The 288,358-nt window shown below is 39.3% G+C and overlaps 5 protein-coding genes across 6 annotated transcripts; 3 read left to right on the forward strand and 2 right to left on the reverse strand.

The window, feature by feature from the left end:
* Positions 1-13,108: 13,108 nt before the first annotated feature.
* CPNE3 (copine 3) lies at positions 13,109-56,583 on the reverse strand. The gene is made up of 16 exons (XM_080938744.1): positions 56,498-56,583; positions 42,301-42,440; positions 41,473-41,652; positions 40,523-40,597; positions 38,918-38,989; positions 35,866-35,949; positions 34,308-34,397; positions 29,739-29,837; positions 28,444-28,530; positions 24,408-24,467; positions 23,801-23,934; positions 21,390-21,444; positions 20,980-21,031; positions 19,373-19,506; positions 18,182-18,418; positions 13,109-16,988 (listed from the first exon to the last, which is right to left on the reverse strand). Exons 2-16 carry the CDS (start codon positions 42,430-42,432, stop codon positions 16,878-16,880), a joined length of 1,602 nt encoding a protein of 533 aa, XP_080794870.1. The 5' UTR covers positions 42,433-42,440; positions 56,498-56,583; the 3' UTR covers positions 13,109-16,877.
* Positions 56,584-60,626: 4,043 nt separating this feature from the next.
* Positions 60,627-87,024, forward strand: RMDN1 (regulator of microtubule dynamics 1). Its single transcript, XM_080938615.1, has 10 exons — positions 60,627-60,902; positions 66,585-66,702; positions 71,722-71,809; positions 73,298-73,457; positions 78,735-78,824; positions 79,566-79,621; positions 80,087-80,174; positions 81,354-81,384; positions 84,116-84,249; positions 84,776-87,024. Exons 1-10 carry the CDS (start codon positions 60,774-60,776, stop codon positions 84,812-84,814), a joined length of 933 nt encoding a protein of 310 aa, XP_080794741.1. The 5' UTR covers positions 60,627-60,773; the 3' UTR covers positions 84,815-87,024.
* A 154-nt stretch (positions 87,025-87,178) lies between these two features.
* On the reverse strand, positions 87,179-171,691 carry WWP1 (WW domain containing E3 ubiquitin protein ligase 1). 2 transcript variants are annotated; one of them, XM_080938614.1, is made up of 26 exons: positions 171,542-171,691; positions 171,184-171,255; positions 154,455-154,550; positions 141,436-141,526; positions 136,104-136,242; positions 135,376-135,500; positions 131,819-131,956; positions 131,663-131,729; positions 128,377-128,561; positions 120,592-120,889; positions 115,008-115,103; positions 113,441-113,615; positions 112,201-112,255; positions 112,036-112,120; positions 111,794-111,922; positions 110,359-110,434; positions 110,189-110,260; positions 108,540-108,628; positions 104,409-104,568; positions 102,100-102,233; positions 101,843-101,983; positions 99,662-99,782; positions 97,739-97,843; positions 94,661-94,757; positions 93,852-93,924; positions 87,179-90,314 (listed from the first exon to the last, which is right to left on the reverse strand). In XM_080938614.1, the coding sequence occupies exons 4-26, from the start codon at positions 141,503-141,505 to the stop codon at positions 90,215-90,217; spliced, it is 2,730 nt and encodes a 909-aa protein (XP_080794740.1). In that variant the 5' UTR covers positions 141,506-141,526; positions 154,455-154,550; positions 171,184-171,255; positions 171,542-171,691; the 3' UTR covers positions 87,179-90,214. The 2 variants fall into 2 exon arrangements, with proteins under 2 accessions (XP_080794740.1, XP_080794739.1); XM_080938613.1 differs by having other exon boundaries at positions 120,592-120,916.
* A 38,739-nt stretch (positions 171,692-210,430) lies between these two features.
* On the forward strand, positions 210,431-210,961 carry LOC308437501 (large ribosomal subunit protein eL20-like; the record flags this gene model as incomplete). The annotated part of the gene is made up of 1 exon (XM_080938577.1): positions 210,431-210,961. The coding sequence occupies one exon, from the start codon at positions 210,431-210,433 to the stop codon at positions 210,959-210,961; it is 531 nt and encodes a 176-aa protein (XP_080794703.1).
* A 29,419-nt stretch (positions 210,962-240,380) lies between these two features.
* SLC7A13 (solute carrier family 7 member 13) lies at positions 240,381-256,830 on the forward strand (the record flags this gene model as incomplete). Its single annotated transcript, XM_080938560.1, has 4 exons — positions 240,381-241,071; positions 245,822-245,953; positions 253,668-254,029; positions 256,576-256,830. 4 exons carry the CDS (start codon positions 240,381-240,383, stop codon positions 256,828-256,830), a joined length of 1,440 nt encoding a protein of 479 aa, XP_080794686.1.
* Between the last annotated feature and the right edge of the window lie 31,528 nt (positions 256,831-288,358).

Genomic DNA, 288,358 nt, shown 5'->3' on the forward strand with positions numbered 1-288,358 from the left:
AGTACTCTATTACTGTCCAGACGTCCTAAGTACCAAATATTACAGTATCACTGAGAGAGGAAATACATAGTATTAGATGATCTTCACACAGGTTACTAGCTACAGTTAAATTGTATATGAGCTCAGTGTGGAAATGCATAATTCATTGGGTTAATTTGCTACATTAAACAATGTATTTCTAAAGAGAAACATACAATTAATAAAGTTATATATTGATCAGCTGATAAAAACAAAAAAGGTCTGCTGTAGGAATCATAGGAAGTTGGTCTGGCATTTTCCCTAGAAGCCATGGTTGTATTTGCTAGTAACTTGATAAAATGAACACCAATAGTAAAAGTGTGGTCACAAGAATTAACAAGAACTATGGCATTTTGGTTACTTTCAAATTGATGTGACAAAATATGTAACAAGAAGCAACTTCAAGCAGAAAGAGGAAACACTGGCTTACAGGTCAAGGGGTTACAGTCCCAGACAGTAGGGAAGCCGTAGTGGCCAGAGAAGGGGACCCAAGGGACCCGATGATCACAGCATATCCATAATCAGGAAGCAGAGAGTAAACCTCAAGGCCCCCATCTAGAGATTTTTTTCCCCAAACAAGGCTCAACTCTACTTCTTAAAAGTTTCTACAACAATCCCAAAATAGAACTTTTTATAATAAATGGTAGCAAATACATATACATAGAAAGGTAAGCATATAAGTCATGTCAATGACATGCCAGGAAACAACGCATCCAAAATTTAAGCAAACATTTAGAGACAAAAATCACCCTACAGATTTCATCAGTGTACCTATGGCATAAATAGACCCAATCAATGAATTTAGATTAGATCCCATGGAGCTGTGATGTGAACTGCTAATTGAAATTCAGAATTATACCTAGTCACCTGGTAATCTCCAGGAACACAAAGACAGAGAAAGCACCCTGCTTCTCCTCCTGCTGCTGCTTCTCCTCCTGCTGCTGCTTCTCCTCCTGCTGCTGCTTCTCCTCCTGCTGCTGCTTCTCCTCCTGCTGCTGCTTCTCCTCCTGCTGCTGCTTCTCCTCCTGCTGCTGCTTCTGCTTTTCTTTGGTGATCACAGTAAGTCTGTGTGGACAAGGATTGAGAAATAGAACAGGTATTCAGGCTCCTGACGTGAGTTGTCATGCTGTCTCCAACACTGTTAGAAACGGGTAGCCATGAGCCTCTCAGAAAGAAAATGAGGAAAAAACAAATATTACAAAAATCATCCAGTTTTAAGATTTTGAAACTCAGATCTTTAGGTCTTCTACACAGAATGCCATGGTGAATATTAAGGGTACAATGTAAACCAAGTGCTTCATTTATGGCAACCTAAAAATAATGATTTGTTCAGAAAGCACTTGTGCTAAATATGTGCTTTCTCTATAGATAATACTAATAAACAGAACTAGTTAAAAAACAACGGCATGGAGCTGGAGAGATGGCTCAGTAGTAAATGTACGTACTGCCCAGCCTGCCAGCCTGAGTTCAATTTAATATCCACATCGTGGAAGAGCAAATCTACACCCACAAATTCTCTTCTGCCTTCCACACGGATTCTGTGGCTTATGAACCACCCCCCCACACACACATACACTAAATGTAAATTACAAAGCAATGCTCAAGTGCTTATAAAACTAAGATTAAGCAAGAAAAGAAATACAAGTTTCTTCCTGAGGCTCTACCATGATTAGGAAGGATACTAGACTTTTTACTGCATAACATATATATATATATATGTTTATAAAATATATATATATACTTATATATATATATGTTTATAAAATATATATATATATTTATATATATATAAACATTTAAAATATCAGCTTCATAAAATAAGCATAAAACATAAGCATTTAAACACAGGAAACTTGGTAAAGAATGTCAGTTAACAGCAAGGCAGACACAATTCCTGTACTCATTCATTCATTCATTCATTCATTCATTCATTCACTGAGATGGTGTGTTTAGTGATGGCCCCAGTATCTCAATTATGATTTCAACACTAATTCTTTATCATGTCTTCTTTTAGAAATAAAGGTAACAGTTACAAAGGAAGAAAAAGAAGAGGAAAAGAATATGAAGATAAAGGAACAGAGCCAAGAGGAAAACAAACAAACAAAACAAAGAAGCACTGGACAGGCTCAAAGACACAATAAGTCCTATTACAGTGGAAGACATGCCCCAGTCAATTAAAAGGCAGTTTTTCCCAAGGATCCTGCCTATCAATCATTCATCAGCAACATGGCTCCTGCCCCTGAGAGTGGGGGAGAAATTCCAACTAGCAAAGTCAAGGAAAAGGCTAAGCAATAAGTGTTTGATTATCTTTAAATGTAATCTAGCTCATTCCAAAGAGCTTCCCAAAAACTGTAGCTTAAATTAATGAGGGAAACCTGGGAAACTTCAGGACAATCACTAGCTTCATATCCAGAACTTTGTATTCATCAATAAGATTATTAAAAACCATCCACTTATCTGGTATCAGCAGATTTGAGCAGTTGCTATTTCTTTTCAATGTCTGTAGCTGTAGTAGATAATTTATTCTCTTCTTTCCTGATGATGTTTCCTTGTTCCACTTTGGTAAACTTAATTTTAATGCAACAGTGATTTACTGTCCTTTCTGCTCATACTCTTGTGGTATATAATTTCTTGTAAAGCACTTTGGTCAAATATCCAAAATAGACTCATCTATCTAAGGTAGACTCATCTTAATTCTTATGAATAGTGAAAGGGTGTGAATTTCTTTAATAAAATAGGTCATAAATCGAGTGCTCTCTATTTAAATAAGGGTGTTGAGTCACTAAATCCAGCAGCCCAGCCGACTTTGACACAGGCTGATGTCATGGGACCTTCTGAATGAGAACTCAAGGCCAATGTCAGAAAGATTATCAAGCATATAGACCTAACACCAAAGGAGAAGCAAATTCCCTCACTAACCGCTGTGCCCCAGCATCTTAGAGCCTCATCACTGTGACGTGCAGCATCTTACAAGAACCTTTGGGACCTCGCTCCACTGGTGGGTAATATCCTTTTCGATCAGCCCATTGCAAGAAAGAAAACTTGATCCAACACATATTACAATTTAACAAAAGAGTGGGGCATTCACCTATTGATCAGAAATAAGACCCCATACAGATTGCACACGAGTTAAAATATAAGTCCTCCTTAACTATTATAAAAAGTCTGACTCACCGCCTCACAGAGCCATAATCCTTTCGCAATTTAAGAAATTGTCACTTGGGCTTGATATTCCCTTCACAGATTATTTTTATTTGCCTATGTCACTAGCATTGCAAATGCTATTCCACATGGCAAAACCAGTTGGCGACATCACATTGTGGCAAAAATCAGATTCCAGCAACATGCTGAAGAAAGGGGACCATTTTCCAAATAAAATCGAACTTTTCCCCTTATACTAACCTAAAGGATATCAGACTAACTCTGCTGGCCCAACAGATGCAGAACAGAGTCAGACTGACTCCATTTTAATACAGGCTAATGTGACATTTTACAGATGCTTCCTTAAACATTTGCTACCTTCAAAAGGCACCAGATTAGGCTTTCTATTGTTTTAAGCTTTAGGATAAAAATGGTAAGATACTGCAGTTTACAAAACCTACAAGTTAGGCAAGTGCACTTCAGTCCTGAGGCTTCACTTAGCACTGAGACAGTTATCAAAGTTGCATGCTGGGAAAAGGCCAAAAGTGATAGGCTGGCATTGGAAAGTAATCATACATACAAAATTTCCTTCTAATGAATGTCATTAGAATGTAATGTTGAATTGTATGTAAAATGGCTTTTTCCAAGCCCCAGAAGAAACCTATTGTAATAGCACATTGAGAAGAGGGTGTTAACAAAATACATTTACTCGAAGCTGTACAGCGTGGTTGAATTTATTATGCTTTGTGAAAATCAGAAACCACCCATCTCAAAAATGTCAACCCAGGATTGCTCCTGTCAAAAGGAAATGCAGGGACAAAGACTCAAGCAGAGACTGAAGGAAGGCCACATAGAGATTGCCCTACCTAGGGATCCATTCCATCTGCAAACACCAAAATCCAGACACTATTGCAGATGCCAGGAAGTGCTTGCTGACAGGAGCCTGATACAGGTGTCTCCTGAGAGGCTGTGCAAGAATTTGAATGATACAGATATGGATGCAGACAGCCAACCATTGGACTAAGCTCGGGGACCCCAGTGGAGCAGTTAGGGGAAGGACTGAAGAAGCTGAGGGGGTTTGCAACCCCACAGAAAAAACAACAATATCAACCAACCAGACCCCTCAAAGTTCCCAGGGACTAAACCACCAACCAAAGAGTATACATGAAGAGACCAATGGCTCCAGCCAGCCCCGTATGTGACAGAGGATGAATTTGTCTAGCATCAGTGGGAGAGGAACCCCTCGGTCCTGTGGGGCCTTGATGACCCAGGGTAAGGGAATGCTAGACCACGAAGAGTGGATGGGCAGGTAGGGGAGCACCCTCAAAGAAGGAGGTTAGTTGGGGGGTATGGGGTTTAACTGGAAAGGGGGATAACATTTGAAATGTAAATAAATAAAATAACCAATAAAAAAAACGTTGAATAAAAAGAAAAAAAAGGCATTGTTTGATAGAGTTACCATATAAGTTTTAGATAAGGTTGGTGGATATTTTTCAGAATTGAAAGGAATATAAACAAATTTTAAATGACAGGTAATATCATGAACAAAAGAAAGAAGCTGTGCCTACAAAAACTAAATGGCTGATTAGCATTTCAATAATTGTGGAGTGGTTGGAATGGGGCATATCCAGATCCTAATTACAAACTTTCTGAGCTACCTTACTCTTCTTAATACACATTCATTATCCACCTCTGGGTCTGACCTAATATCCTTTTAAGTATTATGTTAAATCCCTTTGGAATGTATGAACAGGTTCATTTGCTTTCACAAGCCCCAAAGCCAAGAATTTGAAAGGAACTTGAACAGAGATTTCTCCACTTCTGCTTAAACCAATGTACCTTATATACTTAGTAATAATATATGTGAAAAGCATGTTGATTTACAAGTTTCTTTCTTCTGTCACTATAAAAAACGTCATACACTTCTGCCACCTTGGAAAATATAATTTGAGGTGACCTATATCTATGGCCTGGGACCTCATATTTCCCTCCAGAATAAACCCATCTGTTACCCTTTTAACACAAGACTTGTGTTTTTTGCATTGACAATATGAAGGAGTTAGTGTATATAAAAGGGATATCAGGAAGAGTCTGCTAACAAGAAAAGAAATAATGAATTTGCATACATTTTGACTTTTTCAAATGAAAATGTAAATACCCTACTGCAGCTTATGCTTTTCAGCTGTGCACACCTTTAATCCCAGCACTCAGCAGGCAGAGGCTGGTGGATCTCTTTGAGTCTAAGACTAGCCTGGTGTACATAGCAACTTACAGGACAGCCACAGCTGTTACACATAGAAACCCTGTATTCTGTGATATTCTCTACGCCTTAGAAAGGATGATATAGACATCCATTTAGGGAATAAGCATTGATCAGTCATTGGTTCTCTGAGTTTTGATCAAAGCTGAGTATAATAATCAGGAAGGGGTTGGTTAGCCCCATATCAGGCCTGCCACATTTGCACCAGTGTGCACGCATCTCCTAGCCAGTTATTAGTATAGCACGCATAGTTCACAGTGAATAACACTGGTAATGGGGGTTCTAATCCAGTAGCCTGATTAGCAACTTCAGATACTATGAGAGTTAGCCGTCAAGAACTTCTCTTGCAGTTCCAACCTGGTTTCTCTATGTCCTAAGATCAGAGCATATAGTGTTCTGTTGGGAAAACAGCCACATTGGCAATTACTTGGATAGTTTTTGGAGCCTCAAGGGTTACCTGATCAAAACTCAGAGGAAAGTAGCTCACCCTGGCACTGAAACGTTCATCTGATAAGAGGAAGAACCCTGGATGGCATCAAAGGCCCAACTCATACCCCTGAGCCATTCAAAGCTTCAACTCACACAAAGATCGAACATTCTGCCTTGGGATTCAGCCACCACAATCTGTGCAAGGAATTTAGACTTTAGGGAGCCATGGAGCTCAGCTAGATAATGAGATGGAATGACAAACCATTTAGTTCAACTACAAAAAATATGAGTTCAGAAACTGACTCTGGAGCCACCCGATTTAATACCTCGAAAGCCACACCATAAATCCCATGCTCAACTTGGTCAAGAGGCAAAAATCGAGACATCCAAACTCCCCAAAGATTTTTCTTTGTTTCTTTTTGTTTTCTTTACCACTAGCCCACATGCCTATATTTTCTGAACACCTATAGTCTGTTCATTAATCATTTGTCTAATTAACAAGTCGTTTGAGAACTCACTGGATAGCTGAAGATATATGAATATATAGATATATGATAAACCTTCCCCACCTGTACTCAGATTTGATCTCAGTATAATGCAGAATGGGCTAGTTAGCTGAAATTTATCAAAAGATTTTTCAGTGAAAAAAGAGAGCAATGATGCCCTTAGCAGATTTTAAACATGAAAAGACTACAAAGGCAAAATAATGCTTTTTATATTTTTTAAGGTTTCGACTTATTTTATGTATTATATGTATGCATGTATTTGTATGTATGTATTATGTATGTATACGATGTGCATACAGATGCCTATGGAGGCCAGAAGAAAGTGTCAAATGCCTTGGAACTGGAGTAGCAGGCGAGAATGATCTAGGTGATAGCACCAAAACCTCTGAAAGCACAGCAAGTGTTCTTAGTTGCTGAGCCATAACTCCAGCCCATATACCTTTTCTTTTCTTTCTTTCTTTCTTTCTTTCTTTCTTTCTTTCTTTCTTTCTTTCTTTCTTTCTTTCTTTTTCTTTCTTTCTTTCTTTCTTTCTTTCTTTTTTTACTTTGGATACAAATGTCTATTTCAACAAACAATTTTCCTTAATTTACAGAGGTTATTTCCATGTTCTTTGATCAAACTTATAATAAATAGATATCGCCTATATTATGTTCATTGGCACCTCTTAATGACCTAGCATAACTTACAAACTACTTTTTAGCCTTTGCCAATACCCAGCTCAAGGCTAGGAATGTGACTCAGTAGTTGTGTGTTTGCCTAGCCTGAGTAAGACACTAGGCTCGATCCCCAGAACATCACAAAAATCCCCACTCTACCTTATGTTTTCATGTCTTTAGTCACTTTGGATGATTCACCCATCCCTTCTTAGGCTTAAGGGAACTGGCTAGGGTGGTCTGAACTAGGACCACTTCAGATGAGAGGGCTTCTTTTCTAATCTAGGCAGTTTCTCATTTATTCTCCAATTGATTGGCCTTGGCTTGGCAGGTATACAGGGAACCAAAGACACAAAGAAAGGAGACATGAGAACAGCTTAAAGTCTACACTCAGGGTTGGTATATCAATCTCTCTACCACATTCTAGGGGAATAAGTCACCAGGGTAGATCAAAAAATGATCCCAGATTCAAGAAGAGCCCCATTGCAAAAGAATTAGACCTAGAAGCCTGAGAGAATCATTTTGCCTCTGGCACAGTGGTCATAAAATATAGAATCCCTACTTGATAAATATTTTGGGGTTCAGACATGCCTGTGCCATCTCTTATAGTCAGGCCTACTCTTATAGGCTTATTTATGAGGTTAAACTTTAATTTCTGTTCTGTACTTCCATTTGCTAAATCTTGCAATCATATATATGTATATGTGTATGTATGTATGTATGTATGTATGTATCATGTTGAAAAAAAAGAAAACTCTTTGTGCATCTAAGAGCAAAGGAACTTTGTCCTAGAAATTACATTCTAGCAAACTTCACATAAGTTAGATTAAAGGGGCCCAAAAGCTCTGAACTCTAACGGGAGAAGTAATATAGTTCCTGCTCTGTAGTCTAGAGTCCACTTCTGGCTTAATACTCACATTAAATAATTCTCAACTAATATGCAACAGATTGATTCACCTTGGATATATGTTAGATAAAACATTGTTACACAGGACTTTTCACTTTCTATAATTTGAATCTGTTTTATATCTGCAATAATTCTGTTGGATTCCTAGGAGAATTCTTTGTAAATCTTTAGCAGCTATTAATCATTACTCCACTTTGTAATTTATTATATCTAATCAAATCAAAGACACTTGAGATTCATGTTTTAAGCACCTTATCCATTACACAGTAGTGAAATTTGATGTTTTCCCTATGCAATTTTATGACTGGCTATATTTTTCATACTATAACTTTTGTGACTAGAACGGATGGTATAAGGTCAAATAAATGAGCATCATTAAGCAATACAACCTGACATTTCTAGACAAAACCTCCCAGGGGTGAGAAAAAGGGAAAATGCCTGAGAGTTCACAGCCCCTCTCTGTCCCTTCCCACACCCTGTCCTGTCTGCTCATATTTACACGACCAGGCTACAAATGTGTGAGAACTCTCCTTGTTAGAAACTGTAGGAATTTGGAACTAAGTACATGGTGCCCCATGGGTTTTTAACCAAACTAGTGATGCACTTTCTCACATCCAGTCTTAAATCCACTCCTGTGGCTTCTTCTAGAATCAGACACTTGAAAGGAAATTCAGATTCCTATGTGTATTCTCATTTAACAAAATATGGAATGAGATCCTAAACTCCTGTATTCTAGGTTGTAAAAGAGGGTGGTAGGCTCCAAGGACAACAACTCCCACTTGTTTTCAAACCTAAAGACCAGGGACTGGCAAAAGTAGCTCATTCTAAAATAATTTTTCTAGTAAAGCTTTATATACATATATATATGTTAAGAAATATATTTATATTATTGGAATGTATACACACACATATTGAGTTTTAATAATGACCAAGCTTGCTGTGCTATGGCTTTTTTTTCAGTTTGTCCCACAGAAAAGAATTAACCACAGATTTCACCAAAATATAGGTCTATATGAAAGACTTAATATACCTTTCAAATGTCACATTTGTAAGAGTAGAGAAATTTAGTTCTCAAGGACTGTTGCAGCACACACAAATCTTGTTATCCTGATAATAATGCCCTATCCATCTGCTTTTCTTCGGCACCAATGACTCTCTGAATGCCTCTCTTGTTTTTCCTCCACTATGAAACTGTGTACAATTATCCACCCCCAGATGAAATGCCGAACACCATACAGCTCTCTACTGCACCTTCACGCTGTCTTCAGCGTTCCCGCACTACAGCTTGTTTGGGGATTCTAGAAGGAAGGGTTTATGATAATATAACCCACCCAGGCAAAGGAAGAGTTCTTTTGTATCAGGAGAAGTCATCCTCTTCTACGAAGGGCACAGCTTCAGGAAAAAAAAAAAAAAAACAAAAAAACAAAAAAAAAAAAAAAAAGCAAAAAAAAAAACAAAAAACTTTTGACCATACAATGTTAGGGAAGAATTCTGTCAATATGTTAACAGAGGACAGTTTCTTTTCACCCTTACCTTAATTTGTGAGAACAAGGTCTCGGTGCAGGCACACTGAAGGCAATGGGAAAGTGTGGGGAGCTACATGGGTGCTTTGGCACTTCCTCTAGGGGTGGAAGGTTGTATAGAGTGATACAGAAAAAACAAGATAGGATTTCAGAGAGTTATCTGTGTCAAAGGCACAGCAGCCAAATGTGGGGGTCTCTGTAAACACCAGGAAGAGTAAATAATCTGTATAAGGCAAGAGAAATTTGTTTCAACATGACTCAGCTGGTCTTGGTTCAAACTTCTAGAGGCTGACACAGGGCAGTTTATTTTAAGCCTATTTAAGCATTACACAATTCTGAGAAAATTTTCTTTATAATAATGAACTCAGCCCTGCATATACAACAAGGCTTATGACATGGTTATGGCACGGAAACTCTTTGCAAAGTTCACATAACCTCTTCCATATGAGGATGTGTTCCATTGACTGAGAAACGATGCTCAAGATAAAGCACAGGGAGAATGATGGAAATAAACTTGAGTCACATAAGGCCCGGCCTCATACATAGCATAGAAGTCACCTAGTCCACTAACTATTTCTGCTCCATATGTAAAGTACATATGGCACTTTCCATAAAGATGAGTTCTACTGACTGGGAAACAATGCTCAAGATAAAGGTCTAGGGAGGAAGAGTCTAAGGTAAATATAAAAATGTGGGGGATTCAGGTATGACCTGGTTTCTACAGATAGCACCAGTCAACCACATTATTAACTACATCCATTCCTAGCCGTCTGTGTGGAACACGGTATACATCTCTTCCTTTGAGGAGACAAGCCTGTGTGTTTCCCTAACACTTAGAACATGGACCTGATGCTCTACAGGCAAATAGATTGAGCATAGTTAGGATAAGAAGATGATCTCATGTGACTACAGACATCTTGAGGAAGGGGCAACAGCAAACTAGGCACAGTCAAGTGGCAGCAAGGGAGTTCATATGGTTGAAATAGCCAAGGGAATGGCTATTTGTACCTGAATTTAGAAAAGTAAGGAGCAGGAAGGCATTTTGTCTAGGATCTACCACACAGTTGCCTGGCAACAGCCTGGTGTACCTGACTCACTCTAAGAGGGGCTGCTGGCCCCCTCTGCTCTCTCTTGCCTTTTGCTCCTGCCCTGTCCTCTTGATCCTGCTCTCCCTCCCTCCATTCCCCGCCCCACTCCCTCCCCATGTGCTCAGGGCTGGTGTCTTCTCTACTCTCTCTCTCTGCCTTTCTCTGCCTCTACTACCCTCTCAACTCCCCTCCCCATTCCCCGAATAAGCTCTATTCTATACTATACCATCATGTGGCTGGTCACTCACAGGGTAGGGATGCCTTCTCACAAGCCTGCAGAGGCACCCCTTCCCCCACACCTCATTGCACACCCTCCATAACATAATCCTTCTCCTTTATTTTTTATAACACAGCGGTCATACCGAGAGAAACAGTGAGAATAAAATCCGTGAAGGCGTTAGTACACCAAGGGCCCCGATGGATGAAGAGTCATTAAGAGTTGTGGCAGCAGAAAGAATTCAAGGGGAAAGTAGGTTGGTGATGGAAAATTGGATACTTAACCTAAAAATACAATTTTTCCCCCTTGATACGGTGTTTGGGAATGGAGTTTGGAGAGATGGTTCCATGGTTCACGGTGTGTACAGCTCTTGCAGGGGACCTGAGTATAGTTCCTGTGCCCATACCCAGTTCCTAACAGTAGAGCTCCAGCTCCAGGCTCCTCACATCCCCTCGTAGCCTCCGCAGGCACTTTCGTCCACACACACGTACCCACAAGCAGACACACATATACGCATAACTTTAAAATAAAATGTAAAAAAAAATAGAGAGGGGCTACTAAATATTTTAGGCTGAACTATAGGGTAAGAGTGTACGAAAAGAGATGTACTGTAACTTGTGATTGACATTCAAAGTTGGAGACCTTAAAGCAGAGGGAAAACCACCTCAGAGAAGAGACAGCTAGAGGTCACACTACCAGTGTCAGAAACTCAAAGAGGTGGGAAATCCGCACTTGACAGGACTGCAGAAGAAGTAACAATGTTCTCCATGAAAGACAGGCTTTAGTTAGGACCAAAAATGGGGAGCTCAGAAAAAAAAATACATACATACATACATACATACATACATACATACATACATACATACATACATACAGACATATGCATGTGGAGTTTACTAAGAAAGGACCTGGTTCCCGAGAGAGTGGGGGTTCGGGGCACTGCAGAGAAGTGGGCTGTTGGAGTCAGAATACAAAGTGGAAAGAGCTGTCATTTGGGGCTGGAGGGAATGAAGACGTTAATCATCTGAGATCTGTGTGAAGGAATGTGTCGACAGTCTGGAAGGTGAGTCTTCCAGGGGCCATTTGTGAGTTCCCACACACACCTGATGGTGTGGAGAAACAGCCCTCCCCTACTCAGACAACCTTACTTATTCCTGTTTTCACCTGCCTCCGTTTTCTTTTTAGATCCTAAGTTTGTGGATAATCAATGTTTACTTTAATTCTTTTGTTGATTGCCAGTATTGAGCTGCTCAGCAACTATCTATACCAGGGGAACTTTCTAAGGATGGCGGTGGCAGCCTCTCCTCCATTAAGAAATTGAGGAGATGGGTCCAGCTAATGATTTGATATAGCTTATAGCAAGACAAAGAATCTGAAAACAAACTCGGAACCAAGTGTGTGATCGAACAGCTGAGTCACACCAGGTCACACTGCTAAACCCTTGGCTTGTGTGTCACCGTGGCCTGGATTGAGCTTGGCATAGGGTTTTCTAAAGCCCTTGAGCCTTGGGCCTGTGTCAATGACTAAAATGTAAGGTCCTCTTAAGTTTTTCAAACTTACACATCTGCCACTCTGAAGCCTATTCAACACTACCTGGTCACCCTTCCCCAAAGACCGAACCCTCTGTTGTCTAGGGGCCCTTAGGATGAAACCCCACCAATTGCTCCCCTTCTCTCCACTCCTTACCTTTTCTCACACCGTATATTCAACAAAAGCATTTTTTCTTTTTTCACTCTTAAAACATTCTTACACTTACTGCTTTACCTTTATCAGCTACCATTCGGTTCTTAGCGCTCTTGAGTGGGTAATGTTTCTATCACAGGTGTAGGTCAGCTGCTGTCAAAGTGGGCTCCTGATGCAAAGGATGACTTCAGTCCAGTTTTGTCTCTAATGCATCTCTGCCCTTTCCACCATGTTGTGAAGCAGCAGAGGCCTCTCAGGATGCCTGCCTTGGGCTCTTGAAGTTGCCAGCCCAGGTATTTAAATTACTCAACTGTGGTGGTTTTAAATGTCACCCCAAACGAGGCTAATTTTCTATTTCTAACTTTTCTATTCTTTTTCTTTTGTGTGTGTATGTGAGCAAGTGTGTGTATGATGCACAGGGTAGAGAAAACCACATGTCCTTCAGCTCTTGCCAGCAAGCCCCAGCAAGCCCACATCTGTCCCCTCCAGTGCTGAGGTTAAGCCTGTGTGGCCATACTTGACTTTTGAGTACAGGGGTCCGAACTCGGGCCCCCAAGCTTATATAAAAAGCAGTCTTACCCACAGAGTCACTTCCCCAGCTCCATTTTCTACCATTTTGGTATGATATGGAGACACAGAAATGAAAACAAAAGGTAGCCATATTACATCAAGAGTAGCTTTATTGAAAGGGAGCTTACATGGATAATGGATTTAATATAAACTTGTGTATTTAGTAACTTATGCACACACTGCTGTCCGCCACAACACAACTGCTCACAATTTCTACCCAGCTGCTAACTTACCTTCCATCACCTTTTTGAAAAAGAGCTCAGAGAGCATTCTTGAAGATCATTTTCTAGGAAATGTATGAAATGAAAAAGGCAAGGCACGTAAAATGCAGCACAAGACCAGTGAGGCCCGGGGTCTACTTTGGAAAAGCTGACAGAGCACTGTCTAGAGTGAACACTTATAAACCCCGCAGATGATTTAAAATGTTAATGGTCTTAAATCAATCTTAAACTGAAGACGAGGAAACTAGGCCAGTACAAATACTCTCTCTGAATATACCTATGTAAGAAAATGTGTCTATGCACAGAATGGCTGTGCACATATGAGGTTATAGAGAAATGAAGGTCACTTTGGTAATTTTATTTTAGATGTTCTTTAAGAATGAATGGCATTTGTTCAAACAGTGGCATGGCACAAAAAATAAATATTTGATTACAAACCTCTGTAAAGTAATATGGAATGAAGGTGAACGCTAAAACTAAGACTTTTGTAAAATAAATTAGAAATTGGAAATGCTTTTATTTCACACTGCAGAAAGCCATGGGCTACTTTAATTTGCCAGAATCACAGCTCTTATGATTAACAAATCTATAAAACTTGATGAAGACGATTCATTTAAAGAAAAACTATTTTAAAAGGAAAAAGTGATGGTAAACCAGAATCAAGCTGTTAAAAGACCAAATGGCAGAAATAAGATGGCTACCGGATGAAGAAGGGCCTGCAGTTCTGAGTACCCTCTAGGGCTGAGCAAGTCTAGTGAGCCCTGTTCCAGAGCCAACCACTTACCATACAGAGACTCTGTAAGCCAGTTCTGAGCTGGTTTCCTCTGTATGCAAAAGAAGCCCTGAAAGACACTGTACATTTTCCCAAGCATGGAAAACTGATACAGAGACTGTGGAATAACAATGGTTACAAAAAGAGAGAAATAAGAAAGGAAAAAAGATCACCACTATTGACAACTGAGTTACTACTACTGAGTCATGCTAAATAGAGCCCATGTTCTTGAGCTGTGGGCCATGGCCCCACAGGCAGTCATGTAACTGACTGGAAAAAACAGACATCAGTAAGGCTGTCTGGTGAACAACCGAGTGTGAAATGGCTCTGAGGTGTTTCTGGCAGGCATGCTGTGTCACTAACTTCACTGTAGCCTTGGCTGTCAATAGGCAGCAGGTGCATTTTGCAATGCACAGCTTTCACGTCCCGAAACAACAATAAACACGCCTCAATACCCCAGCTCAGACTCAAAGTTACTTTGTGCTTTTATGTATACAGTGATTTTATTGTACAGACTCAGCTTTAGCATAAACACTTAGTTACAGAAAAAGACTTCAATATTTTCCTGTCACTCTGAATCAAGTCAACATCAAATCAATATATCTCTAGATTATATTATGGTAGAAAGTTAGGTTTTAAAAATTGTCAACATAAGCTTCATTAAAAAAAATTTTAGATGTGTTTTGGCTTAGAATGAGAACAGAATTTCCAACTTCTGAAATACCTCTAAACACTAATGGCATTTTGTACTATGTATTTATGTGAAAAGGGGTTTTTAAAGTATTGGCAATAATAAAAATCAAAATATCAACCAACTCTGCAGTACATTAAAGATTCTCTGTGTACTGCAATACCAAACAGTCAGCTGAGATGTAGCTCTTATGTAAAAAACAAAGAAGCATATCCACCTCAGTAGTAGGCAAAATGCTTCCACCTTTAATAAAGAAAAAACTGTTAAATAAATGGTGCTATTTACACATGCCTGCACACACACACAAGCAGGTCCTCATGGAGGGCAGAGAAAATTATCAGATTCCCTGAAGTTACAGCCAAGTAGAGCTGATTGATACATGTGCTAGAAACCAAGAGGTTCTCTGCAAGAGCAATATGTACTATTAACCTGGAGCCATCTCTCCAAGGCCCCTAAAATAAATTTCATTTGGTTTACTTGCAATATTTGATTTGTATAACTATCTTAAATATAAGCTTGTATACTTATAAAACTGAGATTACATTTAAAAAAATTGCTTGGGTTAAAGGAGTCAAAATGAAAATAAATGTTAAGAAACCCTGCTTTATATAGGTGCATTGCTACAGCTTAACAGTACATATCCAGATGCCAATTACCCATGTGGGAAGGAGGCAACTGCTCACTGGGCTCGGCAAACAAGACAAGTGGATCTTCTCTGAGCCAGACCTCAGCTGTAAGCTGTTACTGAGAAGCCTGCAGAAAACAAAGACTCAGTAACACTGACGAGAATGCTGACTGGACATCTACTTAAGGCTATGTGGTGAATACACAATTCTGTTAAATTGTTAGCGATAATTGGCCACTGCATAGACAGGCAACGTATTTGACATCCAGATGATCGGGCAAATGTTACAGAATCTAGTCCAAAACTGCTCACTAAACAGTATGTTCTACAGGGTAAAGTTAAAATAATTCAATTCTTCAAAACAAGAATACTAAGTCCACTCTATGTAAATGTAGCAGCTAGAACAGAGTTTGTATATGTTGTTTGTTATTTTTTTTAATTTTCTATCAGGTTTGATGCTTAACAGACTACATTCTGGACTTAGGAAATAGTACATTATTGAAATAAAAAATAGAATTTTGATTAATAAACAACTAGAATTATAAGTTTAAAGAAATAATAATGCTATTTTTAAAAGGCAAAAATATCCAAATAAATCTATACAAATCAAGACACAGAACCTTAGCAAGAAAAAAAATACAAATGACCTTTTGCAATTATGCCATTAGTTAGAAGAAATGTATTTCTCAATAGCTTATTTTTCTTTGTCATACTGAAACACATTCTCATTGGGTAGCTGGCTGGCCTGGAATTGGTGGGTTGGCTTATGCTGGCCTTCATGCCTCTGTCTCCCAAGTGCTCGGATGACGTGCACGTCTGACCTGCCCGTATGTTTGAATTTTCATCTTTAATGTTTGGTCCTCAAAGCCTTAGTGAACTCAGTCACATGTGCCAATCTAATCATGTGGCCTCTGGGATAACCTATCATTTGTATGTCCAGTTTGAGTGTCTCGTTTACTCAGTAAAGCAAAGGCACACTGTGTGCAGGAGTTCACAGTGAAGAGATTTCAAACGACAAATAAAAGTGTCTTGTCTAAAAGGAGCTCGCCACTGGTTGATTGTACAGTTTCAAAATGGAGTAAGCCCACTGGTTTTCAAAACCCACCACGTGACAACAGTTTTGTCTACTGTAGCACCGCAGCATAGAAAGGGACAGAGCAGTCACAGTACAAACTCAGTATCTCTCAGTCACAGCACAGCAACCTGGATGCCACTTCAGCCTAGACGTCCTCATTCACACCACTGGCAACACTTAAAAATGCCATCTTCATTATAGAAAGTAGACAACAAACCAACCTGTCCCACATGAAATTCAATTCTGAACAGCACTCTTGTAATTTCTTCTATAAATCACTAACAATCACAGAATTCATTGGGCAGAAATGGACTTGCAAAGTGTCCTCTTCAAAAATATAAAACGTATGCTTTAAACAGATAGAATATATACCAAAAAAGCTGGGTTTCCATCAGACACCCGGGGGTAAAAGGCGCAGATGGTGGGTACATCATTCTGTGTAAGAGATGGCATTGCTCCACGCAGCTTTTGAAATGCTGTGGATGTCCTGGCTCTTTCTACTTCACAGCGGGGTTTTTGGGAGGAAGGAGTCTGTATGTGTTGAAGTAGTCCACCACCTGCTGGGGAATCTCTGCCAAGACACACTGAGCAAGTGTTTCCTTTGGAGCCTGGAGGAAAAGCAACATCATAGTTACTATTACAGACTGGACATCTGCTGGCTTGTTTGTTGTTTGTTTCAGCTGACCTTGAACTCACGATCAAGTATGACCCTGAACTATTCCATCCTCCTACTTCTACATACGAAGTGCTGGGATTGCAGACACACACAACTATATTTGACTGACTACTGGGTGTTTGATAAAAGACTATAACTAATCCAGCAGTCATTAAAAGATTATTCTATCTGTGCTTAATGACTTTATATTAGACATTCAAAAAGTTTACTAGTTATTCTCATAACTACTCAACTTAATCCCCATTTTAATGACCTATAAACTCTAGTAATACAAAATAGTTTTAGAGGAAGTTCTGGTTATCAGTCACCATTCTCAAAGTAGCATGCAAAACTCTGCATGGCACACAGTGTAAGATGACAGCAGTGACCTGGGTTTAAAGAGAATTGATTCCGTATGCTTCTTTTCACAAGCAATGATAACATAAAACTATCAGCCTGTGTAAGCACTAGAAACTGCTTTTACAGTCTGTCATAAGTATCTCATCATATGGATGTACCATGGTTTCCTTAGTCATTTACCTGGGTAATAGATATACCATCTCTTATTTATTATACATAGAGCTGCTAAAACATTTACAAATAGGATTTTATACTTGGTCTTCTATATGTGGATATAAAACTGTGTTTCATATAGCATTTTACATTAAATTCTTCTACATTATGTTCCTCTCAAAATAGTCATCCTGGTTTATTTACACTAGGAATTCCGGAGACAGCATCTAAACAACACATAAACTCTTCCTCATGTTGTCATAGGTCATGGTGTTTTATCACAGCAAGAATAAAACAAAAGATAGCCCTAAGACAATACCCACATTCATCCTCTGTGCTTGACTGTGGATGTACTGTGACCAGATACTGTAAACTATGCCATGCCTTTCCCAGTGCAATGGACAACTAGCCAAGGTGAACTTTTCCTTCCTCAAGTTGCCTTTGCCAGATTATTTTTTATAACCATGAGAAAAGAAATTAATACAAAAGTAACAAAAATCTTACATATTCGTAAGAATATCCCTTTAATAGTTTGTCACATAATTATAGCAAAAGCATAAAAGATGCCAAACCAAATTAGAACTCTCAATCAAAAGCAATCTGTGTTTCAGTCAGAAAAAAAATGGTACTCACATTCTGGAACTGTCTGAAAGGCACAAACTGAACAATATCTCTTATGGCCATCTCGCCCGATGGGGCACGGAGACTTCCACCATCACCATCTAAAAACTCCATGGCACTAAAGTCAGCTCCCCCAACTCCCACAATGATGATAGACATGGGTAGTTTGGCCGCGTTGACAATTGCCTGTCTGGTTTCATCGAGGTCTGTGATCACACCATCCGTGATGATCAAGAGCACAAAGTATTGCTATCAAAAAAGAAAACACATCTGCTGAGCAGGTCAAGGTCACACTGTAGGAGGGATGATCTAGGTTAATGAGTCATCTGTCTCACCCATTTTCCTTAAAAGCCTGTTAGAAAATCATCTGCATAAAATAATTCCCGGAGGCAAGGATCCACTCTTAAAAACTGAAGATTCATTAGAAGTGTAGCACACCACACAGTACATTATATACACAGAAGACATCTAAATATTAAAGACAAACCTTTCAAGGAGACATTCATTAAATGGAACTACTAAACATGTCTAAGAGCAAACAGCTACTCAAGTCTCAACTGATCCAAAACTTTTGACAATTATTCACCCAGCTAAAACACATGCTTTATAATACCGTCTTCTTAATCTTCCAGAGTAGTAAAATGCCACATAAAATTGTGATCTCATTCTTTAGGGGCCAGTAAAACCTAGGACAGTTGTACAATTTTTGACAGTAACTTACAGGTTTGAGAGTATTTTCTGTGTACTTTACACAAACTATCTTGTTTAACTTTTTCAGCACCTGCAAGGAGGGAGGGGGTCCCCACAATGCCTGTCTCTACTTCTGGGTCTATTACAGCTTGAGAAATTTGATAACCAACATCTGACTAGTAGTATAGTAAGTGTTACAATACCAGCAACTGGTAAAAGTATTCAAAGGCCTTCATGTGAAGGATGTTTCTAAAAAATAATAGACTTTTTTATTTTTTATTTTTTGAAATTTGTGGTAGAATCTAAGCAAATTACTTCCAAGTCAAAGAAATTATTAGTAAAAAGCAAGCGTTATTTTGTTTTGGTGATCATTAATAGCAACAGACACTGCTCCCAATCCAATGCTGAGTATATTATCACGTCTTACTCTTGACAAACTCAATAAACAACAGTATGGAAACCAGGAACAGATACCACCCATATCCTTCCTGTCCCTGAGCCTGGGGCACTTACAGAAGCTGTCTGCTGTTGTGTGGCTGCAGCTGCAAACCTGGCCACGTGGTTTATGATTGGAGAGAAATTAGTTGGTCCATAGAGCCTTATCTGAGGAAGGCAGGTCCGATAAGCCTCTATAATGCCTTGGATCCCTAGATCAAGAGAAGCAGTATTAAAAATCCTCAAATGTAAGTTGTTAACCCATAGTCCTGGGAAACGGTTATGTGCATGTCAGGTTTGGTAAATAATGACTATTATCGCAGCTCTAGGAGGCTGAGCCGGAAGGACCGGATCACCTTGACTGTACAGAAACAACAACAAAATCAAAACCCAAACAAAGCGAAACAATACTTTGACTAGGGAAAGTTTTAGTCGAGAGTTTCTCATGCCCATGCTTCATTATTAAGAGCTACAAACACAGCCTCTCTGAGCAGAAAGCATTCATTCCCATCTCAGAGAGGACTGCTATATTTACATTTAATTTTGATGTATTTTTTGATGGGAAAAGGGTGCAGCAGCTTACAAGAGATACACAGAAAAAGAATCACTGCGGAGGGAACACCCATCCGCACATGTGGCCAAAGTTCTATAAAAATATGTGCTTATAAAGCTGATTAGTTTTAATTAATTAGCTGATATAAATTACCTAGTAGTTAGCAGAATTAATTCTAAATATTCACACACAGGTAGTTCCCTGAATTTTGCCACAGAACTGTAAACGGTTTATGAGGTACTGGCCGTGGGCCTGCCAGGCTAAGAAACTTGGGCAGCTGTGTGTAGTGAGTTCTACAGTCCCGGCACTCAGGAGCCTGAGCTAGGAAGATGCCAAGTCTATAGACTGAGCTTCATGACAACAGCCTATTATAAAGAGGGGGAGGGGACAGAGTTGTGATCTAACTACAAGTCAAATGAGTAAGGAACAAATGTGCCACTGGAAGGTATGGACCTGTAGACACGGCTGTGAAAACAGCATGGCCTGGTCAGCTGACGGTACCCTGGTGAAAAGCACTCTCTACAAACATGTGCTGATTCTGCACTCAGTGAGTTTGGGATGCAGGCAAATGCCAGAAATCTTAACCCTTGCCTGAACTGCATTCTGAACTCACAGGTTTTTCTATAGTGCCTTCTAAAAAGTTTATTTTCTTATTTTAGCACATCTTAAGTCTTACTTATGTTTGTGTGGTGTGTATATGTGGTACATGCGAGTGAGTCAGAGAGAATTCTGTGCAAGCAACAAGACTGAAAAGGCTGACACCTTTCTCATCTGAGTTACTGATCCTCTGAAAGCTCTCTCCAGAGTCTTTAAATCATTTTATGGAGAGTTTATTTACAGCCAAGTTACATGTGAAAATCCCTTTATTTAATGCTGATCTTTAGTGAGCCACTCCTAAGATGGTGAATGGTTTGGCTCAACTGAGATTCATAGGTAGAAGGGTTACTTTTCATCTCACGTTCATCACCCCAGTGATTATCTACACGGCTGCACATAACAAACTGGGGTGACTTCTGCACTGTTTACAACACAAGCTCGGCATGTCACAAACTGATGTTTAGAAATGAACTATAGTTCTAAACTGCAAGAAAGAGACAGGAATGAGGCTCTCCTCATGCTTGGCTTTACTTACCGTTACAATAGGGGTTTGAGGGGTTAAAGTTCATTGGAAATTCATGAGACACCTGTCAAAAGGAGAAAAGGCTAATGAGGTCTGTTTGCTAGTCCAGAATAAAGCTTCCAAAAGGGCTGAGTACACACGGGAGGACCCATGGCTCCAGCAGCATGTGCAGCAGAGGATGGTCTTATCCAGCATCGCTGGGAGGGGCCCTCTGTCCTTGTTCAGTGCTCCAGTGTAGGGGAATGCCAGGGTGGTGAGGTGGGATGTGGTGAGTGGGTGGGGGGCACTCTCACTGAGGCAAGGGGAGGGGGACTGGGATAGGGGGATTCCGGAGGGGAAACCAGGAAAGAGGATTTGAAGTGTAAATAAAGAAAATATTCAATAAAAACATAAATCTTTAAAAAAAATTTTTTTCCTCTTACCTGCCACTGAGGAGGCACCTGAGCTCCAAAGCCAAAGGCAGGAAACATTTTATCACTAAAAAAGAAAAAACAAAGAAACAAATAAACAAGACAAGCAGCGTTTGCTAAAGAAGGCACTTTATATTTATTCACAATAAAAGTAATATGAGCTTATATTTAAAAAAATTCAAAGTCATAGGAAATTATACACAAAAAATTAATAGCACTACTTATACTAAATGCCGATGCTAACACTGGAAAGCTCATTTTAAATGTTTTTATTTTTTGCATTAAAAGAGGAAATATGGATACAGATATTTTGGGGGGGTGTGGAAGTGGTATACACGTATGATATGTGCCTGAGTGTGAGCCTGTGAAAGGCAGAGGAAGATATACAGTGTCTTCCTCTATTGGTCTCCAGTTTAACGCCTTCCGAGCTGGGCTCTCCCTGAACTACACGGCTGCGGTCCGGGTTCTGCCTGTCTCTGCTCCCTCAGTGTGGTCACAGCACGAGGAGCCACAGCCAGCTTTCTAGATGAGTGCTAGGGATTTCACCTCAGGCTCTCAGACTTTCACAATGCTCTCAATCTCCCCACAGCCTTTGTATACATTTTATAAAAATAGTTTTTTGTGGTGGGAGATGGCTCAGTGACTGAGAGAATTTGTTCTTGCAGAGGACCTGGGTTTAGTTCTCAGCATCTACCCATCTGGTGGCTAGAACCACCTACAAGTCAAGTTCTGGGAAATCTGATACATCCTTTGATGTCCATAAGCTCTTGCACACATGTGGTGCACATACATACACTAATGCAACATATCCACATTAAATAAATAAATGAAATAAAATTCATGTCTCATAACCTATTTTCTATTTAAACCTTGTGCATTACTTCTTGAACAAATATGAACCAGCACTATACCCTGAAATCAAAGGAAAACCCAGTTTGTCTTTTCTCTTTTAAAGATAGAAAGTACCAGAAACCTGGGAGGTGAGAGACTCTCAGGACTCAAAGGGAGGGACTATGATGAAATGCCCAGCAGTGTGGAGAGGGAACTTGCAGAGCCCACCTCAAGCAGAAAGGCATCAAGTGTAGGAATGAGGTGCCATCGCACAGTCAAAACTCTGACCCAGAATTGTTCCTATCTAAAAGAGCTTCAGGGACAAGAATAAGAGATGAGATTGAGGGAAAGGCGGCCCAAATTGGGACCCATCTTAAGGGGAAGCTCTAGGGCCTGACACTGTTACTGTGCTTACAGTACAGCCTAGCATGACTGTACTCTGAGAGGCTCAACAAGCAACTGACTGAGACACCCACCTACCTCAAAAATATTAATCCACAATTCCTCCTGTCAATAAGAATGCAGGAACAAAAAGTGGAGCAGAGACTGCCCCACCTAGGGATCCAGCCCATATGCAGACAACAATCCCAGACACTGTTGCCGATGCCAAGAAGTGCTACGGAAAGGAGCCAGGTAAAGCTGTCTCCTGAGTGGCTCTGCCAGAGCCAGACCAATATAGATGCTGATGCACAGAGCCAAACATTGGACTGAGCACAGGGACCCCAATAGAGAAGCTAGGGCAAAGACCTGTAGGAGCTGAAGGGTCTTGCAACCCCACAGGAAGAACAACCATATCAACTAACCAGACTCCCCAAAGCTCCCAGGGACTAAACCACCAACCAAAGAGTACATGAGGTGGGGGGTGGACCCATGGCTCCAGATAGATATGTAGCAGAAGATGGCATTATCTGACTTCACTGGGAGGGGAGCCCCTTGGTCCTGTGGAGGCTTGATGACCCAGGATAGGGGATGCTGGAGTGCTGAGGCAGGCGTGAGTGAGTGGGTGGAGAAGAATCCTCACAGAGGCAGGGGGAGGGGGCAGAGGATAGGGGCTTGTTAAGGCAAAACTGGGAAGGTGGATAATATTTGAAATTTAAATAAATAAAATATCCAATAAAAAATTACTTCCAGCAGAAGGTGGTGATGCACTTCCTTAATTCCAGCATTTGAGAAAGAAAAGTAGACAGACTTCTGAGATGTCAAGGTCAAGCTGGTGTACATACTAAGTTCTAAGGCAGGGAGGGATACAGTAAGACCCTTTCTCATAAAGGATAAATGTATTTTCATTATCAAAAGGTGTTCTTTGCTGTACCTAATTATCATGTGTTATATATAGCTTCTCCATGTATGGTTGAAAGAATTTAACAAGACTCATTTGCTTGGTGTGATTCCTTGGAGTTTTAATCATTAGGGTAAGTTAGATATGTGACTGAAACCTAGATGTCATAATACTGTAAACAGTAATAATTGTTTCCTAGCATATATACTGTTCCATCCTTGCACCTCTATTCGAACACTAGCTGGTGAGACAGAAGTGTCCTTTCTCAGGCATCCCCAAATGTGTACATCAGTATTTCCAAAGTCATACTCACGCATCATAATCTTGAATTACCAATCCCACAGACCAGATGGCAGTAAGGTACTCATTAACACCATTAGGGCTGATGTAATGCAGGGAGTCGGGAGAACTGGGGTTACCGTTGGAGCCGGTGAAGTCTACTCCCACCTACCAAGAAACAACAGCAGTTCTTACCAAAGAGAGGGCAGGGCTACCCATCTGAGCTTGAGGTCCAAGAAAACTTGAGGAAACAAGACCCCAAATCATCCCAGAATCTCTATTGCCACCTGACACATGCTCACAGCATTTCCACAAACAACTGAGCTGGATTCATCATGAGAAAAATCTGTTCTTCTCTTTCTAGACTGAAGAATCATGAATCATGTATCAATGTATGAACCATATTTAGGAGCCGTTCTTATGTTTGTTTCTGTTCCTTAAATTACTGTAGGAAACCCACTGGTTTATACGTATCTGAGGAGATCACTCAACAACGCACCAACTAAGTCAGACTTCCATGAGAAGTCACAGGAAGCAGACTGTAAATTTCATGACGACAGCCTGGCAGTAAAGGAATGCTGCAAAACAGAGTGGGGAGGCACCATCTAACAGCCTATATTAGAAAACTTAGTGTTACTTACAGTAAAATTCAGTTGGCACCCGCCCATGATGTAGTCAAGAAATGTGCATTCTACAATAATCTAAAAACAAAAACACACTGTTAAAAACCAAACTTTCCAACTACACATGAAAAATAAATGGCCCCTTGGCACATTTAAGCATACAAAACTCCTCCTCTAGATGTCAGGACTAAAAGATCTTGCTACAGCTTAAGTACAGCAGTATTAATGCTGACATATCACGGTAAGGGCTCATAAGGGGAGGTCCACACACAGAGCAGGGGAGGGGCACGAAAGCAAAAGGAGATGAGTTGGGAGAAGGAAGGGCAAGAGTGGGAAGACAAGAAAGGGTAACAGGAAGTTGAGCCTGTACAAAATGCATTATATTCATTATGAGAATGACATAATAAAATTCATAGTGAAAGAATATATTGAAATAAAAACATCAAAAAATGCAGGTGACTAAAAGCAAAAGGATTAGAATATGAATGGCAAAAGAGGATATGTAGTCGCTGTAGGTTTTATGTAATCAGTTTAATATACTGATAGTTTCAACAAGCATTTAGTAATCAAGATTTAAAAGAATTAAAAGTTAGGCCGGCCACTGTGTTGCCTTTCCTTTAGTCTCTACTCCATTTTTGTTCCTGCATTTCCTTTAGACAGGAACAATTTTGAGTCAATTTTTTTTTGGATTGATGGATGGCTCTTTCTATTTACTAGATGTGGTCTCTATGGGTTCCAATTCCCCACTATTGGGCATTTCAGTTAAAGTTATCCCCATTGGGTCCTGGGAGCCTCCACATCCACGGTGGAGCAGAGACTGAAGGAGAGGCCATCCAAAGACCAGCCCAACTTGGGATCCATCCCATGCACAGGCACCGAACCCTGACACTATTACTGGTGCCATGTTGTAGTGGCAGATAGGAACCTAACATGACTGTCCTCTAAGAGGCTCTACTAGCAGCTGACTGAGACAAATGTAGATATAGCCAACCATGGATTGAGGTCGGGATCCCTAAGGAAGAGTTTTGTGAAGAACTGAAGCCATTCTGACTGGTATGAGGTGGAATCTCAGAGTTGTTTTCATTTGCATTTCCCTGATGACTAGGGATGTTGAGCATTTCTTTAGGTGCTTCTCAGCCATTCAATATTCCTTAGTTGAGAATTCTTTGTTTAGCTGTGTACCCTATTTTTAATAGGATTATTTGATTCTCTAGAGTCTTAACTTCTTGAATTCTTTGTATACATTGTTAGTTTTGGAGAAGATGCTGTGCTGAGAAGGTATATTCTTTTGCTTTAGGATGAAATATTCTATAGATGTCTGTTAAATCCATTTGATTAATAACTTCTGTTAGATTCACTGTTTCTCTGTTCTGTTTCTGCTTCCATGATCTGTCCATTGATAAGGGTGGGGTGTTGAAGCCTCCCACTATTATTGTGTGTGGTGCAATGTATGTTTTGAGCTTTAGTAGTTTCTTTTATGAATGTAGGTGCCCTTGTATTTGGAACATAGATGTTCAGGTTTGAGAGTTTGTCTTGATAGATTTTTTTTCCTTTGATGAGTAAAAAGTGTCCTTCCTTATCTGTTTTGATGACTATTGGTTGAAAATCTACTTTATTCGATATTACAATGGCTACTCCAGCTTGTTACTTGGGACCATTTGCTTGGAAAGTTTTTTCCCAACCTTTTACTCTGAGTTAGTGCCTGTCTTTGTTGCTGAATTGAGTTTCCTGTATGCAGAAAAATGCTGGGTCCTATTTACGTATCCAGTCTGATAGTCTATGTCTTTTTGTTGGAAAACTGAGTTCATTGATATTAAGAGATATTAAGGAATACTGATTGTTGTTTCCTGTCATTTTTGTTGTTAGAGGTAGAATTGTGTTTGTGTGCTTTTCTTCCTTTGGTCTTCTATTTGAGGATTATTTGTAGCTTTTCTTAGGTTGTAGCTTCCCTCCTTGTGTTGGAGTTTTCCATCTATTATCCTTTCAGAGATGGACTTGTGAACTGATATTATGTAAAATTTCTCTTGTCCTGGAATATCTTAGTTTCTCCATCTATAGTAACTGAAAGTTTTGCTGGATATAGTGACCTGGGCTGGTACTTGTTTTTAGGGTCTGTATGACGTCTGTCCAGGATCTTCTAGCTTTCATAGTTTTTTTTGAGACATCTAGTGTAATTTTTATTAGTTTGCCTTTATATGTTACTTGTCCTTTTCCCCTTACTGCTTTTAGTATACTTTCCTTGTTCTGAACATGTGGTGTTTTGACTATTATGTGTCGGGAGAAATTTTTTTTTCTGGTCCAATATATTTGAACTTCTGAAGGCTTCTTGTGTGTTCATGTTTATGTCTTTCTTTAGGTTGGGGGATTTTTCTTCTATGCTTTTGTTGAAGATATTTACTGGGTCTTTCATTTGGGAGTCTTCGCTCTCTTCTACACCTATTATCCTTAGGTTTGGTCTTCTCATTGTGTCCTGGATTTCCTGGATGTTTTGGGTTAGGAGCTTTTTAATTTTTACATTTTCGCTGTCTGTTCTATCAACGCTTTCTATGGCATCTTCTGCCCCTGAAATTCTCTTTCATCTCTTGCATTCTGTTGGTGATGCTTGCATCTATGACTCCTGACTTCTTTCCTAGATTTTCTATCTGCAGGGTTGGCTCTCTTTGTTTTTCCTTTATTGTTTCCATTTCTGTTCATAGATCCTGTATGGTTTTGTTCAATTCCTTTATTTGTTTGCTTATGTTTTCCTGTGTTTCTCTAACAGCTTGTACTTGTGTGTGCATGTGTCTCTGTGTGTGTATGTGTGTGTCTGTGTGTGTGTGTCTGTCTGTGTGTGTGTGTGTGTGTCTGTGTTTCTTTAAAGGAGTTATTCATTTGCTTCTTGAGACCCTATCATCTGCATGAGGCAAGATTTTAAGTCCCAATCTTGTTTTTCTGGTGTGTTGGGATATACACTGCTTGCTATGGTGGGAAAGTTGGGTTCTAATGTTGTCAAATTGTCTTGTTTCTGTTGTTTAGATTCTTGTGCTTGCCTCTTGCCATCTTCGCATCTTTGATGTTAGTTGATCTTGTTGTCTCTGAATGGAGCTTGTCTTTCCGGTGCATCTGTGGCCTCCAGAGGAAGATCAGTGCTGAGCACTCAGCTCTCTATGGGCAGGCTGGGTGTTCTGATGGCAATTGGCCAGCTATAGCTCAGGGTGCAGATGGAGGCCTGTGGGCTCAGTAGGAGAGCTCTTGCATCTCCTCTGGTGCTCAGCTCTCTGCAGACAGCCTGTGAGTCCTGATGGCTAATAATGTAGGAACTTAATGTCCCAGAGAAGAGAGATGCTAGCAGGGTGAGGTTGGACTGGGTGGATGGGTGGGGGAGCACCCTCTTAGAAGCAAAGGGGTTGGGAGATGTGCTGAAGAACTCATGGAAGGGCAGAAGAGGGGGCAATATTTGGAGTGTAAATAAATTAAAAATAGAAGAATTAAAACCAAAAACCAAACATGTTTTCAGTGGGAGGAGCCTGGATTTTCCCCATCATTCCTAACAGCTTATGAAGAAATAATAGCTAGTATAAATGCACCTGGTCAGATCATTTCCAATCTCTATTTCTAAGACAATAGACAACTTTATTATTCTTTATCCTTTGCTAAAATGTTGGCAGTGGGCACCTGCTACTCTTATAGAGGATGTGGGTTGGCTCCCAGCACACACAGGAATGCTAACAACCAGTCCAGATCCAGGACACCTCCCAGCACGCACAGAAATGCTAACAACCAGTCCAGATCCAGGACACCTATCACCCTCTTCTGGCCTCTACAGACACTGCACACACACCTACACACAGGCAAACATTCATTCATAGATTTGAAAATATTTTTAAAAATTGTTAAACCTATGAAGCAGAGTTATTTAAGGAATTATTTACTACTTCACTCCCTATTCTTTCCTCCAAGATAGAAGCTCATGTCATTTCCAGCCGCTTAGAGCAATACTTATTTGATATAAAACTACACAGATACAAGAACTCACAAAGTGAGTTCACATTACAAATGGCCAAGGCCAACTGACCTCACAATGTTTCACACTGACAACACCTGAATTCTTGTAGTTTTTTTTCTTCTGTCTCTTTTTTTCATTTATGCATTCATATTCAACCTGTTGGAGGACAAAATGATTTAAATGAACAACCTTTTCCTTTAAAATCAAATCCTAAAAAAAAAAAAAACTAAGTTAATCTTGTTAACAACAACAACAACAAAACACTCTATACAAACATAACAAAACAAAAAAACCAAACAGAACAAAACAGAAATACATGAAGCCCAATCCTAGGGCCACAAAAGTCAAACTTCTAATATAAATGCAAACTTGACAAGAATGGCAGTTTCATGTACACGAATCTTGAACCTAAAATAATTTTTTACCAAAAATACTCTCCACACAGCATGTGGTTGGCTTTGTTTTCATGTGGAAATGTAGTAGGTCCCCAACCTTAACACAACTGACTCCATGATGGAAGTACTGTTTAGGCTATAAAGCTCATCATGCAGACAGCACCACTGGCCAAAATGAAAACAAAGACCTAATTAGTCAATGGCCATAGCTCTGAGACAGTCTCTAAATATACTAACCTTGCTTTTTGGCTTCTGTAGTTTCATTTCTGGCTAACAGTTCTTATGAACTGAAGTATGTCAACCCAGGACACGTATTTTGGGGATCAGTTTATTCTGAGAAAGGCTCAGAGCTACAGTGGGATCCTGAACACCCAGTGTAGTCACCAGCTACTTAATAAGACCTTCTATTGTCTTCAACACATGTGTAATCAGTCTTGTCTGGTGAATACTCCACAACAGAAAACCTTCCAGGTTTCAGAATATTCCATGGTTCTACTTAAATTGTGCATTCATGATTCTTGGGCTTACCCCTAAATTTTAGCACTTTATACCTGCAGATAGAGTCAAGTCCTTCTATGAAAATACAGGAAGGGTACACCTGTCACATCTACTACTGGAGCTGATCGTGCTCTGTTTTCCCTATGTGGGCAAAGCATTGCTCCACTCAGTACTGGAGTATGATGCTTTCTCTTCCAGGATACAGGGAGAAAAGCTACTTCCATTCCTAAAGATAGTCTTTGCTTTCTCCTGTAGTTTGAAATTCTCACCAGGTACTGACTACTATTACATGGTGTCTACTTAGTAACACACATATCCCATGCATGAAATTGTACATAAAATTTGTAGATTATAGGGTTTTAAGCAATAAACAATAAAAATCACGATAAACCAATTGCTGTGCCAAAGACAACCATATAATAATAAATAACCATATTAAATATATTTTATAGCTGCAAAGATATAACTTACAGGTGAATTTCTGGAAGCTTCTTTGAGTTTTGTCATGGTTGTTTGAAAGGTTCCAATAAGATCATGTGACCCATCATTATCATAATCATAGCACTCCACCTGAAGTTAAATATATAGAAAAACAATATTGTTTTATTAAAAAGTATTGGCTGCAAAAGCATGCCTTTTTAATTAGAGTAAGAAAAATCTATAATATCAGTATCTAATTGGAGGCTAGGAAAGTGATACTGACACATGTTCAAATCCTAGCTATCCCCAGAACAGGCGCTACCCTATGGAAGATGAAACCCACAAATATGGCCTCTACTTCACACAGGAAGCAATTTGTAGCTCCTCTGTGCTCTCTGTAGATGCAGATAGAAGTCTACATGCAATGATTTCTAGTCTTTCATTTGCTTTACTTATCACTGTATAAGAGCTAGAAGCCAGCATCCTAGCAGCTAATAACGATATAAGTAAGTCCTAGATGATTTAGAGTCTCATCAGATGCAACACAAGGAGGCTGGGTTTATAGTTACAACTTAGACATGATAGTCGTATGTGCTCTGAAAACTGGAAGTCTTACAACATGAAGGAAAACTCTATAGAGTAAAACCAGTTTCCGTGAAGTTTCCATGATAGGTTGCTCTTAGTAGGGTTTTATTTGGGTTTTTTTGTTTGTTTGTGTGTGTGTTTGTTTTATGTATGTTAGATGAAAGAAAAGTATTTACCAGAATGCTTGTTCTAATGGAAATATAAGGTGCTGTGAACTATTATTAATCTAATGTATTCAAAGGAAGTAGAAAAAATTGATGACAGGGATGTGAACTTTTAAGACACGGTTTTGTCATCCTGCGTAATTTCAACATATCATTTTACTTACATGGATGTTTTATGTGTACATAGTTCATATACATTTTTAAATAGACCCAAGAGGTACATAGAATAGAAAAAAAATACTATTATTCCCATTTTGTGAAAATGAGACAAGGAAAATAAGAACAAGGCCAACAGATGCTGCGTCTCATGAGATGAGCAATGAGGGCACAGTGAAACCTCAGACACTTCTGGAGCCCGCTGCAAGCCAGAAGCTTCTTTGTTTTCTGCTTTGTTTTTGGTTTGGGGCTATTTTGTTGTTTTGTTTTGCTTTGTTGGTGGTTTTGTTTCTTTGTATAGTCATGGCTGTTCTGGAATTCACTCTGTAGATCAGCATGGCCTCAAACTCCTTCCTCTACCTCCCAAGTGCTGGACAAAGCAGAGGCTTCTAATATTAACAAGAAGCAATTTGCATTTGCCTCTGTGAGAGCCCCACCAGGCTTCCAGCCTTCATGAAGATGGAGTGACTGCCAAGATACAATACTAAGGAATCTTACATGTTTGTTTGGCAGAATGTTTGCTTTCTTTTCAGTTCTGATTGTTTTTCCTAACTGGATGTCTTAGTTAGGATTCCCATTGTTGTGATTAAATACCGGGGCTAAAAAAAAAATAAATCAGTGTGGGGAGGAAAAGGTTCATCTCACTTCCACCTGCACATCCCTGCTCATTATCAAAGGAGGTCAGGGCAGGAATGGAACAAGGCAGGAACCTGAAGGCAGGAGCTGATGCAGAAGCCATGGAGAAGTGCCCCTTACCAGCTTGCTCCGTGTGCCTTGCTTAACCTGCTTTCTTATGGCACCCAGGACACCCTCCACAAGAACCTGTGCTCTACCACATCATTTGTCAATTAAGAAAATGTACCTACAGACTAATCTCAGGGGGCATTTTCTCAAGTTAGATTCTTCCAAAATGACTCTAGTCTGTGTCAGGTTGATGGAAAAGTAGTCAGTACACTAAAAGTCTCATCCACTTGTGTTTTCCTTATCCTTCAGGAACACTTAAAGTCACTCAATCAGTCAAAACAGGGACATTCAAGTACAGCAATGTGCCTTGTTTAAAGAAGGGCCTTAGAGATATTTTTGTCCATGACCAAGCCTGACATTTTGACTCCTGCCCAATATATTCAATACCCAATCTTATGGGTATTAATCTTGGCCTTAATCTTATTAATGTGTCAAGGGAAAAAATAAGGAATTGGTTATTTTCTTAAAGGAAGCAAAGGTTCAAGAAGGCAGAAAACAACCCATCTTAATGATAAAACAAGATCACTTTTAGCGACAATCCTAAATGATGGCAAATGAAGCTCTGCCTCTTAGAGTCCATGGAGAACATCAATTTACATATATGTCAGCCAAATGAAACGTTAGCATCAAGAGGATTAAGTTAGACCTTCAGAAGGACCAAAATGTTTTAAAATAAGTTTAGATCAATTAAAGGGTAAAGACATAGAAACTACACCTTTATAGCCTGAGTTCTGATTACTCAGTACAGGAAAGAAAGGGAAATGCTCTCTCTTGTCCTCTCAAAGGCAGACACAACAACAGCTTTAATGCTGGAATATGTTCGCAACAAGGCTGAGGTAGGAGGATTCATACCATTTTCCTTTCTTTTCAAGAATTTAAACACCAGTACTATTCACTATTTATGCAACAGTATCTGAAGAACTTGTGAAATTTAAATGTGTGTGTGTGTGTGTGTGTGTGTGTGTGTATAAAGCACATGGATACATGTAAAGGAATGTGCACACCACACAATGCATTCCCACTTTAGGCAAGCTGGCTGCATGCATGACCTTTCTCTTCTTCTCTTCATCTGTTAAAACAACACATGCTAGATTGACAACACAATGAAGAGCCACAGAAGGTTCCAACTTTATTCTCTGCTCTGCAGTTCTTTACCACGCCTTTATGTGCTTTCCGCATAGGACGTGACCTGCAGCTCTGTGGCTGACATTGCAAAGAAGTACAGATGAGAGAACTAAAGTGAGCGATGGCATGGAAAACCAAGTGTGCAGGGCAAAACCAGACTGAGAGGCTTAATAATAAAGACAGTCATCCAAAACTCAGTTTACTTACTAGGACAAAATGGCCCTGCAAGCATGCCACTGTGAGTAAAAAATGTTTTAGAAACATGGTTTTATTGTTTATTTGTCAGAAACAATCAAATAGTCAAGGTATAGACTTTTACATTCTCTAGATTTGCCTTAAAATAAGGATTTGTAGCTACTTCTATAACATCCCTATATAATTCATAGTATATCTATATATTTATACTATACCTACATTTTCACTGCCTTTTGACACACCATACAAATCACACTAAACATTTTAAGTTCTCTTGAAGCAGGGAAAACTTCTTCCAAAACTCAGAAATGAAGTGGTTTTGCATCTCTGCTGCTGCTTCCCCAGTTTACAAAGCTTTCACCTTCCATATTCTACTTCACCCTCTTGTATGGTAGAAATCACTATCTACTTTATTAGCAAAGAGATTAGTGACCTCCTCAGCATCCTTTATCTGGTTAAAGAGCTAGATCAAAATACCAACTATGATCTGACTCTAAACCATATGATGTTTTATATCATCTTTCCTGTTTTTTTTTTTTAATTATAACAAGAAACATCAAAGCCCCTTCATTTTTTTTTTTTGAGTTGCAAATGTAAGAAAGCCTTGTATAAGGAGTTGTATTAAGACATATTTTAGGGCTGAGGAGACAGATCAGTCAGGAGGACCTGAGTTTGGTTCTCAGACAGAACTCACCATAAAAGGTGAGTGTATTTTAGTGTGATACACAAAACACACATACACAAAGTTTTTGAGTGTTCACTGGCTGGCTGGCTAGGGTTTTGTTTTATTCGGTATATACCTACAGATAAAAAACATTTACACTAACTGTAGAGACTCATCTGCTTTCCCTTGTCTTACAATGGCTCCACTGTTCTGCACAACGAAAACCAGAAAGATTCTGAGATATCAGAATAACTGACATCTGCTTTCCAAAGGAGACCTTCTAGGCAAAAAAACATAGTTAATGTGTTTATTTGCCTAGCAAAAGAAGTGTATTAAAATGCAGACATATTTAAATTGGATGGTTTATTTTTTAAGAACAGGTTAAAATGAAATTATTCTGTACCCTTAAGCATTGTCAACATATTAGACAGTATAGTCAAATATGAATGCCTATAATAATATCATTTACTCAAAAATGCAATCTTACATATTAACTTTAAAAGACAGGTAAACATGTATGAATCTGTAGGAGTTACAGTGTCTCAGTTGTTTCTAGTGTGACTTGAGATTTTGACTTTACAATGTTGTAAGTTTAGTAGACACAGAATGGATTTTAAATTTTAATCTTACCTTGTGATAGAAAGGTGTGACATTCTCTTTTAGTGCTGTGCACTGGCAGCAAGTCAAATCACCCACAAGACCACCATGGTAAATACTAACACCTGTGTATTAGGTTACTATATAATCTAGGTATGTTAAATGCATGTTACCATCCTTTCTTCCCTCCCGTACTCCCTTTTCCTCCCCTTCTTTCCTTTCTTCCTGTGTCTCTCCCCAAAGTGAACAAAGGGCTTCGAGATCACTCAGCACTGCTCTAACCAAGCTACACATCTAGCCTAACTTATGAGGATTTCTATTTATGATGGGCTTATCAGGACATAATCCTATAGCAAACTACAGAGTACATGAGTAATAAGTTCCAGTTACCTTAATGGTTTTGTCCATATCTCCATAGCACAGAGAGTTGAGAGAGATTTTAAAAGGCTTCCACATGGGATTCAAGTTGTTTTTTACAACCTGTAAAGAACAAAGGATCCCTCAGGACATGCAGTGTCTTGTTCTGCCTCTCCAAGGTTCAACAGTAAGCTCTCAGCTTCCAGCTCCAGTGGCCATACCTCCAATCTTCCACCATGATCTCTTATCCCTCTGAAGCTGTAAACCCAAATAAACCCTTCCTTCAACTTATTATAGAACTAAAAAAGTAATTAATCTGGTGGTGATTGGAGAAAAACAAAAATCACTATTTTATAGCCCCCAATCGAATTGATTCAAGCTAGGATCATCAGTGGTTGATGAAATCGCTGGGCAAAACCCAAGAGAAAAGTCATTCATTTACTCTCAACGTACTCCACCATAAATAGCTTATAAATTAAAATAGAAAATATAGGACTTTATGATTCACAAGTCTTAGAGTCACCAGCTTAAACCAGTTGCCTGGCATCATTGGTACTATGCAATCTGAGAACCATGATTAAGGAATATACAGTGTTCTTGACATAAGGTTTGATGTGGAGTGAACAAAAGAATCCATTCTAGTCTCAATAATCTGAACTGTCCCATAGGATGAAAACATGGGCAAGTAAAGAGATGTGTATAACTACCTGGGAGCTTAGCAGGAAAAAGTAAAACATGAGGCTTCACAGAAACCGAGACAAAATGCAATCTATATAAAACGTGTCTGACACAGGAAATCTGAGCATGGGTGATGGACGCACAGAATGTCATTAGTAAATCAATGGTGACTTCCTTAGGTAATGTCCCAGGGATCGAGCACGCCCTCACTCTTTTGAGACAGGGTGTTGCAATGCAGGCCTGGCTGGCCCAGAATTTACGATGCAGACAATGCTGGCTCACAGAGATCTGTGGTCTCCAGATTGCTGAGATTAAAGGTATGTACTCCAATTCTGCCTGCCTTTACTCTTAAAAACTGCCTGATATATTTGAAGGGAACTAGATGCTTGTAGTTTTCCAGGTTTTAGGATGGTTTTCCAAAAGAAAAGTAAATTGGCCTCACTAGTGTGTGGGGTGTGTGTGTGGTGTGTGTGTATGTGTGTGTGTGTGTGTGTGTGTGTGTGTGTGTGTGTGTGTGTATGTGTGTGTGTGTGTGTGTGTGAGAGAGACAGAGAGAGAAAGAGAGAGAGAGACAGAGAGACACACAGAGAAATATATATATAGAGAGAGAGAGTGCAAGAAAGAGCATTTAATATATTTATACAATTTAAAAATGTAAATAATTAAGCATGGCAATGTCTCTTTTTAAAGAGAAAAAAGTGAATGAGCACTGTTTAATGAACTGCATATAAATCTGAATTAAAATAAATATTTTCTGTGAGTTCAAGAGCAACCTGGTTTACATAGTAAGTTTCAGTACAGCTAGGGCTCTATACAAAGACTGTGTCTTAAACATTTTTATATGTATGTGTGTATTAAGTTATTATAATAATGCCAAAAAACTACCATTCTACTTTCAGATTTAAAACCTTACCTCTGTTCGGTGGACCATTAGCCAGTGGCCATCAGACGTCTGCTTGTGAAACTCCAAGTACGGATCTGACTTCCCAAACAGATCCTACATTTAAACAACATCTTTCGTTATGTTAAACCCTGTGTAAACACAACTTATACAGATTATACGTGTACATAGTTTTACACAATCACACAGGTCCAACTCCATAGTAATGATACACTGGCTGCAAATCCCATTATCTCAGTGACTTGAGAATGTGTGAAGTCTACTAGGGAGAACTGCTAAAAGTGTTGATAAGAGTGTTCTGGCTCGATGTCAGCATTTTAACTTTCCCTTCAGCTGTATTAAGTACATACATGATATCCCCAGCATTACTCATACCAACTCTATGGAAGACAGGACAGTTAACCCGGAGAAAAATGACTGAAGTCTTTAATAACGTCTAAAGTCTTACCTTGTTCATTGATAGACTTGGGCTTTAACTTGTACCTCAGAGAAAAGCAAAGCGAAACAAAACAACCTTTCCTTTCTGGCATGGTGGTTCATATACACCTATAATCTCAGAACTTGGGAGGCAGACAGGAGGACTGTCATGAGTTTGACATTAAAAACATAAGAAAACTATTTTTTAAAGAGCAGGGGAGCTGGCGACGTCTATAACTCAGCAGCTACAAGTGCCTGATGCTTGTCATGAACTAGTTCAGCTCCCAGCATACATGTAAATTAGGCATCTTACAGATATCTGAAACTCTAGCTCTGAGGGATCCAATGCCTTCCTCTTGCTTCTGTACACACAATCCCAAGTGTCCAGACACATAAGTTCACACACACACACACACACACACACACACACACACACACACACAATAAACTTAAACTTTAAAAGAAAAGTTTTCTCTGTGTCTGTATACTAAAAAGAACCAAAAACAAATCCTAAGTGAGAGCAGCAGCCAACGGTGAGCACCTCTACCCCAGTGCACCCCCAAACACACAGCCTCTAAAGTGACACCAGCTCCTTTTACAGTCCGTCTAGAATAGAAATTAGAAAAAAATTAACATGGAGCATCATGTCATGTGACAGAGAAAGAACAAAGGCACTAACTAGATATACTTGTCACTTGTTTGTTTCAAAACTGAGGCTGAGGTTGGGATAATTTGAATATCAGCCAAAATTCACCCACTGTAGCTAAAAGTTGTTAATGTTAACATATAAGTTTATAGCTATTTAAAGACTAACATAAGACAACAAAAAATACTTAGTAGTCACATCTAGAAGATGTTAGGGAATCAACTTATTCAGAAAAAAATGTATACAAAGAATATCAAATGCTTAGTTCTCGCCGTAGAAAAGATACTTCGAAATTGATAAGTATTGGTGCTGGGTAGATGTTTCCGCAATTGTTGCTCTTTCAGAGGACCCAAGTTCAATTTCCAAGATCCACGCAGTGACTCCTGATCATCCATAACTCCAGTTCCTGGAGATCTGAACCCCTCCACCAAAGGCTTCATGCACACACATACACATAGGCAAAGTATTCACATGCATAATGTTCACAAGTGTAAAATAAAGTTTAAAAATCTAGTAACACACCTCTCTCAGATTAAAACACAGCCAGGCATGGTAGCACACGCACACCTTTAATCCCAACACTTGGGAAGCAGAGATAAGAGTTTGAAGCCAGTGATTTCCAGTACAAGCAGGGCTGTTACATAGAGAAACCCTGCCACAAAACACCAAAAATCAACCAACCAACCAATCAACCAACCAACCAACCAACCAACCAACCAATAGGAGATTTAGTTTGGGGAAACATCTGTCTGTGTAAGCATTTTTTTTTTAACTAAGAATATCATTGTTTCACAGACCTGCAAGAACATAACATAGGCAGATAGCTACCATCAATAGGCATTAAAATTACTAAAACGTGTAACACAGTATTAAGCCCCTGATGGAGTTAAATACCACAACTGATGAAACTGTTTTGACAACACTGTAAAATACCATCAGATCAGCTTAGTGAAGTCAGGAAACAGAGTAAAGCAAGAGAAATGATGCCACAGGGGTTTATTAGCTACATGCTAAATGAACAAACTTCTACAGGACAGAGGAATCTGTTTCCTAAATGTACAGATAGACAAATGAATAGACGTGATACAGGAAAGGAAGAAAAGAGGGAGTGGGGGACAGATGGCAAGAAAGACATAACAAGAAAGAACTTATAGATCAAAAAACTATCTTATGAGGCATTTTAAATAATTACCCTTTAAAGGGTCTTTAGAAACATCCCAAAATATTTGTATGCAAAATGACATGGTATCTGGGAAGAGGGAAAATGATATAGAGAAACAAAATTTACCATGAATCACAATCGTTAAAGATGAGTGACAGAACATGGTAATTCTTGGATGATTTTTGTTTGTTGGGTTTTTGTTGTTGTTGTTGTTTTGAGACAGTGTATCACTGTTGTTATATATTATTGGCTGGCCTGGAACACACTCTGTAGACCAGGCTGGCCTCAACTCAGAGATCTCCTTGCCTTTGTCTCCCACGTGCTTGGATCTAAGATGTACATCACTATACATGGCAATATAGTATTTTAAAAAAATGCTATTGTAGTAATGTATGTATGTTAATTTTTAAAGACTCTGGGAACTAGTCTTAAGACACTTTCAAATTAAGTTTTAAGGTAAACAAAAATGGTGAAGAACACTGCATACTGGTGTGTATTCAAGTATCGAAATGCAAAAGCATTAGCTGATTTATAATTAATAAACCACAGGCTTTTTCTTACTAAAGGTTACTAAAATACTTTCTTAAACGTTACTGTAATGTTAATACTGTAATGTTAATTCTTTTAATCCTTAATTGCATCTTCATGAAAAGGCTGAAGGGAAATGGGTACCGGTTAAACATGGCCAGTGGAGTAAGAGAGGAGAAAGAGAAGGGGGAGAGAGGAAGAAGGCTCTGCTCAGATGAACAGTTCACGCTAACTGCATTAATGTCTCAAAGAGGGACCAGTGCTGGGAAAAGGTGATCCTCTTCCTTGCACAATACACAAAATGTACCTACCTTATTATCCAGTTTTCTGGCTTCCATTTCAAACAACACCACTCTGTTATCCTTTATTTCCTCTGCTGAAATCTACAAGTACATAGAGCAGGTGAAAGAAAATGAATAAGTATGAACTAAGCACTTTCTTTTTATTGTATTGTATTTGCAGTTGAGGATGGACTTCAGAATGTGGCACAAGCTAGGCAAGCTCCATACCATTGACAAGCTGTTTTTGAGTGTGGTTCCTTAGAAAGCCCTGTTTCCAGTGCGTGTATGGCAGAAGTGAGGTTTGCAGTGCTTATTACAGAAGGTGTTTGCAAACATATCTCCACTGTGGATATGGTCAAGAATGTGTAAGGATAAAACTAATGGCCAGGAAAAAACTAGTTCTCTAGGCTACATATTCCTACTCCATAGAACAATCAAAGTTGCGCAAGACTGAAGGACTGATATCCCTTACACAAAACCAGTTAAAAATCTGCACACATTGAGAAGGGAGAATAAGTAAGTCCCGTCTATAGACCTCTAAGTAAAATATGAGCCCAGGACTTTTCACCCAGTGTAACTGCAAGAGCCACTCTACCCTAAGTCAGCTCAACTCTCTGCATTTAGCCTCCACTATAGCAAAGTCTAGAAAGGGGGTGGGGATGTCATGGAGTAAGGGAATTAATTGCTCCTCTCCAAAGAAATCCTTAGAAAGAGGCAAAAGGCTTATATGCTCTGAAATGAAGTCACAGTATCTTAGCTAGTAATAGAGGTCTCTGTAGTGCAGGCCAGCACTGTCAGTGGCCTCAATCTTCTTGTCCTCCTGGAAATCTAAGAGACAAGCAGCTACTGAGGAAATGTACTTGATAATTGTTACAACCAGACTTCCAGATCACAGAAAACTAGCTCGCATACTATCACTGATGATGGAAACACTACAAGAAGAGGTGTCCAAAGGCCAGTTATCATGCTAACAGTAAGTTTCAAGTATGGTAAAGCATGTATAGTCTTTGCTCATAGCTGAACAATGAGCCGTGGAAACACTGTGTGGGATGAGGTGCAGCAGATGTGAGGACAGGAGGCTGGATAAAGAGTTTCTATGACGTTTTGGTTGGTTCTGGGTTGTTTGTTTGTTTTTCCCCTTTCCCCCTCCTTTTTTAATTCTGAGACACATCATTATTTAGCTCTAGATAATCAAGAACTCAGAGTGGACCAGGCTGGCTTGAACTTTGGGTGACTCTTGCCTCAGGCTCCTCAGTGCTAGAATAGCATGCTACGAGTTTGTAGGTTGAATGACCCTGTTATAATAACCACTTAGGTATCGTTGTAGTAAGAAAGCCACATATACTATGCAGAGCCAAACTAATTCAGTACTGAACCTTTCCTCTCTTATTTAAGAACTGACACATTCATGGAAGACGTACACCTGACCTTGATGGACAACTTCAAACAACTGAAGGAAGGGATTCCTACAGTCCACTGTAGTCTTTGGTAGCGTGGCAGTTTCCATCAGTGATGACAGGCCGGAGTGAATGGAACGCAGTGTTCCAGATCAACTAACTCATCAGACAGGGCCGTGGACTGTTTGCTTATTAGACTTAAGAGACTATTTCTTGAAGCAAAAGATGTTATCTTTACCGTAATACTCCCTTTCCCTGCAGGTTTGCCATTTTTGAGCACCAGTGGTCGAGTTAGCTTCTTACTGGAAACGATCTGTTAAAAGCAGAAAGTAACATTTTATCACTTGAGCTGCTGAACTGCATACTTAAAAAAAAAAAAGAAGGAGTTAAATATAAAGTTTGCGTAAAGCCATTAGAAGGACATTAAAACTGCTCCCCTTAAAGACATTTAAAGTGCATCTCCACATTTGCAGTCCGTCTGACAAGGCTCCCACGGCCTTCACTCTGGCAGGTGTTATCCATCTGTGCATTAGCGCGTCCATTCATTACTTGCAATGTTAGCTCCTTCTTCAGAATGGGGAAAAGTCCAGAATTTCAACTCTTCCACACACGCTGAGCTGAAACCCGCCTGCCATGCTTCCTTCCATGACAGACCTACAACCTCACGCTGTGAGCCAAAATAAACCTTTCTTTAAGCTGCTCTTGTCAGCACTGAGTCACAGCAATGAGGAAGGACCAGTGGCACAAAAAAAAAAAAAACTATTTCATGAACAATATTCAAAGATCTTTCACCTCCACTCCAAAAAGGAGCTTCAGGGTAAATGATCCACCCTAGCTCAAACCAAGAGCTACAAAATAGACCCTGCCCAAAGAAAAATGAGCCTCCTCTTCCTGAAGTCCTCTGTCAGGTATTTCCTGACTGCCATGAGACACTAGCTTAATCAGCACAATGGTGACTAAGAGGGCTGCTGCTGGGATAATCCTGGCTGGCCCTGTGGTCCTTAAGTCTTTGGAACTGCTTTGTGGGGAGGACTGTAAAAAGAGTTTGGAATGTCTTGCTAGAAAACCCCTAGAATGCTAAAAGCAATACTCAGTGGGCCATCTGGTGGCAATTCAGAATGCCAGGACGCTGTGCTATGGGAACAGCAGGACAAATGAAAGCAAAGGTAACAAGAACTGGACACGCACTTGCCCAAGAGTAACTTCACATTCTCCCAAGAAGTCATCATCACTCAGCTCGATAGTTTTGTTGTCGATGTCATAGATTCCAAACTTCAACTTCTGAACCACTTCAAAGTAGTAGTCAATAACAAATGTCTTAGAAAATTTGGGATCCAAAGAATTCTTAATCCTTTCTGTCCGTTCAACCTATACTCATCCCCCAAAAGAAAACAAAGACATTTTTCAGATCCTAGAAGTACTTACGTTTTTAACCTCTCTACATACAAAATATAATTACACATAAGCGTGAGGACTAAATGTCTTTAAATGTCTGTGTATGTGGGATGCACAGGTACTATATGACATGCACGTGGAGGTCAGAGGACAACTGAAAAGCCAGTTCTCTCCTACCACTGGGTTTTGGAGCTCAAACTGAAGTTGCTTGGTTTAGCCATCTAGCCTCTGAGCCAGCTCCCTGGACTATTTAGTCACCATCAATCTTTTGAGGGATTGTGTTATCAAAGACAACGTGGTCAAAAACAAACTGCACCAACAGATGAGATGGTTCAGTGCTGCTGTCAATGTGTATGGTGCTCCCCCTGCACGCAATTCAGGGTATTACGAGGGTGCTGTGCCTGCAGGTCAGAAGGGAGTGTTGGATCCTCTGGAACTGGAGTCAGAGGTGGCCGATCCACCATGTGGTGCTGGGAATAGATCCTAGGTTGCCTGGAAGATTAGCCAGGGCTCTTAAGCTATCTTACAGTCCTGCGGTATTATTTTTAACGTTTTAAAGTAAACTCCAACATTGTCAAAAAGAAATAAGGACCGGTTTTCACCTAAATTATTCAGGATTACCTCATACCACTGTTGACCACTCGTGTTCAAAAACAACACACATAAAGGGTCCGACTTCGATGTTACATCTGTATCCAAAAGGTTGTTACAGGAAATATTTAGTTCCACCTTCGTGACACACTGGGCAGCCATGTCTTGAGCTATGGGAGAACCAATGAGAAACAGAATCTTTAAGAAACATTCTAAAACTCTTACTGGAGATAGCTGAATTCCTATGGCAAACTGTCAGCAGGAATTTACTGAACAGCTCTGCTAGAATGGGACTGCTACTTGAGCCTCTTGGGACTAAAGGTCCTTATAGTTTAGTTCAGTAATATTTTTTTCTTCTGTGGAGTAAAGTTTATTCACCATCCAGCAGTAAAACATACTTTCAAGATAGCAATTAAGGCATTAATCCTCTGCATATATAATATTCTGCAAAATATACTGGTTAATTGTCATGGTCTGTGTAGAGCTGACTTAGCAAGCCCTCAAAGTCAAGCATACTTATCAAGTATCCTGAGATATTCTTGGGACAGGCCGACCACTCACCCCAGTGACAAAGAAATGAGAAAAGTAAATGTCCAATGGTATTAAAAGCATTCTAACCTTACAAACAGCAAACCTTTACCAACAGAGTTACTTTTGAGAACGAGAAGCCAAAATGGCCATGTGTGAAGATGTTCTTCCTGGATTTTCCAGGAGTTCCTGGGAACTCTAGCATGACAGGTTCTTAGGGCTTCCCTCTTCAGTCCTGCTAGATGCTGTAAATGTCCAGTTTGATGCTTTGCTATTTATCTGTTCTTTTCTATTTATGTTGTTTAAGGTTCAACTTAGGTATCATCTCTAGATGATTCCAATGAGAATGCTGCATAAGTAGCATTCAGCTGTAGCTGATTAGCCATGGCTTGCCAAGAAATACCAGTTAGCCTAACTTCTACAGACCCTACTTCTTTAACCACCAAATAATACATTTAGAGGAATGAGGGTGAGGCAGAGGGTACGTTCTAGGAGAGCCAGGGCTATGTGTAAAGAAACCCTGTCTTGGAAAAAAAATTGCAAAAAAAGGGGGGGGACGGGAGTAGGAAACCCTGAAGTTCTGAGAGTGAGACGCTTTCTTCCTTGGAGCTGCAAGTGCCATGATGTCACCAAGAAGAGGAACAGAGTACTACACTCCCCAAATGTATGTCAACAGAGCCACCTGTCTAGCATAAAGTAGGGGTTCACGGTGGTAGTACAGGTTCTGGGCAAGAAAGCATTTCCTCCCTAACATCTTTTCTATTTGGAATGCTCAGTTCTCTCTATCTGGGATGCTGAGCTTCTGGGCATACAGGAATAAGTCCACTCAGCATCATGTTTAATATGTAAAATGGCACTAGCTTTTATGTGCTGTATAAAATGTTTCTTCAGGCACAAGTGAAAAGGATAAGATTCTTTGACAATTTCAAAATAACTCATTAGTTACTTTGTGTATGAATGCTGATGTGGCTGTATGGATGTGAGTGGCAGAGAAGAGGAGTTTGGAGGTCAAACATCAATGTCAAATGTCTCCCTCAACTACTGATTCTCACTTTGAAACGCTGAACCCCGCTGAGTTCATCAGTTTGGCTAGGCTGTTCTTTGCAATAAGTTCTTTCCATTCATAACAGCTAGTGTCATAGACACTTTCTTACATGGGTGATGGTGATGATCCAAACAAACCCACGTTCCCATGCGTGAGAAGCGAGCACTGTACTGTTCAGATTGAGAGCCATCCTTCAGCCACACTGTCTACTTTCTAAAAACACCTTAAAGTCAACAGGAGAATGTAGGATTCCTAAATTTTTGGACACCCAGAATAATACGGTTGGTCTTAGTATAGATAAAAATGATTCTTAAGAAAACCATGCAGCTCACTTTCACCAAGAACTTCCTAAGGAATGGCAGCCTCCCACAATCTCCAATTTGCTTCCTATCTTCTCTTTTATTAAATTAAAATTAAAACTCTGCATCCTTTACAAAATTGCATTTAGCTTTGATACTCTGTGCTTTGTTTGGTTTCTGTCCTTTTAACATGTGTCTGAATAGTTGAGTACTATAGTAAGTATGGACGGTGTGCTCAAAGGATATGAAGGGCAGAGAGAAGCTACAGACACTGATGGAGGACAGCTAACAGTGTGGAGCTGACTTACATTGCCTGGGTTTCAAAGGATCTCATTTGAACAAATGTGGCAGACAACATAAGCTCAGGACAAGTGGGACAAAAGAGGACAGAATGTACGCCAGAATACATGATATAATATCAAACCAAGTGGAGAAAAATGAACCTGACAGGAGACTGGACAGAACAGAGCACTGAGTACATGGATCAAAAGTTTGTGCATACAATGTCATTTTGTTAACATGGTTCCCTGCCACCTTTACCTTAATTTGTGAATTAAGATAAGGGACGGGGTTGCTTGAAAATAAAACACAAGAGGAAAGAAAGAATAAAGATGGGGAGTGGGAAGCAGCAAAACACGAACCCAGTAAAATTGAGGCTGTCTATAACTTAGAAGCTTGATGTGCTGGCAAAGGTGCCTGGTCCTAAATCCGCTAACCAGTACATCTTCTCCTCCTCCGACTGGGAAGCCAAGTATAAACTAAGGGTGTTACCTTTCATACACATCTGCTGTGTCTCCTTCAGACAGCTAGTTGGTTTACAGTGCTGTGCAAACCTACAGCCCTCACCTGTACTCTGATATGTAGTTATGTCCCTCCTTTTCATCTATCACATTCAGGCCTGCAGCATCCCCTTGTCCATGACCATATAGCAATGCTTTGGAGTCTCATCCTGATGCTCACTATGTGAGACTAAGGCTACATCCTGATCAGTTCCCTCTTCCATATGTAAATTACTGTCTTAGGATTGGATGAGTCAATATATTTGAAATGTAGACAGGTGTTTACTATTATTTCAGCACCAGTTAGCTCCATGCAGTGATCAATCCTTTCTGATCCTGCATTTCCTATATTTTATTATTACATTCCATGATGATTTTCCTGATTATGCCAATATACATTAAACTGCCCCCCATTCCTGCTGCTTTCATAGCAAAACATTGGTACAGTACTAAAAAAACAGTATCAAGTTGGGTATGGTGTCACACGCCTATCTATATCCATAGTATTCAAGATGCTAAAAAAGGCAGATCCAAAGTACAAGGCCAGGCTTTTTGGAAAACAAATCAAATATGAAGGAATGCACACCTATGTTAAACTTAGGACCTAGATCCAGGTATGTAACCATATGTAAACCACACTTCAACTTCCTAAGCTGAGATTCCCACACAGAAGTAAACTAAATCTGGAGTGTGCCAAGCATACTGATTTCATCTCAAACACAGAATCTATGAAAAACAGAATTGTTATCAGAAGAGATTGGGTATAATCAGGGTGGTATGGCCCACAGACTATGACAATGGAAACTCTCAGGAAGCTATGAAGGTGACTGACTCTACCTAAGACTCTTAGTGATAAAGGATACAGAGCCCCAAAGGGCCATCTTTTGCAACCAGAAAAGACTTCCAATGGAAGGACTGAGACACCAACCTAGCCACAAAACCTTAGACCCACAATTTTTCCTGTCAACAAGATGTACAGGGGTAAAGATGGAGCAGAAATTGAAAGAATGGCCACCCAGTGACTGGCCCATCTTTAGACCCATCCCGTGAGAGAGTGCCTATACTGACACTAGTAATTATATTCCACTATACTTCCAGAAAGGCATGTAGCACAGCAACTGACTGGAATGGATGCAGAGACCCATAGCCAAGCTAGTCAGAGCTTAGGGAATTCTATGGAGGAGGACAAAGGACTGAGGGAGCCAGAGAGGTCAAGGTCATCACAGGAAAAGATACACAGTCAACGAACCTGGGCACATAGTGGTCCACAAGAGACTGAACCACCAAAGAGAATACATGGGTCTGACTTAGGCCCTTGGCAACATGTAACAGCTGTGGAGCATGGGCTTCATGTGAGACTCCTAACAGCAGGAGCAGAGGCAGTCTCTGACTCTGTTGCCTGCCTTTGGATCCCTGTCTCCTAACTGGACTGCCTTGTCCAGCCACAACAGAAGATGCCCTAGTCCTACTGCAACTCATATGCCAAGGTGGGTTGACATCCCTGGGAGGCCTCCCCTTTTCTGAGCCTTTTCTGAGAAGAAAGGTAATCGCAGGTGAGGAGGAAACACCTAGGAGGAGAGAGAGGGAGCAGAAGCTACTACTGGGATATAAAGAAAATACATTAATTTAAAAAATGTATAACCATTCCTCTGCATTTACCAAAAAATTAAAACGTTTGACTCCAAAAAAGTTTTGTCACATTTTTTTAGAGTCTTGTTACATGCTCACACACAGAATGAACATGACTGTTAAGGACATGCTTACAGACCAGCATGAGTCTTGTTACATGCTCACACACAGAATGAACATGACTGTTAAGGCCATCCTTACAGACCAGCATGAGTCTTGTTACATGCTCACAGAATGAACATGACTGTTAAGGACATGCTTACAGACCAGCATGAGTCTTGTTACATGCTCACACACAGAATGAACATCACTGTTAAGGACATCCTTACAGACCAGCATGAGTCTTGTTACATGCTCACACACAGAATGAACATGACTATTAAGGACATCCTTACAGACCAGCATGTACAAAGCACAGCACCAACCGAAAACGTTTGTTTCTAAAGACGGGGTGAACTCAACCAAGAATCCAGTTACTTATGTGCAAAGTCATTCTCACAACAGAGGCTCATTGGAGCATTATTTTTCTCTCTTGAATATGCTTCACAAACATGGAAGCATGGCAGATTGTTTAACAACATGCTGACAATTCCACTACTGCACTGTGGCCAGGACGCAAATTCCTCTAAAGCAGCACCTACCATTCTCTAAAACAAGTCAGACCCCCGCCTCACAATGCTACCCCACTATACTTATGGCCAATGCAAAAAAGTAAATAAACATTGGGCCTAGAACTTTCCTAACATGAACATTCACATAAATACTTTTATCCCAGTAACTATCGCATACATGACATGTGAAGAAAACAGAATAATTCATGAACACACTATGATGGGAGAACATAAAAAATGTTCTCTATCCTTTGAGGACAGAAAATAGGTCAGTTTTCTATAATAAATGATCAGAAGAACATGTATGCAACTAAAGAAGATTCTGCATGTTTTCTACAGGATCATAGAGATAATACCAAAGTCAACTCTTAGTTTGAGGCATTTGGCTACCACAATCTGTAAGCATACTGAACATCAACCATTCTCCCCAAATCTTATGTTTTGGTCCAACATAACACAAACTATGCAAATCAAGTGAAAATTAAAACACAAAAGGGAGCTGGAGATGAAGTATTTGGTCACTCCCGTGCCCTGATGAAATCCTGTTCATCCCTGTCTTGAAATAAATAATTTAAAAAGAGGAAAGCTTTATTTTGATAATGGAATTTTTTTCCATTTGCCAGTCAGTCACAATGCATTTGTAGGTAAGAGAGGTTGCTAAGGAGGTGCGTGGGTAGGAGTGGGAGGGAGTAAGTGTGCTACTAGACCAAAATAAACAGAGATAATGGTTTTGGTCCCTGGTGCCTTAGGCCTGTTCCTTTGGTCTTAGAGACACACAGCAGTGGCAGCGTAGGTGGCATAGTTGGCTGGATACCTCATGTCAGACAGGAAGCAGAGAGAAGAATGCCTGTCTACCACTGATGTCCCCTGTTGGAAATCTTCTTTAGTGTGTCATTTGCCTTCAGACTTCACGTTGTCATGTAGGGAAATGGAGCTCCTGGCAAATACTTGATAAATGGACACCCTCTCTCAACAAACAGGGACTTTAGAGGGATCCACCATCTATTCTTAATCTCTTTTGCAAGACACACTGCTTGGGCTGAGAAAATAAGCAGCATCTGCTCTGAGCTGTTACTCGTATGCATTAGGTTTGGTGGAAGTGCCCATGTGGACAGGGGGAGTAGATAACTAAACAAGTGTTCCATTAAGCTTTCTGAATTGTCTTCAGTGCTATGGAAAATCACTCCCTCCTCTCATCATACCTGAAGTCCTGGGGCACTGCCATCTACACTCAATGGATCTTCCCACCTATTAATCCTTTCTGGAAATGCCCTCAATCACACCTAGAAGTATGTTAAACTAATACCTTAGACATTCTCAGCTAAGAGTATGAAGGCATCCTGAGCTCAAAATCCCTACCAGTCAACCATCAAACAAAACAAAACAAAATTTAGAAATGTAGCTGAGGACTGGGGATGCAGCACAGTTGGTAAAACTCATTTTACTTTTACCATACTTGATTTACTTCCCAGCACCATATAAAGCTATGCACGGTGACCTACACCTGTAATCTCGCACTTAAAGTAGAAGCGGGAGGATGAGAAATCCAAAGATGCCCTTGGTCATATAGAGAGGTCAGCCTTGGCTATGTAATAAACACACATACACAATACTTTTTACCCTATGGTTATTAAACCAAAGTTTATTTTTGGTTCCATTTCCTCATGACAAAATGCTGCCAGGGCACTAAAATACCTCTAATTGTTTGCTTGGTATAATAATTTGATTCTATAATTGTTAGCATATCAAATAAAATATTTATCATGACACAAGAGAATAATGAAATAGATCTTTGGAATTATTATGGGCTAACTAGGCTGCCTCATCTAACCTCATTATGAGAAATGTACCTAGTCTTACTGCAACTTGGTCTACCAAGACTGGTTGATATTCACCAGAGACCTCCCCTTTCCTGAGAAGAAAAGAGGGGTGGGTGGAAAGGTAGATGAGGTGAAAAGGAAGGACTTGGAGGAGGGGAGGGGAAGCTGCAATATGGATGGAAAGTAAATAAATAATAAAAATTAAACTTATAATTAATATTCGTTAAATTAAATATAATAAATAAACTAAATTAATAAATATTTCGGTTGTAATTGTTAATATCTTTCTTAAACCATAACCAGAAAAACATCCAAAAGTGGGACAGCTTATGTTTATACAGATGTTTCTGTGTAAGACAGTCCATGTAAGTTGCTTTATGCTAAGAAAGGCTTTTCTCCTTTCTATTTTGTATTGATATACTAGTGCTCTGTCTACATGTGTAAGTGGAGTATTCGTGCATGCACTGACTGCGGGGGGTAGGGGGGCAGAAAAGTGCGTGAGACCCCTGGAACTGCAATTAGAACCAAATCTGTGTCCTCTATGCAGTGCTTTTAAGTGTAGAGCCATCTCTCCACACCCCCTTTCTCTTTTCTAGGGCATGTTCACATTTACATGGCTACCATGCACATAGAGCAGGACAATCTTAGAGCAGCAACACTGATTCTCAGGAACTGTCACTCAGCTTTCTGTCCCTGTGGGGGAAAAAATACTTAAGAAAACTCAACTTTACAAGGAAGGGTATATGTCTTAGTCAGGGTTTCTATTCCTGCACATACATCATGACCAAGAAGCCAGTTGGGGAGGAAAGGGTTTACTCAGCTCACACTTCCATATTGCTGTTCATCACCAAAGGAAGTCAGGACTGGAACCCAAGCAGGTCAGGAAGCAGGAACTGATGCTGAGGCCATGGAGGGATGTCACTTACTGACTTGCTTCCCTTGGCTTACTCAGCCTGCTTTCTTATAGAACCCAGGTCCACCAGCCCAGGGATGGCTCCACCCACAATGGGCTGGGCCCTCCCCCCTTGATCACTAGTTGAGAAAATACCTTACAGCTGGATCTCATGGAGACATTTCCTCAACTGAGGCTCCTTTCTCTGTGAAACTCCAGCTTGTGTCAAGATGACACAAAACCAGCCAGTACAGTATGCTGTATTGTACAGTATTTTGGTGTATGCTTTCAAAAGTTATAGTTGATGGCTGGTTAGCCTTATAGGTTGTTTGTTTAGTTGGGGTGCATGAATGCATGAGAGCATGCCTGCATGTGCTGAGACATTTCATAAAGGCAGAAGCAACTATCAGAAGAATATTGCTCATGTAATAGATTCCAGACAACAAAGAGAAAAGGCTTGCCTTTCCAGCTAAGCCCCCATAAGTGGATTAGATTAATCAGGAGAGACAGATTAGCCAGTCAAGTGCTTGCCTCGGAAGCATGAAGACAGGAACAACTCAGTTCCAGCCCCAGAAAACACCCAAAGGAAGCAAGCTGTAGTGATACTAATTTGTAATCCCAGTGCTGGGAACTGGAGACAGTGGACTTCTGACCCTCCAGTTCTGTTAGCTAGCTCCAGGCCAGTGAGAACCTGAATAAAAATGAGGCAGATGGCACCCGAGGAAAAACACCTATGGTTGACTTTTGACTTCTATACAATAGACACCATGCATGAGCACCTGCACATACACAAACATGCAAACACACACATGTACACTTATACACAGCTCCATTAAGCTATAAGTTATTTACATGTATTAACCCCTCAAAAGGCAGAGGCAGGCAGTCTCTGTGAGTTTGAGGCCAGCCTGGTCTACATAATGAGTTCTAGGATAGCCAGAGCTACATATCGAGACCCTGTCTGAAAAAGAAAATAAATGTATGTTAGTAAGTAAATGCATAAGCCCATTTAGACACCCTGTAATCCAACCACCTCCTAAGTCTTACCTGTGAACACTACTACACTGAGGACCAAGCCTCTAGCATATGAGATCCTGACAGACATGCAAGATCCAGCCCATTACACATACTGCACTTAAAAACCAGATCTGGCTATGAGTACAGCTTAATGGTATAGTGCAGTTTCTGTACACTCAGAATCCAAATAAATAAGCAAGCAGCCAGAATCTGAGACACACACACACACACACACACACACACAAATAAATCTAAGCATTTGTTTTTCTGGGAGATAGTAGAACATGTCCTTCGGATGTTCAAAGCTACCTCCCTGAAACGTTTTCAAATTCTTGACATAAAATCTAAACAATGTTTTGATTTGCTGATGGCATCTGGACACAAAGAACTCAGGAAAGCCAATTAATAATATTTAAAAGATGTTAACAATATATCAATAGCTTAAGATGATTCTTACCTTGCTTTTATTACCACAAATTGATCTAACAACTCAAGATCTCCATTAAAGTCTCTAAAAAAAAAAAAAAGTCCTGAAAACATATTACTCTGATTGATTCAGAGCAAGGAGGAAACTACTTATTACAGTTTTAACTTAATACGCATTCCAAGCTTTGCTACTGTTCTAACCCCTTGGTCAACATATATACATTCTAGAAATGTCACTGACTATACAATGAAGCCCACTGAGGGAGATGATCAGATGTCCACTTAGGAGTTTGATGCTTAGTGCTGTCATGTTGATGAGATGTAAAAACACTAAGACACAAGCTTCTTGGCACAGCCATGAAGGCGTTTCTAGGATCCATGTTAAATGGGGATGAGACCACTCCATGGGCTGGGGTCCCAGGCTGAATAAAAAGGAGGAAAGCAAGAGGAGTACTAGGCTCCACTGCTCTCTGAAGACCCAGGTATGAAGTGACCACCCCTCCTGTGTCTGCCGTGGACTCTACACTTCCTTGATTTGCTTTTGTGCAGTAATTTTTCACAGTGATTAAAACAAGCAATACCAGGACCTCAGCACCATCTCACTTTAGGAAACAAGCATCTAGACACGCTTGGCTATAAACACAGAGCAACAGTGCAAGCCACCTTCCGTCAACACAAACCAGGGTAACTAGCCATCAACAAGGTAAGGTAAAGTCTCAGTAAAGCTGTGGGGCAGCTGGGCAGCAGAGTGGATAATGAGTTCAGGCACAGGACCTACTGAAACTCAAGTCCTTCGCCTGGAGCTTCCTGTCACCTTTCTGCCTCTAGTTACTTCCCTGTGTTGAACCTGCCCAGTGAGCTACGTTTAGACTCCGCACACCTGCTTTTCAAATATGGCTCCCTGTCTTCACGTCTTAGCTGGGTATGCAGACCGTTCTGTTGGCTCAGATCAGCTTTTCACTCGTCACACAGTGCCTCCCTAGTTCATAGTGAACAATGACACAAAAGTTCTTTTTGACATGATGGTCTTACAGGCCATGATCCCAGCACTCAGGAGGCTGAAGCAGGAGGAAGTGACCTTACCCCCAAATAAACAAATGCCTTCAGTCCAAAGCTAACACAACTACAAATTTCATTCTCAAAGTCTGAACGTTTCTAGCATTCACAGTGTCACTCGGTAAGAGAGCAAGTGCCGGCATTCCCAACATAAATAAATGATTATATATTAAACAGAAACTATATGTTTACACAGTCTCCAATTTCTAGAATATTCGTTTCAGCATTGATTACCACACACATCACAACTGTTTTTAACTTTCTGGCAAATCCTTTTACATTTCCTAATCATTAATATTTAATAACACTATTAGGCATGTAATACCAGTTCAGCCAATCCCTGAGGATCCCCTGCCCTGCACCAAGCCCTCTTCTGAGTTGGTGGGGAGCCAACAGTGCCAGGAAACTCTCACATTGATGTGATTACAGGCTAGAAAGGTAAATGGGCTGAGGAGAGTTAACACCATGTTACATGGTGACCAACACTGAGAAGAAAAGTACAGCAGGAAGGTAAACACTACAGGTATGCCATGTGTGTTTTAGGAATTTCAATTTTTTCTTTTGACAATCCCCACTAGGAAATGTTTGTTTAGATTTTCACTTCTTTATATATTCATATATAATCAGAAGCTAGGCAGTGGTGGCACAAGCCATTAATCCCAGCACTCGGGAGGGAGGCAGAGGATCTCTGTGAATCCTGGTCTACAGAGTTTGGCAACAACCAGGACTACACAGAGAAACCTTGTTTTCAAAACAAAAACAAACAAACAAACAAAAAAAAAGATCCCTAGCCAGATGGAAATAATTTCTATTCCTGTTCACACTTGCAAATAGGAATTTTAGCGTTTAGCGATTATCATCTTAATGTTTAGAGGAACCGGAAAACAAAACCTTCAGACTTTAAGTACCTGGGTGTGATTGCACATACCAGCAATGCCAGCCCTTGAGAGGCGGAGGCAGGAGGTGAATGTCATCTTTGCCTTTATTGCCATTTCCTCCAGGGTCACACAAGACTCTATATAGAAGAAGGAAAGGGGGAGGTGGGCAGTTGTGGCACACACCTTCAATTCCAACACTTAGGGGAGGCACAGGATAGCCTGGGCTACACAGAAACATATCTCAAATAAATAAGAAAAAACAGAGCAAAACAGAAAACTCAAGTTAATATGATGACACACCACCCACACTGTCACTTGGTTAATTTTTACAGGAAACAGCCATAATATATCCATTTCATAAGACAATATTTCACACTGGTTTGCTAAACTATGTAATATTCCTTCCTCATAGGGAAACTGTATTAATGTGCAATTTACCTAATACAAATTGGTGTGGCCACAGTACCGTTAATTTTCATGTATTTTTAAAGGTTATGATTTCCTTTTTAGTTATGTTGTTATATATAAAGAGAATGAAAAGCCTCTCCAAAAAAAAAAAAAAAAAATCCCTGTACCCTAACCCCAGCCTTCTTCAGATACATTTAAACCATTGTAAACCACAGCTACACTGTGGTTTAAATTTAGTTATCAGAATGTTATCAAAATGTATATATAAGTTCACTTCGTTATCAGTGTGAAAAACTCAATAGTCAATAAAACCTATGCTAAGTGGTCATTTAAATTCTTTCTTGGCAACTCTTAACAAGTCTTCTACCTCATCCCTTGTCCATTTAGGCTTTAACCTAGGCAGCAGTATCTACAAGACAAATTCAGAACATTAGAACAAAACCAAACCACTTTGGAAGGAAGTTAGACTGTAAGATAAAGGCCTCAGAAAGCACTTGACAACAGTGTTTTGGACTCAAGAGACTGAGACATGGTATTGATTCTTACTAAAAGCTCCGCTAGCAAGATCATGCTTTGAGGAAGAATAGAGCCTCGCTATGATATTTAAAGGTTAAAACGTCATGAAATCATTTTTCACACCCAACATTTATCTTTCTTGACTTGGCTGCCAAATAGACTTAAATAATCAGTGAAAGAAGTGTTTGGGAAAGAGGTAGTTTACCAATTATGAGTGGAATCCAGGGACAGCACCAAAACATGGCAAAAAACCAACCAAACAAACAAAAACAACACGTACAAAGGCCTAAGAAGAGCTGAGAGGCAGAGAAGGTATGAGCTGCCTGCTTGAGCAGATGCGGAAGAAATTTCACTGTAAAGAATGTTCATAAATATTTTAATTGTGTGTTTATTTCAGTGTTGGGACACTAAGCCCAAGGACATCAGCTTGCTAGACAAGTTCTCTTACACTGGACTTCATCACGAGCCCCATAAAATATCTTAAATATATAATTGTTTTATTTTCTTGTTTTGTTTGGTTTGGAGTTTTTGAGGCAGAGTTCCAGGCACTGGCTGTCCTGGAACTCCCTCTATAGATCAGGCTGGCCTCAAATTTAGACACCTCCCTGACCCTGCCTCCTGAGTGCCTCGATTACAGGCTTTATTTTATAGCTCACTGTCTACAAATGTTCACAGTTCTAAGTAACGCTAAAAGAGATGTCTAATTATCAACATGCCTTTAGAGGCAATGAATAACTTTGCTCCCCCAATTCTAGAACCTCGGCTGTAGGGGATAGAGAAGAGATTCTGAAAGGCAATACTTCCTTCCCGTCCTGTGCCAGGCATGTTCTAATTCCCTACAAACCAGACATTCCGTTTTGTCTCATAAAGAGAGCTTCTACATGGTCCGATCTTGGAGATGGGACTCTCAATTTTCAGGCTAGAGCGGGGTGCATTTTTCAATTCATCAGCCAAAAGGAACTGCCTTCTAAAAGAATTCTCAGAAGGGGGGGGTCTTGAAAAGCAGATTGATCCTGAGAATCCATTGATGTCACTACAACTACTATCACAGGCCATCTGTTCTGTTACCTTTTCCTAAGCTTTACTGTTTCCCTGTAACTGCGTTTCTGTGTTTAGGCCTGAACTGGCAGAACTCAGATGTGATATCTAAGAACAAGACTCTGTGTGTGTGTGTGTGTGTGTGTGTGTGTGTAGTTATTTATGTACCACACACTTCCATGAGTGATCTACAATGTATTTAATCCTCACAACTCTAAGACACATCAGTGCTATCTATATTTTACAAATGTAGAAACACACCTTAAAGGCTTAGGTTCCCCACCCAAAGGTTACACAGCTAAGAAACCTCAGAACATACTTGAAACCAGACTGATAATCACTGTCTTACTAATGAAATAATGTTCACTTACTTTGGTAAATCGTTTTCTATAAAAACAAAAAAACAAACCACAGAACTGAATCGAAACCTAATGCTACCACTTTCACAGGTGCATAGTTTCGTAAATTAAGCTAATTCCTGTTTCCTGGGGAGTGAAAGAGAGGTTAAGCTTGTTGTGAGCTACCGTAATGTAAAAACTGTCTTTACACAGTGGTTGTGGGTCACTGCAGTCCACTGGTATATTTAACCCTACTTTACCCTCTGTTTGATTATCCTGAGGCGGCCACAGACACAACTGAGAGAAGCAAAAGCTCATCACCGTCAAGTGCAGCACTAAAGGTCAAGCTTCTGGCTCCAAAACTAAAGCCACTGCCCCTCCCTCCGCGTCCCGTGTGCAGTGAGCCCAAAGCCCAGGACAGACTTTCTTAGCTTTGGTACAGGTGTAGGAGTTGCGAGGACTTCATGCAGTCCCGGCTTTGCACCGAATTCAGTATCACTTTCCCCACGGCGCGCAGACCTTCCTCCACCGTTTCCCCGACACGACCGGTTCGTCTGGTTCACCAATCATTCCCCGCAGAGCGGGGCCGAGATTTCGGGGCTGTACCCCTTCGCCCCACCCTGCCCTTCCACTCCAGGCCGGCGGATCCCTGGCAGGGTTGTCCAGGTGCGCGAGCTGCAGGCCCAGGAGGCGCTCGCGGCCCCAGGCGGACCCCCAGCCCCGGGTCTCAAGCGTCCGGGGACCCAGCACGCGACACTCGGGAGTCCCCAGGATGGGCACCGGAAACCCACGGAACGCTCCCGGCGCGCGGGGCCCGGAGGGCCGAGCCGCGCGAAGCCTGAGGGCCCGAAGTCTTTCCGCACCGGACCAGCCCGTTTCCCGGGAGGTTGCAGGCTTGGGCTGGGCCACACAGCTCTGGAGCTGGGAAAAGTCGCGCACTTACGTACTGTATGGCCGAAGTCGAGGGAAGGTGGAGGGCTAGCAGCCAGTACCGCAAGACAGCAGGACCGCAGGAGCTTTACGGAACCTGAGGGCTGGACCGCGGAGGGGCGCGGCTGGTGGGCGGAGCCACAGCGCGGCTGGGGCGAGGGCGGAGCTTGTGGGAGGGACCAAGGAGAAGTTTTGCTTTTGGTAGTGAGCCTGCTTCCCCAACCCATTTTCATTTCCCAGTTTACTGTGCTGCTCCTCAGTCCGCGGACCTTTTTAGAGGTCTTAACAAAACCCATAGTTGACTGTTGCTGAGGTCCCCATTTGTAGCTCACAAACATCTAAAACATGCAGTGGATCTGACGTTCTCTTCCAAGGGCAGCAGACTTTGTGTGTGTGTGTGTGTGTGTGTGTGTGTGTGTGTGTGTGTGTGTGTGTGTGTGCGTGCGTGCGTGCGTATACAAACATGCAGGCAAAGCATTCACACATGCAAAACAAATAAACCTTAAAAAAAGAAACCAGATCTGGAGAGAAAGATCGTGTGAAACTCTAGCCCTTAAGAATCCTGTAGAGTGGTTCAGTGTACACCTTCCCAGAGTTATTTTACATGCTTATTTTATTTAATATGCATATTTATGTTATTTAAGGGTCACAAAAGCTTTGCTATCTGTTTACTGACACGGACTTTTCCATAAGTACACGTGACTACCGTGAAATGTGGTAGGTAAATAGTTGTTCAATTTGCCTGAAGTCACCAGAGTATACTAATCTCAAAATGCCTATGGTGATGGGTACTCAGGGTCACATCTTCTATTTCATGAAAAATTTAAAATTTCCACTGGGGAAAAAATGGGATAAAAATTGACAAAGACAAAAGAACAATATTACCACAAAACTGGCAAAAGTTACTTCACTTGAAAAAAAAAAAGTAAACGTGTAAGGAAGCACTTAATAGAAATGACTGAAGAATGGAATGTGATATGTATGCTACCAGAGGAGAAAAGTAAGCTCTCTTACCCAGCAGTGAACCCTGCAAGTTGCAGTGATGAGAAGTCCGGAAAACATAGCCTTTGTGCAACAGTGGCGGGAATATCATGGGGAGAACCCACCACTTTCTGATTGGGAACTGTTCAACTCCACAAAATGAAATCCATACCTGGCACCATTCTCAGGGCAAAAACAACAGTTAGACAGGTCACGGACCCGGGGGAGAACCTACTACAATAGTTTTGCTAAACGAAGTATTAAACCAACTCCTCACGACTTATTGTTAACCCATAGATTAGCGCGCCCCTCAACTCTCACCAGAGAAGCTTCTGTTTGCAGAAGCGATGAACAGAGTCTCACAAATGTCCTATGCACCGAGGATTAGACTGAGGAAAGCTGACCCCTGGATGGGATATTTGCAGCACACTCCCTCCTACCAAGATCCAGAAGTGGTCATTAAAGAAGGCAGAAAGCAAAGAATGTAAGAGCCAGAGTTCTCTGGGCAGTTGTAAATATGAGCTCACAGCAACTTTGATGTCATTGAAATTCCTGCAGATGCTCATTAGACAAAAATCTCAGCATGGGAAAAGGCAATGCATATGAGTTTGAGCCAGCACAGCTGAGTTGAATCAGCCAGCCGGAGCTCAGAAAGAATAAGAAAGGGTGAGCTTCTTCAGCAGGAAGTCTCAGGAGCTGAAAACACTCTAGGCCTAAAATAGATTGTATGGAGGCTAGGAGCTTCCAAAACAGGCCAAGGTTAGCAGACAGAGGCAGTGAGCCTCGGAGAGGGCAATATGACAAGAGAATTAAAGTTATATTTATGCAAAGGGATAGAGAAGATGTATCACACATAATGTTTCTGACACGAAAATAAAGTGCACAACTTCAGTTGACTCGAGGAAGATAGGCAGCACAGAAGATTGGACCTATGGTCTCATTCAAGCAAGGCAAGCACTCTACCAATAGAACCTCATTCATAGTCTCTAAAGCAACGATACCTAACCATTGAAAGCCAAGTAAGACTGCCAGACCAATTTAAGATGCTGAGATAAACCTCAGTCTCAGTAAAACAACCTTTTCACCATAAGTATATCCAATGAAATCTGTTCTTGGTGAGGCTGTGCCTGCATCTGGGTTATAGAGAACTTTCCTGTCATTCACAAGGCTCTGGGTTTATTCACAAAATCACACATGAAACCAGAATTCGCTGTAACTGCTATCGGAAATGAAATCTCAGGATGATCACGGCATCGAGATTATTTAGCAGTATTGAACTAGCCTGCATTAGAGAGATATAAAAGTGGCTCCTTTTGTGGAAATAACTCAGATTCAACAGAAGTTAAGAAGGATACACATATTTTAATATATTTTATCATGTTTTTAATGTGTGAAAAATGGCAAACACAATTCTATGTATTTATTAAATATGGCAGGATATGTTGGCATAAGTAAATGAGTATGCTATTGTCATAAACTTATAGTTGATCGTTGAGAACTAGAACGTGAGTGCTGAAGAGAGTGCCCAGTAGTTAGCCCTTGACACTCCGGTTCCAACTCCAGAGATTCCTTAAAAGCAAACCAGAGTATGTCTTGTGGATTTGCCAACATTTAGTGCAATATTTACAGGCATATTTCTCCATCATCACTGAAATGGACATGATGTATGTAATAGCAAAAGCAAAGTCTCATGCCTTTGCAGCTGGGAAAACTTGCTCTGAATTCCTCTTCTATCCCTTTTCTCACAGGCATGAATGATTCTGGAGAATTCAAACTCTGAAGTACATCTTTCTCATATAAAACTTGTAGTTACTATTTATACCTGCTGGAATTCTGTAAACCCCACCCCACAGTTACCTGGAACTTTAAAAGGGGGCTGTTTGTCCCCCTTCTTTCTCTTTTGTGTTCCTGCTCTTTGCTCTCCCCACTTGCCCCTCTTCTCCTCATTCCCTTTCCCCACCTCTCCCCACATGCTCATGGCCGGCCTTTACTTCATTACTCCTCTCTTCTCTCTCTCTCTGCCCCTACCACCCTCTTGACTCCCCACCCCATGACCTGAACAAACCCTATTGTGTACTATACCTCTGTGTGGCTGGTCCCTCGGGGGAAGGGATTCCCAACATGGGTCCCCCAGAGGAATCGCACTTACCCCCAGGCCTCACCACACTTCCATGGAGCATATCTCCCCCCACTCTCTTCATCTTTTTCTTAACATCGGTGCTGAAACCTGGGACATCTTTTCTATAAAAACATCTTTCAACGCCTAACGATGATTAACTGGGAGAATATGGCATAATGGTTAAAAGGCATAAACGGTCCCAGCATCACATAGCACCTTTAGCAAATGGGCATTTAAACAATTGAAGGCAGTAAATGTGAGTTAAATTAAAATATGAATTTTCTCTCTCTAGGATTTAACCTTTTTTTGTGTATGAATTTTTTAAAATGCAGAGTGTAACAGTCATACCCAGTAGTTCAGACTAGACTGGAATTCACTGAGTAGTCCAGGGTATCTTTAAAATCAATATAACAGTGCTGAGATTACAACAACTTTATTTTATCCTCTTTGGAGACAGGGTCTCGCAGACCCATGCCAGCACTGAACTCATTATACAGCTGAGGATGACCTCAACTCCTGATTTATGTGGCCACCGCACCAATGCTGGCATTCTTTATAGGCTACCACTCCAGTCTTATGCAGTGCTGAGAACTGAACCCAGGATGTCATGCAAGCTAGGGAAGCATTCTGCACTCTGGCTATAGTATTATAGTATGACTTCTTTTTCTGGTATTTCTTGACTAAGCCTCATGAGGCTTTGCTTTCTTTCTGTTTTAGTTCCCACCACCTCCAGGCTCTTGATTTTTTTTTTCCATTCTCCTTATGTGAGACAATCTGATTCATTTAAGCATTTATTTTCAAAAAGGACCACAGTACCAGGACTTACTTTAGAACGTTATGGAAAACAAAACAAAACAAACAAACAAACAAACAAACAAAAAAAAAAAAAAAAAAAAAAAAAAAAACGCTTTTTAAGAAAGCTCCTACAAAAGCTACAATAGAAGGTCGCCAATCGCCAGAGGGCTCGCTTCCTTGCCTGAGCCTGTTGTGCGCATGCGTAATGGTTCCCCCTACACCTATTTTCCCCACCCGGAGCTACTTCCGGTCCCTGGAAACCGAGGCCCGGAAGCTGCAGGAATGGGGGAGGTGGTGCTGGCCGGCCTGAAGAACTCGGTTCGGGAGGCGACATTCGCCCCGCCCCGTTCTGTCCAGTCCCTCAGTGCGTAGTTAGTCACGCTTTGAAACTGTCAGTCATGGCGCAGTTCTCGCGACTGTGGCGTCTTCTCCCTCTGCGACGCGGAGCGGAGGAGAGCATCTGTCAGCTGGCGAGGACCTGGGGCAGCCGTGGGCGCGGTGGCACCCGGGGATCCCGCGGTTCCGAGGTAACCCGCTGTCTTGGTCCTGCCCTCACCTTCAGCAGGGTGTCTGGGGAGCCCGGCATCTGGGCCAGAGGGCCCTGGAGCTTCCTCTTTGCAAACCTCCTCTGAGACAGCTGGCCTTATGCTAGAGAGGTGCGTCCCCTCTGCCCTTCCTGTCCGAAAATAGAACCGGAAGGTGAAAGAACTTTGGTCGTTGAGAAAGTGGCTTTCAGCAAAGCCACCGACGGTGTCTGGACTCAGGTTATTCCCTCTGACAGCTCTGGTGACTCAATGCTGTAGTTCCAGCGACTAGAGAGTCCAAGGAAGGAGGATCGAAGGTTGGCTTGGGATGCCCAGCCAGTTTAGGGCTAGTCTGGGCTAGTTTTTTTTTTTTTTTTTTTTTAAGTAAGTTCAGTGTTAATAAGCCTTTGCCTCGCACCTAGAGGCAAAAATATTTGTGATGTAAACTCTGAAATTTTCAATAAATGAATTTATTATGACAGTAATATCTTTGAGTTTATATACTTGTGTGTGTGTGTGCACGCGCATATATACACACACACACAGTCATACATGTTCTTTTAATAGACTGGCTATGACTTTATTCTTAAAAAGGGATGGCATCGATCCCAAAGATATATTTCTTGTAACTTTTATTTTAAGCCCTAAAGTACGGCTTAAATGCCTGCTTTATGGATTTACTATCCGTGGTTTGTGTAGGCCAGGAATCTAGATATGGCGTAACTGGGTGTCGAGCTTGAGATCTCCCATGAGGTTCAGTCATGCTTTCAACTGTTGAGGTCTCCTTTAACATCTCAGGGTTTTGTTTTGTTGACATGTTTGCTTGCTTGTTTTGTCAGGCCCCCCTAAGAGGCCTTGAGTTTAAGGTGCACCCCAAGTGGCTTTCTTTGCCATAGCCTTCTGAGTCCTAGTATTCCAGGTGTGAGAGTTAAACCAACCACCTACCTTCCTTTCTCTGTTCTTTTTAAATTTCAATTTAAGTGTATTATGGGTTTTGCCTGCATGTATGCATATGTACCAAATGTATGCCTAGTGCGTAGTTATCCCATCAGTGGTCACAGAACCTTGGTCCTCAGGAAGAGGAGCTATCAGTGCTCATAAGCAATGAGTTATCTCTCCAACTTCGGTCTTTTGCTTGTTTGTATGTTTTGTTTGTTTGTTTTTGTTTTGAAAGCTCAGTTTCACGTGGCAACAGGCAGGTAGTTTCTCTACAGTGCTGCTGTTGCCAGCATTGCAGCTAACGTTCCTCAGAATGGGCCCCGGGGTGGAAGAGAATGCTGAGAGAGGGTGAACTTTGTGGTCTTTTAACCACTTACTCTTGGAAAGTAAGGAGGTCAGCAAATCCACAGCACTTGTAAGGGAAAGTATTGCACAAGGGGTAAATTGCCTTCTGACACTCAGACTCAGAGAACTTTATACCCCAGCTGCTTGATGTTCTAACCTGGAGTGGAAGGAGAGAAGGAAGTGCCCAAAGTCATCCTCTGACCTTTACATCTCACCTACTTTCACCACACACTAATAAGCACAGGATTTCACGGCCTCATGAACTGTTGTACACATTTCTGATTCTAGTCAAAAGATTATAGGAAACCAAGTAAGGCATTCAGACAAGGAAATCATCTGAACAGATTTTCACTGAAAAAAAAAAAAATAACAGTGTACAGTCAGAATGGATATGCAAGTGGGAATGCTAGACAGATCTCGGTGTGGGATAGGTGAGAAATGGGGCTTGCGTTTTAGTGGAAATGTAAGTGGATGAATTCAAAAGAGTTTTTGGGATATAGAATTATAGTTTCTGGGAAGAGAGTAAGAAGGCTCAAATAGAAATATTTAAGTTCCCAGCTGAAAGAGCCTAGAGAAATTTGAGGAGTAAAGGGCAAGTGTGTGATATTTTGGACCATATTTCAGAGGATCAAGTTGACATTTGGATAAGTAGGTAGCTCAGGGGGTCTACAATTATGTTTTGAGATCCAGGCTAAAGAAAGGAATTTGGGAACTTTTTAGCACAATGTTTAGTTTTTTTGAGACAGGGTCTCTCTCTTTGTAGGTCTGGTTTGCTCGGAACTCACTATGTAGACTAGGTTAGCCTTGCACTTACAGAAATTCACCTGTCTCTGCTTTCTTTGTGCTGACATCAGTGCAAACGGTACCACATCTGGTTCATGTATATTTATATTTTAAAGCCATGGATGATTATTGAAAGTATTTATATTACCCTAAGAAGAAGGCCTTGTATCCACCACAGAGCGATTTAAATATTTAAAATGACGATACTTCAGTAGCAAAAATTAGAAAAGGGGAAGAATGATAACACATTCCTTTTCCATCTACTAATTTTACTTCTGGCTCTCAAATGGTAACATTAATGTTGAGGAAAATATGGCCGAACATGTATTTCCTTTTATATTGGAAACGATTGTAGGAATTGTTATTACGTTTCACTTTCTGTGAATGTGTTTGGATGCATGCTAGAATGCACATGTGGAGGTAAGTCAGAGAATAACTTGTGGAAATCTGTTTCCCCTTTCATTATGTGGGTCCCTGTGACTGAACTGAGGTTAGAAGGCCTTGGTGGCAGCTTCCTTGTATCCACCGAGTCATCTCTATGCTCCCTCTAAAGGTTTGTTTGTTTGTTTTACAGAACTCATTATAAAAAGCATTACATTCTACTATAGAGGTACAAGGTGAAGTGGTATCTTCTAGCTGTTGGATACAATCTTAAAAGTTAACACTATCTTGGTGGTGTTCTGGGCCTTTGATTTCTAAGTAGAGAAACATCAATTTCTAGTTTCCCAGAGATGAATGACAGGCCGCTTCATATTAATCACACTGATAAGAAATCAGGTCATGAGCTATTAGCTTATGAATTTGCAATGAGAAATATAGTCATTCAGTGGCCATGCATTCCCCATTTAAGAAACCTGTGTATTGCTTAAGCACAAAATGTTGGACATTCTAAATGTGACATTTTCTCAAGTTACAGTACTATGTGCATCCTTTCTTCTGTTATTACCTGTTGATTAAGAGGCCACTAAGACTTAATGTTAAAAGTCTGGTTCTTTCCCTCCTTTTTTTTTTCTAGGCACCAAATCATGCATAGGAGTCTGCCATACCTTCTCCCCAGTCCAGCATTTCTCCTCTATTTTTATCTTTCTTTTCTTTTCTTTTCCTTCTTTCTTTTTTGACAAGATCTTATGTGTCCCAGGTATTGGTGACCTTGAACTCCTAATCCTCTTATGCTTACCTCCCTGGCTAGTATTGTGATTATAGGAACACCACTATATAGATCAATTAATGTGATCTTAATGATCCAACCCAGCCATGTTTCTTACATGCCTGGAAAATCTCTTTAAACTGGTCTACACCACTAACCTGTTTTTAGAAAGAATGCATTCACAGAACAAAATGCTATTTTGCTGCTGATTTGTTATTAATTCAGTAGTACTAATATCTTTTGTATTTAGTTTTATTTCAGCAAACTGGAATGTATTGAATTTTCCATTTTCTGCTATAAGACTATATCAGAAGTTTAGATGCAGATTAAATATGGATTGGGAGAAAATCTAGATGCATCCATGGCTTTTTGTTTGTGTTTAAAAACTGAGCCAGTGGTCTGGAGAGATCGCTCAGTAGCACTTGTTAAGAACACATGATGCTTTTATAGGACCCAGTTTCCATTTCCAGCACCTGCATGATGGCTCACACCCTTGGGTAACTCCTGTTCCAGGGAATCTGACACCCTCCCCTTCCTCTGCAGGCACCAGGCATGCGCATAGTACATATACATACATTCAGGCAAAGTGCTTATGCACATAAATACAATAGAATCTAAAATAAAAACAAAACAAGCAAACAAAAAAAAAAAAAAGGAATAACTAGAAGACAGCTCCCTAAGAAGGACTGAGGCTTCCATATTTTGTTTTTTCTTCTTTTTGAGCTTCATATGTCTGAGTTGTTTCTTGGGTATTCAGAGATTTCTGGAACTAGTATTCAATTATCAGTGACTGCATATTACATCTGTTCTTTTGTGACTGGGTTACTTCACTCAGGATGATATTCTCTAGTTCTATCCATTTGCCTAGGAACTTCATAAAGTCATTGTTTTTAGTAGCTGAATAGTACTCCATTGTGGAAATATACCACACTTTCTGTATCCATTCCTCTATTGAAGAACATCTGGGTTCTTTCCAGCTTCTGGCTATTATAAATAAGGTTGCTATAAACATGGTGGAGCATGTGTCCTTATTACATGTTGGAGCATCTTTGGGGTATATGTCCTTCTTAGAAAAAAAAAGTGTATAGCACCCTCTCAGAGTGTGATACACGTAGGCCTTAAATCATTAATAATTCAAGAGCAAAGAATGCAGCCTTGTGGTAATTTTTGGTATTTAAAAATCATTATGTTTAATTTTTACACACCAAGAGAACATTGACGATTTCCATGTTACTTTTTGTTTTATATGTACTTTATGCTCATTGAAACTAGTACATTTTCAATTAATACTATCAAACCTTTAAAAAAATTAAGTACTGACAAATATATATTCGTATAGCTTTATGCAAAAATGCTTTTAAAATCTGTACATTTATCTCTTTTTTTTAAAAATAAAGCTGTTAAAAAAAAAAAAAAAGAAGACAGCTCCCATTTCCCATTATAGGAGCACCTGAGAAGAAATGAAATTCATAATAGGCTTCATGTAGAGACAGATGTTGAGTGATTCTCAGGTTTAGAAGAGACATCCAGGCTAGAAACAGAATGGGTCCGATCTGGCATTTAAGACTGTGAGAAGAAATAACGTCACAAATACAAAAAAAAAGGGGGGGGGGGTCTGGGGTTAAGCTCTGGACACAAACAACAAACAGGTAAAGAGAAGGAACAGTGGAACAGTCACAAGACAGGAAGAAAACCGTGAGAATATTTCATAAACAAACTGAAACGTTTTAACCATAACAGAACCCAGTGCTGGGAAAGTCATTACAAAGAGGACACATCTGGGTTGATGAGTATGCTTATGTATTACCTTGATTGTGTTGATGAAATGGTTTTCCCCAGTTTATACCTTGAATATCTTCCTGGTGCTCCTGCTTCTACCTCCTGAGTGATAGGCATGTGCTACCATACCCATCTTGAATATGATTATTACTTAACATCTATTTAAAAACTGTGGGGTCTTTGGACAATATCCTCGCTTAGATCTGTATTTTTTTTTCACATGTAGTAATTATTGGAGTTTTCAGCTTGTCTATAATTAGTATTCATTAAGTGTTGGTTTAAAGTATCATTGAGTTAATTGATAAATTTATTAGTAATATTATTCCATACAATTTAAAGTGCCCATGTCTTTGTAAAAAGACTTCCATAAACATGTAAGTCATTTTTGCCATATCTATTCACTTACTCACTCATCTTTTTTGAGGTTCTGGGATTTGAACTAAGTGTCTCTCGAATGATGTTCTACCCCTGAGTTACACTTCTAGCCTGCAACTGACTGTTAGACTAATACCTCCATCACCAGGAAATACTGAATGCAAGGTTTGAAATCGTTTTAGTAAAGAATCAGTAAACTATTTCTTTTAGCTTGTAGCATTCTATAATAATGAGAGAAAATGGATATGTTTTGAATGGGGTAAAAAGTTCTCTACTATTTCGTGAGTTTTATAATTTTAATACATTGTTTTCTATAGGTGATACGAAACACAAGACCTTTCAAGAGAGGCCTTTTGTTCTCAGCCTTGTCTTATTTGGGTTTTGAAACCTATCAAGTCATTTCTCAAGCTGCTGTGGTTCATGCCACAGCCAAAGGTAAGCATAAGCTAAAGGTCTGGATTTATTTTGTGAGTGAGTGAATATGTACCTCTGTGCGCATATGCAGAGGCAGAGATTAATGTCAAGGTCTCTGCTTTGGCCCTCTAACTCATTATTATTATTATTATTATTATTATTATTATTATTCCTACTATTATTATTACTTTATGTATATGGGTGTTAGTTCTGCATGTATCAGCACATGAGAAGAAAGCACCGATTCCATAAGGAATAAACTGTGTGACCCACCATGTGGGTACTGAGAATTGAACCCAGGACCTCTGGAAGAACAACCAGTTCTCTTAACTGCTGAGCCATTTCTCCAGCCTCTCCAGCTTTATTTTCTGGGACAAAGTCACTGAACCTGAAGCTCTGCTTTCCGGTACTGGGATTACATATGTAATCTGTAATTACACAATCAGCTTTTTATGTGGCTGGTGGGGATCTAAACTCAGGTCTTCATGTTTATACAATAAGCTCTTTACTTCCTGAGCCAGGCCTACTATTTTTGATATTTTGATATTTTGTCATTAGCTTACTTGAATGCATAGTAAGATTAGTAGTGTTATCTGTTCTTCTCTGTCAGTCAGAATATCTATGTTTTAATTTACATTTTTATTTAATTTTTCACGTGTGCTGGTGGAGGCGCCCACAGCACGGTAGTGGACAACTTTGAGGAATTCTCTCCTTTTCCTGTGTGGGGCCATGGACTAGAACGTACCTTGTCAGTCTCGGTGGGGAGTTCCTTTATCCACTCCTCTCATCAGCCCTGTTGTAGGACTCTTGAACTAAGAATTTTTTGTTTTGCATTTTGAAAAATGTGAAGGTGCATTGTGTTTGTAGAAAGAAACACGATAGGAAAGGACAAAGGATGGCTTACAAACTAGAGACTCTAGAGGTATAGATGGCAGACATTTGTCACCCTCTGCTTTAGAATGACAAAATGATTCTTCACTTCCCTCATGCCAAGGGGGTTATACACTCCTGTTATAATAAAGCAGCTATCTTCCAGTCTAGAACTTGGAGAGGGGACTATTTTATGCAGCTTGATATTAATTACCAGATACGTGATTGAAAAGTGGCAAAATTTCATTATCTTTCTGATATAAAAGAGACTAAACAATTTAAGACTTGCCCATAAAAAAAAAAAAAAAGTCTCCTTAATTCAGTTGATACAGTAAGTGGCATGCTTTTAGTATGTAAGAAAAATACCACTTCAATTTATGGATTGATACTTTCATAACCCAAAAAAAATATAATTGAGCAAGGAAGATACATAATACTGAACTGATATTCTTTTAAAGTTCTGATACAAGTTCCTGAGGTTGTTATTAACTAGTTGGCAGAGCCAGACATGATACTACAAGCAGATCTCTGTGGGCAATAGGACATCCTGTTGTACATAGCAAGTTCCAGGACAACCAGAGGCACATAGTGATATCCAACAACAAAAAACTGAAAAACAAACAAAAAAAAACTAGTTTTTATTTAGTTTATTTAGGACTATCTTGTCTTTAAGAAAATGGATAATTGAAGTCTGACATGGTCTAAACACCTTTAGTCCCAATACTCAGGAGGCAGAGACAGGTTTGTCTTCATTAAGTTCAAAGCCAACTTGGTCTACCTAAAGGTTTCTAGGTCAACCATAGTTACACAGTGAGATTCTGTCTAGGGTGAAAAAAATCCTGTATACGTTTGTTACATTAAAAATACATTTTCAGGAGATAGGCCTTCTTGAGGCTTTATGCCTTGAGGCTTTATGGTAGCAAGAGTGAAGGTATATGGGATGATATGTCATTACTGTCTTCTGAGGGGCAATAAGGAGCTAGGATATGGGAAGTCCTACATAAATCTTCTTAGGATTACAGCTACATGAGATTCATTCATTCATTCATTCACACACACCCTCGCGGCACACATAGATATTTTAGTGAAAGGCTTTTGGTTTTTGTTTCATTGTGTCCGTATTTTGGGGACTCTGGGGTTTTTGTTTGTTTTGAGACAGGGTCTTCTTGTTTGGTCCTGGCTGGCCTAGAACCCTGTAGGTAGAAGAGCCTGCTCATGACAAGGTAACTCAGCTTAAAAAACAAAACCAACAGTAAATCACTATGGCATGATGGCGCCCACCTTTAGTCTCAGGTAGAGGTAGGCAGATCTCTTTCAGTTCCAGGTTAGCCAAGTCACTGTCTCAAAAATATAAAAATTTTAAAATGGATTAAATAATAAAGCATATACAAGGGCATAGAAATTCAGGGCAACACAAAGATGGCACATAGTCTATATGATGAGTAGGAATTAAGAATGTTAATTGTTTACAAGCTCCTGTTTAAAAATAGGCCATACTTGTACATAGAGTTGGTACATGCCTACCCTTCCAGCATCTTTGAAATCCAACATAACATTCTGGACCTTATAGGACTGATTTCTTTTTTCTTCTTTGGTTCAAGACCAACTTAAGCTTCTTAAGAAGCCACCTTAAAAATAAACATAAGAGGAACAAAAAGGTAATGGGTACTTGATAATAAAGCCATTTTTTTCCTAATAATCAGCACAAGGCCATGGCAGAAAGGTTATTTGGTCTTAATCCCGAGTTCAGTCCCCAGTACTACTAATACAGTTACTAACATTTATTCATATTTTCCAGTTCTAATGTAAGAATAGCCAGTTTGCCAAGGAAATCCAGTATGTTTGAAAACTCAATTCATTTCTAAATAATTCACAAAGAAATATAAAACTTGAAATAACAATAAACTAAAATGAAAATTAGAAAATTCGTAATGGTAACTATGATTTTGTGAAAAAATAGAAGATCTGAGTGGGTAGCACAGTTTCATTGCCCTTGCCTAGCACAGGCTAGACCTTGGGTTGATCCCAGTACTGTTAGAACAAACAAAAATGGCAAAAACTAAAAAAAACAGAAAACAAGAAAATGAGCATCCAGTAACTGTGGCCAGAGTTCAGAAGTATATTCCACAGGACAATGATTAACTCCCGACACTGTTTCTGTCTTCTTATTTTGAGGTGGAATTTTACTGTGTAGTTTGAACTGGGCTGGAATTTATTATGTAGAACAGTTCCAACTGCCTCTACCTCCTAAGTTTTGATTAAAGGCAGTGTGCCCACCCTAACTTCAAACATTGTCAAATGCATTATAAAGGTGAAAAAAATAAGAGTGATTGCTTTAGCCAGTGTTCTGTTGCTATGAAGAGACACTGTTACCCCATATAATTATAAAGGAAAGCATTTAATTGGGGATTGCTTACAGTTTCAGGGGGTTAGCCCATTCTCATCATAGTGGGAAGCAGGGCAGCATGCATGCAGGTGCTAGAGAGGTAACTTGACCCACAAGCAGCAAGAAGAGACACTGGGACCCGGCTTGCACGTTTGAACCTTCAAAGCCCTTTACCAGTGACACTTCCTCCAACAAGGCTATACTTTCTACTCCTTTTAAATAGTGCCACTCCCTGTTGACTAAGCATTCAGATATGTCAGCCAGATATAAGGGGGCCATTCTTATTCAGATCACCACAGATAATTAAAGAACGAACAGATAGAGAATATATCCCAAGCCAACGGAAAGAACATTCATTCAGCACACCATTGGCCAGGAAATAACAAAGGAAAGAAGCAAACAAATCAGTGACACACGTCTCCAAGATGAGACCCCTACCCACTCACTGCCCAGGATGCCTGCCTTTGTGTAGTGCTCTTCCATAATGAGCTGTGTGAGCTTCCTGGCTAGTTTCAGTCCTGTGGAATATTGGTAAAAGTGGGAGACGTTTTTCTTTCTCAGCAAGGTGCATGACGTTTTGCCTGCGAAGGTGCACTCAACCATTTACACTCTTAAGACCGAATTCTTAATTTTAAGAGGCAGTTCTTGTGCTTACCACAAGATGGTAGCAAATACCCAGTTTGTGGCAAGAACCAAATAAACAATAGAGCTTCAAAAACCATTCTATTTTTTTAAATGGACGCCTTTCACCTCTGTGGGATAGATTAGTATATTCACAGTACTCTCCTGCAGGTGGAAGCTCACTGGAAAACTGCTTCTAAGATGAGTTAGTCACAATGAGTAACCTGAGTACTCTTCATGTATCACTTCTCTTCCCTTTACCTTTGAAACATTCCTCTTCAAGGATGAGTGAACCCAGAGATGTTCAGTATCATTAAGTACTATTTGCTAGTATTTTTAATAACATGGTTTTCTGTACTACTGAGACACACAGAAATACTGGTGTGAAAGATTTGCCTTGGCTCTGGTTCATATTATATTGATCCTTGATTGATAGTATACATAGTTTTCATGTATTAAACCCTATACAAGGAAAACGGGATTATAGAAATTTTGATTACCTAAGAAAAATATAAGGGGTATTTTAATTTTGTCCTGATAACTCTGATGTGACTGCAGTTCATTTCCCAAGAATAACTAGGAAGCCAAAGGGTATAATACATGTTCCTGCTTCTTCCACAGTACTGATGTGAGCCTGTTGTATTATAACTGCATTTTCCCTTAAATATCACAGTTTAGTCTTCACATATTTTAAAGCCTGTGCATATAATGTATTATACTATAATATGTAATAAAGAAATTGGAGTTAAATGGTAGAGGTAGTATGTGTGAATATTTACCCAAGCAGGATAGGAGAGAGAGTCTGACACTCAACAGCTACCAGATGCACTGGGAATCAAACTCCAGCCTTAGCCACTGAACTGTCTCTCCAGCCTATATCATCATTCCCTACAGTGCATAACAGTTAATCAGCAACAAAGAGATTATATGGGCTTCTGTGTCATAAATACCCCATAAGAAACCACCTTTTTTCATTTTTTAAAGCTGTATTCATCAAATTTACTGTCTGAAATTCTCTGAGTTATAGACCATATACTATAATCACTTCATGCAGGATTTTTATCTAGACGGTTCCGAATTCCTGATTTAAAGGTAGTTTCTCTGTCTGTTTTTTTTAAACATATATAAAAATGATATTTGTTTTCATTTCATGATTTCGGAAGCTGAAGAAATACTTGAGCAAGCAGACTACCTCTATGAAAGTGGAGAAACAGAAAAGCTTTATCAGTTGCTTATACAGTACAAGGAAAGGTAAGCAGTGTATGACTGGCCTGGTTTGAGGTTAACTCAAGCATTTTCTCTTAAAGTGAAGTGGTTCTTGGTATTAAAACTTTCATGTAACATGTTTTCTTCTTCAAAGTAGTATATCTTAGGGTTCAGTTTATAATAAGTCATCATTAAAAGTAAAGGACTGAAAAGTGCTATTTAAATCTCATTGATTTTTAAAGACTGCTCTTCCCTGTAATGTTGAAATATTTGTTTTCTATTTTGCTTTGGTTCATAAAAGTGTCACTAAATATATACATTTTTCTCATCGCCCACATTTTTTGGTTTTTAAAACAATAATTCCCAATAGGTATAAGCTTTAAATGAATTAACTGGAGTTTAGGCTTGTTCTATGGTTCTGAATGGCAGTTGTGTTTAGAAAGTTTTCAAAGAAATACAGAAATGTGTATTTTCTGCTTTTAGTTCTAGACTATGTGCTTTGTGTAGAATGTCAGTATATACTCTTTCAAAGGGGCGGGGGTGGGGAGAATGACATTTCCAGGTATTTACTCTGTCATCCTAATCTGGAAATACTGAGTTGCTTTTCATCTACTTTTGTTAATAGTTTCAAAAGCCCTCCTACCCCCATGCCCATCAACTTTAGTTGATAAACATCTGTAGTCAGTCCTTATGTCTTCAGCCTGTGTCTAGGAGTTAGCTGTTTTGGCATTTTACCTTGATTCTCTGGGAAGCAAGCTGTGAGGTGTAATTATTCTGTGTAACTGAATAATAGACATACTGTTGATAACTTTAGCTTCAACATTTTAAAGTGAATGCTATTTTTGTTAACAAAAATGTAAATTAGGCTCAAATACATACATTTAATAAAAAGCAATTCAAGGTTAAAAATGTTACCAACCGTGATTTTTAATTTGTTAGCCATTTTTTTTTGTTTTATATGATTGCATTTGAGTAACAGCTCTTCAGGGAGTCCATTGTCTGTCCTTGATATGGCGCTGCACTTAGAATTGACTTCCAGACTGCACTGTTTCAATCCTTCATTCATGTTCACATAGTAACTATCACGTGCCTGCTGTTTGGAAATGTATTTGAGGAAAAGGATTTGGCAGCGTCGTTTCTATAGAGCATGATGCTGTCCCTAAAGCTAATGCATCTTACAGTACTCTCTAAACCAGGTAGGAATCGTATAAAATTGTCAATTAAAAAATCAAGTCTCATGTTACATTTTGAGCTTGAGGCCAACTGTTTGGAGAACCGAAATACAAAAATATTTTCTAAGGAACTCAGTGTTTTAGATATCATATTGGTAAGTTAACATTTGCAAATAATTTGGAAATTTTCAACAGATTTTAACAAATAAGGGCTTTTATGGAATAAAGTAATAGTATTATAATGTCTCTTGTATGATAATTGCTATATCCTAGTTAAGTTGAGAGAACTGCCTTTAGTGGTATGACCTTTAATAGTGTTCCAATGTGAAGGAAGATGTCTTTCTGTTTTGTCTAAAACCAGCGAAGACGTAGAGCTGCTGTGGCGGTTGGCACGAGCATCACGTGACATAGCACAGCTTAGTAAGACTTCAGAAGAGGAAAAGAAAGTTTTGGTGTATGAAGCACTAGAGTATGCAAAAAGAGCACTAGAGAAAACCGATTCGAGCTTTGCTGCTCACAAGGTGAGTGGGTCAGTAACAATGTTATCTGAGGACGGCTGCATTGGTCTCTACTTACGTGTTACCAGCAAGTTATGGAAGGAGAAGGAACTTCTGTGTTGTAAAGGATTAGAGACAACATGGTTACGATTTTGAGTTTTATCAGGTAGCCTAAATCGTTTGCTATGCTTGATAAATTAAGTTTGTGAAAGACTGTAAGTGCCTGTTTTTAAACAAATGGTGGTTACCATTTATTTGTAGTCGTACACTAAGCATTTGACACAGCAGACTTAATGCTGAGCATGTTGGTATAAACCTGTAATCTTGGCACTGGGGAAGTAAAGGCAGAGAATGGAGAGTTACAGGATAGCTTGAGCCACTTTGTAAGACTGTCTGAACCATCCCGTTGGCATTATATTTCATTGATTGTATAGCAGTTTGAGGAGGGTGGCTATCTTGAGCATAGTAAGTATTCTAGCCCGTTTCTATTTATTTATATCCTTAATGTTTTTTAAAAGTATTTTGTATATTCAGAGTACATTTGTGGACTTAACTTGGTTAAATTTATTCTTAAATACGTTTAATTCTTTTAATTATTTACTTGAGATCTTTTTGAGATTATTTATTGCTTGTGTATAGGAATCCAATGCTCAACTGCTCAGCCCTCTCTGTATCCTAATCTGTATTTTTTTTAAAAATTGACATTTATTTAAAGCATTTTATTCCAAGCATGTTGCTTATATCAGTAAATCCTACTAAATTGGTATATATTAATCATACAAAAAAGGTTTCTTCTAAATTATCACAGGTGCATATGAAATGACACTCACTGTCCTCTCCTATCACTACCTATTTTATTTCCTCCATATCTCTGATTATCTCCCTTGTCTTCCTCTTGGGGGACTGTGTAAAGGCAGTACATGTAATTTGGCCACATTCCTCTCCTTCACACGTCCTCTGTTTACTCTCCAGTTTCCTCCAGTTTCTCAGCTTTCATGTCATGTACTTGGTTTTATGTATCTGTATAAAAATCTAGGCTCCACAAATGAGAAATAAAACAGATTAAGTGTTTTCCTGACGCTGGCTTATTTTGCTTAGTAGGATGTGTCCATTTCAGCAAAGACATAATCTAGTTCTCTATAGCTTCTTAAAATTCCTTTATGTGTATATGTCATATTTTCTTTAGAAACTAACTCATTACTTATGTTAGCATACAAAGTTATACACTTCGTTGTGACCATATTTTCAGTGTTTATTCGTCAGTTGATAAGTACCTAGCTAATTCTGTAACATGGTGATGTAGACTAGTGCTGCAGGACACATCTCTGTGATATGCTCACTAGCATTTCTTTGAGTATGTATCCGGAAACTGGGTCATATATTAGTTCTGTGTGTGTGTGTGTGTGAGAGAGAGAGAGAGAGAGAGAGAGAGAGAGGAGAGAGGCAAGTGCCTTGCCTTCAGCCTTTCATATTTTACTGTCTAGTACTTTACCTGACCTACTAGTGAGTCTTTCCACTTAGCGTTTTATTGGCCAGTTGATACGTTCATTCATAACATTTCATTTTGACGGTTTCTTTGTGTTGATTTTTTTCATGTTCTCAAAGTCGTTTATACTTTCTATTAATTCATTCAGAAGTGTTTTGTATCTTGCTTGATGTCATTGAATATTCTTAGAACCATCCTTCGGAATTCTCTGCCATGTCATTTTACTCATTCTCACTGGGATCCATTACTTGGAATTGGTAATTTTTAGAAGAGTCAGGTTGCCTTGGTTTTTCATATTTCTTTTGTTTCTTATAGACACCTGGCACTAGCTTGATGATTTAAAAAATGTATTTATTTTTATCCACTGTATCCTTTCAGTTAAAGTGTCATTTTCCAGTGTGACTTAAGTTATAGTAAGGTTGAAGTGTTATTCCTCAAATACTAACTAGTTTAGTAATGTAACCCTCAGTTCATGTGCTCACGGCCTTGCGTGCAATCTCTCAGAATCATTCTAGAGGTTAGAGCCTCTAGAAAATATAGTAATAGTCTAAATCAAAGCCAACTTCCACTGCAACTCTAGTAACTTTGGGAGACTAAGAGAACAAAGACACCACAGAATAAATTAATGCATTTATTGTCAGGGGTAGGTGTGGAAGGAAAATAAAATGAGTAAGCCTAGTAATGTATATAAGAGAGATTGAGAAACGGTTTAAGAGAAAATGAGTAAAGAGGCTCATGCACAAAAAAAGATAGGTAGGGTCAGGTCAGGTCCCAAAGAAACCTGGGGAAAAGGCTAACTGTGGTGCCTATTAGCATACCAAAGAGTATGCTGGTGGCCTCCAGGCTCTCTCTGCTTATTACCAATGGATGCTGGCTGGCATCTTGGTTTCTCTCTGCTTCTCTCTCCCTAAAGCACTCCAACCCACGGGCTTCCCTTCCACAGCTTCTCATTCCTATATAACCCTCCTATTTCAGCCAAGCTCTCTCTTGGTTCTCTGGCCGCCACCCCTACCCCATCTTCCTGCCCAACTCTCTTGCTTCCTCCGCCCCATCTTCTCATGACCTGGTTCAGTCTTCTGGCCATGTTCAGTGTGCTACTTTCTCTCCCTGCTCAGGGACTCTTCTAGATACCTTTGGCCGTACTCCCTCTCATATTTATGATAAAATACAAACCAAAGCAAAACAACAACAACCCTTTCCCTCCACCATACCTTAGAGCAGCCATGTCCTCACTTTATACAGGTAGCATGAATAGAGGGATGGATAAAGAATTGCACCAGTACAACCTAAAAAACAGTTCCTGTGCCAAAGAGGCCGAGGCAGGGACATCTCCCACTCCAGGACAGCCTGGGTCCTTTGAGAAAGACTGTCTGCAGAGTAAGAGGAAGAGGGGCAGAGTGAGAATAATTAAAATCTTCTAATCTGATGCAAAGAGTGTGTCTATAGTTACTCTCATGACGACAGTTGCAGACTAAGTGTGTTTAGGAGCAGTGTCTCCGGTCTCTTGTGTACAGGCACATACTGTCTCTGTGTAGTGTGCGATTCTCATGTGCAATAGCTCTCCAGTCACCTGCTTTATAGATACCGGATGTCTAGTACAGACTCTGGCATATGCACAGGTGGTGGTTTCCTCTATGTCAGTGGTTCTCAACCTTCCTTTAATATAGTTCCGCATGTTGTGGTGACGCCCACCATAAAATTATTCCATTGCTACTCCATAAAACGTATTATAAATGTCTGATAAGCAGGATATCTGCTATTATATCCCCAAAAGGGTCGAAACCCAGAGGTCTGTGTGTGTGTGTGTGTGTGTGTGTGTGTGTGTGTGTGTGTCCAAGCTGGTGGGTGTATTTTGTTGAGATGGCTTTGCTCTAGACAGCTTTTTCTTGCTATTCTATAAACTCTCTGACACAGCTCTCTCTGCTAGTATAAATTTTAAATGCTATCTGCATAGCTTTTGGGTTTTCTGACCAAAATCTGAAAAGCTGCTATTAAAAATTCTTTGATCTTCTGACCAGGTCAGAAATCCTGATAGTAAAATTCTAAAAGTAATTGTTGGGTTTTCTGATCAAAATCAGAAAGCCAGACAAATTCTAAAAGAGCAGTGTCAGCTTTCTAAGTAATTCTTGGAATTTCTGACCTTATTCTGATAGATAAAAACTTGAAGAACTGATTTTGCTCTCCACAGATCTCCAGACAGTTCAGCTTACACTAGAGAAAATTCTAAAGAGCTGATACTGCCCTCTTCGAGCTCATCTCAGGACCAACAGCCCAGTTTGTATTTGCATAGCCTCTCAGTTACTTCTATTCAGTATTTTCTTTATTTACATTTCAAGTGTTGCCCCCCTTCCTGGTCCCACTTCCACAAGTTCTTCACCCCCTCCTCACTCCTTAACACACCACACATACACGCACACACACACACACACACACACACACACATGCACACACAAAACCAACAAAAGTTTAAATGTAGACTCATTACAGATAGAGGGCATTTTAGAAATTGAAATGGATAGATATGGAAGCAGAACACCAGTTAATATACCTCTTGGCATCCATTCTTGCTAGTATAAGCATTAAAGAATAGTTTTATAAATGACAGGCTCATAAAGGAGAAAATGCTTATAACCACATTTGTTTTAAATATAGGTAATAAATATATAAACAAATTTCTCGAAGCTAGAAAGAAGTTAAGAACATTTGTTAGTCTTGCAGAGGACCCAGGTTCTGTTCCCAGCACATGGTAGCTACCAGACACCTGTTACAGAGAATTTGACGCCCTCTTCTGTCTTCAGGTACACACACGGTACACATACATTCATGCAGATAAAACACCAATACACATGAAATAAATACTTAAAAAAAAAAAAAGTTGTGTGTTTTTGGAATAATGGATTGCACATAATAACCCAACGCACTGAACTATATCCCCTCACCCCTTATAAGGGATTTGTTTTTATGCAGTAGCTCTGATATGTGGGAGAAGATCTTTAAAACCCCATTTAAAATCCGGTATGACCCTTCTAATGGACTGAATGTGTACAACTGGATTATAATGGAGACTGCGGTCTACAGAGGAGTGTGCATATGTGTGCATTTTAAAATGTTCCATTCTTCCCATTAAACATGACAGAACACAAAAAGCTTCAGTGGAAAGTAGGTTTAAGTAAATTTATATATTTTTATTGTGTATGTTAGTATTTCATACAAATAGCTCACACTGAGGGGAGAAATATTTATAAGATAATAAGGAACTGTTAGAGGTACAAAATTCAAAGGCAGATCCTTCTGATACCCAAGAAAAACTAGCCTAATTGCTCTGAGGCTTCATAGATATTTTTTACTGAAGACATTGTTTTCCTAATCCTACCCTAAATCTGGTGGGTCTCCAAAGCACCTGATTTTATGATGTTTAGATATTTTACATTTAGATTTTGGTTGAGAAGCTCAGATTGTCAGTTTGGGTCTACTGTCCAACAGTGGCTATGAAGGTGTGACTGTTTCTGTTATAGCGATACAGATGTTGAAAAGGGGGATGAGAAGGTAAGTGAGCCATTCAGTTACAAACCTACCTAAACTGATACTCAGATGTGATTCTGTGTTGTTTTGGCAACTGCCGTAGTCACTACTTTCTACCTTGTAGAGGTCACTCTAAAGTGTTCTTCCCTCTTGTTCCTAGAGCTATGTCTGCCTTTATTTGTATCTTTTGTTCTTAATTTACCATTGTGCTTGGTAACATTTCGATAAATGAGAGTAAAAATTGAAGAGTACTTACGTAATTTTTTCTCACCCTTTGTTTTCCCTACTTTTAGTGGTATGCGATCTGCATTAGTGATGTTGGAGATTATGAAGGCATCAAGGTTAAGATTGCAAATGCCTATGTTATCAAGGAGCATTTTGAGGTACTGGTTTAAGTTCATGAATTTAGAAAGTCAATATTTTTCTAAGGTGGTGTGTTTTACTTACCAATTATTATATACGGAATGCATTACTACCTGCTTGTAGACCAACTTCTTGGAAAACAGAGGCATGAGATTGTTTGAGCCTAGGAGTTAGAGACTCATTGGAGGAAACAGAATAAGACTAATCTCATTTAAATCACAAACCAAAGCCCAGTGGTATAAAACAATAATAGTTCATTATTTCTTCTAAATTTCTTGGTCAATTTAATGTAAATGTGCTTCTGCCTTGACCCAGCTAAGGCCTTACATGCCTTCCACAGCCAGGACTGGGAGGTTCAAGATGGCCTCTCATCTGTCCTCCACTTATGTTCCTGTTTAGTGGACTAGCCAGGGCTTCTCTACAATACAGGATGGGGACAGTGAAGAGAAGGAAAGTGGATCATGAGGAAGAAAGCTGTTGTTGATGGTAATGTAGGTTTGAAGCTAGAGAGATGACTCAGGGGCTAAGAGTGTTGGCTGCTTTCCCAACTGAGGACCCATATTCAGTTCTCAGCGCCCACACTGGGCGGCTCACAACTGCCTGTGGCTCCAGCTCCAAAGGACCCGACAGCCTTTGCTAGCACATATGTAACATTCATTCACACAGAGACATACACACCTAAAAAAGTACATCTTTAAAATGCAGGGCTATAATTTTCTTTTTAAATTCACTGCTTCAAAGGTTTTCTTATTTCTTAACAGAAAGCAATTGAGCTGAACCCTAAAGATGCCACTTCAATTCACCTTATGGGTATTTGGTAAGACAATTCTGTAATGTTTCTGTCCTATTTATTGTGATTTTATTTCATAGTATGTATAAACATCTTATTTTATAATTTATATGTAAGCAAAGATAAACTATTTAAAAATACTAATTATCAGAGTTGGGTACTAAATCACTGAATAGCACTTTGTGTGTGTGTGTGTTATATTTGTGTAGGTTTATAAAACAAATTGTAATAGCAATCTTGTATCAACTAGTTGTTCTAGGGAACAAATAAGAGTAATATTGGCCTATACCTGGCACACAGTGACCACTATTATTTATAGTCAGTGACAAAGTAGACCCAACTCCTGAATCAGGTCAGTCTCCAATTAATTAATTCAGCATGAATATTAACTTCATCATATAAAGCTCATTATTTAAAAATGTATAATGTCTGCTACGATCTCTCGGTAAAAAGGTACAATTTGAGTGCATACTGCCGTCTGTTCCCCTATAGGTGCTATACATTTGCTGAAATGCCTTGGTATCAAAGAAGAATTGCTAAAGTGCTGTTTGCAAATCCTCCTAGTTCCACCTATGAGGAGGTACTATGATGCCCTTTCTTAAGTTAGTACCGATTTCCTAACTACAGTACCCATCTACAGTGTCCACACATATGGAGCTCTGATTCTGTGAGGGACTTGAGCAAGTTTCTAATGATCCAATTCAACAATATCACAAAGGCTTAATACTTACTGTCCAGGACTGGTGAGTGCTTCTTTTCTTGTTGTTTAGGTGAGTGGCTGGTAATTCTGGTATATGGTCATGTAAAGTAGCACGTGGCTAAAGCAGAGCTCATTTTTCTATTTGTACTTTATACCATGTAGAAGCCAAAAAGTACAGTAAGAATACAGTGATTCTTACCCAGCAAGTTTTGGGGGTAATATATAAAGACATTTAGAGAAATGAACATGGAAGAATGTGAAAGGCTCTTCATATTTTAAAGGTTGTTTGCTTTTCTTATAAAAATGAAATTTAGAAAGAATTTGTACATATGCTTTAAAGCTCATCCTTCCATCTTCTGGGTGCTGGGGTTTGAACGCCCATCCTATCCTACTGGATTAAAATCCTGAGTTTACTTAGCCACCTAATTTTCAAAATGTAAAGAAATTAACAATTGAAAATTTATCCTAGTATTTTCCTCTCATTAATGAATATTTGTTGCTGTTTGCCCCTGGGGATCTATGGTATACAAGGGGATGTTCTGAGATCTGGCATCTTTCCATTTCCAGCCAAAATTAAAGCACAACAAAACACACACACACGCGCGCGAACACACACACACACACACACACACACACACACACACACACACACACACACTCACTCACTCACTCAGTCACTCACTCGCATACGCCCTACCTACCTCACAAGGTCTAAACAGGGTATCGTGAATGAATCCACTATTAACTATACTTAGTTTGTACTAAAAGCAACTGCTGTGATTTGTAAGAAAGGTAATGACATGATCACTTTCTTAACTTTGTGCCAGCATAGTTTGATCCGACCTCTGTAGCAATCAGATAATTACTAGAAGCGGTCCTCATTATGAAAATCCTAGTCTTTGATGATTTAATAGTTATATTCAGCCCATGTTACTCTCCCGCTGATCTCATCGTTTATGATCGTTTGCTTTCTGAAACCTTTAATAGTAAGAATTAACCCTCAAACTTTTTAGTTATTGAGTCTAATTGTTTTATTTGTACTCTTTGTACTCTTAACAGGCCTTGAAATACTTTCACAGGGCAGAAGAAGGTAAAATACTTTTACTTCAGCTACTGATAAGATATTGTCTAAGTGTTTACTATGTCATAGAACATTTTCAATCAAGAATTTGCTCTTTCACACTGGATCATGTAAAACAAATTTAAACAAAAAAGTTTACATATGTGGGGATTTCTCCTGCATGTATGTCTGTGTGCCACATGTATGACTGGTGCCCTAGGAGGCATCATTCAGAAGAGGTTGAATCCTCTTCCACTCAGGATATCCACTCAGGACTGGAGTTGACACCGTTGTGAGTTGCCATGTTGGTGCTCGAAGTTGAACTCAGGTCTACTGGGAGAGCACCCAGTTATCTTAACTGGTGAGCCCTCTCTCTAGCCCCAATTTTACTTTTTTTTTTTTTAAAGATAGGAAATGCACTTAAATTCAGAGTTCCTATTCTGCAATGTTTTCATCATTTAATGTCATTCTTTAGATCAGGAGGTTCTGATAAGTTGTCTAACTTGATATCTTATTAGAATTAGAAGTACCTAAATGAAGGCTATTTCCAACCAAGCTAATTTTTGGTATGTTGCATAATATTATATTCCATTGTGAAAGAATTTAATGTTCTTGGTTTTATGATTAAAAATGGCTACTCCTACAACACTGTTACTCGACTGTCCTACATATTTCTGGAACCTTTATAAAAAAAATACTAACACTGGAGTTGTAACTTGATGTCACACTGCTTTGATGACATGCAGAAGGCCCTCAGGTCAGTCCCAAGGACTAGAAGAAGCAATAATAAGAGACATGTCTTTACCACGTGTACCATAAAAGCCACTCCAAATAACTGTTTTTTTGTTTCTTCCCGTTTGAATAGTTGTTAATATATAGCCCAAGCTGGCCTCAAAGTATCAATCCTCAAACACTGGGATTATGTGACACACATACAGTTCCTTACAGCAGGAACCAAAGACAGGCTCTTTAGTAATCTGGGGTCTCATACACATAAACTTAAAGACCTATGGTTTAATGTTAAATAACTAACTCAAAGTTTTGTTCACTGTTTCCTTTTATAAAATTTTTTTGGTCAAGTTATTTTACATATCATGAATATGAAATTATCTCAGTGGGGTTGAAAACTATAATACAAAAATAGAAACTGGACCTTAAGACATTTAAGGGTTGGCAGTCCTGAAAGAAGCTGATAAGGCTGTGCTGCTCTTTAGCTCATGGAGTTATGACCCTGGTGATCCCACTCACATCAGATTTTCTATGAGCCGTCACTGTCTCTAAGTTAAAGGATGCCCTAGTTCTAGTCCAGAGGCCTCCCATAGTCTATGTCGTTCACACCTCCAACATCTGCCTCATTCTGATGTTTGTGCCTGCAAGTATGGGTAAGGTGGAATGTTTTCCTTCTTTTGGGCTCATGATTATATTTCTGTTGTTTACATATAGTACCTGGATAATGTCCTAGATGAGGAAGTAAATATATAAATCAGTGTACTTAACCTTAAAATGTTTAATCAATGAAACTAAAGGACTTTGAGTTTTAAGTAAATGCAATTAATCTAAACTGTATCGGAGGAAAAGTAGGCTTAATTTTTTAAAAATATATGTACTAGGTATGTATGTGTTCTATTACTGAGCTCCACTCTTGGCCTCAGAAAGTGCTTGGCATACAGAGTGACTGAGATTATGACTAGGAGGAAACTGTGAAGTCAGGGAAATAAGAGCTGAGTGTGATGGTGCCTGTCTAGTCATCAGCACTCAGAAGGCCGTGGCACTGTGCCACTGACTTGTACTGAACTGTAAGTTCCTGGCTCATTTGGACCACACTGCAGATTTCTGTCTAAAAAAAAAATTAGAGGATTCTTTTGTACCTTATTCATAAGCTTCTTAAAATTTATTGTTGTTTAACATATAATTGTACATATTTAAGGAGCAGTGGTACTCTAGTATATTCATACATGACGTAAATCAAGTCACAGCAGTTATGTCCTTCCCAAGCACTTCCCACCTTTGTTTTGGGAAGTGCCGAAGTCTTCTACAACTGTTCAGTGTGTTGTCCTCGTTCCCCACTGTGCTGGATTTTGTGGCTCCCTATCCAGCCTCTGTGTCTCCCTCCTCCTTCCCAGCTCCTGATGACACTAGTCTATTCACATTCTGGACTGTTTGCACTTTTCTTTCAACCAAGAATATTCTCAGCTTTTTCTATTCAAAATCCTGTTTATCCTCTAAGATACATAACCAAAGAAAAAATTCATTGTTTTTTTATGTGGCTTCTTGAAGCAATTTGAAGTGTCTACATGGTAAACCATCTAGTTGTGTTCTTGTTTCCCTCTCTGTGCCCAAATATAGGAGACACTTAGCAAATCAAGATCAAATTTATGTCAACCATGATTTCCTTCATGCGCTCACATACTTCCTCAATGAATAGATGTAATTTTCCCCAGATTGTTCTAGATAATTAGAATGTAATAATGGTGGGTGATCTAGAAAGAAAATAATTCTTACATAACTCAAGCTCTATCAGCATGAAGATACTTCAAAGTGAAACCCTGGTCTAAGAATGTGTACAGTTCATACGAACACTCAATACATAACTATTTCAGAGGTTGTTTGAGGTAAGAACATTTGAATAAAAAAGAATTGTATTAGCCTAATCATTGTTTAATCACACAATTTTATTAGAATTCAGACCAAAATATTAAAACTATAAAAATAAAGACACTATTTCTCTGGAGGTGACTTTGTTTCCCCTTTTTATGTACAGTGGATCCAAACTTCTACAGCAAAAACTTGCTGCTTTTAGGAAAGACATACTTGAAGCTAAACAACAAAAAGCTTGCTGCATTCTGGCTGGTAAAAGCCAAGGGTTATCCAGCACACACGGAAGAAGATAAGCAGGTAATGTATTTATAGTAAAGTAAGGCAGATAGGCTTATTTTGAGGCATTAGTAAATAAACAAACTGAGGTCATTGAAAGCGCAGTTGTCTAGACGCAGTATTGTGGAAAGCACAAGTGCTCACCTGTGTGTTTACCTTCAGACCTTACCATGAGAACACCTTCGTGACTATCATCAAAGGCAGCAGCTTGCGGGGTGTAGAGTGGATGTACATCTCTGATGTATATCTCTCATCACAGGTTATTTCTAGCATAAGTCAGCTTGGCCATAGGTACTTACTAACATGCACAAGGACCTGGCTCAATTTCTCACAGGGCAGGGGAGTAGGGCTGGGGTGCAGTGTGGAGGGTTAAGGAAATGAACTAGTTTTCTTAGAATCCCATCTAATAATCACTGTCAAGAGGCCTTATTCTTAACATGTCCTACCTTTGTTATCTTGAAACTCTTAGAAACCAGTCCATCTTATAACCTTAAGCTTTATGAATTAGGCTGCAGTATTTATATGTAACATGTGTTTTCCACTTTAGATACAGACAGAAGCTGCTCAGTTGCTTACAGATTTGTGACGAGAACTGAGAACATTTTGGAGAAGGCAACAACATACCTACTACTTTGTATTTTACTGATTTATAAACCTGATACATTAACTATCATGACTGTACAGCTTTTTTTCCCAGTTCTTCTGACCATTTTACAGAATAAATGTAAAAAATCCTGGGTTTGTTAATAAGAAACTGCCACATTGCCCCAGAGTGGCAGCAGTACATTCCCCAGGTTCAGACAGACATTTGGAACACGAAGAGAAATAATAAAAATGGTATGGGATATTTAAGTATTGGCCACTTCAGGATGAAATGTCATAAAGCTTTGTGAAGGTGGCATATGAGGGAATGGTTATCATGTTGCAGTTGGCTGAAGCTGTTATCTTAGAGAAGCCAGGTGCTTATGGTGTTGAGGGTTCTTGGCATAAAAAACTTAAGTGATGTGTGTCAGACAACCTGAATAAGGAAAAATTCTGTGGAACATTTTTTTTTTTTTTTTTGATGTGGTATACCTCCATAGAGGAGTTGAATTTGTCACTTGACATTATAATTCTTTGTAGAATGGAGGGACACAGATTTCAAGGTGAAAAGAAATAGATATTTACCAGGCAGAGTACTAAAACTTTGTGTCTGATGTGCCACTATAAACTTACATTTTGCAACAACTAGAGCTGAATATGAGACTGTGTGTAGGTATATTTCCTCCAAAAGACATGAGAATTGAAATGTTTTAATAAATTACAGAAAAAAATGTGTAGGTGTGTGCTGTTCCTATCTTACCATGTAAACAATGTTTAAAACATTAAACATTGGAAGTACACCCCATACTTGGATTTAAGGTATTTATATTTTGTTATGTCGTGTGTGTGTGTGTGTGTGTGTGTGTGTGTATTCACATAAGGTATATCTTAACCTTCTGAAATTGCAGATTTTATCATATCTATAAGAAACTCAGCTGCTTTTCCAAATAAGTACATCTTCCAAAGCACATTTATCACACCTACTATATCACCTCCAAACAGGACATACTCAGATTTCCTTACCTGTCCCTAAAACCTTCTATTTCTGAGACCAGAATTTATTTTGCAGCACGGTTGGTTTTAAATAGAGAAAATCTCTCCCCCATTCTTACAAGGCTTTGAGAGGCCAATGCAATTGTTATTTTCAACTGTCCTTCAGTCCAGATGAACATCTGAGAATCATGTTCCATCTTGTCTTCTGGGACTCCAGTGTTTTTGGCTTTCATATTCATGACTTTGAAGTTTTGACTATTGCCTCATTTGCTAGGCTCATTTCCATTTTCACACTGTTTTGCTTTAGGTGGTTTGATTACTTAAAAGCCTGGTAATGCTCTTCATTTTGGGGAGGGTCTTTTTTATTGTTTCCCCTCCTGATTATTGTCAACAGCCATGTCTCATCTTCAATGTCTAGTCATGAACTCGAGCTACTTTTCATACCCAGTTTATCGAATTTCTACTAGTGTTATTATGCTAAAAAAATCATTTTTTTTACATTAAGATCCAGATCTTTGCAATTGCTAAGTAAGGACTTTACCAGGTGAATATGCCAGTTGCTCCTGTGGATTTATTTGTTAGAATGGCTTTTCTAGTACAATTTTTGTTACCAGCACAAGGTTCTGGAATGACATCTTAGCACTCACAAAATAATTATTTCTCTGAAGTTATTTTGTGAAATGAGGTTTTTTTCAGTAACACAGATTTTCATGGATGGGGGCATCTATATTTTGATACATTATAGAACTTTATTTTAAAATAATTAAGATTCACAATAAATTACATAATGTAGTACAAATGGGTTCCAAATACCCATCTTCATCTTTGCCCTTGGGTGACATGAAACTAAGGTATAATACTGAACTAAGAAACATACTGGTGTGACTTATAGACCTTAATTCACACTTTAGGACTTTTAGATGTCCTCACTTTATGTCTAGCTCTTAATGTCATTTTATAGATTTTTATAACTACCACCACAGGCAGGATTTGTGTCCTTTCAGAGAACTAGTGATCTTTACAGTCATACCTAACTACTTTCAGTCCCTCTCACATTTGGACATACTACAACTAGTCTGTTATATATTTGTCATTTTAAGACTGTTAGGCCAGTGTAATCTTATAGAATATGACCTTTTGAGATTGTGCCTTTTCACTTAGCCAGATCCTCTAATAACTAAGTTCAATCAATAGTTTTTCCTTTTAGTATTAATATTTTATTACATAAATATATCCATCTGTTGAAGGTATTTAGTTTTTTAAACTTGTGGCTATTAAAAATAAACGCATTTTACATTGACATTTATTGTGGCATTGTTTACAGACAAATTATAGAATCAGTGTAGGCATCCACCAAGTGGACAAACAAAATGTGTATATTCTCAAACCAGTTTTATTCAGCCATAAAGAGTGAGATCACCTCATCTGCAGTCAGAGGATGGAATTGAAGATGATCTTGTTAGGCCATTATAGCGTCAGATAGATAATAAGTGTGGATCCAAATTTTTAAAAAAGACATCAAAGTAGAAGGCAGGTTACTTGAGAAGAAAAAATAGGCATATCACGGACACAGGCATTGGGTGATTTCCTCTCCCTTTAACTATGTCTGCTATCTTTGAGGATGTGTGAAACCTGAATTCGGGTTTGTTTACTGGTAATGCAGTGGATAGGGGAGCCTAGGCCCCTGAGCACAGCAGGGGAAAGCTGGGGGTTTTTGGTTATTTGTCCTCTCTTTCACCTTATGTTCGGCACTGAACCTTTGTCACTTGATACCAACAGGCAATGGCTGCTATAAGACAACATGGCTTCTTAAGGCTTGTCTCGATTTTTAAAAGGCATAATGCAAACAATACACTGCATTAATCACAAGGACCGAGAGAACTGCTCATGAACAAGATACAGAATTGGTACTAAAAAGAAATATCATCATGTGAATTGCATTCTGTTGATTTTTGGAGTAGAACTTTTAGAATTAGGAAATAGCACATTTAGATTGGTGTCAAATTCCCAGTTGATTGACTGGCCTCCAGTGCAAGCTTAGGCCTCCTTTAAGAAAATGAACATACAGTAGTAATGTAGTGGAACATCACAGAGCTGTCCAAGAACCAAAGTCTTCTAAAGTGACAGTTTGGGGCATGCAATAGTAAGACTTTTCAGATTTAGGGAAACCCAGTTACAGCCCTCTTCTACATGTTAAGAGCTTTCTCAGTTCAGAAGCAGCTTACTTGTTAGGGTCTTTTTGAACCACAAACACAAGCAAGGTTGTCTGCTGATGGAGTAGATATATGACACCTAATTTAGAACACCTAGAACTAGGAAGATAACTCAAGTCAGCTGGAGAAAATGGTTACATTTTCATTTTCAACTGCCTAGGAAGTACAGGAAAAAACAATACAGAAGACAAGACAAAACAATAACCAAATAGCTTCTTCCAGAAGACAGGTGACTGAGCTGATTGGTGAAACTGTTTCAAGCCTATGATCCATTCCCTAAGGTCAATTTACTGGTGATGTTGCGAACTGTATCTACAGTAAAGTATTACTCTCTACCTGTCTCTCTGTCCTCCTCACCACCCACTTCTCTCTGTGTTCAGTGAGCAGGGTGTAGAGAGTCCTGTTCAGAGCGGGGATGGGCAGGAGAGACAGCAGGGAGAGAATAATCACATCTCTTTTAAGACTTCATGTTGACTACTGAATAGGTAAACAAGTCTATAGGTCTGAAAACTGGTATGAAAGATACAAGAGTCTGATACGGTCTGCAAACTAGTCTCCCCCAGAAGGCTGCCTTGATCTTGTGGGTTCTGTGACTCACATTCGGTAACGTGACAAAAGGGACTAGCTCCCTGAAATTGTACCTGAAAGCCACCTTGACCCATATCTGCAAAAGGATAGTCTCAAATACCTCCACCGAATGAAAGCAAATACTTTCTGTCATAGCAGGTTTATTATTTTACAGAATTATTTATGCAGGACTTTTGAAGACTGGCCATCATTTACTATATAACTTCTCATGTATTAGAATTTTAAAAAATCTTTAAGCTTGAGAATAACCAGATTTTCTATAGCTTATTCAATTAAGTAGACTACTGCTTTTATTTTTGAATTCTGAATAAAACTGAACATAATCTAAAGTAGAAAAATAAAATCTTAGCAAAACTAAAGTTGTGGATAGAAGTTATAATTCTAAATGAACTTCATAGTTACAAAAGTTTAAGTTAATGAATTTTGCAGTGCATACTGAAAGGATAAAAATGGAAATTAACATTTTATATTAATTAGGAAGCCCAGTTTGCTAAAAGTAGCAGTATCATTCACATTAGATTTTAATTTTTTCATACACCATTAATGCCCTCATAATGAAAAAAAAAATCAGTGTTATTTGGAGAAACTTGCTCTATATAAAATGGGGGCCATAAAGGATATTTTAATATACCTACTGAATTTAGAAACAATTTTGATTTTCAAAGGAAGGGGTGGTGACATTCAAACACTAATAAAAAGTACTTAGTGTGAGTGTTTAAATATATCTGTAGCTTTTCAATCCATTTATAATATCTGATTTCATAAAAGTAAACCTTGAGCACAAAAGCAGCAAAGTTCAGTACCTTTTATGTATCCCTAAGTATTAAACTATCAATTTATTATTAATTAAATTTGAAGAACATTACAAGTTTAAAAATGTTAAGTATAGAAATGCCGGATTCTTTAAACTTCCAAAAAACACCCACCATCCAAGAGTAACATGTAAATAGACTCTGCTGTTGAGCAAATCAATTGCAGCTGCTCCCAGACGCTATGGATCTATTACACGACTTCTGTGTTTACAGATATAACAATGATGGGACTTTTTTAAAAACTATTACTTTAGTACAACTTAGTAAGTTGAAGTCCTTGTCTTCAGAAAAAACAGCAGCATTTTAAAAAATACACTTAAAGTAAGAGTAGGTTTAAGCCCTAAATACCTTCCTGAACAGCCATGCAGCTAAACACAGTCCAGTGTCACCTAGGGAGAACGTGGAACATTTGAACTTTTTCCCTGGATAACAGAAACAAGGCAAAGCAAATTCAGAGTTTTGTGAATGAACGGCTGCCATGTTTAATACACCTGGCGCTCTATAAAACTAGAGCCACTGTCATATATGGTTATATAGATATATTCTTTTTAATAAATTCTCTTGCTTGCGTCAAAATTTAAAGATGTTTTTTTCCTGGTCAGTCATTTCAAGGGAACAATAAATAAAGTAGAAAATGATGAAATGTTTTGCATATTTCTGTGGAAGAACGGAAAACATTTATACTTTGAGAAGTTCAGAAAATTAACTGTACAGAATGAACAGCTTATATACACTATCTGTGCAGTTTTTCTTGGCTGGGGTATTTAAACGCAAGAGCTCCTCCAAGACAAGTCACATTCATTCTTGTCCAAATCCCTCTGTCTCTTCTATTGCAAAAAGAAGCTTTTCCTTTAGTTGTTCATAACTCTTATATGGTGGTAGATCCAAGCGATTAAAACTGAACAAAAACAAAAACAGAATCAGAAGTTTTCAATGAAATAAACTGAAGATATTTCTAATACAGTATTCTTTAACAGCACATTAAACCAAATATTATGTAAAAACTTTGCCAAAGGTATCCTATGAATTTAATATAATTAGTATACTAACACATCTAAAATAAAGGAATCTATATAACATTTAAGATTTAAACATCTATATATTTACCAAAGAAGAATGGAACTACAAATAATTCAACATTATGAAGACTGGATTTAAAAATGTGTCTTTGCTGTTCTGTTATGGGTCCAATGCCTTTTGACTGACCTCGAATGACAAAGACATGGAGTACAGACATGTATACAAGCAAAACACAAAGCACTCATACACATGAAATGGGGAGCGTCGTTTATTCATCATGACTGAGTTTCCTTTCAGGAATTCAAGAATAATACAAAATATGTGAATCTGTTATTTAGTATCCTTTGGTAATACTTACACTATCAGAAACCACCTGATCAAATTAACAGATGAAGAATGGGTCAATATAAGAACGGCCTTTGATAGTAGAACATCTCTTTAAGATAAAATCCTTGAAGTGCCTAAGAATTGTAGCAGTGTACCTCAACATACTAAAATGAATCTAAATAAGACAAACCTATAATCAACATTGTTGTAAGTGAGCAACAAACAAACAAAAACAGCATTTCCACTAAACCAGCAAGAGAAATGAATATCTACTTTCTTCACTTCTATTTCATACAGTTCTTATATTCTTAACTAGAGCAATAAACGAATGTAAACAAATAGGAAAGAAAGAAGTCAAATTACCTTTATTTGCAGAATACGATTCTTTATGTCAGATAAACTCCACCAGATGTTTTAGAACTAACAAACACTTAGAAATTAGCAGGACACAAAATGGTCATATAAAAATCGGTGGCTTTCTTATGCGCTAAGAATGAACTTGCCAAGATTGAACTTAAGCAAATAGCTCATTCACAATAGTTTTAAAACAAAAGAAAAACCCACCAATGAATAAAGCTAGCCATAAAAGTGAAAGACGTTTATGCTGAAACCATTAAAAACACCCAAGAAGACACTAAAAGAGGAAAAGACCACTCACATTCACATGTTAGTAGAATTAACATTATGGAAATGACCATCCTACTGAAGGGAGTCTACAGAGCCAGTGCAATCCCCACTGACATTCCAAAGACATCCTACACACAAATGAAAACTGACTTAAAATTCTCATTAAAGCTTCATTATACCATCTTTTAAGTGTGCACCTAAAAGGCCTTAAATAACATACTAAGTGATTCTTCTAGTCTATGGTTTAAAAGAGCCCAGATATCCAAGGATTACTGAGCAAAGAAAGCAATGTTGGGGATAATTAGTACCTTACCCAATTTCAAATTTTACTAGAAACCCAAAGAACCAAAACATCACAGTAAAGGACTCAGAAATAAATCTATACAACTAAAGCCATTTGACTTTTGACAAAGATTTCCAAAAGCCATGCTAGAAAAGAAGACATCCTTTTAACTAATCCTGCTGGAAAATGGATGTCCATGTATAGAAAATAAAACTTGATCCATATTTTTCATTCCTTACCTATTATACTTAAAATTACTCCAATATAGAGGATTCTCTGAAAAGGAGTCCTATAATGGAAGAAGTGAAACTAAGAATTGATAAATAGATTTTCATAGATTTACAGAACTTTGGCACAGCAAAAGAAATGAATGACCTGGGCAAGAATCTGCTAGCTATTTGACAAGTCCAAAGAGGATGTTTTTTAGGAACAGAAACACTAAATACCAAGCCACACAACTGAATCAAATGGATGAATGAAATGAACAGATTGTGCCTGTCCCGCAAATGTGAAGAAAACAAAGTTCACTGGCCTCAGCTATTAGGGAAATACAAATCAAAATACACTGAGATCTCACATCATTCCAGTCATAATGGCTACTGTGAAGAAAAAATATGGGGTGGATGTGATGAAGACAGCCCTTATGTCCGCTGGCAGAAATGTGAGTAGTCCATCTATTATAGAAGCCACTATAGAGAGTTCTCAAAAATTACAAATGCAACATCCACATGATGACATATTTATGCCATCCCTAGGTATATACTTAAAGGACTCAATGTCAATGCACAGTGATACCTGCAGCCTATGTTTCAAAAAGGCAAACTATGCTATCAGCCTAGGGCTGAGAGAGGGCCTGAAACAGATACATTGTCAAAGAAAATGCAGTGTGTGTATGTGTATGTATGTATATGTTACAATCCTATTCTGCCGCAAAGAATGAAGTTATGTCATCTGTAAGAAAATATTCAGGTAGTTATATTAAGCAAAATTAGACTTAGACAAACATATGTTCTCTCCCATTTATGGGTTGTAGATTATAATACATGTATATGGAACATAAAATTAGGAGCAAGACTGTGGAGGAATGAATGGAAATAATGGGGGTGGGGGACAAGATAGGGGAAGAGGTTGAACTTGGTCATGGATATGATGTATTTACATGAAGATGTCTGTACCAAAACCATTACTATATATAAAAGGAATAGATGCCAATAAACTTGAGTATTAATGTTAGAAACACCAAGCTTTAACAAACTTAGTATTTAGTGCTTCATAAACATGGGCTTTAGTTTATTTTTTGACAAGTCCATGTTGTTGAAGAGTATCAGGGAACTCCTGCTTTTATTTGTCCTGAGGCACTACCAAGTTTTAGCCACTGTTGTTTCTGTACATGTAGAAATACCAAGGCAACAAGAACCTAATCATAGCTTAGGATGAAAACAGCTGTGAGCTCCTCAAAGAACCACTTACCTCTGGTCTCTCAGTTAGCAGGGATAATGCTAACATTTTCCTGCAGTCACTTCCTCCACTGTTACACTCTTACTAGATGATTTCTCTTAATACCACCACCTGTTATTTATAGTTCGATAACCCTTAAGTTTCCTTATAAGGAAGTCCAAATTACAATAATAGTATGTGTTCAATCATGTTTTTCCAATTATGTTCACTTTTTCTGCCTCAGAAAATTCCAATCAAATCAGTCAATTATGTTCATGTTTTCTGATTCACACTGTTCCTGTCACCTGAGTCAAATTCCAGTTCTTGATTCAGGGTTTTCTTCAGCATCTATTACAAGAATATTCTACTCTCCCCACAGCATGCTGTTTATTAAACTTAATCTAAACGTTGTCCTTTCCAGGTATCTGTCTGACATGAGTCCATAGAGGACTCAGTCCAATTATTATGCCATTCTGTTTCCTTTTAGCTATCTGTCCATCTTTTCTGCCCTACAAAGATTCCATAAAAATGCAACGAGTAATTACATCCTATTTGCTATATAATGGGAACTCTAAATAGTCGCTGAACCAGCAGACACATTCTCAAGTATTTGTGGTAAAGCAATGCTAAATTCTTCTAGAGCACAAGAATGAGCTGTAATGGCTCTTACCTGCTACAGTACCAAAATAAAACAGCAAACCCCTGTGGCCTCACCTTCCTATTCAGGACTCTTAAACTTACCATGTATGGCTTCTTGGTAACCAGGTATCTTTGCCAACTTTTTCAATACAAAACTTTTGAGGCCCATTACTTCCTAAATCGGGAACATAAGATAATGTTTATTTAGTTGGTCCTTTAAAACTAACACAAGCATGTCACAGTTATATGAATGAGACAGAGGAAACTGAAAATCTCATAACATCTACACTGCAAAGTTAAGAAGCACAGCCATGGAGAGAAAGGTAGCGGTTTCATACGGTCTTGGCTCCCTACCAATTATCCCTCGAGTGAAGCAGTGGCCACCTCATCTTTGACAATTCCACTTTATCTCACTTATCATGGGTGGAATGAGAATTGTCCCCACAGGCTCATAGAGTTGAGTGCTTGGTCACCAGGGAGGAGCATTAAGTGAAAGAATTAGGAGGTGCGGCTTGCTGGAGGAGGTGTTAGTGGGGGGAGCTCTGAGGTTTCCAAAGCCCTTGCCAGGCTCAGAGTCTTTGTCTTCCTGATGCCCGTGGATCCAGATGTATATAACTCAGCTACTCCTCAGGCACGTCTCCTTGAATTCCGGCCACTCCCTGCTGCAACAATGGACTAACCCTCTGGAGCTGTAAGCAAGACCCGACTGAATGCTTTCCTTTCTAAGAATTGCTGTGCTCATGGTGTATCCTCGCTGACCAAGAAAAATGTTTTCCCTATCAATAGCTCTTTCTTTTCTATGTACCAAATTTACATACAAGTAAGTCATTACATTTAATTCTACTGTATGTCTAATACAAACTATTATCACAGAATTAACTTCAGAGGAACTGCAGTGAATCTGCATTTACCCATGAGCTCCGCAAATCCTCCTAGAGGCAAGCGACAGGTTCCAGTGACAAACTGCAAGAGCCGCATTCGTACTTCATTGTCAGTCTCTTTCACAAACTGTATGACAAAATCAAATGTACTTTAATATACAGGCCAACATCCCATCAATAACTGTAGACGTCACCTCAGTTCACCCTCACAATACCATCACAACCAGCTACTACTGTATCTGTCATACAATCGGGAAATAAAGGAGAAGCTCAGAAAGCTGAAGTCACTAGACCACAGCAATGCCTCTAGAAGGCACACTTGTCTGAGGGCTGCGGCTGAGCACTATGCCATGTTTCTTCATTTACTTAGACTTCACAACACTCTGAGGCAGCTACAATCATTGGTAATCTCGCCACACATGAAAGGAAAGGGAGGCCTGTAGAATCTAGTCTTTTTAAACTGCTAAACGGCAACATTTAAACTCCAGTCTCATTGAGCTCTCAACTACTGTTAGGCTGTGTCTACCCCTTTTTAAACTACCAAAAAAAAAAAAAAAAAAAGAATACTTTCCCATTGCTCTTCTCTGTGGTATTTTCTGCTATTAAACATTTTTTTTTTAACTTTCTATGCCTTTCATTAGTACCTGAAATACTACAGATTGCTCCAAAATTAACAATTTCCTGAGGGGTCCTTCTGAAGGAGCAATGTTAATGGGATATACGGTAATGAAGATGTTGGTTTGAATATAACTGAAAGCCAGCATTTCCAGGGCAGTTTGAGAAAAGGCTTCTTCCAACAGGGAATGCACATGTGCTGGTATTATGGACTTGGCTGGACTGATAGAAGCCTCAGTGAGGAGCAAGTGTTGGATATGTCTGTGAGGTGTTTCTAGACAGGATTAACAGAAGAAAGAAGAATCCCCCGACCCAGGGAGTTACCAGAGACCGGGCTGAGAAACAGGCTTACTAAAAGTAGATGGGGGCAGGCCATCTCTGTTTCCAGATCTGCATAGCTATTCCCAAGCTCCCAAGGTCAAAGCTGTAGCTGCTCTTACATCATGCTTTCCTGTCACAACGGCTGCTGCTCTTAAAACTATTAGTCAAAATAAAGTTTTCTTCCCTTGTTTCTTGTTAAGGATTTGTCTTTAGCAACAAGAAAGCAGCTAACGATCAACTTAGTTAAACATAAAACAAAATGTTTTGATAATCAGACCAAAACCTTGGATGAACTGTGCTGAGGTATACAGCCAGCCAGCCATCCCTAACCTAATGGTCTTGTGCTTTTGCCTGCCCAGAAATGCGCTCCTCTATCCCAGTCAGTAGAGTGCTCAGACCTGAGTAATAACTTACACATGCCCCTTTACTATGGAGCCTCTGACCTTTGTAATGCCTGGGAGATTCTAGTGGCCTGAAGGTGAGGTAAGACTAGGACAGTGGGCGGTGGGGGACTGACAGCTGCCTCTGCTTCTGTGGAAAGGGGATGCTTATCACTGTGGGAAAGAGATGATGTGGTCTTTTTATTACTCTGTAGTGGGAAAGTAAGAAACAACTGAAGGAAAGAAAATCATATTCCTGCTCAGCTGTGAACTATGTGGACAGTTGTAAAACACACCTTTCTAATATATGCCTTAAAACCTCAGAAGGGGACTTAAGGCTGCCCTCCTATCAGCAGTAAGAAAATTTTCACTTAATCTAAAATGGAATTTAGTCTAAGTCTCTGGTTTCTCTGAATTGATTCGAACGTTACAACACCAAATGACATGAGAAACACATTTTATTATCAACTCTGACAATGAACCTCACCGTTTTACCTAAGGCAAACACTTCAGTGATACAAATACCTTTGGTATATATGAACTTAAGTTCCTAAGTTATTTAGACTCATTTTGTACATGTTGATGAATATCTTAAGGCAGGCTTCCAGAAGAAAAAATATTATACAATAAACTAATGGGAATCATTGTTATGAAAAGATGTACCTTTTGGAAAATTTCCCCATGATAATATAAAATCCAGCTTTTCACATCAGTGTGAAAATTACCAATTAAGTTGCTCAAATGGGCTGTAGTTGGTAAAACAGTTATTGAAAGAATATACAGGATTAGAGATGTAAAATCTTTAACACATAAAATAATGCAAACATGTCTTTTAAATTGTACTTAAATATTAGGACGGTGCACCTGGATATTGTGAAACCTACCTGATCACAGTTAAAGCCAAAACACTGTAAGAACAAATAGTCCTTCTTGTATATCACTGTTTGAATAATTCCAATTCTTTAGCATGTTATCAACTACACTGGCTGGTTTTGTGTCAACTTGACACAAGCTGGAGTTAATCACAGAGAAAGGAGCTTCAGTTGAGGAAATGGAAATGCCTCCATGAAATCCAGCTGTAAGGCATTTTCTCAACTAGTGATCAAGGGAGGAGGGCCCAGCCCATTGTGGGTGGAGCCATCCCTGGGCTGGTGGACCTGGGTTCTATAAGAAAGCAGGCTGAGCAAGCCATGGGAAGCAAACCAGTAAGTGACATCCCTCCATGGCCTCTGCATCAGCTCCTGCTTCCTGACCTGCTTGAGTTCCAGTCCTGACTTCCTTTGGTGATGAACAGCCGTGTGGAAGTGTGAGCTGAGTAAACCCTTTCCTCCCCAACTTGCTTCTTGGTCATGATATTTTACGTAGGGATAGAAACACTGACTAAGAGAGCACCTTCAGATGAATTAAACCCAGCACTGAGCACAGCAATAAAAACATACATCTGCTGGATGTGATGGAGGACACCCATAATCCTAGCATGGAATAAGCTGATACAAGATGAAAGCAAGACCAGCAGGGGCGGCCCAGTATCCCTATCTCAATGTAGAGCCCCAATACATCTAAAACCAGCCAAACGAAACCCATCCTCCTTCACTTCTTAAAGTGCAGGATTCACAGAATACTGTGATACCACTAAACGCCATTCGTACCCCCATCTAGAAAATAGCAAATGTATCACTGGAAGGCTAAACTACAGGCCTAAAGTCTCAAAACTCATTAATAAACTACTTAAAATGACTTTTTATGAGAAAATTCTTCAAATGGTTTCTCTCAAAACAGATAAAGTAAGTACCTGCCAAAACCAAATAATTTGCTTGCTGTTTCTTGTATAATGCCGATACACAGTATTTCTCTGCCAGTCTGCCAAGTCAACCTCTTGCATGCCACACAGCATAACCTAGGGAAGGAACACAGTATCAGCCACAGCAAAGATGAGAAAGACTATGGGGTTCTGCTGTTGTTTCTTTTTATTATTTACAGAGGTTCTACAAATACATTGTGAGTAGAACAGTTTGTCACATTAGTTTCTGCCAATGTGGTGGTATTTTCCTTCACCTCCTTCCTGAGATCTAACGAGGTAATCCTGGCAGTCCTGGAACTCACATGTACACCAGACTAGCCTAAAGGCATAAGAATGGCAATCCCGAGCCTATCTTTCCAGCGCTGGAAAGGCAGGTGTAAAACAAGCCTTGCCTTTCTTTCTTCCCCCTTTCCCTGTAGTCATATCTTTTAAAGAACAGAATGTTTACTTTTGATGAAGCTGGGCTGTTTACAGTATTAAAAATACTATGCAAGCAACTTGTACCTGTATTATGAATATGTACATGTTTGAATGAACATGTATTTCATTTCCCTGGGTAAACCCCAAATGGAGGGTTTGCTAGGACATGAGAAAGGTGTACATTTAACTTTATAACCTCAGAAATTACAAGATTTTCCAAATTGGGATTTCATTTAGGCTAGTATTCTTTTATTTTTAGGCATTCATGTTTATACTTAATACTCATTTTAAATTAATCTTTCTTTACGGCCCGAGGTACCAAAGTTAATTTTCTTTCCTGTGGATATCTACTGTTGCTGTGTTCATAGATCACCTGAGAGAGAAATGACATGCTAACTAACAATATCGAATTTCCAACATACAACACACTCTACGTCTTATTATTTAGGTCTAAGTTTTTTGAGCAGTGTTTTGAGGTTTTATTATAGGAGACTTGTATTTAATGATTTTTTTTTACCTTTTCTGACATATTTATGACAAAAGTATTCAGCTTTAAAAAGAAAAAAAAAAGATATAAAAAACGCTACATTGAGGACATTACGTTCAGTTAAGTAAGTCACTAAAAACACAGCGATGACTTGGCAGTTAGGAGAGCCGACTGCTCCTCCAGAGGCCCCCAGTTCAGTTCAGTTCTCAGCACTCGCATGGAAGCTCACACCTGTCTGTGACTCCAGAGGGTCTGACCTCACACACGGACGTGCAGGTAAAACACCAGTGCACATGAAATACAATGAGTAATTTAGAAATAGATAAATCAGTAAATAATGAAACTACAAGTATGATACGATCCATTTATGGGGGGGCTTCAATGGTTAATAAAAATGAAGTATAGAGACATGAAGCTTTGTGTTTAATGACTTTCAGTTTTATAAGATGAAAGATTTCCCAAGACTTGATATATTACAGTGCCTTAATACTATTGAATTGCACACCTAAAAATCATGAAAATGGTAAATTTTATATGTATTTTATTCTATATAAACAGACCCACTTCTGATGTATACCCAAAAACCTACTTTGCATGCAGTCAGAACCAGTAGTAATTCACGTAAAATGTCATCTTTTAAGAAAGTCACTGTTCAATTAAGATTTCCCAAACTTCCTTACATTATTAATAGTGACTGAATTCCTTTCTGACCCCTAATAGATGACAGTGATTGGTGATATTGTCCTTTCAATACCATTGTTCTTAAAACATCACAAAACATAAAACCCAGTGCCACATACTTTTAGATAAACGAGAAGAATCACTACAAAATGTGTGAACACTGTTGTGTAAAACAGCTATATGATGGAGCACTCTGGCACAACCAGGAGGATCATGACCTCAAGGCCTGTCCGGGCAGAAGCCGACCTTGGGAACAGAGTGGATGTGGAGGAGACAGCCCACCCATTCCAGCAGCAGCATGCCCTAGTCATGCAGAAGAGCCTGACCTCCAATTCCTTTTCGTCAAAGTACTGCAGCCACTGAAGGGGAACAACTTCATTGAAGCCGTCCAGGAAAGCTTTGGTCTGCTCCTGTACGCCTCGGGAAAAACGCCATTCTGTCATTAAACTGAAAACAAAGACAGGACTTCAAAACAGGCAAGGCAGAAGCAGAGCTAAGGAAAAATCCAACAAAGCTTTAAATTTATTTTCTAAATGTGCTACTCAAACATGTGTACACAACAAGCATGTACATATACATATGTGTTATTTTTAGAGTTAACATTTTCCACTAACAAATTAATGCTATCACTTTTAGTTACTTTTATTTTAAAATTACAATTTTTTTGCTTTGTTAAAAAATATGTTTATTTATTTACATTTCAAATACTCCCCCCTTTCCTGGTCCCCACTCCAAGAGTTCTTCACACCATCCGCCCTCCCATTTGCCTCCGAGACAATGCTCCCCCGCCCACACACACACACACATACCTGCCCTCTATGTTACCATGTCTACTTCCTTAGCAATAACCCTAATCATCTGGGCTGCTCTTTAACTCCAATTAGTCAGCAGCCCTCATGGCCATGTTTTCATGACTCACCCACTCCACAGTGTCTTTCCCTCTCTCCACCTCCTTTCCTTCTTCCCCTCGAGGTCCTCCCTCAGACCCCAAGCATGGAAACCCTAACCTAGTCTTATCTTCTGCCCAGCTAAAGGCTGTTGGTGTCTTTATTCAGCCAATAGTTTTAAATTAAGAAGCAAGGCCTCATAGAGGTTTCTCTTGACCCTGGAGGCAATCAGTATTGTGGGTCAGTATTCAACAGTAAAATACATAGTATTTAACATTACAATACAATTTCTATTAGCAGAAAATACGATTCTGTATATAACAAATGTTGAAGACTCCACACCAAAAACTTCTTGGAACTAATAAACATGTTTAGCCCAGTAACAGAACACAATCCACACATGTACTTATCAGCTATTAATACTTTTTGTAGAAATTAGCTAATAGCTTTACGAAAACTAGTAATGAACGTGCTGAAAAAGAAATCAGGAAAACAGTCACACTGGTAATAGCTAGAAAATAAAGGTTTGGAATAAATCCAATAAAGAAAGTAAAAATGGTAATAGAGATAATTATATTAGTGAAATAAACCAGACAGAAAATCAATTATTTCATGTTTCCATTTACTTTAGAAATATATATAAACTCATCACTTTTTTCTTCAAAGATGTATTCTTATTTTATATGGATGAGTATTTGTCTGCACATATGTTCTATGCACCATGTGAATGCCTAATCCCTGCAAAGGACAGAGTCGGATCTGGAACTAGAGTTACAAATGGTTATGAGCTACCATGTGGGTTCTGGGAACCTCATCGGGGTCTAATACAGGACCAGCAATGCCCTTAAATGCTGAGCCAATTTTCTAGCTGTCCTGTGTGACCGGTAAACAGAAAAGGACTGAGGAATGGATGAGTGTAGCAGAAGACAGTAAGGCCAGGAGGAGGAAATGCAAGACGGGCATAGCGTCAGACCCTGTCTGTAAATGAGGAGACCCCTGTCTGTCTACGCCATCTTTGCAAAATACTTTAAGTTAAATTCATTTATCCACCATCAAAAATGGCAGAATTGAAAAACAGTACGCTTTATATCCTTTTCTGAGTCAGGTTTCAGTTACCGACATTCATTCACTCTTTCATTCTCATCTCTGATAATAGTTCCTCTTTCCTGTTCTCCTTCATGCTATACTATACCGACCTGCACTTTTACACACACATATTACATTTATACACACACACACACACACACACACACACACACACACACACACACACACAATAGGCTAGCATCGACATATGAAGGAAAACATACAACTTTTCTTTCTGAGATTTTGAAGACTGGAAATCCCTTTTCAGCAGGAATGCTCTCATGGCTTCTGATATGGTCAACAGGGAAAATGCTTATTGCAAATGCAAACGAGTGAATGATATACATTGTCTCCTTCAAGAAAACCAGCTGGAGATGTGGGCCAGCTACAGAGCACAAGGATCTGACCCAGCAGAGAAAGAACCTGATCCCAAGAGTTTGTAAAAACTAATAAAATTAGAGTGTAAACATAGGAGATTTCTAATTATGTTCCATAACTTCTACAGGATAAATTCAATCAGCTTTATCAACCTACCCAATATATTCATCTTTGTTTTCTTCAGTCACCAGGATATTGGAACCTCCCAACTTTAAATCATGTGAAGTAACTTTTCCAAGAATCTCCATGTCTACAGAAAAGTACATTTCTAAGCCACATTCTTCAATATTGTTATCTCTGGATTAAAAAAAAAAAAAAAGTGTGTGAGTGTGCATATAAACACAGCATATAAATGGAGTTCAAAGTAAATAACCTCAATTAGAAAAAAAAAAAAAAAAAAAACAACTTCAAACCTTATCCAGATTAGAGAGTTGTAAAATTCAGTATCGATAGATTCCAAATCCTTAATAGTAAGTTTTTTACTTAGCATACGCTTGTAGAATGGCAAAGAGAAACCAGTATCGATAAACTTGCCATGGAATAGTGCCTGTTAAAAGAACAAAACATCTTATTTAAACTTAAAAAGTAACAATCATTAGAGCGCAGTGACAAAATGGAAACCATGTGACTTTCCATACTGAAGTGCACAATCAATGGTATAAACTGGAGATTAGCAAAGCTCAGACGCTAGAATGAAACTTATTTCAGAGGCCAAGCATATGTGCACAAAACTACAGATGATGAGACTTCAGTACCAGCTTCTTCCACATTAAGTATTTTAATAGTTAATTTAAACACAGAATTACAAAGCCCATGTAGTTTCTTCCATTCCTTTCCTGTCTGAAGGACCCCTGTGTCTTCATGCCTACAAACAGCATGAGTATGGGAAGAAGCTCCGGTGAGTTTTGTCCCATGAATGTCTACAACTCCTCTCAGCCCCTTTATCTATACTCAATCCACAAGTCATGAATGCCACTTCAAACCCTCCTCACTCTTTCTAACAATCTCCCAAACCTAGACAAAATAAACAGAATTTCTAACTCAAAGGTTTTTTTCCCTCCTTTTTGTCACCTCAGTTTATAAATATCTCTTAATTTCTCTGTCCACATTATTCTTTAACACAACCATGAGCTTTTGATATTCCCCATGTGCTTAAATCCCCAAATGCCTCTTTCTGGCCTGGACATCTCCTTGTCACCAGACTTGGACACCTCCACCAGATACTTATCTGAATGCAGGAGAAATCTAACATTCTTGACTTTCCTTACCTCTAGAATTTGTTCTTGTCACCAAAGAGCCCTCTTAGGAAACGGTGACTTCAAACAGATGCAGAAGCCATGTATTATGGTGCATTTTTTTTTCTTGTACCTTGCTCCCAATCTACTAGAATTCTGATTTCTTTCGAACCTCAGAATATAACCTGAATCCAACCACCTTTCACATCTATTACTACAGTACAGATCCAATATCTCTATGAGGTCTCAGTATGACCTCTACAAACGGTCTGTGACTCTGCCTATGTTCCGCTGCCCATAGAAGAGGATTTCTTGTTGGTGTTACTTAGCTCCTGACACTTGACTGACCTACTCAAAACCCTTCCATGAATTCGCTAAGAAGTCCTACATGGTATTTCTCACTCTCATTTCCCAGCATATTCTCTCCCATATGAGTCGTTTCTAAACCCTGCAACACTGTCTTGCTGTTCATGAGCCCAAAGTTTTCTTCCCCAAAGTATCCATGTGACGCAGTCTTCATATTTCATATTTCTATCCATGTTCAGACTTGAGAGGGCTGCTTTAACTACTTATATGAAAAAAGCAACCTCCAGCCCCACATTATAGAATTTAGATCCCAAGAGAAGGAACTGTACCATTTTTTGTTGTTATTCTTTAATACCCAGTGCCTAGAAACAGGCATGGAATTATTGTACTCTAACAGATACTTTATAAATGAGTTAATGGACAATGGAGTGTAAAAATTATAATAAACACCTCTCAAAAGACAACAATTCACAAAGGCAACTGCAAAGCTCTGAGAACTCTGAAAGCACTAAGTTAGTGTAATTACTCTGTAACTCAGATTTTCCTTGAGTTAAAGAACACCACCCCTTTCTCCAAAGGAAGTAACAAATGAAGCCTTTTATTTTTTAATTTATCCTCCCTCAACTTAATCCATACATAATGTACTTCTTTAATCACAGTCTCATTATCCTGTTATCCCCCTCCCCCTCCCCCGCAGTGCACTTTTCCTCCCAACAATTCTTCCCTTCTACTTTCATGTCAGTGTGTGCATGTGTATGTGCTAGCACACTCACCTCACTGTCTTCAGTGTGGGTTGCCTGAATGAACATGGGTGGAATACTGTTTACTTAAGAGTAGGGAAGTTTACTGGTAATGCCCACCACTGAGGAATCTGACACTTCCCCCAGCAACTGAAATTGCTTATAACTACTCAGAGAAAATAGAAAGTCTTTTTCAAAAGATTTTTATAAAATACACTTTTTTTTTGCACATGTCTGTGTATGTGGTAAGCACATATGCTCTGAGTTTGCTCTGAGGATCAAGTATTGTGTATCAGAATTACAGGCAGGTCACTGGGGATCAGAACTCCAGTCTTCGAGCCTACTTGGCAAGAAATGTGCCCACTGAGCCATCTCCCTAATCCCTAAACACTTCTGATGTAAGCAATATGTACATAAGATAACTGGAGGGTAGAAACTCACCATTGCAATAAAGCGACCAATGAAACAGAAGTATGAAAGATGATCAGGATTTATAGTTGATGCTGGATTTATCTGTAAACAATAGTTATTCTTGCCTGCATACTCAAATAAGCAATACATTGGGTTCAAAACTTCATGGGAAAGCAAGAAAAACCATTCTCTATAAGAAAATAAGTCAAAATTACTTTTAGTATTCATATATGTCTGGATTTAAGAACGGTCTTAAATCGATCCATAAATAAATAAATGCACACACGCACACATACATGCAGGCACACACACACATTTCTTAGTTCTCCATTTTTATTCTATGATCTGGCTTTCTGTTCCAAGTCCTGCTGATTCTGCAGTCAGATTGCAGTCTCACTGTTCTTTACATGTATGTGCTTCTCTACATCACAACTGCACTAGGGCATCTTTCTGCACATTTAATTCAACCTATACAGATGACACTTTCTGAATTAACATTTTATTCCAATTCTAGCAAATTTTGAAGCAATGTCAGGATGGTATGTGTGTCACTGCATTCATTGTGCAATATCAATCTAAAGATATACTTTTATGCACATTAACCTCAAAAGTAAAAGCCATGTCCATAAGTTTTCAGTACTCTTAGCTCTTATAGGCATTCTGTAACATCTACTTAACAAGCTTTTGGTTTTGTTTTGGGTTTGCTGCTGACTCTAGGTATGGAATGCAGGGTTTCATTCATGATAAGCCAGGGATAAGCTACTGCACTAAGTTTTTGATGGTGACATTACAGCACAGAACACTGCTGCTATGACATGGTAAGGATTTTTTTGTCTTATGTTGTTGTTGTTTGTTTTTTTGAGATAAGGTCTTACTCTACAGCTCAGGTTAGTCTGGAATTTAATATGTAGCCAGGCTGGCTTTTGAATCTGTAGTAACCATCCTGTCTCAGGTTCCTAAAACCTTCCATATCTGGCTCTAATAGAACAGTTCAAACTGCATAGCATATGTATCCAAAATGATCCTAAAACTAAAGAGAAGTGAAGTCTTTACATGGACTAAGTACTAACTTTTAACCTCCTGTTTTGCTTCACTTTGATAATTTTTAACACAAAATAAACATGTACAAAATGTTCTACAGTGAGAGCATAAACTCAAATATTTACTGTGATCATTAAGTTCATGGGTCTCTGCCTCACCAAACTACCCATTCCTCATTATGAACCTGCTAATAAATATGACAGACTTTAAGGAATGAAAATTCCTAAGCACATTAACCTAATTTTTTATAAACACAGTGGTGGGAACTATCTACCATGATGAGTCCATGCTATCCTCATAGACTTAGCCATTTGGTGGCAGTAAAGGCAGAAACTTGGTTTTACTGTTTTGGAAGAAAAAAAACTTATGGTTATCATTGTTTGCTTGGTTTTTTGTTGATTGTTTGTTTTTTAAAGACACTATGTAGCTCTGACTGTCCTGGAACTTGCTAAGTAGACTGGATTGGCTTCAAATGAAATCTGTCTGCCTTTGCCGTCTGCACGCTGACTTTAAAGCTATCACTACCGCTGGTCAAGAAAAGACACAATTGAATTCTTCATTTCAATCTGGTTATACTGTCAGGCAATTTGAAAATTTTTAAGTCATCATGGTTTGCCTCTATGGTGATTCATATAGTCTTCTACTTTGTTTATAAATAATTAATAGAATTTTAAAAATATTCCCTGAAACTACCTGAGAGGTACAAAAGACAGTCACTAAACAAAATCAAGTATGAATTAATAACAACTCATAAAACTAAATCAGATTCAAAATAGTAAGTGAACTAAGTAACTTTTGTGGTTGGGCTCAATTAACACTTTCATCATAAAAGATACGTAAGTAAATTCTACTAAGGATGTGTTTACATGTGCACACACAGTCACTTATGCACACACACACACTCATGCACACACCTACACACTAGGAATAAAATTTTTAATTGCTTCAAGATCACTCTTAGAAAGCAGCAAACTAGAGAAAACAGCACTGATCCAAAAGAAGGCTATACCGATGACAAAAGAATTTACCCTGATACCAACACAAAGAGAAGTGCCTAACTAGAAAGAGCCAGAAGAGTCAACGTTCAACACAAGCTCAGCTCCACACTTTCAAACTAGACATAGAAGGCTAAAAGAATCATGAACCAACACATAGGAGCTAGCAGGGCCTAAGGAAGAAAATGAAAAAAGAAAAACAAAACAGTAAAACAGCAAATGAAGAAAAACCACATGAGAAGCAGCAAAACATAGGGCAATCCTGCAAACAGTGACATGAAGACAGGCTTCAGAGAACTGAACAGGAAAAGCATTGGGACCAGAATGATTGGGGAAAAGATGGCAGATGTGTTGACTGACAAAGGAGATTCCACATACCCATGACTGATGTTCCTGAAGAAAGAAAAGAACAAATAGAACAGAAAAAAATATTCAAAGATAAAATAGAAGAAGACTTCCCTGAAATTAAAGCTCTTAATATGTTCCTTTGAAAAAAAGATCAAACAGTCTGCAATGAAACTAGTGAACTTTAAAGGACAATGTGTGCACTCAAGAGAACATTTTCTGACAGAGGCTTGGCCCTTATTTCATAGTACTCATACTCAATGCTGAAACAGTGAAGCAGTGCCTAAGAGTATTGGACAGACAATGCTGTGCAAGACATTTCTGTCCAGTGAGGTTATTGTTTATATAGAAAACCAACAAAGAAAACCTTCCCAAACATGTATCAACCATATGAACAAATTGTCCAATGAATTCTTGGATAAACAACTCAATGATGAGTCTAACTATCTAATGCATGAATGAAATGAAAAATTAGAAGAAAATAATACTGAAGAACAGTTTAACTGTTTAAACTGTTAAAACATAAAACTGGAACCAAATAACTAAGACAAACAATAGTTCAAAAAAGGATGTGAATGTTACTAAAACAGTTAAGGAAAAAAAATGCTATGTTGTCTCATTTCTAAGATGTACCTTTTTTTCAATGTCTGGGCATTTCTGAAACTGAAAAAACCTCAAACTACATATACTATGAATGTTTCTTGGATAGTAGCTGAAAACAGTGATAATGTTTTAGACCAAGAATAATGCTGACAGAGACACTGGTAAACCCACAGCAAGTGTCTACTTCTACGTGTGACCTGCTCCTGCATTTTGTCAGCAGAGTTGAAACTGGATTGTCTAATTCTGTAAAATTCTATGAATTCTGAATTCTTTGGAAGTTTTAATGAAACTGTTAAATTTAAAAAAAAAAAATGCTTCTAGTGTGGTGGCCCATGCCTTTAATTCTAAGCCCTCAGGAATCAGAGGCAGGCAGATCTCTGTGAGTTCAAGGCCAGCCTGACAGCCTGGCCTACAGAGTGAGTTCCAGGATAGCCAAGGCTACACAGAGAAATACTGTCTACAGACAAAACAAAACAAAACAAATGCAAATATAGAAAACAAAGAATTTTCACTAACTACCTCACAAATATCCACTGTATTCAGTAAACTCAGAAAATTATATTTTCCAAATAAACTCAGATCAGAGCAAGAACACAAATAAAAGTGACATGCAACATTGAAACAGCAAAATTAATAAATAACTTTCTGTGATTCCATTAAATATGGTAGACCCATATGAGGTACACTACACAGCCATTTGATAAGAGAATCAGCATGTACAGAAGAGTAATCCTAATGGTTGGACCCAGTGATGGCTCGGTGCATAAAGCACTTGCCATGCAGGCAGGAGACTGTGTCATGACCACCAGTAATCCCAGTACATGGGATGTGGAGGCAAGAAATACCAGAAAAAGGTAGCTAATCAGACCAGATAGATTCAGCAAGACACAATGCCTAAGCATATAAAGGTATAGAGGAAGACACCAGATGTCAACCTCAGGCCTCCAAACACATGTGCACATACACCCATACACACACCTGCGTGTGCCACACTCATGCAAGGAGACATACACACATACCATACACATTTACATATGAAAAAATCGGAATAATGGTTATCCAAAATGACTCTGCTACTAAAAACATAGTTTAATATATTCACACATTATTAAAAAGAATAAATCCACCGCAAATGACAAAATAGGTTTATTCCAAAGCAGTAAGTTTTTAAGCTTACCTTGCGAGGCCACCATAATCAAGGCCTTCTTCTCCTCTAAATATTACATATAATCGCCTCCTCAAGTCATATGGTTTTAATGCCATAATCTAATAAAGACAAAAATATGAGTATTTAGACACATATATACTACATAAGTTACTTCCAAAATAATTCAATTTGCATTTTCAAAAGTACACATTTCCTCATCTCATACTTAATTATGCAGTTCGTTTGATTTGTTCTATAAACTTGCTAAAAACAGACAATCCCTTAAGTTTTCCCTGACTCACTTTCATATAGTTTTGCCTGTATGTGTTCAACAGTGGTTGTACTTTGAATTAGTGGTCAGCAAGGGCACGTTGTATATATAGTCTTTCAACAGGTGACTGGAACCTTTTCTCTGTAGCAGCACTGTGAGCTGAAAGTACTTCTGGAGTCCTGCCACAGTACCATCTACACCACACCTGTCTCTGGAGGATAGTAATCCATCTGCAATTCTTACTCCATGATAGATGTTTATCCAACAGCATGTCTTGAAATAACATCTCAATACATTCTCACAATGGGTAGGTTTTCATTCAAGTTAATCACAGGCATGCTTTACTTATGAATAAAAATTCGTATCTACTACCATCCATCAGAACCGCATACACTCCAGTAAGGGAGACAGAGGGGCAGTGTTAAGAAAATAATGAAGTATCATAAATGGTTAGAAAACAGCTATGTCAGGGAGGAAGGTGGGGTTATCCTTTAAAACAACATGCTCATCTTGATCATAACACAGTGAAACCTAGAAGTCAGGATGAACGTAAGAGTTACTAATGGAATATTCAATGGATTGCACAATCTACCAATTTGATTTGATTTGTTAAAACTTGATTTCCACAAGCTTTACTGTTTGAAATAATAAAATTCTAACAAAGTAAATGTCAAAACAGACTTGTTCCAAATGCTGTTTAAGCTTTATTTTAGTAAGAATACACCTAAATTTTTCTTTTTCTTCTCTTTTCTGTTCCTTTCTTTTCTTTACCCATCCTGCCCACCCACGTCTTTCTTTCTTTCTTAGTTTTTAAGATAGACTTCCACTATGTAGCCTTACATTGCCAAGAAGTCACCCATCTCTGCCTCTAGGATGCTAATTAAAGGCATGCGATATGACACGCAGCTCCATCTAAGTTTTTGGTAGCAGAACTGTCTCTCAGTGTGGGGCCTTTACCTATAAATGGAGATGACAGTAGGTAAGGAAACACTGCCCTGTTGTGCAGTGCTCTCCGAGTCTTAGGCATGGGAGTTGTTAGGATGGAGCAGTTGGGACTCGGCTCCATAAGGGTAAGATTATATTAGACATCTTGGCTATCTAACACAAAATGGCCATCACAGAGATGCTGTGACGATAAAACAAACAAACAAACAAACAAAAAACCTGTCAATAATGATCAGCAGTTATGACTTACTATGTTGTGAAGATTATATTTATTTAGGCATATGAATGATTTGCCTCTATGTATGCCTCTGGCTCATGTAACAGTTTAATATAATTATTAATATAGTCACTTAGGGAATGAGGGTTACCATAAATGCTTAAAGAGTAAGACTTAACTCTCTTTAGAAATTTGGAATAAAATAAGACAAAAAGTACTGTTTCATTCTGATAATATTTTGCTTACCTGTTGGAAGGAATCTTCAAATAATGTCTGTCGGGACACATTGATCTTTACATGACTGGGTAGTGCATTAGACTAAAAACAAAAACATCGTATCATGTGAGCCACGGCATATGTATTATATAGTGATAAGACTAGTGATTATAAATGAGATTTATTTACCACTGTAGTACCTGGCACAAGTAACGGAAGTGAGCGAGCTTCCATCTAAAGCTGCGTTCATAAGCGATCTGTGGACCACCTTTAGTTCTGAAGAGAAACAAAACAAATACACCTGTAATGCTCAGTATAGATCAGAGTGCACGAGATCATCACATGACTAAGCAAAGTTACTGATCGCAAAAAGTACAGGTCTATTTGCCAGGACAATTGTGGCCTGAGGCACGAAGGTTGTCACAGCAGCGGTACATGTGTACAGAGGGGGACCACAATTTGGGATAAGTTTATTAATAAGCCTTTAGTTACTAAAGTCCTGAGGTCTACTGCAGACTCCTTAAAAGAACCTTTGCATATACTTAAAGCTGAGGAAGTCAGAGATTCTAGATAAGGGAAACTTGGGGGTGGGGGTGGGGGTCTGTCCCTCGTTTTAAACCTGATCTGTACAAAAAGAAGGCAAAACTAAGTTCCTTAGAACCAGTTACATGCAGATTATGTGACGTAACTGGACAGTGAGACAAGAGGCAGATAGAAGACGCAGCTCAGAATGCTTCTGTACAGAAAGTCTTTAACAGACGGGAATAAAGCACTTTCGTGCCAGAGTAAACACAAAACTATGTCATCTGTTGTCACATTCAGGGGAGTTCATTCATCCAAGAATATTTACTTAGCAGGGGCCTGACATTCCTCTAAACAATGAAAGCATTATTTGCTAATAACATGGGAAAAGTGGCAGTTTTATGTAACATAAACCAATGAACAAGTAAACTATATTTTGTTCATTTTAAGAGAATAAATGGCTTATCATTTCTTACAGGGAAAAACAGGGGCCTTATTATAAGAAAAAAATAAATAGGAAAAAAAATCTCTTTCAAGGGTTATTGGAAGATAAAAATGAGTTAACATATCTAAAATGCATCTAAATATTACACACATGATACTGTTGTTATATAAAATTATACATAATTATAAATAATGTATAATTTTATATATTTTTTAAATTAAGGAATAATATACCACAGATCAATTCTGGAATAATATATAGCAAAAAGAGTTGTAATTGGGTATTACCTGTGTGTATTTTCTTGAACGAAAAATAACTTGTTTCTAAATCTGGGCTACATTCAAGACTAAACCTGTCTTCACTAAATAACAGTTTTGTTTTGTTTTAATTAAACAACTTTATTTTTAAAAAACAGAGATAAATGTATAGATTTTAAAAGCATTTTTGCATAAAACTATGTGAATATATTTTTGTCAGTACTTGACTTTTTTTAAAAGTTTAGTATGCATTGAAATCTTACTATTTACAATGATTATAAAGTACATATAAAACAAAACATAACATGGAAAAAGTCAGTGTTTTCTTGGTGTGCAAAGATTAAACATAATGATTTTTAAATACCAAGGGCTGCCACAATTATCAGTTTTGAAGTTCAGATTTCCACTTACACTGATGATTTCCCATTGCGAGGATCTTTAAATGTTGTTGTTCTCGTGTTATGATCAACAAAGTACCTGACACCTTCCCGAGTATACCGAATTTCCCAGCCTTCTGGCAGGGGCTCTTCGTTTGGTAAGCTTAAAGAAAAAAACCACAATCCTAAGGTGAGTATGTTTTAATACTTACAGCCCACTGGTTCTATCCATACCTCTCTCCTGCATGATGACTTAAGACTGTAATAGACACATACCCTTGAGTTCTTGGATCTTCCCACTGGGTTGTTTTTGTATTATGATTCACAAAGTAAACTCTGTCTGTTGAATCCACTCGTTTTTCTAAAACAAAGGTATGACATTTAGTAACAATTCGATACCTATATCTCATATCTATTTTTATCAATGTCATATCTGCTTACCCCAGCCTGGTGGTAAGGGTCCATATGGGTCATTTTCTGCAGCTAACATTGAAGCCTGGTTGAAAAAGTGGTTGGGGACAGAAAGATAACATTTTTAGCCAGAAATATATTAATATACTGAACATATATTAGTTTTTTTTTAAATGACAGATATAAAATAGCAATTTCAAAAAATAAAGTTCCAAAAATATTATGAAGTAAAAGCAGGTATCAGTTAAAATAACTATTAATGATTTATGATAAATGATTTTGAAATAATGTGCTAATATTTAATTTCTTAGTCCTTCTTATGAGTAAAAGGAGATGGGTGAGGAGTATATACAAAATTATGCCATTTAAATGAGACAATATTATATGCCCAAAAATATACCTATTCTACAAAATAATTATCCAATGGTAATGAGTATACACCTTGATGAATATCTGAGATTACTGTCACAGACAGTGCTAACTAAACTCATTATCCATCTTTATCTTGCTTCTCTTGATAATCAAACCACTAGTTTTGCTTGGGGGACCAATGTGCCCACGTGGATTAGTGCACTGAATCTGGATTAGTAACATATAAAGTAATCAATTCTGGCCAATGAGGTAGAAGCAGAAGGTCCTGAGACTATCCTTTGCTAATAAGCAAATGTGCAGCAGCTTGCTAAGTACAGGGCTTTCTACAGGAAAGCTCTCCCCTTCCCTTTCATGACAGAGACTCTGGAAACCAGACCAAGGGCAGCAGCTCTTCAAGTTCAAAATTGCTGGGAAGATTCATGACAACAGCGGGTGCAGGAGAGACCCAGGTAAGAGGACTCCCTAAAAGAGAATTCAGCTGCCTGATGGCACTGTTAACCAGAGAATGATTAGTTCTTGTCCGAGCCTTGGGATTCTCCTGGTAACTAAACTTGCATTCACTTAAGAGGATAGCAGCAAGTATTTTGACACATACCCAATACCTAATTTTGTCTTGTTTTGCCAAATTTTCCTGCACACAGTGTCCTACACAGAAACATAACAAATTTCATAGTACAAGCTTTCTTATTTGCTATATACAGGATGACCATCCAAATCCAAAATCTAAAATACTCCAAAGCCCCAAAACTTCAGGAATACTTATTTATTTATACATACTAGAATACTTAAAATAATCAAAATAAAATGAAGCAAACAAACAAACCCTTGAAACGTAGTCTACATGTTTTAGAAAGCCAAAGAAAGAAAAAGATGACATTACGCCTTGTAATTTAATTACCGAATAGAGGTATCGTTGGTTGAATTGTTGCATAGCTCCCTGCAATTGATTCCGCTGAGACTGCCACTGTTCAAAATTTCGAACAGATTCCATGGTAGGCCGCTGCCAGGTCGTGGTTCTGGTATTATGATCCACATAGTAAACTCTTCCACGGTCATCAACTCTTCTTTCCCAGCTACAACAGATAAGCAATAAGAATGAAGTAATGAGTAATCTCCTTATAACCAAAACATACAGACTTTTATTTATTTTCTGTTGGCATTACTAGGGCTGGAACCCAGGCCATTGAGTCACTTCAGCAAGTTCTCTACCTGTTTAGCTGCATCCACTCTGGTTTCTGAGAAAGGGTGAGGCTATACAGACCACAGTAGTCTTGTGCTCTCCATGGGCCCAAATGGCTTTCAACTCACAGTTCTCCTGCCTATCCCTCCCAAGTGCTAGGATTACAGAGTATGCCATCAATTCTGGTTACCTTTTATTGTTAATCACAGCATACGAATCTATGAAGCGTTCACCTTTTCTAAACAACCTTGCCCTTCTATCACAGACAGTGATAGAATTTTGTTTCTTCTTGAGAAACAGCTTTCCGACGTGGCCACACAAGAAACATATACCCCATTTCAGGTTCATTTCCCAGAGACCTTCAAAGGCCTTATACAGTGCCAAACCGGTGAGCTGCTGGCCCCAGTGTACCGCCTATGTCATTCTTCCATGCTGTTCTTGTCATTTCAGAAGACCTAGTGCCCTGTTCTGTATCTCTTATCAACAAAAATTCTACTCAGGCTCCACTTTCTGCCCATTGCTCTTAATTCTGCAACACCTGAGATCTATTAAGCCAGTTTTTGACATTATCTTTATATTGTGACTATCTAAGAATCTTTTCTGGAACCAATTTGAAATTCTTCCAAACTTATTAAAAAATAATGGGGTTCAACAAAAAAGTGTGATTCTCAATAAATAATTATGTACATTATTATATTTCATGAGATTTAAGTTATGTAAGAGGAATTAGGCTGGTCCAAAGTTAAGATCTACAAACTTTGTTACCCGTAAGCTGATATCCATCATATGAAAAATTATTAAGTAGTTTTAAATAAGCAAAAAACATACTCAATAAAGTTCCTGCTATTACACCATCCCAGGGTCAATGATAAACTGATTCCTTTGCTTGTTAAAATAACTTTTACACGCTGCATTGTCAGCTAGTTGAGTTATACTATTGAACTCAACTCAAACACTCTCCCTATGCTTGGAATACGTTTTCTTCAGCCTCTGACACTCGAGTGTCTGGCTCTTCAGATCACTGTGAAAACTAATGTTTAACGAAGGCTCAGCAATTGTTTTTATGGTACTGAGAACTTACTCACTGGAAAACATAGATATGACGTTTCAATACAGCATATTCTAAGACTCATTTTAAATAAGCAGGTTCACTATGACAGTCAGGCATTTAGTCTATAGATTGAGAATCATAATATAAAATTTATTTCATGATAGTATATCAAATACACTTAAAATGTACACACAATAAAAATATAACTAAAGACACATAAGAATGCTGCATTACCCTGGAGGCAAAGGTTGTGGTCTTTCCCATGTAGTAGTTCGAGTATTATGATCCACATAATAGGTTCTCCCATGAGGATCTTTTCTCTGTTCCCACCTGCAATAAAAGCATACAAAATAGAAATAAAAACCAAAAGAACAGGAAATCTGAAAATGTTCTAGAATCGGGAACATTAGAAGCAGGCTTTACTTCACAAGGCCACATATGCATAATATAAACATGCACACATACACACATAAAAACTATATATATAAGTATTTTGATTTGATAATTACTGCTAATTTATAGCAGAGCTCAAAGCCCTCAGAATAAGTGACTGTGCCTGCTCAGCTGTGTATAATAGACACTCCTATCATCCACCACCCCTTGTTAAGGCTCAGGGAACATTATAGAAGAGGGCATGAGAGAATGTAGATTCAGAGACTGGGAGGAGAGCTGTGAAAAGCTGTCCTCTGAACATGGCTTCGCTGTTGCGTTTAAACTCAAGTGGCAAAGCTACCCACTTTCTAGCTGCATAAGATCAAGCCAGTTAAGACTTTAACTCAGAATGCAAAAAAGTTTCCAAGGTCACAGCCCCAGCTGGGGAGCTACTAACAATTGATAGTAAACTGAGAGTCACCTGTTGGGGGCACAAAAGCTACTGGGTTCCCCCTGCCCCAATATATGCACCAATGTGCTTGTAAGCAGCAGTAACTGAGCTCAGCGGAGTAACAGGGGAAAAAAAGACATGAAGTTAGGAGCGAGTTGTATTGCAGGAATAGGGATAACTAGGAATAGGGAGGGATAGGAGGTGATCAAGATACATTATATGCATGCATAAAATTTTTGAAGAATAAATTAAAAATCCTCATGCTTTTATATTTCTCCTTCATTTTCAATTTTAAAATAAAACAAATTGAAAGCATAAAGAGGAATCCAATTTAATTCGATTCTCAGAGGAACCTTCCATTACTGAACTACTGTTGTTCACCTGACTTCACGTACTCAGATTGCACATACTGGTTCTTTTCTAAGGTTAGGCTGTACCCATACACATATACTTAAAAACACCACAAACAAATTCATTCAGTCACTTACTTGTCACACCTAAGAAAACTAAGTCATAGAATGTCCAATTAAACTAAGTCATAGAATGTCCCATGAACAATTAAAATCCCCAGGTTTACATTTATAACAAAATCATACAAATTATTAAACCTCCCTGTTAAAATTTTCATGGCATACAGTACTATACCAACATTTATGCTATCCTGTACTTCAAAAAATAATTCCTCTCAGAGCATATCACTTAAGTGATACAAACTTTCAAAATACATTTTTTATTCTTTTAAAGCTAGCTTTGATTTTGATCAGAGTAATACACACTTTCAGTTTGTAGCAGCTTCACAGTAGGTAGCTGGATTCCTGCCTGTGGGTCACACAGCTCAGACAGCACCTGTCCCCATCACTTCATGTTTGCACCCCATGGTTATCCTTCCAAACCACCTGTTCAGCTCTGCTGCTTACCTGTTTTCTTACTAACACACTCACCTTCCTAGTTCTTACTTCATTTCAAGTAAAATATGTTGACTTCTGACTGTGAAAGGTGAAGCCACAGGCCTCGTTTCTGAACCCTAAAAACTCTTAACAGTCTTTTCCCAACAACTCACTTCGACTGTTCTAAATTCAACTGCAGGTGGCTACTGAGCTCTGGGTTATATATAAGTCCCTTCAGCACTGAAAATACATCTGCCTCCAGATTCTACTATTGATTCTGACAAGTCTCTTGTCATTATCATTAATAGAAATTTAGAGGGCATTGATTTGCCCTCTAAAAAATCTCTAGGGGATAGAGAGATGGATCAACAGTTAAAGAATTTTTTTTTTTTAATTTAACCTTCTCTTTATTAGAAAGAGCCAGGACTCTTCTCCCCCATTACTTACTTCTTCTTCTCTCTTACAACTTTATTTTTTTTAAAAAGAGGAATACATATACAGATTTTTAAAGGCATTTTGGCATAACACTATATGAATATATTTTTGTCAGTACTTAATTCTTTTAGAGGTTTGATAGCAAGCATTGAAATCCCACTAGTTACCATAAGCATGAAGTACATGTAGGACAGTACTTTATGGAAACAGTTTTCTTGGTGAGTATAGATTAAGCATAATGATCTTTGAATACCTTCTCAGAGTGTGGTACACCTGGACCTTAAATCACTAATAATCCAAGAGCTAAAGGAACTTATTAAAGACCTGGGTTTGATCTCAGGGCCCACACTCTAGTTCTTCACGGGTACTGCATCCATGTAACACAGATACACACGCAAGCAAGACAGTCATGCACATAAAACAAAGATAAATCTTAAAAAACAAAACGAAACAAAAAACCTCCAACTTGAGATCTGTATTTTTAGTGGGGACAGGAGGACATGCGATAGAATAAAACACTTCCAGTGAGTGATTTAAAAACAGGTCTCTCCACTTACTCTCAGCTTTGGTCTTTTCGCTACAGAAAAATATGCCTATCATATTTGTTGGTTTTATTTTCATTTTATTATGGATCTCTTCTTTTTTTTCCTGTTACTTTGTTTATTAGACTCTGATGTTTCACTTGATTTGTATGTTACACGTGATCTTTTTACTTTAGTTACTGGTAAATTTCTTTACCTTTATCAATTAAAGCTTCCACTAAGCTACTTTTCCAGGCCATAAATTTATTGAGCATCTTCTGCTTAGTGCCTGGCAATGGATGTGACACCTACCCTCTAATAATATTTAAATAGTCTTTTTCTTTAGGCAAAATTTTTAAAATAATTTTTAAATTGATTATTGTTATTATATTACCTTGTGTGTATGTGCACACATGTATGAAAGTCACTGCATACATATGGAAGTCAGACCAATTTGTGGGAGTTTGTTCTCTTCTACCACCACATGAGTCCCCAGGCTGCCGGGCTTGGTGGCAGTTATCTCTTAAGTCCTGGTGTAGCATCTTCTACTCTGACTGTTTTTTCTCTTTTCACATTACAAGGTTCTGTAGATATTTAATGAGTAGGATTCCAAAACAGGGCTCATGGGTTACAGGATTAACGAAGGTTGATAGAAACCGCATTATAGCTTTGTTAATAAACATAGTATTTACAGTCTTTGTGGTAGGCAGGGACGGGGTGTCTTGAATAGAAGTCATTTCCAATTTCCTGGGTAGAAAGGGAAAGTCCTAGTTCCCAGAATAGGGTTTCTCTGAAGAAGACAGGAAGCATGTCTGAAACTTTCTAACTTTACTCATTAGCCTCACAAGGTTCTTATCTATATTGACAGGAAATAAAACACTCCACACACCTGGCATTGCCAGAATAGAAATCACAACACAGAGCAGAAGACCTAGCTCCAGGGAGGAAAATTAGAGACTTGCTTATTTTAACTTGTTTCTCTTTTCCTGTTGCAGTACTGGAATGTAACCTAAGTGCACTACCACTGAACTATGTATAGCCCCAACCCCTCTAAAATTTTATATTTTGAGACAGAATGTAATTGGCCAGACAGGTCACAACTTCCAGTCTTTCTACCTTAGCTTTCCAAGTAGAATGGGACTAGCAAGCCTGTGCCACCAAACCCAGCTTTAAACTGACTTGTCATCTTCACACAGGCCATGGAGGAACTGTCTGCTGAGCTCTCTCACACACAGTCCTGAAGTCAGTTCTACTGGGGTGTTAGTCTGGCACATTTAAGGGTCAGCCCCGACAAACAGCTTCCATGCCAGTTCACAGTACACTAAGGTGAAGCACCTATCATGTTTTATCTCTGATCATCAGACATCTCAAGAGGACATATGTGTAGTTTTAAACCACCTAATTTTGTATAAATACTTGAGATCTACATCCAGCTAGAGACCACTTCTGTAAAATATGCTTTACTTTCTACTGCCTTAACTTTGGATCACTTTGTGTAGAGTTGACCTGTGCATAGGTTTGGGAAATCTGACCTCAAACACAACATGAGGAGTGAACTACCAAAGTTTGGAGACAGAAAACAAAGCTTTCTGAAGGAGACAGAGAGGGCAGTGTCTTCACAAAATACAAGAGGACTGTGCAGAAGGCAGCAAACCAAGTTCAGAGCAAGTTCTCCCTACACGTAAAGGACAATAACCAAAACCATAAGATCTACTAGGGAAGCACATGCAGAGAGACCACAGTCTGAAACCACAATTACAGTGCTGAAACCAGATGGGCCAGTAAAAAGCACTGAGAGAAAAGCAGCTTGAAAAGCAAGAAAAGTCAGAACATGATTCGGACATGAGCAATCAAGCAACTAAGATAAATCTGCAAAGGCCACACGTCAACATTCTGATTACTGTAGGCTGTATTAAACAGTGCTGTGCTGATCTGAGCGAGAATGGCCCCCACAGGCTCCCATACGTGAATGCTTGGTTTCCAGTGACCTGTTTAGGAATGACTAGGAGGCGTGGCCTTGTTGGAGAAGGTCAGGCTCAGGTTCATTCCTTTTCTGTCCATTGCTTGTGTATCAGATGTGAGCTCTCAGCTATTACTCCAGGACTATGTCTGCCTATTGCCATCCTCCCCAATACAATGGCCACAGATCAATCCTCTGAAACGGTAAGGAAGCCCCCAATCGAATGCTTTCTTTTATAAGCTGCCTTGGTCATGGTGTCTGTTCACAACAATAGAATAGTTACACTAAGGCAAGTATCATATTTTTGTCCCAGCACTTTCAAACTACATTGTACATACATGGAATCAAGTCTAAGCTTGTCCCTTGAAGGTAGACAAAATGAATGAATAATTAATAACTATAGGTATCATCAGTAACAAAAATATGTGAGGAGTAAGCTATATTTAAATAAAGATGAAGAATCATTTTTTTAAAAAGAAGATCATTGGGAATTAAAATATTCATACAAAGAAACTTAAAAGAGACTAGGAAAACCTAAGATTGGAAACATCCGGGCTTGTAAGAGAGTCTTTAGGAGACAGTCACCTGCATTCACTAGTACTGGGAATGGAGGGTTAGCTACTGTCTATCAGGGATGCAGATCACACAGAGAGCTGCAGTTATGACAAGTGTCTCATGGTCACTACTGTAGAAAATAAAAAAGAAATCAAAGGCCTTGAAACTCACATCAGGTTTGTTCATTCCATACAACATGTATTTCCACCAGATAAGTGATTAACTTTAAAAGGTAGTCTCACTGGAGCAAATACACTGTTTGAAATGTTACCACTTGGAGTTAAATTTTATGATTTTTAAATTATTTGTAATGTGTAATATGTGCGTGGTAGTGTGTGGGTGTGTGGGTGTGTGGGTGTGTATACACATGAGTGCCAGTGCCCACAGAGGTCAGAGGCATGGCATCCTGAAGGTGAATGTCTAACCTGTGTCTGCACTCAGGAATGAGATCTGCAACACATTGTACATTTAACTGCTGAACCACCTCTCCAGGCTCTACCCTGTTTTGTCTTTTAAAGAAACATTCCAGAATGTTTTGAAGAAACATTTTGTCTTTTAAAGAAACCCAATAGTCATACTTCATCAGAAAATTTTTGCTTAAATGAAAGTCAAACATTAAAACATTTTCTTGACATACCCTGATGGCAAAGATTCCGTGTTGCTGTTTCCAGATGGTGGCTGCAGAGACTCTACACGCCCTTCTGGCTGCCTTACTTTGTCAAAACCAGAATTATTTCTAGAATCAGAGTCAGGGTCTAGGACGCTCCGAGCTTCTGGTCCCACTTCTGCCCTGGCAGAGGGAATACATTCACTGTGTTCTGAGGATGCTGGGGGTTCTTGTACAGGAGGCTCTTGGATGGTGGCGCTAGTGCAATTGGAAGTCGCGGTGGTGTCTTCAGATGGTAGTGAAGTACCCATGGCTGGAGTATTATCAGCTAGGACAGATGATGATTCTCCATTAACTACAAGGGAAAAGATCAAAATGACCCAAGACTCAGTTATCTAATTAATTTACTATATTTCTTCAATACCCAAACTGAGGAATGTACCAAATATTCAAAAACATAAAACAAGAGATATCTTTAAAATCAATTTTTAGGAAAAAAGTAAATATATAATAAAAATTTTAGGAATTTTTTTAAAAAGTTGGTAAATAAAAATTTAAGTATATTTACTAATAACATTAGCTCCAGGAAAGAGACACCAACATTAGAAAAATTAATGTTTTCCCTCCAAATTATCAACTTTAAATCTCCTTATGTGTAACTGGTAGCTAGTTTCAAAGCAAAACAAACAAAAACTCCTTCATTATTTTGTCCAGTCATGATGATTGCATTAATTCTTAGTACCACCGGAGACTAAAAATAAAAATAAAAATAATTCCAACAGTCCATTCTAAACTTTTTTCTTAAACTTGACGTCCTCTGGCACTGGCCACCTGAGTTGCTGGGAATGCGAGCACACAACCAAGCCCAGCTTCCATTCCACTCACACAAGAAATAACCACTCCTGAGACGTCCCGACAGTCAGCACAGTTGTGAGAGCTGCATGTTTGTGGGGCTACAGAAGGTACACTTATATTGGCCAGACAGTATATGACCTTGCTACTTGATAAAACAAAAGTTTCTACACTTCCCTAGAAACTTAGAGGAAATGTCTCCGTATTGTTTTCCTGAATGTCTACCTAAAGATGTTCTAGTGCCATGGAGTGTCCCTGAAACAATCATGGACTCCATCCATGAGGTGGATTGACTGTGGCTACCTGAACCTTATTTTCTCAGACTGGTGGCTTGGGTGACAAGCTTTGAGAGAACGGGCAGTCATCAAGATTTTGCAGGGGAGCTAGGGCACGAGTGGGTTTACAGGATTGTTAGTCACCATGCATGCTGTATGGAACCCTCTCCCAAACCGTTGCCATATCGTCCAAGTGGATTCACAAATGGCTCGGAAAACCCAAATATGCTGCAGGGTCAACCAAGTCCTGGGAGTGCACAGAGGAAATTTCGCTACTGTGAATTTCTGCTTAGTGGGGTTTTGCATCTGGCACCCTCTCCTAGGGTAGCTGAGAACTTCAGTGGCTTCAGTCTGAAACTACTGCACTGTCACCTGATGAACAACCTAAAAGTAAGATGCTTACAGTGACTCAGCTTTTTTTTTTTTTTTAATTTATAAGGGATTGTCAGGAAATCTGAACTTTAGACATATTACCCAATGACTTTATGATTAGGAAAGTATAGAGAACTACAGCAAGGTCTGTAAAGAATAACAACATTATACGAGTAAAATCAGACATATACAGAACTTAAATCACAACCAGTCAGGATATATTAAGCAAATGAATGAAACTTTAAATAAACAATCAAGAGTTGAAATGGAAAGTCAATGAGAAAATATTTTCCTCAAGCACAAGGAGTGAACAGGGTTTGAAAAAACTTTAAAAACTCTTTTATAAGCTTTATAAATAATTCTTGCATTATTTGGCTATTATATTCCAAAGAGCTTTCCAACCCACACAAAACATTATCCCAAAAACCAGACATAGCCCATCATGATGCATAATCAAAGCTAATTCAATATTAGCAAAATGTTAGGAACTATAAATTGAGCAAAGGATAAAAGCAATATGATTATTTTTAATATTACCTAAGAAGTATTCAATAAAATACTAACGAACAAAGTAAGGATAATCATAATCACTAATACAACTCAATATTGCTGATTATATTTGACAGTTAAGCTGGAAAGTCAAAAACACTGAAAAGAGTAAAACTTTTATGTAAAGGAGATTATTTAGAACACACACTAAATAACCAGAAATAAGAACTAATAAATTAAACATAATTATAACATACTGGCAGATGAAAAGCCAAGATCAGACTGAAGTTCTATAAAAAAACAAAATACTAAGAGTTTGTGGTTTTTGCTTTTGTTGTTGGTTTGCTTGTTTTTACTCCAGGCAGGTCTGGAAAGTGTAATCCCACCAAGTGTTTGGGATCATAAGCATGTACCGTCATGGTATATACTAAGGTTTTATAGAGAATGACTTCGGTATAGATAAAAGTGTCTTTAGGTGAGAAGGCTGGACTATGTGACTGCTTAAATAGAGATGCTTGTTAAGAATGAAGAACAACAATTCTCATTGCTTGTTAGTGGAAATGCCCAGCACAGCTAAGATACAAGATGACTGAGCTGCTTTCTATCAAACTATTGTACAGTCTCCTGACCTCACTCAACCCGAATGAGTTCGAAGCTTATGACCATACTGAAAGCCTGAACAAAACGTGGACTGAATTTTTATTCCTAATTTCTCACAACTCAAGAGACTCAAGTGCAGGACTGAAATAACAATGTGCATTTCTCAGAACCCACATCTAGTATGACACAAGAAATGAAGTATAATTAAATTATACATTTCTGCCCAGTGTTTCTATCTGATACTGTTTTCAAAATGATAGTTTCATTATCACTCTTCTTCATTATTAAATTAGTTTGATATATGTGTGTGTGTATGTGTGTGCGCGCGCATATGTGTATGAACATTTTGGCCATAACCATTTATTTATAATGGTTTGTTGATATAACAAATATACCATATATAGGATGTCACTAGAAAACTCTAGATACAGTAGGAAGAGTAGATATATGAGAACTTTATAGTATCTAGCTAAGTTGTTCAGACTCTCAAGGTCTGGAATGAAGAGGGCCTCCTTATCCAAGTAGCTAGGTCTCCAGAGATGTGATACCTGACTCCAGTTTGATTTGGCTTTATAAATATATCTTTAATCACTTTTATCCACTAAGATTTTGGGGTTACAATCCTTTCAAATAAAGTAGAAAAGAGGTAGAAATATTAATATATTTGAATTCCACTTGCGACTTTGTTCTGGTTTGAGTACTTATATATAACTTTTTTTTTCCAGAGAGAAGTAATGAGGCCGTTAGAACTGCTGCCTTTAGAAGGACTGAGGTAGTTCGCACAGGACACCAAGTCAGTTCCTAAGGGTTAGGTAGCTATTACAAACATTTTATCTTATCTCCAGTTCTTCTGACTTCCTGTCCCACTGTGTAATCTCTCTGTCTTCCATATATAGTCCAGCTGATAACATCCAAAATGATGTCCTCACCACAGGTCCAAAGGAACTGAATGATTGTCAACTCCTGAACTAAAAAGTATTGAATTAAAGTTGTATACTAAATCTCTTTAATCATTCTTTTCTTTCTTTCTCCCCAAAGCCCCTTGACAGGGTATCAAGTACGTAGCCTTGCTAGCCTGGAATTTACTATATAGTAAAGGCAGGCCTTGAACTCACAGGGGCAGCCTGCTTCTGGCTCCTGAGTTCTAGAATTGAAATCTCTCTTCTTTTAATAAGTTATATAGTCTTGACTATTTTGCTATTTAAACATAAATAGATCATGATACCATTTTACTACTTTTAAAAGCAAAGTATTTTTTTAAATGAAAAGTATTTGTTTTCCTGTGCAATTTCCTTACAGGTTGAGTCATTTTAGAATGGATATGACTATAAAGAGAAGACTGTGAGGCAGCCCTGTAGGAATGACTCAGCTCTGTATCTGATTCCAGCGGCAGTTAGATGAGCCACATTTCTGAAGAAATTAAGTACTCAAGCACAAAGCAAGTAGGGTGAACTGCTTACAGTGGCAAGTGCTGAGCCTGTATCAGTGCTTTCCTGACTGGTAACTTACTGTAGTCCCAGTACACAGGACTTCGCATACATTGCTCCCAAGTTTTCCCAGTCCTTATAATTCTCAATAAGTTAAAAGTATAACACAGCTACAGAACCCACTTGTCTGACCCATATCACACTTACCTTTTATTAATAATTATACATGAGAAAAAGTCACCTCATACTAGGGAGCATTAAAGTAGAAAAAAGTACAGTATTTTTCTTAAATACCACTTCTCAAGAAGTATGATAGATATTTATGATCTATCTCATTTAACCTTTACACGTTATAAGGCAATTAAAAATGTCAGTCCTCTTTTGTAGAGAGGTGCTAACTTTGATGATGAGTCTACTCTTTTCAGTCTAGTCTTCCCTGCCTCATTGTCTCAATGCAGTCCATAATAAACATTTATGTCACCTAAGCTCCTCAAATGACTCTTAAGAGGGAGAAAAAAACTTCATGTTCAATACTACCTCTGGTGAGAATTTATCATTTCTCTGGACTCCTTAGTATTGGCGCACATCCATTATCTAAAACCCATGGAGACAACATATTCCAGAATTCATGGTTTGGAATTTAGAACAGTTATATGGCATAAGTATTATATACCACATCAATACCTGAACAAGATAGAAGCCAATCATGGTGGGAAGTACAAATAGCCTCCTACAAGTTCTATAATATTCCTACCAAATGAATTTACAAAACACACACACACACACACACACACACACACACACACACACACACACACACACACACACATCTTTAGTGATTTCAGAAGCTTTGCAGTACAGGTATAGTAGTTTTCTTTCCATAGTGAAACGGAGTATACGTCTAGGTAACGTCCTGGAGGACGGAGGTTACTGATCTCATAGCTGAAGAGCTTCAACAGTACGCACCAGCATCAGCTAGATCCTGCAGACCTGCTGGTGAACGGGAGAGCATATGGAGCTCTACATTCATTATCACAGTTCCAATAACAGACACTGATGTCAAGAGGCCTAATTGAAAAGGGGGAATATTAGCAATGAACTTCAACGGTAAAGTGTTTGCTTCTATCTACAGGAACCTGGGACAAAACCCAGCACCCAGCCCCTCAAACGGGGTGGGAGAACACAAGTTGTCATCTTCATCTTAAAGGAACAGACAATGCCCATTTCTTGAAAAGATATCTGAATTAATCCTACTAGTAAGGAATAAGCAATCAAAGACATCAACTAAGTGGTTGCTGCCAACACAAAAGGTTCCGGAAGTCCTTTAAAGAAGATACAATGAGTGTAGCCACAGTGTTTTATAAGAAACTCACAGCAGGTGGAAAGGTTGGAAGAACACTGAGGTCTATCTCAATATAAAAAATAAGCCCATCCTTTTGTCGGACACCCATGTGACTAAATGTGGACAGAAGGTTGTATAAAGCCCACAGGTAGAGCTGGACACTAATTCCTGTCGCCTCTCTCTACGTTAACTCCTCCAGCAGCAAACAATGACTGAGGGCACCTGCGGAAGCACTCAGTAGCTACGGCTGTATGACTAGCAGAGACCGCCACAAAGGCCAGGGCAGTGCTTCTGATGCAACGCCTCATATGCGTGCTTTATTTTCACCCTGATATTGCAGGACTGTGAAAAATGAACATATCTTCAATGGAGAGAGTATCTAAAATATTCAACAAGCTATAAAGTATACAGAAGAGATTCTACAGTGCTAACTGACAAAGGTTAATTCTTTCCTGTTTCCTCATAAACATCTGAATATGCCCAAAGTTAAAACACACAGTCACTAAAGGGAGTGAACACTTTGACTAGCCTCCTCAAACAGCTAAATGTTTCAAAAGGAAGAGCGATTGACAGTGAATTGTCCTTTCTGAAGTGCCCAGTCCACATGTTTATCATCCGATTCCTTGCATGAATAAGGAACTGACATCTAATTACTGCAAGAAATGATGCAACTTGTCCAACTCCGAATCCACCAACGGCCACATAAAAAAAACTTGTCCAGTTTGGTAATATGTGAGGGAACAGGTTTGGACTTTTTGTTATTTTACTTTTATATCCATTTGGAAAAGTTCATAAGGAAATAATGTAAATGTAAATTTTAAAAGATTCTTATTTTGCTGTTTTTTCTGGTTTTGATATAAAGTAGGATATACATGTTGATATAAAAACTATTGTTCTCCCAGTATCTACTTCTTCAGACCATATGTTTAAGACTGCAATTTCTAATTTTTAAATTGGCCCAAAGTGTTCTGAATGTGTTATTTTGTCTAGCTATAGGATGAGTTTTTAAAAATATTGATTCCTCAAGAATTACATACTGTGTGTGTTGATCCCATCTGCCCCACTCTTCCCTCTTTATAGTCCCTGCAGCATCTTTGTAAAACTAACCTACTGAGTGTAGTTTGTCTTTCGAATATGGTCACAGGTGTGTACACTTGAAGAAAACTGACTCTCCAGATGCCACCAACTGTCAATAATTGTTTACAGGCAGGAGCTCTCCTTTCACAAGATGGATTTTCTTGGCTTTTACTATCATGTTATATCATTCTTTTTTATGAAAGATAAGCAACAAATTCACTGTTGTATCTGCCTTCTTGGATAGTTTTCCTGAGATACTTTTTCTACAGTGGTGTATTTCTCCCTTTGGGGAAATAGAAAACTTTCTGATATCGATATCAAATTACAGCACACACTTCTAAAATGTTAGCTACTGAGGGACAATTCATATGCTGCAGACAAGTTAAAGAAACCATTAATACAAAAACAGGTTGATCAATGGAATAGAATTGAAGATCCACAAATGAAACTACACAGTTGATTTTTGACACAGAAACAAAGAACATACAGTGGAAAAAGGACAGCATCTTCAACAATGGTGCCGATCTAACTGACAGTCTGCATGAAGAAGAATGCAAAGTGATCTCTACTCAACATCTTGCACAGAGCTCTAGTCCAAGTGGATCAAGAACCTCAACATAAAACCAGATACACCAAGCCTAATAAAAGGGAAAGTGGGAAAGAGCCTTGAATGCATTGGTACAGAAGAAAATTTCTTGAACAGGACACCAATGGTTCAGGCTCTAAGATCAGTAACTGATGAATGGAACCTCATGAAACTTAAAGCTTCTATAAGGCAAAGGACACTGTCAGTAGGACAAACTGCCAGCCTACAGATTCGGGAAAGATCTTCACTAATTCTACATCTGACAAAAGGCTGACATTCAAAATGTATAAAGAATTCAAGAAGTTAGACTTCAAAAAAGCCAAATAGCCCACTTAAAAATAGGGTACAAACCTAAACAAAGAATTCTCAACAGGAATCACGAATGGCTGAGAAGCACGTAAAGAAGTGCTCAACAACCATAAGTCATCATAGAAATGCAAATCAAAACGACCCTGAGATTCCACATTTTAACTTTCACTAACAGTTCAATAAATTCACTCAAGTTCTTTCAAAAACATACTTTATCACTAATTAGATAGTATCTTGTGGCCTAAAACCCAAGAATCTTACATCACGTTAGTACTTGCTTAGTAAAATGTTGTGATTTCTCAACTGTTTTTCTCATAACTTCTTAAGTAATCCAGAAGATTGTAAACTTAGAAAAAACTTCAAGTATCATAATTTTATACTTTATATTATAAAACAAGATTGATAATATAATAAAGAAAATGAAGGCATAAATATGTAATCCTCTTTAATTTTCACTCCAACAATGTGGCAAACAGTCCAGGTTACCTGTGTCACTGGTGGGCTCAGATGGGAGTGGTTTTGGAGCTGGAGTAGCTTTGGGTCTGGCAGCAACCTGAGACAGGGATGACGGTGTGTTCTCTCCATTAACTACATGTGAACAGCATGAGCTGGGAACAACAGTATTGGTTGATACATGGTTATCAATTCCAATAGTACCTTCAACAGCCAACCTTTAAAAAGAAAAAGAAAAAAAGCACCTTACTTCAATTGAGTTAAATACAATAAAACAATATCAGCAGATTTTACATTAAAAAAAAAAAAAAAAACTGACTTTCTAACATTCACGTGGAGTCATTGAGCAGAAAGCAGAGACGCAGCCTGTCCTGCTACATTAAATTATTCCATCTTCAATGTTGAGTGTCCACACTGGCAGACAAAGCCAGGATGCTGAGTGGATAGGCCTTCAAGTACTGTTCCAATCGTGTATTTTAGATTAGAATATTGGGCTATTTTAAATGCTCTGAAAGTTGTTTCAAAGGCTCATGAAATTATATAAAATGTCCACAAACTAATTCTGAACTTGTAAAAATAGTGAAGACAGGTAAGGTCTGAACAAAACTTCCAAGTAATTCTTAAGTATGTCTCACTCCTCGGCCACGCAGAATCAACGAGCTAGAAGTCTATGTGTGAGAAGGTACTTGAATGTTTCCTGGTACCATACAATTCATTTTTAAAAAAAGAAGATGTGCCACTGTAAAGTAAGACAATAACAGTTTTGGTAGTTTTGTTTGTCTTAAGACATGTCTTCCTAGATGGGCCAGGCTAGCTTAGAACTTGATATAAAAGTTGGGTAGCCTCAAACTTGAAGCAATTCTCTTGCCTCTGCCTCTCAAGTGCTGAAATTGCATGTATGAGCAACCATATTCAACACTGATTAGTTTTTAAGTCATTTAAACTCCTTTAAAATCTAAAGTTGTATTTTAAAGAATGTAAACATGTTACACAGTAATACATTTTAAATCTACAAACTGTTACACTGTTTTGGTCATTAATTTTTCTCAGTGTAAATTGTAATCTGGACACTGTTTACTTAAGACAAATAAGCAATTTGAAAAGCATAGTTTCAAAAGCCTTGTTTTTTAAGCAGTACTGTGTGGGTTAGAGAGACGCGTCAACTACTAATGGCTAGGCCTCCAGCCAATAGTCAGTACTGAGACACAGACCCATTTCTCTGCACAGCGTAAGCAAAAGCTCTACCAAGGAATTATCTTCTTGACCTGTTTTCAGCTTTTGTTTTGTTTTTCTGGTTACGTCCCACTGAAGTAACCATACGGCACCACATCTGCTGTTCTCTTGTTTCAGTATCTCAAGTGTCTCAGACTATGGGTGGGCCACAGTATCTAGTTTCTTCCAGTGCTTTGATGAGAAGCACCCAACAGCGATTAAGAATGTATTATTAGTAACTCTGCAGCAGAATCCAATAGCTATACTTTGCCCTATATTGGCATATTTCCTCAGACATAACAAGTCTATTTTCTTTTTTTTTTTTTTTCCTTACTGCTAAGTATATACCACATTTCCATTATTCATTCATCAGTTGATGGACATCTAGGCTAGCTCCATTTGCTCACTTTTGTGACTAGGGTAGCAATGAGCATATGTGTGTAGGTATTCTTGTCATTGGATATAGATAGTACTTTGCATATAATCTCAGTAATGGTACAGCTCAGCGGTTGGCTAGATCTACTTCTAGATTTTTTAATACACCCCCCAGAGTGGCTGGATTAATTTAAACTATCACTAAAATTGTATATTTTTCCTATGTTGCCTACATCCATGCCTACAACATTCATTGTTCTTTCTATTTCTGATGATGGCCATGCTGATCGGTGTTCAACGGATCCTAACATATTTTCAACCAACATTTTCCCAATGGCTATTAATAAAATAAAATGTAAAAAGATAAAAGCAAGGCCTGAGTTGCTCAAGACAAGAAAGAAAAGAGCCTAAGGGAAGGCACCAGAGTCAGATACCCACTTATTCACTTACTCAGGACTTCCACAACAACACTAAACTGGAGGCCGTAATATATGGGCAGAGGACCGGTTCAGACCTGTGTAGGCCCTGTGCATACTGTTCTAGTCTCCATGCGTTCATATGAGCTGTGTTTGTGTTGATTTAGAAAACCTTATTTTCTTGGTGTCCTTCACCCCCTCTAGCTTTTTACATATTCTATGCCTCCTCTTATTTAGGGTTCCTGAGCGGGGGAACTCTCCTGAGCTCTAAGGGGAGTTTTTGGAGACATCCCATTTAAAACTGCCAAGTCTATTTTCTAAGAATTTATTTTTATATTTTTGGACTTTTAACTCCACCATATTTGAATTATACATTCTCATTCCATTTACATATTTCAAAGGAAAGCATCTTTTAAAAATTTTTATTTGTTTATATTCCCGTCCTTGACCCTTTTCCCATTTCCCCCTCCGACAGTTCCTCAGCCCATTCCTCCTCCCCCTTGCCTCCCAGAGGGTGCTCCCCCCACCAGACTTCACCCATGCCTTGGGGCCCTCAAGTCTTAAGAAAGCCTTTTTAAATCATTACAAACTGTGAATGGCAGGGAGCTTTGGAAAGGGCGAGATAGGATCTGTGGCCATAATTGCAGGGCAGTTAGCTTGTGAGATACAAGAGGATGACCAGTCAAGAAGAGCTCTCTCCCACACCACAGTCTTAGTAACCACCACACCGCAGACACTGACTGTGAAAGACATTTTCAGGAAGAAAGGAAGCACTGCCACATTCCACAGCATAAGAGAACACTTGAAACACTATGCTAAGACAAGCATTTCTGTTTACAGAGAATGGCCAAAACAATAATTTTCTTATGTCTTACATCTTAATAAAGCTGCTATTTTAAAGCTTCTTTCCCAGGTACTCAGCAAATAACATCTTTACAGACAAGCTTTTACATTTTTATTGATTTATATATTTCTGGTATTTTTTGATATAGGGACTTTCAATGTAGCCCAGGCTAGACTTTTACCTTTTATGACAAATACTAAATTGAGATTAAAAACTGAAATTCGTAAGTTGGGTGTGCGGTGTACCTGAAATTCTGGCACTTGTGTCGTGGGAGCAGGAGGACCAGAGCTTAGAGGTCGTCCTCAACTGGGAACACTAACCCACCACCACCCAGCAACGCAACCCTACCAATCAAGGAACTGAAGCAGGAGTCATTAATTCGGAGCTAACAAAGAAACAAAGTAAGTTAAGAACAAACTCAAGCTTGGGGATAGTCCAGCATGGAGCACAAAGGGCTGATGGAGCACTCTACCTGGGAGCTGTCCTTATCGACGGATCCCCGTCCTCAGGGAAGGCATCACCATTCTGCTGAATTTCCACTAAACATCAGGAGAGAAAGCAACTCAGTTTCTACATGTCTCTTGTCAAATTTCTCTACTTAAATTAGAAACCCGTCAGCACAGCTTACTGGGTGGTGAGGAGCTGCGGTTTGTTACGGTTTCCTGCTCAATCACTAATCCATCCAGGACGACTGTCAGCTCCCCGGTTTGTACCAGTCCGTTCTTGGTTTCCACGGAAAGTTTCAATTGTTCTTTCACTTTCTCTACTAGAAAAAAGAAAATTCTACTTTAAAAACCTTTGTCACATATCACAAGAACATGCTGTAGATGTACCGCAGGTAAACAGCTGACAGCAGCATGGGAAAGGAATGTCTTGCATTAGCATCTGGAGGCCCTGCAAAATACCGCAGCAGGAATAACTCCATTCACAGTGCTGGAAATTACCAGTTTAAACATGTATCACAAGATAGGGTACATGAACAGATTCATTAGCTCGTTTCGATTATTTTATAGGTACACCCCACACCCAACTTAGGAATTTCAGTTTTTAATTTCAATTTAGTATTTGTCATAAAAGTTAAAAGTCTAGCCTTTTTACCCTGTAAACATAATTTGCCAGTTAATAATTTAGAAAAATAACTCTCTAAAACTCAGTGGTCACTTCATTATACATATGGAGAGTTTTAGCTCTTGTTGTTGTTTGAGGAGATGGGGCCTCTCATGTAGCCCTGGCTGTACTGGAACTCATTCTGTCCACAGCTGGCCTCAAATTCATAGTGATCTGCCTGCCTCTGCCTCCCAAGTGCTGCCCTCATGGGTAGAAATTTACTGACAGACACATGCACAGGGGAAGCTATCTGAAGACGGGGAAAGGACGGCTATCTGAGTGAAGGGAAGTCTCAGAAGAAAACAGCTCTATCTGCCATCATCTTGATCAGATTCTAGCCTTAAGAGAAGTAAGAAGAAAGCCTCCACTTATTGAAGATCTGGGTAGGATGGACAAGACTGATTCTAACTCTCAAGGGCCTGAGACAGGGGGATGAGGATTTGAAAGGACAGTCTGGTACAGAGTAAGACCCTGCCTCCAAACAAAACAGAACAAAATGTAATGAATGCCTAGGGTAAGGTATGTAGGACACTACTGCTGCATTTTATAACTAGTAATATACTAAAAATACACTTATACTAGAAATAGCATATTTATATGTTTATAACATACTGTTTCCATCTAAACACGTTCTTTTCAAGTAGAACAACCAGATACCTAAGTTTATGCAATTTATAAGGGTTTTATCTCAAATTGCATTTGTCTTAGAAGATGGCTGTGTTGTATTTATAACAAGGTAAAGGTGAGAAGGAATATGTTTGGTGGATGTGTACTCATGTGTGGCACAAGTGGGTGCCTCTGTGGGCCCATGCTAAGGCATCCCTTCTCCTTAGGGACCAGCCTCACAACAGTGTAGTACAGAATAAAGTTTATTCAGCGCATGGGGAGGGGACTTGAGAGGGTAGGGGAGAGAGAGAGAGAGAGAGAGAGAGAGAGAGAGAGAGAGAGAGAGAGGGAGGGAGGGAGGGAGGGAGGGAGGGAGAGGGAGAGGGAGAGGGAGGGAGGGAGGGAGGGAGGGAGGGAGGGAGGGAGGGACGGACAGACAGACAGACAGACAGAGAAGAGGAGTAGAGGTTGACCATGAGCATGTGAGAAGAGAGGGGGAAAGGGTATGGGGAGGGGGAAGGGATGAGAGGACAGACAGGGGGCAAGCAGCCCCTTTTATAGTGAGTCAGGCACACCTGGCTATTGTGGAGCAGAGCTTAGACAAATGCTAACAGAGTGCATTAGATAGATAGATACCTTTACATGGAGGTTAGGTGACTGAATATTTATTAAGGGGGGGCATGCTGAGTACAGACTAACTTCAGAACAGAGTTAGAAACAATGATCATGTGCAGCAATAGGGACATAAATAATGATATCCAGGTAAGATACTATACTTGAAAAGCCTACTAATTTCTGTACGAAGACAAATAGCCAGGCCAAAATAAGTCACATAATAGCAGATAATTAAATTAGCATAAACCAGAGGTAACATATTTTCTTCTTTCAAAGTGTTCAAAAAATGTCAAATTTATCAAAAACTTTCAATTATATATGAATTTTCAGAAGAAACTTCCTCTTTTCTTTTGAAGCTAGGGGACAATATTATTAGCATTTAATAGAAAAGCAGCCCAGGGAAAGCATGCTGTAAATCTCAACAGCTGCCCCAGGTAAAAATGGAGGCAAGAAGGGGAAGGACATACTGACTGCATTACCAGCATGGAGGTCTCTGCCTCATGGCATCAGGTAACAACATGGTGGGAAGGAGTTTTAGAGAAAGGACAGGAAAGCCCAAGATATCAGAACAGACCCTTAGGTTCTGACCCGCATCCAAAATAAAGAGAAAGAACAAAAAGCAAAAGCTGTAAAGGAGGGCAGAATCAGCGAACCTCATGGCAACTGCATGTCAGCTTGGAGGGGCTGTGTGGGAAGAGTACTGTATCCTATTAAAGGAGTTCAGTAAAGCAAGCCCATCTTCCTAGAGATGATCCCTTCGTCCTGAGGGGTGGTCCGTTGGCAAGGTGATTGGCAGACCCAACTGATACATCCAGGTCAGAGATTCTAGTAACCAAATAATTTCCTAAATTATTTCTACTCTAACATTTCCACCTCTAAAGGGAAAACCCTAAAATCATCTGAGGACCATATCAGGGATCAAATTCCCTCAAAATTCTGAAGTATTCCATTAAAAAAAAAAATCATAAACTAGAATTCTGGTTTTTAAATCTTCAATAAATCACATAATTTGAGATTTAATAAAATCCAGAAAGCCTTTTTAAAAAATTATAAATCTATGTATATACATGCAAAGTTTTTTATATACTAACAAGAAGCTTAACATTACTATAACCTGAACTATTTTAGAAGCCCCAATGCTAGAAAATTCTCATCATAGAAACCTGGTACTTATAGTATACTGTTATTTTTTTTAAGAGCAGTAGATGAAAAGTATGCTTAAGAACAAGAGAGAAGAACAAGCTATTGAGTGATTATCTTTGGAGAAATTAGAATTTCTATACTCGTTATTTTTCATTTCTCCATACTTTTAACAATGAACTGATTATCAATTAACGATGTAACACTAGCATATTTCATCTGAATACAGATATCACTGTTAAAAATAAAAGTAAGAATATGCTCAAGGGCCAGAGAAACAGTGAAGAGGAAAGTCCCTGCCTGGTCTACACAGGACCTGGGTTTGGGCTCTGACTCTCTACAGAGGAGGGTTGTCCTGTTTGAGAGGACGTGCTATTTATTCACCCTAGGCCAACCCTGACTTGACGATTCTTCCGCCTCAGCCTGACTCCGGTGACTGCAGGCATACGCCACCGTACTTGAATCAGGTCTAAGTACACAAGTAAATGATAAATGAGTAATGGTAACTGGTATTGAAATACGGCTAGAATAATGGCAGCATGGAGGAAGGACAGGAAAATGCTGCCCACAGTATATTACGACAGTTCTAAAAGCAGCCATTGACAATTATAAGTTCTTTATAAGCACGACACTACACTTCACTTGTGGACGTTAGCAGGACATGTTTAAAGTCTCTTAAATGATGTATAAGGAAACAAAGATTAGAAAGCCACTTACATTTTCTGTTGTGTGTTAACAGCACTTGTTTCAAGTCCACTGTTGCTTTTCCTAATAGAGCATCTGCCTTTAAAGTATGATGACTCCAAACTCGAAACTCCAAGGTGGTCTGTGGGGTCACGTTTCTGCATGAATAACATTATACAAAAACAAGCATGTCATCGCTGTATGTGCTCACTCTTCTCAGTTACGTCAGAGATTCTTCGAAAGCATGAACTGAGCTCAGGACCGTATAAAACAATACGCTGCACCAGAAACGAAAATAACAAATACTTTCAAATACACTGTGGCCTTGATAACTGCTTCAAGATTATGGTAGTTGGCAACCACTGAATGACACAGCACTGAGTGTCTTACTGGGACCTCAGAAAAGACTCTCCATGGGAACACATTTCTAGAGCTGTCTAGAATGACTGACATTAGTTATAATGTGTCTACTAGATGCAAATTTATACTTCATATGCCAAATTTATACCTCAAAATGCCAAAATTAAGAATGGCTGACTTTACTTTTATACACAACAATCTGAGAAAAAAAGGTCATGTAGACATAACTGTCTATAAAATAAAAATACAAATTACTGTGCTTCCTCTTTGAGAAAAAAAAAATCTTCATATGTTAAATTCTTTCTTAGATAAAGAAAAAACTATACTTGAAGTAACTCTATACAATGCAAAACACGGGACAAGTGATTTGATGATTTTCTTTTCTTACACGCGATACTCACACAATCAGCTGCTCGTCCCATTTTGGATTAGAGGAACTGCTGGATTTTGCTGTTTTCTTAATTTCTCCATCTACAATGACTTCCGTATATACTGCTGTTCCAAACCAGTTCTTTTTCCTTTTCAGTTTGGCACTACAAACTAATAGAAAATGATAATTACTGGTGAGTACATATAAACACACACATACACAAACACACACAAAAAGAAACCAAAAAAGAGCATTACCTACTAGTAAACCAATAAAAACAGAAGCATTCTTCCACCTCTAGTACACGTCTTACTGGCAAAAGGAGAAGCTACTTTAGATGTTAGTTTTCTCAGTAACCAACTTATTGACAAGTACCTCAATTACAATAGGACACTTCTTTTTAATAGATCCAGAAGTGTACAAACATATCCAAATTAATTTTAAGACATTATTTTTGTTACTTTACCCAAAGAGCACCCAACCATTAAGTAGTAATTTTCCATTTTCCCCAGGGTCCCTCATTCTGTCTCTACAGACTGCCTGTTCGGAAATGTCTGTGTAGTGGGGCCTTTCATAGCTGCCTTCTTTGACCTAACATGTTCTCAGGTTTCATCAGTGTCAAATACTAGTCCGTTATCGATATACTCCATTTAATTTATCTGTCACTTGACAGACATTTACACTACACTGTAGCTGTTGTGTCTAAGACTCCCATAAACACTATGTGCAAGTTTTGCTGTGAACATGTTTCAATTTGCCTGGAATCTATTAGAATTGCAGGGTAGCCCAGTAGGTCTCTCTCATGCTATTTTTCCAAAGTGGCTCTATTATTTTATACTCCTGTGAAGCACAGCAGGATTTGCTATCTGCATATCTGCTGACATCTGTTGATATATATTTGAGATCACGTTCTCCCTACACAACCCATGCTAACCTTCAGTTCACAAGCGTCCCTTGTTTCCCGTGGGCAGGGGCTATCAGTGTGCTTGGATGGTTTCTACTTTTACCTGCTATTTAAACAGAATTTCAAACTGTGCCAAGGATTGTGAGAAAAATAAATGCCTTCATTTAGATGGTATTCATTATATAACTGTAGCACATTTATTAGAAATTATTTGTTTTATCTGGAAAAAATAGTTTTACACATAAAAAAATGTATCTGATTAGTAAGGAATTTAGTCTAAACATGTGCCATTAATGAATGCAACTGGTACCAAACACAGAACTGTACATTTTCAGGGTAAATTACTGACTGCCAAGCAGTGAAAGCAGAACATTAAGGTCGTTTCTATAACCAGGTCACTGTAACCATTCTGGATCTGAGGTGACGAAGGAAGAGACTCTGTGTCACACACAAGTCATTAAGATGAGAAAGAACACAGCATAAGCTTCTATTCTACTGAGAGAGATCATCCAAACAAACCAGTGAGGCAACTGAAGTGACTTGTCGGGGTGAAGGATCGGAAATAGTTCCCCTCTACTAATATGTAAGGAATAACAAAAAAGTTATAAACTAATGTGTATTCAAAAGCTGACAGAGTGTAACAATGTTCAACATTATGTCTCAAGTGCTACTAGGAGAGCCTTAATAAAGCTCATTCCCAGCTAATATATTCCACATTGCTCTAAGTTCACCACTAAGAGAAACTCCCCACACAGAAGGTTCCTTCCAAATAAAAGTTACTCCTTTGATCCATACATGCCCTTATCTGTCCACACATTGTAAGTAAAGAGAAGGAAGAAAAGGCAGTTCAGGATCATAGTAAGAGAGTAATATGTCTGGGTTTGTGTTTTAACTTGGCATCACTAGAATCCTGACCTGAAGGAGGTCAATTAACGGCTCTGCCCCTCCATTTTCTCACCTGAAAAACAGGGGGACAATAATACCCGGTTCTTAGGATGGATGAGTGAAGGCATTCAAAAGCACTATCATCAGCAGAATTCCCAGCATCCAATATGATGACTGAGCGCATGCTATTACTAATGAGTTAACTGCAGACCCACTTAGAATATGCCCACGGTATACCTGGACACAGTGCTTGAATACACTAAAAACTGATAAAGTAACAGATTCCCCCCCACCAATAGATTTTTTTAAATATATTTTTTAATCTCAACAGTAACATTCCTAAAAACATTTAATAACAAGTGTTATATGGTCCACATGAAAATTAGCATAAAAGTTGAATGAAGAAGAAATTATTTGATATGTTCTTAGATCTTGGAATTTTAAAATAAAAGCTTAAAATCATCTTCAATTAATATATAATTTTTCAACAAAATCACCAAAAGTTTGAGTGTTTAGAGTGGGCACAGAGGAAAAATGGTGCCTCAAATTTAAATAAAGGGTGAAAGAAAACAGACAACAAAAGAGACATTATATAAAATATGATCTAATTAAAGGTCTCCCGAAATTATGTCCTATAAAGTGAAAATAACTAGCCAGTCTGATAGTGATGTATGAAATATGAATAGAACAAGTAAGGTGGCAATGCCAGAAATCAACAAGAAAACCTGTTTAGGCCACGTATAACTTAGATCACCTACAGTGCACATCACAGACACAAAACACAACTAAGTGACATGAGGGCCCACTGAGGAAGCTCTGTGGGTAAAGGCACAATGACATGAGTTGAATCCCTCGAACCCAAATCATAGAGAGTGATTCCCACAGGCGTCTCTGACCATGTACGATGGTGCATGTACATGTATGTGCATGTACATAAATATAAAAGTCGGTATATTTCAAAATATACTTAAAATATAAAACAAAATAGCTTCAAAAATGATAAATTATATAGGTATGTATGTATGTATGTATGTATGTGTATACATACATATATAATCACCTATTAGTTTTTTAGCCAAGTACACTTTATATACCTTGCAAGCTTTGCTTCTGATCCTTTCACTCTCTCTGCGTGCTGTCATACTTGATGTTTGTGATATAGTACATTACCACATGAAAGTGGGATACCATTTGTTTAACTCTTAGATCCTGGGTTTTTTTTGTTCCAGGACACTGGTTGGCTGGCTGGTTGCTTTATGAGGCCCTGAGACACAATCTAATGCCTCAGGTACACCAGAATCGCACTGCATCCAGAGCTATGCCCACTGCACACTGTCCTTGTATGTCTGTCCCCACTCAACTACAGATTAAAAAACAACAAAAAGAAGATACAGGGGGTACACACATGTAATTCCATTGCTTAAGGGGCTGAAGGAGGATCATGAAGCCACCCTGGGCTCTACAGAGAATCTGTCTCAAAAAAAGGAAAAGAAAAAACTATAATGATGGACATGGTAACACGTGCCCATAATCCCAGTACTTGGGAAACAGAAGCAGTAGGATCACAAAATCAAGGCTAGCCTTGGCTACAGTTAGTTTCAGGGCGATATGAGCTATAAAGTAAGACACGGACTCAAAAAAACTGAAGTAAACTAGGTGTCTTTGCTCTGTACTTGTAATTGAGGACAGACACGCTCAGCTTCTTTCTCCTGATCACACCAGCCATGCTTTCCTCACTACAGGGGACTTTTACCTCTCAGTAACCATCAGCCCAAATAAACTATTTTATGTAAGTTCCCTTGGCCAGGGGTTTTGTCGCAGCAAGAAAAAAATGATAGATAAGTTGGTATCAGAGAGTCAGCTATTGCTGTGACAAACCAAGTTATTTTAGGAGAAATATAGAAAAGCTTGGAATTTTGGACAAGAAAAAGCCATTGAACACTGGATGCAGAGTTTAATGGGCCATCCAAGCAGGAGCTCAAACAGTAGTGCTGAGAGCAATGCAGATACTGAAAGCCTTCTCAAAAGCAGTTTCAGAGGGGAACAACACTAACCAATTAGGCATATGGCCAGTTGTGTGAACTCTGGCAAAGAAAGAATCTATCTGCTTTTTGTCCTTATCCTAAGAACTTGCCTGGGGCAAAAGTTAAAATAGAAACTGGCTAATTACCTGAATAGAGGCAAAGCAGCATAATGAATCTGTGATGTGATAATTATATACAATGCTTAAATGCAAAATGTGCAGTTTGGAGAGAAAAAGACCAACAGGAGATCCAATGATGCAGCCAGGGCTTGTGATGAAAGAGATAGGGAGATTAATGTCATTAAGAAGCCTCCTACTTAGCACTAGATAAAAGGACAGATGAACTCAGGGCAAGAACCAATCCACCTAAGCCTCCAGTTTGTGAAAGACATTAAGGCATCTCCTGCTCCTAGAAAGTAACAGAATAAAAGCTCTACAGCTAATGTGATGTCACCCAAAGATGGCAGCCTGATCATTCATTCATTTATTCATTCATTCGTCCGCTCATAGCTTTGGAGGCATAAATATGCAAGAATAAAGGGGTCATGGATTCTCACAATTTACAGATTGACAACTGCCAGACTCCAATAATACAGAAAGCTTGGCATGACCGTCCTGATAATTTTAAAAAAAAAAAAAAAGGCTACTGGAATAAACTGGTCTAAGGATAGTTCAGTGGTAGACTGCTTGTCTAGCATGCACAAGGCCTGGCTTCAGTATCCAAGACCAAAGCCATGGAGAAAACGATACCAAGCGGCATCCTCATAACTAAGACAAGTTCCTCTCAACCTGTCTCCTTCTTTATAGTCTGAAGTAGCATTTTATTATTATCATTATTCAAGTTACTGTGAAATCAAGATCATGGATTTTATGAAGTAATTTTTACTTCAAAAACATAGACTAAATAATGATAAAGTAAAGGCAAGAAAAAAAGAATAGACGGAGGGCTGGAGAGATGGCTCAGCAGGTAAGAGCACTGACTGCTCTTCCGAGTTCAATTCCCAGCAGTCATATGGTAGCTCACAACCATCAGTAATGGGATCTGACGAACTCTTCTGGTGTGTTTGAAGACAGCTACAGTGTACTCATATAAATAAATAAAAAAAAAATCTTAAAAAAAAAGAATAGACAGAATATGAAGGCAAGACACTAAGTCCCAGTGCTGCCTGACATAAGTCCAACACCATTCTGTATGTCTCAAGAGCATCATTCTGTATGTCTCAAGAGCACCATTCTGTATGTCTCAAGAGCACCATTCTGTATGTCTCAAGAGCACCATTCTGTATGTCTCAAGAGCACCATTCTGTATGTCTCAAGAACACCATTCTGTATGTCTCAAGTCCAGCATCATTCTGTATGTCTCAAGAGCACCATTCTGTATGTCTCAAGAGCACCATTCTGAATGGCTCAAGAGCATCATTCTGTCTGTCTCGAGAGCATCATTCTGTACGTCTCAGGAGCATCACTCATGAAATATATTTGCCTAATTATGCATCCAAAATCCAATTTCATCTAACCATCACAATGATAATTATTTTTACAATCACTTACCCGTTACTTTTAACTGTAACCTTCCACTGTGGTTATCACTAGTGTCAGACCTTGGTGAAGCAGTGGCCATGTCCCAAAATTCACCTTGACTCTATAAAAATAAAGGAATAACTTGTTCATGTGTCAGGAAATTTCAATTTTCAATATCCTGAAACTAAATTAAATTTTTATTCAATTAAAACTGGTCATTTAAATCAATAAAAATTCAAGAACATCACAAGTTCTCAGTTGTCTTTCATTTAAAATGAAGACAGTATAGAACCATTAAATAAGAGTGGGGCCAATCAACCATGTCTGAGTCAATCTGAACAACACAAATGATAACACCAAGACTCCAGGATCATATGTTAATGTAAGAATGAATATATACAAAAATGTTATTCTTATTATACATTTACATATTGTTAAAATCTCCTGAGTATGTAGTCCTTTATTCTTGAATATTTCAGTGTGTATTTCCTAAGAATACAAACATTCTTCTAATCATGTTAAGGAAAATTTAAACTACATTTAACCAAGAATTTTTGTTAAAAATAAATAAATAAATCGAAGCTAACTACAGATTTCTTCTACATACCAAGTATCTCAAGGCTTAACCCTTTAGCCTACTAAAGATAAATTGGGATATTCTGGGAAACATTAAGAAATATTAAGAATATTAATATTTATCTTGCTTTCCTCATAATATTTTATCCTTTTTGTGCTCTCATTAGATCCTTTCCCTAAATTTGAAGACCAATATTCTAAATTCATCCCACTCTCTTCCTTTGGTTGATTTGCATATGTTATGTGTTGGGATGCACTCAAACATACGCAGACGCACACACCAAGGTGAAAGTGGTCTAGTCTATGATCAAGACCTTATTAAGCCAATGCTCTTAGTCTACAGATGAGAAAATAGGTTTGTGAATGACATCTACTTGAAAGCGATCAGCTGTCACATTCATGTACAAAATCAAATAGCCTGAAAACAAAGATACAAGTAACATTATATGGAAGGGACAACACCCCCCCCCCCCCAACTCAACAGCCACATTATTAACTAAGAAAGAAAAAGTCAATGGACATGAAAGGCTCTTTCAATTTCTAGCAGTCTGGTCAACTATATATTACTAAAGTCCCTTCACCGTGCTTTACACAACTCAACTGCACAACTATCTGTATTCCCAGTTCTGTGATGTTCTTAAGTGTGAACATTATCAGTCCTACACCACACTTATATAATGATAGCCTTTAAAAGAGATAATACAACAGTAAGAAATAAATAGACCAGACGGTTCAGTGTTATCAGGGTACTTGAGGCCAAAACTGACTTTTAGTTCAATCCTAGTAACCCAGAGGTAGTCCTCTAACTTCCACATGTACAGCATGGCGTGTGCCCTACCCCCACACAAATAAAGAAGTGGAGAGTATTATCAGGCACAGACATGTTATCTTGATGCCCAGGCTGATAGTGGCAGTATATGGATGGTCAAGGGACAAAAACAAAGTGAAGGGAGCTCACCGTGGGGACCCAGGACAAAACTATAAAAGAGCAGCAGCAGCCCATTTACTTATACCCTCAGGAGCACTCACACTTAGCCTCTGGAGCTACCCAACATGAGGAACAGCCTAATCTGTGAGTAAGAGTCAAGAGAAATCCAATACAGTAGTTCTGACTTTCAAAATTACAATTGTATACTTTTACATTCTAATTTTATTGATGGATGATGAACTAAAGTATGGCCAATCAAGAAGAAACTAGAAAACAATTAAGTTTGAAAAGAAATGATTTAAACAGATATTTTACTTTATAATACTTTCCAATTTTGAGAAAAATTGAAAAGAAACAGTTCACATACAGCCCACAACCAACTTCCCCTGTTATTTATGCATTTACTTTAACTGTAAATGACACCTAAACTCTACACACACTGGGAATGCAATGTGATTTTATTTTAATTTTATTTGCATGGTGCTTTTACTTGCATGAATGTGTTGTATGCCACATGAATGCAGTGTCCATGTGGGCCAGGCAAGGGTGTCAGATCCCCTAGCACCCAAGTTACAGATGGTTGTGAGCTGCCATATATCACTGTGGAAGACTACCCAGTGCTCCTAACCAATAAGCCATCCCTCCAGCCCCAAAATGATGTTTTGATGGATGTCTACATTGGGAAATATTTACATCAGAGTAAGCATATCTATTTCTTCAAATTTTTATCTTTTTTTGGCAAAACATTTAAAATCTAGCTTTTTCAAACTAATACTTTATAGCTATCTATAGTCATTTACAGAATAGTTTAATTTATTTATCCTAAATATAACATAGTATACGCCAATTAGCTTTGTTTTATCACACACATCCCATTGCCAAATGAGTTAATCAATATCAAAGCTATTAACTAAAACTTCCAGATCTTCTTAGTTATCACCTTTTCTATACAAGAACCATAAAGCAAGGGCTCCATAAAAAAGATCGGGTCACATAAAAATACACAGGGCTAGGGAGATGGCCCAGTGGTTAAGAGTACTTGCTTCTCCTGCCAGAGGACCCAGGTTCAATCCCCAGTATCCACCTCACAGCTCACAACTGGCAGCAACTCCAGTTATAGGGGATATAATGTCCTCTTCTGGTCTCTAAAGGCACTAAGAAACATTTGGGACACTGACATATACGAAAGCCAACGCCCATATACATAAAATAAATTTTGAATTGAAAAATAATATAACGTTTACTGGCTGTGTTTCCTTGTCTGATTGTTTTGTTTCTCCTGGCTATGTCCATTTATTGAGACTTGTACTGTGTTTATTTGTTTGCGGTACTAAGAGTTCAATCCAGAGCCTACACATGTAAGGCTAACACTCTACCAGTCGCTACATTCCCTGTATTTTACTTGGTTTTGTTTGGTGGTTCTGAATGTGAATCAAGAGCCTTGGCACATGCTCAACCATTGGCCACAGCCTTTTCTTTATTTTAGGTGGGTCTGATACTATTCTCTAATTATCTTATGAAATGTCCCTAACTCAGACCTGCTGATCTTTTTATTGAAGCTGAAGGACTGGAATGAAAAACAACCACAAAATGTGTTTATTGTACACTATTATAAGATTTTCTTTTATGTATTATATATCAAGGGCATACTTTCAAAACATAATTATGAAAACTGTTGATGTGGACCTTGATCATACGTCTAAGAAAATATGTCTTATTCCACTACTGTAGTTGCTCACCCTCTCTTCCTATGCTTTGCTGTAGGAGGAATTTACTATGCATAAAGTATACTTGAAGTCTCTTTGGAGCACACATAAGGCATGCAAAATCTGCTGAGATAAACCAAAATGGTATTGCCAACAGAAGACCTTACTTCAAGAAACGAAAAAGGAGGAGTTAGAAAGAAGAACAAAGAAGCTAAACATACAAGTAATTCTATAAATACTGCCTAAACTTTAGGAACCTTTTATTGTTTTAATTACAGCATAAATATAGAAGACTAGAACACAGATAAAATCACTGCTCAACAGAGGTACTACAATCTGGTTCAACATTATATGATAGAGATTTCTTAACAGATTTTCAAGGTTGGTTACAAGGAAATTTGGAAGGATAGGTTCCAAATTATAAAGGAAAACACAGAATCAAAAAATTCAATCAAAACGCTTAGAAAGCATAAATTAAGAATTCAAATACAGAAAGAGAATGAATCATAGAAACAGATTCAAATGTAAAGAAGCAAAAATAACACACACATAAGAAGGCTGGGACTCCAGCAAGAAAGGAAGCACCATTGTTAAGGAAAATGCTACATGAAGCCAAATTAGAATGCTTTAAAAAAAAAAATACAAGCTTATATATTCTTTCTCCCATACAGTAACCTCAACAAGAAAATAAACCAAGGGAATCCTATAATTCTGATAGATAACTTGCTAACGATGTCTCATACTAATTAGCTGAAGCAATAGAATTGCTGACCTGGGAACACAGTGATGAAGACAGACGGTACAGGACATCTCCAACTGACTGTACACCCTGCCCATTATTCTAAGGGTGATTTAAAAACCCAGTATCAGCCAGTGTCATCCTCACAAATGCAGACACTATGCTACTTTCTAGGGAATGTGATTTGTGATGGGACAGATACCTCCACTAAAGAACCCTTTGGAGCCTTAAATACCAATCAATTAACTACATGACCCAGCAACCTAGAGATGTCAGAAGGCTTTGACTGCTTTAGTTTTTTCTTTTGAAAGACAAGGTATCGCTGCATAGCTCTGGCTGTCCTGGAACTACTATACAGACCAGTCTGTTCTCAAATTCCCTCTGTCGTCTGAGTGTCTGAATTAAGTACATTAAATTTAAAGGCCGAACACTAAACTCAACTGCCTTTAGCATCAATGATGTCTTTAAGAGAATAAGTTGATACTGCTTATGATGTACAGGACAAAGACAGGGACAAGTGATTGTTCTTATGGCCATGATTGAATTCAAAATAAGGATTGAGCAAATAAAAAAATAAACAGTCAATTGTGCCAAAAACAGCTTTGGTAGGTCTCAATACCCTCACAACTTTGAAGGCACACTTGAGTGTTAGGGAAACATACACAGATTGCTACAGTGACTGAGGCAGTGACTACTAAGACGCTGGGACTGGCTCCAGGACAAGCACACGGCGGGTGACTCCTGAAGCAAGTGTGGACCACTGAAATGCCTATGGCAGATGGTACAGTCGGTTCTGGAACTCCAGGGTTTTTATAGTGACAGGACCTCTCTACACAACTGTGTTTGATACAAGCAGGATGACAGACACTCATTGCTACCAAAGACCAACCTGGAACAGCAGCTTCTGAGTTCACTCTCACACAAAAATCATTAAAGGTACTCATAGGAGCAAGCAAGCCAAACTCAAGCTTTATTAAAAGCTATTGGAAATTAAGAAAAGAAAAAGCAAAAGAAAGTCTCAAAAGTGGAAGATATGCCAGGAGAGGAAACATTAAACTTCTTTGTCTTGTGGTTTTGATAAAACTGTGCTAAAAACTGGACAAGAGATGAGATAATCACTGTGAGACTGTTATTTCTCTGGGCTATCACAGGCTGAACCATGTTCTAGGCATGTCCTCTGTCTCTACCAAAGAGATGACCATCATCTGTTCACATGAAGTTCACTAGTGACAGGTAGTTGAAGCCCCCAATCCTGCTTTGTCCACCTCTGACTTCAACATTGAAAGTCGCTGACTGTCTGCTTGTTTGTTAGTTAGTAATCACTGGCTGCTCTTGCTAGCACCAGTCCTGTAGGTGTCTCAGCGCTGTTAATTGTACTAAACCCCTTTTGTTCCTCAGAGCCTTCAGAAAATAGCTACGTATGTTCTTACTAACTCCTGATTTATAAATCAGGTCTGGGTCTCTTCGCTTTCTTAGAAACTGCTTTGACTTAGTCTGTTATAACTGGCTGCATTAGAAGCAAGAACATGTAAAGCAGCAATAGAGCCCAGCATCCACGCTCCGGAGTGAGGACAAGATTCACAGAGGATGGCCTGCCAGTTTACCAACACTGGTCCGCCTGCTCTGCTCTTCTGTCTCCTAGGCTATCTCATACTCAGCTGTAAGCTCTTTTTCATTCCTTGTATTTCTGATTAAGCTGTTTGAACATTAACCCTCCATCCTTTTAACCTCAGCTCTGTTTTTCATTGCAACACCTATGAGCTACTTAATTGTTTTCACAAGGGCCCTTTTCCCTTACTACCTACAAAGACCCAGACCATGAATCAGTAAAAGACATCCCTTTCCAAACCTCAAATGTGAAGCTTCAGATTACCCCTAGGTAAAATGACTCCTGCTGACACCTCCCAATCCAGCCCAGCAACTCAGTATTGTGAAAAACAACACCTGATGACTAAGTGGAAAGTAAGAAGCAAAAAAGCAACTATAGAAGGAACAAGAGAACGGACATACTTTATTTTTTTCTGTTTTAGCATTCTGTGCATTGAACAAGCCATAATAGTAATTTGCAAGTGAAAAAACATGAATGCAAAGATATTATACATAAAAGTTTGTGGAATACCAAAACAAGAAGTTATGCTTACACAGCAGTATGTATAGCATTATCAAGTGACCTAGGCAAAGGAATTTTTTTTTAAACAACTTTATTTTACAAAACAAAGATAAATGTACAGATTTTAAACATTTTTTGCTTAAAATTATACATTTTTTGTCAGTACTTTTTTTCAGATTTTAACATAATTTTTATATAAAACTATATGAATATATTTTTTAGTCAGTCCTTGATTTTTTTTCAAGGTTTGGTTGTATGCCTTGAAAACTTAATAGTTACAATGAGCTAAAGTACATGTAAAACAAAATGTAACATGGAAATAGTTAAAGTTTTCTTGTTTTGTAAATATTTTTTTTGTTTTCTTTTCTTTTCTTTATTTCTTGGACTTCATACAGTCTGTGAGTTGTTTCTGGGGGAGTGCAAGCTTCTGGGGTTAGCATCCCACTATCAGTGACTGCATATTATGTCTGTTCTTTTGTGACTGGGTTATCTCACTCAGGATGATATTCTCTAGATGCAGCCATTTTCTTAAGAATTTGGTTAAGTCACTGTTTCTGGTGGCTGAGTAGTATTCCATTGTGTATATGTACCACAATTTTTGTATCCATTCATCTTCTGAGGAACATCTGGGTTCCTTCCAGCTTCTGGCTATTATAAATAGAGCCGCTATGAACATTGTGGTGCATATATCTTTGTTGTGTATTAAAGTGTCTCTGGGGTATATGCCCAGAAGTGGAATAGCTGGGTCTTCAGGTAGTACTATATCCAATTTTCTGAGGTATCGCCAGACAGATTTCCAGAGTGGTTGTATTAGTTTGCAACCCCACCAACAGTGGAGAAGTGTTCCTCTTTCTCCGCAGCTTCGCCAGCATCTGCTGTCATCTGAGTTTTGGATCTTGGCCAATCTGACTGGTGTGAGGTGGAATCTCAGGGTTGATTTGATTTGCATTTCCCTGATGGCTAAGGATGTCGAGCACTTCCTCAGGTGTTTCTCGGCCATTCGGTGTTCCTCAACTGAAAATGATTTGTTTAGCTCTGTACCCCATTTTTTAATAGGGTTATTTGATTCTCTGGTGTCTAGCTTTTTGAGTTCTTTGTATACCTTGGATATTAGGCCTCTATCTGATGTGGTGTTGGTAAAGATCTTTTCCCATTCTGTTGGTTGCCGTTTTGTTTTCTTGACGATGTCCTTAGCCTTACAGAAACTTTGCAATCTCATTAAGTCCCATTTGTTAATCTTTGACCTTAGAGCTTGAGCCATTGGTGTTTTGTTCAGGAAATTTTCTCCTGTGCCTATGTGTTCTAAGGTTTTCCCTACTTTCTCATCTAATAGTTTCAGTGTATCTGGTTTAATGTGGAGATCTTTGATCCACTTACACTTGAGCTTTGTACAAGGAGATAAGAAAGGGTCTATTTTCATTCTTTTGCATGCTGAGTGCCAGTTGGACCAGCACCATTTGTTGAATAGGCTGTCCTTTTTCCATTGAATGTTTTCTGCTCCTTTGTCAAAAATCAGGTGACCATATACATGAGGGCTCATTTCTGGATCTTCTATTCTATTCCATTGATCCACATTAGGCAAAGGAATTTAAAGTCCCGAGTTAATTACGCACAATTAACCTGAAGAAACCAATAAAGAGATGATACTGAACTAGAAAAATAGTAATCAAAGTATCAATAAAGATAAAAGCTTTTTCTTGGCAAGCTTACCTGCTTCCTAGCTATTTTCTCTGAATTGAACTATTCCCTACTGGAGGGAAGAGGGAGGCCCATTAAGACTCCAGAAGCTGAGAAAAGTTGGGCTTAGAAAATAGGACTCAAAACTTGAGTAGTTAAGATTCACAAAGTCCCTTGCCAAGATTATGCAATCGGTAAGTGATTGCCGAGAACTGCCTGAGACTCGGTCAGGGAGCAAGCTCTAGGAATGCAGCTTTCATACGCTGTCAGCTATGCTGTGGCAATGCAACTACAGACACACCCATGGTCTTCAACCATGCTCTTAAAGAACTCCAGTGAACCATGGGTTCACCAAGCTGGACTTGGATGCAACTGTTTCTTTGGTCTGTTGTCAGTGCTCTGCGTAGAAAGAATGAATATCTGTTCACATTTCCCAGGAAAACTAACAAAACAATAGGAAATAAATGGTTTGCAAGATTGATGCAGAAACAAAGAGCGCTAAAACAGAACAATGCATATCAAAACATACCCATGTACCAGATGCAGTAATACGTTACCGAAAGAAGTTTGAAGGGGCCAAAATCGGAGCTCTGTATCAGGAGATTAAAATGAAGGGTAAGAAACCAAGTGGTAGGCTGTCAGAGTTGACTGGACAGCCCCAGCTAGTATCAAAGAATAAGACCCAGCCCACACTGGGTATGAAAAACTGTGAGGAATTTTAACTCAGCAACATGGCTGCTCTGGCAAAGGATCACATTCAAAGACCTTCTAGGTCTCTGAGATCCAGCTGGAATGGCACACCTTTAATACCTCTGGTTGACATACAGACAGAACTAGTACACACCGTTAATTCCAAACAATAAAGGAAAAGATTGTAGAAGGAGGCAGTCATACTTGACAGTGATGTCTTATTGAGGGGCAGACAAAGTGATGAATCAGAGAAAGATTTTGAATGAGTCAGAGACGGGATACTCCCAACTCTTATGAGAACAGACAGGAAAATAAGGCTAATTAAGAGAGCAGTTTGAAGAGAGAAAAAGAGGCAGAAACAGGAACATACATACAGAAACAGAGAATGGGGAGGAGAGAAAGAAAAAGAGGCAGTTTTACCAGGACAGGTTGCAGCTGAAGACAGATGAGCCAGAGAATGATAAGTCAGGAGATTAGAATAGATTACCAGTTAGTTTGAGGCCAAGCTGAGCAATTCAGTCAAAAGCTGAAAGAAGCTAGTTTAAATCAGTCAGCCTGGAGTGAACTTTGGGCCAGAACAGCAGAATTGAACCTGCCAGCCAAAGTTCAGAAAGAACTAGGATCTGTGCATGAGCTTACTCGGCAGTAATCCTGGAAAATAATTACAACTGGCAAGAATGAATGAATGAATGAATGAATGAATGAATGAATGAATGAATAAATAAATAAATAAATAGGCAGACAGACAAACAAATAAATAATTTTTTTTTTAATTTAAAACCTTACAAAAAGCCCAGAGAGCAACAAGAGCAGAACAGGCTACAGTCCACAGTGATGAAAATGATTACCTCCCTGTCAATGACTGTCTACGGAGCCTGCCATCACAGCAGCAGGACAACTGCAACAGAAATCACAACAGAAGACAGAAAATTAAATGGTCCTGAAAGTGCCAATGCAGGAAAATATGAAACTGGATATCCCTCATGTCAGTTCACATGTAAACAACCAACACAGGATATATAACAATGTAAATATAAAGTACAACTAGCAAGGTAAACATGAAAGGGATTAACTTCATCTTTTGATTACATATAAGATGAGAACTATGCATCATTAACAAAACCACAGTAACTAAACTGTCAGGACTGGCAAGATGGCTCAGCATCTTTTTTTTTCTTACAACTTTATTTAAGAAAGAGAGATACATGTACAGATTTCTAAAAACATTTTGGTATAACACTATATGAATATATTTTTGTCAGTACTTAATTCTTTTAGAAGTTTGATTGTATGCACTGAAATCTTACTAGTTACCATAAGCATAAAGTACATGTAGAACAGAACGTAACATGGAAACAGTCAGAGTTTTCATAGTGTGTATAGATTAAACATAATGATCTTTGAATACCAAAAGTTGCCACAAGGCTATATTCCTGGCTCTTGGATTATTAATGATTTTAGGTCTAGGTGTACCACACTTTGAGAGGATTCTATACACTTATTTTCTTTCCTAAGAAGGACTAAGGTGTTCACTTTTTGGCCTTTGTTTTTCTTGAGCTTCATATGGCCTGTGAGTTGTTTCTGGGGTATTCAGAGCTTTCTGGGGCTAGTATCCAATTATCAGTGACTGCATATTATGTCTATTCTTTTGTGACTAGGTTACCTCACACAGGATGATATTCTCTAGATGCATCCATTTTCCTAGGAATTTCATAAAGTCATTGTTTCTAATAACTGAGTAGTACTCCATTGTGTAAATAGACCACAATTTTTGTATCCATTCATCGACTAAAGGACATCTGGTTCTTTCCAGCTTCTGGCTATTGTAAATAGGGCTGCTATGAACATTGTGGTGCATGTGTCATTGTTGTATGTTGGAGCTTCTCTGGGGTATATATGCACAGAAGTGGAATAGTGGGTCTTTAGGTAGTACTCTGTCCAATTTTCTGAGGAATGGCCAGACTGATTTCCAGAGTGGTTGTACCAGTTTACAACCCCACCAACAGTGGAGAAGTGTTCCTCTTTCTCAGCATCCTCGCCAGCATCTGCTGTCATCTGATTTTTTTGATCTTGGGCTTTCTGACTGGTGTGAGGTGGAATGTCAGGATTGTTTTATTTGCATTTCCCTGATGACAAGGAATGTCGAGCACTTCCTTAGATGCTTTTCCACCATTCGATATTCCTCAATTGAGAACTTTTTGTTTAGCTCTGTACCCCATTTTTAATAGGGTTGTTTGATTCTCTGGTGTCTAACTTCTTGTGTTTTTTGTATACCTTGGATATTAGGCCTCTATCAGATGTGGGGTTGGTCAAGATCTTTTCCCAATCTGTTGGCTGCCGTTTTGTTTTCTTGACAGTGTCCTTAGCCTTACAGAAACTTTGCAATCTCATTAAGTTCCATTTGTCGATATTTGACCTTAGAGCATGAGCCATTGGTGTTCTGTTCAGGAAATTTTCTCCTGTGCCTATGTGTTCTAAGGTTTTCCCTACTTTCTCTTCTAATAGTTTCACTGTACCTAGCTTAATGTGGAGATCTTTGATCCACTTGCACTTTAGCTTTGTACAAGGAGATAAGAAAGGGTCTATTTCCTTCTTCTGCATGCTGAGTGCCAGTTCGACCAACACCATTTGTTGAATAGGCTGTCCTTTTTCCATTGAATGTTTACAGTTCCTTTGTCAAAAATCAAGTGACCATATATGTTAGGGCTCATTTCTGGATCTTCTATTCTATTCCATTGATCCACGTGCCTATCTCTGTACCAGTATCATGCAGTTTTTAACACAATTGCCTTGTAATATAGCTTGAGGTCAGGGACGGTAATTCCCGCAGATGTTTTCTTATTGTTGAGGATGGATTTTGCTATTCTAGGTCTTTTGTTATTCCAGATGAAATTACACATTGCTCTTTCCAAACTCTATGAAGAATTTGGTTGGAATTTTGATGGGGATTGCATTGAATCCGCAGATTGCTTTTGGAAAGATGGCCATTTTTACAATGTTGATCCTTCCAATCCATGAGCATGGGAGATCTTTCCATCTTCTGAGATCTTCCTCGATTTCCTTCTTTAGAGATTTGAAGTTCTTGTCATACAGGTCCTTCACTTGCTTAGTCAGAGTCACACCAAGGTATTTCATACTGTTTGTGACTATTGTGAAAGGTGTCTTTCACAGCAGAAGCAGTAAGAGTTCAAATCTCAGGCCAGCCTGAACCACAAAACAAGGCCATGTTGGGGAGAGGGTGGGAGGTGACAAAAACACTTCAATAGGGCAGGCTGACCAGGGGTGGGAAAGAAAGTATGGGAGTCAGTCTCAGTTGGCTCCTTAACCATGTTAGCAGTGATCTAGGCTTAACTTTGAAATGCTGGGCTCATAAATAGTTATGTTTACTAACAGCTTCCAAATGGGACATATAATCTGGCATGTTCAAATTACATATTCTTTTCTTTTTTCCGTGTGTGTGTGTGTGTGTGTGTGTGTGTGTGTGTGTGTGTGGTGTGCATGTGTATCTAAGTTCATATATATGTGAAAAGATGGTATTATGTATATGGATGCCTGAAATTGACTTCAAATGTCTTCCTCGGTTGCATTTACTCTTTTTCTGCCAGTCTCTCACTGGACCCCAAGCTCAGCGATTCTTGTTCATCTAACTTCCTGACCTGCTCTGGAAAATCCTATCCTTAACTCTCTAGTGTCAGCATTAGGCAGCTGCCAAGTCTGCCCAGCTTCTCCACTGGTTGTGGGGATCCAAACTCTGGTCCTCATGCCTAGACGGCAAGTGCTTTATTTACTGGCCTATAGCCACAGCCTCAGCAATTTAAACAATGCATGAAAGTCAAAAAGTAGACAGAAGACAGGGTAAGTCACTAATCTACCAAGTGTCATTTCTAAAGTTTATGGTGAAGACAAAGGGTATAGTAAAACTCTCACCCATTTAGTTAGTTTTCAGTGAAGATATTCCTTTCTCTGGGCATTAAAGCTAAAAGAGGTTTTTATTATTATTATTATTTAAAGATGGACTTAAAATTAAACAATCCAAAACAAAGGACTTCATTATTCTACTAGACAGATACTAGCCGAGATGTAAGACAAGCATGCATCAGCTTAGTTCTCTAAGAAGAAATGTATAAGTTTAGAGCACTCCATACATGGGAACTTGCTGCCAGTCTGTTGAAAGACTGCTAGTTTTTCCTCTATCCTGACTGACCTGCCCATTTCTCCTTCTGTTTTATATAAACCCCCTATGCATTCTAACCCACAATCTCAAGAACACACACAATACTGGAAAACAGGATGAAATGATTAAAAAAGCTGAACCTCAAAATGTAAAATGCAGAGCTTCAGTTTTTAATTTTTATTATTTATTTATTTAGAGACAGGATCTCTCTATGAAGTCCTGGCTGGCCTGGAACTTGGTGTGCAGACCCAGTTGGGGTTCAAACTTAAGAGAGATCCATCTGCCTGTCTTCTGAGCACTGGAACTAAAGGTGTGTACCTTGCAAATGCCTTATTTTTATAAAATTACATTAACTGATCTATATAGGTATAAAAACTAATAAGCAATGTACACTATCTGACTCCTACCTCCATAATTTTCACTTACAACAAAAATGGTTAGTGGCTTACTGTGTATCAGGAACTGTGCCAGACACTGAGGATAGAAAGATGAATAAGACACGATTTCTTCTGTCAAGGAGCTCATAGTCTGGTGAGGAGACAACCCTGCAAACACAAACAGTTTTCAGTGTGACACAGAATGCCAAGTACTTCTGGAATACAAGAGAGAAGCAGATTACCTTCATTCAGTCAGGGAGAAGAGGCATCCTAGAAAATAACCTGAAAATATACCTTAATACATTCCTGGTGCCCATGGAGTCAGAAGGGCGCAGTACATCCCTAAAATTGGAGTTACAGAAGACTGTACAAAGAACAGAACCTGGGTCCTCTATAAGAGCAGTCATTTCTCTTAAGAAATGAGCATCTCTCCAGTCTCACCATTCTCTAAAACTAGTTTTTATGTATGTGTGCATATATGTGTGCATGCACAGATATCACATGCATGAGGACGCGTGTAGAAGAAGTACTTCAGATCCCTGAAACTGGAACTAGATGGTTTTGAGCTGCCCAGTGTTTGGAATCAAACCCGGATACTGTACTAAAACAGTATGCTCTACTGCCATTGAAAAGTTTCTCCAGCCCATGAGGTACAGAATTACAGAGTTAACACTATGTCTGGGCAATGGAACACGACGTAAAAAAGCTAATAGGAAAATAAAATTCTAATTCTACTGGGCAACAAACTATAGTTTTATCTTCATATATATTGAGGGGCTTCAATAATGAAAACTGCATTTGGAATGATACCATTGGCAGCTATGAGGCTACTATATTCAAAGGAGACTGAACAAACACATTGGCAACATGAGAGAAATACTGGGGTATTATGACCACAGGATTATGCCATTAAAACATAAAACGTGAAACTAAGATTTTCCACTTCAATGGGAGCAGACGATGGTGTCAGAGTAGCAGAGGAAGAAGAGGAACAAGTGAGGAGAGACAACATCACAAAGTTTACAAGAGCCAGCTCTGTGGCCAAGTGCCGAGGACGTTTCCGGTGCTGCTACCTAAGACCTGTGAGTTGAGCTGTATTTCCCACAGTTCACTGTTGTATCATCAGAACAACAACAACAACAAAAAGCGGAGCCATCAGCTCCATGATGGAAGGAGCAGCACATAAAACCCAGGACACACACACCTTAGACTTTGATTCTATGGTCTAAGTACCCGCTTATCAAAAGCTAGTTGTTACTCTAATTGAGACGTTAGACATTTTTCATTTGGGGTATGGTGTTCAAAGAAAACCTGTTAATATCCCTGTATTAGAAACAGCCAGGATTGGATCGATGGAGAAGAAATATTTGCAGTCAGTTTGTCAGAGGTATTAAACACAGATGGTACAGGCTTGCTCATAGAGGAGATATTCTGGAACAGTTACTGAGAGGACTAAGAAAGGATGCTGATCAATCACCACTAAGCAATATTAATACGGTGTTTTTCACAACCCATAGGGACAACATTCTGCATATAAGAACAGGAAAAGACTGTAGAGTCAATTCCAATGCAAGAACTCGGATAGTAAGCAAGGCAAGGGAAACAACAAAGTCCAACTTCACCAAACTCTTCAACAAAGTAGATCGTCGGCCAAGTGAGACTAGGTTAAAATCTACTTGTAGAGGAGACAGAGAGCACATCTAAGGTAATTTCATCCAGTTCAACTCTTTGAAAATTCTACAGGGTTGTTATTCAGCTGCAGAGACTATAAGAGAATCCTATATATAAGCAATATACTATATTTCTAGTACTCTGAAATTACAGACCTATCAAACCCTCATGTAGAAGGGTTGAGGTAGAAAGCTGGGCATGGTGGTGCATGCCTCTAATCCAGTATGGGAAAGCAGAGGCAGGAGGATCTCTGTCAGTTCAATGTCAGCCTGGGCAACTTAATGAGTTCCAGGATAACCAAAGCTACACAATGACACACTGTCTCATAAAAACAAATTAGTAAATGAAATACTGTCACAGATCCATAGGCCTGGACCAGTGAATAGGCAGTCACACTGATGATCTGTAAGAACGCACAAATTAAACAATAACAGACGGTGACATTTTCAACAATGGAAATTCTAGTTCTGGAAACAATATTAAGAGAAAGGAAATAACTCAGTAATGAGATAGGGAAGAGAGCACCGAGTGCTAGAGAAGCTTGACCCAAGGACAGGGAGCTAGAAAGTTACAAATCCTGAATCATAGTTCTTGTATCAACAACACAAAATTTAAAACTCAGTGAATAAAAAAAAAATGATAAATGTGAATAAACCTAATACCCTCCCTAAGACCCAACTTAACAGCTTTAAAAGCACATAAATATTATTTTATAAAAATGTAAACTAAATCCAAGAGCATATCAAGCCATCATTCACCACAGTCCAGTAGGCTTCATCCCAGGGACGCAAGGTTGGTTCAATGTACACGAAAATCCATTAATATCCACTATATAAACAAACTCAGAGAAAAAAAATAAAGCACACGATCATCTCGTTAGATGCTGAAAAAGCATTTGACAAAATACAACATCCCTTTATGTTAAAAGTATTGGAGAGGTCAGGAATTCAAGGCCCAGACCTAAACATAATAAAAGCAATATACAGCAAATCAACAGCCAATATTAAATTAATTGGAGAGATAGTTGAAGCAATCCCACTAAAATCAGGGACAAGACAAAGGTGGCCACTCTCCCCATGTCTACTCCATATAGTACTCGAAGTGCTAGCTAGAACAATAAGACAACAAAAAGAGATCAAGTGGATACAAATTGGCAAAAAGTAAAGGTATCATCACTATTTGCAGCTTATATATATATAAGCAACACCAAAAATTCCACCCAAGAACTTCTACAGATGATAAACAATTTCAGCAAAGTGACTGGACATAAAATTAACTCAAATAAATCAAGAGCCTTCCATTATACAAATGATAAACAGGCTGAGAAAGAACTTAAGAGAGATGACACCCAGCACAACAGTCACAAATGCAATATCTCTTGGGATAACTCTAACCAAAGAACAGAAAGATCTGTCTTCAAGTTTCTCAAGAAAGAAATGTCCTACAGTGGGGAGGGGGGAATGTGTACAGCCCACCTCCAGTAGAAAGACAGGACATCAAGTGTAGGGCTGGGGTGCCATCCCACAGTCAAAAACTCTGACCCAGAATTGTCCTGTCGGAAAGAACTACGGGGACAAAAATGGAGAAGAGACTGAGGTAAAGAGATCCAATGACCAGCCCAAATTGGGATCTATATCAAGGGGAGGCCCCAAGGCCTGACACTATTACTGATGCTATGCTGTGCTTAGAAACGGGAGCCTAGCATGACTGCCCTCCGAAAGGCCCAACAAGCAGCTGAAGGAATCAGATGCAGATACTAACACCCAGCCAATGGACAGAAGCCGGGGACCCTTGTGGTTGAATTAGGGGAAAGCTAGAAGAAGCTTAGGAGGAGGGCAACCCCACAGGAAGACCAGCAGTCTCAACTGACCTGGACCCTCAAGATTTCTCAGACACTGAATTACCAACTAGACAGCATACACCAGCTGGTTGATATGAGGCCCCCAACATATAAATAGCAGGGGACTGCTAGGTGTGACCTCTGAGAAGATGCACCTAACTCTCAAGACTTAGGGCCCAGGGAGTGGGGAGGTCTGGTGTGTTGGGGACATGCTCTTGGAGAGGGGGTGGGGTCGGGTATAGGATGATGTCTTGTATTCCTTCACAAAACATCATGACCAAGAGGGAAGTTGGGAAGGAAAGGGTTTATTCAGCTTACACGTCCACAGTGCTGTTCATCATCAGTCAGGACAAGAACACACACAGGGCAGGGACATGGAGGAGCTGATGCAGAGGCCACTGAGGATGCTGCTCACTGGCTTGCTTCCCCTTGCCTTGCTTGCTTTCTTATTGAAATCCTGAACCACCAGCCCAGAAATGGCACCACACAATAGGCCCTCCCACCCTTGCTCACTAACTGAGAAAATCCCTTACAGCTGGATCCCATGGACAAATTTCCTCAACTGAGGCTCCTCTCCTCTCTCTGTGATAACTCCAGCTTGTGTCAAGTAGACACACAAAACCCAGCCAGCACAGATGAGGAACAATCAGAGAGCAGATGGGGCTGGTGGGGGATAAAGACTGGACTGTTAAAAAAAAAAATTAAAGAATTAAAATAAGAGGTGGGGGAGAAGAGCACAGGTGAATCAGCAGTTCAAAGTTTGAGACTCGTCTTTACCACAATTTTGTCTGTGGTAAAGAGCATGGCTGCTTCCGGGATTCAAAAGACAGTGTGACTGCCCATCACAGAACTGAGACAATGCTTGGTGAAGTTGGGTGCAAAGGTCCTGCTAATGAACCGCTGCTCCATGGCATGCAATTTCATACCTGTATTATTACATTTACCACACTGCTTTTACTGCTTTTACAAGTAGAAATTGGACATTCTTTTTCAGAATGTAAGCTTCTTCGGCCTGTTTCTACTTTCTTCACTACACACCAGCATGCTGTCTTTCTCACTTGCATGAATGAGCCTTCAGATGAATGACTTCATAGCTCACCTTTTTTTCTAAACACCATAAGGTTAAAGACAGTTTTTTATCTCCCTCTCAGCTTTATTAAGGTATATTTGGCAAGTAAGAATTATGTATTTCTGCAATGTATATCATGGTATTATGATGCATGAAATCTTTGTGAAATAATTAAGTCAAATTAATTATCAAAAATGCAAACTATAGAATACGATTCAAGCTAAACCAAGAATGTTGCTTCTACACAGAAAGATAATTTATAAAAAGATAATGCTAGGTATTTTAATAACTTTATAAATCAAGATGACAGGGAAAGTAGCTGGGTTAGCACATGGTTAGCACAGGACCGTCTGTCCACATTTCAGTCTCCCATCCTTGGAAGCATCTCAGTTGTGTGGAAATTGGGACAGTCAGTGGACTTACTGCCCAGTGTAATGAGTCCATCTGCACTCGGCTCTTCTTAGGCTCTCAAGCTAACAGAATTCTGCAACAAAGCAGTTTCCTATTCACCTGACTCTTAACACTATAGAGAGAAAACCAGATCAGTTATTCAGAACAAAGCAGGGCACAAGATCACACCACAGGGTACTTAAATAAGAAATGGCTGACAGGACACAGGTTGTTTTAAGCTTAGAATTACTTCATTGAAAATACGACTTTTTTCATAAAATGAGGAATATTAGTAAGTCAGCCATTGCTGCGCCAATTTAATGCAGAGCTGTTGCATTATGTCCTATTCTCTTCCTCAGTCACACTTTTTATTTCTTACTCCACAGCCCCATTTACAAAGGCTGGCAAGTAAAGTTCTGGTGGAATCCTTGGCCAGCATCAAGGCACTGAATATTTAATGTATGCTCATGTTTGGAAACTCTGAAAACAATATTCTAGAACACCACAAGATGGTGATATTGCATCATTAAAAGAATGTTTTTAAAAGTTACTTTTTTTTTAAACCAACTTCCCCAAAAATCAAATAGTTTAATTCCTTTCCAAGAAAGGGCATAAAAAATATGTGTGCAAAAAGTATGTATGCTTTGTTTACTAGAAAACTCTAGTCAGCAAGGAAAATATATTCAAACTTAGAAGCAACCCTTCCAGCTTTTAGTCCAAGGGAGTTTTTTAAAAACCCTTGACTAATAAAAACCCAAGGCTGGTGGCTACACCTATGCTGACTTCCTCCTCCGATCAACTCTACCTTATCATCATCATAAAAACCTTCAATCCGGCATATATTTTACTAGCTGTGCCTAACAATTTCTCCTATACTTAATTAAAGTGACTCCCATTTTTTTCCTTCTTTCTTTTGGTATCTTTTTGTTTTTAAGACAGGGTCTCAAGCTCGGGCTGCCCCCAAACTTAGCAATCTTCCTCCTACCTCATCCTCTGGAGTATTGGGGTCACAAGTATGAACCAGCATATCCAGCTCAAATCCTTTCCCCCTCTTTTCTGCCCCCCATCTTAAAAACGCTGATGATAAGTTTCAGTTATGTCAACAAGAGATTGGGCCTGAATGGAAGCTAGACACTTTCCTTTGTCCTAATGTGGGATTTCTCCAGATCTTACAATATGCAATATTGTTTTCAGAATGGCTAAAAACTAACTTTAAAGCAAAAAAAAAAAAAAAAAAATGCACATTTAGTAATTTTTTTTTTTTGTCTTGCTTTATTGAGCACTATAAAAAACAGACTTCCCACTCAAATGCTATATGGTATCAATTAAAAAAAAATGCTATCCAAGACTAAACACATCAAAACTTTAGTTCGAACTCTGAGACTGAATTACTGTCTAAATACTATCATTCTTGAATACCTGTGGGGAATACCTATATCCACAGATGTGGGTGTTGACCAAATGCAATGGGACAGTATCTGTATAAAGCCACACACATCCTACCAACCACTCTAGTCACTTGTGGATTTTCTATAAGCACAGCATAAATCCTATATAAAATAGCTCTTATGCTGCATTGTCCCAGAAATAAAAGGTGAGGGGGATCATGAATATGTTTATGTTCAACACATAAGGATTTTTTTCCTCGGTATTTTCAACACAAGGTTGCTTGACCCTGTAAGTGCAGGACCTACAAATACAGAGGGCTGTCTGCATTTGCTGCACCATGAAGGAGCTTATAGGCAGACAAAGGGATCGGGAACATAAAGCCCTGAGTGTCCACCGAGCCCACCCTGCTGACCAGGTTACTATTCTTCCACTGTGCACAGTACCCTCAGCTATCATCACCAAATCTACGTTCCCCCAAAATACTTCTTCATTACTTCTAATTACAAATTCTAATGTACCACAATTTGCACAGCCAGGATCACAATTTTCCACAAAATTCACAGCCTAATCTTGAATTCCTTCGTTTTGGGAAAGCATGTTGGGGGAAGTCAACACAGAACAGTTTTCAATTCAGACACACCTGAGTTCAACCTCAGCTCTCCTATCTGTATACATTTAACCTCAGTTTGTCTGATCTGAAAAATGAGGTTACCAACCCGAAACAAGGGAAAAAGCAAGAGGTGCTAGTGCCGATCGTAGGAAGGTAGAAGGAACTCTTGCTGGAGTCAAGAATACAGGAAATGCCTAGGAGAAGAAGCTAGACCAAGGCTAGCCTGGACTACAGGACAAACCCTGGCTCAAAACAAACAACGAAACACAAATAAGCAATCTAACGGTAATTAAGAGCCAGTCAAATAACAGACATGCAGTATTATCTACTATTTATTAATACTCCCCTTAAGAGTTTTAAAATACACAGTAAGACACAACTTTCCCCTAAACAATTTCCACTCTTGGAGAAAATTAGACAATTATTTAACCAATTAACAAGCTAAAAGTTCCATTCCTGGAAATAATGTAATCTTTACTAAGCTTAAAATATAGTAAAAATGCAATGCATTGTGCACAGTCCTAAGAACCGAAAGCCCCTCTTACCTGCTTGTCAGAACTTCCTTGAGTAGGAAAATCTGGCTATTTATTGTCATTCCCCATTTCCTGAAGCTCAGGTGCTGCCTCAGACCTTCACTGCAATTTTATATAAACAGTACGTGGAATGCACTTGCTTGATCGATTGCTTGCATGCTTTTTGGGGGGGGTGTGAGGGACATGTATGAGTGTGCACCATTTTCATGCGTGTAGAAGTGTACATGCTTGGGGGCTGAGTTCATGTCTCACTGTTGCACAGCTCCGCTCTCTCCTCTGAATGGTGTACCAGCCCATCGTCTGAAACTAAATTATCAAGCACATCTGAATCCCAGAATGAAGATATCATACAAACATGCCAGTGCGAGCTAAATGGCAGGCTTCAGTCAGCATGTATTTCTATACATCGGACGCTAGTATTCTCACTTCCATACGGATAGCTAACACACTCAGATAAAAGTCCCTAAGTCAGGTTTTCAGAAGCACTGTCCCGAGTAAAGTGAGTACCAGAACCCAAATCACGGTTTGTATTCCTTTCTATAAGGTCTGGGCTGGCTTTTATTGGATCACATTTTAAACAGAAATTTAGATTACAAAGAAATTTTAAAATGCAAAAGTTTCAACCTAGAAAAATAAAGTTTCCAAATATAATGTATATCTTGCATTCTGGATATTCACTTCTAAATACTAACATATTTCACACGTCAAAAGAAATGGTCTATTGTCGCCTTCTCCTCGGTAAAAACAAACACAAAAACAATGGGCTCTTCCAAAGAGATGCCAACTCAGTTCAGCTTACAAGCCAGCAGGGCTCCGTTTGCGTCTCACCACAATGCATACTTGCAGTAGCTTCTGCTTACATTTTCTTCAACCATACTTCTGGTTTTTCCAGGAACCCAGTGTAAATAAAAGTCTATTGTTACAATATAAGATCTGACCTGGGCTGGAGAGATGGTTCTGCAGTAGGAGCACTGGATTCTCTTACAGAGGACCCAGGCTCAGTTCCTGGCACCCACATGGTAGCTCAGTCATCTATAACTAGGTTCCAGGGGATGTGTCATTCTCTTCTGGTTTCTGTGAACACCAGGCACACGTGGTATACACACATTCGTGCAAACAAAACACCCATACCCCCCCCAAAAAAAAGTAAATAAATTAAAAAATAAAAAAGGTATGGCGGTGCACGCCTTTACTCTCAGCACCCGGGAAGCAGAGGCAGGCTGGCCTCTTGGTCTACAGTGAATTCCATGGCAGCCAGAGCTACATAGCGAGAACCTGACTCCCAGAAACAAACAAACAAAACTGTTCTTAAATCTGATTGAATTCTGTTGGTCACAGAACTAAGGAACATTTAAGTGACAGAGAGGCATGTAGTAACCACCAGAAAGTAAAAAAGAGTTTAAAGGTTTTTCCATTTTCACTGACTTGAAACTTAAACCCTGTTTCATGATTTTCTTCCCAAGTTAATGTCCTTATGCTAAGCAATGGCTTTTTCCCAAAAGACATACCACGCCCACAGTTAACCTACTTTCTATCCAAAAGCCCAAATTCCAAATTTGACACACTTCAATCAATGTATCTATTTCTGAGTTGCCTTGTCTAAACTAAGTAAAATCCAGGAAGACTATCTAACAAATCATTATAAAATCTAATTTAACCCTTTCAAGATTACATTTAGAAACAGTCAAAGGAACTCTTTGGTAGAATGGAGAACGTTTTCAAAGAGGAAGCCAGGACAGTTTCACTCGTCCGCTCAGGGCCAAAAGCCCTGTGTATCTGCAGTTGTTTGTATCGTATCTTTGACAACTATCTTAAGCCTTTTAAAACAACCAGAAAGTTCAGATGTTCAGCTCGTTTTATTTTTGCTTTTCACATGGGTAGGAAGGAACATCTTACGTAGAAAAATAGTCACATTAGGGTCCCAAATTTCAGAGTCAGTTTCTGTCAGCAGTTAAGATTCCCAAACAACCTTCTCAAGACAATATCCTAGACGCTGGAAGACAGGAATACTTGAAATGTTAGGAAATATCCCCCATGACTGTTATACAGAAGTGACATCTTGGCCAACTGGTCCATACTGCATTAAAACCCAATGATGATGCTAATGAGTGTGGCTCCCGGGTTGTGGAGCCTAATCACTAGGAACTGATACATTGCTAACCTGTTGACTAGGGACTTCCCCACAACACTCCTTAGTCCTTTTACAATGTATCTGTTCACCTGAGAGCAGAGAGGATAGACACTTTCCTATACACCCAAACTAAACTCTCACTGTCCTTAAAAAATGAGTGGACCATGGTAAAGTGCCTACTGGTTTGAACTATCAACTTAATACTCTATTACAAGGAATAACAATGTATAGGCTTATAATACTGAATCTACTATAATTTCTACTTTTTAAGTATCCTTTCAATTATTCCCGACAAAAACCCAGAAATAAAGACATTCCTTCTGTTTCGAGACTGAAGGAACAGAGGCACCACTCTAAGTAAACAGCCCAGGCAGAGGAGGTCACATGGGCTTAGCTACAGCTCTTACCTCCTAGGTCAGGAGAGCTTCTGTTCTTAAAAGACTGCAAGAAGGGAGCCCCTTGTCTTTGTGGCTGATTTGTTGTTTGCTTGTCTTTTTTTCTTTTTCTTCAAACCAAGATATGGCTATATATTCATATACATCTCACATGCTGGCCTCAAACTGGAAATCCTCCTGCCTTGGCCCCAGAATAAACCACCACGCTTGGTTTAACTTGTCTGCATCTACAGTCAAGACCTTACAGAAGAAGTCTCACTTACCTAACTCTCCCCACCCTAACTTAGCACATGCAGAGAACAGTGCATATTGGCAAGTCAGGACGGATTTACGACCAAAGTATCTGCTTCAAGTCAGGGCTCAACTGCTTCCACCCACCTTAATAATTACAAGTGTACCAAACAGCTATCCAAAGAACCTGTTTTCCTTACTTAAACAAAGCTACAATACCTGCACTTCTGTTAGGGCTGGGACAGTTTTTAACTATCCAAGTAATTAAGGGGTAGGAAGAATGCCAAGAACCACCTTAATAGAACTCCACTCATCTCCTGACTTCAGCCGAAATCGTATTTCTCAGCACACTCAATCACCGAACCTCTTCAGTGTACTCTTTTTTCAGAAACACACAAGTTTATTTGCTGTAGGCCATAGGGGCTGGATTTTGAGGCTAATTTAGTCAATGAAATATATTACCTTACCAATTTACAAAAATACAAATACAAAGTAATTAAAAACTAACCTTCATTTCCTTCATCTCAGTTAATCATGCCATTACTTAGTAACTAATTTGAACAATGCAGAAAGATACTAGGAACCTGAGACGAAGTGACTGGAGGGTCAAAATAATAAGAAAAACCCGACAGCAACTGATCACTTGTATGTGGAAGAAAAGTATCTACTCCTTCAGAGAAGACTCCAGAGACTCTGGGATCCTACAGAGTATTTTCTCCATTATAAAGCCCTCCCTCAAAGGTTCACACCAACCTTTTTCCAAGATCTTAAAAAAAAAAAAGCCTGCAAGGTACACATGGCTCAAGAATGGTGGAACAACTCTGCCCCTTTGTGAATACAAGGGGTGAAGGGATCCGTCTCTGCTTACCATAGATCCCGGGTTAATGTCTGACCAACACATGAAGATGGTTAACCAAACTGAATCAATCTGGAGTCATGGGGCATGTTCTTTCTTAAACTCCACAATCCTCAAAAAGAAGCAGCAGCTCCTCCTTGCTACCCTAGCAGGTCAGATGTTAACTGTGGAGCATCTGGCTTCTATGAAGCCCCGCCCCCATGCATGCTACTCAAATGTTCACACACACCGTGCTACATTCCAACTTCTATCAGTTACTTTTCTCAGGACAAAATACCCGAGAAGAGCAATTTAGGGAGAGAAATGACAGTTTGAGGCACTCCTTCACAGCGGAGATCAGGACAACAGAAACATGCACCAGCTGGTCACATTGCACCCAAAATCAGGAGGCAGAGCCCAGCTCGCTTTATCCTTTCCAGTTGGTCCCCAACTCCACACCCTGAAAAGTGCTGCACACACTGGTCTGCTCTCTACAGTCAAACCTTTTAAGAACAAGGTCAGACACACCCAAAGGTGTGGTTCTAGATTCAGACCAGTTACCAAGATTAACCAGCACATAGCTCTTTTATCTTTCTAACCAAGGACAGAACCAACAGCTCTCTACCAGTGCCAAAAGACAAAGGTACTGACATTTGCACTTTAAACTCAAACTTACTCTCTGACATACACACCAAATTTTGATTGTGGGAGTAAGCAGTCTCATAAGCTTCAGCTTCCACTCTTCTGGAAGATGTGTCCTTACATAACTGACGCTGTTCTTACATAAACCCTGCCACCATCCATTACCAGGTACCCCCAAATGGATGCTAGTGCTCCCTGTCCCATGGTAGATCAAAACTGATTTTATCAGAACAAGACAGAACTGATTTTCTGCCAGTACGGAAAAACATGCTATTCTTAAGGAGGCCTGGTTCCGTCAGCATCTGTACTCTTCAGAGTTCTAAACTACAGTGAAAAGCTCACAACCACATGGAGATAAAGGCCTACAGAGAGGAGTGTACAAAGCCCCAGCTGAAATGTCAGTTGAATTGAACCACTGGAGCTATGAGGTACAAAGCCAGAAAGAGCCCCAAGAAGGACACCCTGAAAGCAAGTAAGACAGTTGTTTCCAGTCACTTGGAGTTAGGGCTGTTGGTGACAGAGCAATAGAAAGCTGAAATGATGTGACTGGGTCCCAGGTGCTTCTGTGTGACTTGCTCAAATACCCCAGGAAAACAAGTCTCAGTACTTTTACTTTCCCAACATCAGCAGATAAAGTCTAGGTTCTTCTTGATGCCAGTGACTCTACTGAGCTCTAAGCTCTAGAGAATAGGTTTTGTGTATACTGTCTCAAAACTGAGCTCCAGCCGCTAACACATGCCTGACATACAGTGACAGTGTATGCTATACTGAAGAAATGTCAAGGCTAAATCCACATGTGCTGTTCTTCACAGTAACGCAGAAATTGCCTGTCATACTGCTTTTAAGACCCATACACCAAAAATGTTTAAATATAAATTCCAAGTGAACTAAGTGCCTTTAAACATGGAAGGGGCAATATATAAGTTGAGTTTACACCAGTAAAAATCATACAATATTCAAATATCACTTTGGAATAAGATTCTGATTTATATGCCCGCCACACACAAAAATAAAATGAAAAATAAAACTTTTCTAAGACTGTGCTGTCATATACAAGATAATCAAACTTAATCTTCAAGACCAGAAATTTTTTTTAAAAAATCAACAAATTTTCCAAAGCAAATTGACACATTTCACCAATGTTTTTTTTCTAGAAAGAATATCTACCTTTGTGTACCTGCTTTATCCTTGACTAGAGATCAGTGTGATAAAACACTTATAAATTTCCAAATTACCAGCCAACAGCCACATCAAATGATGTTACCATGTGAACACAAAGAAGGCAACAAACACTTCTAACAGGTTATGTCCTCATACATCTTCTAACTTCAAAGTTCCACTGTAGGCACATGATCAGAAACTTGGTTAATATTAATACACACACATACACATTATTTATACATATATATAATGAATTAAGAACAAAAATGTAGGTTTTCGTTCTAATTCTAATCTGGACTGTTAACTAGTTTAACTTTAAGGTGTCACTGAACCACTAGATTAGGACATGATGGTTTTCTCTCTACCCACCTAATTCTCAAATGTCACAGGATGAAGTGGAAAAGCTATCATAAAAAGAATGAAAAGTCTCATGATCATGCAATGTCAGCAAATTAAGGAAAATCCACATGTGCTTCTGCCAGACATTCTTCCACTTGTGCTGGTGGCTAGCTCCTTGGACACCATTTAAAGTGGGTAGTTTACTGGGTTTTCCACTGTTTCACTAAAATTACATCATACTTTTATATGAAAAGTAATACAATTCTGCCAGGTAGGCTAATACAGGCCTTTGGTCCCACTTCCTGAGAGGCAAGGCAGATCTCTGTGAGTTCAGGGTCCACACCAGGAGGTCTAGGCCAGCTAGGGTTCAGAGTGAGACCCTTTCTTAAAAGAAAAAAAAAGTAAAATGATTCCAGTCTTTCCAATAATTATGAAGTCAGCGTTTCTATAATTAGAAAAGAAACTAACAAGTAACAGGGAGACATCCCTTCCCCGATATGGGTGCAGAGAAGTCACCCCTATGCCTTAACTACCCCCATGAACATTAGCTATTTAATCCTTTCTAGAAAACTGAAAATGAATGCTCACTTGACTCAGTCCATCACATGCCACCTGGTGAATGAAGAACAGGAACATTCTAAGGCAGAGAGGAACAGAAAAGACTAAGGTGTCCCTCAGGTTTCTTCTTTCTACGGTACTGCCTCTGTACTTCCCTGCTCCCTAATCAGGAGGCAAACAAACAGTAATAATTAACATGTCTGACCTGATATGCTATCTGTTCACCACCTACCCATAGCATCACCACAGCAGGAGTGCAGATGTTCCACTGAAGATCTAAGTGCCAAGAGTCATACTTAACTGGAAGGATTCTCCTAGAACCACTCATTCTTAACTTACTGTTAAGACAGTAACTATATCCAATCAGCAGCAAATCAGCGGTGCTCTTCTCTTCATAGGAAAAGAAAAGAAAGAAAACCACCACTGTTCACAAACTCCAGCTTCTGTTTGGCCACATGCAAGGAGCCTTGTGACAGATGAACTCTGAAGCGAGTTTGCTAAAATGATAAAACAACAAATTAAAGGCAATATAATAGAATAAACTTATCTGTGAAGTGTGAGCCACAATACAGTGGATTACTGTCTGTAGGTACTTTTGTAAACTTCTACAGTCAGGGTTATTAACTTATCAATCATTCTGAAAGCTCCCCCCCCAGCTCAATAGACAGCCCATAGGTTTCGTGCAGGAGCTTCAGGTAATTCATGGATTCCCCTAAAATCACATCTACAAAGCATGGGTGCACATGACCTTATTAATAGATTTCTTTAGTTTCACCAAGGGTTAGTAATCACCCAAAGCCTATGAACATGATGCTAAGGATAACATTTTTATGCTACCATTTACTTTGCCTATGGACATGGATCAGAATCATCATTTTAACTTTTTAAAAAAACAAATTATTGCAGCTGGGCATAGTAGTGCATGCCTTAATCCCAGCACTCAGAAGGCAGAGGCAAGTAGATCTTGGTGAGTTCAAGGCCAGCCTGGTATACAGAATGAGTTCCAAGACAGCCAGAGCTATAAAGTAGAACCCTGTCTTCGAAAGCAAAATTAATTTGTGGAGGGAAGAGAAGGTGTCTGTGTCACTGCAAGTATGAGAGTCAGGGGATAACAACTGTGGAGAGTAGTTTACTTTCCTAACGTGGTGGTGGTGGTGTTATGATCAAACTTAGGTGACCAGGCTTGGCAGCAAACACCTTTACCCACAGAGTGTTCTTGCCAATTATTTGAACTTTAACCTGCTTACCGAACTCTATCCTGCTTTCCTGTCTTTTGCACTTGTTCAGACCCTTGCTATCTATACTGATTGAAATTCTGAGGTAGTTTATGAATCCCCAGTTTCTTCCTGCCTCAATTCATACTACACAATGCTACTAGATTCATTTTTTCCTAAACAAAGGTGTAAAATTGTTTCTTAAACCCAAAAATCACCTGTGGGCCCCACACTGCCTAGTAACCTGAAATTTAATCTGAATTTAACAATAACTCTTATGCCAACAGTGGTGGCACACCCTTTAATCCCAGGGCTGGAAAGGCAGAGATAGACCTCTGAGTTCAAGGCCAGCCTGGTCCACACAGCAGCAAGTTCCAGGCCAGTCACATCTATGTAGCAAGATCTGCTTCAAATCAAAGCAAAAGAAAAACAAAAAAAGAAAAACAACTTTGTTACTGGTCTTGGTTTTTATTTCAAGTTTTCTTACCCAACACCCTAAGAAGAAATCCTGCAGACTCCATCCAAATCCTTAGATCCTTCTACCTGAACTACCTTTCCCTGCTGACTTCTCTGTCATCCTTCATGTCATCATCCTCCATCCTTCGAAACACGAAACCCATGAACTCATCCAAGAACCACCCTCTCTGAATACGACTTGAGAGGATTCTTGTATTTATGAAACACACACACACAAAGGTATTCTGGGCATGGCGGCATAGGCCTGTGATCTCGGAGGCAGAAAGATGACAAGTTCAAGGCCAGACTGGGCTACATAGTGAGATTCTGCCATTGATTTGTTCACAGAAGCATAAAGGGAGCATCTGTATATAATCCAACACACATACCTCCTCGATGATGTGTAAAGTCAGAAGCTGCTAACCTTTTGATCTACATACACCCCCAAATACCTCAGCTTTCTTTCATGCAGCTGATGCTTAATAATTATGCAAGGATGTAACAGAAATTTCGGCCAATTTATGAGATTACCATCTCTTTGAAGGCAAGAGACCTGATCAGCCAAGTCCTGGGTTTCAAAAGCACAGTGTCTTAAAAGCAGCTCTACATTTTACATGAAGAACTATTTGGAAATGTTAATAATCTATGTCTCAAAGAGCTAAGCCACATTTTTCAAACATCTCAATTTCAACAAGCCCCAACCCTTGGCCATTATCTTTGAAATTACAGTGTTAACTATTTTAAAATGGTAATTTTCAGTCAGTTTGAGTATATAGTTTTATGGTTCAAGGTAGTCAGATAAATGAAAGAATGTCTTTTGTAAAAGGAGAGTTTTACTAGCAGTTTCATACAGACCTGGTGAGACGTGACAAGTGGATTTATACACAACTAAAAACTCTTGCAGAAACCTACAGACAACTGTGAACGGGGTATTTCATCGGGGGGGGGGGGGGGGACACCAAATGTGGAGTGTGAAGAAAACTCTGGCTTTTTTTTTTTTTTTTTTTGACTACTGTTAAGTGGCAGCATTTTAAGAGTAGAGATTAAATTTTATGCACACGAAAAGATAATAATTTAACAGGAAAATAATAGATACACCTTCTTTTGGTAATAATGAAGAGGAATCGCTTAGAGCAAAGGAACTTCAACTCCAAGCCGATGAGTAAAGGAGAGAACCATACAGTCCTAAGCCACAAAACGGATCATTTAAAGACTGTAAAGGCGACGGGCAAAGTACCAACCCTAACAATACTAAACCTTAAAAGAAAATGTAAAGGAAAGGGGCCAAAATCACGAGATGAGGATTAAAAGATTTTTGCAAGGTCACTTGAACCTACCAGGTCACCAAAGGTGGAGAAGGAGAGTGTTGGTGGGAAGGAGGTGCGGGAGTCCGTGAAAAACGCTGAATGCTAAAAAAAAAAAAAACCATGTCAGAAAAGGACGTTCTGGGGCTGGAGTCCCGGCTCTCGCGCCGGTGGGATCCGGGTGAAAGTCAGGGCAGCAGTTCTGAGGCAAGGAAGCCGGAACGCTAGCCAGCGGCCGGCCAGGAGGCTGAGCACTGCAGTCGCCCAGACACTTCGCCGGGCTCCAGTGTCACCCGCACAGGCCGGTGCCAGGGCCAGCTCGGGGCAAGCCCGGCGACCCCACCCCAGCGAACTCCGGCCCGGCCGCCCTCCAGAGCCCCGCTGTGCTTACCCGCGCCAAGCTGCGGCTCCCGGGGCCCGCGGCCACCGCGGCGGCGCCTCCTCAGCCCTCCGCGCCCAAGATCGCCATCTCGCAGCAGGCGTCGGCCGGGCAGCCCAGGCCGCCCGCAGCCACTCGGATCCCGCACGCCAAGCGCGCCGACACCCGGCCCTCCCCCCACCCACCCCGGCCTACACCTCCCTTCCTCGGGAGCGCGCGGCGCACTCGCGACGCCCGGGCCGCGCACAGGCGCGCCTCCCCGCCCGCCGGGGCCGCTCGGAGCCTCCGGTCCAGACCCGGAATCCAGCTGCCCGCGAGCATGCGCAGCGAGAGAGCGCGCGCGCGCCCATCCCGCCCCGGGGAGACTCCGCTCCTCCGGGTCTTCGAGACGGTCCGGCGGAGAAGCACGCCAGCCAATAGGAGGGAGGGGGCGGGTCCAGAGCCGGAAAGGGGGCGGGGCAGCCGCCGGGAAGCGGCGGTGACTTCTGAACAGGAGTTACCGGGTCTGCTCAGTTGGCTGCAGAGCTTCCTGCATAACCTCCGGGAAGAGCCTCCGGGCACGTCTGTCCTTTACTTAGCACTTCATTGCAAAAGTAGGCTGCAAAGGAAAACCACTTGGCCTCGCTTTAATATTCGATTTAGAGTCCCTCTGTAGTGGTGGTCACAGGAGCCCATTGTGTTGGTAATGAGATTGTTCCCTTCTCTTGGCCCCACAGTGGCCCAATAACAATGCTTCTACTGGTTGAGCAAGTGCATATATCTGTTTTTCCCTACAGTTAATGGTCACAGCAATTGTGAAAGGTAGAGTCTTTTGACTCCATGACACAATGAGTCAACTAGTTTAGAAAAGAGCTGTTGGTGATTTAAGTTGGGAGAAAGGTCACACTGCAAAGGAATGACCGTGTTTCTCATCATATGGCCCGCTGTCCTACTTTAGAGAAAGAACGAAGTTCTTCCAGCATAAACAGTATAGTTAGCCAGTTACCTCACCTAGGCCCCACAAATTATTTAAACCCACCCCAGAACTGACTAGTTCTCTTGTCGGAAAAGTTAAGAAACCCTGGCTTGTCTTCAAGGATGACCTCGCCACTGTTGCCTGTGACACCTTTAACTTCACTGCTCCATAGGTAACATGGGCAACTTTACATATAAGTTAGGGTCATATGCTCATGATGCCAAAAAAAAAAAAAAAAAAAAAAAGTACGTGACAATGTTGCTATTCCTCTTGCTGTGATAAATTACTGGGCCGAAACAACTTAAGGGAAACGGAGTTCATGTTGGCTCATATCTTGAAGCAGCTGGTCACAGTGAACCGGAAGTCAGGAAGCAGAGAGAGAGTCATGCTCGCCACGCTTTTGTTGCCTGCAGTCCAGTATCCTCTGCCCATGGAATGGCTCTGAACACAATCAAGAGTCTTCTTCTGACCTCAGATACCATAACCAAAATAACCCTTGATCGGCAATGTCAACAGACACCTCCCAGGTGATTCTAGATTCTGGCAAGTTTCCAGGGGACACCAATCATCCCAGTCTTCTGCTTAAGGTCGTTGGCTCCACGGGCTTTATGACAATGCGCTTTTCAGAGCGTCTTCATGCTCCTCGGCTGTTGGTGGTGTTAGGAGATGACTGAATGTGCCCACTTGGCTGTGTGTTTAAACTCTGCTGACTTTCTATTTCCTGGACCTTTTCTCCCTGTAAGATCTCTGTGAATAAATGCACTAGCTGCTTTAAGATGCCCTTCACAGAGCATCTGCCTTTCTCTGCAGCTTGTCCAGATTTCTCCTCCTGCCTTCTCTCTTACTCTCTCACTCCTCCAGTGGTTCAGACTTTCCTCAAGGCACTAAAAGAAGTTCCTAGGTTCTTCTATCCCCTAAGTTGACACCTGGCATCAAATATTTATTATTGTTGAATGTTTCCTTAGTTTCTAGCGAACACTGCTCCTTGTATCTCTTCATCAATCACTCCCCATATCCTTGTTTACTTCGCATGTTAAATCCGCCAAAGTAATCACAGAGTGGGAATTAAGTTAAGCCCTTTTGAAACACATTGGCGAGTTGCCTTGCAGGGAGAGTGAGAGACACACTGCAGGGATGGAAACACAGCTTGGCCACTGCAGACACATTCTCACTTTCCTGGCCTTAGAAACTACCTACAAGGCCTCTCCTTTCATTTAAAAATCAAGCAAAGCCCACTGCAAACTGCGTTTTAGGGCTGCATTGATCCATGGGGGAAAAAATGTGTTGACATTATACTTTAAAATATTATATTTGATATTTACGTTTTCCACTTCAGTCTTCATAGGAATTAAGCTGGTTTCTCGGGCTCTAAAAGTATGGTGAGCCAGAAGTAGGGCACTCTGTTTCCTAATTCATGAGCCAGCCCTGTTGTCGGCTATGAGTTACTTGATTTGACTGTTCCTAAAGTAGAAAATTGGTATAGTGATAACTACATGATGTAGTTTTAAAAAAAAATGGTGATTTGCTACAATTACAATACTTACATACATCTAACACGAAGATGTCCATAAACTACTGCTGCCGTAATATCACCAAGTTCCACACGTCACTGCTTGAGATTGTTGTGCCCAGGTGATCATGGTATATTCCCCATGAGCAAATATGGACTTATCATTGATCCATCGTCTACTCTCTTGCAGGACTTTTCACTGGTTCTTTGTATAATATAAATATTGATATAGGCGAGACATTCGTCTTTGCCATTTTGTTGCTTTTTGACTTAGTGCATTCAATTCACCCTAGCGGCGTATAATTTGTCTGTCTGTTTTCTAGTTGCGTGGTCATTTTACCTTTTCACTAAGCAACCTGTTGGAATTTGTTTTAGAGCAGCTCATGGTTCTCTTCCTTCTATTTGCCTGAAGACTTTCCTCTATCAAATTTGTCAATACGACGACTTTCGTCACAAGCAAGAGCCTAATTCGCTTCCAAGAGGGCCTACAGTTAGCAACTTGGTTCCAACATATGTAACAAAGCTGAATTGTCACTTCTGGAATTGGATCATAAAAAAGACATTGTAAATTCGTGCCTCCATCCCCTCAGATCATTATCAGCTGCCAAGTGGCAAGAACATGTTTAGGCTTCCTATGAAAAACCACATTGTAAGAAACTGTGGCATCTTGCCTGAGACCAGTAGGAACCAGAGGCCCCCTACCAATTACCACTTGAGTGACACAAAGTAGATCCTCCAAGACTTCAGAGGATGTCATCTTGATCACAGCCTTACAGAGATAGGAAAACAAAACCATTCAGTTAAGTCTTTCACATGCCTGACCCACAGAACAATGAATTTAATTAAGTGGCTTTGTTAAAGTTCAAAGCCACTAAATCTTGGGACATAACTTGATATCCAGTTATAGAGAACTAATCCAGTGGTTCTCAATCTGGGACATTTTCGTATTGCAGAGGAATTAAGTGACGTCTTAAAATTGCCCCTCCCTCAGTGTATGTGTGTTTGTGTGGGGGTGGGGATCCTTTTATAGGAAGGTGATTTTGACTACCATCTAGAGGGTAGTGTTAAACATCCTTTAATGCACAAGATGGCGTCTATGCTTCCACAAGAACCAACAGAAATTGTCCAGCACTGTGCTGAAGTGACTGCACCAATCTGTCTGCTTTTCCCTGTACCTTAAGAGTTTCCTCTTCCTTGTATGCTTCTGAGTAAGGCCAGGTTTGCTGCACACCCATTACATTACCCCCTCGAGTGTTCCTTTGCCAGCCTTTCCTGGTTTTCTCATGCTCTGCTGCTGGTGAAAGCCTGAACTCTACCAACCTGCTGCTTCTGTCAGGACATCTCACAAGGCGGAGAAATTAAGACGATGGCAGACCATTAGCCTCTGAGCAACTCTCTCCTACTTATCGTTAGGTAAGACACAAGGGTATCAAGAATGTTAGACCTAAGACTTGTTAAGAGCCAGGCTTGATGATGTATACCTTCAATCCCAGCACTTGAGAGGCAGGGATAGGTAGATCTCTGCAACTTTAAGGATGGCCTGGCCAAGATAGTGAGTTCTAGGACAGCCAGTGCTACATCATGAGACAATGAGACCCTGATCTGAAGAAGTAAATGAAGAGTTAGGAATAAACTGCAGCAAATGTATCTTACAAAATTGTATCCTATTCACTTTATCAGGGTTCTTCGGAGATTCAGAATTAGTATACACGCCCAAGTGCATGCATGCACACACACTCACACACAAATATTAGAAAATTGGCTCGTACAATAACAGCAGCAGAAGAAAGAACACTTCGTTCATTAAGAAAGAATCAGAAGTTTACACATCTCTCGTTTTCTGTCCTGTTGGCCTCTAGGATGGTACTCTCTTACATTCAAACCAAGTCTTCCCCACTGTTCGTGAAACACCCTCATATACACACTCGAAAGGAATGATTGTTCTGAGTTCCTTCTCCTCTGCTTCCTCTCCTTCCTTACTCTTTCATATCTTACTTTTTCTCTCTTAGTTTTTTGGGGTTTCATGGAAGCAGAATTTTATGTAACCTAGATTAACCTTGAACTCACTATGTGGCTGAGATTGGCCTTAAAACTCTCACCTCCCTGTTTCTATCTCCCAAATGCTAGGATTATAGGAAAGACCAATCTGTGTCTCGGTGGCTGACATACAGTTAGCTCTCTGCTATGGTCAAAATACAAGTTGGTTATGTAAGTGTGAGAACAAAGAGAGCTTAGTTTAATTAGCCATCCACAAGGCACCTGCATAGTGGACCAGAGGAGTGCCAGCCACAGCTAACAGCCAGCAAATATTCTCAAGGCCAGCTATGTTAGTCTGTGTTCTCTAGAGTAGCAGAAATAATGGAATGAATCCCTTCATCTAATAATCAATTTATCTGTGTGTGTGTGTGTGTGTGTATCTTATATATATATATATATATATATATATATATATATATATAAAGAGAGGGGGCATTTATTAGAATCACTTACAGGCTATGGTCCAACTAATCCAACAATGGTCAGCTATAAATGGAGAATTCAAAAATTCAGAAGTCTCTCAGCTCACAAGTCTGAATGTCTCATCTAGTCTTCGGTAGATGCTGGAGTCCTGAAGAAGTGATCTTGAATGCCAGTGAAGAAATGGACTTTCTAGCAAGGCAAGAGCAAGGAGGCAAAGACAAAAGCTTCCTTCTTTCATGTCCTCATACAGGCTACCAGCAGCATGTATGGCCCAGATTAAAGTATGTCTGCCCCCTAAAGATTGGGATCACTGGTGTATGTCTTTCTACCTCAAATGTCCAGATTAGAAGGGGATTCACCACTTTAGACCAAGCAAAAACAGTTCACACAGATGTGACCGCCATTTCCAGATGGTAGTTCATTCTAGATATAGTCAGGATAGCAACTGAGAACAGCTATCATAGCTGCTAATAAAGCAAACGTCAGAGACAGACATAGGGAGGTTTTTGATTGCTCCTAACTTAGAGGATAGAGATGAACCAGTTATCTTTCTGGTTGGGCCAAGAGGGCATGCACAGAATGTGGCTCAGCCCATTGTAATGCAAAGAACCAACAAGTTCATGGTTAACTCAGCCTTTGTCCAGTGTTTGTTATAGTCATATAAAAATGTAAGACCAAAAAAATCAGTCAAACAAACACACTCTTGTTTTTTTTCCCCTCTCTTAGGCACCCCTCTTACTCTCAGGAGCTTAGTTTGCCTCCATTTCTTACTTTTCTGTGATCCTCATGAAAAGATTGTCCTTCGGCCTCCCTTGTGCCTAGAGCCTTCATGTCTTTGAGCTTTGCTGGAGCCATGGTCCCAAGTCAATTTTTGGTTTCTGTGTCTCATATTTCAGATCCCTGGATTAGGCACAACTGGACCCACAAAAGCCCTGCCTCACCCCTAACCCCGGCATGACTTGTAATACTCTGAATTTCTGTGCACTACGAGGAGGCAAAGGCTGAGTTTATCTTACTACTTCATCTTATAAGCCAGGACAGTGCCTGGCACTCTGTGTGGATCCATTACATACTTGCTAAACAGATGACTAGAATAATCCTAACTTCCTCAGACTCCTCCCAAACCTTTCTCATCTTATATACTCTTTTGATTTACTTATAAGAACTCATCTTCTTGAAAAAGTTGCCTTGCCCAGATTGTCTTTGGAGAATGGCTACTCTTCCAAAAATATTTTATTAGTCCTAATATATGTGTTTGGAAGAGTAGACAGCTGGGTGCACTTTCATATGGGTTAATGTGTCTGTGCATGGCGGCCAGAGATTGACTTTTTCTATTGCTCTCTACTTTGTTTTTGACATAGTATCTTTCACTCCTGCGAGTTCACCAATTGGCTAGAGTGCTGTCCAGCAACCCAAAAGGTCCTCCTGTCTCTACCTCCCAGTGCTAAGAATACTGACACATATCACTGTACCTAGCCTTCTTGAATGGGTGCCCAGATTCTAGACTGAGGTCCTCTTGTTTATATGACAAGCATCTCATGGTCTGAGCCATCACTCAGGCCCACTTTTGACTTTATTACACTACATTTAAAATTAATGTGTAGCCAATAGTATACTATCAGTATTGATAGGTTAAATAAAAGAAAAAAGAGAGAGTTGCTTTTCATGTTTTATTATTTTGATGCAGTTGCATAAAAGCACCTATCCTGGTAATATAGACATAAGGAATCTTAAAGATACATCTGCTAATTGAGAGACATAATCATGGGGATAATGCCAGTCATCACAATGTGGAAGTCTTAAAACCCACATGCATCGTTGACCTTGAGCCTTATCTATAGATTTTAGCCTTTGTTTCTCCATAAAGTGAGACTGTTAGCCAGTGTACTTGGTTATTTGATTTTGATCATCAGTAAATATTAACTTAAAAATCCATGTAAGTTTTCCAATAGATGTGGAAAATTTAAGGAAGAATTAAATGAAGGTCTTGACTTTTCTCTTCAATTATATTTTAAATGAAGGACTTTTCTCTTCAATTATATGTAACCAAAGAGAAGGATCATCTATGACTATCAAACTAGACTCTGTCAGAGAAGGCTTTCTAGATACAATGACTAATCTAGGTCTTTAAGAGTGACTATGATCTTGTAGAGAATAAGGTGGTTTACAAAAAGGACATGCTGGAGAGAAACAGTGTGCAAGTGTAAGAAAGGCTACCACCACTCTTAGCTTCATATAAACTATTTTTGACTCATATCCGTGTTTACTCTTGCTTCCTACTTTGCTATACTAGTCCAGGTTTACAAATATTTTTCAAAATGTTTGTCTTTTGTAAATCTGCAATCCGGTTTCCCTTGGGAAAAGTCATTTTGAGTCTTTCTGCTCCTGGGAGGACAATTCACATTGTTTACACAAAGGAACTTGGTTTTTTACGCAACTGCCTTTTCCCAAGCCTTTGTCATTTTAATGTATGTTAACCATGGATTCACTCCTAAACCAGCTCATTGCCTAAGAAAAGCTCCCATCTTAACATACCTATGGCTTCCAGAGACACCACAGGGTAATGAGCTCTTCGTCCCCAGAGGTTTAGCCTGTGGAAATCAGGGGGAATAAACTCAGACTTCATTGAGCCAGTCAAATTATCTTTCATAAGAATTTGAATTTAAAGACCTGGAGCTTTATGCACTAATGGCTTGGGGTATGGAAGTGACAATGTCTTGCCAGGTTTGAGTCAAATGGCACCACGGCAGCTCCGAATTCTCAGGGTACCTGGAAACCATGCAGCAACAGAAACCAAGAACCTTGTAAAGAAGCCCAGCAGCCCCAAAAAAATCAGCCAAAGAGAGGATCAGAGAAGGAAAATGATATTGCCTGAAGAGAAAAAAAAAAAAAAAAGAGAGAGAGAGAGAGAAAGAGAGAGAGAGAGAGAGAGAGAGAGAGAGAGAGAGAGAGAGAGGAAGTCTTTTCTTTTTTCTTTCTTTTCTTTCTTTTTTTTTGGAGATTTTTTTCAACATTTCTGTGGTTCTGTAGTACTATTTGTAGTTGGATAAAGTAAGATTCTTACTTATCCTTTAAGTAAATTCTCTTTTCACCTTACCTACTGGCGTACCTTTTGGAGATTCACAAGCAAATAATTTGTAACATACATGGACATAAAGTGTCCTCATATGATATTCCTTCAAAAGTTTATGTGCTAAATGTCAATAAAGACATGAGGGATCTTAATGCTACATCTGTTAACTGAGAGATGTAATCATGGGGCTAATTGATCACATTGCTGATGTCTTAAAACTCACGTGCACCGTTGACCTTGCGCCCTGATCCACCCTCAGGTTTAGTCAGTCACCACCCTTGGTGTTCAGGGAACAGCACGGAAGAGCAGGCAGAAAGAATGTAACTGCAGGGGAGTGGAAAGGAATGCTGTGAGATGCTGAGTCCTGGGCAAGGCATAGCTCCGCTCTCCTGGACTCACAGAGTGATTAGCAGGGAAAAGCTGCAGAAGAGCAAGCAGCCCAAGACCCAACATGGATGTTAGGAGACGTTCCAGAGGCTGCACCCCTAGATGAGGAGATTATGGGAGAGAGTCAATTTTATTTGGGTGTATGGCAACTAGTTAGTTGCGGGTACCCCAGTGGATGGCCCCACACTCATGCATGTATCGGCAGTACTAACCGTGCTCTGTCTGTTAGATCTTTAAGGTTTTAAAAGAAGACAGGGAATATAAAGTTGGGAGGGGGACTGTTTGGGACATCCCAGGGAGTTGGAGAGGACAGTTAAGGTCAAAATTCATGCTGCACACATGTAGAACTCTCAAGGAATTATAAAAGTAGTAAATTTTAAAAAAATAAAATGTTAACATTTTACTGTCTTCTGGACGTCTAGTTGCACCGTGACACAAGTTTTTTAAAAAATTAAAAATTTAAATCTGTGGAAAAAAAAATTGTTTCCAGTTAGAAGATCCAACCCCTGAGTGGAGATTGGATTATGATAGCTTTTTGGGAAGACACTTCCTGTCTTCTGCTGGCTTCCTGGTCCACTCTGAAGTGAGCAGTTTGCCTCACCGCAGCCCCAGAAACAACAGAACTAGCAAACAAGGAGCAAAGCCTCTGATATTGTGAGGAAAACAAATCTTGTCTCTATTAAGTTTCTTTTCTCAGGATTTTTTTTTTGTCATAGTGATGAAAATTGTTTCATTGAAAGTGAAAATTTTATCACTGAAAAGTGTAGCCCTTCAAATTATTGTCTAGAGTGACCTCATAGATTTTGGTCAGGTATATATCCAAATAGCTGCCAGTGATTCCCCTACCTTTGGCCACGAGTACACCTCCTAGATACCTGACATTTTAGAACCATCTGATGAAGTTTTCTTGGCAAATAAGCAGGCTTAGAGTTTACCTCTTTCTCTTAAGATCTTTTACAATCAATGCTTAGTGTAATCGCTTACCTTCCCTTGGCGACACTTTCTAATCTAATACAGGACACCACGGGGTAGAGCACACACAGAAGCTGAGCATGTGTGAAAACATGGATTTGATTCTCAAAGCTGGAGAGCGAAGATACAGGAAACAACAACAGAAGAGCGTTTTGCCAGCCTTTGTTAGAATAAACATGCTGGCAAAATTCCTGGCATTGACACAGGGAAGGAAAAACCAAGTTCTGCTAGAATCACATGTTTGTCAAACAGGGTGCCAGCGTGTGCCATTCAAGTCTCAACGATTAGAGAGGGTAAGTAAGACCCTGGGTCAAATCAAGCAGATTTGACGTGTTTCAGAAAGCAAGCAGAATATTTCAGATATGGTGGTACAGAAGAGGTAAGACTCAAGGGTAAACGGAATCTGATATCAATGGCATTAAAGCAATCGGGAAGAATAAACAAGCAGCGGGTAAATCAGGGCATGCTCGGAGGGAGCTGCTCTTTCAGTCAAGGAGTGTCTGCCGAGAGAGACTCAAGCTACTGGAACAGCTCCAAACTACTAGACGACATTCGTGTTTATGGATCATAACAAACTTTTTGTGGCCAGAAAAAAAGCTCCAGGACGAGTCAGAGAACTTCAGAGATGCTGTCTCCTAGGATGGCAGCCCAGTTTCAGGCTTTGACTGGTCCACAATTCCCTCAATGTCTCTAGGTGTGGGGGTAGGGGCGGGGTTCACTGGAGCCACACTGGCAGTTTGGAGGGGATTTTGTTATTGAAGAGCAAAGTCAGTCTTTATCTCGCTGCTCTGCCCTAATGTCTTCATAGCACTTACCATCCTCTGAAAACTGTTTATTTGTGTCTTATCTGTTTCTCCACCCGAGAAACCCAACTTCCTTTAGGACAGGGACGGATCTGCTTCTCCCGCCTGCCCCATTGCTGGGTCCTTAGTATCTTGAACAATGCCTAGCTCTTGTTCCGTTCTCAGTAAATACTTACCAAAGAAACAAAGACTGTGATTTGGGCCAAGGGCATACACTGCAGTCCCACTGTGAGAATTCCGACAGCCCTTGGTTAAAGCGACTGCATATCAGACACTTCTATAAAACAAACGGCATTGATCTTTACCCGTTCTGTTCTCTAGTCCGATAAGGCAAGTTTTCGAAGAAGAAGAATTTCCTCACTGTTTGCCTTTGCTCTGCAAGCTCTTAGCCATAGTGCTTACCTCCTTCCATCTGCTTCTGAGATGTGTTTTTCAAGGCTCCTTCACGCCAACTTTTATCTAATTCTTGTCAATCAATAGATTCCTCCGTTCTCACAACTAGTAAAACACGCTTCTCAGGGAAGAGTTCCTCGGCACTATTTTAGGAAACAGACGCAATTGCTCCTGTACTTTGCCCTTTGAATGACAGCCACGTGGCCCAATATGTATACAGGGCTTGTTTACTAATTAACAAGCTGCCTTCCACTGAGTCAGTCACCGTTCTGTAACTTTAGTTTTTTTTCAAAGCCTGCATTTAATGAAGATCCTTAAATGCTTTAACCTCCCTTTTAACCCACCACCCACCAGAGGTAGTGGGAAAGAAAGGATACAATGGAATTCATCCTTTGTTCAGAAAGGTTCTTTGGAGCAACTCCCATCTGTGTTGTCTGGAAATCGGCAGTTCAGTCCACAGGTATTGATCCAATAGCAGAAACTTCACAGCCATCCAGTTTGGTAGCAAACACAAATCAGCAGGGGTGACACTACCCAGCAAAGACAGCCAAGTCTCAGCCTAGGCAAGAGTCAGCAGGAGTGACTAGGAGGAAGTTCTCTGCGCTTCTCTTAGCAAACTGAAGATCTGCAAGACCCACAAGTGCCACACAGTTAGCCCTATAAGTGAGCCTAGCTCAGCCTCCATCATTGTCTGGAAAGTTCCGCTTATACCCTTTATACATCATTTGTCCTCCATGTATCTTGCCTTGGCATGCATGTCTGTCTCAGCTGACATCTAGCGATCGGCCTGAGTCTGAGGAAGCAGCAAGAAAATGCAGCACACCACCAGAGTTTTGTTTTTGTTTTTGGTATGCTACTCTCTATGAAGTCCTGACAAATGGAGCTCAGCCATGCAGTGTAAGGCAGACCAATATACACATGTCATTCATGAAGAATCCTACATCACGTGACCTTTTAAGTGCTTGCTTTAGCAGAACATCCTCTTTCCTGTGACTGCTTCAGCCAAACGTTCTTTCTCAAGTCTGCTTTAGCCTTTCATACCTGTGTCCACTTCAGGAAAACACTCCTTCACACATTTTTGCCAACAAAATGCCATCCCACACAACCGACTCTCTAAAGAACCCTTAAGTTGCCACTTGACTTTTCCTCTCTCTATTTCCTTTTCATTCTTAGAAAATTCTGTGAGTAAGTAGAAATCTGGTTCAGCTCTTTCCAACATGTTTTAGTTACTTATTAGCTCAAATATCACCATCCTTTAAATACATTTCTTTAATGGAATAATCAAAGTGAAGAAAATATTCTATTAACAGAGATAAGACCTTCAGGTGGAGTTTTGAGCACTTCCCTAGTATGTCCAAGACTCTGAGGGTTTGATTCTTGGCACTCTACACATACATAAACTCTGAACAACACACACACACACACACACACACACACACACACACAGAGAGAGAGAGAGAGAGAGAGAGAGAGAGAGAGGTTTTTGAAGATATTAAAATATATACACTTTATAAGATAACTTTACAGTCTCTTTTGGGGGGGACAAAACATTAGAACAAATTTTATGAAATTGAAGAACAAAACAATGGGCTTTAAACATGGCGACTATAGTCACATTAATGGGTAAGTCCACTATTTATTGAACATCTATTATTCACAACCTTCTGAGGTGGATGATCAACCCAACACAGAGAAGCTAAGGTCAGATCTGTTGGGTAAGAAAGGATGTGAGCAAACCCGTTAGAGGGTGGGAATGGAAGATCTGATGTGTCTAGAAAGTCACTGAAGATTTCAGAGAAGGGGTAGGGTTGAAAAAGGGCTTGAGGATTAAATGACAGAACTTGTCTTAAGAACGCCCTTGTAAATCCTGAGAAGTTCACAAAAATATATAGCTGACTAGAATGTAATTATGACAAAAACTTGGAAAGATCAGAGTTTCAGCTAGAAGAAGATTTTGAAATTTTAAGATCTTTAAGAAATTCATCATTTCATTTGAAGCGTACCTCTATCCCGTCTTTTTCATGACCTTTGGTTATTATTGTATAAAAACTGCACCAGCTCAGAAGCTTGAGATGCTGAGCAAGACTAAGGAGTCGGCTCAGTAGGAAAAGTACTTACTGTGCAAGCCCGAGGATCTGAGTTCAAGTCCACTTCACCCAAGGAGAAGCTCCCTTGGCAGTGCAGCACCTGTAACTCACAACCAGGATGTGAAAATGGCAGAGCTTAGAGGCTCACTGGCTAGTCAGTCTGAGACAGTGATCTCCAAGTTCAGGGAGAAACCCTATATCCAAAAAGAAAGACAGCTCCACACACAGCCTCTGGCTTCCACACAAACCTTCTAGAGCCCTTATGCATGAATGCAACCATACAGCACACACACAACACCCCCACCAATGTGTCACAGACTATTGCTTCCGTGACCTAGCAACAGGAAGAGGGCTCACATTAGCGAATGGCTTGTCCCTGCTTCATTCTATCTGGAGCTTCAGCAAAAAGGACCTGGAAGTCAAGGCTGATTTAACACCTCAGTTCTGGAACTGCTTGTACAAAGGCTTATTCACATGTCTGGTAATTGATGCTGGTTTGACTGTTTTTAAAAAATGATCCTTAGCAAGATTTTGAATATCCCTCTTAACTTTATGTTTCCATGTGTGGCTTGACCTTTGAGGTTTCCTCCTCTTCCTCCCCCTCCTTCCCCTCTTCCTCTTCTTCCTCCTCTTTTTGTTTTTCAAGACAAGGTTTCTTTGTCCTTTGTCCAGACTGTCCTGGAATTCCATTGTAGACCAAGTTGGCCTTGAACTCACAGAGATCTGCTTGCCTCTGCTTCCTAAGCACTCAGATTAAAGGTCTGTGCCACCATGCCCATCGCAAAATCTTAGCAGAACCAACCAGAGTTGTCTTGAAGCTTCACTCTTCTCTCTGTTACACAATTGGTAAAATGAAGCTCTCACACAAAGCCTGTGCCATTTGGTTTGACTCAGAAAACTGACTCTGTCTCTGTAGCTTGAAATGGACAATGCTGAGAGGAACTATAGAAACTGGTAAGCACTGCCCACCAGGCTTTCCCTTCAGCATTTAAAGTCCTTAATCTTTGTAACACAGCATAACCCAGCCTGTCCATTTACATACTATGCCGCTTATTTTATACTTATACATCTTGCTATTCTTTTTTTTTTTTTTTTTTTGAATAATAAATCTATGACACAAGTCACTAACTCGGTCAGATGTGGTGGTGCATACCAGTAATTCCAACACTTGGACAGTGGAGGCAGGAAGAGTGCAAGCTCACCCTCAGCTACACAGTGAGCCTGGACCGTATGTGACTGTAGCTAAATAAATAAATGCGAAATAAAATAAATAAAGGCACAGGGCAAAACGGAGTAACAGCATAGTAAAAGTTATATTAAAACAAGAGCAGGGGCTGAAGAGATGGCTCAGGGGTTACGATGATTTCTTTCAGAGAACCCAACCTGTATTTGGTGCATCTCACAACCAACAATAGTCAGCCTGAGGGGACACAAGGCTTTCTTCTGGTCTCTGTAGGCACCTGCACTCACTCACACACACACATACACACACACACACACACACACACACACACATACACACACACACACACACACACACGCACACACATGCACACACACACACACCACCTCACAGAAACCGGTAATATAATAATAACATTTAACTTCTAAAAGCTTGGACCTGTGAGATTTCATTGTACTTGAAGCTTGCATGTTAGCTTTCTACAGCTTTCTGGACAGTGGTGGGGACATTGGACCCCTGGGCTGTAGTTCAAGGACTATGTCAGTTACAGCATAAAACCAGCACAAATGTCATGTTTACATCTGTTTCCTAAGCAGCAAGGAAAACAGAGCATTATAAAAACATTCTGAACATGCCACAGGTTTATGTCCCTCCTGAGGTATCTTATCATTAATGGGCTGAATTTTAACGCACTGTGAACAAATTTTGTCCTGATGGGAGGCAGAATTCTTGTTATGTTTCCTGACAAAGCTGCTCTTCCCTCTAGCAGGAGGTACTGACATTTGTGCAGAGTCCCGAACAAAAGAAGATCATTACCCCCACTCCCTGGTGCTAAATATCACAGGAATGAAAATCACCCCCGTAAGGGGATATTATTATAGAGATGATATCCTCAGTTAGGTTCATGCTTTGAAGGGTTTAACCCCATCAGCCAGCAGCTCTGGTTTAGGGGGTTGGGAAAACTTTAGGAGGACAGGTCGGCCTGGAAGAATGGCTACAGAGGGACCATTAGCCCTTGCCTATTGTTCTTCCTGTCCTCCATGATGTGAACAATTGTCCTCCATCTACCTCAAGCTCGGCCCCGCCCTGGGATGTTCTATCCTGGTACTCCTGTCGAGTAGCTGCAGACTGAACCTTCTCAAACCTCGAACTGAAATAAAGCTTCCTCCAAGTGTTCTTGTACAGTATTTTGGTCACAGAGACAAGAAAAAGTAACGGACACAGAGAAAACCGCCGAGGAACTCTGAACTTTAACATGGGCGCTTCCGGGACACCCACATTTGTCTCTTCCTGGGCTTTTTGTGAGAGAACACGTGATAGACTTTTTTTTCCCCCTATCACCTTTTCTGTGTTCTGGACTTTGGCTAAATCATGGAATTTCATCATTATAGAACTCAATCAGATAAGACCCGGGTTAATAGTGGGTGTTACTGTTGTAGGTCTCGGTGACAACAGATATAGACGTGAGGGTCCAGGCTGCGTCATCAATCAGTCCCTTTTGAGCAAACTCCCTAGGATTTACCTTTGGGCAAGTTTAGGAAAGATACTTCTGTGTCACAAGAGAGAATCTTTGAGCAGAATTGAAGCAACGTTCTTTACTTGTGGGACTTGCCTTCTTGTGCTGAAGCCACGCTCTTCCAAACCAGGGGCGGGCAGAGAACTCAGCCTAGAATCCCACAACTACTGCTACCTTTAAGTGTCCGAGTGGAGGGCGAACAGCTTGAATAGGTACCGTCTGCTGAGAGCCTGAAAACTGCTACAAAGAAGCTTTTCTCAGTCAAATGGGCATTTGGGGCACCAGAGCGGGGCACTGGAGTATGTCGTCCGTTCTGAATGTCAGGAGGTTATGACACACCCACCTTCTCTGAACTGTCTTCCGCACCTCGATTACTAACGAAAACTACACCCAAGTGGAATTTCAGTTTTCGCTGAGACCAAATCTACACTTAGGTCTTTTAAAATCAGAAGTGTCTGGATCACTTAGGCAAACTTCCGTTTGTTACTTAAGAAGTAGACACCAGTACTCCTGAACTAATTTGTGTCCAAGCCTTAGACACATGAAAACAGACTTTTTGGAGGATCTGAGAGTCACTCAACTATTAATTCCAAAGGTGCCTCCCAAGTAAGCGTGTTGGCAGACCGTGTGATGTAATAAATGGAAAACATTTATGATTATCCAAGGTATAATGCACATTCACTTGCTAAGCCCTAGGGATGCCTGAGAAGTGTTTGGAATTTGTCTCAGGTACACTTTCTGTCCTGGGGAGTTCTCTGCGGCTTCAGCCTCTCACTTCCTGATTTAGTAACCAATTCTCCTTACGTGTTAATTGCTACATTGCTTCCCTCAGGAGTGTTTTCCAGTCCCAGAAGGCAAGCAAACACAAAAGCTCTTTAGGGGGAAGAGAGAAATCTAATTATGGGGTGCAAACTCGGAGACTGACTGGAGAGATATTTTGGGGTAGTGGAGAGGGTTTGCTTCTCTCAAATTATATATCAGAAATATCTGCCTTTACTTTCTTTTTTTTCTTTTTTGCCGAAGTTTGGTGCTTTAGCCCAGGCTCCCCAGAATGCTAAACCAAAGAGAGAGCAATGTTGGAGATTTCTTTTTCTCCTGCCAGACTTGAAGGAAAATTACTTGGCCAGGTTTTCAAATTCCCTCCATTTTCTCCATCCCTCCACAAGCCTGAAAGTACACTATTTGGTATTGATTTTTTTTCTAATCGTAAATAATAATCAGCTCCAAGACATTATTTATGTCTTTTTTTTCATTGTTTTCCTACCTTGAGATTTGTCCAGTGAGATACTGACCACTGTGCTGGAAGTAGACACAATTCCATCTACTTTGCTTAGAGGCTTGTTCAGCTTTAACGCCATTGTTCTAAAAGTAGGTAATCGATTAATCAGTTTAATTCCTAAATAATAAGAATGGGCTATATCTTTTAAAGAAAATGCCTACAAGCAGTCCTAGACAACTACAAGCGTCCAGTGACAATCAAATTGGCTAAATACTTCACCTTAGCCCATTTCCTTTTCTTAACTTACCCTTTATTTCCTTGATTGATTCGGAAAGATGTGTAAAACTTTATCTGCATTTTCTACCTACTATTTAAAAATGTTCCTATGCTATTGGTCAAGCAGCCTCAATTTATGTTCAGCTTTGAGCCTAATAATCTTTAAAAAATCCTAATAAATGTAGATATATTTCAATCATTTTTTTTTTCATTTTGCTAGAAGGGATTGTGTTAAAATTAACTTGAATGTTTCTTCAATTTTCTATTAGGTATGTAAAAGAAAACATGTAATATTTAAATTTTTCCACTGGGAAAAGCTCTGTATTAACACATAATCTTACGAAATTCCATAAATATGAGTGAATAGTGAAAAACAACTGTACAGGATATTATTGTGGCCTTTCTTAATAGTAGTAGAGGTCTTAAGATACAGGGACACCGTATTGGCAATTTTTGTGTTCCTTATTGTATCCCTCTGAAGAAGACACAGCCCTCCCTGTTCCCCTAATAAATACGACAATAGATTGTAAGAAAGCCCCATAATTTCAATTACATGTCGTCGAAACCACGAAGTGAGCCTCCAACACAAGCCTATTATCCCACCGCTCAGAGGCTGAAGCAGGAGGATTATAAGTAGAAGGTCATTCCGGGCTACAAAAGACGATCCTGTGTCAAGAAAATAAAATAAGATGAAATTACTATTTATTTTATTGAAATGTTTTCTTCTCAGAGGTGTCAGAAAATTAGAGTTTTCAGATTCTACATAGTGATGAGTCATCGACAAAATTATCCACATGAAATTTCTTTTATGTCTTTTAGAGATATATCTAAAAATACATCTACGTTTATGATGTATACAGAGTACATGGCATATGGTAACAGGCATTCTTCATAACTACGTGTAATTTACCCTAGAAAACACGTTCCTTTGTTAAAAAGAAACTCAAGTTTCTTTGGCCACCAGAACTTCTTGAAGGCATGCAGGTCAGTGGACACTGCCCACTGGTCCTGCCTGCCTCCAGGCCCACAGGAGAGCTCCATCTGCCAAGAGCAGACATCTTTTATAATGACATTGCTCCTTCCCATCCATATCCTGATGAGCTACTTGTGGCTTCTCCCACGTCTCCATTATTTCTGTTTAACTTTCTTTTGCTATTAGCTATGTAGAATATATTCTTTTATCTCTCCTGAAGTGTATCTGGAGTCCTAATTTCTAGCAAAGAGGGCAACCCCATTTACTCTTCACAAGCTTTTAGTGCCACCGTCTTAAATTTAAACGTTAATTTTCTTCATTGTATGCCTACCTCCTTGCATTCTTAGATCTCCAAGGAAAGTAACATTAGTGTGTTTTAAATAATCAGAAAGGGCAAAAGGGCACACATGCTTAAAATTGTTTTATCCTTGCAAATCACTCTTAACTTTTAGCACAAAATTATTTTGTATGATACAGATACAAAGTTTCGTCCATCAACAATACAGCCTGGTCCTGTCTTGTAAACTACCATGTAGACCACTGAAATGAAACAGCAGAGATAGAAGTAAAGGCGCATAACTACAGCCACTTAAGCTTTAAAGAATAAAGATGCCATAAACATACAGTGGAAAACATGCTGTCTCTGTACCAAACGGTGCTGAGAAAAGCAGATTTCTCCATGCTGTAGGATAAAACTAGATTCCTACCTCTCACCCTGCCTGAAAATTAATTCAAAATGAATCAAAGACTGTAATGTATGGCTAGAAACATCGAAACTGCTGGAGGAAAACATATGGAAAAGACATCAATACACAGGCAGAGAAAAAGACTTTCTGCAAAGGGTTGCAATACAATGGGAAATAATCCTAGACATGATGAATTGATTAAACGAATGAGAAAACTTCTGCTTAGCAAAAGAAACATTCACGAGTCTCAAGAGGCAGCATGAGAAGTGGGAAAAAAAAAAAAAACCCTTGCCAATTGTATTAGTCAGGGATATTTAAAGAAGAGAACGTGTGTGTGTGTGTGTGTGTGTGTGTGTGTGTGTGTGTGTGTGTGTGTGTAAAGAGAGAGACAGAATTTATTACATTATCTTACAGAATGTGGTTTCTGTAGTCCAGCAATAGCTGTTTCACGCTGGAAAGGCCAAGGACCTAGCAGTTGTTTATTTCATGAGGCCGGATGTCTCAGCTGTCCCTGTCTGACCCAGGGGCCTGGGGACTCCGGCAGAGCTGCTGCTCTTCACCTGCCTAGGAAGAAGCTGGTTCTATGACCAGTGAAGGAGCAGTTCACCAGCAGGAGAGGTGAACGTACTAGTGAGAGTGAGGGGAAGCAAATACAACGTAGTTTTTGATATTCTTTTATTTGAGCTGTCACCAAAAGGTGCTACGCACATGTAGGTTGTGTCTTAAAGCTTCAAACAGTCTGATCACGAAAATCTTTCCTAGCAGTGCCTTTAGTCTGTGCAATTTGACAAGCAAGGTCAGCCAAAACAGATATACATACATACATGCATACATACCTCTGTCTGTCCATAATACATACATGCATACATATATGTATTCCAAAGGACTCTAGGTAGACATTCCACACAGATGCCTTCATATCCAGATTCATTTCCAAACTGCTCAAAATAGCTAATAAATTGGATCAGCTTAGATGGATGCGTAAAGAAAATATACTACACACATACATAACATACATACAATGGACCTTTGTTCAGCTACAAAGAAAATTGAAATCATGACACTTGCAGGAAAATGTACAGAGATAGAGTTCATTATGTCAAACAAATTAAGCTGGACCAAAATTGGCAAATACTGTATGTTTTCTCTCATATGTGGAATCTAGCTCTAAATGTTTTGCATGTGCATGTTTGTGTGTGCACACGCACACATGCAACACAATGAAACCCATCACTTTGTATGTTAACTTAGCGAATTAATTTTAAAAATTCTGATTTTGAGTTTAAGATGTAGTTCTGCAGTAAAGCACCTTTGCCTAAGCCAATGTGAAAATCTGGGTTTGGTTCTCAGCTTTGAAAAAAAATAGCGCGCGCGGCGGGGGGGGGGGGGGGGGGGGGGAGGGGGGGAGCTTTTGCTTGTTCAACTTATTTAATGAAGGGACAGGATCCAGAAACCAGCACTTGGGATGCAGAGGCAGAGTCTGACATCAGCTTGCTCAGAGTGGGTTCCATGATAACTCGGGCTAATCAAAGAAACTCTGTCTTGAGAAAAAAAAAAAAAGCTAAACTAAAACAAAAATTTTATTAACACAGATTAATCTGTGTTTAATTAATTATTATTTAATAATATTAATAATTATTTAATTATAATTAAAGAACCATTTGTATTTTGAGGGCACATTTTCCCAATGTAGGGGAAGCCAAGGCACTGAGGTGGAGAGGGTGATCAGGAGCTAGTGCACCTTTGTGAAGACAAGTAGAGGGGGAGGGGGATGGGAGTGGGCTGGGCAAAGGGGATAACATTTCAAATGTAAATACAGAAAGTATCTAATTTTAAAAAAGCTAAAAGAGAAATAAAAAACACTCATTAGTTAAATTTAAAACAACAGTAATAAACATGTTAATACAAAGAACATCTTCATAAAAATAGCCATGATTTTCCCAAACAAAAATTGTTTCGCATTTTTCCAAATGTCTTTAATAATTTATCTTGGCAGTAGAAAGCTGAGCTGTCAAATCTACTTCTGCATTCCTTCCTTTGTAGTATTTGTCCTCCACTGAAGTGTATGAAGACACTCTGGCATCGTACACACAAGAACAACCCAGAGGAGCACTGTAGTCCCCTCCCAGGTGCTCATGGGAGAACGAGATCAGCACTAAATGTGAAATAGAGGTAGCCGCCCCACGGCCTGAAGATGTGGCTGATGGAAGGGCACCTCAGTAGGGGCTGGAGAGACCAGAGAAAGATCCAGGGGAGGGACGCCATCTCCTGACTCCCTGATCCATTTTCATCTCACACCACTTCTGAAGACAGATAAGATCCAGAGGAAACCGAAGTTTCTCCTGACTGCTACTAAGTTCTGAATGAAGCTCCTTAGTGTCTGGAGTTTTCTGGAGAGGAAATTCAGAGGGTTCCCAGCTGTTTACAGTAAACCCTGAGCCTGCCTGCACTCCCTTCCGTCAGCTGAGTTTCCCTGACATAGCTGGCCTCCATGCTTTGTTTAAAGCGGACCTGGTGTCTTTCTAATCATCCAGGACTGATTACAATAGCATCAACACTTTAAGTCCTGTGCTGTCTTCCATATTAACAGATTCCCTCTTAGTCGGGTTCACAGCCCAGAGTTCTTGATCCTGCTCTTTCTAGACACATCCACTCTCTCCGTTCCTGGCACTGAGAAACCTCGGCAAGCAAAGTGGTTCCTGGGACCCTGTGGTAACTCGGAATAAGGAGACATTATGAACTGTTATCCATAGTAATAATGTTTAAACAACAGAACAATATGCACACATTCTTTGAAGCTTTGCCATTGCTGACATCAAACACTGGCAGGTAAGTCTCTGCCTGATGTTCTATGCATCACACGTTTTCAAAGGCACATTTGAAAACAGCTTCTCCCTCTACGGTTTGATTTCATCCCACATAATTGTCATGAACACCCCTGCAAAGGTCCTGAGCACATCCGAGTGTTATTGTATAAATACTTACAGTGTTCTTTCACTTTGCTTGGTGACCTTTTCGTCCAGAGCATTATCAAAGAGTGGAAAGAGTTCTGTGCTGGAAGAATCCTATGGAATTCTGTAGTAATATTCAATAAACAAGGAACATTGTTTCTTATATTCCCTTCCCCGTATCCCTTCTAATTTTTGGACTACATATTTAATGGTCAGTCTTGCTCTGTGTACACACCACTGTAGCCAAATTTTCCTTTACATTTGCTTCTTTTCTGGAACCATCCATTTTTGGATCACACGGGCACTTTCCGTTTGCGTTTAGGGATTCTAGTTAGTATGCTGTGGAGCAGATTGGAAAACAGACGAATTTCCAGATTTTTGACTTTTAAATACTTCTTAAGACTATCTCCCCTGGAGAAAAGTAATTCTTTTGGGGGAACATATGCTGGCTGCTACAGTTGTGAATTTTTAGCCTAAGTCAAAAGGAAAATAAAAAGAAAGAAAAATGAGTAACCAAACTTTTATCTTGGAGAACTTTTCCCCTAACACTAAGCAAAACCAATATGTTACTGTAATGCTGTGGTACTAGCTCTCTTTCCTGGGGCTGTAATGAAAAGCAGCAAAATTTGGTCTCTTAGAGAAGAGCATTTTGTTCTCTAGAGGTAAGAAATCTAAGATGAAGAAGTGAACAAGGTTGGCTCCTGTTGAGAACAAGACCTCTGCTGGCTTGGGGACAACCATCTTTTTCCTGTATCCTTGCTTGGTTTATCTGTTCCAGTTTTCCCTTGTAAGACCTACTTACCCTGTGTCAGGGTCTATCCTCCTGCTAACCTTTTAACTTAATTATCCCTTTACACATTCCACAAACATGTTCTTTCTCTGAGAGACTGGCCGTTGATTTCAGTATCCTCAGATTATGCTGAGGAAAAAAAAAATCTTTGTATGATTCTATGACATATTCCAACGTTTTAAAATCCTACACGAAGGATGTCTACTTCCTGGAAAAGAAAATAAATGTGCCTTTTCACATTCTTCCTAGTGACTATGACAATATGAATTTTGTACTTAAAACAACAGAAAAGTTCTGAAAGGCACAGAAGAAGTTGGACCAGCGAGGGAGTTCTCTGCAATGACATATAAAAATATTTTCTGGGTTATTTGTTTGTTTGTTTATTTTGGCTTATATAATAATCCTTCACTATGTGTGAAGATTATGTTAAAGAAAAAAATCCTAAAAGATGTCTGCACCCAGCATTGATAGTATGCATACTATGCTTTTCATATATGTATATATCCATATATATATGAATATATATGTTATTTATATGTTAGACACAGTAAAAACAGCAACAACAAAATAGAAAAACCTATAATGATACATTGTAATAAAAGTTAGGTAAATGTGGTTTCTCAAGATCTTATACTTTTACCTTGCCCTTGAAGCATCCCAGGGCTTCTCTGTTACATTTGAATTGTCAGCATCACTATCCACAAACTCTGTGGCCATTATTTTGTAAAAATAAGGGTCGGCTGGAAACAAGTTCCGTGATGCTATGACTTCCTGAAAATCATGCTCCCTTGTAAGTGTGCAATGGGAATATACAGGACGGATCTGCCGGACAAATGATTTATGACCCAGATAGGCTGAACGAGATGTTACCTATACTACATGTCAGTATCAAAGAGTTCAAATGAACTGGGAGCAGAGGCAGTCTCCTGTAGTCCAGCAACTTTGCAGAGTGAGGCAGGAAAGGCCCTGAGCAACGTAACTGGATCCTGTCACTTAAAAAAGTGTTCAGCATCATGTGGTGCCCTAAGTACAGTTCCTCAAACCTGCATGGTGGACGGAGAGAACCAGCTCCCCAGACGTGTCCTCTGACCTTCACATATGAGCCCCAGCCCTTCACCCACATACTAACTGAAGGTTCCTAGATCATAACTAATCAGATGGTGGATAGATTGGACAGGTGGATAGATATGTTGTTACATTAATATTTTGTGTGGTGTCAAAAGACTTTTATATAAATGGGCAGTGCTCTAGCATTGAACCACACCCCCACAGATAGATATTTGAAAGAATTGGCTTGCACAACTAAGGCAGGCCATAAACGTTTACATTTTCTGAAGTTACTGTTAATATTGAGGCCCTACCAATGAGCCAGTACTTCTGACATGTATTTATTGCCTCTGAATTGAAATATTCCTCCCACCCCCCGAGAGTGGAGAAAGACTTTAGACTGGGGAAACAGAATTTCCAGGTAACCAACAAAGCTCCTGGATGGAACATTACATTGATTGATTGATTGATTGACTAATTGATTGGTTGATTTTAGTCCTATCCCATGCTGACATCCCAGTTTTTAGTCATGTGTGTTTTGGAGTCATCTGTGGGAAACCTCTCATTCATACTCTTGGAAGTAACACCAGAGACTCCCGTCTCAGTGTGTTTATCTTGAGTGGAATCTTGTCTCTAGGCTCTCGTTCGTGTCTATCCAGGGAAAGAAGAGATACCCATCTTCCAGAAAAAGTTCCACGAGAGCTACGGTTCAAGTCCAAAGGCCACTGTTGACAGGATAGTGTTTTGATGTGGGGAACTCAGCCTTCTGTTCCTTTCTGTCCTTCGTTTTATGGACAAGGTCCACCTGCACTAACAAAGCTAATCGGTTTGACTATTCTAATTAGTGTTTTTTAAAACTTGCATGCAAAAGAATGGGTTTTATGATTACATTTTTATATACTTTTCTTGTTGATCCTCATCCCCTGGCCCTTGCTGGACCACTTCTTTCCCTTATCACTCCCCTTTTGTTTTCTGCATCCGGTTACTCCCTCTCTATTCCCAAGTCCTCCCTTGAGATTTTCCTTTCTCATGAACCCTTTTCATATTTGATAATCCCTGTCCCCCACATATACACACATATATAAATTAAAATCTAGATGCACATATGAGAGATGTGCATGGTCTGTTTGAGTCTGGATTATTTCAGCTAATGTAATGGTTTCTAGTTCCATCCATTTTATTTCTAATGTGATTTATGGATGAGTAAAGTTCATTGTGTGTACGTATTATCTGTTGAGCTCATTTACCTGCATTTCATTCTCTTGTTCTTCGCTCTTCCCTTTAAGCCGATTACTCCCGTAATCTTCTTTCTACTTTCATGTCATATGTACACACAAATATATACATGTATATATGTATATATATACCATATGCAAATTCTAGGTATAGAGATATGTTACATTTATATTATATTTGTGGTCGAACATTAGGGAAAGCAATACACACATAAGTACAGACATTTCACAACAATTAAAAATAAAACCAGCATACTACCCACCTATATCAGCCCTAGCTTATATCTACAGGGCTTTAAATCCTTCAATAGAGACATCTGTACATGTTTACTGTACATTTGTACTATTCTCAGGAGCTAGGAAATGTAAAACTCATATCCTACAGTAAGATGGACATAGTGTATTTTATACATACATGGCCTCGGGGTGGAAAGATACTGGGGAGGGCATCCTCTTACAGGTGAAGGGGAGAGGGGATGGGAGAAGAACTCTTTTAGTGGAGATGGGGAAGAGGGCAGCATTTGGGGTGGAAAGAAAGAAGAGGGGAAAGAGGGAGGGAGGGATGGGGGAGAGAGAGAGAGAGAGAGAGAGAGAGAGAGACAGAGAGAGACAGAGAGAGACAGAGAGAGACAGAGAGAGACAGAGAGAGACAGAGAGAGAGAGAGAAACCACTTCCAGTGTGAAAATAAGCCAAATATATGAAAACATTTCTTGAGAAGACACTAAAAGGCAATGAGCTTATAAAATGTGCTCAACTTCCCTAGACATTTGGGTAAGATTTTTTTCTGATCATGAAAACAATAACTGCTATATGTAAAATGATACAGCCACTCTGAAAAAAGAACATTAGCTGTGTGCTAAAGCAATTAAGCGTTCACTTATGAAATGATTCAGACACTGCATTTCTCATCATTTGTCCCATAGAAATGAATACTTACTCAGGCTAAATTTGTGCCAGTTATTCAGAACAGCAATTGTTAAAAATATGTAAACAGCCAAATGTCTATTCATGAGTTAATAATTAAACTATCTGTCACTATAGAATACCACAACTGATTAAAATCAGTATTATGTATAGTACTTAGAAGAAAAAGAAAATACTGCTAAACGCAACATTTGGATAGATTCAAAGAGCTTTATGCTAGGCTTAAAGAACCGTCTCAGTAAGCCATATACTATCTGATCTCATTTACATGTTTAGATAATAGTATGTAAATGAACCAATTCTGGGGATGAACAGGACTGATTAATGGCTGTTCAGGACAGCTATGGGGGAAAGAAAAGAGGAGTGTGTGTGTGTTATAAAAGGCACGGCAGGTAAGAACTTTGCAGTGATGAAATCATTTTGTAGTTTTACAGAAGTAGTGTTTTTATGAACATTCTTTTTTTTATTAAATTGTATAGAAGTATCCACATATGTCCTGATGTCAAATCTCTAGTTTTGATATTACACTATACAGATGTAAAATATCACCATTCCATATGTTTCCCCACTGAGGAGAGCTGGGAGAAAAGGGCATAGGACCTCTGTACAATTTCTGTGATGACTTGTAAATTTCGTTGTTTCCATTAAGCAGTTTAAATACACGGCTAAACTGGTTGAGACAAAATGCTAGTTATGAAGTGAATTCACCTCTTTGTTTCATTGCCCAACTATTTCAAGAGGAACAGTGATTAGATCAGAACGAGCCATAAGAGATACAGATGACCACTGAGCTATTCAGATAACACCTCAGCCAATCAGAACATCTTAATTCAGGGTTAACCAAGACATGAATTTGTAAAAGGAATTTTATCAGCACTGTTGGTGTCTAGGAGTCACCTCACAAACCATATGAAAACCGATCTCAGGGATAGTTTATTGAGCATGCTCCCCAGAATGATTGCTCATGATTACCATTTAGCTCAGGAGCTGAACACTGAGTTAAGATTCTACAGGGCTTTTTAAACCTTCTATCTACAAACATCTGCGTCAAATTATTCCACCAATCAGGATTTAGAGGTAGGGAATTTCCTTTGAAACATGCCTTTGTTATATAGTTTTCCTGGTTCCCTGGTTGGAGTATTCAACTACGGCAGGGGACAACTTGCCTTGTCTATAAAAGCTTATAAAAGCAAATGCCGTCAAAGCTTATACACAGGTGCAGGAAATGCTGAGTCATTGGTTCAAGCCCAAGCTTATTGTGGGTAATAATACAAGACAGTTCTACTGACTTCTATTGGATTCCAAGGGCAGAGATCATAACAGAATATGCAATCAACTTGGGCATGAGAAAGTTTCTTAGTAACAGCAGAAACAACATATGAAAAAGTTTTCTTATACTATCAGTGACAACACAAAATGGCAGGTTGGCCAGGTAACAGTTACCTAGGACTCAAGGTTTTACCTAGACCTTAACAGTCCATCTAGGATTTAATATTTTACCTGGACCTTAACAAAAGCTTTAATATATTATATTATGTTATAATATAACAATCACTTGTTGATGTAAATTTTTATCCTCAAACTATTACAAAAGGAAAACCAATCAATCAAAGACTTGCAACTAGTCACTTCCATTTCCATTTCTCCCCCCAGTTTTTCAATGGTTTGGTCACCAATTTGTCTCACTAACTGTGGCTGGTGGGAATATTTTCATGTTTCCAAAGATTATGGAGAGATCAAAGATTTTTTTCTGACTATTGTTCATGTTTTCTTCATCCCCTATGCTTTAAAATTAGTGGCTCGTTCTGTATTTATTTTGGGGGAGAATTTTCTGACTTTGTTAGCTTCTGCCCACGAGTGCTTATGCACCCAGGAAGAACCGGCATTGGGATGCCGGTTGTTCCATGTCATCTGCTTAGTCAGTTGAGTTACTTTTGAGTCCCCTAAAACATTTTTTTATCATCTGTGAAGTGGGTTTATACTATTTTTTGATACATCTGTGATATGGGTTGTCCGTAATGCCATAAAATGGCTAATTTAATCAGAGAAGAATTGATGAGGAGTACCAAAGAGAAGTTCTGACACAAGCCCAAGAAATTCCTACTTGTTTGTTCAGACAAAAGAGGATCCAGTCAAGAATCTAGATCGTGTTCAGAGCCCTAGGAAACCTTGAGAAATCAAGCCTTTCTCAACTGAACCACAGCCCACAGACGAGTCGAAGAGGGTGAAATAAAATGGACTACTTTTGAGGTTACTGATGGTCACCCAGAGGGAATGAGAAATGAACCCACATCACATTGATTCCGTGGTACCAAGAGACAGCTCTTCCTGTGATGGTGTGTGGAAGAAAGGCGTGAGAGGATGACAAGAGGATGCTGAGGCAGAATATAACTACCACCTGCACAAATCAGCTTGCTTCAGTGTGTTCCTCTGCTGAGTGGGGAAGAGCAAAGTTCAGCATCAGCCTCTAACAGCAGGTTTCGTAGTGTTGGTACTTGGAAACGTCTCCTCGGGGCTGTCCCCACTATTGGCAGTGCAGGTTTCCGTAAGAATGGTGTTTAAAGTTGGGGAAATGTTGCTTGTGGGCTCATACAGCACTTATTGCTTGAAATAAGTGTTTCTTGTTCATGAGTAAAGTTTATTAGTTAACTCATATGAAAAGTGTTTCTTCCACTCTCTCCTGTCTAAGACGATAAAAAGTATCTTGTTGTTTTTAATTAACATAAATTCTAAATTGTATTTCTTTGTACAGTCTTATTTCCTGTGAGTGAAAGCAAGGATGTCAGAAAGACACCAATCCTCTAAATTAGGTGCTATTTTAGTGATTGGGTTGGAACAAAGAAATGTGGACAAAGAAGACATTATATATCACAGAAATCTCAGACAAGGTAACATATTAAAGAGAAAAAGCACCTCCAAGGATGATGAGAACAATTATAAAAGACAGGGCAAAAGAAAGTAAGTAATTTTTGAAATAAAGCAATAAGCCTCATCTACTTATTTACCATAAACGCTGAAAGCAAATTCCTTCTGTGTTTATGAATATTTCCTCTGTAATAAATGGCTAAGGAGTCTGGGAAGGTTTCTGTGAAGCTTTAATAATTTCTATAGTTTTATGTGCTTTAGAGTTGTACTGAATAGATAGATGGTGTTGGATTTTAACCACACTAGCTCTACTAGACATGTGTTTCCAGGCCACAGCAGGATTTTTTTTTAACAGTGTAGGATAAACCAACTTGAAGGCATTTATGTATAAATAAGAAATGATTAATTCACCTCCAGTATGAAGTATGCATACATTGTGGATATTATGTCCTGTGCCTTGACTTAGTTTTTCTAAGCTGTTGTCTCTAAGACCAATTTGGTCATACATTAATTTTCAGAAGCTTAAAGTATACTTTTTGATTCTACACATATATACTTATTAACTCAGAATTGCTATTGGATGCCAACCATATGCTAGAGATTATCTTGTACTTGGAATGTATAGTGAGAAAAAAGGAGATTAAAAATTAGTTTTCATAGAGCTTAAATCTTAGCAGAAGATGACAGGAAAGAGTACTTATAAGTAAGGAATGCAGTGTGTTAGATGTTCTGCTCGGAACAAGGAAAGGGGGATAGAGCAGTGGGAGGAACAGGAGTTCCAGAGAAATGGTCCTGAGGGGCTTCGTTGTGGACCTGACACTTTAGCAATCCTAAGAGGAATAAAGTCACATTACAGGATGGCTGAGAGCAGAGAGCGTTCAAGAGAGGGTAAAGGCAAAGTCGCTGTCTTACTGTTCTATTGCTATGAAGAGACACCATGTCCGAGGCATCTCTCATTAAACACAATGTAACTGGGTCCAGGACAGTTTTGAGGGTTAGTCCATGATCGTTATGGTGGGCAGCAGGTAGGCGTGGTGCTAGAGCAGTAGCTGAGAACTTCACATCTTGATCCTTGGGCAGCAGTTAGGGGGCAGGCAGGCAGGCAGACAGACAGACACATAAACACATAGAGACAGACACACACAGAGAAACAGACAGAGGCTAAGAGTAATGTGGGCTTTTGAAACCCCAAGGCCGATTCCCAGCGACACATGTCCAACAAATCAACACCTGCTAATTTTTATCAAACAGTTTCACTCAGGGGGACCAAAGATTCAAATGCATGAGCCTATGGGGACATTCTCATTCTAATCACCATAGTCTGTAAGGTGAAAATGTGCTCAGCAGTTTCAGAAGCAGCAAGGAGGCAGTGTGTCTGGAACAGAGAGCACAGAGAAGAAGATACCGAGTACTAAGGCAAACAGACATGTATGCTGATCTACAATGATGAATAGTACAGAATAAATTGGGGTATTTCCATATGAGGGAATATTGTACATTCCATGTCCATGAAGAATATTTAATGATCTAATGAAATGCTCAATAACTCAGGGGCATCTGAGACAAACACTATAAAGTTTAATATACAAACACAGATTGGAATGGAGTAATTTAGAGCTGAAGATACATTTGGTAGAAGAGCTCTTGTTTATTTGGCCTGGAGGTTTGTTCCCTCGAACTGCTCCAAAACTAAGAATATATTTATTGATTGATAAGTAATCATATGAAATTTAAAATGAATCATTTGCTGCTTATGCTATTAGGGCTCAAATTTATACTTTCATTTGTACTGTATTTTTAAATAATTCATACATGGTTTTATTTTGTACAAAAAAATTTCTAATCTAGAAATCTTTCCCTAAAGAAAGAGCAAAGAGGTGGAAGAAGTTGAAAGGGAAAAAGAGAGACAAGGGAGCAGGGAAGAGGAGAGGGGGGCAGGGAGGGAGGGAGAGAGAGAGAAGAAAGAGAGAGAACAGTAGTTTCAATTTATCATTTACATACAGGTGTCCTGGATTTATATTTACAAACCTGAGTGGATGAGTTTATGATAATTTGGGTTAGTGTCCTGAAAGCTTCCATTCCCATCACAGGTGAGGTATAATTCACCAATCTAATAATGTCAGCTTTGACCTTGTGGCCTTGACCAAATAATGCCAGTAGCCATGAGGTATGCAGAGACTTTAAGTATGATTGGTTCTTAATTTCCCTTGGTCCTAGAATGCCATAAAAAAACATGTTTTAGATAGAATAATGCATATGCACCAACCTGATGCTAGCCCATACTCAGAATAGAGTCATCTAGCAGAGCCCAGTTCAAATGGGTAGTTGACCCACCCAGATCCTTGAGTAGAATATTTTCCATAAGCCATTGAGTTTGCTTGTTCTTTTATGCAGCATCATTTCAGCAGTAACTGATATGTGAACAGTAATTGTTTTATTGTTGGAACTTATTTCAGGCTGGTTTCTTGTCCTCTGCATATGGGAAGTTGACTGTGAACTACCAAGTTTCTTGCTTCCATCTTCCCAGTGATGTGATTACTGTAGTCCACCACTACACTTAGTTTTATGCAGTGCCCAGGATAGTCTTTTACCAACTGAATCACAATCCCAGCTCATAATTTTATTTTTAGAATAACATCGAAAAAGACACACAGAACTATAATTTAACAACAGGAGATTGGGGAGAAAAGATTTAAAAAAACAGACAAAATATCAGTGCTCCATGTGGGTCAGGATGGAAATTATGATTTGTCCACACATTTTTCACTCAAAGGTGTCGCGCGCCCCACGTCCCGCCGGCAGGAAAAGGCGTGCAACAACAGGATTCTTCTGCGAACAACCTTTATTGTATGTTGAAGAGGAAGACACCGGGTAGGAAAAGGCACCCTAATTTATACCCCCCCAAGGGTGGCGTGTCGCTGTGTGATTGGCTGCCCACCAGTGGTCTGACCGTGACGCCCCGAGATGGGCGGTGACTTGGCTCGCACCACTCTTTGCACATGTGCCCAGTGGTTATTTACCACACTTTAGCTGATTCATGGCACCTGAAACCAGCGCCATCCTGTAAGGGTGCAGCCTTCGGCCCTCAACACAAAGGAAACAGACGTTAATTTAATTTTTAAAAATTCTGGTTACAACTTAGTGGGTTAGATTTAGTTAGGACAAAGGCATATGGAACTTGTGGTGTTCTTGAGATTATTTCCCACAAACTGTTTGCAAATCTCCATCTCAAGTGTATTTCCCAAGGAGGATGAATTAAGACAATGAAGCATATGTGGAATTCTATCTTTTAAATAGATGTTTTTTAAAGTTCCTATCTACTTCTTTTATGAAATTATATATTAATTGACTAAAGTTCTACTTCTTACAATATGTCACCATGAAAATATGCATGTTAAAATACCACCAGTAGCCAACAGCTAATTCATGCATTCAGTCCCCTTTTTCACTTATGCAAAACAAGATCCCAGTCAGGGAATAATGTGCAGTGCCACTCACTGTAGGTAGGAATCAAGCAAGTTTTCCATAGAATGTCCAGAGGCCCATCTCCCAGGTGATTTTGCCTAGTTGACAGGACTATCACGATACCCAAGGATATAACTCTAAAACACACAGTGTAAGGTATAGCATATACAAGTTTTTAAGTAGAAATATTTCTGTTTTAATGTTACTGAATAATATAAAGATGTTAAACAACAACAAAAAATCCAAAACACATTTAAAAGTTACTGCAAATTCACACAGAAGAAACTTTACTCTATGAATCTACCTATCATCTACTTACCTACTAACCTATCTATCTGTCTGTCCGTCCTCCCATCCATCTGTCCATCCATCTGTCCATTCTTCCTCCTATTTATCCACCCATCCATCCATCCATCCACCTATCATTTATCTATCCATTCATCTATCCAAATGGAAACATAAGTTAGAAACTGGTGAGAGTAATTTTAACAAGATCACATTCTGTCACGCGCCCCACGTCCCACCGGCAGGAATGGCATGCAACAACAGGATTCTTCTGCGAACAACCTTTATTGTACAGTTCTCTGAGTAGGGGACCACGTGGAAGGAAAATGCACTGCTTATATATGCCCAGGAGACTCGTGTTGCTACCTGATTGGTGCGCCCTCCAGTAACTCATTAGTATGCCCCCGAGATCGGGCTGTGACATCTGTGGTACATGCGCACTATGTCTCTTGGCTGGGCAACAGCTCTGCTGAGTCATCGGCGGGAAGCTGGCGCCATGTTTGGGTGAGGCACAAATGGCTCTCAACAACATTCTAAACAAGGACTATTATATCTAAATGCATTTGAGATCAAGGCAGGTAAAATTGGAAGGGAATTATGTTCTAGAAGATTTCACTTAATTATAAAGAAAGGGGCAGTGAAAAAAGCAAAGAAAGGGGCAGTGAAAACCATTAAGGAGCAGAACCCTTCTTAGTTGGACAATGGTGGCACATGCCCAACTCAGCATTGAGGAGTCAGAGGCAGATGAATCTCTGAATTCAAGGCCAGCTAGGTCTTGTGAGTTCCAGAACAGCTAGGGCTATCCAGAGAAACCCTGTCTCGAAAAACCAGAACAATGAAACAAGACAAAAACAAAGAGGGAGATGATTTGAGTCATTCTTAAAAATTACTTCTTTGTACTTAAAACAGTATTGATTAAAGTTGGTGCTATGGGAAACAATAACACTTATTGAGTGATTACAGTTTTCAAGTAAAATTCTAAATGGCTCACTAGTATGAAACCATGTTCTCTTTAAAATGCTGTCAAGGAGAAGCCTGCACAACACCCACCCCTCTTTAAGGTTAAAAACCAAGGTACAGAAAGCTGACATGATGCTTTGGCAAAACACAAATTCCCTGGGACAGCATTAAGGACAAGGCAGGCCAGGTTTTAGATCCACGCCCAGAAGATAGAAGGCTCCTGACATCACAACACAACTTCTCTTCACAGCTCTTGTCTTCATCCTTATTGGCTAGCTCAACTATTTTTATACACTCCAAGTGTATATTACCTGACTATTGTTAGATCACATTATTTTCGCATTTATTTGATTCTTGGGTAGATTTTTTGCCTGTACTCAGTTTTCTTGCCTGATTTTCCATTCAGAATTCTGCATTTTTGCCTTGTGTTTTATCTCTTCTAGTAAGAGCCCATGAGTCCTGTTCTATCGGAGGTCTGTTTAGCATGCTGACATCTTGCCTGAATATAATCTTCATGAGTTTTATGCATTTTTTCCTATTAGAAATTGGCTTTATGCATTTCTCTCTGTATACTGTATTACACAGTGAAAAAGCAGCCTCAATTTTGTTTTATTTATAGCAGATTTTCTCAACATGATTCTTGATACATATCTACCTTCTCCTCACCTCCTTCTTACACTCTTGATTTTTTAAAAAAAGAATTCCTATTGAGGGCTGGATAGATGACAGCAGTTAAAAGTGCATGATATCCAACTATGAGGACTGGAATCCAGCATTCACATGTAACCAGCAGTCCTACACATACCTTGTCTTAGTCAGGGTTTCTATTCCTGCACAAACATCATGACCAAGAAGCACGTTGGGGAGGAAAGGGTCTATTCAGCTTACACTTCCACATCACTGTTCATCACCAGAAGAAGTCAGGACTGGAACCCAAGCAGGTCGGGAAGCAGGAGCTGATGCAGGGGCCATGGAGGGATGTTGTTTACTGTCTTGCCTGCCGTGGCTTGCTCAGCCTGCTTTCTTATAGAACCCAGAATTAGCCTAGTGATGGCACCACCCACATTATGCTCTCCCACCCTTGATCACTAACTGAGAAATTGCCTTATGGCTGGATCTCATGGAGGCATTTCCCCAACTGAGGCTCCTTTCTCTGTAATAACTTCAGTTTGTGTCAAGTTGACAGAGAAACAGCCAGTGCAAACCTACAGTCTCAGTTTGGGAAGGGATGGATTTGCAGGGGGAATGCTGGTACATGTTACCTTCTAGCCTTCTCAAGACAGTCTTATAAGACTCCGAGGTTCCAAGAAAGACCTTGTCTCAAAGGAATACAGGAGGACACCCAAGCCACCTTTTAGCCTCTGCCATGCACACACATGCAGAAGTGTTCACACTTGCCTGCACACAGGTGTGAATACACCCACATATATTTTTAATAGTACACTGTAGCAAGTATTGTTTAATATTTATTAATTATGTATATATATATATCTGAAATTTTTAGTGGATATTCTCTGCATTTACATTTTAGATGTTTTTTCCTTCCCCATCCCATCCCTCTCCCCTCCCATTGCCTCCATGAAGGTGCTCTCTCTCCCAACCATGCTCTCTACCTCAGAACCTTGGCATTCCCCTACACTGGGAAAATGAGCCTTTGCTGGACCAAAGGCCTCTCCTCCCATCGATGCCAGAAAATGCTATCCTCTGCTGCATATGCACCTGACACCCACATATATAATGACTAAATTAAGATATATTCTAGTTAGGATTACTACTGCTTTGATGAAACATTACAACCAAAAATATCTGAGGAGGAAAGGGTTTATTTGGCTCAAACTTTCATATCACAGTTCATTATCAAAGGAAGTCAGAACACACTAACATGGCAGAAACTTGGGAGGCAGGAGCTGATACAGGGGCCATGAAGGGCTGCTGCTTACTGCTTACTCATTTTGGCTTTGTTCAGTCTGCTTTCTTATGGAACCTAGGACCACCAGCCCAGGGACAGCACCACTTACAGTGAGCTGGGTCCTCCTTAATCACTCACTAATTAAGAAGATACCCCAGAACTGGATCTTCTGGAAGTATTTTCTCAATTGAGATTTCTTCCTTTTAGATGACTCTAGCTAGATCAACTTGACATAAAAATAGCCAGAATAAAGAAAAGAAAAGAAAAAACCATTATGCTTAATCCTTACACACCAAGAAAACTTTGACTAATTCCAGGTTACATCCTGTTTTACATGTACTTTATGCTCATTGTAACTTGTAAGATCTTAATGCACACTATCAAACCTTTAAAAAAAAAAGTCAAGCACTGACAAAAATGTATTTGTATACTTTTATGCAAAAATGCTTAAAATTTGTACATTTGTCTTTGTTTTTAAAAATAAAGTTGTTCAATTAAAAATAAAGCCAGAACAATATGTTTCATTGTTTTATGAGTTCTTTTATTTTTAATTGTGTGTGTGTGTGTGTGTGTGTTTATGTATGTTTAGGTGTCCATAGGGGACAGAAAAGGACATCATGCCACTTGAAGCTTGAGTTAATAGGCAACTGTGATCTGCCCCATGTGGATGGGAACTAAACTCAGGTCCTTCACAAGGAGAGTACAACCTCTTAACTACTAAGCCTTTATGACTATATTTTAAAAAAATATTATTTTTAATCATTGTGTTCATTAGCGTTGTTTATAGTCAATGAAGCATTTATCTTTGTGGGGATGCTCAGTCTACTAGAATCCTTATTTGAAAATCATTCCTTTGTGGTAATTTTTTTCGGGATTGTCATATGTGGATTAAATTTACTATTTAAGAATGATCTCTGTGAACTATTGGAGGAGCTGAAGGGGTTTGCAACCCCATAAGAACAATACCAACCCACAAGAGCTCCCAGGGACTAACCTACTATCCAAAAAGTGGATGTACCCCGTAACATCAGCTGCATATGTAGCAGAGAATGGCCTTGTTGGGCATCATTGCAAGGAGAAGCCTTGTCCTGCCAAGGCTGGATGTCCCAGTGTAGGGGAGTGTCAGGGGAGGGAGGCAGAAGGGGGTGGGTGAGTAGGTGCCTGGGAGAACACCCTCATAGAAGCAGAGGGAGGGGGTTGTGGTGGGGGGTTATGGAGGGGAAATCTGGAAAAGGGATAACATCTGATACTTAAATAAAATATATTCAATAAAAAAAAGAAGAATGATCTCTATGGAGTTGTGAAGATTTGTGTTCTGTGTTTATTTGTTTACATTTTAGACTTTTAATAACCAACTCCATTTCTAATATTTTTATTAGGTGACTTATCTTATTGGTGACTATTGTGAACTTTTCTTTTATATTTGCAATTAAATTTTCACCTCTGCTGTTACACTTCTATGTAAAGGACATATGTATGTAATGTAAATAAACGAATGTACTTTTTTTTTTGTAATGTTTGGGCCTTTGGTTTCATATAATCATAAATTTTATTTATTTTCTTTATGTTCTTTCTCTTCACACTGTGTGATATTGGGTTGTTTTCCTCTTTTTTTTTTTTATTTGTTAAAGTTGTGTTATAACTTTTCTTGCCGAGAAGGGAGCGAACATCTACTCACTTGATACAGAGAAATAATGGCAGAATAAAAACCAATGAACCTTTTGATCCACTGCAGTTCCTACAGGAGTATAGGTAAGGGCTAAATGTAGGATCATGGGTAGTTCAGCGACAGATAAGTCATTGAAAAGCCTACTCTAGAATGGAAAATGACTCAGCAAAGCTGTGTCCATAGAGATCCTTGCACAACTTCCAGACAGCTTGGTCAGGGAGAGACTCTTCTGCTTCTATTACCTTGAGGTGGAGCCTTGTGAAACTTATGAGTTTTAGGAACTTCCTGAGTAGAAGTTTTATGTCCTGAGTCTTACAAGCCTCCTTCTTCTCTCTAATCTCTCCAGGAGAAATGGAAGAAATGGCTAACAACTAGTGTAGTAAATTATCTTCCCAATTCCTTTCCCTTTATTTCTCCATTTCTGTAACACAACCTAAAAACATTATCTATGGCATAGGGTATGATAGTAGGAAAGATTTTCTCAAGAGAAAGTGTGTCTCCTATTTGCAAACATGCCCAAGCTATCCTGTCATGTCTGAAGCCTAAGATCAGGTATCTCTTATAACAAGTTTCAAACCTTGGAGATTTTAGCCAGTGGTCAGCACACAGCTTCTTGGATCATCATGGAAAAGAAAACACAGGCCTATGTGAATCTAAAAGTGATATTTGTAACCTGTTAATATTTTTTTGGCTGAAACTCAGTTTCATGACTTCAACATAATGGTAAAGTAGCTTAACTATGCAGAGCAAAATTGTACACAGGATGAAATTTATATAAATTTCCTGACAGAGATCATGTTTTCTGTGCTATTGCTCATGAAGCAAAACTGAGAACCCACTGCTTCGGTCCTATATCAGAGGTCACAATGAAAATCTGAATACCCCCTGGCTCCAGACAAGTTCTCTGGTTAAGTGAGCCCCACTGAAGCAGATTCAGTCCCATGTTAGTGTTCTCTTATTGAACCTGTTTTACCTATCATTCATTTCTGTGACAAAAAATAGGATGATTCCTTCTATTTTAATCCAAAATCTAAAATGTAGAGTAACAAAAATCTCTTGGGAATTTGTTTGACTCTAGAAAAGAGGAGTAAGTCCTAACGTTTCAAGATCTTCTGTAACACCTTTGAACCTTACTATATTCTAACACACTGACTGTGACTTCTCTAGCTCTTCATAGACATAGTCATCATGGAAGTCTCCTCACCTAGTCAATTCTTTTTTCCTCCAGACTAGATGAATCCCCACTCAGTCTTCCGCTACTTTAAATATGTTAAAATAGTGGGTATTTCCTCTTTCTCCGCCTGCAAAATTGATGAAACAAACAAGCCACATCTTTAGGTGGGAGGCCAGAGGCATCCCAGCCCTTTGTACCAGCCTGACTCCTTTCCACTGCAGCTCTTGCTGCCCTGTTCTCTTCCCCAGGCAGACTCATTAGTACTGCGAGGCACACTGAGTTTTCTTCCTTGGTCCATGAGTATATGTGACTAACAAACTGCTGTTGTTCTCCTGTATGCAGCATTTGCACATACTATACTATTGTGAGATATTTTTTCCATTCAAGGAGAGTTAAGGGGCCATAGCACACCACACTACCTAACTTTGTTTCTAATTTGTTTCTACCTAATTTTGTGGAGATTTTTCTTTCAAAGCTTTTGTTCAAAACATTTTAGCTGATATACCACTTCAATGTTATAGAAAGACAATTTTTGAGTAATTCTGTTTTGTTCTAACATGATTTCCATAGATTTTGTAGAGAAGAATGGATGGACAATGTATAGAGGTGTTTAAGAGCTGCCAGAACCAGTTCTAAAACCAGCATAGGAACAATAAAGAAAAGAGGGAACTTGACGGTCAGTGATCTACTCAGCAGATATAAGTGCTTGGAGAACAAGCCAGATACCCTGATTTCAGTCCCTGGACTTATGGAGGAAGCTGATTACAGAAAGCTGTTCTCTGACCTCCAGCGGTGCTCTGTGTCACATGAGTGCGGCACGCATGACACACATAAACAAAAGAATGAGGCTAGCCATAAAGTAACCTTTAAAACAAGCAAACAAACTGATAAGCCACACAAAATGGACTCAGAGAAGGTATTAAGGAGCTTAAACTGCATGATGTCATTTTAATTTCATCATGCTGCAATTCTCATTGTTTTATGAGAAACCAATAACTTTTCCATCAAAGATAAACTACAGCTACTGAGTTCCAGAGTGAACGCGTCCCCAAGGAGACTGTTTTATGGCTTAACTCTACTTTTAAAGTTTAAAACAGCCTTTTGTGAGTGGCGGTGAACGAGCACGCAGTGCCATGAAGGCTTCGGGCACGCTTCGGGAGTACAAGGTGGTGGGGCGCTGCTTGCCAACCCCAAAAAGCCACACACCGCCACTGTACCGGATGCGGATCTTTGCACCTAACCTTGTGGTGGCCAAGTCCCGCTTCTGGTACTTTGTGTCGCAACCAAAGAAGATGAAGAAGTCATCCGGGGAGATTGTGTACTGTGGGCAGGTGTTCGAGAAGTCACCCCTGCGTGTGAAGAACTTCGGCATCTGGCTGCGCTATGACTCCCTCAGTGGCACGCAAAACATGTACCGAGAGTACCGGGACCTGACCACCGCTGGCGCAGTCATGCAATGCTACCGGGACATGGGTGCCCGTCACCGTGCCCGCGCACACTCCATCCAGATCATGAAGGTGGGAGAGATTGCAGCTGGCAAGTGCCGCCGGCCTGCTGTCAAGCAGTTCCACGACTCCAAGATTAAATTCCCATCACCCCACCGCGTGTTGCGGCGCCAGCACAAGCCACGCTTCACCACCCAGAGGCCCAACACCTTCTTCTAGACACAGAGACCCACTGAATAAAGACTTCAGACTGCCAAAAAAAAAAAAGTTTAAAACATCATTAAAAACTTTCATATCGAACAAAATAAAATTACATTTCTCCCCCTCCCCCGTGTGTGTGTGTGTGTGTGTGTGTGTGTGTGTAAAACAGACTATGGGAATCACTTATCATGGTTGTCCCTAAAATTGAATTGAATTTGGGTCATAAGGTTGGTGGCAGCAAGCACTTTTACCTACTGAGTCTCACTGGCATTTTTTTTTTTTTTTTTTTTTTGTTTTGTTTTAGATTTTTAATAAGCAACGTAAGCTTTTTTAGAATGTCTCAATTTCTACCATGAAAGTAATCCTTCCTTTTTTTTTTTTTTTTCTTTCAATCCAGCTTATTCTCCAGCTCTAGATCTTCCTGCTTCTGCCTCTTCAGTGCTGGGATTACCTGTGAAAGACATGGCCCCAGCTAAAATATTGTTGAGGTTCTGTCTTCATACACATCTATGTGACAAACTATGACTTCATTAGTGACATTTTGTCTCTACATACTTCCTTCAAGTTGGCAATTACAAGCACTTTCTTTTCACCTACACTTGTGATTGGTATTAAACTTGATAACATGCTTATATGGCTTCCATATCTGAATCACCTTTCACCCTCTGCAGGGCTCTTTACGCCTTCTCATCAAGGTTGTACGGCTGCAGAGACATGCTTCCTCCTCCTCCACTGTTCTGTGTTGTTCATCGATGTCTTCCTCCTGGTAGTCAGCCTTCCTTCATTTTCAACAGTTTGCTTTGAACTTTGCCTCGGTGAGTCTAGCTATACTACAGGGTCATTAGACCCCAGAAAATATTAACATATCCATTGATTCTATATTATCCATTTAGTTAGGCGTTTATTGTTCCTGTGACCAAATGAGCATGGAGAATCAGCTTATAGGAATGAAGATTTCTTTTCATGGTTTCACAGGGTTGATCACAGAAGGGAGGGCAGGACAAAACACGTCATTTTGTAGCAAAAGGAATCATTAGATGCACAGGGCTATATGAAGAGATGAGGGCACGCGATAGCCCCAAGAACACCTCTCCTGTGCCTCCTCTAATTAACCCAACTCCTACTCCTAACCATCACTTATTAAGGGTTACATATTGTAAAATTATCAAGGGGTTGAGAAGACTGAGAACTTACAGTCAAGTTGCCTTTGAAAATCTATCCCAGACATTTCAGATGCATGTCAATACTCTCCTAGTGATTTCTTAATCCAGTCAGGTTGACAGTTAAGATTACCTCCTCGGTCAGAAAACCAAGGCAGTTACTGACTTCCAGAAACTATAATAGTATAACTAGACTTTAAAATGTTTAGAATATATAGGAGGGATCATACATGAGTGAAATAATGGTATAAATAAAGATTTTAAAAGATATACAGAGAGGTATCCTTTATTCTAAAACTTGGTAAAAAAATGCAACAATATGTTTAGTTTTTCTCAGGAGAGCTATAGCCATTTTGAACCAATAAAACATGTTTATGTCTAGAGACTCCTCTGAAATATTATGAAATTCTTGTAACATGGCCTGGCAGAGGTATTTCTTAAGTAACCTCGACTCTTAGCCACCTTTCTAAACAAAGTAGTGTTTGTTTCGCTATAGCTAGGAACGTACTCACAAGCCATTGCTATTCCTAATTTATGATGCTCCAATTCTCTTGTTATGAATGTGCCAAGAATGTTGATTTTAATAAAAATCTTCTTATACAAAACAAAACTTCATTTTTCCTGAAATGGAAACTACAGTCAGGGATATCAACAAGGAGATGTGTCTCAGGGAACTCTGCCATCCCCCTGAAGTGAAAATTCAGCTGTCACTATTAGATAGATGCTTAGAACCTCAGTGTGTAGATCTTTGCTAACTTAGTTCACTGAGAAATTATTCAACAATAATGTCTTCTAACTTTCTAGTTTCTTACTTTGCTTCTTATCTTGTAATCCCTATAATAATCAGAGCATACAAGTGTCCTGAGGCAAAATGATGCCTTGTTTAGAGACATGGCAGATAGCTCTTAGAGACTATTTCTGAGTGGAGGAAATATAGTCTGTTTGAGCAATTATGCAGCTAGTCATGTTACTAGCTTTGAAACCATTAATGGCTCATTTATGAATGAGCACTAGGGCCTTCTTCTTAATCAAATATCAAATGGCTTGTTAAAGTGGTTCTCTGTGTGTGCCCATCCTGAGGTATCATTCCAACATTTACAATTTCCATTTTAAACATTTTATCCTTATTCCTTTGGGATTTGTTTTTTTTTTTAACATGTCAAAAGGGAAGGTGGACTTTGCAAGAAAGAATGAGTATACAACATTATCCATTCAGAAGACAACTGGTCAAATATTTACTTTCTTAAAGGACCATTACAGAAATGATGCTGTGATTTTATGTGACGGTGATTGACAGCAACTAGGATGCATGAAGCACATTTCTCAGAATGTAACAAGGATTATTATCTTTACTCCTCACATCACAAATGTCATATATTCTCCTTACTTGTGATTCACTATTGTGTTATAAAGTTGTCGAGGATTAGAGAACTTGAGTAAAGGCTCACTGATGTATAGCTACATGCTGATGAGAGTCTAACCTAACTTACAATTCAATCATCAAATCTCTTAACACTTTGTTTAATTTTGAGACTGCAAGAAAGAACACTTGCCACAAGGACAGGGACTACAAGGACTGATTGCCTTATAATTCTCTTCCTCTTGCAGATTTTTAATGATTTATTTGGGGATTTCAGTTGTAGCTTAGCATGAACATGGCTCTGGGTTCAATCCAATCCCTAATAACACACACACACACACACACACACACACACACACATACACACACATACAGAGCAAACTTCTCAAAATTCACTTTAATAACTACCTGTAACTCATAATCCTACTGCATTAGGGAGGCCAGATGAGCTGGGAGTATGATCCTCAAACCTTCTGAGATCATGGCCTGTATTCAGTTTTTCTCTACAACCTGATATACCTCCATTGTTGGGTCCTTAGCTCATCCGTTGTTGTCTGTAGTATCAGAGAATTATGCAGCAATGCTTTATGGGGCCTCACAGTAATTCATAATTCAGCACCGGTGTGATCACAACAAATCAGATCACCTTGCACACAAATACACTGGTTTTTGGTTTTCAGTAGGATGCTTATTTTACTAGTAACGTTCTTTAAATGTATTTTTTTTTGTTCATTTGACTATTACAGATTTATAATTATCACCAGGTGTTTCCACAAGTGATGTATGTGACCAATAGATACAGAAGCAGGAAACTATGAAAACAACAGCAACTTCTTAAGCATATTTCAAACAAAGGCACAATTCATATAAGGCCATGGTGGTAAAAATACCAGAATACTTTTATTTCTAGGACAAAATGCCAGATAAATATCTTTCAATTCAAAAGGAAGTACATTAAAGGCTGATACTATTTTACTTATTTTTACAATTTTGATTATATTTTATTCTTCCTATGTGCATGTACATGTGTAGTTGTGCACGTGTGGAGGTGAAAGGACAATTTGCAGGAGTTGATTCTCCTTTGCTACCGTCTGGGCTCCAAATCTAACACTGATAATTAATAATAGGGTCCTCATGAAATCAAAGGCAAAAGACACCATCATTCTAGTGAAAAGGTGGCCTACAGTATTGGGGAAATATTTCCAGCTATTCATTTGACTGAAGGTTAGTATCTAGACTTTGTACATAAGGGGGGGGGGAACCAAAAACCAAATGGTAAACTTCAAAAACAAAAACAACCCCCCCAAAAAACTGAAACCAAAACAACAACCAAGTTTTAAAAGTGGAGTACAGAGCTGAACAGAGAATTCCCAAAAGATGAAATGTAAATGCCGAGAGACTTTAAAAATGACATACATCCTTAGCCACCAAGGATCAGCAAATTAAAACTACTTTGAGACTTCATCTTACCCTTGTAAGGATGTCTAGATTTAAAAGGCTGGAGATGTGGCTCCAGTGTTTAAGGACACTGACTACTCTTCCAGAAAACCTGGATTTGACAATGAGATTAAACAGTCAGTGTTTAAAGGCACTGACTGCTCTTCCAGAAAACCTTGTGTTCACTGGATTCCTGGACGATACCCAGAAAAGTTAGACCAGAAAACCTAGGGGACATGAGAAGAGAAAGAAGCCCCTTACATTGGAGTCTTGGGAAGCAAGATTTCAACATGAATGATATTTGCTGTGCAGGTTGCTGGCCAAAAGACTATTTCTTTCATTTGTAAAAAGCTTATGTTCTGATGTCGGAGAAACAGGGGCCTCATCCCTTACTCAGACATTTTCTGGGAATCTCAGACATAATTTCTGTCTGAGCATTATCTGACAACTTTGCAAAATCCAAAGTCACCTGGGAAGATGGATATTTAACTGAGGAATTGCCTAGATCAGGTTGGACTGTGATCATACCTGTGAGGCGTTTTCTTAATTGCTAATTACTGCACGAGGGCCTAGCCCACTGTGGGCAGTGCCTTCCCTAAACAAGTGGACCTGGGCTGTACGAGACAGGTAGTTGAGCACGGTAGCATCACTCCGTGATTCCCACTTCAGTTCCTAACTCAAGGTTTCTGCCTTGATCTCCTGTCCTGAACCTCCTTGATGATGGACGGTAATGTATGCCCAATGAACCCTTTCCTCCCCTAGTTGCTTTGGTCATTGTCTTCTTGAGGTAAAGGCAGCCAGTCTATTAACTTTGTTGGCATTAAAGATACCCTACTTTCCTTCGTCTCCGTGACATAGACTATAGGAACTATAACCATCAGGGATGGACGATCTCATTGATCTCACTTAGTTTTCTCAGCAATCTATTGATGAGAATAGCTCAAAAACACCCCAGGTTCTATCTATAACAATTGTAAAAGCAATGAAGTATGATTCTGTCTTAGGGAAGCCCACACATGTTCTCTGGAATGTATTTTATTTTCTTCCAGGGGCCTCGCATTCTCTTAACCCCGACACTTAAAAATCTATTTTAAAATGTAGCTAATAAACCTCCAACTCTGCCAGTCGGCTAGTCCTGAAAGTCTCCCATCTTTTCTGTGTTGATGCCAAGAACCTCTCCTCAGTTTTGCCCGAGTAGACAGATCCCTGAAGTGACTGCTTGACTTCCTGGGACTGTCTCCATCTCTGTTGCCAACTGATAAACTCACATCCAGATGTGTATATATTCAGGCCTTAAGTCTGCTTTGTCATCATTTTATTGCTTGTTTGAAAATATTTCCATATAAAAGAAATGTCTTCTCTGTGTTGGCAACATTCGCAGCAAATGTTGCTAATTGTGCTACATCCTTGATTCTCAGCTGGCAGGAAGCTTTGAGTAGACTGGGGGATGGGGTGCCTTTCTCTTCCCATGTTGCCGTATGTTTCCCTGTGTTTCTTGTATCAGTAACGATTTATCACTTGCAGAATTTGTGTGGTAGTGATAACCACAGCTTTGAAAACTTTGTATTTCCTCCCAACTCTGTCTCTCTGCTTTTCAATCCCTTTCTCCATTCCTCACTTGCTCCTTTCCAACGTCCACCCTCCCTTCCTAGTTTTCTACTTTGGCAGGGGCATTCTGTATGTACCTTCCACGGGCCTGCAACTTTAAAAGTTGGAATTGAACTAACCCCTGCCTCTGCCTGGCTTTTTCCTTTTCTTGTAACTTTTGTGTAACTTTGAAATTACCTTAGGGTTTTCTCAAATAGTCTGAATTGACTGTGTGTGTGCAACCATTTCTTCTGAATTGGAACACTTCACTTGTAGAGGTGATATAGATTCATAGAACACAGGAAGCCTCAGGATGCTTCAAAGGTTATGATTCCGAGGCCCCTCTCCAAGGTTGGAAGTATAGTCAGCAGTTGCTGGGGAGAGACTATCTGGTGGGGCTGAATGACAGTCTGGCAGGAAGCTTTGTGGATATAGCTTTCCAGGGTCTTTGCTTATATTGGTGGGCTTTTCAGGAATGGCTTTGCCTTTGAGTCACTAACACATCCATACCTAAGACTCTATGGTCCTGTAAGTAAGCTCAGTAAACTTATGGGTTCACTAGCCTTGACTCAGATGGAATTGCTTCTTTGATCTATCTATTGATGTCCTATCTGGTTTTAATAAATTATATATATATATATTTTCAGGTAAAGTCACATGATGCAATTGGTGACCAAACAAGGACCAAATGACAGAACCAAAGATGAGTTGTAGAAGACAGTTTCATAGCCTATGGAATGAGTTATAACATGTGAAACTGAGGCTGAGCACAGAGGCAATCACAAGGTGGCTTCATCTTTCCTCGTGCGAATGTCATATGAGACAGTTTCCCCTTGTAGAAGCAGTTGAATGCATTCTGTGAAGTGGAATTCCTGAGAGCAGAATGTCTCTCATTCATACTCTACGTGGTGTCATATCTCCTTGAAAAACCGTGGTCATCTCACAGGATAGGGATACTTCCCCAAATGATTGATGGGTTAAGGAATATATTTCAGTCCTCGAAAGTAGCTCACAAATGATAGGACTGTAAGCAGGTGGGACTGGCTCTTGCGTAGACTTGGCTGTGAGAATGACATGCAACGAAGGCCTTGCTGTCTGAATTTGCTCATGTGAGAAAAGAACACAAGGAGGAAAGTACATGTCATTCACCTCTGCTTTGCCATGACAATTGTAAACAGGGGGGAAGATGACATGAAGGTAAATATTAGCTCACAATTTCTTATCAATGGCAAGAATGCAAAGAAAATTACAAACCAGAGTCTGAGGATACAGTTCATTGGGAGAGCACCTCCCCACCATGCACAAGGCCCCAAGTTTAAACCCAAGTACCTCATTTGGCCATTATACATATTTTAAAATATATGCAATAATTTAATTTGTCATTTAATGGAAGAAAAGGCAGAACTGCTCCCCACCCCAAATGAATAAATAAATAAATAAATAAATAAATAAATAAACAAACAAATAAATAAATACAAGTAACTAAAAAAGCAAACTAAACAAGAAACAAATAAACAGAAATAGCACCATTGGGAAAATGCAAATTTAGTCTGTATGGAAAAATCCTACAGAAGAAGGGAAAGTTAGGAGTGCAATATGCATGTAATGACATCCATTATTAATGGCATAGAGCAGAAAGCTATGGTCATTAGGGATCCTCTGTATCTGGTCTCCTTAAACTGGGGAAGACTTTTCTAGAGGGAATGAAAGAGCCTCTCATGGGTCAGTTTTTAAATCTGTGAGACATAGGGGCAGATAGATCCAATCTGAGTGCTCTAGAAGCAGAGAAATGGAGCAACGTAATAACCCAGATTCATCTTTGAGACAAAGGGTGCAAAACCAGAGGAAATATAAGGCACTCCAGTTCCTGGTGGGTTGATAAAACACTACAGATAAGCTTCTCCTAGGGTTAGGATGCTATTCTTTCATAGTATCCAGTATACACATTTTCCCCACAAAATAGTATATTGAAGATGGAGATTGTTCCTAGTTCCTGAGCCCTTTCAGCAGACTGACCTCTAGTCAGGATTAGTTCCTCTAGCAACAGCCTGATCGTCCATGTCATTAATTTGCATAAACTCAGTTAGTGTTGAAGAGAGCTTCTCCTACTTAAAACAAAAAGACGGTCTTCTCACTTCTCACTTAGGATGCTCCATGTACTTTAGAAGCATTTGTGTCACTACAAATGTGAACAAACCTGCGTCTTCTCTCATCTACATCACTTGGTCTTTTGGAGCTTTGGGGTAGAAGCTGGACAATCACGTCCTATTATGGTACCCTGTGTCATGCATCTGTTGTGAGGATCTAGCAGGTTAGCACTTACAGCACCCCATTTCACATCCAGCCCTCCCCCTTAGATTAGCTGTCATTATTGTCATTTTCCAAAATTTCTGAGTTCCAGATGCTTGAGAGAGAAAAAAAATGCCTATGGTGTTACTTTGATCGTCAGTGTGATAAAGATATCTTGACAAGATATCGTAAGGGATGGAAGATATATTCTGGCTCATTGTACAGAGAGTATAGTTGATGATGGGTGTAGTTAAGAGGGAAGGCATGTGGTAGAACTGCCACCTGTCTGCTGTAGTTGTGCCTGGGCAACAGGCCACTTTGTATTACCAGAAAGAAAGCCACGATTTGGAGATGGAACCACAACTAGGCTATAAGTCACACGTCTAAGTGGACCATGTCAGCCACCTACCCTACATCTTAAAGGTTCCACAATGTCGCAAATAGTGCCAACTTCTGAGGACCAGTTAGTCAAAGATGTGAGGTTGAAACAGAGATTTTACATTCAAATAATAACAGTTATGCAAGAAGAGCCAAAGCTAGGTTTATCATTTCCCACACGCTCTTCAACATTTGTTTTCATTTGATTTTGAGGGCACAGAGAAATGTTTCAGTGGGCAAAGGTTAAAGGTTCTTACCACACAAAGCTACTTCATATTTTATGCTAAGATGTCGATTATATCCTCTGAATAATGTAACATTAAAAGGTACAAAATTATGAGTGTGTGAGTATATGTGTGCATCTCTCTCTCTCTCTCTCTCTCTCTCTCTCTCTCTCTCTCTCTCTGTCTCTCTCTCTCTCTCTCTCTCTCTCTCTCTCTGTGTGTGTGTGTGTGTGTGTCTGTCTGTCTATCTGTGGTCAAGATACTTAGCCATGATTCTTTTAAGCAACAAATACATCCTTTTAAGGAGATGTTACTGTTTCTTATCTCTTAGTGCCATCGATAAACTAAAGATTGTACTACCAATTTCTTAATAAGACTAAACTTTGTTTCACACTAATTAAATCCTTCAACTTTTTTTCTACCATATAATAAATCAAGGTTCCAGCTGCACTTGAGTAGAAGTCTCTGGAAAGAACTCTTTGGGTTGCATACTTCTCACCATGTAACTGCATCTTCTGTTGCCACTGACAAGATTCTCTAATATTTTAGGTCAATTATCCATATAGTCCTATCATACAACTTTATGGTGGGGATCAGTAACTTCATTTTATACATGATGAATTTGAAGTAAAAACATTAAATTGCCCAGGGTTATGTAGTTAATACATTTGAAACAGAAAAAGAAGGCAGACAATACACAGTCTATAGGTCTGGGGATCTGAAAGTATGACTTGTATCTCGAGTCTCATATGGAACTATGAAAGAACAGAGGCTTGATTATATTCATATATGTATTAGCTCAAAGACACCCATGGTAATGTCCTCCTTCTGATCCTAATATCCTTAGGTGGTCTTCTTGCTCAGTGCATGCTGGCGTGATGAATATGCTGGGAGGTTATATCTAAACTTTAGAATCTAAAGCTTGTTCTTGAAAGATAATGTGACTTCTTTGTGCTGTTTGTGTGGTGAGAAAGAAGATAGCTGCTTTTGGTAACTTGGGAGAGGAGCTCCCAGGTGAGAATTTGAGACCTTCGGTTAGTTTCCAGTTAGGACTTTGTGTGCTTGGAACTCAAGCTTCCAGTGGCTTCTAGACTTTCAAATAACCATAGTCTTGACTGACATTTTAATTGAAATCTCATAAAAGACCTAAAATAGAACCACCCAGTTGAATTCCTTCAGAATTTCTGAGTGGCAAAATAGATCACCTATGTTAATCATTTTAAACTACTGGTATTAAACTAGTGTGTTATATGCAGTGATAGATAATTAACAAAAGAACACAAACAAAAGGTAGCTTTAGAAGAAATAATGGTGTTTGAGTAAGCTGAGCAGGAAGTAGACTGCCCCTCACCGTAACTCCTTCTGGCTAAGAATTAAGATTTGCCAAGGAACCCCATGGCTAAACTAATGGAATCCAGTAACAGGATCTTTAAGCTACAGTCTTAGTAGGTTTGTGGAAACAAAAGCTCTGTTCTTAGAAGCTTCAAAAGGCGTGGCTACATGTATGACAGTGAAGGAGATTATTAATAATGAAAGGAAGAGACTTAATTCATATGGTCGCATTGAGAAATACAGATAAAAGCATTCGGTGTCTGCCATGTCTCTCCATTTTGAGCATACTGACATTAGTTTCAGATTCACATCAGAGAAAAATTGGGCAGGGCAAAGGTATGTATGATTTAATAGTCTTGGTCAAGTGTTGATCTGGTTGATCATTGTCTCAGCTCTGATTCTGCAATAAGGTTTGAAGAACCAGGTACACTGAAACTATTAGGTGAGAAAGTCGGGAAAACCTTAGAACACATAGGCACAGGAGAAAATTTCCTAAACAGAACACCAATAGCTCGAACTCTAAGGTCAAAGATTGACAAATGGGACTTAATGAGATTGCAAAGTTTCTGTAAGGCTAAAGACACTATCATGAAAACAAAACGGCAGCCAACAGAGTGGGAAAAGATATTTACCAACCCCACATCAGATAGAGGCCCTAATATCCAAGGTATACAAAGAGCTCAAAAAGCGAGATACCAGAGAATCAAACAACCCTATTAAAAATGGGGTACAGAGCTAAACAAAACGTTCTCAATTGAGGAATATCGAGTGGCTGAGAAACATCAAAGGAAGTGCTTGACATCCTTAGCCATCAGGGAAATGCAAATCAAAACAACTCTGAGATTCCACCTCACACCAGTCAGATTGGCCAAGATCCAAAACTCAGATGACAGCAGATGCTGTCGAGGATGTGGAGAAAGAGGAACACTTCTCCACTGCTGCTGGGGTTGTAAACTGATACAACCACTCTGGAAATCAGTCTGGCGATACCTCAGAAAAATGGACATAGTACTACCTGAAGACCCAGCTATTCCACTTCTGGGCATTTACTTCAGAGATGCTCCAACATACAACAAAGATACATGCACCACAATGTTCATTGAAGCTTTATTTATAATAGCCAGAAGCTGGAAAGAACCCAGATGTCCTTCAGTAGATGAATGGATGTAAAAATTGTGGTACATTTACACAATGGAGTACTACTCAGCTATCAGAAACAATGGCCTAATGAAATTCTCAAGAAAATGGCTGCATCTAGAGAATATCATCCTGAGTGAGGTAACCCAGTCACAAAAGAACAGACATAATATGCAGTCACTGATAATGGGATACTAACCTCAGAGAGCTCTGAACACCCCAGAAACAACCCACAGACTGTATGAAGATCAAGAAAAAAAAGAATATATTTTAATTAAAATAGAACTGTATCACATCCCCCTTTCCTCCCTACAGCCCTTCCCAGTTTCTCTCCTATCTCCTCAAATTAATGACCTCTTTTCCTATATTATTGTTACACATATACATATGTGTATGTATATGTACCAACAAATACTTAATTACAACCTTATAAAAATGTATTTGTATAGTTTTATGCAAAAATGCTTAAAAATCTTTACATTTATCTTTGTTTTTTAAAATAAAGTTAAAAAAAAGAGCAGTCTGGTTCTCATACAAGCATTACTTCTGTTCCACTGTGTAGCATTGCTACCCTAGATAATTATCTTGATTTGAGTGATGTTTGTCCTTTGTCGTTGGCATTGTTTGAGGGCACTTTTTTGTGCCTTGTTATAAAGATGTCTGACAGTCAGATTCTTTCCTGGAATCAATGGCAACTTGGGGTTTAAGGACAAAGAAGAGAACTTTAGGTGCCTTTAGTGTTCTGAAATAAGACTGTGTGTGTGTGTGTGTGTGTGTGTGTGTGTGTGTGTGTGTATAGATACATAGATAGATAGATAGATACATACATATATAGATAGATAGATAGATAGATAAATGAGATATTAAATGCCAGGCTTCTGCCACCATTTAGTCCTCTCATGAGGTGAGTGATACATTTTTTGTTGTTTTTTATTGTTTGTTTTTGCAAAACAGTTTCTAACCACTCAATGCAAGACAAGCCACATCAAGGTAATAGATTATTTTAACAGCAGGGGTAATTTTTGGTGGCATGAAGAAAGAGGCCAACTACTGAGTCCAGGCACTTAGACCTAGATACAACTAATCCTGAGAAAAGACAATGCTGAAACACAGATACTTCATTGCCCACAACTTTAAGTGTCTCTAAACTCTAGAAAAATCTTAGGAATTTTATTTAGGTAGAAAAGATGAAATGAGGAAAGAAAAGAGTTATGTATTTGTGTTTTATAAACAATGACTAAGATACCTTGAATAGGCGAGAAGAAATTTTCAGCACAGATAGAAATTTCCATTAAAGAACTAAAGTTATTTCAGGTAAGATAGAGAAGGTGAAATTATTTACAAAGTTTAGCCCATCTGATATTTGCAGCCATGTTCTTCATACTTATTATTCCAGGTTTTATAGAGACTTGTTTATACTAGAGCAAGAGAAAAGAAATGGATCAATGAGGGCATAAACAGTGGTGTCAATTTCTTTTATTAGAACTTGTAGCTTTCCATTCTTTAGAATGTATAGAAACCAGCCCTTATGGAGGACAGGATCTCTTCATTGCACCAATGGTGCTGCAGCCTGTGAACATACTCTCAGTGTCTCAGGAGTCTTACCATTTACAAACTATTAAATTCATTTGGTTCTCACAGAAAATCTACGGAGGGCTCAGTATCATCGATGCCATGTCAAATAAAACAATCAAGTCACATTAAAAAAGGTGATCCGTGTCACAGTCTGGCTCTGGAGCTCATGAACTTAAGAACTTCTTTCTCAAGAGAGCTCAGGTGATACCTTATATTTTAAATATTCCATTTCCAGTATATCAAATTTATCCATGACTATAGTGAGAATATATTATGTAAAATTTGGAAGCAGGTTTCATATACATTACTTAATGACATGAGATAAAATCTGCATGTAGAGTAATTCTTGCGATTATTCTGTTCTACATGGCCTTTCCTTTCAAAGTGACTAGCATTGGCTGTGACATCTGCTGTCCTGGCTGTGGAGTGGGAGGCTTGCAAATATGTATTTGGAAGAGCTAGTGTCATCTGAGAGTCAAGAGCAGGTTTTAAATAGCTCTCAGGGACCAAGCCGATCCTTTCAAGGCCAAGTTATCAAAAATAGTTTCTTGGTTTATGTCTTTGACCTTTCCTGATCTCAGAGGTTGAACTTTGAAGGCCACTTTACTTTCAACTCTCTCTGGAGGCAGAAACAAACAAGCTCATGCAATTCTTACAAACAAGCTATAAGCAAAACAATCTGCATAATGTCAGATATGATAGTTGCACAGTCCTTGGAGGCCAATGAGTTACCATGAATTTGAGAGAATTGCCTTTTCTACCAAATCTCACTGCAAAGCAGGGCCTTGGAGCCACATCCTGCCCTTCCCAATTTATTCAGCCAGAAACAGTCTGTTGGCTCTGCTTCCTTCTTTCCGTTAAGCCAATTTGAAAATTTCTAAACCTATTTAATAAAGTATCACTTAAGAAAACAATCAACTCTTGTACAGAAAGCCAGTAGAGAAAAGTGTTTTCTATGTAGTGATTTCTAGTTTCACCAGTTCTTATGTGGAAATATTTTGACCTGTGAAAAGTGAATTAATACAGCTAGCTAATGTACATTAAATGTAATTAGGGAACCAAATTTTAGCATGACCTTCTACTTAAGAAATTGAGTGGTTGGCCAAGAGGGTCCCATGGAAATTCCCAAACAACCCAAGAAGTTGCTAATACAAAAGATTTTACATCAAAATTTGACAGCAAGGCTCCTGTTGCCAAGGACAATACCTAGACAACTCATTGAACACGGAGAAGTCCACCTGGTGCCTATATGGATCCCTCAAGCTACATTCTAAACTCTTTTATGTGAGAAGATGTTCTGTAGGCTACAGAAAGAGAAGTGTGGACACCCACCCAGCCACAACACCTTTGACCTACAACTAACTCATCCTGCCCGCAGAATATGCTAGGGCAACAGTGGCACAGTATTTGTGGGAGTCCCCAACCGATGTCTGATTTGATCTAAAGCCCACTCCACAAGAACAAACCAGAGACCAGGTATCCCAGAGACTGTGAATAAAACCAAACATGACTGTCTAAAATCAATCAATCAATCAATCAATCAATCAATCAATAAATCTTAGTGATATTTTGCTATATGGACAGATCAGTGCCTTATCCAGGCATTAACAGAGAGGGTTACTCTGGGAGCAGAGGGGAACAGATGCAGAGACACATAGCCAGGTGTTTCAATAAAACCCCTTCCCTCAGAGTTTAGGGAATCCTATAAAAAAAGAGGAAGAAAGAGCATAAGAGCCAGAGAGAATGGAAGACACTAGGAAAACAAGACCCCCTGATTCAACAAAGCAAGGTTCCTGTGAGCTCATAGAGACTGAAGCAGCAAGTATTGGGCCTACATTGGTCTATACTGAGTCCTATCTATCTATCTATCTATCTATCTATCTATCTATCTATCTATCTATCTATCTAATAATTCGGTATTTTTATAGACCTCCTGTCTGGGAGAACCAGAGAGTTTTTGACTCTTGTTCCTGCTTTTGGGACTCTTTTCCTCCTGTTGGGTTGCCATGTCCAATGTCAACATAATAGTTTTGCTTCATCTTATTTTACTTAATTTTCTCATGGTTTACTATTATCTCTTAAAGCTTGTTCTTTTCTATTGAGAGACAGAAAGGGAATCGATCTGGAGGTGAGGTGGGGAGGCACTGGGAGAAGTAGAAAGAAGGAAGAATATAATCAGGATAGATATATTTTATGAGAAAAGAATCCATTTTTAATAAAAGAAGAAAACTTGTCAAATAAACAAACAACAAGGACAAACTGCTGCAAACCAACTCTAACAGGAGCAGGAGATGAGTCACTCTTTGTTCCTTGGCATCTTCATAGGTTTTTGTTCTACCTAGAACTCAACTAAGTGTATTTTGTTCAATTTTTTTCTATATAAATAAAAAAGTAAGGGTGATGTTATGACTTTCCAATGCTAACCTGCTGCATAATATTATCAATATAAATAGAATTGTATTTATCTATACCATGAGTCACCATATACAAATAGCTATAAATATGGATTCTATAATATTTTAGGCTTCTTTTCTTGTAGGGTATGAAAATAATATTGGTTTCAAATATGCTCCTGTCTTGTACTTATATTTTTCCTCTTACTTGGCAGCTATGTTAACTCCTTTTTGGCCTTCTTAGCAATTAAAAAAGAAACAAAGTTTTATGTCTTAAAATTTTTTTTTGTCAGAAATCAAATCGTTAGAAAAATTTCTTACCATATTAATGATTCACAATATCTTCTCATTGTAAAAAGATCTCATGGAAACATTTTAGGTAAAATAAAATTGTGGTAGTTTGAAAATGGACCCCATATGCCCACAGAGAGTACCAGTATTAAGAGGCGTGGCCTTGCTGGAGGAAGCACATCACTTGGGATGGTCTTTCAGGTCTCAGATACTCAATCCAGGCTCAGTACTCCTTCTTCCTTCTGTCCATGGATCCAGGTGTAGAACTGTTAGCTACCTATGTAGACCCATGTCTGCCTGTGTGCCGGCATGCTTCCTGTGAAATTGTAAGGCAGCCCTAGTTAAAGGTTTTCCCTTAGAAGACTTGCTGTAATCATGGTGTCTCTTCACAGCAATCAAAACACCAACAAAGACAGAAGTTGTTTACCAGGGTCTTGGACATTGCTGTAATAGGCTTGATGGTGTTTTTGTTTAGAGGAATGTGGACTTTGGAATGTTGGATTAGAAAAGTAGCTGAATGCTTTAAGTGGGTCTCAATGAACCATACTTGTAGGAGCATGAGAGTGGTGCCTAGGGTGATTTAAACTGTGGGGTCCTGGATCAAGAGATGTCAGAGAAAAGACTATTATGAGTATGTGGCCTAAAGATATTTGGTGAAGAATGTAGCTGCTTTCTGCCCTTGTCTAAAACATCTGCCTAGGGCTAGAATTAAGAGTTACAGGTTAATAGCTTGGCTAGAAGTCGTTTCAAAACAGCCTAGCATGAGTGCTGCTTGGCTATTAGTGGCAAGTGTTATGCATATCTGCAATAAAAAGGAGCAAGCTAGGCAAGGAAAAATTACAAAATGTATAGTTGGAGGAGAAAAGAAACACCAAACTAAATGGACAGAAACTTGAAGCAATCCCACTAAGATCAGGGACAACACAAGGCTGGCCACTCTTCCTCTCTCTGTTCAATATAATACTTGATGTTATAGCCAGAGCAACTAGACAACAAAAGGAGGATAAAGAATACAAATTGGAAAGGAAAAAGTCAAGAAATCACTATTTGCAGATGATATGTCATTATGCACAAGGAAACTAAAATTCCGCCAGAGAAGTCTTATAGCTGATGAACAACTTCAGCAAAGTGACTATTTATAAAATGAACTCAAACATTAGTAGCCTTCCTCTACTCAAAGGATAAATGGGCTGAGAACAAAATTAGGGAAATGATACCCTTCATGATAGTCACAATAATATAAAATATCTTGGTGTGACTTTAACCAAACAAGTGAATGATCTGTAGGACTAGAACTTCAAGTCTCTGAAGAAAGAAATTGAAAAAGATCACAGAAGATGGAAAGATATCTTGTGCTCATGGATCTGCAGGATTAACATAAAAAAATGGCCATCTTACCAAAAGCAATCTACAGATTCAATGTAATTCCCATCAGAATTCCAACTCAGTTCTTCACAGAGAGAAAAAGAGCAATATTCAAATACATCTGAAATAGCAAAAAACATACAAAAGCAAAAACTGTTCTCAACAATAAGAGAACTTGTGAAGAAATCAGCATCCCTACCTCAAGCTGTACTATAGAGCAATTGTTATAAAAACCACATGGTAGTTGTACAGAGACAGTTAGGTAAATCAATGGAATCAAATTGAAGATCCAGAAATAAAGTCACACACCTATGGTTACTATAGTTACTTGAGTTTTGACAAAGAAGCCAAAATCATCTAGTGGGGAAAAAGACAGCATTTTGAACAAATGGTACTGGTTCAACTGGCAGTCGTCATGTAGAAGAATGCACACTGAGACATTCTTATCTTCTTGTACAAAGTTCAAGTCAAAGTGGGTCAAAGACTTTCACATAAAACCAGATATGTTGAATCTAATAGAAGAGAAAGTGGGAAAGAGCCTCATACACACTGGCACAGGGGAAAATGTCCTTAACAGCTTATGCTCTAAGATCATCAACTGGCAAACGAGACCTCATAAAATTGAAAAGCTTCTGTAAGGCAAAGGACACTATCAATAGGACAAAAATGCTAACCTACAGATTGAGAAAAAAAAATCTTTACCTACCTTATATCTGATAGAGGGTAATATTCAAAATAATAAAAAGAACACAAGAAGTTAGACTCCAGAGAACCAAATAAACCTATTAAAAATGGGGCACAGAGCTAAACAAAGAATTCTCAACTGAAGAAACCCCAAGTAGCTGAGAAGTACCTAAAAAAATGTTCAACATCCTTAGTAATCAGGGAAATACAAATCAAAACAACCCTGAGATCCTACCTCACACCAATTAACGGGTAAGATAAAAAACTCAAGTGCCAGCAGATGTTGTTGAGGATGTGAAGAAAGAGGAACACTCCTCCATTGTTGGTGGGACTGCAAACTGTTCAAACCTCTTTGGAAATAAGTCTGGTAGTTCCTCAGAATATTTGAAATAGTTCTACTTGAATACCCAGCTATACCACTCCTAGGCAGATACCTAAAATTTCTGCCAACATATAACAATGACACATGCTTCACTATGTTCATAACAGCCTAATTTTTAATCTCCAGAAGCTGGAAACGACGTAGATGTTCCTCAACAGAAGAATGGATATAGAAAATGTGTTACATTTACACAATGGAGTACTACTCAGCTATTAAAAACAATGACTTCATGAAATTTCTAGGCAAATGGATGGAACTAGAAAATATCATCCTGAGTGAGATAAGCCAGACACAAAAGAAAGCACATGATATGTATTCACTAAAATCTCAGAATACCCATGATAGAACCCACAAACTCCATGAAACTTAAAAAGGAGGAAGACCAAAATATGGATGCTTCAATTGTCCATAGAAGAGTGAACAAAGTAATTACAAGAGGTAGAGGCAGGGCCTGTCCTGGGAGGGAGACAGGGACCTGAGGGGAAGAGTGGAAGGGGAACAATAAAAAGGGGGGCAGGTAGAATCAGGTATTGGAAAAGACGGGAGAGAAATACAGAGAGTCAAGAAATTGAATAGAAATATGTAGCACCGGGGGATGAGGGACTGGGGGTAGCCACTAGAAAGTCCCGGAAAACAGGGAAGCAAGAGGCTCCCAGGACCCAAAGGGGATGACTTTAGCATAAATACCCAACCAAGGGGAGATAAAACCTCTAGAGACCACCACGCATAGATAGGCACAGACACTAGTTGAGGGGTGGGGCTACCCATTCATTTTAAATTTTTTAAATCAGAATGGTTCCTCTCCAAAGGAAAGACAGGGACAAAAAAAAAAAAAAAAAAAAAAAAAAAAAAAAAAAAAGGAACAGAGAATGAAGAAAAGGCCACCCAGAGACAGCCCCACATAGAGATTCATCATCTCATCTGCAGACACCAAACCCTGACACTATTGCTGATGCTAAGAAGCACTTTCTGACAGGAACCTGCTATGGCTGTTCCCTGAGAGGTTTTACCAGCACCTGACCAATACAGAGGCAGATACTCACAGCTAACCATCTGAGCCCAGGGTCCTCAGTGGAAAAGGTAGGGGAAGGACTGAAAGAACTGAAGAGGTTTGCAACCCCATAGGAAGAACAATATAAACTAACTGGACCACCCAGAGCTCCCAGGGACTAAGCAACCAACAAGAGGGTACACATGGAAGGATTCATGGCTCCAGATATGCATGTAGCCGAGGATGGCCTTATCTGGGGTCAATGGGAAGGGAGGCCTTTGGCCATGTGGAGAATTAATGCGCCAGCGTAGGGGGATGCTAGAGTGGTGAAGTGGGAGGGGGTTAGTGGATAGAGAAGCATCCTTATAGAGGCAAGTGAGAGGGAGAAAGAGGGGATGGGATGGAAGTGTTTGTGGAGGGGAAACCTGGAAGAGGGTTATCATTTGAAATATACACGGATAAAATGATTAATAAAAATAAGTTAATAAACCAAGTGAAGATAAAAAAGTTTCACTGGTCCTTATATCTCTTCATAGCAATAGTGTATTGACTAAGGCAACCTTCCTTAATGAACAAACTAGTTGGCTTAATTTCCTTGGTAGTTGAATGTAACCTAATACTGCCTATTTTACTTAGTCATGACTTCGAGTCAATTCTTATTCAAAGAATGGAATAAATGTCATTTTTCCCCTTATAATAACTATAGAAATGAAATACCTAATTTTAGGAGCCTTGCTACTGAAAATCATGACTAATATAGCTGAAACCATTAGATGTTATAGTTTTCTTTTAATAGTTATCCAAGGGATGTGATGAAAAATGTCCCCCAAAGAACCATGTGTTAGAAGTTAAAACTGCTGTTTGGCACTATTGAGAGGTGATGGTAACCTTTAATACATGGAGAACTCTACAAGAGACTCTTCAGAGACCTAACTAGAGCAATTAAGTTAAGAGAAAGAAATAAAAGGATAACAAAAAGAAAAGGAAATGTTTATTCTCACATGTAAGTAACATGATCCTAGGCTTGAGACCTTAAAGATTCCATCAGGAATCTCCAACTTATTAAATACTTTCAACAGAGTAGCCAGATATAAAATCAATGTAAAATTAGTAATTTTCCATATGGTAACTATTGAATGAATGATCCTATTCATAATGGCTTTAACAGAAGCCATAAATACCTAAGGATAAATCCAACCAAGAAGGTGAAAGATTTTTACAATGAAAACTTTGAGTCAATGAGGAGGAAAGAAATGGAAGAAGCCACTATAAGATAAATATACTCCCTGTGCTCACGTTTTGGTAGAATTAATATTGTGAAAATAGTTATCTTGCTGAAAGCAATCTACATACTCAAAGAAACCCCAATGCCATTCATTCTTTATAGAACTGCCTAAAACAAAACTAAAAATTTTCATGACTGCAAAAAAGACTGAATTGTCCAGAAAATTCTTAGCAAGAAAAGAAATGCTGGAGATAAAACAATATTTGATCTTAAACTTCACTCTAGAACTATGGTAACTAATATTAGCACAAAACAGACATGTCGATTAATGAGATAAAATAGAGGACCCAGAAATAAGACCTTTCATCTATAGATGACTAATTTTTATCAAGGTTTCCAAAATGTTTGTTGGAGAAAGGAGTCTCTAATCTGAACAATACAAGAAAAATTAGATTTTTGCATGTAAAAGAAATAAATTAGATCAAAATCTCTTACTAAACACAAAAAATCAATTCAAAATGGGCAAAAGGTCTTAATGTCAAAACAAAACTTTGAAACTGAGAAGGAAAGGATGCTAAACATTATACATGAAGCTTGAGAGAGGCCTTAGTGGTTACTGGTTGTTGGTGCTCATCACGGGATCTGTGTTCCCATGTTTGAGTGGCTTATGATTTCCTATTATTCTAGCTCCAAGTGATCTAATGCCATTTTCTATCCTATACTGTCATTTCTACATACATACATACATCACACACACACACACACACACACACACACACACACACATACATAAAAATAGAAACACTTAAAGTCATAAACAAGAAAAATACTTTTGGGAAAGGAAGAATTCTAACAGAATGGAAAATAATTGTTAAGAATAGACAAGTAGTATTACATGAAATTAAAACATTGCATAGCAAAGGAAGCAGTTGCCTGAATGAAGAGATCATCCATGAAATAGGGAAAAATCTTGGCTAACAAAAATATACAAAGAACTACCGTAATCATTAAAATGAAACAAACATCAAATAATTCAATGAATAAATAGGCCAGTGAGCTGAATGGTTTATGCTCTAAGATCAAGAATTGATAAACAGGACCTCATGAAATTGCAAAGCTTCTGTAAGACTAAGGACACTGTTAAGAAGACAAAATGGCAAGCTACAGATTGGAAAAGGATCTTTACCAATTCTACATCTGATAGAGGGCTAGTATCCAATAAATACAAAGAACTCAGAAAGCTAGACTATAGAGAATTAAATAATCCTATTAAAAATGGGGTACACAGCTAAACAAAGAATTCTCAGCTGAGGAACATTGAATGGCTGACAGGCACCTAAAGAAATGCTCAACATCCCTAATTATCAGGGAAATGCAAATCAATACAACCATGAGATTCCACCTCTCACCAGTTAGAATGGCAAAGATAAAAATCTCAGGTGACAGCAGATGCTGGCGAAGATGTGGAGAAAGAGGAACACTCCTCCACTGTTGGTGGGGTTGCAAGCTGGTACAACCACTCTGGAAATTCATCTGGCTGTTCCTCAGAAAGTTGAACATAGTACTACCTCAAGACCCAACTATTCCACTCCTGGGCATATACCCCAAAGATGCTCTAAAATATAACAAGGACATATGCTCCACCATGTTTATAGTAGCCCTATTTATAATATCCAGAAGCTGGAAAGAACTCATATGTCCATCAACAGATGAATGGATACAGAAAATGTGGTACATTTACACAATGGAGTACTACTCAGCTATTAGAAACAATGACTTCATGAAATTTGCAGGCAAATGAATGGAACTAGAGACCATCATCCTAAGTGAGGTAACCCAGTCACAAAAGAACACACAAGGTATGCACTCACTGATAAGCAGATACTAGCCCCAGAAAGCTTGGAATACCCAATACCCAAGAAACAATTCACAGACATTATGAAGCTCAAAAAGAAGGAAGGCCAAAATGGAGATGCCTCAGTCCTTCTTAGAAAAGAGAAGAAAACTCTCATAGGAGGAAATGCAGGGTCAAATAGAGGAACAGAAGTGAAGGAAAGATCACTCAGAAGCCGCCTCACCTGGCAATCCACCACATATGCAGTCACCAAATTTAAGCACTATAGCTGATCCCAAGAAGTACTTACTGGCAGGAACCAGACAGAGATGCCCCCTCAGGGACTAGGCTAGAGTCATATAGATACAGCTGAATATGTTTGCAGCTAACCATCAGTCTGAACTCAGGGATCCCAATGAGGTTGCTAAAGAAAGGACCTAAGGAGCTGAAAGGTTTGGCAACCTCATGGGAAGAACAACATTATCAACCAACCAAACCCTCCAAAACTCCCATGGAGTAAAACAACAACCTTTGTGCGCACTTTGAGAGACCTGTTGATCCAGTTGCATATGTAGCTGAAGATAGCAGTGTCTGGCATCAATGTGAGAAGAGGCTTTTGTTCCAGAGAGGGCATGTTTTCCCAATGTGGGGGAATGACAAGGCAATGAAGATGGGGATCAGAAGGGAGTGCACCTTTGTGAAGGTAACTTGAGGAGAAGTAGGGATGGGAGTGGGGCAGGGTAAAGGGATAACATCTCAAATGTAAATATAGCATATCTCATAAAAAAGAGAAAAATGTGTATTTATCATATATTATTATGTAACAAATTTTGTGAGCTACAATAATATTTTATAAAATAAATAAATTAATAAAAAAGAGAAAAAAGATATGTTCCATCACCACCTGACATAATTTTAAAATAAAAAAAAAAAAGCCTCAGGAAATACTGGCACTCACACATGCACATCAAATATACACACATAAAAAAGGTGTTTAATATCCCTAGCCATCCAGAATATGTAAGATAAGGCTATTTTTGAGATTCTACTTCACTGTAATCAGAATAGAATTAACTAAACAAATAAACACAAATTCTGGGTGTGGAGAAAGATGGCTACTTATTCATTGCTGGTGAGAGTGTAAGTTTATATATCCTCTATGAGAATCAGTGTGAAGATTTTTCAAAATATTTAAAGTAGAAATGCTATACGACCCAGATGTACCACTCTTGAGCAAATAACTACCTGTACATTGGCCTTCACTGCTTCTTGCTCTCTTCACAATAACTAAGAAACGGAATCACTTTAGAAGTCTATCAACAGATGAGTGATTAAAGAAAATATATCACCATATACACAATGGGAATTTATGCAGTCAAAAAAATAAAATTATGTTTGCAAGAAAATGGATGGAACTAGAAATCACTACGTTTTTCAAAAATAAGAGCATTTGAAAGACAAGTCCTATTTATCTCCTCTTATATGTTGAGTCTAGATATAAAATTATATGCAAGTTGTATATGTAAATAGAAGTGCTTGTGTGCCTTTAGGTCATAAAACTAGAAAGGGGATTTCAGAAGAGAAAGAAGGAGATCTCAAGGGAGAGTAAAGAGATGGAGAACTATTCATTTTCTGGACTGGGGCATTCTGGTATCCATGGTCTGTGCTGCTGTCCTGGGCTCTGTTGATACTTGGGAATTACACTGTCACTGGAGGCCATATGGCTGCCTGTGGTTTGTGTTGCCCCTGAGGCCACATTGGTGTTCATGATCTGTGGTGCCAGCAGAGAACTTGTTGATGTCTGTGATACTTGTTTCTTTCTGAGGCAAGGCTGATGATGCCTGTGGTCTGTGATGTCACTTTGTACCAAGTTATGTCCATGGTCTATGCTGCTCTCCGTGGTCTGTTCTACCACAAGCAACCACATTGCTTGTGATGTGTTTGGGCTTTGCCATTGATATTTATGGGCTGTGCTGGCCCCTGATACCATGTCGGTATTTGTGGGCTATACTAACCTGCTCCCCCCCCAGGACATGTGGATGTCTGTGGCTTGGGCTTCTGCCTAAGTTCATGTGGATGTCTGTGTACTGTGCTGTGCCAGAGGCCATGTTGGTATTTGCAGTCTGCTGGAGGCCATGTTGGTGGTTCATGCTGCTACCTGAGGCCATGGTGGTATGTGTGATCTGTGCTGTTGCTGAAGGGTCATGTGTCTGTGCCTGCTTCTAGGGGCCATGATGAGCTCAGTGGTACCACCTGCAACCACATTTAAGCCCACGTTCCAAGAGAAGCCATGTCAATATCTGTGACCTGTGCTGCCTCTGGAGACCATGTTGATGTCTGTGGAGACCTGATGCTGGCTGTTATGGGCAAGAATGCTTTTGATGCAGTGGTGTCAGTGTGTGTGTGTGTGTGTGTGTGTGTGTGTGTGTGTGTGTGTGAGGAAGGTCACAAGCTAGGGAAGGTGAACCTGGGACAAATGGGAAATGAGAATGATTGAGATACATTGTATGAAATTTCAAAATGAGCAACAAAAAGATATAAATCCTACTTCGCATTTCATTGCTGTAAAGAGACACCGTGACCATGACAACTCTTGTACATGTAATTAGGGCTGCCTTACAGTTTCAGAGGTTTAGTTCATTATCATCAGGATAGAGAGCATGGCAACATGCAGCCAGACATTGAGTTCTGCTGGAGGAGCCGAGAGATCAACATCTTGATCTGCAGGCACCAGAAGGGGACTGTGGCCATACTGCGTAAAACTTGAGCATATAAATATAACCTCAAAGTGCACCTCAACAGTGGCTCACTTTCTCGAACAAGACCACACCTCCTTCAATGAAGCTACACTCTCTAATACTGCCAATCCCTATGCCAAGCATTCAAACACATGAGTCTATGGGGGCCAGAGACTATTCAGACCACCACCACATTCTACTCCCTGGCCCCCATAGGCTTGTAGCTAGGATGCATATACGTATATACAAACATAATGCAAACATGCACTCGGTCTAACTTCAAAAGGCTTCATAATCTATCACAGTCTCAACCATGTTTAAAAGTCCAAAGTTCAAAGTCTCTGCAGAGATGAATTAATATCCTTCCAACATATAATGACACAGGATATACATTACCATTCCAAAAGGGAGGAAAGAGACTAGGATGAAGAAATGCTGGACCAAAGCAAGTCTGAAAACCAGCTGGACAAACTCCAAATAATGTGTCTCTATGACTGATGTCAAAACACTCTTCAGATTTCCAACTCCTTTTGACTGCAACACACTTCTTTCCCTTGGGCTGCTCCACTCCCTGTTAGCAGATTTCCTTGGCAAGGATCACATGGATCTGGCTTGGGGCCTCCAAGGCAATCTAGGCTTACCTTCACAGCTTCATGCAATGGCCTCTCTAGGCTTTTATGCAGGGACACCCATCCTGGCCTCAGCAACTTTCTGTAGTCTTGGAACAAGAGTTCCATACCCTTTTCTTCTATCCTTGATTCTAAATCCAGAACCATGTGGCCAAAGCTGCCAATTTCTGCTGTTTGTTGGGGTTGGAACATAGCCTTCTAGTTTTATTATATCTTCGCCACTTTTCTGTTTTTAATGATTTCTTTCAATGATTAAGCTTGGGTGTCCTGAAACTCATTCTGTAGACTGACCTTGAACACAGAGATCTGCATGTCTCTGTCTTGAGAGTGCTGGAATTGAAGGTATGTGTCACCACACTTGGACCTAAACTGTTTTTTAATTCCTTTTCACAAGAGAGAGGCTTAACTGGGTAGCTTTTTTGCTCTGAGTACACCACTCCTTTTATTTTATCTTTTCTTTAATCTGCTCATTTCCTTGAACACAGGATTTAGTCCCATTTTTTTTTTCTGGTGCCCATTTTCATCATAGTTCTCTGTAAACATGGCTCTTAATAACCACAGGACACAGTCCACACTAGGCTGTTTTGAAATCTCTGCAAATGCAATTAATCCATGAACTCATCACTTTAGCCTCAGGCAGCTCTTTGAACAAGGGCAAAAGGCACCCAGATTGCTCACCAAAACATTACAAGAAAAGTCTCTAGGCCGCATATTAACACTCTTCTCCTTGGAATCCTCCTGATTCATGCCTTCACAGTTCAAATGACCCTCAAAATTCCAAAATCCACATTCCTCCAAACAAAAGCATGTTTAGTTATCACAGCAATATTCCAATCCCTGGTACCAACTTCTGTCTTTTTTTTTTTTTTTTTTTTTTTTTAGGGTTTTTATTGTTGTGAAGAGACACTATGACCAAGACAACTCTTATAAAGACAAACATCTAATTAAGGATGGCTTAATTTCAGAGGTTAGTGTCCATCATCATGGTGGAGAGCATACTGGTATCCAGGCAGTCATGGGGCTGCATAAGGACCTGAGAGTTCTACATCTTGATCTGTAGACAGCAGAAGAGAATTGTGGGCCACATCGGGCACAGTTTGAGCATATATAACCACAAAGCCTGTCTCTACAATGTCTCACTTGCAGCAAGGCCACACCTCCTCCAATAAGGCTGCACTTCCTCATAGTGCCACTCCTTCTGGCCAAGCATTTAAGCATGAGTCTATGGGAATCATAACCTATTTAAACCACCACGATATGTTTAAAGACTCAAATCAAAATATAAAAACCACAAACAACAGTTAATATTTCATTTATCCATGTTTCCATATTTAGAGAATTTTGTATTTTAATGTTATATATCAGCTGGATTATATGTCTCCACCAATGTCTGGAAATAAGATGGAATTAAATAACATAATTTGATATGTAATAAATCTCTTAAACAAATAAGATTGGAAAACAATGGTTACTTTTGTGGCAAGCAAATTGAAAGGAAACTTACAGTCTTTTCCTCCACAAGATGAGACACTAAGATGCTATGGAATGATGGAGAGAGACGAAGTATAACTTTTTTTTTCTTAATCTGGAAAGTTCCAACTGAAAGCCCAAAGGAATGCACTAAAACAATGTTTATTTTCCTGTAGATGTCTGAAAAAAATCTAAATGCACATTATTTAACTAGAGTCCAAAGTCCAGGGCAAGTAGCCAGAAGTTCCCTAATTTTAAAATTATTGTTTATTAAAGGGAAACTTGTGCCCTCAGTCTGCAAATTATTGAAATAAGTAAATAAGCTTCTAGGTCTCCTTGTCAGATATTCTTATGTGAAATAATTTTTTTTATTCATATTGTCAGGGGCCGGGAGTGAAACTTAGTCATGCAGTTGGTGGTTAATATGCACAAGGTCCTGGGTTCAATCCCTGGCACAGAACAAACAGCAAACAAGAATAAGAAGGAGAAAAGAGAACATTTGTAGGGCAAAGGGAATGTCTCTCTCTTAGTGAAGGTTTGAATTTTTAAGACTGCTAAAATAATTTTGAAATGGGTGGGCCCAACCGATGCTTGATGCTCACAGCCAACCATCAGACTGAGCAGGCGGTCCCCAATGGAGGAGTTAGGGGAAGGACTGAAGGAGCAGAAGGTGTTTGAAACCCCAAGGTAAGAACAACAGTATCCTACAGAGCTCCCAGGGACTAAAGCAACCAAAGAGAGAAAGAGGGGGGGAGGGGAGGGGAGGAAAGGGGTGGAGAGGGAGGAAGGGAGAGGGGAGGGGAGGGGGAAGAGGGAGTGAGAAGGAGGGAGAGGGAGAGAGACTACATGGAGGGAGCCATGGCTCTAGCTGAATATGTAGCAGAGGATGGCCTTGTCACAATGGGAGGAGAGGCCTTTGGTCCTGTGGAAGTTTGATGCCCCACTGTAGGGAAATGCTAGGGCAGTGAGGAGGGAGTGGGTGGGTGGGAGAACACCCTCATAAAAGCAGGGGGATGGGGAATGGGATAGAGGTTTTGTGGAGGGGAAACTGGGAGTGGGGATAACATTTGACATGTAAATAAATAAAAAAACCAATAAAATAAAATAAAAATTGTTAAAATAAATAGGCAATAGATGGATTAGAAGAAGAAAAACTCCATGGATTTATTAACAATCATATGTATATAGGAGCTACACAAAATATGAGGCTCAAAGAGGCTCCAGTGATTGACTCTTACATAGGAAAGATAGAGTTGAGGAACTCCAGGTAAATTTGACTAGGGTAATAAATGATTTGTAGGGAGAATGAATGAACTTACAGTGGCTAGGGGCAAATTCCTCTGGGCTCCATGTGAAGGGGTGTTTAATTTTCAACCTCTGTCTCTACTGTGAGTTTAATCTTTCTTGCTCATCCTTAGATAGTAACTTAGATTTGTTGTTGTTGTTGCTATGGAGAAAACTAAGCCATTTAGAAAAAATTGGCTCTTGGTTGAGGACACTGAGCAGTCTAAGAGGCTGGACCTGCTTCTGCTCAGCATTTAGTGAGGGTATGCTCACTGTATCATAGCACTGGAAGAAAGACAGACCAAGCATCATGGGTGTGACTTTCTCTTCTTATGAAGTTCCTCACGTTGTCACAGTATTCCATCCTCACGGTCTAACTCTAACTTCCCACAGTCCTCTCCAATGCTACTGACCTATAACTTTGGGAGTCCATTATTTTCACTACTTAAACAGATTTAGAGAATACATTCATCCATGATACTCTTTCCCAAACATGTGCTATAGTCCCAGATAAAATGAACTCAATTCAAATGATCTCAAATCACTAGCCCGTTCTAGCACCAACTCAAAAGATTGATCATGGAACTTGAATAAGGGTCAGAGTCAATACATGAGTCATCCTGAGAAGAAATTCACTGAAGTTTTGAAAGATGAAATGAAAGGAAAATCTGCTTTCAAAATGCCGTGTTGAGACAAACGTAGGAGAGAGTAGTTAATTCAAAGGGGACAACAGGCAAGTACAAAGGAAACTGTCACTGGTCACACTCAAAAGCAAACAGAGAACACATGAAGTTTTAAACCTGGAGAACATCCTCGGCTCCCGTCTTACCTCCAGGGCACACTGCCCAGTGATCGTGTTTACATAGCTACATTAGAAATTTTTCAGATGGTGCCGCACTTCGTCCTTGATCTCTTGATGACTATTTCAGCCACATTTGGGGAAGCCGGCAGCGGTGTGCCTTGAATCAGTCCTTGTGTTTCAGCCTCCTGAGTGGCTGAGATTATAGGTACTTTACATCTTGACTCTCTGAAAATGCTCTGTGTTCTCCGAGGTACTTTCTGCCTCTTTCCCAATCTCCTCCCTTATTTCACTGCACGAAGTTGGAATCTGGGCAGGGTGATGCATGCTGGTAAAGCAGAAGAACTGTGTAGGTGTAACCCAACCTTGTGTATAAAGCAAGGCCCAGGGCAGCCAGGAGGATATAACAAGACCCAGTCACAAGCAGACAGACAGACAACTACCCACAGACAAACCCAGTTGTTTCTCCGTTTTGAAATTTCTTTTGCCTCATATCTTTGCTTGTGACTTTGCAGTTGTCCACTTAATCTTGCCAATGGTCCTTGGATGCGGCAAACATAACATAGACAAGTTCTTTACAACTTCAACAAGAACATTCTTTATTCCTATTTTCAGACTTCGGTTTCTTAAAAATTCCATTTCGATTGAATGCCTTATTCTGAAAATTATTAAAAGAAGGGTCAAACCAAGCCCTTATAGGTAACCTATTTTACCTCACTTAAATGTGTCACGCCTACGTTGTTAATTATTGAACACAGACCATATATTTAACAGAAGTGGAACAAGGAGTGCACCACACATTTCAGAGCGTCCATGAACCAATAGGCAAAAAGCATTCACAGATTATAATTTTGTGAATGTAAACGTCTCTCAATGGCAATGGATACGGAGAAGACAATACGTCTTAAGAGAGAACTTGGATATTTCTGGGGGACAAATTTTTTAATTATTAATATAATTGGGGCAGGAATATTTGTGTCCCCCAAGGGAGTGCTAGAGTATTCTTCCATGAATGTGGGGGTCTCCTTGTGTGTTTGGGCTGTCTGTGCAGTACTCTCCATGACCAATGCTCTCTGCTCTGCAGAGATAGGGATAACTTTTCCGTACAGTGGGGCTCACTACTATTTTTTAAAGAGATGCTTCGGCCCTTGGGTGGCATTCTTGAGACTTTGGACTTCCTTGTTTCTCGGCCCAGGCCTAGTTGCTAGCCAAGCTCTGCTACTCGCTGAGTATGGCATCCAGCCTTTCTATCCCAGCTGCTCTGCCCCGACTCTACCAAAAAAATGTCTGGCCCTGGCAATGCTGTGGATTGTGGGTATTCTGAATTCCCGTGGTATCAAAGAGCTGTCCTGGCTTCAGACAGTGAGCACAATACTGAAGGTGGGCATACTCGGCTTCATTTCCCTCAGCGGCATGTTCTTGCTGGTGAGAGGGAGGAAGGAGAATGTGCGAAGGCTTCAGAATGCTTTTGATGCCGAGTTTCCAGAGGTCTCTCAGCTGATAGAAGCTGTCTTCCAAGGATACTTTGCGTTTTCCGGCGGAGGATGCTCTACATATATAGCAGGTAATTATCAGTCTGGGGGGAGCATGACTGATATACGTGTATGAAGAGAGAATCTTTCGATATGTAGTGACTATCATCCTATGTAAACTATTTAGTGATCTACTTTAAGATGCCAGAAGAAGGCATCAGAACTCATTGTAGATGGTTGTGAGCCACACCATGTGGTAGCTGGGAATTGAACTCACGACTTCTAGAAGAGCAGCCACTGCTCTTAGTTACTGAGCCATCCTTTCTAGTCAGGAATTGACTAGTGAATAAACCCGCCTTTAATTTCATAAAATCTCTCCCAGTTTTCTAATCAGAGCAAGTATTTTCTCCTCCCTATAACCAGTCTTTTAATCTCTAAAATGGTTATTATGACTTAAGATCAATATACGTCTTTATCTTAAAAACAAATAAATATATGATATTTAATATTCACCATAAAGAAAGAATGCAATTACTGTGTAATTTCATTGTTACTATCTTTAAAAGACTAGTGATTTTAAATAGACTAAAACCTTTTTACCCATACAGGAATAAAACCAGAAACACAGAGAGCACATATAAGGTACCACATGGCATCATGGGCGACTATAAAACTGCTTTTAGTTGATGTCTAATGGCCTTGATGGTGGAGGGGAATGTTAAAGCAGGTGTACAGAGAAAGGGCAATAGGGTAGGGGTGAATGACTGGACAATGTAAACTTTTCTGCAGTAGGTAGAAAAGTGATCTAGTAAGGAAGCAAAGACAGCTTAAAGAATCTTAAAGGTAAGTCCTCATGTGTTCCCCAAAGGGGATTATCCACAAGGCTAAATGCTTCTGGAGTGGAGGAGTCTGAGAAGAGAGCATAAGGGTCTTTCTTGGCTAAGTGAGATTTTAGTGATGAGCTTTGTGGTTAAAATAAGCCTATTAAAAATGTGGTACAGAGCTAAACAAAGAATTCTCAACTGAGGAATCTCAAATGGCGGAGAAACACCTAAAGAAATGCTCACATCTCTAGTCATCAGGAAAATGCAAATCAAAACAACCCTGAGATTCCACCTCACACCAGTCAAAATGGTTAAGATCAAAAACTCAGGTGACAGCAGATGCTGGTGAAGATGTAGAGAAAGAGGAAAACTCCTCCATTATTGGTGGATTGCTGTTACAACCACTTTGAGAATCAGTCTGGCAGTTCCTTAGAAAACTGGGTATCGTACTACCTGAGGACCCAGTTATTGCACTTCTGGGCATATACCCAAAATACGCTCCAGCATATAACAAGGACACATGCTCCACATGTTTATAGCGGCCTTATTCATAATAGCCAGAAGCTGGAAACAATGTACATGTCCCTCAACAGAGGAATGGATAAAGAAACTGTGGTGCTTTTACACAAGAGAGTACTACTCAGCTATTGAAAACAATGACTTCATGAAATTCTCAGGCAAATGGGTGGCACTGGAAAATATTATACCGAGTGAGGTAACCCAGTCACAAAAGAACATACATGGCGTGTACTCACTGATAAGTGGATATTAGGCAAAAAGCTCAGATTACCCATGATACTATTCACGGACCACATGAAGCTCAACAAGAAGAAAGACCAGATCAGCTTTACTTAGAAGGGGGAACAAGATAATCATAGGAGGTAGAGGGTGAGAGGAACTTTAGAGGAAGAGAGGAGGGAGAGAGAACAGAAAAGAGGGGCGGGATTGGGTATGAGAGAAGATAGGGGAGAAGGACAGAGGCTCAGGAAATGGAACGGAGATGTGTAACAGTGGGGGACGGAACTGGAGGTGGCCAACAGAAAGTCCCAGATGCCAAGAAAGCAAGAGGCTCCAAGGACCCATCTGGGATGACATTAGCTGAAACATCCAACAAACTGTAGAGACCATATTCAGAAGTTAGGCAGGGCCCCCACTGAAGGATGGGGCCACCAACCCATCTCCAAAATTTTAATCCGGAATTGCTCCTGTGTAAAGAAAATACAGTGACAAAGAGTAGAACAGAGAGAAGAAAAGGCCATCCAGAGACTGCCACACATGGAGATCCTTCCCATAGGCAGCCACTAAACCCAGACACTATCACTGATGCCAAGAAGTGCTTGCTGGCAGGAAGCTGATGTAGCTGTCTCCTGAGAGGCTCTGCCAGAGCCTGACCAATACAGATGAAAATGCTCACAGCTAACCATTGCACTGAGCATGGGGATCCCAGTAGAGGAGTTAGAGAAGGCTGAAGAAGCTGAAGGAGTTTGCAACCCCATAGGAAGAACAACAATATTAATAAACCAGACCCCCTCTCCCAGAGCTCCCAGGGACTAAACTATCAACCAAAGAGTACACATGGAGCGACTCATGGCTCCAGATGTATATATAGCAGAGGATGACATTGTTGGACATCAGTGGGAGGAAAGGCCCTTAGTCCTGTGGAAGCTCGATGCCCCAGCATAGAGGAATGCTAGGAGGGTGAGGCAGGAGTGGGTGGGTGGGTGGGGAGTACCCTCATAGAAACAAGGGGAGGAACACGGGATAGGGGGTTTGCAGAGGTGAAACCAGAAAGGAGGTTAACATTTGAAATGAAAATAAATAAATTAACCAATAAAAATACGTTTTAAAAGTTAGTTTACATTGGGCTAAAAGGTGTATAAGAAAAATAAGCTGGGATAATTCTCTAGAAGTCTGTGACTTAAAGTGAATCTTTATGTCTGTGAGTGTGTGTGTGTGTTTGTGTGTGTGTGCATCTTGTGCATGTGTGTGCACACACCTCAGAAGAGATGTACTTTGAAGTAATTATAATGAAGTATTTGCATCATTTTATGTCATTATTTCTGATTAAGAAAGATTTATAACGTTTAATAGCCTGTAAACTAATATAGAATTCCTCTCAAATGGCTGATGGTAAACAAAATTTCAGTATGTCCTGTCTCCATACTCCATAAAACCAGGTGTCATGTATTTCTCTCCCTCCCTCCCTCCCTCCCTCCCTCCCTCCCTCCCTCCCTCCCTCCCTCTCCCTCTCTCCCCCCCTCTCTCTCCTACTGTCCCAGCGCCATGCCTACTGTATGCCACCATGCTACTGCCTTGATGATAATTGACACACTCTTTGAAACTGTAGCCCAACCCCCCAGTTAAATGCTTTCCTTTACAAGAGCCGCCATGACCACGGTGTCCCCTTACACCAATACAACAGTGACCAAGACATTTCTGACCCAGACCTAAACAATATGAGGCGCCACAATCAGTGACTGGCAGGCAGAATTAACATCAGATCCGCTAATCCTTTATTTCTTTTATGCTTCAATGCATTTATATCGGCTCCAAGATAGACAAACACCTGATTAGTGAGCTATATCTTCAAGCTGATGTGGAAAATATTAAAAAAATAAGACAGTGAGTGCAACCAGTTCCATTCATCAACCGGTTGATCTCAGCGGCTCCATGCTGCCCCTGGCACAGGTGGTCTGGGAGCTGTTCCAGCGTGGCACCTTGCCATGCTGCTCCCTCGCATTAGTTCAGGCACGGGGGGGGGGGGGGGGCGGGGCATACAGAACTACCGTGTATTTCTCATAAGATGCGGCCCTCTTGTTAGTATCTCTCCTTGGCTGCCTCTCTGATAGGTGGGAGCTCTGCTCGCATTCCCTCAGCCAGGATCCCGGTGGTGACTATCCTCTCACAATTCCCTTCACGTCCCAATTCTGTGGCAGGCTTAGTGCGTCTTGCCACTGTACCTTCTCTTGAGCTCAACTGAGTCGCCACATGAAGGAAAACACCACACAGTAAACTCTGATCTAATTGATTTGATATAATCTACCCACCTAGACAAGACAAATAATCCTATACAAATCCATCTCTTATAAAATATTCACAACTGTCTGTACCTATACAGAGACACGCAGCAGGTCAATTTCCTCTTCCTCCATCTTTTCTCTTTCCCTTCACTCTGGCTTCTCCCTTCTGTTTCTAAAACTTCGTTCCTGCCTACCCTTTCTTCTCGTCCAATGACAGACAGATCTTCACCTACAGAAAGATAACTTACATCCAGCTTGTTTTTCTTTTCTTTTTCTTTTTTTTAATAAAGGGATGGTTTAATGGTTTAAAAAGCATTAAAACAACAACAAAACCAACAACGACAAAGAGAGGGAAACTAACTCCTTTCAGTACTGGCCTTAAGAACGTTTTCATGAGATGATCTTGCTAGCCAGGAACTTTCCTCACTTACTTCCTCAGAGGCAATGGTTTTGCTGAATTGAAGAAGAAGCAACAGCCAACTTGCCAGCTAGAAAAGGAATTTTTTTTTTTACATGAAAGAACTGGAACTTTTGCAAGAAGACACCTGGTGTGTTTTTTAAAGGGGCATCTCACCAATTAGACAGAAATCATAAAAGGACCCATCACCCTGCCAGCTGACCTGTCTCCACACAGTCACTATGTGATTGCCTAACGTGGAGCTCCTCTTCCTGACATTAAATCTCTTCAAGTTTCTGTTTTACACTCTATTCCTACGATTTGAACACAGTGCCTACTTCCCACTGACGGCATGTGGAGACTGGCGAAGGCTACAAATGGTACAGGTACCTTAACCCCAACTCTAGCATCTTAAGAAACCATCAGTATATACAGTAGTAGTTTTCCTTTGAGTGTGTGCGAGTATTGTGGCAGAAAGAACAGAAAGAATCTTGTCTGATATTTGGCACATGTACCATTTTAAAAACAAGTTAAAGAATTTATTTTAAATTTTTCCCAATTCTGATATTGCTGTGTTTTTTGTTTTGTGTGTGTGTTTTAGGGGAGCTGAAGAAACCCAGCATAACAATTCCTAAATGCATATTTACAGCGCTGCCCCTGGTAACGGTGGTGTACTTACTGGCTAATATTTCCTACCTGACAGTTCTGACACCCCGGGAAATTCTCTCTTCAGGTTGGTATACATAAATAGCAAAGATGGTAAACAAAATACAGAGAGAGGCCCAATTTGTGATGCTCTAATAACAGGATGGTGGGCATATAATTTGATTTAAAAGGAAGATTCATTTCAAGTAGAGTTATGTACTTTCTGGTTATGTGAAAAAGGTATGGAGTGACACAGATTCAAAATATTAGTTCCTGTTTGCAGAGTGGTACTGCATAATAAATCAGTAACTATGTCTATTGATATCTGCAAATGCTTGATTGTCAATAATCTATGTGGCACTGAGAGTGGCAAGTTTGAAATGAGGGACATTAACATCTGAATAAGCAAACGCTAATGGCTACTTGATGGCTATAATCAATATTATTAGTATGTAAGATAGAAATTTATCTTAAATAACTCTAAATCTTGTGCTGACGAATGATCCTAAATATATTGAAATTTTGATTAAAGCAACAACCGAAGAATAAAGAATTAAAGAATATGCCAGTGATATTTCTAGTGTCTTAGGATGCTAATATTTCCTATCTGATGGTTCTGATGCCCAGGGAAGTCCTCTCTTCAGGTTTGTATTCACAAATAGCAAGACAAAAATAAAAGACAGTTTTTTTTTTGTTTTTTTTTTTTTTTTTTTTTTAGTACAGTTGTGTCCCATTGACAGTCAGGGTGGCGGCCTAGTGTTCATTACTATATAGAAACTCAGTTCATGGTGTTCTAGTAACAGGCTGGTGAGAATGTGCCTGTGTTCTAGACCATGCTAGAGCACTTAGAAAGCTGAGGCTGGAGGATCTCTAGGTTAGAGAGACCCAGATGAACCGTCACTTAAAGATGAATTACAGATTCAAGTTATAAAAGGAAATTTGAAAAAAGAAAAGAAAAACAGGGTAAAATGGAAGACTAGCTGTTTCCCACACCAACAGTACACCTCAAGTTGTCACCTCCTGAGGTAAACTGTCACCCAGTAACTTTGGACTAAGCGGTATTGAATGACACTTCTTGGTTTGGTGAGTATTTGAGAACTGGGGGATAAGTTTCTTTACTGACCTGGAACTATACATATTTATAATGTATCATATGGTAACTCACCACAGGATGTACAGTGTACAGTGTAAAAATCAGGGTGTTCAGGATTTCCAAACTTCTTTAATATGATCATTTATTTAATTGGGGAGATTAAACGGTACGACACCAGAATTGGTTGACTATGCATCTAGGAATACTTGGCATAAGAGATGAGACAGAGCGAGCTTCTGTGAAAACAAATCAAATGCAACCCTCGGCAGATGCACTGACTTGTGAACTGCCCATCTCTCTCAGGGGTCATTTATAACAGTGGCTTTCAACCTTCCTAATACTGTGAGTCTGTAATACAGTTCCTCATGTTGAAGTGACCCCAAGATAAAATGATTTCTGTTGCTACTTCATAATTGTAATTTTTCTACTGTTTTGAACTGTAATGTAAACATCTGATATTCAAGGTATTTGATATATGACCCCTGTGAAAATGTGTTTCTTAAGGTTTTTATTGCTGCAGTGAAACACTATAACCAGAGACCAAGCTGGGGAGGAAAGGGTTTATTCAGCTTTCACTTCCCCATTGCTGTCCAACAGTGAAGGAAGTCAGGACAGGAACTCAAATGAGGCAGGAACCTGGAGGCAAGAGCTGCAGAGGCCATGGAGGGGTGCTGCTTACTGGCTTGCTCCTCCTGGCTTGCCTGGCCTACCTTATAGAAGCCAGTACTGTCAACACAGTAATTGCTCCACCAACAATAGGCTGGGCCCTCCGTTATTAACCACTAATTAAGAAAATGGATCTCGTGGATGTATTTTCCTAACTGAAGCTCCTTCCTCTCTGATGACTCTAACTTGTGTTGAGTTGACACGCAAACCAGCCAGTACAGGGTTGTTTGACTCTGAAAGGGATTGTGATCCACAGATTGATAACTACTGATTTATAATGTCAGTGATGAATGTGACCAGTGAGCACTGAGGATGTAATTCAGTAAATCTGACACTCTTTGTGACTATATGACCATAGGCAGTGCTCTGGAAATATTCTAGAGAACTATAAAATTGTTTCTGAAATAGCATAGAAATTGCAATAATTTTATAGGTAACCCAATAGTTTGGGCATGTGTGGAAAAAATCAGGAAGCTGCTAAGTGTTGTTTGTATTTTTTTTTAAACACTGACTTTTTCATGCTTATAATCTTCAGACTTGATTTAAAATATGAATTATTACCCTAAAATGTTAATGCATGTACTTTTACTGCATTAGAATTTCAAGTTGAGAAAACAATCAAAACAGTGTATAAAAAAATTGTACATTTAGGGAAGACTATCATATCATCAGTTATGGTAGCACAAAATTAAAGATCACCAAAATTTCTGAAAAGTTTGAAATACATAGCTTACTTAAGTCAATATAATGGACTTCCTGGGCTTTTGTTTAAATATTTAGATTGCATTTATATGTGTGTGCATGTGTGCTCTGTTGTATGTACAAAGGGCAGAGGACAACTTGCAAGAGTTGCTTCTCTCCTTCTACCATTTGGGGTAGGAACTCAGGTCTTTAGGTGTTCCTGTAGAGCCCTCTCACTGACCCTGTGAGGCTTTTAGATGTTTGTATTGTTGATGGACATTTAAGAGGACAAGGGTTATGATGTGTTAAAGATGGAAAAGGCTCTACAGTTTCATGCAAATAAAGGAACTAGTGAACAATATATTTCTTTGCTTTATGAACTGCGTGATTTATATAACTACAGATATGGTTATGAAGAAAAGAGGTAAGCTATTGGGAGTTAGGAATTTGAGGGCTAGAGGTGTGCTCTCAGTGAAGCACATAGAGATATTTCAAAGGAGTCTGAAACTTTTAGAATATAGTGTAAATTGATGTTACATTTTTCTTGAAGCACACTGGGACCTATGATCATAGTTTCTACAGTTTATCTAGAGAAGAATTCAAGCAGTTAAGTCACACACATGGTGTTTAATCCACAGATGCCAGATCTCTGTCCTGTTTCCACACTTACTGGTCTCTTAAAAAAAAAAGAGCTCTTTTTTTTTTTTTTAAAAATCTTATTTTAAGATTTTTATTTACTTTTATTTCATGTGCGTTGGTGTTTTGCCTGCATGTATGTCTACGTGAGGCTGTTGGATAAACAGGAACTGGACTTACAGTTGTGAGTTGTCATGAGGAGGCTAGAAAGTGAACCGGAGTCCTCTGCTAGACCAGCCAGAGATTCTAAGCACTGAGCTGTTCCTCATCTGGGTGTGGAGTTGCATGCCTTTAATTCCATATCTTTGGAGGGAGAGGCAGCTGGATTCTTGTGAGTTGTAGAGAGGCAGAGCAAATTCCCTGACAGCCAGGGTTACATAGAGAGACCTTGTCTCCAAATAAACAAGCAATAAAACCAAAGAAACTACTACCAAGTTTTTATTGTGAGAGTTCTGTACAGGAGGAAAGAAGAGTGTCCCTTCAGGATTGCAGTGTGGAAAGAGTGTGAAAGGTTTTTGGCTTCAGCATTTTCAGTCTGAAAACCAGTCCAGAGCCCCGCTGACAAGCTGTGCTAGAGGTTTCTGAACCACACTTAAAAAATATGGGATATTAACGTAGGGCAAGATAATCTAGACGGTTAAGAAGTGATGTGGAAACAGATAGTAGGAAGGTTTCTTGTTCAGACCGCCTACAGGAAGTTTGCCTCAAATACCTAGCTGCATTAGGAAATTTGAACTGTAAGTGGAAATTTTAGAATTAATTACTCAAAAATTGATACAATCATTTTTGGTTGAACTTTGTAGTGGTTTTCTTATTTAAGAAATACACTTTTATGGGCCAGTGAGATGGTGGGTCAAGGACTTGCCGTGAAACAGCAGTGACCTGAGCTGGAACCCACAGTGGAAGAAGAGAGATAACTCTTAAACTCACAGTTGTCTTTTACTCCCCCCCCCCTTCTCTCTCTCTCTCTCTCTCTCTGTGTGTGTGTGTGCCTCTTATACACATAATTAAAAATAACAAAATAAAAGATTAGAAAGAATAGCATGCTTACAAGTGGTACTTCTAAAACTGTACTGTGAACAGAATTATATGAATACCAATAATTGAAGTCACAGAAGCCAGGCATGGCTGGTCTACGTAGGTCGTTCTGTATCGTCCAGAGATACATAATGCGACCCTATTTCAAAGTAAGTAAAAAATAATAAATAAGAAAGAAAGATTTTCATGAGTAATTTTTGACATCTTAAAATAATTTCTTGTACGGTCAATAGTCAGGTATATCATGCATTCAATTATTTCACATTCTGTGTTTTGCATTTTTTAAAATTAAAGTACAGTTTTCTTTTGGGTGCCAAGACTCTTGCTATATAGCTCAGGCTTGTTTGAAACTTTGATTTTCTTTTCAGCCTTCGTTTTTCAGAGACAGTGCTATGAAGCTCGGGTTTAAAGCACATTTTCCATTAACAAAAACTTGAAAATAGCTCATAAATCTATCAATATAGAACAAATGGATAATTTATGGTTATGTAGCAGAGTACTGAGAAGTACCTAAAATAATTATATGGATGTGTGAGTACCAATTACCAAGATACATGGGACACGAACAAAAGCAAATGTAAACATTCAGTCACATGAGAACATCCACACTCACATATGTGTACACACAAAAATCAAGCATACAACCCCCATAGGCTAATATAATATATAATATATAATTATAGAGAAATGCAAGAAAGGGAAGCTGCCAGATGTTAGCAGCATTTACATCTGAAATACATGAATAAGAACTTGGTGAGGACAGCGACTTTTTGGCTTTTTAGGCTGCACTGTTCTTAATATATATATATATATATATATATATATATATATGTATATATATTACGTGTATAATAAAACTTTAAATAAAAATGTAGAAAGGAGCTGAAAATGAGACAAAAACTTGTAGGACAGTGCTAAAGATCATACAAGAATATGATTTTTAATGTTTATTAAAATACCTTTTGTTTTTGTGACTCAGTGTAGTAGACAGACCTATATGAAGTCTTCTGGTTGTAAGGAATCGTGATTGTAGAATGTTCCCCGAGAAACAAGATTTCCTGTGCAGTATGGGAAGGAAGTATTTTAAAACATATCTGAAAGGATGTAGTGTGTTGGGGTCTGGATGTGTAACAGCAAGACCATATTTGGAATGAGTGTGAACTGCAACAGTGTATTTTTAAGTAGCACACAATACTCTAAGATAACACTCAGGAACAGGTGATGTGGCAGGTAGGGCTATTTAAAGTGAGTTAATAGCTGAGTATGGCAGTACATACCTACAATCCCAGCATAAGAAACAGAGACAAGAGGATTGATTGTACATTTGTAACCAGCCTAAGATACATAGAATACCTTTGTTCTAAACTAGCAAACAAACACTGGTTAAGAAGTAAGATCTTGGGGGGCATGGTAACACATGCATTTATTTAATTCTAGCATACAGAAGGCACTGGCAGGCAGATCTCTCAGTCTGAGGCCAGCCTGGTCTACATATTCAGTTCCAGGACAGCCAGAGATAGACAGAGAAACTCCATCTCAACAAACAATTAAGATCTTAAGGACGAGATCCATTGATAATATTTTAATTTGGTTACATTGAAAACATCTTATTGTTTATTATACATCAAAATACTGATGTAATGGTGAGTCATCTGGAAGCCTGTGGACAAAATTAAGAGCTCAGAGGACACCTTCCTCCCAGGGGCATTAGGTCTGCTCAGTTCACAGAAAATATAGCGTATTTCTCTGTGAAGAAATGCTCTGCCTTACTATATATTTTCACAGTACAAACTGGACTCAAAAGAATCTCCATGAGTAATGAGTATTTTCGTATATTGGTAATTCCTTTAAACAGTATGTTTCCTTTATTCTTTGAAGTTTTTATACATGTACATAATGCATTTTGATCTCTACTTCCTCATTTCTGTCTTTTAAGTCCTCTCAGATCCATCCACTGGTCGTTTTTATACTGACTGTAATATTGAGTTAGTATTCCTAAGGTCTTTAAAAAATTTTTGGCCTTCAAACAGAAATGACAATTTCATGATATGCATGCATGCTTTCTCTCATGCGAAGTTTTGGAATTTTAAAATACCACATTTGGAACACTTTGTTTTGGAGTGATCAGTATCAAACCCAGAGCCTCACATAGGATAAGTAAGCACATTTTTGTAGGCTTCAAGTTTTCTTTTCTTTCTTTCTTTTTTTCATAAAAATGCCAAAAATCCTTTTTAAAAAGACTTACTTATCTATTTTTATGTATATGAGTGTGCTGCAGCCATCTTCAGACACAACAGCCACCATGAGGTTGCTGGGAATTGAACTCAGGACCTCTGGAAAAACAGAGGTCTTAGGCGCTGAGCCATCTCTCCAGCCCAGCTTCAAGTTTTCAAAACCTGCTCTAATAAGGGTTCTGGACACTTTTACCTCCCTTCCAGCCCATCTAAAAGAAGTAGGTGAAAAGATAGATTAATAGGGAAATGTCAATGTGAACCTATTTAGAAGTAGTACTTTGGGGCAATTCCAATCTTTGTTGTCAGGATATCAGCAGTGTAGTCTAAAACACTGAACATGAATCTGTAGCAGCAGTTTGATCCAGAAGAAACTGAATCATCAAGAGTCCACAAAAGCTTTCAGACTAGTAAAGATCAGCAAAGACCAGAGAAATGTTTCAAGGTGAACCAATGCAAAAGCGTTCTCTGTCTGTGGAGTTATATTTATATTTTTTTCTAAACATCACATCCCCTGTCAAGTAGCTGTTCCAGCAAAATATCATATGCCTTCTCACAAGCCAGCTTCCAGAAAAACATGAGGTGGCATGTTTATTCTCACCAAAACATCTACTCACATGTCTGCTTCAGAGAAACATTCTTTCACCTGTCTGCTTCAGCAAAACATCCTCTCGCATGGCAGCTTTCAGACAAACATCACACGACACAACCAAGTCTCTAAAGAGACCAGAAAATTTCACTATCACATTGCCATTGCACTATGTCCCAGTTCTAGACCTCATGATTCTTGATGTCCTGGGCATCTTGAGATGTTTATCAGTATCACTACCCATTAGGATGGGAACAGAAAATGCCTATTCTTCCAGTTATGGAAAATTTGACAATTCTCTAGACATTGTCACATGATCTCTGAAGATCGAAGTCACTTGCGGCAGATAACCATTGACCTATAGCTTAGAAAACTCTCTAGCATCACAAATATTATTGATCTGTGTGTAATTTTTGCTGACTTTTTACATTTTACCTCGAGCTATGGTTTGGGCGAGTCTCAGACTCTTCTTTTTCTGAAACTGGCTAAGTGTGTCAGCATTTTCTCTGCTAGTTGTTCATAAGCATACTCAATACAACTGATGAAATTTCTTAACTCTTTATCGAAAGCCCATTATTACAGTGTCTGTCTGTGAGCAAATCACTAATATTATAGACAAGACATGAGAGGTCTTTGCCTTCAAAAAGTTCCTGATCTTTTTGCAAAGACATAAACTCAACTATTCATGGTGTAGTATGGTGAACCAAAGTAGGCAGAAGCCTAAGATACTTCTTAAATGTGAAAAAGGAAATAACAAAGTTTTCTTTGTAGATTTTATGTTTAGTCTGTGAAATATTTGTATAAAGGGTTATCATTAGATTCTCTTTCTTATCACACTTCTTTTTGTGTGTTTTTTTTTTCTCTGCAGATGCTGTGGCTCTTACATGGACAGACAGGGTCATTCCCCAATTGACATGGACTGTTCCTTTTGCTATTTCCGCCTCACTGTTTAGCAACCTTCTGATTAATGTACTGGAGTCAGCAAGAATGTCATATATTGCAAGCCAGAATGGCCAGCTGCCCTTATTGTTCAGCACCCTGAACATCCACTCCTCTCCCTTCATAGCTGTGTTAATAGATGTCTGCATGGGATCCATTGCAATTGTCTTAACAAACCTAATTGATCTGATAAACTACCTCTATTTTGTTGTTTCCATTTGGACTGTCTTATCAATGATCGGAATCTTGAAACTGAGATACCAGGAGCCCAACCTACAAAGACCATATAAGGTAAAGGTGGGCTGGGTAAATTTGCTCCATACGAAATAAGATACATGACTGTATATTCAGGATATCTACATGGTACGTTACTACTTAGCAACCCGAGAAGGAAATATGGATAATCTGGTTTTTACTTTCATTTCATTCATGGTGAATAAGCTTTACTTAATACAAAAATCTCTTAGGTTTGATCTAAGGATTTGTTATAGAGAAGGGCAGATGTTTTTGGTGGGACAGATCATTGGGAGTCATTTGGCCTGAGATTGCTTGACTTACTTACATAATTATTATGTGTGTTGTATATTTTACAGTAAGGGAAGATATACCAAATGGTAGACAGAAGATGTAAAATCATGATGATATTTACTATTATGAAATATCAGCTTATTTAGATCATTAGCCAATTCCTTCTTCTGAAGTTTAGTACTGTAAACTTGACTTTTAGTTAGGGAAAGAAAGTATGTTGTATAAAAAGAAAGCATTCTTTTATAACAGAAACAGTAACAAGCAAGAGCTTGGTAGTATAAGGGTATTATCAGGAGAGAGAGAGAGAGAGAGAGAGAGAGAGAGAGAGAGAGAGAGAGAGAGAGAGAGAGAGTCTATGCACATAATGAAATAGTCTCTGATTGACTGGTAGCAAAGACTAAAGCATTGTTGGAGGGTTACCTGTCCTACAAAAGTTAGATACCTTTCTGTTTACATCCTTATTAGAGGAAAGAAAATGGGCTTATAGATAGTATGTCACTTGTCAAAGTTCATATAGCACAGAATGAAGCCAAGATTCAATTCTCAGCAGTATCTATAGAGTGTCTGACTCTTGCTAAGTATAAAATATCAGAATCCAGAGAGAAAGGAAGCAATGTCCTTGTCACCAACTCTGTAGATTTACCGCGGTCTTTTCCTTTCAATATTCCTCTCTGCTTCATCCATTCAGCCATCACTAACTTTTGAATATTTGGGAACCTGTTGTAATGTGACTATATTGCAAGTGCCTTGTGAGACTCTCTTCTCTCTGAACAAAAATAAATGAGGCCCAGCCCCCATCGTGAGGCAGATAATCATCTCTCTGGGCATTCATTGAATGCCAAGTGATGCCCTTACAGTGATATCCAGAGGGTGATCAGAGGACCCCAGGTGTATTCAGTGTATGGTTGATGTCCATCATCTCCCTGGAAGTAACTCCCTGAGTGTCCTCTACTCCTAATCTCAGAACTCTTTTAAAATATTTTGCTTTTTTGCTGTTTTCTGACTCACAATTATATCACCGATTGGGTAAAATTTAGAGGAAGTAATGAATTGTTGATAGAGTTCCAAAACATCAGGGTATACAAGGTGACTGAGAGTTTGAACTCATGTCTACTTTCTACCTTCTTTGCTAAGCTCCTCTTATTTCACTGCTGACATATCACTCATATCTACAATGGACAAAGTCAGTATTTGCCCCCTAAGAATCTTGGATGTATCATATAAGCAAAGGCATGCAAAAATTCAGTGTATAACATTTACAGATATCATTGTATTTTTATTTCACTTATATTTGCTTTTTAAATAAAAGGTAAGGTCAACCTTATGTACAAATGGTTAAGTAGTTTTTTGCCTTTCCTCGTGAATATTCACATCTTTCATTCAATTATTTGATAAAAATAGTGAATTATGTTTCTTACAGGTCTATAAACAATTAAGAAGAGACTGTTGTTTAGGACTCAAATGAATTACCCACTCAAAATGTTTAATAATTTCAACCACTATATCATACCATTAGAGTATAGGTTTATGTCTTCTACAGATTATCTCAAAATTAGTTATCTAGAGTTAGGTGGTATATGTCTAAAATTCAAGTTAATTTAGAGGCACTGGGAGGCTGAGGCAAGAAAATTATGAGGTTAAAGATGACCTGAGCTACTTAGTGGACCCTGAAGGGAAAAAAAAAATCAAGGGTAATGTTGTAATATTAAGTGTGGGATGTTTATATTTATATTATAATTTTGACCTGGTACAAAAACAAATCTTTAATATTTTCTCAAAACAAAAAGAGAATTATTTTAGATAAGGAATTTCCTGCCTTAATAGATTTCTTTTTTTTTTTTAGTATGTGAAACCACTATAATGCTAATTTTTAACTGTTGATATTAACTTGATTAATAGAGGGTTAAAGTAGTTTTTCTCTTAACTTAATCAATGATTTAAAGTATTCTCTATGGAAGATTGCCTGACCCACCTCCCCAACCCCCACCCCAGCAGGCCTAGACTCTCCTTCTAAATAAGTTCATTCTACTTATGCCTACAGGTGGTCATAATAATCAGCATATGCTTATGACCATCTCCACTCATGAAGAATCAAAGCTAGCTTCTGATGCCCCCTCAACTAGCACCTTCTCTGAGGAATCTCCTGAATTTTCTTTCACTGTGACATTAGGATTCCTAAGTACATTGATCTAACTTAAAGGCTGACTTAGCTCACTCATCGGCTTCCCATCATCTTTACTTACGGAACTATTCAACCATCACACGTGGATTTCCACAGCTAATTACTTTCCTCAATTTTATCTTTGCAGGTGTTTTTGCCGTTCACGTTCATAACAATGGCTATCAGCCTGAGCATGGTTTTGATTCCTCTTGTCAAGTCTCCAAAGATGCAGTACATCTATGCGTTCCTCTTCCTCCTCAGTGGGCTGCTCTTTTATGTGCCACTGGTACACTTTAAACTGAGGTTTATTTGGTTTCAGAAGTTGACTTGCTATCTGCAGTTACTGTTTAACATTTGCATCCCTGATGTGTCTGATGAGCACACGCCAGGAGAAGAAAGTTGAGAAGGAATAGCGTTGTGTAACCACACTGTGCTCCAGGTAGAGGCTAAGTGTAGGCTAGAATACTAATGACGGCAACTCTGCAAATGAAAATGGTGTATAGAAAAACACGCAGGAAGTTCCTGGTTTCTAAAATGACAAAGGAAGTGGCCGGAGGGATGGTTCTGCTGTTAAGGGTATACCAGTTGCCCTTCCAGAGGATTGAAGATCTATTCACACGCTCCACATAGAAGCTCATGACTTAGAGGATCCAATATACTCTTCTAGATTCTGAAGGCACTGAATGCATATGGTGTACGTACAGACATGTAGGCACCCATGCACATTTGCAAGAAAGAAAGAAAGAAGGAAAGAGAGAGAGAAAGAAAAAAATAGCAAAGAACACATTACACATAACGAACCTTTTTTAATAAGAAAAATAAAATTCCTAGTGTGTATAGCTTCATGTACTAAGGGTGTCTTTCTCATTCTTCTGTTTGTTTACCTCATCAATTTTCTACTGAGTTCATTCTTATAATAAAAGTTAATGATTGAAATTAAAAATTATCTCAATAGTTTTTCTCTTTTAGTAGCATAAAAAAAAAAAAAAACAAAAAAAAAAAAAAAAAAAAAAAAAAAAAAGCGAAAACCAAACTTAATCGGTACTTTCATTGTTGTTTCGTTTATTTTTGGAGATAGGGCCTCACTCTCTACCCAAGACAGCTTCCATTCATATCACTCTTTCCCAGCGTCCCTAGCGCTGGCTTTACAGACAATCTGTTTCAGTCCCTGCCTTAGCTCCCAAAAGATGTGCTTTAACCGGTATGTATGTTAGGATTAAACCCCTTTCTTCTCCTAGTTGATGTTGGCCGCTGTTTTATCACAACAGAAAAAAAAAACTAGTCCAGGCTAGGACACACACACTTACCAGCTTTTCACCTCCAAATCCAAGGTCCTTTAACCAGGAAAAGTGGTCAATTGAAGCGTTCTTAGGGACTGTGTTAGTTATCTTTCCTGTTGTTGCAATAAAATACCCCGACAAATGTCGTTTACAGGAGAAAGGGTTTATTTTGGCTACTGCCAGAAGGACATAGTTCATTTGTCAGGAGGACAAGGCAGCAGGAAGGAAAGGCATGGTGGGAGGAGGGAGATGCTGCTGTCACAGTCTGCTGTCCAGGAAGCAGAATGGGAACAGAAGCCAGGTCATCGTACGAAGCCTCAAAGCTGGTCCCCAGCAACCCACATTATCCAGCGAGCCTTTGCCTTTTGGAGGTTCCACATGATTCCCAAGTGGTGCTTCCAGCTTGGAACGAGGCTTCCTTACAAGCATTTTAGCCTGTGGGGGGCTGCTTCACACTCAAACCTCAGCGATAAAAGATGGTAACCGTGCCCCCCTTTAAAAATTTTTTTATTGGATAAATTTTATGTACATTTCAAATGTTATCCCCTTTCTCGGTTATCCCCTTCCCTCTGCTTCTATAAGGGTGTCTCCCCCTCTCCGCGCTGACATTCCCCTACACTGGGGCATTGAGCCTTGGTAGGACCAAGAGCTTCTCCTCCCATTGATGTGCAACAAGGCTATCCTCAGTTAGATGTGTAGCTGGTGCCGTGGGTCTCTCCATGTGTACTCTTTGAATAGTTGTTTAGTCCCTGGGAACTCTGGATGGTTGATATTTTTCTTATGGGGTTGCAAACCCCTTCAGCTTCTTCAATCCTTTCTTTAACTCCTCCACTGGGGACCCTGTTCAGTTCAATGGTTGGCTGTGAGCATCTGCCTCTGTACTTGTCATGGTCATAAAAGTTAAATCAGGATCAGATAAACCATCTAAACAGTCCAACAACCGCTAAAGAGATAGATGCCGTCATCAAAAATCTCCCAAACAACAACAAAGCCCAGGACCAGATGGGTTTTTAACTGCAGAATTCTATCAGACCTTCATAGAAGACCTAATACGAGTAATCTCCAAACTATCCCACAAAATAGAAACAGAAGGAACCGTTTTCTTTAAAACCGGTTAAACACCTCAGAGCTGTGTTGTGTCTTTTTTTTTTTTTTTTTTGACTGGGTCTCACTCTGGCTGTTCTCATACCCAGAACTTGCTTCCCAAGATCTGAGACTACAGTCACGAACCTAGCTATGAATAGACTTTCTCAAAATGAGAATTAAATGGAAAAATAGACTAATATATTGTTAGTGATTGGCACACGGTAAATGCCAAATATTATGTTAAACTAAAACCCCTATATTATTTTTTTTAAATAACCACACATGATCTAGCCTACAGAGGGTGTGCAAATTAGGGACCTTCACAAACATAAAAGAATGTTCTAAAAAATTGAAACAAAACAAATCAGGTGAACAGCAGACATAAAGCAAGTCTTTATTGAATGACTGGGTAAAGTGGATGAATAAGAGAAATCACAAGGGTTAGGGGTATGTAGTGACTATTTATTATTCTAAATTGCTAGAAAAAACTGGCACAGTACCCAAATGAATGCTGAGAAAAACTCCGAGTCTTAAGATAGCAGGGAGAATGCTAGGTTATAAGTTTCCTCAGAACAGGGTGTGTGTTTCTGCTGATAAAGGGCCCTGTTGTACCCTGGGGACTCCCTGGAGCCCCTTGTAGGAAAGTTCTTTGCACTGGATTCATGTTAGAGCTTGTCTCACCTTCTCTGGAATTTTATCTAATAATATTGCATACTTATCTAATATCAAATTTCAATTCATTAATATGCATCCAGTGTCTTGCCATAAACAGAACTCATTAAAACAAACAAAATGTACCAGAACAAGTTGTTCCTCATAAATCCAGTGGCTTCTGTAATTCTCTTTCCTTTCTGAGTTCTTAAGGCTCTTACTGAGTCTAAGCAGAATCCAACCTAGAATTTCACTGACTGCCAGTTCCAATCTTATCACAACAGCTTTGTGTTTTTAAAGGAAAAATGTATCTTGGAAAGATAATATTTTCTTTTGCTCACAGGAAACATGCATAGTGCTTTTCACTGAAAGGTTCTGGCTTACATACTTTCTGATGTCACACTTTCCCTCCAAGCGCATTCTCCTTTTGGAGTTTTTTAAAAAAAATCTGGACGGCAAGTTCTGCAGAGGTTGTATTTTATAAAGCAGAGCCCAACTGCTATGACATTATGTCTCCTGGAAATGACAGGGAAGCTTCATCTGTGACAGCTCAACACATAGCTCCCTGAAAAAGACCTGAACAGCAATAGACAAGCTGACTACAAGAGGAAACTCATGGAGTTCAACCCTCTAGATGAAGAACTAAAGGTGACTAAGGGGTGCTGAGAACCAGACAAACAGTTTTTTCTGGGGCAACACCTCTAATTGATTATTTAATACCTACTTATCAGCTCTGGAATCATTTATGTACCAGTAACAATAAAGAGACAAAATAGGTTGTATTTATCTGTTCAGGCACAATCTATCTAACCTATTCTATCTATCTGTCTGTCTATCTATCTATCTATCTATCTATCTATCTATCTATCTATCTATCTATCTAATTATAAAGAAAAAAGGGGCAATGATATTTGAGGGAGCATGGAAGGCACATTGGAGGGGTTGAAAGGGAGAAAGGGAAGGGGAAAAGATTATACTACTACATTCTGTTAACACAAGCAGTAGCTAGAATCACTGTGATGCTTTTGACGCTTAGCCTGAAGAAAGTTATTTCAAACGGCATAAAGCAATTCCTGTATCTGGAGGAAGCCCTGTGGAAAGAAGTAAATAAGTTCTGTTTAAATATTTTGAGCTGAAGGCTGACTCTTACAGATTGGACTTTGAAGGAGTTAACCTTGTAGCTCCGTTTACTGTTCTTCAGGAAAACCGTTGGAAGATTGGGCATGACTATGCTTGAAAAGGAAGCTATTCATGAAACACAGCTATTAAAAAGGCAAAATCATGTTTCCCAAGGGACTTTGAAGGGCATCTACACTGTAGCATGTACCAGGAATTTCTCTTTCCTTCTCTCTCTCCTTCCCACCCTCCCTTCATCTCTCTCCCTCTCCCTCTTCCCCCCCCCTGTTTCTGTCTCTGTCTCTCTTTTTGAGACAAAGCTTTGCTATTTTTCTCAGGGTCATATGACATAAGCCAAGGGTACCTACTCTCTCCACTCGTATTCAATGTGCTGTTGTTTTTAGTAAGTTTTTAATTAATATTCATGAGATAGATAACTTATTCATAAGGATAAAATGTCCCTCTTTTAAAATTATTTATTTATTTATTTATTTATTTATTTATTTATTTTATATGATTACACTGTAGCTGTCTTCAGACACTCCAGAAGAGGCCATCAGATCCCATTACAGATGGTTGTGAACCACCTTGTGGTTGCTGGGATTTGAACTCAGGACCTCTAGGAAGAGTAGTCAGTGCTCTAACCACTGAGCTATCTCTCCAGCCCAAAATGTCCCTCTTTTACCTCTCAAACCGCAGGCTTCCCCAAATCTCATTTTGCAAGGAATTTCTTCTCACAGTCTTCTTGAAAATCCCACATGGTACATGATGTCACAGTCAAGACAGGTCTCTTGAGGAAGCAGACCCTTCATCTACATGTGTGGCAATTGGAAAGCATGTTTCTGCAATGTCAGGGATGTTTAACCATAAGGGTGCATGCTGTCCAAGATACACAGCTTCCAAGATAAAGCTGCAGTTTTCCTTGGTACCTTGTAGTTAATTCCCTGTCTACGCATTCTCGCTATCTACATCAAAAATAGCAAACAGATAAATTATGAAATGTAGACAAACCGTCCCAGAAAACAATGACTCATGTGTCTGGTGTTCTGTTCTGATAAATAACAGTGTCTTCTTTCCTGGTCTGAAATTTGACAACATGTATAGATATGCCTGTGTGTGTGTGTGTGTGTGTGTGTGTGTGTTGTATATGTATCACCATGTTATAATTAATCGCTCCATCTTATATATATTTTTTGTAACATTGCCACCTGGGATGCTCTGTTTCTGTTCCCGAGAGGTAGCATTTGGAGTCCTTCCTTTAAATCTGCTCTTTAAGCAGTAATACTTAATAAACTCAGTCGAGTTGGAAGCTGACTCAGTCCAAGCATGTAAATAAATGTAGCATGTATGCCTATGATCTTATTTGTGATTATAAGAATCTAAAACGAAGGTTTGCATTTTGTTATGAAGGCCTAATTTTCAAAATGGTAAAACTATGAATCTTACACAAATTCGAAATGGGTTCGTATTAAAGATTATAGTTATATCAGCAGCTAGCTGGAAAATAGGCAAGATGTTAAAACGTATTCAAGGTGTGTGTTTCTCTTGAAGCAGGGTCTTATGGTTTAGTCTAGGCTACAAACTCACTATCCTATTGACTACACGTATTAAATTCTAGGATTTCAAATGTGTATTATTGTGACTCTTGAGCTTAGAATACAAAGTGTAATATAAGAAATGAATTTGGATTGATTTAGTGTTACTCCATTTTTTATTACTGCAGTCAAATACCTGAAGCAGGTTATCTATTAACAGGAGATTATTTATTATAGCTTGTAATTCTGGAAACTCAAGAGGGTCCACATATGGTAATGGTCCTTTTAACTGGTAGAGGCTACAGGTGGTACAGGACACTATATGTGAAGGACAGGGACTATATATTCCTGTGTGTCTTCTAGTCTCTCTGTCTCTCTGTCTCTGTCTCTCTGTCTCTCTGTCTCTCTCTCTGTCTCTCTCTCTCTCTCTCTCTCTCTCTCTCTCTCTCTCTCTCTCTCTCTCCCCACCAGAATGGAAACATGAATGATACACTCTGATGAGTTTATTCAGTTCTAATCACCATTCAGAGCATAAACATACACACATACACACATCCCTTTAAACACTATGGTCAAACAGGTTTCTATCCTTTTAATATTTAACAATAGGAACACACTCGAATTATGTCTCTATTACAGTGACCATGAGCAAAGTAATTTACAGTATTTTCTATCCTTCATGACTTCTATTCACCCAGGGTTATAAAAATCTTAGACAATCAAATAATTAGAAACGTCAGTAAGTTTCTCCTAATATATATGGGTAGATTCTCCAAATTGTGTTTAATTTCTTTACCAAAGGAATTACTGTAAGGTCAAATGCCTTTTAGAAGCTCACAGATAAGATAAAGTTTGACCCTTTCCCCCTTTTATGAGTCGTTTGGGAGCAGATTGTTTGTGTTTTATAAGTACTACCACATTTCCTCAAATTGACTTTTCCTAATATTCAGGGAGGCAGGGGAAGAGTGGTAGAAGATGGGAAAGACTGAAGGAGGTGCAAATGATGCATGGTGCTGGCACTCCCTAAGAGAGAGAGAAGGAGGAGAAGGGGGAAGGGAAGGAAGAGGGAAAGCAAGGAGAGACAGGGGTAGGGCATGGGGAGGGGAGAGTTAGGAATGCACTAAGATAGGATGCACATGATCTCTTCCACACTATCTATTCTCTATGGTAATACTTTTTCCAACTGTGTCATTTATTGAAGGCACATTCTTGTGGAGGGTGGGAAAGACTAAATTAGGTGCAAAATGATTCATGCTGGTACTAAGTAACTCGGCCAAGTTCCCGTTGCACATGAATTTTCCCAGATGGAAAGCACTGAAAGCTGAGGAATTGGTACTTTCTTTGCCTCCATGTAGTAGGGATCCTACAGGCACACATATGCTCACCTTGTAAAACTATGCATTCGTTTTAACAGATAGTGAGATTAAGTTCTGTAATAAACACAGAAAAATTTCACATCTACACATTAGTTACTACGGGTTTTTTGTTTGTTTGTTTTAGTCTAACCCAGAGCATTGTCTTTTTCTCTTTTCCTTATTTCCAAATGTCCCCATTAAGTGGCATACTTCTATACGCTACAAAAGCCCTGCTCTAGGATGACGAATTTCTCCAGCGGTGGTGGAGAGAGGAGGAGTATTAGTCTATGTCTTGGTTTATTGCTGTGAAGAGACACCATGACCAAGGCAGCTACTGTAAAGAAAAGCATTAAATTGGAGCTAGTTTACAGTTTCAGAAGTGCAGTCCATTATCATCACTGCGAGACGCACGGCAGTGTGCAGGCAGACTTGGTGCTAGAGAGGTGGGCGAGCGTTCAACATCTAGAATAGCAGACAACAGGAAGAGAAAGAGACTCTGCACCTGGCCTAGTGACATCAAAGCCCATCCCAAGTGACATACAACATACTTCCTTTAACAAGGCTCTACCTACTCCAATTAGGCCCCACCTCCTAGTCTCTGTCAAAAAGTGCCATTCTCTAATGACCAAATATTCAAATGTATGAGGCTATGGAAGCCATTCCTAGTCAAACCACCACAGTCACCTCTTGTTCTGAAGAATGACTCATCCACCCATCAGGTGCTTATCCATTTGTTTGTGTGTTCAATGACATTTATTATTACTGTATGCTATTTGTTGCTTCAGGAAAATATAAATATAGTTAACTATGGATATTCAGTCTATATACTTCTCACAAAATAACTAGCTTTGATACCATGTGAAAAATGTCAAAGAGAGTCAGGCAGAGACAAAGACCAGCACACACGATTGTTGACTTCCAGTGACTTTGGGTGGGCCCAGGATTCTTCCTCTCCCCCACCAGGTTTGCTAGCTTCTCCTCCTATTTGTTCCAGTCCCTTGACTTCTCTGCCTACCCAAGTGAAGGCCATCATGTCTCAACTGACACCTCTATAAATTTGGACGTCCAAAGCAGCAAGCCCACAACGACTGTGAAAGGCAATGAAGGCAGCAGAGAAGGAACACTTCACAGTTTGGCTCTCAATTCCTGACTCTGACTCAGAGCCCACTTTCCAGGGACTCTGCCCCTCTTCAGAGGAAGAAGCCTGAAAACATCAGAGCCTGGCTCCTAGGTGACTCACTCAGGGTAGAGAAAGACTTGCCAGAGACAGACTCTAGTGCTCCACTTGAGAGATTCTTTCCTGCTTTAGCCTCTGAAAGTCCTCACACAGCTGCAAAGGGGAATTCGTCTCTGTAGCTACTCCCAGCCTGCAAGACCGGCTGCTAAGGTGATCTTCAAGGCCCCTGCTTAGAGTTGGCCCTCCTGCTCTGTAAGCTCCCAGACCCACTTGCAGAATGCACCGGACTGCTTTCAGCCTGCGTCATAAAGCCCCTAGAGCTCTGGAGTTAAAACACTTTCTCAGAAAGCATCTTACTGCTCCCGGGAGTTCGAACTGTTTCTTTCAAATCCTGTGCAGCGGTCTTGTCACTCGGAAGCGTGTTCACCCTGAAGGGACGGATAAAACAGCTCCTGTTTGTACCCTTTGCTGTCTGCGCTTCCACTGTAGGAGGCAGAAGGAGTCCATTGACCGGCTCAGTTTGAGGAACTTTGGTGCTAAATTCTTTAAAGGTCCGATAGAGTTTGAGTCTGAGTCTGGACTTTTTAGATGGGAATTTTGACTTATTTTCACTTCAATCTTGTGATATGTTGAAGATATATTTAAATTATTTACCTCATCTCAGGTTAATTTTGGCATATCATAACCACCTAGAAGTCTATTTATTTTAGCTTTCCCAATTTAGTCTAATATATATATATAATAAAAGGTATGTCCTAAACTTTTCTCAACTTTCACTTTTCATATTTAATTTTATTTGTTTGGATTTTTTTCTGCTTTGTTCAGTTTTGTAAATACTTTGATCTTGTTTATCTTTTCAAAGATTCAACTCTATTTCAGTAATTCTTCATAATTTGTTTTATTTCATTAGTTTCTACCATGATCTTAATAATTTCTTCTTGTTTATTGATTTGAGATTTGTTTTGCTCATGTGTTTTCGAGGCCATTTTGCCTAACAGTTACCTTGCTATCACTAGGTAGACCTGGCTTGATATAAAAGGGGCTGTTTGGCCCCTTCTTTTTCTGTCCCATTTCTCCCTCTCCACTTTTTCCCCTGCTTCATGTCTGTCTTTCTCTGCCTCTATTCCCTTCTCAACTCCCCTCTCCATGCCCCAAATAATCTCTATTCTATACTATGTTCGTCTTAAGGCTGGTACCTCAGAGGGAAGGGATGCCTCTGTGGCACCCCTCCTACTCCACCATATCTGCCTCTACCAAAACATCCTGGCTCCCTTTTATATAAAACACAACAGCCATTATACGCACTTTTATTTGAAAACCCCTCCCATCTTTTAAATAGAGGGGCTTGCACTTATAAATGTCTTTCTTAGACTGCTTTCATGGCATTGCATTGGGTTCAGTATGCTGTTTTCATTCTTAGTTGATTGTAGCATTTTTTTTTTTAAATTCTCTTATTGGTTCTTTTAATGACTCATCAGCATTGGAGAGAATATCATTCACTCTCCAGGACTTTACACACATTCTACATTTTACCTAGCTGTTGATTTTTATTTTTATTCCATTGTGGTCAGGTAGATTATCTTTTTAAAAAAATCAGTTTTCTTATATCTGTCAAGATTTGCTTTGTGCCCTTTATGTGATCTAGTTTTAGGCAGTTCCATGAGCTCCTGAGAAGAATGTGTACTTTACATAGTTTGTATGATATGTTCTCTTGTCCCTGTCTCTTGTGTTCATTCAATCTAGGGTGTTATTTCACAGATGGTTCTCTGTTGATATTTTTTGTTGGGGTGATTTGTCCACTGGTGAGAGTTGGGGTGGGGTCTCTCACCTTTAATGCATAAGAGTGAATCTGTTTCTCTACATCTTTATTTGCTTAATGAAATTGGGTGTACCCATATTTGGTGTCAATGTTTACAGTTGTAATGGTCTCTTAATGGACTCATATCTTAATAATGTTAACTGAGCTTCTTTATCTCTTCTTGCTAATTTTGGTTTGAAGTCTTAGGGTTACTACTACTGTGATAGAATAGCATGAGCAAAGCAACTTAGGGAGGAACAGTTTATTTGGCTTATACTGTTTATCACTGAAGGAAGTCAGAGCAGGAACTCAAACAAGGCAGGAACCTGGAATCAAGATCTGATACAGAGGCCATGGAGAAAAGAGTGCTGCTTAGTAGCTTGCTCTCTATGGCTTGCCCAGTGCACTTTCTCATAGAACTAAGGACCACCAGCCTGGACCCACCCGTAATGGACTGGGCCATTCCACATCAATCACTAGGTAAAAAAATTCTCCACATGTTTGCCTGAAGTCTGATCTTATGGAAGCATTTTATCAATTGGAGTTCCCTCTTGGATTACTATAGATTGTATCAAGTGGACATAAAAGTAGCCAGCATAAATCTCATTTGTTACATGTTAGAACAGAGACTCATGCTTGTTTTTTGTCTTCTGCAAGGCTTGGATATAGAACTCAGGTTAGATTCTTCTTAGAGGCCCAGTCCCAGTGCCATTCAAATCTCCCTCCTTAGTTCTAAGTAGGTGCTTCTTGGAATCCATTAATCTCTCTTTCCTTAGTGAATCAGACATGCCTATACTTCCCAGCTTCAGTTGAAGTCATCTGAAGTCCAGGGTAAATTGCTGCCAATCAAGTGTAAATAGAAGAGCAATAGAAGGATCTTTAAAGGGATTGCTGCTCTCCTTACACATGGGTTAAGTTTTTAGTAAGATACACAGTAGAATGTAAAAGAATCAGATAGTTTCCGGTTTCTGCCTGTGCCCGGACCTGGTGCCAGAGCACTCTGTACCCAAACCCTGCTGGGAGAGAGCAGATCTCACAGGAGTGCTGACACATCTGAGAGCAACGGGGTGACCACCATCCCTGCTCAAATTCTTGGCCCAAGAGGATCCCGGAGCACTCAGGACACAGGAACCAAGAAACAGCCTGGAACAGGATCCTTCCGGTTTCTGCCTATGCCAAGGGCTGACCCTGCGCTACAGCTCTCTATTCCTAGACCCCGATGGGAGACAGCTGGTTCCCCAGAAGTGCTGACTCACCAGCTGTGACACCAAATATATATTTGGGTATATCCTGGGAATATACCCAAAAGGTGCTCTAGTATACAACAAGGACACATGCTCCATCATGCTCATAGCAGCCTTATTTATAATAGTCAGAAGCTGGAAAGAACCTAACAGAGGAATGGATACAGAAATTGTGGTACATTTACACACACTGGAATACTACTCTGCTATTAAAAACAATGACTTCATGAAATTCTTAGGCAAATACATGGATCTAGAAAATATCATCCTGGGGTAGTTAACCCAATCACAAAAGAGCACTCATGGTATGCGCTCGCTGGTAAGTGGATATTAGCCCAAAAGCTTGGAATCCATATTCTTGTCTCCAAGAATGCTTTTACCATCTGTGCTTAATCTAAGTGTGATACATCAGTGTCCACCTTTGGACAGCTATATTGTTCATTTGATTTAGAAATACAGAACTCCATCTTTCTCTCCTTTCTTCACCTCAAACTCACTCATGTACTTGGCCTCTGAACGGGCTCAGCATTCTCCTTGTTTCTTTAATGCAGTTAACAACATCACTATGGAGTCTTACCAGGGGAGAGAATTGAAGATCTCTTTTCTCCATTCATGTCTTATACTTTTTCTTCATTTATTCAAACACTCCTCTATATTACTCCTGTCATGGTCATTCCAAAGCTAGTTTTGATCATATTCCTTACGCAGGTCTTAAATCCTGTAAGGGCTTTGCATTGTCTAGAACGTGAGGCCCATTAATTTTCATGTTGCATAATCTAGACCTTAAGAACTGCTTCGTGTATCCTTCCAGGCACACGGTCTATAGTCTTCCAGCAGTACTGAATTATTTGAGGCCCCTAATTCAGCTGTCTTCTTTCCTGATAGGCAGTACATGCTCTGTGCACCTTTCCTATAGGACACACACTCTTCCCATTTCAAAGCAAAATCCAAGTAGGCTGAACTCAACTCAAACACTCTTCCTCTTGAAAAATTTCCTCTGAAAACCCCCTTAAGAATATGCATATTGAAATTTATCACCAAATGTCTTAATAACTTTTTAAGTATGCACAAGGTCTCATGTGTCTGCTTTAATGCGCCCCACTTTTCCACCTGCCTCTCCTACCTGACTTTCCTATACCAGGAGTACGATCTTCTCCTGAGTTCATTTACGTAGTTACATAGAATATTGAGAGTAATCATTTGAAAAGATGGCACTATAAGAAAAAAAATTGTCCTGTGCACAGCTACATGCAGCCAGAATCGAGTTTATGAGCTCACCAGTAAGGATTAATCCGAATTGGAGTTGCTTTAGGGTACCATCACTTTCTGACAGGCCTTTGTTGATATTGCCTTCCCTTTTATGCTCTGCTCATGTCCTTGGCATTTAATCCAAGGGCAGAGATGCTAAATGTGTCTGGCCAATGGGATAGTCCCTGCCCAGGCATTTAAAGATGAATTGAGATGTGAAGGTTTATCTGAGCTGAGTCAGATAAGTCCAACAGAGAAGTTCCAAGACATTCAACTCTGACTGCGTCTCTAGATCGACTTCCCTTTCTCTTCCTTGGCTGCATACCCTGCTTTTCTTTTCTTTTTCTTTTTAATTTTGCTTGTTTACTTTTGAAATTATAATTTAATTACCAAATTTCTTTCTTTCCTCTCCTCCTTCCCAACCCTCCCATATATACCCCTTCCCCACTATCCTTCAAATCCATGGCCCTTTTTTTCTCTCATCAATTGTTATTTTCATGTATATATTCCCAAATAGGACCTGTTGTGTTCATATCTGTTACTCATTTGTATATTTTCGGGGAGGCACTGGACAACCAGTCGTTTTGAAAACAGCTTTTTTTCTTTTCTTTTCTTTTTTTAAGCATGATCCTTCCTTTCCCTGGGTTGAGTTAGAGTCGGTTTCTTTGGCTTACAGATAAATCTGTCTTAACCTAAGCACTAATTATAAAAGGACTACACATTAACTCCATGCTGTGAGGATTAGTGTTAAAGTCTTCTTAACCTGTAGCATGAAGCTCTTTGAGAAAAGACAACTTCCTAACAGTATTTCCCACAGTAAAGTTCTATGAAAACTTAGCAAAGAATTTGGCTTGTATTGTTTCTCCAGTAACAATTAGGACAATTCAGTCTAATTATTTACACAGTTATCTGATTTTTTTAAGGGTTAGCAGTGAGTCCTTCCTTACTAATTAGCTTAGAAGAACAGCATAACATTTCTTCTACACAGTAAGGACAGGTTATAAGACATGGTATTTTTTCTGTAACCACTTATTGGCATCCTACAAACTAGAGTCATCTGGGAATGAGGTAATCTCACTTGAGAATATGTCTTCACCAGACTGACTTGTGGACAAAATCATGGGGGCATTTTCTTAGTTAATAATTGATGTTTGAGGGCCATGCCACTGGGCACTATGCTGCACCTTGGCAAGATGTCCTGGGTTGTATGGGAAAACAAACTGAATGAGCCATGTGAACCAAACCAGTGAGCAGCATTCCTCCATGGCCTCTACTTCAGTTCCTGCTTCCAGTTTCCTGCCCTGCTTGAGTTCCTGCCTTGGTTTCCGTCAGTAATTGACAGGGAACCAGGATGTATACTCCAAATAAACTCTTTATTCCCTAAGTTGCTTTTGGTCATGCTCTTTATCCCAGCAATATAAAGCAAACCAGACAAACAGAAACCTCCGAACTTATCCAAATAAAAGAGGAAATGCAGTCAGCCAACTTGTGAACTTCAAGCTGAGATTTGGCAGAACATTGGGAAGAAAATATCTTCCACTCTTTTGATACCGCACATGTATTCAGTAGACAGAAGCAATCGGGGTTTTGTAATACAGTTTGAGGAGGGGGATGTCTGGCACTTGAATTTTCTACATATTGTCACAAGGCATTTTGAATACCTACCCAGAGGACGTGTCTGTCTGCTGATCCAGCTCCAGTGCGTCCTGTCAACAATGTTATAATTCCGATCCTTCCCATATTCAGTGGTTACTCAACAAAGTAATTGCAACTCCCAGGAAACAGAATAATCTATGCAGCTAGAAAGCACAGTGGGAGTTCAAAGCACATGACAACGCGCAGAAGCTTCAGCTTGCTCTGATCCCCATTCACTCTGGTTTTAGAAATGATTCTAAGTTCAATCTTATGGCTTCCAGTAAACAACACCCAAGGGACTGAAATAGGGAAAGGGTAGGAGAAAACTTAGAAATGGTTCACGACCATTACATCAACAGTGAGGAAGCAGCAATAAAATAAATCAAATAAAAGGGACACATCACGCCACTAACCGGCTGCTGGTCTGCAGTCATGTAGACACGAGCAAGCACAGAAACAACCACGTCTTATCGATTATATGAGTGGGCATACCGATCTATTAGGATGATTGTCTTCTGTGTAGAGGCTTCTTTTTAAGAAAGTAATGAGATAGTCAGGTAGGCAAACTTATAAGAGAGACTGAGCAGTGCTTGGTGGTTAAGAGCCCTTGCTACTCTCCGGAAGAGAAAAGTTTGGTGATCATCACCTATGTCGGGCAGCTCACAACTGCCTCCTATCCCAGCCCCAGAAGATCCTACCCCCTCTGTGTGCGCCCACGTGCATGTATACTGTATACATATACTTTTCTTTTTAAATTGTACAGTTCTATGAGAGCACATATTTATTTAAAAATTCTGTCGGATTTATTTGAGGTACAGAAGGGGAGGACAGTGAAAGAAAAGCCATAAGTTGCAGGCAATAAAGTTGTGACTTAGGGCTTGGTTGTCATGGTAGCACACAGCATCATGAAGGACTCGGGAGTGCAAAGAGAAAGGGGAGTTAGTTGGAAGATAAAAACTTGAAATTTCAAGAGGAGCTCAGACAGCCCGAGGGTATTGTGGAAGGGAGGCCTAGGAAGGGTGTTAGGGAAGGAAGGCCTCACCATGCAAAGGTAGTGAGGCAATGCAATGCAGAAAGACAAGGAAGACGGGGTTCTCACTGTTTACAATTAATTTGCAATACCTGCAAGTGTGGAATCAACTGAAATAATTTTAGTGTAAAGCCATCAACCGACCAAGTCTACTTGTACTGTTCATATCAAAGTTACCATTTTTCTTAACAAGCAGGTATAATTCTTTGAGCAATGCCATGCTGTGGACTAATGAACATACAGACCACAAAGGATGCAATGCTCCCTCTCTTGCTATGTTCAGTTGAGTGAGAGGGATTGCTACATGCACAAGGCTTTCCCATGTGAGTACAAATGGTCTTTTATTGAGCACCTATTTTATGCCAGGCTGTGTGCTAACCTTAAACATATTACTTAATTCAGATTGGTTAAAAATCTCAAAGCTATACATACTTAGGTCATTTCCACAGATGATGAACCGGAATCCAAAAAACTTCAATAACTTGCCTTAGGTCTCATGGCTGCAGGAATCAGAAATAACACATCAAAAATCCTTTGATTCATAAGCTAGCTTTCCTTTTTGTTCTAATCAGTTAATTTGTTAGAGTTTGTATTTATTTGCTTAATAGCCATCTTGGACTATTTATTTGTAAGGCTTTATCAACTAGGCTCTGCCTGGTGGAGTGAGGGGAGTCTATTTTGGAAGATAGATCAGCAAAAGGCTGAGAAGAGAGAGGCTGCTATGAGGTGCTACCAGTTACCCCAAAGGTAGACTTTGGAGAAAGGTTCTGATCTCTGAAGAAATTAACACTTTGCTCTTCAAACCTCTATTATTCTATATAACAAACAAAACAAGATTTACAAAGTATTTCTATTGGGATATCTTTCCACAGCTACCAAGTAGATTCTAGAGAGTACATGAATAGAAATGGCTGAGCAGAAGCAATACATGAATAAATTGAATTTTTCATTCACACCTAAAATTCACACCAAAACACACACTTACTTGTGCTAAGGACACAACCAAAATACTTTCATCTTTTATTATTTAGATATTTTTCACAGGTCTTTCTGTTTTTGCATATCACAGAATTGGAGCCATTCAACTGGTTCATTTTGGGAAGTGCTTCCTCAAAGCTCTCGGTTTACAAAGAGGCACAAGGATCTGGTTTACTACTAGAGTGCTTGAGCTGAGGATGCCACTGAGAAAATGTGTTGATACGTGTGTGGCTCAAGCATTCCTCGCCCTGAAATAGAATTGCACTTACAGAGTTCACAGTACTACATTAATGTGTCTTTGAGCTTGTATTGGTATATTGTTTCTTGGTCTTAACCTATGCCCAAATGAGTCCATGTTGAAATGCCTCTCTCTCCCCCTTACTTTCTTCTGTCCTTCTTTACTTCTGCCCTCCTTTCCCTCTTACCCCAAAATTCTATATTTTAGTGATGAAAACCATTCATTGGTTTGTTTCTAGCTAACACATTTCTCTATTAAGTCCTGTTTGGCAGTGTGATGTCAAATGCTACTGTAGATGCAGAACCCATCTGGCTATCCCACACACACCCAATCACCCCACTCAGAGACTACTGTGCTTAAGACAGAGCCTGAGAGTTTCACTTTTAATTTCTATGGGGCAGTGGTCAATTGTGGTGCTGATGAAGTTATTGCCCAGATGAGATTTGTTCACTCAACAAACCAAACAACAACAACAGAAATGTTACCTAATAGTTAGGGGAGATTGGCAGCACAGTTTAAACATGAGACTCTGGATACTTATTCATGGAGATCTTGGTCCACATGCCTCTAGTTCCATAGCATCCTGTCTGTACATCTGTTCTTGATGGGAGGAAAGCTTGAAATAATCTCTATTGTAGTTCTTTCTTTATCATCTGTCTTTTTGATCCTTACTATATTCATTAATTGTTACACTGAAAGCTTCTGCTCCAATCTGCTGGCTTGAACACTTTGAAAGAGATATGATATTTAGTTGAATGTACAACAGCACAAGCAACATAAATCTCTCATGATAATTCAATCTTCCCTTCCCCTTCTTTTAATGAACTCAATCAATAGGAGAGTTAACCAGCTATTTATACATTTGAGAGTCCTGTGACTTTTACGGTACATGCTGAGTGTTTGAACAGGCAAGCAAACTGGATTGAGAGTCCTTGTTGGTTTTGGATTGGCATTTGCAGGAGTGTGAGGCATCATGAAACAACCATAATGAATTTATTTGTTCTTTCAATTGTCTTCTGCGGATACATGTATTTGTCGATCACTGGAATAAGGATTTATTTAGTTGAACAGCTTATAGCTAACATATTTCCATTGAATCCAGACTGGTAGGGTGATGTCAGATATCACTGCAGTCAAGACAGTGCTTAAGACAGATCCTGATTCCCAGTTTGCCTCCTTTGGTGCAATAGTCAGTCGTGGTGCTGACAAAGTTGTTGACCCAGATGGGATTTGTTCATTCACCAAACATAGGGTAGATGCTCACTTTGTAGGGAATAGTTCAGTAACTTTCAGTTATTCATCAGTAAAGAAAACAGCAGGGTCTTGGGGTCCTGAAGATGTTTCTGTGTAGGTACTGAGTAAGGGTGATGGTCTTTGGGTTTCAGTTCCTTTGTCTTCCCTACATGTGGGCAGTAAAATGTTTGTGCACCAAGAGAAATGTGGAAGTCCATTTGCTTAGCTATGCCTTTACCTGTTCTTTCACAATTTAAATTAAACTCTATAGTTAAAACAATATGTTAATTGTTCATTATTCATTAAAAATATATATTAAATGCTACCAGATACCAGGCTATGGGCCAAATACTGAGAATAGAGCAGTCATCTAAAAGCTAAATTCTCTTTTCTCAAAGAACATGGTTAGATGGGTAAGACCAACATTATAAAACAAAAAAAAATGTTGTTAAAAGCTGTAATTGTAGTTATTAGGCAAAGATGCAGTGCTCTGCAAAAGACAAAGTACCTCCTTAAGACTGGAAAAATTTTTGAGTAGGCATTATGCAGTGCTGTTGTGCAATGAAATTTCAAAGATATGAATGGCATCCACTACAGTTGGGTAGCATGGTAATGTAGATTACTAAGGGGAGGATGGGGGAGAGATTTCATCAGGTAAAGTTGATTACTAAAACCTGTATAATGCTCAAAGTAGAGAACCAATTCTCTGAAGCTATTGTCTGACTGCTAAAAACTTCTCACGGCAAACTTACATGCTTAGTCATGCACAGGTACATGAATACACATATGCATACACAAACACGAATACCTCTTCATAAAACAAACAAATGCGTTTGCTTCGGTAGCACACACACTAAAATTGGAATGATGCAGAGAAGATTAGCATGGCCCCGGCACAAGGATGACACACAAATTTGTGAAGTGTTCCATATTTTTGAAAGAGCTAGAGAAAGGATCGAAAGAGCTGAAAGGCTTGCAACCTCATGGGAAGAACAACATCATCAACCAGCCAAGGCACTGAGGCGGAGCAGGTGATTGTGAGAGGTAGCATCTTCATGAAGCAAATTGAGGGGAAGGAGGGAGGGGAGTGGGGGAAGGGTATAACAGTTGAAATGTAAATACAGAGAATATCAAATAAATTCAAAACAAACAAACAAACAACAACAAAACATTTAAAGTAGGGAGAATCCAGGATAACAATTTCCAACAGAGAAATAATGAAGAACACATATGATGGTCACAGAATGAGTATCAGCATTCGAGGATTGCAATCCCAGAAAAGACCAAAAGTGAAGGTGTGGACGTTGGGAAAGCCAATTGGAAAAGAATACAAAAAGGCAGGCAAACACCTAACTATTGTCAACCTTGTTTATCATGATAAATATCTGATTTAATAATGAAGAAAGTAGAAAGCCGTGAACATTTTAAAGTAAGAAGCTGACAGAATTTTGTTTTTTTTTAAAAGTTCACTCAGTTATAGAGAGAATAATGTGTTGAAAAGAGAAAGAGTAGATACCGGTTAGAAGTCTGTGGCCCTAATTTAGGCAAAAGATGATAAAGGGTTGGATTTAGGTTGTAAATTAAATAGATATTTTGGAGAATGGAAAGATGACTCAGCAGTGACTGTTCTTGCATAGGACCTGGGTTTGATCTCCATACCCACATGGTAGCTTACTGCCCACATTTGCTTTGGTCATGGTGTTTATCTCACCAATGGAAACCATAACTAAAACATATGTTGAATGAAAGAGATTTGTGTCATAACATAACTATTAACATTTACAACTGGACATCTCAATAAACCAATTTTTTTGGTAACTAGCATCACCAAAACTTATGGTGGAGCAGTGAGGGCATCATGCTGAACTAGAATCTTCGGTTACACTTGGCAGATGACCTGATGCTCAGCAAATGTACAAACATTTGCAAAGTGAATAATTATTCTTACCATTCTTACAATTTACAAGCAAAAGCTAAAAACATATTTTAAATAATTTATCCTGGTTTCTTAAATATCAGTGGAATAATAAATAATATAATTGGCAGGGTTTATCTGAGATAGCTTTGGCACTCCCATCCCCAGCAAACTCACATTTTTTTTTTTGTTACTGGACAAGATGGACTCATTCCATTGGGCTGAGTCCTAGGTGGACTGTGTACTGAGCTGATACTTAGCAACCTGACACTACATAAGAAGTCAGAGCAATGGATCTTAATATTTTGAAGCCGGAGTCTAACTATGACATGAGAAAATAATTTCTTTTTGTACTTCAGGTTCAACTAATAGGATGTAAGACATTTTCAGAGTTAATAATCTTTTGAAGCTATGACTTACAAATCAATTTTATATTAATAAGATATTAATATTTATATATAGAAGGCTCAAAACACTTGACATCTAATTTTATGTTAATTAAAAAATCTGTTTATTTTTGTCTAACCTTCATCTGAATGTTATATGAAGGTTAAAATAAACCTGGAAATGCTCTATTGGTGGAAGCTTGAGTCATGGAATGAAAAGCCATAGCTTTGCTTTTACATCACTTCCTCTTCTCTTCCAGAATACTCTTATCAAATTGGGAGGCTGGTCATTTTTTGAAGGACTGCGATCTTAGTTTCTGGAGTTTTGATTTTACTGGGACCCTGGCAATTGTGACAATAATTACAGGGGCAGTTGCTGGGAATGTGAGTGGAGTTTGTGGCCGAGAGTCTCACAGGAGGGCAGCTGCTGCTGGAGGCAGAGAGCCAGCCTGAGAGGGTGGTCCCTGCAGGACCAGAGAGGAGCTGGCGGCAGATTGGAATAGTGAGTCCAGATAACTGAGATGAAAATGCCCCACAAATGCCATGTGACAAATACCAAAGAATGGCCATAGCATGCAGGTAGTGATGGGGGTTGAGAGACACTGGGATAACGTGGCGTGGTGCCGTGGAACAGTACGCAGCTCTTTTCAAGTATTTAGCACTACAGTGAATTTTACTTACAATGTAAAAGAAGGAGTGGAAAGGAGAAGGCAGAATTTCTACATCCCACACTCCTTTCCACAGTGAATAGGGATTTCTGAACAGAAAGAGCTGAGTCAGACCAGTAAGCCAGTTCTGGGTTCCTTGAATATGTTCCCAGGTAGGAGGTAAAGCCATTTGTGAAAATATCTATAGGTTTCTATAAATAACCTAAGTTTAGCATAACAATGGCCTTGGATTCTCTGACTTCAGTATGTATTCAACCACAACCTCTGGCCTAGGTCTTTAAGGAAAATTCGGCCAAGTGGTAGCCAACAAATCAGAAAGGCAAACATTCAAGGAAAAGGTCATGTGAGAAGAGTCCTGATCTTTGCAGCCTTGATAGGAGACTCACAAATGATGGCAAAGGTTTAGCAATACTGTTTCCAAAGACTGAGTCTAAACCCCAGAGTAAACACTAGTGCCTAGCGTAGCATAATTTGGAGCCACTCAGGAATCGCAGAGAAATGCATTTTCTCAGAAAGCAAGATGTTATTTTTGTATACTGTATTACTTAAATAACCGTATGCCATTTGTTGTAATCAATTTCTAAAAATCAGATGGAATAAGCAACTGACATTCTAGGAAGATGTATTTTTAAACTATTCCAATAACACTTAAGCAGGGTAATAGGTGAACTTTCTAAGCTGAGCATTGTTAGGTGAAGATTTCTGTACTTCTAAACATCCATTTGTGCCTGCATTTCAGCATGCTAATTCAATTATACAACTTACTTCTTTTGTTATGAAAGATACCAATGAAGAAATAAAGAGATATTTTTAGCAAGCTGCATTGAATAAAAAAACAAAAACAATGCTTGGAGTAATTCACTAAGGTTATTATCAAGATATGGTCATGGAAACAGACTGTTGGATAATAGAAACTTTGACCTATCATATATATAGGGCCATGCAGTGAGGTTTCAGTGTTAAGAGCATTTGTTTTTCTTGCAGAGGACCTGGATTCATTCCTAAGGGGTCACATGGCAGCTTCCAACTATGTGTAACTTCAGTTCAGAGAGATATAATGCCCTCTCCTGGCTTACAGAGACACTCTAGTCACATGGTGCACAAGCATATATGTCATTAAAAACACTCGTATACATAAAATAAAAATACCTAACTCACTCCTTGCCTGGAAGCACTCAGAAGACACATAGAAGACCCGAGTGCCACTAAGATGAGCAAGTAGGTGGCGGGGAGATGGAAGAGAAGGTGTTGCGCAATAAAGAGATGTAGAACTCCAGACTTGAGAATGATAAGGAACTTCCTGCTGTGAGTAGCATGAGATGATGCCACCTGAGGCCATAGAAAAGTCTCAGCCTGTCATGCCACTGAGTGCCATGTTTGGGTCCATGGCCCTGTAGCAGCAGGGTGTGAGTGTGGGGTGTTTTTGTTGATGTCGGTGGCCAATGTTACCACCAAAGGCTATGCATGGTTTGGGCTGCCACCTGAGCTATGTTGATGCCCAAGGTCTGTGCAGAGCTGGCCCCACCCCTCGCTGGCTATCACACTGGGGACAGCTAGCCCGAGCCCTCACCAGGACAGCATGGACGAGTTGTTCTGTCCCTTACCTGGCTGTTGCTGGAGAGCTGGCCTCGATGGCATGAACATGGGAGAGCTGTCCTGCTGAACATCTCAGCTACCACACAGGTCCCAACCCAGGGTTTTGACTGGGCTCACCTGTATGTCTACCCCACTGATGAACTGCTGGTGTGCAGGAAGGGGCTGGTCCTACAGATCCAACTGCAAGATCTTCACGATACAGGTCAACAACAGGATATCCAAGAGGAGTCCCAGTGAGGTTCCAGTATTGATAGTATGTGTAGCAGAATCAAAACCAATGTCTCATTTCAGCGAACATTTGCAGGTAAAGCTGTTTGGGAAAAGGTATATTATATGACACACTGTGCCAGACCTTGGCTTCCATAGCAAAATACATTTGTTTTCTTTTGGGGGGAGTTGCAAAGCTGAAGAGTAGAGATGGGGAGATGGTGAAATGTGTGGGATTTAGGTGCATGGTGTAAAATTCACAAAGAATCAATAGTTTCTAAAAAAGTGGGTCAAGGTGAAGCATAGACAAGAACACCACAGCAGGCCTTCATGGATGCAGGGTGGCTGTCTGGGTCTGTGTACCAGAGCACAGAGCAGACCATTCATGCAACTAACTAATTAACCTATTTCTTAGTCAGAGTCTGGGAGATGGCCAGTGTGTAAATTATTTGCTGTGCAAGCACAGACACCCGTGTTTGGATCCTTGGCACCCTCATTAGAGTTGTGCACAGAGGGGTGTATCTGGGAAAAGGGGGAACATAGGTTAACCCTGAGACCTCATTAGCCAGCCTGTCTAGCCAAAAGAGCAAACCCCAGGTTCAGGGAGAGACCTTGTCTCAAAAAACTAGGGACAGTATTAGAAGAATTGACATTGACCTGGGGACTCTGCACACACACACACACACACACAAACACACACACACAAACACACACACTACATATATACACACACACATTACATATTTCACACACACAGAATTGACATTTACTTGGGGTCTCTATGAACACACACTGCACACTGCACACACACATACAGTGCACACTGCACATATATACACACACTGCACACTACACACAAACACAGAATTGACATTGACCTGAGGCCTCTATGCACACAAACACACACACACACACATGCACAGAGAATACTGCACTCAAACATACACACTACACACAGCATGAACACACATACACAAGAGGAATTGACACTGATTTTTGGCCTCTATACTCACACACACACACATACACACACACTGCAGACACTGCACACACTGTACACACTGCACACACTACATACACTGCACACTCCACACACACTGCACACACACACATGCATACATGCACGCACGCACCACAATCCTTACCAGAAAATTGCTGACCTGTAACACTCAGGAGGGAAAATCTGTCATAAAATCAGTGTAACAGGATGATGTGGGCTGTTTGCTCTGAGGATCTTCGTGGGAAACCCCAGTCCCCAATTAAGCTGAAAAATTTCCCTTAGCAGACTCAGGAAGCAGATAAAGGTGAGAAGCTATATTCTGATGAAAAGGGAGCGTCTCACGGGATACGTGCCAAAGAAAAATCTCAGAAGAACCCTGTGTAATTTAATGCCACTGAATTAGTAAGTTCAGAGACCTGATGAATCTCTTTCTACTTGTCTGGAAGGACTCTCAACCCTGCTTCTTATAGCTATAAGCTACTTATTACCTATTATAGTTATTAAAACATACTAGTTTTTGTTTTGTATTTATTGGATATTTTATTTATTTACATTTCAAATGTTTTCCCCTTTTCTGGTTTCCCCTCTGGAAACCTCCTATCCCATCCCCACTTCACTTACTTCTATGAGGTTATCTCCTATCCAACCCACCTACTCCCACCTCACCACCCTGGCATTCCTCTACACAGGGACATCCAGCTATCATAGTACCAAAGGCCTCTCCTCCCATTGATGCCCCATAAGGCCATTGTCTGCTACATATGAGTCTAGGGTTTCCATGTGTACTCATTGATTGGTGTTTTAGTCCCTGGGAGTTCTGGAGGGTTTGGTTAGTGAATATTGTTCTTCCTATGGGGTTGCAAACCCTTTCAGCTCTTTCAGTTTCTTTTCTAATTCTTCCATTGGTTGGTTGTGAGCATCTGCCTCTGTATTTGTCAGGCTCTGGCAAAGCCTCTCAGGAGACAGCTATATTGGGCTCTTGTCAGCAAGCACTGCTTGGCATCCCCAATAGTGTCTCTGTTTGGTTTCTGTATATGGGATGGATCCCCAGATGGGGCAGTCTTTGGATGGCCTTTCTTTCAGTCTCTGCTCAATACTTTGTCTTTGAATTTTCTCCTGTGATTATTTTGTTCCCCCTTTAAGAAGGATTGAAGCATCTACACTTTGGCCTTCCTTCTTTTTGAACTTCATGTGGTCTGTGAACTGTATATTGAGTGTTCCGAGCTTTTGGGCTAATATCCACTTATCAGTGAGTACATACCATGTGTGTTCTTTTCTGACTGGGTTACATCACTCAGGATATTTTCAAGTTCCATCCAGTTGCCTAGAAATTTTATGAAGTCATTGTTTATAATAGCTGAGTAGTACTCCATTGTGTAAATGTACCACATTTTTGTATCCATTCCTCTGTTGAAGGATATCTGGGTTCTTTCCAGCTCCTGGCTATTATAAATAAGACTGCTATGAACATAGTGGGATATGTGTCCTTGTTATATGTTGGGTATATTCCTAGGAGTAGTATAGCTGGATCCTCAGGTAGTACTATGTCCAATTTTCTGAGGGACCACCAGACTGATTTCCAGAGAAGTTGTACCAGCTTGCAATCCAACAAACAATGGAGGAATGTTCCTCTTTCTCCTCACCCTCGCCAGCATCTGCTGTCACCTGAATTTTTGATCTTAGCCATTCTGACTGATGTGAGGTGAAATCTCAGGGTTGTTTTGATTTGCATTTCCCTGATGACTAAGGATGTTGGACATTTCTTTAGGTGTTTCTCAGCCATTTGATATTCCTCAGTTGAGAATTTTTTGTTTAGCTTTGTATCCCATTTTTAATAGGGTTAATTGGTTCTCTAGTGTATAACTTCTTGAGTTCTTTGTATATATTAGCCCTCTATCAGATATAGGATTGGTAAACATATTTTTCCATCTGTTGGTTGCTGTTTTGTCCTATTGACAGTATCCTTTGAGGTTCTATTTGTGAATTTTTTATCTTAGAGCACAAACACTGGTTCAGAAAAATTTCCCCTGTGCCCATGTATTCAAGGCTCTTCCCTACTTTCTCTTCTATTAGTTTCAGTGTGCCTGGTTTTATGTGGAATCCTTTATCTACTTGGACTTAAGCTTTGCAAAAGGAAATGAGAATAGATTGATTTGCATTCTTCTACATGCAGTTTTTCTCCAGTCAAACCAGAATCATTTATTGAAAATGCTGTCTTTTTTTTTCATTGAATGGTTTTAGTTCGTTTGTCAAATATCAAATGACTATAGGTGTGTGGGTTTATTTCTCTATCTTCAGTTCTATTCCATTAATCTACCTGCCTGTCTCTGTACCAATACCATGCAGTTTTTAATCACAATTGCTCTATGATACAGCTTGAAGTCAGTGATTCCCCCAGAAGTTTTTTTTATTATTGAGAAGAGTTTTTGCTATTCTGGCTTCTTTGTTATTCCAAATAAATTTGCAAATTGCTCTTTCTAACTCTATGAAGAATTGATTTGGAATTTTGATAGATATTGCATTGAATATGTAGATTGCCTTTGCAAGATGGCATTTTCACTATATTAATCTTGCCAATCCATGAGCTTGGGAGATCTTTCAATCTTTTGAGATCTTCTTTGATTTCTTTCTTCAGAGACTTGAAGTTCTTCTCATACAGATGGAACTGTTTAGATCATTTATCTCTTCCTGGTATCTGTCTAAAAAATTGTTCATTTCATTTAGATTTTCCAGTTTTGTTGAGTATAGGCTTTCATGTTAGGATCTGATGATGTTTTGAAAATTTTCTGGTCTATGTATCTTGATGATTTTCTCAAAAAAAAAAAAAAAAAAAAAAAAAAAAAAAAAAGGTCCTGGTTTTGTTGATTCCTTGTATAGTTCTTTTTATTTTTACTTGATTGATTTCATCCCTGTGTTTGATTATTTTCTTCCCTCTGTCCTCTTGGGTATATTTGCTTCTATTTGTTCTAGAGCTTTCAAATGAACTGTCAATTTGCTAAGTGTAGGTTCTCTCTCCATTTTTTTTTTTTTTTTTTTTTTTTTTTTTTTTTTTTTTTTTGGAGGCACTCAGACCTCTGAGTTTTGCTGTTAGCACTGATTTTATTGTGTCCTATATGTTTGGGTATGTTGTGCCTTCATTTTCATTAAATTCTAAAATGTTTTTTATTTCTTTCTTTATTTCTTCCTTGACAAAGTTATCATTTAGTAGATCATTGTTCAGCTTCCATGTGTATTTGGGCTTTCTGTTGTTGTTTTTGTTGTTATTGAAGACCAGCCTTATTCTGTAGTCCTCTGACCTAATAAATGGGATTATTTCAAACTTCTTTTATCTGGGGAAGCCTGTGTTGTTACCAATTATATAGTCAGTTTTAGAGAAGGTTCCATGAGGTGCTGAGAAGGTTTATCCTTTTGTTTTAGCATGAAATGTTCTATAGATGTCTGTTAAATCTACTTGGGTTATAATTTCTGATAGTTTCACTGTGTCTTTGTTTAGTTTCTGTTTCCATGACTTGCCCATTGATAAGAGTGGGGTGTTAAAGTCCCCCACAATTATTGTGTAAGGTGCAATGTATGCTTTGAGCTTTAGTAAAGTTTCTTTTATGAATGAATGTAGGTGCCCTTGCGTTTGGAGCATAGGTGTTTACAATTGAGAGTTCATCTTGGCAGATTTTTCCTTTGATGAGTATAGAGTGTCCTTTCTCATCATTTTTGATAACTTTGTTTGAAAGTTGATTTTATTTGATATTAGAATGGCTACCCCAGCTTGTTTATTGGGGCCATTTGCTTAAAACCTTTTTCCCCCCCAGCATTTTACTCTGAGATAGTGTCTGTCTTTGTCACTGAAGTACATTCCCTGTATGCAGCAAAATGCTGGGTCCTGTTTGTGCCAGTCTGTTAGGCTATGACTTTATTGGTTAATTAATTCCATTAATATTAAGAAAGATGATTGTTGTTTCCTGTTATTTTTATGTTGGAGGTAGAGTTATGTTTGTGTAGGTACTTTCTTGCTTTTCCTAGAGTAGTTTCCCTCTTTGTGTTGAGTTTTCCATTTATTATCCTTTTAAGGGCTGGATTCGTGGAAAGATAATGTATACATTTGTTTTTGTCATGGAATATTTTGGTTTCTCCATCTATGGTAATTGAGAGTTTTACTGGGTATAGTAGCCTTGGATGGCATTTGTGGTCTCTTAGGGTCTGTATGATATGTAGGATTATGGCTTTTAGAGTCTCTGGTGAGAAATCTGGGCTAATTCTGATACGTCTGAATTCATATGTTACTTGACCTTTTTCCCTTACTTCTTTTAATGTTCTTTGTTTTGTGCCCTTAATGTTTTGACTATTATGTGATGGGAGGAATTTCTTTTCTGGTCTAGTCTATTTGGAGTTCTGTATGCTCCTTGTATGTTTATGGGTATCTCTTTCTTTATGGTAGGGAAGTTTTCTTCTATAATTTTGTTGAAGATATTTTTTGGCCCTTTAAGTTGGGACTCTTCATTCCCTTCTATACCTATTATCCTTAGGTTTGATCTTTCCTGTGATTCTTTAAATGATGTTTCTATTTCCTCTTCAAGGATTTCTATTTGTTTACATGTGTTCTCCATTATTTTTTAAAGGAAGATATTTATTTCCTTCTTAAAGTTCTCTATCATCATCATCATGAGATGTGGATTTTTACAAAATTACTATTTTGAATTTAAAAAAACCCCTCACATCTTAAGAAGAAATCATTTATGTTAATTTGCTCAAAGTGATATTTTGTTGGTTTTTATTTTGGATTTTGCTCTAAAGACAAAGAATGCCTCACCTTGATACAGATATTATGAAGAATGCTTATCTCTTCAAAATGTCCAAATCCAACTGGAAGAACAGGTCTTTTGATGTCCATAAAGGGTAGCATAGAGACATAAAAATGTCCCCTGTTGATCGTGATACCAATCTCCTGGGGAAAAGCCTTGTAATTCATGTTCAGTTTTGCTTGGTTAAAAAGTTCTGTTTGCCACATCACTGCACATGAATAAAATGACATTGGCACAGCCCTGTGTGGTATGCAGAAAAGGTAATTCAGGTTAGAGGAAAGAGCAGGGGGCGGGTGCATCCTGCGGACTGTGAGGTAAGCATCTCTACACTCAGGAAAGCTGTGCTTTGACACTGCAGCTGAGAGACTGGATTTAAAAATAAATGTGTCACGTATTTTCCCATTCGTGAGCTTTATTTATTTTTTTTAATGAATACTTAAAAAAGATCATTTTTTAAAATTTTGACTTTGGACTTAGAGTTGAGAGTATTACTTGATTCTGAAAAGTTACTGGAGCTGTTTCACTCTTTGGTGGGGGGGGGACGGGGGCGTCTAAAAAGCAAAAATCTCAATTTATATCGGTTTATATACTAGATAGACACTTTCTATTTAAACGGAGTGATGTTCGGTTGTGCCTGCAACCACATCCACAGAAGTGGGAATCACTTCTGTTAACCCCCTGAATCTGCGGTAGCCCGTCTAAGCCCCTCAGGGCGCTCACATCCTTGCTGTGGAGACTCAGCCTTGGCACCAGCCTTCCCCCTCCCCCAATATTTTTTATTGGAAATTCTCTGTATTTACATTTCAGATATTGACCCTTTTCCCACGATCCCGTCTTCCCTCCTTCTCCCAGTGCCTCCATGAAGGTGCTCCCTCTCCCAAGGACCCTGTCCCACCTCAGCACCTTGGTACCAGCCTTTTTGACTCCTCAGAGCCTGTATGCTCTCCAGTGCCCGCAAGTTACATTTAAAGGTGCCGTTTATTTTCTTGTCCCAAGTCTACCCTTTCCTAATTACATTTAGCCCGTACAGTGGAGCAATTATAGCCAGGTGAGAAATATGTAGGAAAAGCCCAAAACGAAGAAAAGGAAAAGGGGAAGGAGGGAAAATTGTTCCTATGTTAAATTGACTTAAAGGAGATTAAAGAGGGTGTGGTTTTCATTTGACATCAATGACACTTTTCTTTAATCTATTTTCCCCCCAAACTTTCCCTTCATGTGGGCAATTTTCACTAAGCTGAAGCTAGATTTTTTTTTTAAATCATGCTCTACTGAGGTTTCTTCTGAAGTAAGCTCCCCTATGTTTTGTTTTTACAGAGGCTTCCTATTTTCCTTCCTGCTGCTTTCCCACAATTTCAAACCACTCTTGTGTTTAGTGCTGCTCTGTGGGGCTCCTGCAGGGTCGGCAGAGTCCAGCTGCTACCGATTTGAGCCAATTACTCGCTCTCCATGGTCTTTCCTGAAAACCGCCTCACCCAGAACACCGGCCACTTCCTCAACACTGGGGCTTCTGCAGCCCTCTTGGAAAGGGCGACCTGACCTTACTGCCAGTCTCTCCAGATTTTCAGTGTCTACTACGGAGGTCCCGCGTGCATCTCAGCCACTCCTACTCTCCAGCTTGGATCGTTTTATCCAGCTTTAAGCAAATCGCGGACTATAAATTAGAACTGGTTTGTGTCTAGTTTAAATCCAGGGAGTACCCGGAAGCAACTTCCTTTTTATTACTGGCGATAAAGCCTCAAAAAGATTTTTTTTTTTTCCTGTTTGGTTATTCAGTTCTAGAACTAGGCTTTGGGAAATAACGCTTCCCCAGCATCTTTCTTAACCGTTTCACTAAAATTGTATCCATTGTTCTTGCAAAAAAAAAAAAAAAAAAAAAAAAAACCGACCACTGTATATCAAATTTAAGAAGCAGTTCGTTGGCAGTTTGGATTATAATCTCAACTGAGTTGGAGCTCAGAATGGTTGTGACCTCAGCCCCCCTGCCCTCCAGATGACTGACACTTTGTCGGCCAGGTGTGGAAGAGTTTTCCTCGAAGCCTGTCTTCGTGTCCTGTTGGACAGAGTGCCCTTGGATAAGAAAAGTATAGGGAGCACTTGCCTTTTATTTGTTTTGGAGGTGGGCGAGGGTACAAATGCCACAGTGCAGGTGTGAGAGGCAGAGGACAACGTGTGGAATCTTTTGTCTTCCATGTGGGACCCGGGAATTCAACTGGACCTTTTCCTTGCTGAACTATCTCACAGGCCGATTATGTTAGAGATGAAAATTCTTTTTTTTTTTTTTTTTTAAAAAAAAACCATTATGTTTAATCTTTACACACCAAGAAAACTTTGACTATTTCCAGGTTACATTTTGTTTTACATGTACTTTATGCTCGTTGTAACTAGTAAGATTTCAATGCATCCTATCAATTTCTTAAAAAAATCAAGTACTGACAAAAATGTATTCACATAATTTTATGCAAGAATGATTTTAAAATCTGTACATTTATCCCTGTTTTTAAAAATAAAGTTGTTCAATTAAAAAAAAACCAAAAAACACAAAACAACACAATGTTAAAGTGTCTAATTTTGGCTGTTGCCTATATGATTTGTACATTTTTTAACTTTTTACTGATTCTTTGTAAATGTCACCTCCTGTCCTCATCTCCCTATTTCTTTGCAACTTCCTGCTCCAGGAAATAAAAAAAAAAAAAAACAACCTAAAAGCTGAAAAATAATTGTTCCATATTTAAACACTACCTTATATTCAATCTCCCTAAATCAGTGGTTCTCAACCTGTGGGTCAGCAGAAGGTCAAATGATCCTATTGCTCAAGAGCATCATAAAATACAGATATTTTACATTATGATATGTGACATACAAATTACAGTTATGAAGTAACAAAAAACTAATTTTATCGTTGGGTTCACCACAACATGAAGAACTGCATTAAGGGGGCAAAGCAAAGATGAAAATTCTTTTATTCCTGTTTATTTAATCCAGCTATTTCTCCCTGCCCTGAGTTTTTCTTCCTTTCTCAGCTTCTGAAACTGACTTTTCTACCCTACAGCTCACAAATAGGCCAAAGTCTTTATGGAAAATTCTGTGGCTGTGAAAATACTCATTTATTCTAAGAGTATGCCTTAGTGGTCATCAGACTCCTAAACTACATGTTAATCCAAATTATTACGTTTATTCTAAGGATTGATGTTAAATGTTCATTGCTAATGTTCGAGTGATATCTCGTAAATTACACCCAGCACAGGGAATAAACTGTGGTGTTAATTCCTTAAAGCACCATTTACATTTATATGTGTGATTTTGCCTGCTGGTCCCCCTGAGATGTCCCTGAGGCTCTGGATGGTTGTCTCAGCACGAACCACAGGTATCACCCCATCAAGGTAAATCCTTGGCACAGTCACAGGCTCTAAAGTGTTGGAGTGAGATTCGTGGTCCATTAGCGTCCAGGTCTCTCCAAACATTGTGAAATACACTGAAGAATTAAAAATCTATTAATGAATATTACTAAAGTCTCTCTGTGGTGTAGTGCTCTTGCATTGATAAAGTCAGCTTGATCTTCAACTGAGAAGAAACCAGACAAAAAAGATAAACAGATAAAATATTGAAACAAAACAAAACTCTCCAAACTCTTAGCTCTGTTTCCTTTTTAATGTGTCATGTGCCCCATTGACCTAATGGTCAGTTCATGATGATATCACAGAGATACTTCAAAAGACAGTAAACTCTCTCAAAAAGCAAAAATGTTTTAAAGTCTAAATT

Source organism: Micromys minutus (genome assembly GCF_963924665.1).
Source record: "Micromys minutus genome assembly, chromosome: 26".
Classification (NCBI taxonomy): domain Eukaryota; kingdom Metazoa; phylum Chordata; class Mammalia; order Rodentia; family Muridae; genus Micromys; species Micromys minutus.

Excerpts from the sequence above, each read along its gene's own strand:
- CPNE3 (XM_080938744.1), bottom strand. The coding sequence starts at position 42,432 with ATGGCTGCCCAGTGTGTCACGAAGGTGGAACTAAATATTTCCTGTAAC. Across the intron at positions 29,838-34,307 it reads ATATGGACAAAACCATTAAG|GTGGAGTGCTATGATTATGA; the intron begins GTAACTGGAACT and ends ATTTAACTTCAG. Across the intron at positions 24,468-28,443 it reads TCAGTGTGAAACATTGTGAG|ATTATTGTAGAATGCACATT; the intron begins GTCAGTTGGCCT and ends TTTTGTTTTTAG.
- RMDN1 (XM_080938615.1), top strand. The coding sequence starts at position 60,774 with ATGGCGCAGTTCTCGCGACTGTGGCGTCTTCTCCCTCTGCGACGCGGA. Across the intron at positions 73,458-78,734 it reads CGAGCTTTGCTGCTCACAAG|TGGTATGCGATCTGCATTAG; the intron begins GTGAGTGGGTCA and ends CCCTACTTTTAG. Across the intron at positions 80,175-81,353 it reads CTAGTTCCACCTATGAGGAG|GCCTTGAAATACTTTCACAG; the intron begins GTACTATGATGC and ends TACTCTTAACAG.
- WWP1 (XM_080938613.1), bottom strand. The coding sequence starts at position 141,505 with ATGGCCACTGCTTCACCAAGGTCTGACACTAGTGATAACCACAGTGGA. Across the intron at positions 101,984-102,099 it reads AACTCTCTAATCTGGATAAG|AGATAACAATATTGAAGAAT; the intron begins GTTTGAAGTTGT and ends TTTTTAATCCAG. Across the intron at positions 93,925-94,660 it reads AGGATTTGCGGAGCTCATGG|GAAGTAATGGGCCTCAAAAG; the intron begins GTAAATGCAGAT and ends TTCCCGATTTAG.